Genomic DNA, 282,201 nt, shown 5'->3' with positions numbered 1-282,201 from the left:
GTGTGTGTGTGTGTGTGTGTGCAGTGAGCTCTGTGGACCCATTATAGTGCAGGGCAGCTACCAGGAGAATAGACTGCAGAAACAAGTGGATTAGGACTTTCTAACGAGGACAGGCAATACCTCTTGATGGATGACAGCCTTCATACTGTTCTGCCGCGCTTACAAGATGTGTGTGCAGGGGGGCTTCAGTGTACATCACCATGTTAGTGTGTGATTAAGTTGTGCATAAGAGTGCATGGCTGTGTATTCTGGTTTAAATGTGCATATCTTCGTGCCATTACAGTCTGTGTCAACACTTGTGTATCCACTCTCAGAAAGACACTGTGAAAACGATGTCCTTAAATGTCACATATTTCTTCTATTTATTCATTACATTTTTCATCAAAGAAGCGACATAAAAGACCACAGATGTCAATATTAATTTGCTACACACTCAACGCTCTGAGCCCATTTCAATTAAAAAAAATAACACAGGATATTGTTGAAAAGGGCGCCTGTGTTCGTCCAGTATCGTTGGCACATTCACTTGGTAGTACAATAGAGCAGAAAAGCGAGGAGGCATGGAAGTGTTGGCTGCTTGTGTAGTCAATGGGGCCCTTTTACAAGCTATTTAAGGGGATAAAAAGCATGTCCTTTTCAGCGTGACACCGGTGTCACTGTGTTTCAAAGGCGCTCCAGGGCCATTTAGTAGGAGCAGTGGCAGCGCCGCCTGCTTTGATTAAAGCGCTACAGTGCAGAAAGGAGAGAGGCAACACTCCGCTAAGTGAATATGGAAATGACCTCCCCGTCCTCTTTTTGCTCCCAAGCCAACCTCCACAAATGCATAGAGTGGCATGATGGAGACGAGGATGTCCTGTGTATATGTGTCCCCTTCAAAGCATTAAAGGAACATGTCTGTAGGGTTATGGTTAAGCTAGAAAACAAGGGAGGTATTGCAGGGGAAAGGAGAAATGATGGGAGAGCATGATGACATGATGAGCCCAGAGGAGTGTTTTCAAATAGCTCAAGTGTCATGATTTGATTAATTAATATGCGTTCAACGACAGTGGCCCCTGACATCAACTCTCTCCTCTCCTCTCCTCTCCTCTCCTCTCCTCTCCTCTCCTCTCCTCTCCCCCTCCTGGTGGAGCTTCCAGCATAAAACATCAAAGACTTATATAACTAAAATGAAAAATACATGCAAAACTACATCAATTATCTCTCTGACTTGTATTTTCTCTCCATAGATATTTACTGTCGGGCAGTATACTCGCACACAGTGGCATTTGTCAGATATTTGCATCCAACCCTTACCTTAATACCTATGAAATAGTGATACATTCCTGTGAACGAAATAGTCCCTTTATCTATCTCTGCAAATATGCAAAAGCATATACACAGCAGCATACCGATGCCTCATTCATAACACAGATCACATATTCTAGCAAAGCTGTGTCCTGTACTGTAGGTGAGCTCATTTGCATGTGTGCTCTGTTACGTGCCATTGGCCTTTAAATGGATGTGTCCCACCATAGAATATTCCAGTAATTAACCCAACACAACATAGTTGTCACCCGGTAATTGACCTAATTGTTTGGCTTGTCAGCTCCCGTTCTACGTATTAAGCATTAAATATGCTCTGTGTCATTAATCAAAGGATTATCATGTATCCAGGGGAGGGCCAATGCACTGTGTCTTGTTCTTGTTTAGCAGCGTGAGATGTTGTAGTGTCCACAAGGTGTTCTATAACTCTATTTTTCTTTGTGTATTTTAATCACCATTACATTTTTTACAGGCTTTAAGCCTTTAATAGCTTGTGAAAGTTCTTACTTTACAGCCCAGCAGCACTCCATCAAATTATCCACAGGGTTTTACAGTGTGTTACCTCTACCAGGCAAAGTGGGGTTCTTTGACAATTGTGTAAAATTGAATTTTGTTTAGCTTGGGTAAATCACAAATCAAAATCTGTTATTCCCAACACCATCATCCCATTACTGTAAAGCTCCCGGCTCTAGCCTTAATGTACTGTCTGTGAGTGCCAACATCAGCTTATCAGCCCTGATGCTTTTCTATAGGCCCTTATGGGGCTGTGTGTTTGCATGCATGCGCGTGTGTTTGTATATGTGCGAGCCGGCAGATGGCTCAGGTCCAATTCACAGCTGATTCACGGCTGAGGCTTATGTATTTAGAAGCAGATTGCCTCCAGGTTGCTATAAAAGGTGTAGAGCTGCCACTTTTATTGGATTTTTAAAGTGAGGAGATTACATCCCATATATGTCTAATGGTTCCCCACACACTGCTTATTCAGTTTTGTCTCTCTCCTCTGGTCAGGTTTTTGTATTGTCTAGAGCCATAGAGGAGGGGTGTGCTCCCTGAAACTCTCTGCACACTCCCAGTGCATTAATAACAATAACAATAAAAAGGTAATCAAATCTGTAAAAACAATATGTACTTAATGTTAGCCCAGGATCCACTGCTAAAAGCCCACCTCATCAAACTGCAAATTAGTCTCGGCCATAACTTTATTACGGCCGGGCCCGGAGACGGGCAGCCATAAATAATTCAACTGCACCGTCTCTGAAAGCGGCGAGATTGAATTCTACTGAAGGGGAAGTGTGTGTGAATGTGTGTGCACTTGCTTCGATGCATGCCTGCGAGGTTTTGTACGAGCTAGTGTGTGTATGCTTTTGTGATATTAGACAACCCCTCCTCCCCACAAAAAAACAACACAAACCCTCTTCTTTCCCTCTGTTCTCCCATTGGCAGACAGCTAGCCTCCCATTGCAGAATATTCCCCACCAGGTAGCACCATGGCAACGGGCTCAGCCTCATCCATCAGACAGCCAGCGCCCCAACCCTCCCAGCTACAACCACCTAGAGAGAGACACACACAGGGACGGAGGGAGGAGTAAGGGATGGGGCAAATTGGTGGATAAAGGAAGAAACAGAGATACAGATAAAGAAAAAGGAAAAACAAATTCGAAGGCAGCATAGAGAAAATAGAGAATACGAGTGGCAGAAAGGTAAAACTCTGCATGATAAGTGAACAAACACCGTTTTTGCATCTTAAAAAGGATAATTAGTTTGACACTTTGAATCACATTGATGTAATTGTGTCCATCATTTGTGTTGTCTATCGTTTCTATTGAAATGATAAGATTTAGTCACCAGTTTTTCTGAAACGTTGAATTGCCATAACAATGCCTAAAAAAGCCAAAGTGGGACATTTAACTAAAGTTTTAAACAAATTGTAATATTATTGAGGACATCTTGAGTTTAAGCACAAAAATACTTTGTAAAACGATCTTTGAAAAGTTCATAAATATCCATCATAGTTAACAGTTTGATATCGTTAACTACAGTGCACCAGTTGTTGCAAAAGGATGGATTATTACCAACACTATGGTCATTTGTTTTGGTATAGCTCCATGTAAGGACAGATTCCTACACCAGCGTTCGTAAAGATTACACAATCACAGTGTGCACGCACCATTGATTGGCTTGTTATTCCTAAATACCCATGACCCAACCACTTCCTCTTCCATCTCCTATCATTGATAATCAGGTAATCACTGTAATTATAAATAAAGTAGATAACATCACACATATGCTTTCTTCCTTCTAGTGATTTGTATGACTGTAAATCGTTCCTCAGCACCCATCAATGTGTTGGAGAGCAATGGCAAGTTTGGTTAGTACAAGGGGAAGGGGATTTATTTAAACCGTGTGTCAGGGCCGTGTGATCCCTTTAGTGCGAGAAAACCAAAAACCATCTTGTCACAAGTGGCAGAGTTTTCCATCTGAGAGCACACAGAGCTCATTTCCCTAAACTCTTCTCTACCTTGTGTCCGAAACGATGGACTCGCCAAATCTCTGAGCAGGCATCCGTGGTATGAACCGATGCCTCAGAACAGATGGAAAGTGTCTGCTGCCTATAAAAAATGTCATCACTGTACCTGCTCCATACATCTTCATTAACATAGTACAGATAGGCATCAGGGGAAATGCCCCCAGTTTGATGGGAATGCTCAAGTGTAGTGTGTTCAGCTTGACGTGGTGCACAGTAGGCAATTTGAATTCATTGTGTGTGCAGAATGAACCTATTACTGGCATTTAGCTTTTAAAACTGCATAGTCTCACCATTATTGTGTGTGTCAATCTGTCTTGTGTGTGTGTGTGTATGTGCCTGTGATTGGATGCAAGGCTAAGTGACAACATGAGACCTTAACATGGTGATGTAAGGTGTGGTATAGCAGTGGAGCACATTACCACCTGTCTTCCCCGACATCTACACCTTGTTTACTGTGAGAGAGAGAGAGAGAGAGAGGGGGGGGGGGACCCTATCCTCTGTGTTGGGGTGAAGAGTGTGGGTGGGCCGCAAGGGGAGCCCCAGGTCTCACTTGTAATTGAGGAGTGGAATGAGAAAATGTGGACTGAAAAGTGAAAATAGTCGTGGCGAGAGAAGGGGTGGGCAAAATGTGAAATGGGTTTTCCCTGCCTCTCCCACGTGTGTGTGGTGGGTGTGTGTGTGTGTGTGTGTGTGTGTGTGTGGTGGTGTGTGTGTGTGTGTGTGTGTGTGTGTGTGTGTGTGTGTGTGTGTGTCGTGTGTGTTGGTGTGGTGTGTGTGTGTGTGTATGTGTGTGTGTGTGTGTGTGTGTTGTGTGTGTGTGTGTGGTGTTTGTGTGTGTGTGTGTGTGTGTGTGTGTGTGTGTGTGTGTGTGTGTGTGTGTGTGTGTGTATTTTTTCATGTGTGTGACGGATGTAATTCCAATGCAATATTGGTGGCCTGAGAAGGGGCTTGAGTTGTGTGTGTGTGTGTGTGTCTTTGTGTATGTCTGTGTGGCCGCAATCAGTTCCACCAAGCTGACATTCCCCAGCACCTGCCGCCCCCCCCCCCCCCCAACCCCACCACTGCCCCCACCCTGTGGCTCTGTCTCGGCATGGATGCAGTGGCGCGAGCGATAAGGCCAATATTACTCGGGGATAAAAGGGGAATTACCTTCCTGCTGTGAAAAACGGGCACAGATTTCAGGAAGGGGGGGGGGGGACATACGGATGTTAAATTGTGTGTGCAGTGTTTGGGGGACATTCTGATAATAATGGAAAAATGGCCTTACAACTCTCCTTTAACTTGTCCTCCAATGGCTCACAGATACTGACCCTCACTCCACTACATTTGTATTTAAGCTTCTTTATCCTTACAATCTCTTTTGTGATATTTAGAGCCTGTCAGGTTGCTTGTTTAAATCCTCCCTGATCATGTGACTGCTCATTTTCTTTTTGCCCCGATTTCTCTACCAGATCTCAGCAATAAAGTTGATGTGTTAAATGGTTACTACTGGCAAGGATGGTGGCCCTTACTACCTAAAAGTAGCATCAAGTTGTCATAAATGTAACATTTTCTTTAACTAGGAAGCTGGATGATCGGAAAAATTGGAACAACTACCGCCTGAGGGGCCTTTTTGTGGCACAGCAGCAAAGTCCCCAGAGTCTAAATCCCCGCTTATTTGACATACTGTACTGAAACCTGTCGTTACATTCAGGCTCAGTTTGAGACAAGGTGGCCATGCCTCTCCCTAAACACATAAACACACACAAGCACACTTGCTGATACTCTCATTCGGGTGTAACAGCTCCTTCCCTAACTCGACCCACTGCCTGAGGGGAGGGAGGTTGGAGGTGTGATGTGGCCTATCATTGTACAGATAAGGGTAAATACAGTATAAAGGAAAGGAGCTGAAATATTGATGAGGGCCCGACACGGAGCCTGCAGCTCCGTAGCCTGGCTACTATATGAGGTGCTTTATCATACTCGGCTATAATTGAGCAGTAGGAAAGTAAGAGAGGCCCTCAGGGCAGCTTGCAAAAGCCAGTAGCTTCACCCCTGCTCCCACCGAGGACCTCCCATGATGCCTCACAGACTGAAACAGAGAATTTAGGGGGATCTACTTTCTTATCTTGCATTAATTTGACACCATTTATCTTTTAAATGCTCCCTAGTCCGTCTCCACTGGGACTTATTGCAGCATTACTTCTGGATGGTGCCTCCTTTAATATGTAGGCTGTATTTCCTTAGATTTTCTGAAATGTAGGATCAATCTGATCAAATGTTGCCGGTGAGTGGGACACTGAAAGGTCTGTTTTCTGCATCATTTCCACAAAATGCATGGCAGCCAGAAGGGATTTATTCATTTTCTGCTAAAAAGAAAAAACAAAGAAATTGCCGGTGCTGAGAATGCTGGAGGCAGGATTGTCTATGAAACAAAAATTGTCACTCAGACAGAATTTTGTTACATTTCATTTTATGGAAATGAGATTTCATTTGTGCAGTAACCCATTATCCCGTTGCTGTTGGCTTAGTTGGATTTCGAGATGTTCCCCAGACTCTTCAAATTGTAATTTTGCACTTTTTCCTAACATCCGATGCTTTGACATGCCGGCAATCTCTGCTGCACTCCCCTTTCATTCTTGCCCTATGACACTTTCGGCATTTACATATTTAGTGTTATCCCTCCCTGTGGAGCTACCCGTGATAATGACCATGTTGTGAAATGAGCGGCAGTGCCCGTGCCAACGAGCCATTTGGGCGCGGGGGCACAGCGGCACGGTGGATTGCCAATTGGCGCGGCGGAGAGGCTGCCTGGGTCGATGACTGTAATCAAATATGTCAGGGGTTGTTTTGGAGGGCAGAAAAAGGGGAAAAGCGGGAAAGTAGAGATTGTGTGAGGAAAGTTAGGAAGTGTGATTTTAAGATGGGTTTGATAGGGAGGGAGTAGGAGGAAAGGGGGGCGGTTTAGCGACTAGAACCTGTGTCACTCCGTTATACGCACTCCTACTGTATTTAAATCTGTTAATTAGTACAAGGCTACATAGAGGGAGATTGACGAGTGTGTTGCCATGAGACGACTTAGCTGCTAATTAAGACGAGCTCTGGGAGGGACGGGGATGACTCTGAGTGTGAGTGAGCACACCCTTTTTTTTGCATGAACAACCTTTTGCATAAATCTGTGGGAGTCTTTGTGCCTGTGTATCTGTGTGTATACTCTGTGTTGGGTTAGTACATGCGAGCCTGTATGTGTTTAGGGAGTGCAGGGGGTTAACAGTTGCACAGGAGAGGAGGGGTTGATGGGAGTTGATGTAATCTGTGGGGGTATCCGCGTGAAACAAACGCGGAAGGTGGTGAGGGAAAATCTGTTATTTTGTGTAATTACCTCATAATTGTGTGTCTGACTGTCAGTGATTGCCTTGTTTATTAGAGGGAGAGGAGTCAATTAGCTCCTGGTGGTTTGACTCATGCCGTCTCTCTGCTATTCCTGGTCTTTGTATTTGTCATTAGGCATGTGTGCCTCTTGGTTCTGTTTGTTAACGTACAGTTGATAGTTGTTATATTAGCAAAGTGATACGAGAAAATAACCTCAGTCAGCTTGACGGTGTGCTGCAAAGTAGAGATATTTGTAACTCTGTGGAGTGCCGCCATAACGAGACAATTCAGGTCCAGTTACCCCTGAAGTGAATTGAAAATGAAAATGACAATAGACTCAAATGAATGTACAGCTGATCTTCAGTCAGATTTTGTGTAGGATCGCTAAGACATATCATTTTCCATTGGAGGTAAACAAAACATTAATAGTCCAATATAAATGCAACTATACCAAGAGATTCCAACAAAGCATTACAGTAGCTTCATTGGCAATAATGCAGTAACACATGGTTAATGGTAGATACTTTTCTTCTTGCCAATGAGTTTCTACATTTGTCTGCCCAGTGTTTAGATGTGTGTATGTGTGGATAGGATTTTTGCATTTCCTTTTCAGAAGAGCAAGACCTTCAATAATACCGTTTCCATAGCTTTTGTATAAGAAATGACTCATTCTGTCCATGCAGCATTCAACTGAGGGAGTGCGTTTGATGAAGTGGAATGAAGAATATGTTTTTCTTGGGGTTCCGGTCTGTCCTTGTAATTCCCAACATGCTCAAGGCATTTCACCAATAGAAGTTCAGTCAGACAACTCACGTGTTCTTAATATGTTTATTAGAAGCAGCATATAGTTTGAGTTTGGCGTCTAGGCTCGGGCCTCATCACTCCACAGATTTACAAAGAACATTGAGTGATGATTAGATAACTATCCCCCCGAGCCTACAGGTGGAAGCTGGGGTGGAAGCTGGGGTGGTGGTGGTGGGGCAGGCGAGCAGCAGCAGCAACGTGAAACACAGCAGCAGGAACATGAACGTAGCAATAGCAAGTGAACACAGCAGTGGCAGCATAGCGAGGCAGAGGCAGGAAGACCTGGCAGCTTAAATAGTGCGGCATGTTTAGGAGAATGTGTTCGGTTGGTTGTAAGAGGGACGAGGTGCGTCACGTGTTAATGTATCGTTGGTGCTCGAGTTGACTGCCTGAACTAGCTCGCAGGCTTCGCCCCATTAATAATCTGCGTACAAACTTGAACTTTAAACCCAATGTCCCCAGTCATAGCAACTAATGGAGCTCTATTTGCTTTCTCAGACAATTTAACCAAGCACCTCATGTGAAGATGAGGATTTTTAGTATGGGTGTGTTACCTGTGAATCAGCCATGGTGTCAGTGCCACATTGTCTGAATACAGAACTCTCAAAGGGAGAGAATTTCTTACGACACACAATGGGCTCTGTGGTATCTTCAGCAAGGGATAAACAAAGCAGTACCCGTTTCTATTCTTTTTCGAGTTACTCCTCTGTATAATGTAATTCATTATACAACAAAAACAGCATACCCGGAATTCTGAATCAATTTACCAAGCTTCAGCCTCATTCTCCATGTGGCTCTCTCTCTCTTTTCTCTGTTTTTCAGTTTTCACTCATTCGGATATAGATATGCTCAAAGTGAAAGTACCAAATGACCTTCAGCTGTCTCTCTCCCCCTCTCTGCTTCTCCTCTTTCTGTTGTCTTCTAAAAATAGAGTCCCCCAATCATCAGAGGAGAGCTGAGGCTGGCCCTGTGGGCACAGGATTTGGCAAGAGGGTGCCAGAGATGAGCCTAATTAACTCATTGAGACGAGGAGAGCAAGGGATGGAGAAGTGGAGGAGGAGGAGGAACGTGGGTGAGGTAGCGAGGGAAGAAAGGACAGAAACAGAGGGTGGGTGCATAATGACAGAGATATGGAGAAGGTGAAAGACGGAGTGGTGCAAAGAGGAAGAGGGGCGAAAGAGGAGAAGATAATGAGGAGGAGGGGTCAGAGACGGAGAGAGGAAAGGCAAAGCAAGGTCTCTGGGGTGAGGCTATAGTAGTGAACATGGCAGAGGGAGAGTGATGGAGAGGAGCACTAATTAGACGTAGGACCAAAGCCCCTACTCGATTTACATGGCGGTAGAAAGGGGAATCGAAGAAAGGAGAAATGGAGATGGATGAGTCGTGCGGCTGCAGCGCCAAGATATGAAAAGGAAATATGTAATCTTCGATATAGGACGAGCGAGCCGAGTGAAGGCAATCTAGCCAACTCAATTAGCCCACGTCCATAAAACAAACTGCTCTTAATCGCCTCTGTCAGACACTCATAGGCAAATGAACTGGCTGCTTCCTGAAAGGAGGTGGGGGAGAGATAACAGGAAAGATGGAGACACCCCATCACCCCCACCTCTCCAAGCACTTATCTGACGTCCATTCAAGGTGCTTTAAAAAAACATGTTTTATCCTTTCTTTCCTGCTTTCTTGCACAGCATGTTTATTTTATTTACCTCCCATTGCTAGTGTTTCTCTGCATATATTCTTTCCATCTTTCTTTCATCTGTCGCCTCGTTTATTCTCCTGTTTACATTCTTCAAGGTAAACCATCACAAAGAATAATAATATAAGCCTTTTCTATTTTCTCTTTGAGCGCAATATTATTTTCTATTCTAGTAATGCTTTAATCAAGGTATGTTCTCATACTTTGTATTCACATTCATTTAAATTCAAAACCTTTATTTATCCAGGTGAAATCCCATTGAGATCATTGATCTCTTTTTCAAGGGAGACCTGCAGCAGTGGGTTCCACATGAAGACATACAAACATAAACAACAGAACAACAAAAGGACATCATGCAGCAAAAATTACAGGGATTACAATTTACATATCTATCCACATGTACAGGTACCAACAGCATCTGATTGTGTAGCATCCAACCGAGCTTTAAAAACATGTAGTGGTACCAGATTGGTCACATATTCTACCATTATATATAGCTTTAGTTGTAAGTGTAACTGTATCATTTGACTGCTTTGTGTGTTTGTCTACCGCTGTTGCTCTCTTTTTTCACATTATGCGCAAATAGTTTTCATAATCATATTTCTTTAAAGAACCATCTTAGTGGTTTTGTATTCTTTAGTTTTACAAATCACTAATTCATATCAGAACTCCTAACCATTACAGCATTAGTGATTGTATATCAGCGCACTTATGAAACCATCACAGTGAACGTCAAGTCTGCATCATTTTGTTAGCCTCTGTTACGCTATTGTAGTTATGTAATGCAGTGCTGACTTTAATCTATGCTTGAACTGCATTACCAATCAATAATAATGTAACATTGACATGAATTAATGCAGACTTGATGTCCTCACTAATGGAAGCCAATGGCTTTCTTTAAATGCAGGAAAAATGCATTAAGGAATCTAATGCATTTGACCGGAATTTGTCACCCATTTGATACCTAGAACGGCCGGATAAATATGGGTGTATCTCCTTCATTACCACCTTTAATCTCACCAGTGGAAAACCAGAAAACAACGATTCCAAGTGAATCAAGCCGTGCCGTTACATGCAGTTGATATGAGGCTTTAGTTTGGACAGTTTTCTGACACTCTGCTGCACTCATAGATGTGTGCCCCACATACCACCTCAGCCATATGTCCCCATGCTAACCCTGCATGCCACGCTGTCCTGTGATCAGCGGCCCTCGATGAGTGTCCTGGCCCAGGCCGACTGTAATTACCCGACAGGAGGAACAAGTAGGCTAATTAACACGTTAAGGAGCAGCAGCCAACCGACATGGGCCTACAGCATTGCCAAGCGTGGGTCTGACAACTTCTTCCCCCATCTGTCAACACACACACACACACACACACACACACACACACACACACACACACACACACACACACACACACGCACCTGTGTGTGTTTGTATGTGTGCTGCAAAGCATACAACAAGGTCCACCCCTCCTGCACAGGGGAGGTGAATAGAGATGTTGATGGAGTGCGATAGAGTTAAGTGCCTTTTGTTTATCAGACTGGTGGTACCCTCCCGATGCCCCCGTGGTACTGTGTAGGGGGGGCCCTGCCAAGGCAACGCCATACATCACTGTTGGCATCAGCCAGGTGGTCTGTCACTATGCCAGGCCCACCCATGCTGTGCTGTGCTGTGTCACGCTGAGGAGAGGCAGACCCTCACTCCAAAGTGTTTGTCTGTGGTTGGGTATGGACACACATTTGATTTAGAGAGGAAATTGTGTTTTTATTGAATTGTATTTGATTTCAAGGTACTCAATTATAAAGTTTTGTCAGACTACAATGAACAACAAAGGTGACACTGACAAAGAAAGTGTCTGCTATTGGAAATGTTGAATCCAGGCTCTACAGAAAGTCCAACTGGCTTCAAAAGGAGCCTTCACTTGATTGCTGGTATTGATGCTATTTTATTCAGATGCTCAATGGTGGGAGTGTAGTTAAGAAGGTCCGAGTCACAACAGACCTTGAATGCACATAAAACATTATTCAATTAAAATGACCAATCATCAAAAAATTAAGAAAAGTAACCGAATTGGTGGATGTGGAAAAAAAAATGAAAGTACAGAGACTTCCTCATGACCCCACAATGATCTTAATTTCAGTGTTGAGAACAGTTGTGGGTGCGGGAATCTAGTGGAGGAGCTGGTAATTGACTAAGTATCAGTTTTCTCAAGTAAGCATGCTGATATGAAGAATCCATTAACAACAGTAGCATCCTTATGACAACTGAACATTTAAAAAAAGAGAGCTTGTTCATCATGCGCCGATAATTGCCAATTTCCCCCCCATCCTGCTTCTAAAAAAACATAGCTCTTCCTGCCGGGCTGTGGCTGATGTGTAATGCCACAGCCCACAAGGGTTATCCAGCAGAAGCTAATGGAAGCACTGGTTGCTGGATCATACAGATCAACATTACTGTCACATTGCTGGGGTACCATTACATTGAGATGAATTGGTCTAGACATGTGGGATTGTAAACACAAACACTGCATTGATACTAACAATCGGCTTGCCACACAACAAGCCTAACAGGTAAACACATAAGTGACACCCAAAGCTCAGACTACAGTTCAGACTCATGTCAAGGTTCATGTTCGCAGTCTGTCAGGATATTAAAGCAATGAAGCACAATATGCAACTTTTTGGCGCATTGCTCTTGGCTCATTTAGCATTCTGGGAAAGGCAGCTGGGGTGAAATCACTGTAGATAACATAATGGGCTGAATGAATATTTTTGAGGCAAAAATAGCCCATCTACGTCCCTGATGTTTCCTCTGTGTCCTTACTCCACAAAGGTTCATGATGTAGAACTGACTTTTGTGGCTGCTGGACGGATTTCATGGGGTTTACACTCTGTTTTTCTTTTCTACTCACCCCTTCTCATGTCTCATTCTCCATCCACACTCCGAGTCCAGGGTGCTGCTCTTGTTCTGTTGTCAAGACAACCGAACAGTGGCTCTGCCTGTGTGTCCATTAGTCTGTCTGTCCGCGCACGTCTAGCTATTTTTATTTGTCTGGTACTTTTCACATATCATTTGCCGACTGCAATAGTTGGTAGCAGTTTGGCAGCAGCACCAGCGTGACTGATCAGAGTAAGGCTGCGTCTGGCTGATAAACTGCTACATTTGGAGGCTTATGCCTATATAAATAGAAATATGAGCTTCTTTTTTCTCCTAAGTTGCAAATGTTAACTCATGGAGCCATTTTTTTCAATGACCCTGTTGTTGTCTAATCAGCGCCTTATTGTGTCTGTGCCTGGAGTCTGCAGTCTCACACTGTCTCAGCAAACCACACGCTCTCCCCAGCGGCCCGGCTATGCTTCTTATCCAATTGGTAGGATTTTCTCTCTGAAGGAATACAGGGATCATCCTCCTCCCCTCCAGCCTTCTGAAGTGTGGCGGATAGTCTTTTCACGCAGTGTAGACCCAGCACCCTACTCATTCATCAGTTTGTGTATTTGCATTTTCAATTAATTGCCAGCGTCACACGCGGCAACTCCGAAAGCATCCCCAGCTTTGTGTGCGACCCTTAATTGCAATCATTACGCAACGCAAGTAACCCGCCTTTGAGTGTTCAATTGTACACTGGGTTTAATTATGGGAACGGAGTTAAAAGCATTACTCAACAGTCTAATAGACCAGATACTGGAGCCGTTTTCTCTGAAACTGAATGAAATGATGGTCGAATGCCGAACTGGTAATTACTCACAGTTGTGGTTGCTGATTTGCATTGCTGCATCATTTCAAAGAGGATGTGAGAATATTGGAAAACACAGACGGTGCTCGTGCATTTAGAAGGAATATTTCAATATTTTGACAAATTAGCTTATTATGCCTCACTGAGAGTTAGATGGGATTATTTTCAATTACCTTACTAGCTAGCTTTCTCCCTTTTGCTTCCAGTCTTTGTGCTAAGCTAGGCCAGAAGCATTGCGTATAATTATACTGAACGGATATTTACGTTATTAGTCTAATTCATTGAGTGAAATGAGTATTGCTTTACACACATTGTGGGTCACATATTCTTGCAGACATACAATCCCAGGCAGCAGACAAACAGACAGACAGGCAATCTCTTTTTTTATTCATATGCATGCGGACACACACACACTCTCACAAATAGATGTCACTTCTTGCATGTGAGCGGTTAGGAACAAAGAGGCGACGTGATGCAGGGGGATGGAAAAAAAAGCAATTATTCTGTGCAGGGCTCTGTACCTAGGGTTAGAGCCTCGCCTCTGGAGTAAATAAGTCACTGGGAGAGTGTGTGCTCACGTCGCAGATCTAAGGCAGACACACATACATGCGCATGCAAACATACACACACTTATGCACCTTCTCCCATGAGCAGGCACAGGCTCACAAATTCAATCTTGCTACAAATGCAGAACACACACGCACACACACACTCTCCATCCTGCATCCTGTCACATAGCCCCCGCTCCAGTAATGAAGCTCTGTGTGTTGCATTCACGCTCGGCCACTGAGCCAATAACACAAAAGGCTGCGGCAGAGAACCCCCACCTGCTCTCCAACACACCCCCCACTTTTACTTCTCATTTTTTCTCGCTTCACTCCCACCGTCCTGAGCCCTGATAAGAAATCGTCCTGTAGTCGCCAGGGAAGGAGCAAGGACAATTTGACGAGAGAGAGAGAGAGAGAGAAAGAGAGAGAGAACATTTGAGAGAAGTAAAGACGGAGCAATTGTGTTCTTGTCAGCGTACAACCAGAGCCTCTGATATAAATCTTAATATCCTATTTAAGGCTTTTCTTCATCACCGGCCCTGATTTATTAGCGGAGCTTCCCCTTTCAATTTATCAAAATAAACTATAAGCTCACGGTCGCGGCCGGCAGGGCAAATTAAAGCAAACATCAGACTGAGGGGAGGGGGGGGGGGGAGCGGATGTCATGAAGGGAGACATACGCACACATACAGTCACACGTCTCTCTTACTCTCCCTCTCTCTATGGCTCTGTGACAGGTGAGGCCAGCTAGTGTAAATGGCCAAACTCCCCAAGAGCAGGGGGTTTTAACCGACAGAGAAATGTGTGTGTGTGTGTGAGTGGGGGGGGGGGGCGGGCGGTTCTAAGACACCAGGGAGAGCTTTGTGTAAAAGCTGGATACATTTGTTTAGGGATTTCCAGTGTATCAGCTGCGAGGAGGGGAAATATGAAATCCTCTCAATTAGTTCTGTGTGTGCATTGCTGAGAGGTGTGTGGTGTGTGTGTGTGTGTGTGTGTGTGTGTGTGTGTGTGTGTGTGTGTGTGTGTGTGTGTGTGTGTGTGTGTGTGTGTGTGTGGTGTGTGTGTGTGTGTGTGTGTGTGTGTGTGTGTGTCTGTGTGTGTGTGTGTGTGTGTGTGGTGTGTGTGTGTGTGTGTGTGTGTGTGTGTTGTGTGTGTGTGTGTGTGTGTGTGTGTGTGTGTGTGTGTGTGGTGTGTGTGTGTGTGTGTGTGTGGGGGAGATAAGGGATATTCTTCATGTGATGTTTTTGTAGATAATTAATGAATTTGAGAGAACTGAGGTATAGTTCATAACATTATGCAGAATGAACTCTACTGCAATTTTAATATGATATTATTGGATGAAGTGTAAACTAACATAAACATGAAATACAAGTACATCCAGATCGTAGTTGAACAATTCTTGTGTCAGTGTACTTAGTTACTTTGACCTAACATTTTTAATGAAGTCTAATGTTCTCGCAATCTCACATCTTACAAGTTAAATACATACTCTGGGCAGGCCTGCTTCTGTGTGTTTGTGTGTGTGGCACCCAAAATCTCACACAGCATATAGAGAGGGTTGGTATGGGGATTAATGACAGGCGATGAAAGACAGCGACATTTGGAGCAGGAGACGGACGGTAGGTTTAAATGATACACACAATGAAAACTAAAGGGAGAGTGGAGGCAGTGCAGCCAGAGGTTAACTAATGGATGCAAGGATGAGAGATGAAAAGATCTAAGATAAGACTTATCCTGATACAGGGAGGAAGCAGCAGAAGATTGATCAGTTACAATCTTACCTTCCAAGAGGGGAAGTTACTAAATTATGTTTTAATGGATTGAGAAAATGTCTGCTCCATTTTTTCATTTCAAATATTTTGAAAATCTTTTATCATTTACCTAATATAGCTCTTGTTGGATCAATCATTTTTAATTTCCCCCTTCTGGGACAGTTGTGATTTCATCAGCAGTGATTTCCCTGCGGGCGAGACACAGCATCGACTTTACTCACCGGTCAATCAGCCGAGAGGTAACTGATCACCATCCAATAGCCAAAAGGCCATATGAGGTCATCAACCTTGCCACCCTTGACCTTGTGGCTGTGATCCCGGGGTCTGGTCCGGCGGGAGTCTGGCGTAGGGACGCCAGGTCAATCAATATCAAGCAGGGCATGTCATAAAACAAGGGCTCTCCAGGGAGGATCCCAAATAAAACAGCAGTGTCCTGAATGGCGAGGCAGCCTGTCAATCATCTTTTGCTTGTGTTCAGCGTCACGCTTTTCACAAGCTTGTTTGTTGTGATGAGCAGTGACAGAGTGGAGATCTGAACAGACGGAACAATTCTGTTGTCTCCTTCCTGCGGTTTAAGTCTCATGAGGTTTTCCTTTGTAATTGATAAATCCTTTGTACAAGTTCAATAGTAGACGGGTACATCAGCCAATCCAGATCGGGAAGTTGGTTTATTCCATCATTTTTAATTTAGGCTTGTTTATAATTTGGATCTGAAGACGTTGGATCTCTTTATTCTTATTCTGTTTTTCATTTGTATAGCCAAGGGTGAGGAAACAATAAGGTCAGAGGTCCAGAGGGGGCTGTATTTATATACATATTTATTAATCTAGCAATTAACATAGTATGTTGAAATTGGTTATTGTGTTTTGAGTAAGAAACATGTGAAATGTCACAAACTCACATTTTCTTTTTCTGATGATTGATGTTTGAAGCTTAACCGCAAGGAATACTGTCCTTCATTTTTTATGTTTTAAACAAATAAATGATAATTAAAAAAAAACATTGATCCCATTTTGAACCCTAAAAACCTCAATCATAAGGTTAGGGCAGCCTGTGTGTTTCCTTTAAGTCAAAACCCCTAAAAGTCCGCAAATCACTTACGTCTACCTGTAACTTAACACTTAATTGCTGTGAGCGTACATTAATAGTTAAAAATCAGTATATCAACATTTTGATCACCTTGGATATCTCAATTGTAATGTAATATACAATATTTTATTTGAGGACCAAACTAAATGCCAAGGTTTTGAGAGATTGAACTGTGTGAGTTAATTATTTATTTTTTAAACGAGGGACAAAACATGGAATTATAGCTTTAGAAACTACGCCCTTGTGTACAGTTGACAGATGTGTGAGTGATTCTGGGTTTATATGGAATTGTTGTCAAGGGACGCTCTAAACGACTGACTTGGCTTACAATGGCAAATCACAGCAGACTATTTTGTCTTGCAAGCTCCTATCAAATGACTGTTTCTAGGCAGATGTATTTTCACACGTCCACTCTTTCTCTCCCCTCTCTGTCATTCCACCAAAGAAGCAGTTCAGCTTTTTTTGTTTTCTTCTCTTCTCCGGATCAAACCTGGGGCCCAACCTTCCATCCCATCCTTCCCTATCTCTCCGACCATCACTCCATTCATCTTTGTTTTATCTCCGTCTCATGGAGGTCTCCGGTGGGAGCAGAGAGGTGACAGGCGTGTGTCTGCCTGGCCCTGCTGTCTGCCTTTCCTAATGAGCCTGAAACACAGGGGGTCAGCCTATTATGGAGATGAGGAGATCCAGGCAGGCCAAAAGGTGATGGACCTCGCTAATAGGGGCCCTCTGCGTTCCCTCTGCCCTCCCTCCTACCTCTCGTCTCCTTTCCTCTTTACTCCTCCCCTAACCTTGTTCCTCCTTCCTTTCTCCCAACTGTATGTCTAGAAGCAAGGTCTAATGAAGGCGCTCATATGCTAAACAGGTCTCCTCTTCCCCCTCATCCTTCCCTTCCTTTTCCCTTTATCTTTCCTTCCTGGAGGTTGTTAGAAGTTTCTCTCCCTCTTCTCCCGGTCGGTTCAATAATCTCTCTCTGCCCAGGGCCACCTCTGTTTGTCTGCTCAGCCTCAGTGGGGTCTCTTTGTAGCCGGGGCCCTCTGCTGGAGCCCACTACTGCTTTCTCCAGCGAAGAAGTGTGTGTGTCTGCTCATATGTGTTTTATATTTGCTGTATTTCTTCAGCCGCTCTTCAATCCAATGTGGCCCTCTCTTTGCCTTCACCGCAGCCAGGGCTCAGTCAGCCAGGTGGACTTTGAAATGGGACGAAAGAAGATGGGGACGCATTGTTTTCCTCGACTTTTCAAAGATTTGGGCGCAAGAGATGGCACACACAAACACACACAAACGCATGTACTGCACGTATGCAGATGAGCACTCTTTTTATCAGTCACAAATTGCCTGATACAGATTCACCTCGCCTGTCTCCGCTCCCTCTCCATATCTATTTATTTTAGTATGCAATCTGGTTTATTTCTCATGGGGGAAAGACAGTGAATTAACCCTGGGTAGATACATAGCTGTGACTGTTTAATATTGAGTTGTAGCCTTGATGAATCCGTGGGGGTGCATCCAATAACCCCGGTACAATGTGAAGAAGAAGGGCCGCCCTCAATGGGCACCGGCAAATTAATACAAATAAAAAAATAGGCTCAGAAACCCTCCTCGTTAGCTCTTTCTTCGACATTTGATTCTTCAGGTCCTGTGGATGTATTCGATTTCACTGTTTGCTGGCTGCTTTTGGTTGCTAGGTCAAATGGAATGATCTAATAGGAAGCGATTCATTGGTCAGATCAGGTGATATACCGATTAGAGCAGACCTGCTGTGCCAATGCCTGGCAAAGAGAAAGCTCCACCAGCACCACATGCCGGGAATATTCCGAGATGGTTGTTGCTAGGGGAAATTTGGGGGTTAGTGGAGCTCTAAGAAATACACCTGTTTCTCTTTCCGCAAGCTTTGTGCATAATTTCTCTGCCAAATGTAAAAGATCTGGTATTCCTGAAGATTCTTTCAAAATCTAATACAACTTCATGCTCACTCAGGCTGCTTATTGGACTGGAAAAAAGAAATGCTCAACAATAAAATTATCAGTATTTGAGATTATTTATAATTAATAATGGTGACAAAAGGGATGTTAGCACTTCTGAGGCCATTCAAGTGTCAAATGAAATCACACGCACCTCAGCTAGTTCAAATATTTGAGGCAATTTATTGAAATGTTATTAATAAAATGCTCCAGGCTCCTGTAATTATCTGATTGTAAGTGCCTGAGGTTCCTGCCTCTGAGGGATATTTAGTGTCATAGCTGAACTCACAGTGAGAGGTGGTCCCGATGATTAGCCCCTGTTAGCGTCAGGTCTCATCTACTTCTCTGTGTTATCCCTTAGCATTAGTCTAATGGCCCAGGAAACACAGATAATGACTCTCAGCGCAGATTAGCATCTGCCGCTGCTGCCACACAATACACACACACACACACACACACACACACACACACAGACACAGCACACAGACACAGCACACACGTTATACATGTGGACACTTGCAGACAGAGACTATGCATTATCCCATAATCACACTTACACACACACACAGAAACACACATGTACTAATAGAGGCTGGAGAGCAAATTACATGCATGGTTAGGATCCCAGGAATGAAAACAAAAACTGTTTCTCTCCACCTTTCTTCAGAAGCACGTTCCCTCTCTCTCTTTCTTTGTTTCTTTGTCACTCCCTGAGGGGGAGAGTCACTTGCTATTAAGGTACACAATTGCTGTACTATAACTTTATTTGAGTATTTTCTTATCATGTTACAGTACTTTGTTTTTACTGCACGACACTACACTGCACACGAAAAAAGAATACATGCGTATCTAATTTTATGTTTTTATAATTTGGCATGTTTTTCTATTGAAAGGGAAGAATATATATATATATATATATATATATATTTTTTTTTTTAATTTACAGTTCATTTTTCTGATTAGACTTTTCAATTGAGGACTTTTTCTTGCAATGGAGATGTATTAATACTTAGAAAGCATTTGAATACCACTGGTCACCTCTCTTGAACCTATACATTACCATTACCACTTAAACACCACTCCATCTCAAGTAAAAGTCAGATTTACAAGTGTTTAATGGAAGGAAAAACAAAACTACATGTATAACCATTACAATTAAGAAGTTGAACTAATTTATTTACTGAAATGTTATACACCTGCCCTGCTTCCAACCTCCTCTAAGCTGATGGCCACTGGCAGTACTGCTGCTACTATGAATGTGAGCAATGCAGTGAACTGCTATGCACTCGCAGAAAAAATATAAATGTGTGAGCACGCGTTTGTGCCAATTGTGTGTGCGCGAGTGCTTGGAGGAGGCCCAAGGCTCTGTCTGTGATGTGTTTTCTGAAGAAGGAGTCGTGTGTGGGATGCAATGCAAATGAGCGTGTGTGTGTGTTTTCAAAACGTTTCTCTGTCCCTGCTTGTGTATGAATGTTGACAACGGTATGGGTGAACACCATGTGTGTGTCTGCTTGCTTTGTGAATGTATGCATGAATGCAGGCCTCTGTGTGCATGTTTTTGCAATCCCTCCTGCAGGGCAGTGGAGTGGGCTGGAAGGAGGCTTTTTTTGTGCTGTCTGAAGTCTAGCCGTCTATAAAGAGGCCTCTTCACGTGCGGCGCGCTGCTGATAGATCGTCACTTATGCTGCAGCTGACATCCAATCTGGCATCAGCGATTATAAAGCCCTCACCTCTTCATGTGTCCCTCTGTAGCTGCTCAAACACAGAAATCCCATTTTGTGTCACAGGGCAGTAAAATGAGGTTGTGTCTGGGGGTATGTGTCTCGAGAGTCCGCATGTGAGAGAGTGGACTACAGAGAGCCCACAGGATGAATGCACATGTGCCAATATTTATCCTTTCTCTTGAATCCAGTCTGGATTAAATTAAAACAACTCCCATTTTGTTAGTTCACTTTTTGGCAGTTTTACAGCAAGGCTTGCTGAATGTTTTCTAATTTTCTGTTTCTAAAATAAACAAAGTCCACACATGTTCAGGCTTCTCTTTCTTTTTACTTTCACCCCCCTTCTTAAGCCAAAAACCTCAATCTCTGCATTTCTCTTCTCACTACAGTTATCTCTCCTCACCTGATCTGTCCTGTAGCTTCTTAAATCACTAACTATCCCTCTGTGTGACAGAATATGCCGCTGTGATCAAGGAATGATCAAGACACATGCACACACTGGGGTTGGCATTCACCAGGGAACTGTAAGCCCAGCATGGAGACGCCTTTGAGACAACTACACAGACATACGTACTGGCTGTGATTAGACAGTGCCACAGGCTTCTGAGAGTCTACATGTCTCTGTGTGTCTCTGTGTCTGTGTGTGTGTGTATGTGTGTGTGTGTGTGTGTTTGAAATGGTGCCTTTGTATGTGAATCAGAAGCCTGTATCTTTGTGGTTTTGTGTTAGCCCTTTGCAACACCATTCTCACTTGTTCCGGAGGGAGACTGGGCCACCTTTAATAAGCCTCTACTCACATAGAACAAATAGCTCCAGCATGAGCAATTATACAGGAACACCAGCTCAAACCCCCACAGCCTGGCTCTGCGCCACCTCAGGCCAGCCATGTGTGACTTTTTTCAGCTGTGACTTTTTTTGTGTGTGTGTATGTGTGGGTATGTGTGCCCCAACCTAACACGATTCGAGGAAACCTAGGTAAAACTTAACTTTCTTTAAAGGTCCATCATTTAATGTGTTGTATTAGCAAAGGATCTGTGTGATATGGAAGTAAAGACAAATGTCAGAGACGAAACATAATCACATTTAAAAACTGAATTTGCTATTGTCGATAGACCGTCAAACAAGAAATAAGGAACCGCCGCTTTATTAGAAATATCGTCCCTTATATATTTTATAAGACACATTTAAAAGAAAAGTCCACTTTACATTGAGCCTTATTTTTAACGCAGGCTCGTAGTAGTTAGGTCTATTAAATGTTTAAGAAAAAGCTAAACATGTGTTTTTATTGTATTGCATTAATGTTTACAATCTTACTGAAACATGCATCCAGTCAAATAAGTTGATCTGATTTATATATCCTTACGGTTTTACTATCTGTACAGCCTACAACACCCTCAATCATTAAACTCAGAGCATAGATTAGATCTGGATAAGGACCTTCTCCTTATCAAGAAAAAAGAACAAACTCTTTTTTCGGGGGGGGTCTTATGATGACTTGTTCTGTATTCTTCTGATTGCTCTGTAAGCTTCTGGTGTCCCTTTTTTTTGGACTTGTCAAATCAGATTTTCCTCTGTGAGTCCCTGAAATACAGCACACCAGAAACGGACCTATTCAAGCTTCCTAATGCTCTTACAAGGTTCACATATGTTGAAAGCTGACATGAATCATCCTTTTAATGGAAGCATAAAAATGGATTTATAAATACCACACCCCTGCTTTTCTCCATTAAAGGAACCTTTCCTTCTCTACTTTTTCTAATGCATGTGGTATTTTGAAACTCCCCTCAAAGGAAAATGCCAAGAAGACAAAACATTCAAAGCCGGCACATTGTATGCTTAAACAGCTGGCGATAATAATGCTGCATTGAGTCACTAATGGATTTTCAGAATGGCTCTTGTCAGCCAAGAAGCAGCTTGACCCCTTTTTCGTTGTGCTTTTTATCATCAGAGGAAAGAAACAGCGGAAGTGCCTCCTGGATCTTTTCACATTTCCACAGTATGAATATACTTTATAAAAATTATTACACAAAGATTTCTTCAGATCTTTAAGTTGTCCTGGCACAGTTCTGCCTGCTTATAAATCCAACACATTGTGATCCTTTTGACGGCTGCAGCAGGTGGTTGCTCGACAAATTAGTATTTTATTCCTGTTTAGAGAGGGGGCTCTTATATTTTTGATATATTAAGTTCTTAGTTTACTCTACTAATAATGTGTTTACATTTTCAGGCTGGAAAATAAGATCTGTCCTGTAACAAAACATGGGAGAGATTGATGCTATGAATTATCCCTTGGCTTTACGGAGTTTTACAGTTAGTTTCAGCTCTTTTTTCTTTGTGTGGTCTGATACTTTACTTTTTTGGTTATCTCTTACTGTTCTCATATGTGTTCATTGGCAACAAGCACTCTCTGCTCACATCAGACAGGGATATGTAGTGATTACTGATGGAGGAGCAGTTGGATAAAGAGATATTTCCCTAAGGAGTTGATAGAGGCCAAACACAGAGGTAGAGAGAGTTTATATTGTACTTTGCTCTGTACCTAGAAAAACTTGATTCCAAAGGAAAGAGGATAGTGTTCGCTATCTGTTGAATGTGTACATAAGCAACTGTTTGCAAAGAAGTTTGCCTAACAACTAAAGAGGTGATTATGTCCAGTTGTGTTTGTGCCGTACAACTTGTTTCCTCTTTCCCAACTGGCCAACATTATATATCAGCCATTGCAGTTCATGCTTCATTAGTAACGTACGGCAATGAAAGAAAGATTGCCTTGGGCATAGGGCTGCTCAATTAATCGTATTTTAATCGCAATTACGATTATGGCTTGCAACGATTACGAAAAACAACGTAATCGAAATAAAACGATTATGTTTTTATTATTATTTTATTTTTTTCAAATTACATTTTTTTTTAAATTGGTTTTTCAGTTGAATTATACTTACAGTTCAGGGTAATCAACTGTTAAAAACATACTGTTCACATTTTTGTTCTCCAATAAATTGATGTTTTCAAAGTAAATGGATAATCGTTTTTAATAATCGTGATATCAATTATTGACCCAAATAATCGAGATTATGATTTTTGCCATAATCGAGCAGCCTTACTAGGGCACCATAACCACCACTGTCCTTTTTATTGTACATTTTCAAATTTAGTTAACACGTTTCTTTTGACATTTCTGAAGATGTTAGTCCTCGTTACATTTTCAATAGTCTGCAGTGGTTGTGAGTAGCTGTAGACCAAATAAATAAATACATAATTACAGTTTCAAAAGTGCAAGTTGCTTGAGCAGTACTAAAAACACAAAAGCACTCAAACCTAAACGTGCACTGACTCAGTCTCTTTCTCTTTTTTTTCAAACACACACGCACACACACACTCAACCTCACACACACAAAGGGTACATCCTGTTCCGATGTTTGTGAAGGAACCGGGACAATAGCACTGATTAATAAAATTGGACGCTGACATTGAAGAGCTCACAAGGATCCCACATCCTTGACTAAATGCATTCTCTTCTTCTGTCACTTATCACTGTCTCGAGAGCTGCGTTTGCCCTTTTAAGATAAGAAGACTAGTAATGAGGACAAATGGGTTGTTGGCAGGTGAGTGGTAATGTCTTTTGATGAGGGTGTGAATGGTGTGCTTTGAGCCCCTTTTTTAACGTGTCGTTCTTGGTAAAATGTACTTGAAAAAAAAATGCAAACTGAAGTGTATAACGTTTTTTTAAATAACAGCGTATACATTATTGCAATTTTTCTCTGAGTAAAGCAGAACATTTTATCTTTCCATTTTCAACTCATCTTTAGAATACTAACTTTTTAACCACAAAAACACAGACACATGTCAATACTGTTGTTTTTGTTCAACAACGCTCAGCATTTTGTATCATTTTGTCAGTTTGCTGTCACATCATAATTGCAGGAATGAGAGTGATTTTGGTATTTAACGGCAGCCTGTTGTTTTTGTTCCCTGTGGATGATTTCCTGTCTTCTTTAATTAAAGCCTCAGTTATAATCGGTGTCACAAGTGCTGCAAACACTCTGTGTTTTTGTGAGTAATCAGGAGAAGCAGTATTATTCAACCACAGCAGGATTTGGTGAATCATCAGCAGCAAAGATCACAATGCACATGGGAGCCATTTTTTGTTTTCGCTAATGAAGATCATTCCATTTAAAAAGCTGTAGATCAGGGATATTATGCCTAAAAATAAAATGGTGTGTTTTTACACTGCACAGTGCTACTTAAACAGCAATCACAAGTATTTCCATTTTTTATAATCCGATTTTTAATTATACAAATTTGGAATGCGTACTTTCTATAGTTTAAATGTTTACTGATTTGGTAATCATTCTAAGGGACTCATGTATATTCAGCAGCTAACTTGTCCGACAATATCTACAAGGTAACCCTTAAATTGTGTAATTCTCGCAAGATTTATTGGGGTTACGAATTAACCTAAACATTTCGTAAGACTTTGCACAAAGTTTAGCAAATCAAGGGTTATCATCTAGAAACCGCAAGCTTGTACTTTCCCTTACTTCTGTTCTTTCACTTTCTTTAACTGGAAGCTATTTCTGAGATTGGTTAACCCTAACCCTAACCCTAACCCTAACCCAGCTAGAAGACCTCCCTCTTTTCTTGCAGAAGAAAATTCTTCAACTGTGATTTCATACAGTAACATCAGTGCAAACATCCATTTAAACAGATAGGCTTATTTAAAAGAAACATGTTGAACTGGTATATTCCAATACTTAGACATTTTTATGGAAAGATATTTGGTTGGAAAAGAGGTAGAATTCATCTTTTGTAAAATGTCCAAAGCTTTTGTTGAGGAAAATCAGTTTGAGTACCCTCAAATGGATACAGAAAAGCTACTGTCACTGGGCATAACATAAACAGCACAGCAAGTCCTCTCTTTTGTAATTTCCCTCCTACAGTGTCATCCTCAAACAGACCAGCTTCCCTTAAAAACAGCTTCACATCCTGATTCAGTCCCCTGATTGTTACAATAATGACAAAACACCCAATGTTGGCGAGGATGATGATAAAAAGAAATGCCCCATAAGGACCTCATCATCACACCACCTCAGCTGTGTAAACAATAACACAGACACTCACTGAGTGATGCTCCATATTTCCACTATCCCTCTATCCCTCCTGAGATCACACACCAATTTTCAGGCTATCACAGCGGTGATAAAAAGACACTGGGCGCAGGAGGGGAGTCTCCCTAATGTGCTCTCCCCACAGCGGGGGGCACCGTCTTCCTGCTACTACCTGAGCCCCTTCCCTCCGCTCCTCTTCCCCCCTTAGGCCCGGCTAGATACATCCACACTAATTGGATTAGCCCTGACAGTAATGCACTGCTGGTTCTCGGTAGCACAAACACACACTAATAAATTGCGCGGGAGAGAATTAGTGCTTTCACTATCATTTACGAGATTATAGGAGATTATGAGTGGCAGAATTAAGTAAGTGTGTGAGCCCCTTGACGAGAGGAGGAGAAGGTGTGTGACCTTGTAGCTGTAGACCGGCACCATGCCTGGACAGTCAGACACAGTAATTAGCCTGCAGACTAAGTAGCACACCAGCAGACAGGCTAATAACAGTGCCATTGCTATTAATAATGCGAGTGATAACAGCGATCGTAATTATGACAGTCATAATCATAATGATGTAAATCATGTTCCGAGTCAGCTCTTTAATCGTTGTATGTGTGTGTGTTAGGAATAACATGAAGGTGATAGATTAATTTGAGGGTGTGTTTAGGATTTAATGACATTAGAGCTCTGTGTGTTTTCATTGGAATATCATTTGTGTTACACTGCATTGTTGTTTGAGTTATTGTGGTCTTTCTGTCTATTACTCATGTGTGTATGAAATTAGGCCATTTCCTCTGGTGCTCTAATTATTATTTTGTATACTCTCACACAGGAAAATAAAGAAGAGACACATCCGTACATGAAAACCACATGATGGCCTCACACTTTTATTGCATCCACTCATTAACTTACTCATTCATTTCATCAGGCATCAGTAACCCTACTTTCTCACCCTTCCCAATGAGGTTAGGGACCACGTTGTTCCTGACTCCTCCATATTATTTTGCTCATATCCACCCAATTTCCTCTGTCGCCAGCCAACCTTTTCCCAGTGCCTCTCCTCCTGGCTTCCCCTTGACCTTTTGCTGGTCGCCGTGTCCTTTTGTCTCGGCCCCGAGGTAATTCTCACATTCGGGCTGGTTGATTTATTTACTGCCCTTCTTAACACACACACACACACACACACACACACACACACACACACACACACACACACACACACACACACACACACACACACACACACACACACACACACACACACACCAACGACAAGTGCATTTCGCTTTTTTTCCCTGTCACTCTAACTTTCGTTTGCCATTGTCTCAAAGGCACACAAACACATATCTCCAGGAGAGTGTGAACAGAACAAACTTTTGTGTGATAGTCTTTATATTTTCTGAAATGAACTCAGAGAAAAGCATGGGCTTATTACTTTGAATGGCACATTTATAATGTTCCTTCAGTGTTTTTCCACTGAAACAGCCATCAAGAAAGTTCAGCTTCTTCCGTTGAGGGCCATAATCCTGCAGGAGATGGGAATTTTACAACAGCCTACTTAATAAGCGACTGACTATTCCATTTTATCTTCTTCTACTCTATTTCACCTTTTAATGTGGTGACTCACGCCTCTGTTTTGACTGACTGTCAGTCAGCCTAAGTAACGTATGATTGAGTTTTATTGCAGCAGATTTCGGAACCTCTGTTCGTATTTGCCGGAGGCTCTTTCTCTTCTGCTGTGTGTTGAGCTGAATTCATTACCAGGCACCAGGCGTGGTACATTTCTGCTGTAGGTGGCAGCAACTCTCACCAGCTACTGCTTTGCCAGAGTCAAAGTTTGCCTCAGGGGCATAGTTTAATTCAATACTTTCTTTACTTTGATTTCTGAGAGCAGAATTGCTCTGCTGTTGACCCAGACCCACAGTGCTCACTATCATAGATAGCTCATATTTAACATCACTCTTCCATCAAAGGACAAGTACTACTGAATAAGCACTGTACAAAATGTACATTTGCCAGATAACTGGCTGCCAAAAGCAATCCCTTCGTCTCATGATTATATTTAAGGTATAAAGTCTAGATGTACTATATGCATTCTCTAGCAATAACTGTAAAGCTAATGAAAATCGTCTTCAGTCGTTAAAGTCTACATAAAGGTTTGAAAGATGTATTACTATTTTCTGCATTATAACGACTGCTTTACTAGTATATCTGTTAAAAGATTATTTTGGATTGGTGGTAACCAGTTGAGCATATTATCCCCTAAAAGTAAGCAGTTAACAGTTTAACTAATCGATTAGTTGATTTGCAGAAAAATATATTTCCAAGTTTTCATACAAACATTGCAACAAATGCAGCTTCTCAATATGCTTTTCTCTGTTTATATAATATTAAACTTTGTAAGACCTTTTTATTGTTGTGTAATTATGAAAACTAAATCCTATTTTCATCCTGTCTAGAAGAGCTTATGATTCACAGAGGGGATAAAAAGCCATTGATACATTTGTTCAAGCTTTCAAATAATCGTCTCCGTCAGGCTGTTTGACCTAGCAGAATGTTGGCATTATCCGTACTACAATACCCATAAACCCTAGGGTTTACACTGTCAGCCAACCAATTAACTCCAAATGCTCCTGTCAGCCAATTATGCTGAAATAATGATACTTTGGAATCCCCAACCACCAGCACACACACAAACACACTCGTACACGCACAGATGCCACCTTAATTCATCAGCATGCCAGCTACTTTGTTTTTGTGTGTGTGAGCATGTGTGTGAGTGTGTGCGTGTGAGCATGTGTGTGATGATGATGAAATAGCCATCTGCCACAGGCAGGCGTGTGTGAATCCCAAATGAAGATGAGTTGCTGGCTTCAAACAGCAGCAGCCTGTAAATTGTAAATGAACAGGGAGCATTTCTGCCTCTGGGTAACCCAACCTAAACCTACCTACTCAGCGCAAAGGTCTTTAAACTCGCTCAGATAAAAAAAACACTGGTCAATTACTCCCTTTTCTTCAATTTAATTCCTTCTCGCCCCTTTTCTCATTCCTCCTTGTTTGATTTGAAGTTCCACTTTCTCTTTGAAGACGATACCATTGGAAGTGGGTCAACAGAGAGCAATGTCAGCTGTTTGCTGTGTGTGTGTGTGTGTGTGTGTGTGTGTGTGTGTGTGTGTGTGTGTGTGTGTGTGTGTGTGTGTGTGTGTGTGTGTGTGTGTGTGTGTGTGTGTGTGTGTGTGTGTGTGTGTGTGTGTGTGTGTGTGTGTGTGTGTGTGTGTGTGTGTGTGTGTGTGTGTGTGTGTGTGTGTGTGTGTGTGTGTGTGTGTGTGTGTGTGTGTGTGTGTGTGTGTGTGTGTGTGTGTGTGTGTGTGTGTGTGTGACAAGAGGGGGACAGAGAGAGAGATGTACATGTTTGATGTGAGTAAGCCTGGCGCTGTGTTCATTAAGGTGCTCTCGGGGTCTTGCGTACTCATGATCAAATGATTCGGTGATAACAGTCCAGCCCTAACGGTTGAAGGCAATTCAAGCTCTTACTGGCAATTTGTGTCTATTAGAGGCACTCCATAAAACTGAAGATATACTATTGAAATCAAATTGAACATTTCTTTCCATTACCAATGAAACCTTTGATTTCAATGAAATTGTTCCATTAAAGTCACTTCAACAGTTTTTTTTCTTCTTCTACCGAGAGAAAATAATATAGTTGAAGCACCAAGATGAAGTTCCACCTTTTACTACAAAGGGAATTTGAGCGAGAAAATTAGTCTTGAGATGAAATATGACTTTGATTGCTGCTAATTATGCTCCATTTATGAGAAACTAAAGTAACAGATGTAATCACTCATAATTACAGAACAGGAACACCGCGTAGCATTCTTCTCTTTACAAATAATTCCGAGTTGGATTTTTCACCCCGGAAACCTTGATGTTGGCAGCAGCCTTAGATTCCACTAGACCTATTTCATGGCAGACGATCATTTATTTTGTAAGTGTTTCATTTTAAAGTAATCACCTGTGCTTTTCCTGCTGTGACAAACCAAAAGATATGCTGTGAAAAACATCTAAACTTGATTGGGAGAGACCCTTATCTAATGTATCAAAGCTAAGCAAATGCATTAGAGAACCACAGCTGTGCATGACAGCAAGAGTGGGATGTCTCCCTTCAGTGCTCATAAGTGTCAATCACAGCCAGTGTGTAGGTCCCATTATACAGTAATATCTGTGTATGTAGGTTCATATACTGCCCGTGCTTCTGAATATCTTATTACTTTTGTGTACAGTATGTGTCTTCTGTCATGCTGAAAATGCATCCTGTCTTGTGTGTCACTGAGTTTAAGCAAGTATGTGTGTGTGTGTGTGTGTGTGTACACTTGCCTCTGCACATGCATTGGTGTATGCAAGCCCCACATGAGACCTCTCAGACACAAAGGAGGTAATATATGTATAGAAGGGCCCCTGTGTCCCAGTCTTATGGAAATACAGTCTCGCTCACTGTCTCCATGCTCCCTGGTAATGCCTGCTGCTAAACCCCAAATGGACCATTATGTGTCTGCAGAGTGGGAGGGTCAAGAGACCCCTGATGGAAATTGGAATTGGGGGTAGGGGCACATTAATTCAACTTAGGTTCAGTGATACACACCCAAATGGGATATGCTCATGCGCTGAAGTGCACACAAACACATCCACACACCTATAGGAGATGCATACATCAACCTAAAGGCTAAATATACACACATACAACTAGGGTGAATCACGCAGGATATGCATGCATGATTAACTGCCCTGGTTTCAGATGTATACACACAGGCAGGCACATACACACACTTATCTTGGACTCCAAAGCCTATGATGGACCTAACTCTGTCCCATAATCTATACTGGCCACATGCTTAGGAGATCAATGCAGTGATTACACCAGAATGGCTGTAGCTCTGTCTCGCTTCCCCCCCCCCCCCCCCCCTATTCTCCCTGCTCTGCTCTGCTCTCCTGTGCGACCTTATCTCCCAGGCTTAATCAAATTGCCAGTTAGAGGTAGAGGCTGGTGCTGAAGGTTGTGGATGGGAGATAGCCCGGGAGAGAGAGAGTGTCAGAGTGAGAAAGAGAGGAATAATGAACACGGCCATGCAGCCCCGCTCGGCCTCAGAGAAGGGAAAGGTGTTATAATAGATGTGGACAGACGTTCTCTGTCAGCAGACAGCGTTCAATTCAGCCTCTCATCTCCTGCATTAACACCCTCGTGCCGTCCCTTCCCAACCTCTTGCTATATTTGGCCATCAATCCCCCCCCCCCCCTTCTTTTTATCCTCTGTCTCTTCCCTGCTGCATTCTGACACCCCATCTCTTTTTATTTGGTTTTCTACCCTACCCGTTCTTCACTCCCTCTTCTTCTTTTCCCTCTTCTCCTCTTCCTCTCCTCCTGCTCTCTCTCTCTCCATCTTTCTCTCTCTCTCTCTCTCTGCAGCAGTCTCTCACTCGGATCTACATATCTTCAGCAGTAATTGACATTTTCCATTTGCCTGCCTCTTTTCCTATCGGCTGCCAGCCAGCGTCACCAAGGCAACAGCGATAGGCCCCTGTGCTTGGCGAGAGAGAGAGTGAGAGAGAGAGAGAGAGAGACATGGGGAGGAGGGGGGGTGTGTAGGTCTGCATCTGCACTGACTTCTCCTCTCCCCTGACACACACACACACGAAAACACACACACTTACTCAACCACACACCAATCCTTTGACCTGACAGGACCCTCAGCAGCCCACTTAGGGAATAGTTAATAAGCAAAAATAATCATGAAGGTGGCGTTCAATAAGGGCATTTAAGCTAATTTAAGGAATTAATGAGCATTTTATGATCCCCCAGGGCAGAAAGGGTTTGCGAGAATGGTCATGTGCTCTATGTACACACATAATCCTTCAATATGTTGTGTCCATATGGATTATGCTATGGAGAACTATTAAATATAATTGGCATTTCATTCTTTGTTAGAAACATAAGAGCAGTATGTTAGGACAGATAAATGGAATATCGCTCTATTTGTCTTTGATTGGTCTGTGCCTTCGTTCTCCTCTCTCCCTCTCTTTGTCTCAGTTCGTTCTCTCTCTTTTTCGCCCAAATATGTAAAGTGACTGATGTCCTTATTGAGTTAATTTGTGTCTTTAATTACCCCAGTGGGTCTGAAAGGCGACTTTCTCAGCCAAATATCAGGGCAATGCTTCAGTCGGCCTTCCACCAGCCACATTCCAACATTTTAAAGACATGAACAACTCACCATGATTTTTTTCTGTCATTATTTTATTCATGAGTTTCTTCAGAATTGTGCATGCTACTGGCAAGGAAAATGCCTAATATTATTGTTTGCCAGGGTAAATGAGATCAAATTCCAAATGAAACAGAGAATGGGTGACAAAGAAACAAAAGCAAAGTCAAATGTTCGCCTTAATTGATGACAAAACTGTCCAGATACAGCGCAACCAACATTTCTGCCCTTCCTTCTCTCTCCCTAATGATCTGCCAACCATTAATGCAAACACCTTTTGAGCGCACTGGATGTGATGACATAAAACTCAAAGGAAAGATCAAGATCAAATGAGAGCAGTGTGGGATAAAACGTGCTATTGTAAAGTTGTGTTTTTGTGAGTGCATGTTTGTGCAACACAATGTGCTGTCACCTCACAGGGCGTCGTGGGGCCAAGTAATGAGAGAGCATAGACAGATATGTCACTGTTTGCTGTCGTTCAATAGTTTTTCTTCTACTCATTATTTAGTTTTCTCTTGTTATTTTTGCTTTGTGTCGCAAAAGTTGTCCACAAGATAGAGTTCCCTCTATAACCTTACCGTATTAAATTATTGTTCGCATGATATGAATTCACCTTATTTCTTTGGTTTGAAAATAGTAAGAAGGCTCTCAATCGTGTGTATATTTAAGCCCCTGTCACACTGTCCCGAAATTGACACTAGATGGACACACGAATATGGAATTGTGAATTTACATTACATTTAAGACATACAACTGCAACGAAAGTAACAAAAACAATTATGTTAAAGTAGTACTATGATACTGTACTGATATTTTCAGACTTTGTTCTTTACTTTCTCCGTCTTTATATGTTGAAGATATTAAGTTTTCTGCAACGAAAGTAACAAAAACAATGTAATATCCTTTTCAGTTTCACAGAACACAAATTGGGTTATTTACATAATATGTTTACATGATTTTGTTGTGCAATAAAACAACCAGATGGACACACGATAAAGGAAATGTTCAAATTCGGCTCTGATCGTAACAACATCGGGCCGTTCGTGAAGGCATCTTAAGCCATCGTATGACCGCCGGTGGAGTTTCGCAAGCTCCGGCAGCAACTTCGTGAGCGGTGGCAAAATCTTTGGCATGCCAAAAAATTGCCGAAATACCTTGCGAAGGTTCATTTCCGTGTTGAATTTGTGTGTCCATTTTGCCCTTCATCGGTGCCATCAGGCATTTTTCGCACCGATGATCACACGAAGTAAAGACAAAGATGACACAATTTGACAAGATGCCCTCACGAGTGCCTTACGAAGGGCAAAATGGACACACGAATTCAACACGGAAATGAACCTTCGCAAGGTCCTTCGGCAATTTTTTGGCATGCCAAAGATTTTGCCACCGCTCACAAAGTTGCTGAAACTCCACCGGCGGTCATACGATGGCTTAAGATGCCCTCACGAATGGCCCGATGTTGTTCCGATCAGAGCCGAATTTGAACATTTCCTTTATCGTGTGTCCATCGGGTGTCAATTTAGGGACAGTGGGACAGGGGCTTAAGGGAACTTATTTAACGTTTTTCAATATGACGCCCACACATGAACGTTTTTCACCAAGCGCCTAGAAAACATTTATTCTCCTCATGGTTTATTACTGTCTATTACAGTCCTTTTCAGTCTTTATTCAGTGTAAACAAATATAGCCATCTTATGCACATTTGGCAGTGTATCTGTGTTTTACTGAAGGCTAGAACTGGTTATCCAGTTTAATGGAAACTTGCACACTGAGATTTTTATACAGCAGGTGCGGAGAAAAACAAAGTGTTTCAGCCGTCGAAATAACTTCATGGCTTTGAGAAGTTTTTGGTATTGTACTTGCTGGCTCACTGTCATTGCTTACCAGGACAATTGAATGAAGCAGAGCCATCATTTATGATATCTGGATACAAGTGAGAAAGGTAATGCAAATAACTAAATACAATCTAGCAAACTTTAGATATATAAGGAACTGTTTGACAACACCTGTAGCAAAACTCTATATGACTGCCATGATCATTCCCCACCTAACATACTGTATGACCAGCTGGAACCAGGTGAATAGCACAACATTAAGGCCTATCCTATCACTTCACAAACAAGCTCTCAAAGTTTTGGACAGAAAACCTAAGCTATACCACCATTGCAAAATCCTGGACAAACATAACCTGCTCAGCTGGGAAAATCTTTTAAAACACACTGATGCATGTCTCATTTTTAAGATTATAAACGGCAAGGCACCCACACCACTCTGCACTTGTATACAGCAGAAAAATTCAAACAGCAGAACCACAAGGTCTGCCCTAAGAGGGGACTGTGTAGTCCCTCTTGGGTCCAGTTCCTTTTATAAACACTGTTTCTCTGTGAGGGCATCAACACTTTGGAACACAATACCGATACAGATAAGGAATAACACCTCCTATCATACATTTAACCACTATCATAAGAACTGGCTTTTAAGCAATCAAAAATGTGAACACTTTTAACTGTATCATAGTATGATAGTATTTCATCTGTTTGCATGTTTGTCTGTTCCTATGTATTGTTGTACTGCTGTTCCTATTTATTGTTGTACTGCTATTTATTGTTGTACTGCTGTTGTCTGTTGTATTCTTTTTAATTATGTTTTTATTTCTCTAATCTTGTTGTGGTTATTTAACATCTTGCCAAGAACAACAGTTGAAAATTAGCCTGCTGGCTAATACTGGCTCATTTACAGCAATGTGGATTAATGTGCACTGTCCTTTAAATAAATAAACAAGCAAAGAGTAGGCCCTTCAGTCAGCATAGTTATTGCAAGTACACATGTTAGTTTATTAATATATAGTATATTAATCATATTCAGTGACATTTCTGAAATTGACATTGTCGTCAACAATAATAGAGTAGGTGCCAGTATGGAGACTTTACTTGGAATTTTTTTTTACCTTTAAACATCTCTGAAATGGACATCTCTCTGTCAATTGTAGTGAGACAGTGGCTTTAGGTTCGCCTGAATTTATAGTTTGCGTAGATGGATAGCTGATAGCGTTGTGGGGTGGCAGTATTCGAAAAGCAGATAATCAGCAGGACCGGAACCACATCTTGTTAAACCCTGACAAAACTGCGATGGCTAAATTAAAAACCGATTTGATTTCCGTCAGCACTGGGATTCATACCACAACCAGCGGAGATTCTAGCCACGATTAGTGAGGGGGTGTATGAGATACGCCTGGACTCTTTAATAAAACACGACATCATACATGCACACAGTCTTTATCAGACTCATCACACAAGCATTTGGTTACCATGTAAAGCACAAATAGGCCGTTGGCATGGCAAAGGCAGGGTAAGAATGACTCTCTCCTCTCCTATTCTGTGTAATAAGAGACACAGTCAGCAGCTCCGAGACTGTGTCAGTTTTGACTTCTTTGCATCTGCAGGGCACAGAGAAAAAGGCTCCTTCCAGACAAATTGCTCTCTTTGTCTGCATTCCTGTTTTTAACATACACACTCTCCCATCGCTCCTGTTCTCCCATAGCGAGGCTTAGTCTTTCTCCCTTAATGAGCCACTACATATTTCAATTAAAGTGACACCTGTCAGTCATACAGCTCCAGGTGATGTTTTGTACTGTTGAGCCAACATCACAGATCCTCATCCCCGAACCAAACTGCCAGAGGAATTCATTTCAATCATCTCTGCCATGCACAGTTGAACCCGGGGACTGAGACAATCCCCCAGCCTCTACACATACACCGTCTTACCTCCATCACCACCACCACTCTCTCTCACTCCCTCGCTCCCTCCACCCCTCCCGCTTGTCTCCTCACTTTAATTAGCTCCGGATTAAATTAAAAGCTATATGTTGGCGTTAATTGATTTATCTTGAGACAGGGTCTATAATTACAGGTTCTCAATGGAGAGATCTACGACGTGACGCTAGAGGCTTGCCTCACTTCATTGTCTGGCTTGTGTGCGTTGTGTGTGTGAGTGTGTATGCATTTATGTGTTGCCAGTTGTTTTGTGTGATCACCACCGTAAGCATAATAAGCATTGTTTGAGTCAGTCAGAGGTTAGCGCGCGGCCCCACTCGATGAGCAAGGGAATGAAAGATGATGCAAATAGATGTCGTCTCGCCATAATGAAACACAATTACAGCTTTATTAGAAGATGTAATTGCTTTGTTAGAGCGTCTCAATTTGTCCTTGTTGTGCGCCGTTTACTCCTGCCATTATACAATGCACACGCTCATCCATACTTGACCCGCTATGTAATATGTGACACCCCCATTCAGTTATTATTCTGCGAGTTGTCTTTATTGTCTTTATGGAGAGAAGTGGGCTTTCGCTGGTGATGGCTGGTTTGCTGTGAAGTACAATGAGGTAGCCTGGAGGCTTTGGCTGTATCAGTGGCAATTGGTATTCTATGTAACACACACAGATGCCCAATGGGCAGACACCTCCTGTAACCTACCAGCTACAGCATGGATACACACAATTGAAATTCAGATACAGACATACAACGCAACCAAACTATATGAAAACATGTTATCACCCGAACTCCTCTCTCCCAGCTCATCTAAATAAAGGAGAAAATGAACCTGCCGCACTAAAGGGTGTCTTTTTTCCTTCCCTTTCTTCCTTCCAGTCCACTGTATGCATCCTAATCAGGGCCAGCAGAGATGCAGGGTGCTGTATGTCTGTCAGTTGTAACACCACACACGCTGCCTGACTGGCTGGCATTAGGCCCGGAGGTGTGAAATGAGCCCACTGGGGGCTATAGTCTGGCTTGAGCACTAGTCAAACAGCTCCGGACATCATGGGAGAGAGAGTGCAGTGAGGTGGAGGCGTAAGGAAGAGAGAAACAGACAATCCTAAAGATTGTGAGTGATAGGAGGGAGAACAAAGGAGTGAGGACTCTGCAGAAGGAGGGTGAGAGGAAAATAAGGGAGGAAGATGGATAGAGAGAGGGGATGAGGGATGGAGAGACATGGCTCATCTGCTGCTGCTTTCTGGCTGCTGCGATATTGCAGGATTTCCTAGATCAGCCAACTGTGGAAGTGAATTTTTCCCCTGCTTGTCTCCTCTCACTGCCTCTCTTCCTCCACCTCTCCCTCATCTTCTCTGTCCCTCACGTCTCTTCCCTGTCACTGAGCAATGGATTATATTATACTATATATATATATATATATATATATACTATTTCCTTTACAATTCTGTTGCGATGTCAGATAATACTCTCTTATCCTCTGTTTGTGGTACCTGTCTGTCTTCTTATGTCGACAAGCTTCTATTTCGTCACTATATTCCCTGTTTTTAAAGTTAAAGCCTTTAAGAAATCAAAACATGGCCGGAATGATTCATGATTTATACAGATATTTTGTTGCCTCAATTTGTGATAAAACAAATCAAAAAACAAACAAACCACAACATCCAAAAGCCTCGATGGCTCTCAGCCATTTGTTTGCTCTTTGGTTATGAGATAAGATCAGTTCAGCGGTTGGTTCATCCATCTGCTCAACCTTTTTGGGACATAATAAGTATCGTATGAATTTTGGTAAAGCATTTTCTATATACCAATATAGAGTTGATTTTTTTCAATTACAGGAGCATGGCATTTTATCATATGTTTTTTTGCTAGGTTTATGTTGGGTTATCTTAATATGCATGTTTTTTTTATAATTAAAATGGGGTATTTTAGGTGGTACAAAATAGGTCGCAAAATTGTATAGGCAAGTAATGTGGAAGATTCTGGAAATATAACAAAGCTCACTCCTAAATACTGAGAATTCAATAGCTTAATAGAAGGTTTAATTTAATGTTATTCATACCATACTGTGAATTATATAATGACAACATTAGCTCACAGCACAACTGGCTTCATACATGCATGCATTTGAAATACATGGATTTGCAATGTGTCTGGTACAAAGTCCTCTCAGCAGTAGGCAGGTTTGCATCCTTATTGAACTCAGACCCATTCTGCGTGAAATCCATCAGCTAAGCTCCATTAGAGGGTGCAGGCTGGTAATAAAAGTCCCTCCAAAACTCTCCACCTTTTTATTTCTGAGAGTGAGTGCTCCAGAGAAGAATGACAATGAGCAGGTGTCTCTCTGAATGTTGAAGTAGTCTGTACAAAGCATTTTCAGTAAATTCCTCCAGGTCATGGGAAAAGTCGTTTTCTACGTTGGACACATTTAAATTTAGGAGCAGTGGTTCAAAACTTGACAGCTTGTGATGTAAGGTCACTGCTTGAGTGGAGCTATGCAACCTGTTTTTAAACCCGAGGAACCGGAGGAAACTTTAATGACCATGCAGGGAGACCCCATTCACATTTGATCCTTGCTCGTCGTCCTCTGAGGTGACTGTATCTCACCACCATGCCACACAGTAGCCCAGTAAGACTGTTATAAGAATATAATAAAGAATCATTTTGCCTTACATTTCATGAACAATGCTTATCTGTAATGTAATTGGAAATACCCTAAGGACCCGCTGAGTGAAGCTATACGATAGTGACAAGTGGTTAGCCTCAGCCATTCAATATCTGGCTATCCGTCAAAAACCAAAGCCAGCTCCCCATCGAGATTACAGTTAGCCAGCCTTCCTCCATCCATCTCTCGCTCTTCCTCTGGACGGATGGACAGCAGATTAGGGCTGCCTCCACTGCGGTATGTTATACCCCACACTGCGCTAAGTGACCTATGATTAATTGCACATTATTAACTTAACTGAGATTGTTCTCCAGATACGTAGGCGTCGATAATGTCTGATTCCACTCTAATAGGCCACTTCTGACAGTTTTCATAATGTGCCATTTGCCCTGATCCCTCCCTAATGTATTCCCGTTTTGTGAAAATTTCACTAATTTAGGGGTGTGGGAAATGGGCCAAAGGGAACTTGAGATTGAGATGATTTTCATATTGCTTAGTTAGCCCAAAGACAAAAGCAGATGGCCTGGAAGAGAAAAGTTTGTTCATGTGTGAAATCCTCATCACAGGCTTTTCCGAGAAAGAACATAGACAATATTCAGTTACAGTTTAGGTTTAAAGGATGAAATCTTACCAGATTTTTGAGAGGTTCCAGTTTGTATTTATAGATCAATGCTTATATCCCATTTCCCTTTTGTGTACTGTTAATTTTTCTGGATGAGGGTTTATTTTTTTGTTAATGGTTTGGGTGATATTCACACATCCAGTGATGCTGAACATGTGGGAACATCATCTGTTATTTAAAGGGAACAAATCTAGCCCCCCACTCTTCATTGCAGTCACATTTAAACCATTTGCCTTTAAGTATCATGCAAATTAATCGTATATATTGATGAGAATTTGCTCTCATCATCTCGCTTCATTTGGAAAACCATACTGTTCTTGTATGTGCTTGACAACTTTTCCACTGTCAGATTATTCCTCACCTCCTTGTTGACCTCCCTCTCTCTAACCTATAATCTCAGCCCAACCACTTACTCTTTATCTCCAAATTGATGTGCTTACTGCTGTCACACACACCCTCTGCTGTCACACACACTCCAGTGAAACACTCCAGTTGACCACCTTCTTTTTCACTGTTGTTCATCTTCGTCTCTTCAATTTGATGTGGTCATAAAACCCATATATCCAAATGACTAAATTAATCTCATGTCCTGTAAAACACACAAACCCCCCCCCCCCCACACACACACACACACACACACACACACACACGCACACACACACACACACACACACACACACACACACACACACACACACACACCACACCACACACACACACACACACACACACACACACACACACACACACACACACACACACACACACACACACACACTTACACTTTCCCATCTGTCCACCAATCGCTCTCTCATCCCCCATCTCTCTCTGTCAGGTGTGTTTGAGTTTGTGTGTCTGTCTGTGTATCTGTGCATTTCTGTGTATTGTACGTATCTGTGTGTGATGTGAAAAGCAGCAGGGTTTATCTTCTGTCTCTACTGTGTGATGTGGCGCAAACAAAGGCAGCATCCACGTGGCCCGAGCCTGCGCTGCAGCAGAACTGTAAACACAGTGCCACTACAAAGGGGAAAACCTTCACGCCTGTGATTTCACCAATTAACATCAGGGAAGAAACTCACCGCTTGTTTGCCGTCTGCTGGTGTTTACCAGAAGAGAGAGACTGTCAGAGAGAGGGAAAACATATTGTATAGCAACTGTGGTACAATATGCCGGGGCTGACGTTTATGGCTGTTTAGATAGCCATAACCACAGCAGGCGGTGATGGTAATAATGCTGTGTTGACATTAGCCCAGGTGGGAATATGTCAACGTTGCGTTGCTGGCGCCAAATTACCACTTCTATTGTTGAGTAATTAATGCTTAATTAGGAAGCTTGCTTCAATCAGCGGCGGGGTCGTTAGAGAGGTGTCGCACGCGCTATAAACAAATGTTACCTTTATGAATGCAAATCAAGCTGCTATTTTTTTCCCTGTGCCCTCTTTTTATCCTTTCGCCGCCAAGCGTGAGACGTGAGCGCAAACGCAAAGAGGCATCCATCTTGAGCTGGATGTGGGTGCTAAAGGATTGAACGAGGACAGGGATCTTTGCATTGCTGCTGAGTTGCTTATTTGATCTCTTTGTCTCTCTTTTCTCTTTCCAATGCAGCTCTGAAGTGGTTTGTGATGCGCTCTTGGTTGTTATTTAGTATTGGAAACCCCAATGCCACTGCGCTGTCATACTCCAACCTATGGATGTAGGCAGGGAGAGGCAAGGAGGGATGTTTGGGTTGGGGGTGGGAGGTACAGTCATTGGAGAAAGGGTTGTGTGTGTGTGTGTGTGTGTGTATAGGGGGGTAAAGCTTAGTTGGGGGAGGAGAGCTTGAGAGAAGAGGAGAGCATGCACCGTGCAGCTGGAAGAGGCAGAGATGAGCGGAGGCGTGAAATTGGCACTGCACCCTCCACACACCCCCCAATCTTAACCTACCGCCTGCTTGCCCCCTCCACTCCGTCTCACCGAGGAAGGGGCCATGTCTGCACTGACTATAGCACTCGTGTGTGCGGTGTGTCTGTACCACAGTAAGCTACGTATGACACTTCTGTTTGCTATGCCCAAGTGATGCATGCTCTTGTTCCCTCCCACAATATATATCTCTTCGTAAATGTACACACACACACACACACACACACACACACACACACACACACACACACACACACACACACACACACACACACACACACACACACACACACACACACACACACACACACACACACACACACACACACACACTTCACCCCAACCTCGCTGCCCCTCCTATGGAGTGGTCATAACTCACCTTAATTGTATTTTGTAGGTGGTTCCAGACGTAGAGTGCACGGTGAAATGTAGCTGAGACCGTGTGGGAACAGTAATGGGAGAGAGGGCAGGGTGCTTGAAGGAGGGAAACGACCAACCTATTGGCCCCTAAAAACACACATTATGCATTTGGCGTGGACACACACACACACTCACATTAACACGCTCACCTCAGTAAGCATAAAATACACACTTGTGAATATACTATATACTATATATAAGAAGGGGACATATTGACCGTGACAAACTATTGGTCTGTGGACTTCTGTTTCGAATCTTTGTTTTTTTTGAAACCATAAGTGATGCAAAACATGTATTACTTGCTGCAGGTCTCCCTTGAAAAAGAGATCGATGATCTCAATGGGACAACCTGGTTAAATAAAGGTTTGAAATTATAAGTAACTTTTTTTAGGCGACCAAAATGTTCAACTTACTTTCATGAACTGAGAACAGACTGTTAAAGTGTTCAAGACAACAACACAGAGAGATCCCAGACTAGAAACACAGTGGGAGCATCCTGTCAATCAAAAAGGAAGCAACACCCTAAAACCTACCCTGCTTTATGTCACTTCTACTTTAAATTGGGCCATAATTAGAAAAATTAATACCATTCTGATTTGAAAAAATTACTTAATCTAGTGATTTAACATTAAAGGTGGGGTAGGTAATTTTGGAGAAACCAGCTCGAATGCGCTAGAATTTGAAAATACACAGCCGGAAGAAATCTGCTACTTCCTTACAGAGACCCTCCTCCAACACACACGAACGCGCACATGACCAATGAGGGCACGAGATAAGTTTGTGCACAGATGGAAGGCGGACAGGCAGGTAGGCCATCCAGTTATTTTAGCCGGGCCGGCTAAAATGATTGGTCGTGCTTTTTACAGTACTACGGCTTCCACAGATGACATTTTTTTATGGATTTTTTGTCAAAGCACTTAAGATATTCATTGCTATCGGGATGTTAAGAGCATTCCATGGAATATAACAAAAAGTGTATCTCGAGCCGGTTTCTCAAACTTACCTACCCTACCTTTAAGAACAAATCTAAATTCAGGTAATAAATCATTTTAGAAATAGGGTTACTATCTTATAGTCTTCTAAACATTATCAGACTCATCATTGAAATTAGTGAAGTCCCATTGTTGCCATTAGAAAGAATGCAGGTTCAAGGGATTGGTGTCTTTTTTCAGACCTTGAGGGTCAACTGAGCATTTCAGATGGCACACGTACAAAAACACTGTAAGGAAACACATATGCATTCTGACAAAGTCAAACACATCTCCTGCATATTTTTCATACATCAACATAAATGATTAGTTAATGAATGCAAATGTGCATCAAGGGGTTATTGCACTCAATCTCCTTTATTTAACCTCTTCCTGGGCTGTGTATGCTGGAGACCTTGAGATGTCTCAGTGTGGACTATATAAAGCTCTTTGTGCACAATGACAACGTTAATAACATGTTTTCTCAATACATGCATTTATACGGCCTTTATGATTTCAGACACATACACAGTCATACCTTTTAAACATGTCTGCCCTCATGCGCAGACTTCCACCTTTTCCTCTCAGACAGCCTTGTTAATCAGTGTCATAGTAAATCAGAGGCCTGGGGTGTGAGGTTGGGTGGTATAATAAGCTCATCTAGCCGGTAAGAAGGTTTCCTCTGCTGCTGTGTTGACTGGTCTCAGGTAATTAAAGCAGCAGCCACAACTGTGCTGTCCAGTCCCCTGTGTGTCCCCCATTGTCACTCCATTAGCAACTAAGCTGGACTACCTGCATTTGTGTTGTCACGCACCATAGAAAGCCAATATGACGCTAATCAACTGTGTGAGGAGCTTTTATTAGTATTTAACTTAACACCTCAATGAGAGGAGATTAAGAGGTGATGGCATACAACAAAAGTCTCATTTTGAAACATATTGATGCAAAGGACGCAATACCTAAGCTGTTCCTCATTCTGTTTTATTTAGGTAACTAAGTTGTACATTAACACTTTTGTTAGTTTTGTTTTCATTATGGATTTTCTGTGCATAATTCAAATATGTTTTATTGAATTCATGACCGTCTTTTACTTCAGGGAAAAGAGGGAAAAAGGTCACTCACACTATAATGACTGATCAACCAAACAGTGCAACAGTACTATAAGTGCAGGGGATAGTGGATTTGGCCTAAAAAACACAACTCTGCTAGTTGTGTGATATTGTTCACTGACATAATAGCTATAATAACGTCATGAACTGAAAATATGTCAGAGTTGTGTATTTGTTTATTTTGCAAATACTTTATTTTCTCCCCAATTCTCTCTTTACTTTCTACAAATGCAATGCGACTTTTTCTGAGCAGAGCTTGTTAAAAGACATCACTACACAAACATTACTCTAAATGATGGTAGTAAGTATCCTCTGACAGCAGGAAACACAACAACCTAGCATCAAATTGTTTTTCGCTAAACACTGATGAACTGACAATTTACATTTAGTTCAAGTCAGTGTGATTTTAAAGATAGATGGACGGAAACGTATCGCACTCATCCAAAATCCCTGGAGTTTCCCTTTTATAGTTCATCTACGTAGATCTAAGAAACCTTGGGCTCTTCAAAAGATGGAAAATCTGCATGTATGTTCTTTGTTTGTATGACATTATAAGTCTAACTGAATGTGTGTGGGCACCATGCGTATGCGTGATTAAAGCCATTTAAAGGGCATACTGTAGATTCATCCGCCAGTTCTTCCCCATCACTAATGTGGGTGTAGGGGGAGGGGGAGGGTTGGACAAAGTGTTTAGCTTCCATCAGACAAGGTCTAGTAATGAGAAGCCAATTGACTTTCCACTGCCTCCTTCAGCGGCCAAGATGAGAAAGAGCAAACCTCTCCATTGTTATCACGTCCTCCTCCTCTTTCATCCCTCCCTCAATGGTCAAATGAAGGAAGGTAATTCCAGCCAGGTCCTACTTCACACCTTGAATTTGTCTTTTTTCTGTTCCCTCCCCTGCCCTCCCTCCTCCTTCTCTCGTTGCACTGCCTCCCCCCTCCTTCCCTTTGCATGTCTACCACTCTCCATCTATCTTTCTGTCACTCGCCCTCTCCCTCCCTTCTGCCTGTCTCTCCCTCTCTCCTGGTGCAAGGTGATGGAGGCGGGTGTGTGGGTCTCAGAGAGCACGCCTCAGGGATTATACTGCCCGCTCGCATGAAAGATTCATGATGCTCGGGAGTGTGTGTGTGTGTGTGTTCAGGCCTCACGCTCAGGCACTGACTGGAAAAAGGGAACAGGGAGAAACAGAGAGGAAAAGAAAGAGGGTGGGGGGCGGTTGAGGGTACAGAGTGTGAGACAAATTGATGGTGCACAGCAAGGCTAACTCTCCAGGCTGCGATCATACTACTCTCAGACGCCATCTTGGTAAAGCGGGACTAACAGAAATCATGGATTGCAAAAGTTTGACACACAAATGTTCACATTTTTTAACCAAAGCCAATACGGAGTACATTGAGGATTCATACAATTATTTCATATATTGTCACAAAGACATGACAGAGATGACAATAAAACACAACCCTACCCAACCTGGTTAGACTGAGTATAATTTGGAACGGGTACCATCCAGATCTCTGTTACACAGAATGGAGAGAAAACACCCGATATCTGATTTAAAATATAGGCCAATATGCGGCTGCCGTGCAATACAGTAATAAGTAAGCAGACCTGTGAAATTCCAGCCTTGAGAGATTTTTCATATAACTGAGTGTGGGCGTTCACACCTGAAATAGCAACAGGATAAAAATGGCAAGATGTTGTGTGTGGGCGTGTTGCTACAGGTACTGATGTGATCAAATACAACTCTGAACTTGAGTATGTGATAAATTCATGGGTTTAAACACTTATCAGACACCAGTAAACAGCGTTTAACACAAAGAAAGAAGAAGTCAACACCTGAAAACACCTGCCAGACCCCTAACTGTGCCAGCTCGCTGACATAACTGTTTTTTATGCAGTAATGTTTGTCTGGACACAGCTTAACAAGTGGTGATGTACACACAAATACACATGTCAATTATTGGTCACAAGCTTGTTACCACACTGTTTTGAGTGTGGTTTGCTGCAGACAGATGCATTTATTTGTGTCATTGTGATGAAAGAATGTCACACATTCATATTCCTTCACAGCAAAATAATCCCTTACACTTTTGAAAAATAGTTTGTAGTCAGCAAAGGTTGTAGGTCACCTTACAAACAACTCTTATATATGATGATAAGTGTTAGAAGGTTGGGGCATTCAAAACTCTTCTCTGTCCTCTTGAGATGTAACTCCAGGTCTTTGCCAGGAGAGACCGGTTGGCACACAAGTAGGATTTGCTACAAGCTTACCAGCCAGAGGAAGTGTGTCATTGCCAAGTATCTATTGGACTATAGGACAACTCTATTCATGTGCCTTCACCTTGGCAGTCTGTCTGCGAGCAGGGGAGGGGAGGGAGAGAGTGGTGGCGGTTGTGGTGGTGGTGTGTAATGTGTATGTGTTTATCCAAACCTCACTGGGTGCCTTCTAATAGCCCCTTGCAGGCTTGTTCCCTCTTTTTCTCTCCAGCATCCTCAAACACATTACATTATTGCCGCTTTTGATTGCATTTCAGATTAGAGAGCGCTGGTGGAAAGAGAGCAAAACAGTCAGCTAGACAGGCAGATAGAGAAGAAGAAACAATGGCCAAGAGAAAGAGAAGGAGAACGTAAGAAGACAGGAAGGGCAGATAAAGGAGACACACGGACAGACAGACGGATGGGGAGGATGAAAGAAAGAGTTTAAATGAGGGACAGACAGAGGGAAAGAGGAGAAACAGAAAAAAGTAGAGGAAGAGCCTCTGGGGGAGCGTATTATGCGGCCGTTACCCCCCTCCGGTGCGGCAGCGAATGGAAGAGGCTGAGTCCCCACTCTTCCTGTGACCTTGGAGGTCAGTTGCAGGAAAGCAGCATTAATCAAACTGACGCCCAGGCTGAGGCGGATGATAGCAGCAATGCTCACAACAACCCCCCCCCCCCCCCCCCCCCCCAAACACTCACCCACCTATCAACACCAGCACCACCTCTAACACATTGATTTGCATTCTTCCTCTGTCTTCTTATATTTTATGTTTTTCTTTTTATGTTGTCTTGCTTATACCCTCTTCCATTTTCTTCCTTCTCTCTCCTTCTTTTTCCCATCATCCGTCTCCATCCTCCCCCCTCTTTGCATGCCCTTAACCCTCTCTGGATCCCCGGCTACAAACAGTGAATTAACCCATCTCCACCCTGTGTTAATGGCCTTCTAAATATCAGCCCTTGCCTGTGGATATGCCACCAACATTTACATTGGCTATGAGATTGAGTTAGTTGCCTTCTGGCGACTGGCAGACATGTAGATATTGATTTACTTGTTTTTCTCTTTGAGTTGATGCATATTTTGTGAACATGGCTTGTGATGTTTGTTTGTGTGTGTGTGTGTATGTGTGTGTGTGTGTGTGTTTGTGTGTGTAATGAATGTGCAGAGGTATGTGAAAAATGCATTGCCAGACCTCTTATGTCGGCCTATTCATGTAGCCTTTATCATGCCCTTTCCTCGAATGTCAAACACACATGTAAATACAGAAGCAATCATATTTTGCACAACATTGCACAGTTTTGACCTACAGTCAGCTGTACGTAGGCTTAGAGAAGCAATTCATTTTCAGTCATTTTGAAACCTTGTCAGACAAAAACTATCTTTTGGTTCATGGCATGGTATCGTCATACAAAGATTTGTACGAGTTATCTTCTGAAAAGTGATTCCTCTCTTTTTGTGTGTTCTCTTACGAATATACAGCAACATGTGTTGATTTCCGCATGTTAAAAGCATACATATTTTATAATATACATTTCTGTCTTCACAGGAAAACACGGTTTGGGTTAAAATAACTACAAAAAATGGTACAAGTTACATTAGAAATAAGTCAACATTTGGGTTAAATTAAATACTTTGTTGTGTACGGAACAAGATAAATCAATCAATGTTTTCACATTACATTACATGTTACTTGTTAGACGCTTTTATCCAAAGCGACTTACATACTCAATACTGTGGGCAATCCCCACAGGAGCAATTTGGGGTGAAGTGTCTTGCCCAGGGACACAACGACATGCTGACTGCAGTGGGGTTTGAACCTGTCACCCCCTGATCCGAACACCGACACTCAACCCACTGCACCACACGCCTCCCTGTCAGACAAATGACACAAACAGCAGTTTACTGGTTAAAAGGCTTGTCTTTTTGGACCCATCTCTTCACGCCAACCTCACCCTATGTGGACTTTGTCACTCTTGATTATTCCTACTTCACATTGAGCTGCGAATGCTGCCTGAGAACAACCCGCCCATAGGAAAAGTGTAGACCAATGCATTCATCTTTCCACAGAGAGACTACCTACAATTAGGGATCCATACAGCTACAATAGGACTTCCCTGACCCAAATATACAGTTTTATTCCCCCACCCTCCCCACTCTGTTAGGCCAGCCAGCCAGTGAAAAACAGAGTCAACAAGCAAGTGTGTATATGCGGTGGTCCTGTGTGTCGGTCAATACAAACCAATCAATACACAGAGGGCTTTTACTGAATCAGGTGTGTGAGGGGGAGAGAGCATGGGTGTGTGTTTGGGTTGGGGGATGGTTATAGGAGACTGGGTTAATCTGTGACTGCTCGTCTGCGCTGATGATAGTATTGATCTGGTGAAGATCATCTGAAGGTCAGGATATGTTGTCTCTGTTTGGACCGCCTTGATATTAATACACTGTTTGTCCTTTCACTGCCGGTGTATTACAGCATATACTACTTCATTGCTAATAGAAACATCAAATATAACAGCAGAGGGCCCATAAAGTGGAGTGGACAGAAAGTATATCTCTGGCTTTAGGATTTTACAAGTGCAAGTTTAAAGATAAGTTGGACAGCAGGGGTGTCGCAATGTACCGGATTGACAATAAAAATACAATACAGTTAAATGATGTATAATAAACACATGATAACATGCTATGAAAAATCCAGCACCATTTAATAGTTTTCTCTCATTTATGCTTTGTCTCTCTCCCAGACCTCCACATGAACAAAAGAGTGTAATAGATATGCTAAAAAATGACAAAATGGGTTTCACTTATTAGAAAGCTTCAATAAATGTCATTAGATATTGTTAACCGAATTGTTTTGGTCACGATAATAGTGTTGTGAAAACATGATATTGGTGTAGCCCTAATAGTGCACAATGTGTTTGTGTCAGTGTTTTGAGTTATAGGCAAGTAGAATAGTTTAAACATGGACATTTTTATAAGTTTTCAAAGTAAACAGAAGACTATGGCTGAAAAGTGGATCTGTGAGGTTAGTATTTTATGATTGACACCTCGACTACCTTCTCTCACTATGGGTCATTATCATAATTTCAAAATAATGAAACAGAAACTAGGCTTGTTAGCACTTAATTATTCATTTGAATACATAAAGGCAATCAATTAAGCTTAAGTGTGCAATACATCTGATTAACCAGTCAGTTCCCAAAACACCTTATACCCTGGTAATGAGTTTGCAAGTATGGGGGGGGGGGGGCTAATAAGTGAGGGTGCTCACCCACAAACACAAACATATGCCCACACACACACCCCAGGTTTACAAACCACTATTGTGTTTGATGCTCTTTTTTCTCGGGTGATAATTTAATGTATTAGCATTCGGGGATGAAAGATAAGCAGGGCTTAATGTATGCTAATATTAAGGTCTGTTGTGTGTATCAAAATAAAGCAAGGTCATCAGGAAAAGGCATACTTGTAATTAATAGATGAATTCATTACAAAAACAATGACTCAGTTGAAAAACACTCATTAACAAGATAAGGCGTTAGAAACTAAAATAGAAACGTTAATGTGTTGACAATGAGAGTGACTATATTCAACCTTGAGATGCTGCTAATGCAGTGTGTGTGTTTGATTGGGCAAATCTGCCGGCCTCCTTTCCGCCACCGCTGTATCATTCCTCATTATTCTCTGACACACTCGCTCGCTGCCTCTCTGCCTTCCTCCCTCTATTTCAGCCTTCTTCTATCCCTCTCTCTCTCCATCCCTCCCTCTCTCGCTGGCCTTTACCTGCTTGCTCGCCTCAGGGGAAATTACCACAGCTCAGAAACGCTGTCCAACTGCACTGCAACGCTCCGCTCTGCCCTGCCTCCCTCCACCCATACAGCACACACATATGGACACACACAAACATACAGACATATACTGTGGACATGCACTCACACACACGAGCATTCATGCACACAGAAAACACCCTCACATACACACAAAGACTACACATTAAGCCCTTCCCCACCCCTAGCATTGCCCCTTCACCAGACGCTGCTAAGACTGATTCTTCTTACTATTGTCCTCCCCCCATAATATATATACAGAGGCACAGCAGTATTAGAAGCATTTCGCTGCCAAGGTCTGCAGTGTATTTGTATGCTATAGTGTGTGTATGTGAATCGACTGCATTCGTTGTTATATTAATACATGTATGAATGTGTGTTTGAGTGCAGGGGAGAATGAGAGTGCATATATTTCCCTACTTAATGAATTATATGTGTTGGACCTCTTCTGTTCAGGGTAATTCACTCTTTAGTCTTAATGAAAGTTAATGAAAAGGATCCCTCCTCCTCTTCTTATGGACTGCCATGCCTTCAGCAATACTTGCAGTCTGTCTTATCTCTCAATGCAATACTGCAGACCTTGAGATGAGCAATGAGCAACTCAGCAGGGTTTTACCGCTTTCACTATTATTTAATGGAAAGACACTTCAATCACAATGCTAATCAGAGGGAGAAAAACTCAATGAACGTTTCAGCTCAATCGCACAGTGGCTTATTGCACATGTTTTGCCTTGAAGTTGCGGGCACAGGAGACTCGCTGTGCAACACTTTTATGTGCAGTTAGGAGATGGTTTTATTTTGCTCCTTCTTCTGTCAGAATTATCATCATGACGGTCCTTTAGCATATGTCAAGTCATGCCTTTGGAAATGTCACTTTGAGGGAAGCAGCAGTAGCTCCCTGTCTGCATTTTGATAACTCAAAGTCCAGACTGTGGAGGAGGATTCATAATCAATACCAAAAATACTGACACCCCCAGCTCATCAGTCATTCTGCATCACACAGTAAACTATGAATGTCTTCTTCTAGAATGCAGTGTCTGGGGAATAAGGAATTCAAACAACGAGATCTGCTTTTGGATTCAGTGCTTTCATGAAATGTTTGGCTACTCCTCAGATCACGTTTGGTTTATTCAGATTAAATGTTAAGCATTTGGAAAGTGGCTTTGTATTTAAGAGTAAGATACAAAATGTATTGTGAGTACAGAAAAATGTACTGATGATTGATGATCGTATAAATTCAAATGGTTGGTCATAAACTATCAAACATGTTTTGACTTTTAAAGCAAAAAATATAGCCTGTTGCGATTATTTTTTATGTAATTTGTCTGGCGATGTGTATGCCTTTTATGAATGTGTGTGTTTATGAATGTTTCTGGATGAAGTTACTTTGTCTCATGGGAAACATATTTAAATAATATAAATGTAGCAACATAGGAAATGCATCAAATATGCATATAGCCACGTAGTAGACACGTGTGTGTGTGTTATGTGAGAGTAAAGTGAGTGTGTTCATGGTAGGAATCTGTGGTTGGGCGTATGCACATGCATTCTTGTGTGAACGTGTGCATGTGTGATCCTGGCAGTCTCCGGCAGCAGGCTTGAAATTAAAACCTTATGCGGAACGCGGCTCATGATTGGACTGGAATTAAAACAAAAGGCAGAAGAGCACACTGAAAAAATGGAGAGAGGAGAAGAAGAGAAGTGTTTTGTCTGAGAGGGGAAGGAGTGAGCGATTGCCTCTGCTACAGTCCTACAGTTCGTGTCTGGGCTGTTTCCTATCAGAATGTCAGGCGGACATTTCCCATTGGCTTGCTTCTGTCAGCAGTCTGCTTAAATGTGAAAGCAATTGGGGAAATTGGTGGAGTCAAAGAAACATTTCAGAATAGCTGTGATGAGCTGGAAAGTGGATGTGCAGAAGGAAGAGTGGGCGAATACTAACATAAATATATGCTACACACACACACACACACACACACACACACACACACACACACACACACACACACACACACACACACACACACACACACACACACACACACACACACACACACACACACACACACACACACACTCTCTCTCGGCTTTTCTCTTCTTACCAACATTATCACATACTGAGTAGTTCTAGCCTTTGATGGCTAAGATCATGTCAAACCACTATCTTTTTAAGTCTCGGTTGCCCTTTGTGGTGCGTAGGTTTCCATCTACATGTTTGATAATTAAGTTGAGTCTACATGAAGGAGATTAAGGCTACAGGTAATGTAGTTACTGTAACCTGTAGTTCATTTATAAATCACTGACTTGCACCTACATTAACGAATACATAAATAACAAATGTATAAAATAGTTTAAGTGGAACATAATTTATTTAAGTGCCATGAATAATCTGCAAACATCTAAATACAGTTTAATAGTCTGTGATATGAAGTGAACTACATATCGCTTCAGCTGTTTCTGAAGGCATTCCCCGCTGCTCTCACCTCTCTTAACCCTGAGTATGGAACATCTGCTTTCTCCATTCAGTTGTAGCTCGCTATTTTAATAGCTCTGGGCATCTTGCCTCGAAAAGAAGGGAAAAAAAGTTTGGGCCGGGGCCCCTTGCTTTCATTAGCAGTCTCTCCCAGTGATGTATAGAGCCCAAAGCTTTGCTGAGAGTTCTCACTGGTCAGCCTTCCCCTTTGTGGGCTGCAGCCTTGACCTATTCCCACCTCAACGAGTGTGTGTGTGTGTGTGTGTGTGTGTGTGTGTGTGTGTGTGTGTGTGTGTGTGTGTGTGTGTGTGTGTGTGTGTGTGTGTGTGTGTGTGTGTGTGTGTGTGTGTGTGTGTGTGTGTGTGTGTGTGTGTGTGTGTGTGTGTGTGTGTGTGTGTGTGTGTGTGTGTGTGTGTGTGTGTGTGTGTGTGTGTGTGTGTGTGTGTGTGTGTGTGTGTGTGTGTGTGTGTGTGTGTGTGTGTGTGTGTGTGTGTGTGTGTGTGTGTGTGTGTGTGTGTGTGTGTGTGTGTGTGTGTGTGTGTGTGTGTGTGTGTGTGTGTGAGTGTGTGAGTGAGTGTGAGAGAGAAGTCATTTCCATGAAAAAGGAGTGCAGAGAATGGACAGGGGCCGCATTTTCTTTCTCTGAGACGGCAGCAGACTCGGTTCAGGGGGGCACAAGGGCGACCTCATCCATCATCTTGTGAATAGCCTGGAATTATCGCCCCATGTTTCTGGACATCATGTGATCAAGAGATTCTTGACAAAAGGTCATCTTGGGTTGTGAAACTTGGGGTGGGCCGGCCCTTTAACATTTGAGTGGGATAAAAAAAGCTCATGATGCACATTCCAAATTTCTTGAGACTTTACGACTTTACGATCTATTTCAGTTTTTGTTTTTTTGCACTATTTGGGTCATGGTATCTAATTTCTATGCTTTAAAAAATATAGGCTATTGTAAGATAGCTGTCTCTAGGAGCCAGTGGTGACATACAAAAAAAGGTATATTTACAACACCTTCCTAAAATCTACAACATGTTTTTCTTTTTGGCTGCAAGCTTCAGCAATTACCTTGGCAGTGAGCTGCCCGCCTGTGCATCCTCTGTGGGCGCTTGGGGGTTTTGTCAAACGGGAGGGGGGCGGGCCGCAGGGCGGTGGGCGGAGTTTTCATGCTGCTGTTTTGATTGGTTGGGAGTGACGTACCTACCACTTCCTGGTCTGCTCTCTGGGAGGAGGAAAGCGAGACTGCTGCAGTGTTGTTAGTTTGAACAAAATGGCTGCGAGACCACTGTCAACGAGAGCTCACTGAACGCCTACCATGACTATCCGCTCCGCTGTCTGGATCCAAACAGAATGTATTTCCACGGAGTCGTTTCTCACTTTGCATTTGCGGTAGCCAGCCCGTCGCTAGTCGTCCAGTTGGCGACCTAAACAAACACATTTTTTTGCACTTTAGAACAAGTTGGCTGGCTGACGTCGGCTTGCTCCCTATACGCGAGAACTCATCGGCGATTTTTAACGAAAACTGCCTGCTGATTTCTCTGGTTTTGCAAAACCTCGTAACCATCGACGATTAACAGCGTCAACCAGCTCACGTTAGCTTGCATCCTTCAGCTGCTTTTAAAAGTCATTTGTATTCGTGTTTTTTCTTTTGTTTTTGTTGTTAGTGGTGCTTCGTTTCCCTTCCCCGCCCCTCAATATTGTGTGACGTTTTTAACAAACTGTTTCATCGGCGAGGGTAATTTCACGGCATATTTTTTGCTGAAAACAAACATTACCGTACTTGATTTGCGTATATCTGGCTGAGTAGCCGTTGTTTACCTCGGTATCTTCAGCAGCAGTCGGCTCTCTGCCAAGTCCGACTTTAACTGCGACTGAATCTCTCCTCCATCTCTTTACGGGTAACTTCAGAGAAGACATCGGATAATGCTTTTCTGCATATTTTATTCTGCCATGCACCTTCTCTTCACTGACATCTGCCAAATCTGTGGTTAACTAAAGGTAAGTTCCAAATGAATTGCGTTTTACTCTTGGGAATGAATGTTATTGCTGTTCAGTGTTTGACAATAAAACATGAGTGGTTAGAGGATAGTGGACCGACAATGTCAAATAAAACAGCCAAACTGACCATAATATCACGCCATTATTTTTCACAGCATTAACACATGGCTCTATGGTTTAATATCTCCATTCAGCCCAGTTACAACTGTGCATTAACACTACAGTAGCAATGTCAAGTGCCACTTAATTAAAACACCCATTAACAATGATCTGTGCTTATTTGTGGTGTCACCGTTGAAGGATTTCCTGAAAATATTCATGTTTTAAACCCTCAGAAATTATACAGGGTATTATATGATCTTGAGACAGACATCCAAGCACCCGGAGGATATTTGAAGGGAGTCCCCTGCAAATGCTTTATGTAATGTTGGATTGATAAGAAAACCCTACAGAACGCAGAGAATGTGCTGCTTTTGGATATTCATTATGAAGTAGATGACGATATTTGCTATGTTTATTTGAAGGGGATTGACAGCAAAATCTTGGGAACTTTTGTGATATCATAGCTCTTTCATGATTGGCTGAATAGACAGAACACACTCAGTACATGTGAGCGTCTAATGTGTAGGTTTCTTGAACTGACTGAGAGAATTGCCTCAGCTTTTTCAATGTTGTTGTAGTCATTTGAATATAATGTTGTATTACTAGGCTTTTTTGTGAACACATTTCTATCTATTATTTTCCAGCACATTGAATCTACAGTGTTTTGATACTAGGACATATTCTTACATTATCCCGATTTCTCGTTGTCACTGCTCTTCCTTGTATCTTTCATTCATGGCTATATCACTTTCTGTATCTTGTACACTATTGTACATTCCACTACACTAATTCCAAGTACATTATTAAACATAGCTGTCCTGTCTCTCTTCCCTCCTTCCCTCCACCCCCCTGGCTTGGTTAGAAAGCCGGAGATACTGATTGAACTGTCGCCTTCTATTGCATCCCCCCTTCCTGCATCCTGTCCCCAGGCACTGGAGTATAGCTTTTAATATCTCCTCCGTGTGTCTTAATTGAAGTACATAATTTCCCGTTCAATTTCAAACCCCCATAGTCATTCCCCCCCTTCTGACATCTCTGTCACCACTGTCTTATCTCTATTGTCACACACCAGTGAGGTGATGAAATGAAAGATGTGCGTGAGCAGCAGTGGCACACATGCATGTACATTTGCAGTACGATGGGGAAGACTGTTAGGGCATTTATTCCTGCGTACATCACACACACACACACACACACACACACACACACACTTATGAGTATGTCTCCGAGCCTATGTGTGTATGACTGTGCCATGTCTGGATTGTAAGCATGTTGTTGCAATTGTTGTGTGTTTGAGTCATCCAGTCAATATGTAGACACGTGGAACGCCTGCCGTTTTTGCCATGGGAGTGTGTTAGCATTTAGGTCAAGCTCAAAGCCTGGGCAGTTGGTTAATGCCCTGCTGTTGTTCAGGTTGTGAGCTGCCTCCTGCATATCTTAGAAACCCAGCTGACTCTCAGACACACACACACAGAGCCCTCTTCTTACCCAGGGTCAAGGGTCCTTCTCCCTTCCATGCGCACGCCCAAAAGGCTACAGAGCACGCAGTAAGGGGGTGGCTGTGAAAAGATGTTTCAGGGGCCCTTCTGGTGTGTATGTAAAATTAGTGAATAGGGTGAAAAGAAAGACCTAAAGCTGGGTAAGAGGAGGAGGGAGTCTGCTAGTTTTCTTAAACACCATATAGTTAGGCTTACCCTTCCCAGACATAACTGCTTTAGCACCATAACTATCACTGCAGCCACAGCAGGTGGCTACTCTGGAGGGCACTGGGGCAAATAGGGGATGTGTGTAGGTGTTAGGTAGGTCACTAGCACTGTGTTTACCCCTGAGGAACGGCATGTAATGTTGCAAAGAAGATGCCAGAAGATCTCCTTCTCGATATTTTTTACAGAATAAAAGTTTTCCTTTGTTAATTTTAGTTCTACAGTAATCCATACATGATCCACTGGGAGAGCCTGGATAGTGTATCAATTAATGCCAACTTATGAAAATCTAGACACAGACATTTTGTGTACCCTACATTATCTCAATCTTTGGGTTTATAATTGGTTAGTTCCCATTGAAACAAGACCCAAAATGAAAAATATATTCACTGGGGCCCAGATTCAATGAATTATATTACATATTTTGCCATTTTGGCAGCTCACATGCAGGAAACCCATAACCCATGTTGGCTCTTGATTCAACTATGCTTTAGGCTGTTGGCATCTAGACATTGTTTTGATTACATTTTTTTATAAAAAATGCCACAAGGACCAACACAGGAATCACAGCACAACAGACACACTGCAGGCCTTCATCATAGAGAAGGTGGGATCATTAGTTAAAAAGAATCTGAAGCTTGAGTCCCCTTGTCCAACCCTTTACAGACTAAATATGTCCAATGTTCAGGTGGCTATCATTAGCCTGGTTTTCACTTCAAAAATGTAACTGGAGTGGACCTGCTTGACTTATACTGCTGTATCCCCATATAGTATTGGTTCTTCTGTTTTAGAGTTCATCTCTTGCCCTGGGGACGTGAACATTCAAATTAAACAAAATGTTATTCGTATCCCTCGTCGAACATTTTGCGTTTGCTTTGGTAAATCCCACTTTTTCATGCTTTGAAAAAATTGCCCTATGTTGTCATTCCCTATTCCCTGTCTGTCCGTGGTAGTTACAGAGACGGTGATTATGAGGCTTTGCAAACAATTGGCTTGGTGCTGATAGATAACACGCTTAACACTTCTGCAGGCTGCTGCTGCTGCTGCAGTAGAGATGCACTGACTGTACAATCTGCTGGATTCAATGGGAGGCTGCCAAAAGCTGAGACCCTATTCTTCAGTTCTATGGACGGCTATGTTGAAGTCAAGGGGGGCAATAAAAGACTCTCTATGCAGTTGTGTTTGGTGTGGCCATTCTGCTTCATGAAATTTGTTTATGTATGTGTGTAAGGGCCAGCGAGGGGGGAGTGTAAGTTTACTTTGTTGCATTAGAATCGATAGGTAGCCAGAAATAGTTGTAGTATCTTTAGTTGGATGGAAAACACCCAGAAAACAAACTTCCACTTCCGTATGCCCACTGACATCTCCTCTGGGAGGTGTGGTCTGTTTTGTTTTGTCTGCACGGTTTATGCAAACTGTGTCTGCTTGGTCTTAGCCAGGGTTCACTTCAGGTCTGACACTAATCTGCTTTGGTATGAAGCTGTGATCTCATGTGATGATAGTGATAATCTTATATTCTAGTGCTCCCAGCCCTAAATTCACCACTTCTTGATTGCATGTGTGCTAACTCAGCTCAAGCTTTCACTTTAATTAAAACATAAAACATATTTTTCAGAAGATTCAAAGTATAGGTTTATACTGGGTGAACGGCAGGTATCAGGTATTTGAAGGTGACCATTAGTCTTGTGTCAGAGGACAAACACAGATGGTTCTCCTGTACATTATTATGTCAGACAGGGCTTTTGCATGGAAGAGGTATGGAAAAGTTGTGACCAAAGATGACTATGGGTGTTGGTGTGGTTGGGGGGGGGTCTGTGTGGGTGGGGGGGGTCTGTGTAACCTCCACCTCCTTGTCAATCGTGTGTGCCAATGAAGGGGGCAGAGCTTAGGGGGCCCACCAGGGGTAACCCAGGCCTGGATGGAAGCAGGGGGATGGGGGTAGCAAAGCTGAAACCGGCGAGCTGCTGCCTGTGAGTCTTGGCAGGGGTCCAGGGGAATGTTCAATGTGCCGAGGCTTGGTGGGGGCCCTCGTCCCTCCCTCTGCTGCATGTTGGCTAATTGGAGAGACGTGGGGAAAAGAAGAGGGCCATCACATGGAAGATGACAGAGAATATGCAGGACATCCGACCTACAGTGTTCCCTTTTTCCTGCTCCAAATGGACACTAGCCAGCCTTACCTATTATGTAAAAGGATTTAGGCCCTACAGCACTCCAACAGCCTTCAGTTATGGCTATAGAAATAGCAGTAGCATGCAGTGCTTTCCCCAATGCACAGTCCACGTGTTAGGCTCTTTAAGCTCAGGGCATTTGTTTGTCAGGAGAGTTTTATTGCCTTAATTAACTCGAGAGCTATCAATTAAGTACTTTCACTTTGTGTAATTTGATTGCTAGATTGCATTTTAAGGACTTATTTTGATTAAACAGAACTGCTTTACAACAAAACATTTCTTGTGATGCTTGATTTGTAAATCACAATTGTGGCATAGCTTATTTAGTTTTAATTAAAGCTAAGGTAGATTGTTTGTCATTGAACCTTTTTCATTATATTTCTTAAAATAGTCTTTACATCCCGATAGCAATCAAATATTTCAATTGCTATGACAAAAACATTTTCTTATATTGAAATTGCTCTTATTTGTTGTATTCTCAACATTTACATGACTTTGTCATCAGGAGAATAAAATCTGTAAGATATTACTGAAGATATTAAGAGTGAAGTTCAATAAAACAATACTAGCAAATATTTACTCAAGAAAGAAACATGTTCACTCCACTATCAGCTTTGGCTGATATTTCTACACCTACGCTGTTGTGCCCACCTCTCAATCATGGGGCTGGCACCAAGATCTCTCCCTGATTCTTCATGTTTTCATCTCTGTCCTTCTTACATCTGAGCAGGCTTATCTTCCGTCTCCCTGTTAGTCTATGTAATTGCTTACACTGTTGACAGCTGGGGAATTGTTGACTGACATTTTATATATGTAGGTGATAGAGCGAAGGCATGTCAAAGTAACCTTGAGGGGAGTATAGACCACCCGATTAGCTTGTGTGTCCTAGTTAGGCTGCATTGTGCATCGGTATGTGTCCTTTCATTTAATTTGATGGGGGCCGTGAACAGTTACCATTTTAAGAGCCTACCTATGTTCCCAACATCAGCTAAGAGATGTTATTTGATTGATCTTAAGAAGCAGTTTTTCTATCGATATTGCATATTACTATGATGAGCTGCAGCCTGATTTACTGTAGACCGAATGGTGAAACTACAGTTAGAACTAATTATTTCTGTGGCTGTTGTACAAACCCTACTAAACTCCAGTGTATATTTCAAGTTACTCAGTTTTGGTCTTTGGTACAAAGTTTGAGTAATTCCTGCTTAAGGTTAATCATAAGAGGTCAGGCATTGTATTAAAGCTAATAGCACCTCATCACTAACAAGACCTTTCTAGACAGGGAGTCACCTCGCAGCCTCCATGCTGCCAGGCAAGCACACAGATTAAAACAAATACGCATGCGTATGCAGAATATGCACAACCACCTATTTTCATAAGCGAAGACTAACACCAACACACTTTGACACCTTCTACTTGAATTCAATAAGCTTTAGCTGTGGTGCTGGCAGGGAGCAGGCCTGCTTGGTCTGGTGCTTTGTGCTGTTTTCCTATTTAATGAGCTGCCATCGTGTTAAAGTTTCATATCGACTTGGCAGAGGAAGCAGCCAAGACACTCGGAGCTAATTTTCTGCAGGCCAACCTCAAAGCTGTTATTTTTAATGCAGGTCTGCCTCCCTCAATATCTGATTATTTGACTTTCTTTCTCTATCTTGCTTCGCCGTTCATCGCTGCTCTCCACCTACCCGCTCGCCCTCAATCAGTCCCTCGTCTACAGATTCCAACAACCAAGAATATTTCTGCCACGGTTCATTGAGCAAGTCCAGCCTAGTAGCACTAAAGTGTGCAGTATCTCTTCACAAGCCACTCTCCCTACCTGCTGAAAGCAAAGCTGGTTGTTGCTGAGTGCTTACAAACCAAGCATCCAGTGAGACTGAGGGGTGGAAACACTCGCAGAAAAACATGTTATTGCTGCATATCAACTGTGGAATTTACAGGCTTTTTCTCCCCAAGCCATACAGGTAGAGTGAACACAAATGCACACACACAGACATTTGTGGAGAGTAGTTGAGGTCTTGAGCAACAGTAGCAAGTTTTGGAGAGTTATTTCCCAGGTAAAGGATGAAAATGTTCCATGTAATAAGTCTCCGGAGAGCCCCGTGGCTTCACAAATGCCACAGGAATGGGTAGCCAGCTGTGTGGTAATGTTGGTGGAGAGGGAATTTACCACATTCTGCGGCCACAGAACCTGACCATACTTTTTTTTTTTTTTTGCTGAGAGAGGAAAGTCTTTCCTCTTCTTCTTCCTCCTCCATCCTTGGGGATTGGTGTTGTGTCTGCGGTTGATCTGACAGGCTTTTCCTCGCATCTCTTCTCCCTTTCAAGTTCTCTCTGTGTCTCTCCTCCTTTGTCTCGCTCGGTCTTCTTCACACCAGCTCAGCTCTTTTTACTCCACCTTTTATTTTATTTTTTCTATCACCCTCGCATAGTTTTCCCCCTTGCTTTTCTCCCTGCATCTCTAGATACTAGCGATCAAGGTGTGTGGATATTCTGGTTCCTCTTTCTCCCCCCTCCTCGCAGCCTCCCCCCTCTCTCCTTGTCTGCCAGCCTCAATAGTGCTCCGTTCTGTTTTTCTTTTTTTTCAAACTCCTCCATTTCTCCAGTGAGGATTCTTTTTGTGTTTTCCCTCTCCCAGCATAGTCTCTCTTCTTTCTCTCTGTGCCATGTCTGGTTCTCCGGCGGCTGTCGTTCTTAATTGGTGTTGCTCTGCGTCTGCTTTCATCCTCCGCCTGTTTTCCCTTCCTCTCATCCCCCCCCCCATACTCATCTCCCCTTCTCCTCCTCCCACCTATATCTCCTCCGCATCCTTGGCGGAAAAAGACAGACATCAGACCGACTGCCTCCTGCCTGTGTACATCAAGCTTAACCGTGAGCTGTGTGTTGTTATGTGACTGGGTGTGTGTGTGAGTGTGTGTTGTGAGTTTCTAGCTCCTTCATTCCTGTACAGTGGGTTCCTGTTGTCATGATTCCTTCTCTATAGCTTAGCCCTATAGTCCCAGGATATGGAACTGTTTTGTGCAGCACAGGAAGACAGTATACTACCTCATTATGCAATTTCTCCACATTTCCCAGCGGCTCCGGTTTGCTTAGACTTAGGATGTTTTCCTACTCAACTCTGTATTCTTAAGAAAAGCCACAGAGTCAATGTAGCAACACTTGTTAGGTTAGGGTTTTGAGGGAGCAGAAGGGGGTATTTCAGGTAGAATTGCTTTATAAATGTTAGGGGAAAGTAGAAATGTTGGCTGTAAAGACGTGCATATCTGTGTGCATCTTAAAGCATCAGTCCCAGTAGAGATGTGCATGTATATTGTATTACTGAGATTTGGACGATAGTAATACTATGACATTCAACATGATATACTATAATATGGCTAATGCTGTTTAAATGTTTTGTTGTATGAATACATAGAATATGTGCACTGAATACAAAGTAGCTTTGTGATGAAACATTGTGGTTTACAAGTTCTTAGCTTTTGACCAACAAACTGAAGCATCTGCCAGCTTTGCATACATTTGCAACTTTGAAAAAACCCATATGCCCTGTAGAGAAATTGGCAAACAGCTTGCTAGCTAACATGATACAAAAAAAAAAAAAAGTTTTGCTTGCCTTTGAAGTATATAGTTTGCACTTCATTGAGGCTATCTGTGGTATTTGATCTAAAAGCAATACAGAGATATCTTGCTTTAATATTTCTCTTCTCAATAAACCCTGGATAAGGTAGCAAATGAGAAATCCTCCAATGGTTTTGTGTTTAAGGGCAAGAAGGGCATGCACTTACTAGTTTAGTTACTGGCTACATTATGTTGTAAGGTGATCCAAGTCCCTTCAATGTAAGAGAACACTGAGACGCACTGTGGCCATGTAGGTCAGTAACCTGAAAACAGGACATATTTTGCCTAATTGCTGTGTCATACTGCCAGCGAGGGTAAACCTGATGCTGGGTGGCAGCGAAGAAACACCCCGGGGTCAGTGCTGAGGAGGTGCTAGTGTCAGCAGTACTCAGTGAGAGGGAGGGACACAGGGAGAGGCAGGTAAGGAAATATGTGGGGCAGGGGAGGTCAAGAGGAAGCTAACTTTGGCAATGACAACGTCAGCGCAAAAGACAACCGTCCGGTATCTCACATTTCACAAAACTGGATTCCACACCCGGCTGCCTCCAACATTACAGTAAATAACAAAAAAGAAAAAAATACTAACGGCTGTTCGTAGTGTATTAACACCTATTAAATTAGATAGATAAGAAATATATCCTTGTGCGGATGTGGTGGTTTTATAGTATTTGTACTCCTTGTCCTATGTGACAGCAGCAGTAGTAACCGGATAGGTTGGGTCCACCATATTATCGGGGTTAAAATGTGAGACCATCACGATGACACGGTCAATCGTAGTTCAGAGGCGCTGCAACTTATGGTGAAAATAAAAAGCACAGTGTTAATGGCAAAAGCCACTTTCTTCCCATTTGCATCCCCCATCCCTTTCTCTGCCTGCATGCTGCCGCTGTGTCTCAGCTCAGAGATATGACTGAGAAATGGACTACTGCACATTCACATGCTGCATACAATTATCTGAATGCACACAAACACCCACACATACTGTAAGCTCCTATTTATCACCTGAGGGCTGCCTTCCCCATTGCTGCTGAGATGGCACAATGACGCACAAACACAGACTCCTCAGTATGAAAAATAGGACTGTGTGAATGCAAGAGAGATGGAGAGAGAGAGAGAGAGAGAGAGAGAGGGGGTGGAAAGAGACCATTAACAGGGAATGAAAAGAAGAAAATCCAGATTGAGGCAAAACAGTAATGTGATGTATCTCCTTTCTTTGAATTCACCCTGCTGCCATGGCCACTAGTCTGGCAGTCTTCCCCATGGTTTGGATCTAAACTCACTGTTGACAGGCGTTCAATGTCTTTCTTCCGCTTTCTGTCTCTTGCCCATCTGTATGTCTGTCTAACCCTTTTCTACTCTGTCTCTTCTTTCTTCCTCTTACTGCCATAGAGACATTACCCCGCCATCAGAGAGCCTCAGTGAGGCCTCTCCTGTCTTTCTGATAGACAGCTCCCTCCCCCTGCCAGTGGGCAGCACAGTGGGATCTAGGCCTTCATTAATCTTCTGTTATGAGTGTTATGATTCATTCATACATTCAGATTATTCATTTTCTCGGCCGTGTCTTGGCACAATTTTTATGTTGTGTTTAGTTTACATGTCAGGGAAATTACACATTAATCTTACAACTAATCATTTTCATTAGCAACAATCTATTTTTTGTTCAATTTCATTCACAAGGATTTGTTTTACGTCATAAACTGTGAATAATTATCTTTGCCTTTTTCAGCGGATGAACTGTCTAAAATCACAAAATATCAGTTTGAATGGCAACCTTTTTTTTATGAATAACTTTAAATGATGAATTGTCAGACCACGTTTATCATTTTATCAAAGCAGTCCGACGTTATTAGGTCTCTCAAAGACACATTTCATGGTCAGAAATATGACACGCAGTACATGCAGTACATGCAATCCAAATAATCTGTTGTTGTTATGGCAAACTACCATGGTGATGGTTCATTGGTCTGATATCTGTTGGCATAGAAGTCGATTCCTATCTGACAAGAAGGCGGGTAGATTTTTTTAAGTATGACGTTCAACATATTGCTTGAGCATTGGGACAGTATTCTTAAAAAGTCCATGAGGGTAAAGCACAATAGCGTATTTTACAAAGCAGTCATGTATGTATTCAGCAGGATGGCTAACAAATAGCAATAGACCATTTTTCATTGGACTGACATGAAGATGATCGATTGGAGTTGCACATTTTAGAAAGTGGTTTCATTGATTTGATATGACATAGTGCCGTATTATAGATTGGTGTCCATTGCACTTAGTGATGACTAAACGCACACTCATTCATTCCCTGTGGCCCAGCTCATGCCTATAATAGTTTCCAGGAGCAGTCACATACGCTGAGCTAAAGGAAATACAGGCTGAAAAGAAGCACTTAGTTTTCCCAGTCCTCAGGCAAGCTATCTACCTAGTTCTACTAACGCCCACTAAGGCAGATTTCTGTAAAAAAAAAAAAGGCATTGCATCCTATTCTGTTGGCCTTTACAGTGTCTTCATTAGCTCACTTTCTTTAATTCACGTGTGCCATTTTTCCTTTCCCTTTTTCATTCCACCTTCTCCTTTCACATTATTTTGACCATGAAGGAAAGTATTTCCCAGAAGTGCCTGACATGATTTTCTTATGAGGTGATTAGTTTGGATGGAAAAGTTTTTCCATGCAGAGTGCACTTTGGCTCTGGCTTACACATGGATCAAAGGGAAGGGGTTGAAAGTTTATATGCAAAGGGGGTGAGTTGGCGAACATAAATGTGCATTTTTAAATGGTATATTTCTTTTGTGAATGTGCCTGAATGTATTTAATTTGTAAACCGTGTGATGCGTTTGGGTCTACATTATTATAAGAATGAAAAATGGATGGACACTTAAGCTGAATCCTTACCGTTCTCCCTCATGTTCCACTCATTACTCTTTCCCTTTCTTGTTTCACAGCTGAGAGAAGCTCGCGACAGAAGGAAGAGAACCATTTGATGGAAGAAAAGAAAAAGAAAAAACAAGAAGAAAAGAACAAGACGGACGTCGCTCAGAAAAAGGTGATGCATGTTCATACATTACACATATAAAAGAAGCTGTGCATATCTATTTTGAGGCACATACAGTTCATTATATATTATCTGTAAATGGCACTATATATACACGTGTGCTTTTTGAAACCGTCAATCTTTTTCTTACTAATGGCTTTCAATGAAATAGCAAACATCCTGTAGAGCAACTACAACTGACCTAAACAATTACAACATTATTCAATCACTTTACTTAACACTAGCCCTCTTCTGGTTAGATAAAGGTTAGGTTTTGTTATAATGTTTTGAATAATTGTTTAAATTCCACTCACTGTATTCAGTTTCTTACTCTATTCTACTTGTTTTCCCTGCAGGCTTCTGATCAGAAACCCAAAGGTGAGTGTCATGATCAATTACACTTCACCCTCTCATCTTACTGATTTTCTAAAACCACATTCCAACTGCAGATCTGCATTAATCAGCTCTGATTAATGCACACTGACCCGTAAAGGCACATACACATTATTCACGCGTTACACACACACATAGCATTTAGCATTCTCCTACACAGATGGACACACACATTTTGCACATGCATGCACAATTGTGCCGTTCGACTATGTTCTCAAACACACATGCACACACACAGCAAAGCTAATACAGTGGAGTCTAATGCAGAATGATGCCGAGTGACGCCCTGTTCGCCCGCAGCACCAGGCAGTGAAGCGTGAGGGCACCCAGACAGCACACTGGATGTGGTGTTTGTGGAGGGATGGGGGGATGGGGGGGAAAAGAGGAAGATGGAGGAAGAGTGGAACAAAAGAAGAGCATGAAGTTCAGATGAAATGCAGAAAGACTGGGTCTGAAAGAACTGTGTCCTCACATGCCCTTGGTGTTCTCTTAAGATGCTCAAATATATCTAAAGAGAACATTGCTGTGAAATACTATTGAAATGTTACCTAGAGTTGCATCTGCTGCTCTCAGTTGCATCAACAATAATGAATCGGTTGTACCTAGGATTATTTTACAGTTGGATATGATTTCGCTAAAGCTTTTCAAGGATTTTGCGTCATTGGGCTTGGGTTAAGACGGCAAAGAATGTGAGCAAAGCAGCTACCTTCAAATCCCAATAGTGTGTCTGTTAGCGCCCGTGCTAATCTTCGCGCAGTGTGAGCAGCAGCTTGACCATCTGGGTGTAACTGTTGGGTTTAACAAAGGTCACCACAGCTTGCCTTGTACTATGACCTGTCTATTTAATTGCCCCCCCCAGACTGACCTGACTGTGAGCTTGGCCTATTATCCAAGTTTCAAAGCCGCCACACAAAGCTTGCCGCTTCTGATTTTGAATATACATTTAATGCCATTGTTCTTATGCTTGAGTGATGTAAGACGGTGATACTTTTCTCAGCCAAAGAAAATCCGACCTGTCCAGGCTTTATTATAATTCAACCCAAAAATATCTAAAAGTATATTACCCTGACAGAGGGTTCTTGTCACAAATAGTATTTAGAGATCAACAGAAAACTTTAGGAGAGAACAAGCATATTTTATTGTTTACAGCATCTGCTTTTTAAGTGTTAGTTACACACAGCAGAGTTTGAATGCTGTTTTACAGGAATTCACACCTGGACACTGTTTTTAACAGCCACAGTCTTATCTGTAGGCCACTTTACTTTTGCACTTTAAATGCCATGCAGTATATTAGTGATACAAATGATGGTGATGAGGCAGGAATGAGTGCTGCGTTTTATTTGTCTCCCTATACTGTTGACTAAAATATGGCCGGAGGTTTTTTTTGTGGGTGTCAGATGGTGACGATCCACTTGGCCCAAATGATTATGTGGGCAACAATAAATGTCACACAAACTGAGCTAAGGCCTCAGCATGCAGAGCCGTGTCTGTTTCTGTGAATGTCTCTGTATGTTTGTCCGCATACGTCTTAATGCATTCAGTTGTAGTGACAGTGCAGCCGAGTATTTCAACAATGTAGTTTTTTTGGCTCTGAACTGCAGCACTTTGGATTTGAAATAAAACAACCAAGAGTACAAAGTGAACAGCCGCTTGGCATCTTCCTTAGTGGTGCTTTGATCGGCCTATAGTTTGTGTGTGTGTGTGTGTGTGTGTGTGTGTGTGTGTGTGTGTGTGATGTGTGTGTGTGTGTGTGTGTGTGTGTGTGTGTGTGTGTGTGTGTGTGTGTGTGTGTGTGTGTGTGTGTGATGTGTGTGTGTGTGTGTGTGTGTGTGTGTGTGTGTGTGTGTGTGTGTGTGTGTGTGTGTGTGTGTGTGTGTGATGTGTGTGTGTGTGTGTGTGTGTGTGTGTGTGTGTGTGTGTGTGTGTGTGTGTGTGTGTGTGTGTGTGTGTGTGTGTGTGTGTGTGTGTGTGTGTGTGTGTGTGTGTGTGTGTGTGTGTGTGTGTGTGTGACCCAATAAAGGAAATGCTGAGTCAGAGAGGAAATATTGAAAACTATGTCTGTGAGAGAGGCCCATTGACAGGGGCACGGCTCCAAACAAGAAAAAGTATGTATAGAAAAGAGTATGAACGAGGAAGTAGAACAGGGCATTCTGGGGCCACATAAAAGCAAAAATGAAGGAAGGAAAGTCAAGGAAAGAACGTAATGAAGCAGAGAGCACTTTCAACGAGTGCCAAAAATGACCGTTGGGAGTCAATGACGGTGCTAATATAGAAGAGGACTAATGACATGGACATTTGTTTTATGGTATGTTTAATGAGAGATGAAGAGAGAAAGGGACATTGAATGAGAAACTGATTGTGTGTATGTAGTGGTTTCTCATGCAGCCAGGAAGATGGAGGAAACAGGAAAAAAGGGCCTGTTTGGAGTCTAATCGTTCAGTGAGCCGTCAGGACCTCTGAGGTTGCTCCCTTTTGCAATATCTCTTAAAAGGAAGGTGGCATCGACTGGAATGAGTTGAGTTTTCAGGCGTGACTCTAAATAATAGAGGTGTGTGTGTATATACGCGAGTGGGGAGAAAAATCAGTATGCAGTAGTGATTTGTGTCTTTCCATCCATATCAGAGTATTCTGCCTTCCTTATACACTCTCAGAAATTCATAGACACATGCACACCACCACCCCCATCGCCATCGCCTTTTTCCTGCTTTCCTCTCCGCGGGCCCCCCTCGGTCCCAGGCATTTCAATTTGTTTGCAGTAATCGATCTCGGGCCCGGTGCGTTCATATGTATGAAAATGAGATAAAGCTTCGGCGCAGTGGAATTAACTTCTCTGCCCCCCATTACGGATGGAGCTTCATTGAAGGCCGGGTTCCAGGAGGCAATGTACCACCTCCCCCACACACGCACACACACACTCACACACACACACACACACACACACACACACACTGGACCTCCCTCCCTCCCTCTCTCCCCCCCCTTCTGGTCCCCATTACCTCAGAGGGATGCTGATTATTCACCCCCAGCACATACGCAGCTTCATCACAATCCCTGCCACCACTGCAATCACAATCAGTCAGTTTTAATGCTACACATACTATACAGAAACTTGCACATGCTAAGACACACACACACACACACACACACGCACACAGGACTGCATGCCGAGTATCTGTCAAGCTGCATATGTGTGTTTTTATAGTCCCACAATCATATTAAAAGACACATTTCTCTCTTCAGCAACTTTGAATCTAATCTGTGACTGAAGCAAATGCTTACATTGTAGAATTGAAAAGCAGCAAGGGCGTCTTTCACTACCCACATTTTGTTTTTAGCATGCACACACACACGTAAATATTAAGTTGAGAGGGAGTTACACAAATGCAATTCGTGGAGACTACACGCAGGCACAGAAAGCCACAGTATTACCACATTGCATCTGTTCAATCCCACACCCCGATAATCAAGAAATCTGCTATCTCCATTTTTGCTGCGAACGCACTTTTCAACGCTGAAAGGTTATAGAAAAAATGTAATGCCTGTCACTGTCACGTCTATCACTTGCCGTCTTGCTCACACTGTTTCTTCCGCCTGTTTCATTTCGCCGACGTTATGCTCGGTTCCGGCGACCACATCTGAGGAGAAACATATTTGCACGGTGTCACCACAGTGATAACGGCATTATGTTTTTCAAAGAGGCGAGAGGCACATAAACACAAGTGTGTCGTATAATTCTGTATTGGATTATTTAGCAATTTCACATGCTATTAATTGTGTCAACACTTTTCAAAGGGAATTTCATGAATCGCAATCTAATTAGAGGCTAATTTACTTTAGCATTCAGACTGCTTTTCTCTTTTGTTAACCACATTTATAAACACTCAATGAATTAATAGTGAATAGCTGGTGAATTACATCCTGTGGATTTATGACTGCCAAGCATGATTGTTTTTCCTCTACCCCCCGTGTGCTCACCCCGCCTGCATGTCAAGTGCCAGAGGAGCGTGAGGTATGGAAGGAGAGAAACGGGGCACAGAGAAAGAAAAAATGAGGGGCGCAAAGTCTAGAACAATGCTTCCTCTGCGTATTCACGGTGTGTGATCGCTCACAATCTTCTGACAAGAGAGCCCATTTGGTGCCTCACCCCCATCACCCCCTGCTCCCCCAATGGTGAGCTGCTTCATGTCAAACACCAGGCACATTAATAGGATTTAGCTCAACTTATAGTTATGAATGACAGTTCAGCCTTTGCTTTGAGGCCTAGGTGTTCACCTATATTATGTATATGTAAAGTTCAAAGAGTGCTGGTAAGACTGCATAGGGGCCCCTCGTCCCCTCAGGCCATTGTGAATCAGCAGAAGAAGAATAATACCAGTTTAATTTGACTTGATAAGATTATTCCTGTTAATCATATATATAGTCAAGGGGGATAATGCCATGCAATACAAGTCATATTCCATACGACTATGAAATTCACATAGGGACTGCAAATGTGAAGTACTCCAATGTTCTATTGTTAATCCCCATACTCCCCAATGACCCCCGAAGAGATCAGATCTTTGATTCATATGTCAGCGTTCCAATGTTTGAGATACCATACATCATTCTACATATCTATCAAATTCAAATGACGTCCATCCTCAGGCAGTTGTTGCCCTTTGGCACTGACCTTGGGTGGAGGTGTAGTAACGGCCCCTACACACGGCGGCGTGCGTTCAAGCTTGCCGGCGGGCATGTCTGATCACATGAAGCTACGCTTTGCTCCCACAATGCAGTTCGGCGAAGCGTGACGTCTCCCCATTCAAAGTGAATGGGCAGAAGCGTTGAAGCTTCAACGCACGCCGCCGTGTGTAGGGGCCGTAATACCCTTAAAGCTCTTTACTCGGAGAGTGACTTCCATTATGACTCAAAAGCAAAAAGGGGTTTCATTGGTCAATTTTGTCATAATCTCAACAGGGCAGAGAGGCAGAGCTGACATGACCAACTGAGACCTGAGGGAGGGAAAAAAGTTTGGCACTAAGAAGTGGGGGTGGTGACCATAATTATAGAGAGAGGGTGGAAGAGGCGTGGTTTGGTCAGAGGTCACCGGAGGCACATGGGGTCACAAGGCAAATGGAGGTGGGTTAGGCAACTGTCAGTCTCTATGGCAACAGCCAGTTATATGTGACTGAGGATGTGTCTGTTTTTCCCCACTAATACTGACAGATGGAACCTCATAGAGAAACACCCCCCCTTGTGTGCATACATCTGCCTTATGTGACTGAAAATCCTTTTGGTTACCTTGTAAAAAAACAACCAAGTGCCCCCAAAAAGGAGTCACAGATCTTGTGGATTGCGGAACAAAATGAAGTTACTATATTTCCATAGAAGGGGAAGCTGTCAAACGCTGATGAAATGAGTGGGAGCCTAAATCTGCTTCAACAGAGAATTTGCAGAAGGAAGTGAGACATACAGAAAAGGTCATGAACTCCAAACGGAGTATCTCTTTAACTTACTTAAACATCGTTTTCACAGTACACGCATTTAATGGACTTGGAGAAACTATTATTCGTGCCTCTGCCCCGTGTACTATTTGATTTGATTTATTTCACAAAAGTGGGCCTTGTTGCTCTCATAAGGCATGCTTTTTTTTCATAAGCTAAAATAAAACATTGATGCACATAACTGAGCACTTCTTTAAAAACCACTACAGCAGCAGGTATACAATACACAGACAAACATGCTGTATTGTCGTTCCTCCTCCTACTTCTTAGCTCTTATTGGATTAAGAAATGCACCATTGTGTAAGGCATATAGGCCTGTGTGTTGCGTCCTTCCCTCCCCCTTCTATAAACATGGCTGCATAATAAAGTGGCTCTGCAGACAATAGACAGAAGAGATGTGGGAACCTGCGCTGCCTGGCACCCGGCGCAGGGAACTAACCACAGTCGTTGTTTACAAAAGCAGATATCATTCCTTCTTGCCCAATAAGCCTTGTTTGTTTTGTTTAACTCTACATCTGATTCATTTATGCATTTCCCTCTGCCTTGTATGATTTGATTTTCTTCATCTATGCTCACTTGTTCTCTATTTTTATGCAGTTGCTCTTTGTCTCTCTCTCTCTCATTGTGTGTAATTAACCATTTAGTGTGAAGAAGGGCTGTAATTAAAAGTTTGGTGCAAGGTTGCAGAGAGCGCCTCAGCTGGAGGGTTTAATGGAATTTACAGTGCACTTGATACAAATGCTAATTTAATCGGCTCTCCTTTTCAACTTCAATTAGAGGTGCTAAGGCCACCACCACATGAGTCTTAATGTGGCTTTTAAAACACAACTCTGACTTGCTCTGCTGTAACTTTAATATCCCTGTATTTACCTCTGCCAATCAAGCTGTAAGTCATACAGTTATATAAGCTATAACTAATTAAATGTGTCGATTCAATTGCCTTTCACTTGCAGTAGGTGTGACCAGCATGCTCTTCACTTTCCTTACACACTTTTTTCTAAGGGATTTCCCCACTTTTCTCTTTTTTTCCCCTTAATAGTCTTTTTTTCTAACCGCCAACTCTTCAAAAGCATTTACTCATCCATTATGGATTAAGAAAAGATCTCTCCTCCTCAAAATAAAAGACATGTTTCAGTCTGCCGTAAATGTTTTTCCTTTTTCTTTGGGGCAGAGAGAAGCTGTCTCTCACGTACTTTTCTCACATCTTAAACATTCAGACTGACTTTCTTTTCTTCTCACTTGTGTATGTATGTCTGCAACCAGACACTCATTCCCTCTCAAAAGAACGCTAATTATCACTGATATACTTGTTTAATACAGATTACACTTTAGATGGTGACACATAACCCAACTGGATGGTGTTATGGCAGCACTTTCCTTGAAAGATTTGAGATCATTTTATCATTTTTTTCTGCGAGCATAGAATAATGTTACTGAATAGGTTTGTGACCATGTGCTCTAAATGGGTCATGCTTTCTTTTGGATACTTGTGTCATTGCTTGTGCAGCAGATATTAGATGTGGTCATCAGTGACATCAGGGAGCATGGATACATTCTTGTTACAACACAAACACAGGCTGTATGAAGCAATGGGTGTATGAGGCACACCAAAGCTAATGGACTTGTTTGTGTTCATCTGCTTCCTGTTCCATGCTGGCAGCAGAAATGAACAGTGAGCTGACTGAGTGACTTCCTTATGTGTCTTTTTTACTAAATTGTTCAGGGAACTAAGACTAAATCTCAGGAGCTCTGGAATTGCAAAGATGTGGTAAAGAAGGAATTCCTTTTGTTTGCAGACTGTTATGTTACTTTGATGTTTGTCGGGAAGTCGATCAAAAGAGGCAGAGAACCAAAACGCCCATCTTTGAAGTACTGCTAAGAAAGACATTTTCGTACACCAAAACTATTGGTAAATACAGTTATTTTTAATTGTGTTTTTTGCTTGTCAACGAGTCAGTACTTGGGTACATGAACTATCATTTACATTTGAAATGAAAGTCCTTACTCTGGGTCTAAACCGCATTATAACAACCATTATGTGCACCTAATATGCATGCATTCTGAACCCATTTGATCTCGGCTTCTGTTTCAGTAGTGAGCAACACCTGGTGCACACTGCATCATGGTTGTTCATGAGCCATTACAAATCTGACTTAATCAGGGATAAGTAGGTTTATTCAAACATTTTCTCAAAACCTTCTATAGTAGCACATCACAGTAGAGAGGGGCACACAATGTGTTCCAAGTAGACACATGTGTTGGAGTTGGAAGAGATGAAGGAAAAAGAAAGCTGGGAGAAAGACTCTGGGCTGAGGTAGTCATTTGGAGTCAGGAGATTGATGTCTGGAATCAGGGAAATGGCAAGGTAAGAAGACAGAAACAAGACAAGGGAGAGAAGGAGGAGAAAAAGGATCAAGATGGATAAAGGCCCAGAGGGAGAAGAACAAAGTGGGAAGAGAACGCCAGGCTGAGAGACAGGTAGGCACAGAAAAGAGAAAGGGAGACGGAGAGAGATGGAGCAGTGAGGATATGGTGCAAGCTGCTGATGGAAAGACAGAGAAGGGAGGGGGCAGGGCAGCGTGCATTCACTGTCCTGCTGTCTGATTGGACGAGGCAGCGTCAGGCGGGCCGACATGAATTTAATCAGAGATGTGCGTCACCAGCTGCAGTTCAAAGCCAACAGCCAGGCAGCTACTGCTGGAGGGGGCACACTCTCACTCTCTCTCTCTCTCTCGTTCTCCCTCCCCCTCTCTGTATGTGTGTTTCACTAAAACTTCATCAGTCAAAGGGGGTAAAAACAATTGTGAAACTGTCTTTTTTGTGTCTTGAACTTTTGAGGAAACACATAGAGGCCCACACGTTTATACACGTGGAGATTTGCTTATCTTTAGGTATGACTAGAAGAAAAACATGTGAGGTTATCCATATAAATAGTTATATTTTGGCTTTGTCTGCAAATTCAAGTTTCTTAAATGTTTCTGTTTGTTTGTCAGAAACAGCAGGTAGGCAGCCATCTGGATTATTGTTGTGCTCACCGAGAGCCCTTTTTTTCCGCTTTTCCACAAGATTTTGGCAGACACATTGAATACCTCTGCCCTCTGAATTCACTTTAACCTCCAGTGTGGCAGATTTGGCCTGTGTGTTACTTTGTGGGTAATTGCCAGCACTGCAGTACAGGCCTGCTATAGGAATAGTTATCATGCTGGACAGAGTGAAGCTTTAATGAAAACATTATTTCCATGCCATCAATTTGCCACTATTTCATTGTTTGAAAGAAGAAAAAAAAACATCCCCCTTCCTCTTCTCTACACACACTCACACAACCTGTGTCCCCTCGTCTCTCTCGGCTCCCCTGAGTGAAGGCAGTCTCAGCTGTTGTGTAGAACAGGCATATCTATCTAGGGACTAGAGAAAACAACATCATCAGCTCTATTCATCATGCATTCAGCCATGGACCAAGAAACTGTAATTCACGGCAGCTTTTAGGTCACTAGCAGTTGGCAGGCATTATGAAAGCAGCTGTTTGTGCGCAGCAGGAACCTCTCAGGTAGAGTGGTGCCTAATCAGACCTAGTTCGGTTTCCTCCTAGGTGCATGCAGCAACAGACTCTCCAGCTTAATAAAGAAGTATTCAGTGTATAGGTCAGACGGTGTGTTTTTTCCTTCTCTCTGCAACGTGGGGAGGAAATGTTAGACAAGCCAATCTGGTTGATGCTAGCTGTCCAGATCCTACTAATAATAACACCTTTCAGGCTAACACTCAATTAGATAGCTGGCTGGTCACTTCAACCACAGGGAAAGGGCCAGGCTGAGGCCAAACCAGCAGGGAAAGGTGTGTGTGTGAGTGTCCTTGTGTATGTGTGTGTGTGTGGGGTTGCAAGAGAAGACTGTGTAATGAGGAGGAAAGGAGGTGTCTCTATGTGTTTATGTGTGTCTGTGTTCAGTCAGCAGAATAAAAATATGACCTTTTCATAGAGTGCGTCTGGGCCGGTAACATATGTTCGATAAAAAGCTGCATGAGGCGGTTAACTTAAAGGGACAGTCCACAGCACCATACAGTGCATACAAATTAAAAACACCTGCAGAATGCTATACAACAAATACAATACACAATGTCATGTCTGGAGACTGCATGAACTGGACTGACTTAACGTCGGCAACATAGGAAAACGTCACTGTTTAGAGGCATTTCAAATAAAGGATTTATATCCTCTCTCTCTTACAAAAAGTTTGAGTTACTATTTCTTTGGAACAAGTTGTCAGATATCAGCCAAATGTAATATCTGTTATATAAAGGACTAAAAGAGTTGACCCAGACATTAATACCTTGCTACCTGCGTGTGTCTTTCTGTCTGTGTGTGTGTCTGTGTATTGTATCCATCCAGTGCCAGACCCTGCTCCCACTAAGCCCAGTCCCGGCCCCCCCCGCCACTTCCACCCTGCCAGCCCTACGCTGCCCCTCTCCTCCTCTTCTTCTTCTTCTTCTTCTTCTGGCAATGGCAAGCGCGCCTCCTCCAGTAGCCAGCTCCAGACTCAGACCCCCCCTCAGCAGCAGTGCCAGTTGTCCTCTGCCAGTGCTCGCTACCCGCCCAGAGAGGTGCCACCCCGCTTCCGCCAGCAGGAGCACAAGCAGCTACTGAAGAGAGGCCAGCCACTGCCTGCAGGAGCCCTCAGCGCTCTCACCCTCTCCTCTTCCTCCTCCTCTTCGCCCTCATCATCTTATTCTTCTTCTTCTACGACTACCGGCAGCACTTCCCCAAACTCTGCCACGTCCGCTGCGAGCAAACGCCACCCAGGTTGGTGTCAATACAGTGAAAACAAAAATACCCTGGAACATATCCTGATTTAAATTTGTCATCCCTTTTTTTTTTATTTAAAGCTTTTGTGGTGGCTGTGTGCAAAATGTTCACCCTTTTTAACTTCATACAAATCGATCATTTTGCCTCATACTTCTCACTTTGACTTCCCCAAATGTTGTGAAATTGGCTTGGCACATATACAGTGGTATGCAAGGCAGCATTGAGACATTAACTGCATTATGGGCATAATAAATTATGGTGATTATAATTGTAGTTTAAAGGCACACTTTCACTTCCTGTCAGTGTAAATAATGATGAGCTACAGCAGCTCCTAAATTATGTAGGAAGCTGACCAATTTGAAACCAAATTAAAATGTAAGACTCAAGTCTACACTAATTTACAAATGGCTGCTACCTCTGCTTTTCAATGTTTCCCTTCCTTGGCATTCTAAAAGGATTCAGATAGCTAAATGCGTGTTTCCAAGGGTCTGTGCTATTAGAGTGTGCTGGTCTGGATCCCGGTGCTTTTAACACCAGGAATAATAAACGGTAAATTATTTAAAAGCCTTGGAAAAATCTTGTTTAGATGTTTAAGTCTAATTGAGAAGAAAATAGTTCGTTTTTTTAAGCCTTATTTTGCTAGACTCAGCCACACACACATTAATGTGCACACAGTCTCAGACCTCTGTAGCCAGCGGTAATCTTTTAATGAACTCACCGGTGGCCCCTAAGATCACTAATACTGAACCTGCCTTAAGGTGCTCATTGTGTGGCTGCTTGGGTGTATTTGTATGCAACTAATGGGGTGATAAAAGATGGCCATGATTTATTTATATCATTATTGCATTTATTTTTCTCTCAGTTTATTGACTTCGGTGTTTCTTTTCGCTTTCACACGCGAGATGTTTTGATTTCTTTAATCATTATTTCTGCTTTTTGCATGTGCAAGGTTTTCCTTTGTAAACCAATCACAACCATCTGCTTAATAATGTCAACAGACACAAAGATGCTCCTCACATCCTCTAACACAACACTCTGTCTCTCTGAAGGAATAGATGCAAAGATATTTCTGTAGGATGCCACGCAGTGTTTTCATGTTCAGGTTAGCAGGAGCTTGCATGAGAATCTGCTCACATCTTTGTTGAGCTTCTCTTCTCTCCAGAGTCCTTTTTATCTTTCTTTCTTTTCATCAGTGCTCCTTTGCTACTCTGTTCTGCCTTTCATTACTGTCTCAACATTTGCTGGAACAACACCAGGTACTCGGTAAATAAATCTGCAGCAGCTGTGGTGCAAGGCTTGCTAGTCAGCAGCCATCACAGAGGAAACCGGTCCTAGTCTCCGTCTAGTCGCTGATGTTCTTGTACTTGGGCCTATGCCACTAATCCCAGCTTCAAACAAATATGGATGCCTGAATATGTTAAGAGTTGTGTGTTTTGTCTTGTGTATTTAGTAGTCCATATGATGAAAGATAAATAAGACTGAATTATACAGCTTTCTTTGAGCCTTTCACAAACAACATTTTAGTAATAAGTAGGACCACTCTGTTTTATTTTGCAGAGTACAGGGTTTCCCAGAATGTGGTCCAGGCTTATCGTTCTCAAGAGAAGCAATACCTATAAGCCTTCACATTTAAATAAAGTAATGGCTTCAGAAAGCTCGCCTTGTTCAGTTTATTAACCTATACTGTCCTTATAATCGTCATAGTTCAGCGCTGGTTATCCTGTTTATCCTTTACCTCGCCCTGGTTTTCCCAGGGGCCTCTCACTACAACACTGCCTGCGGCGGGGCCCTTCCCCTCTCATTCTTGACCCAAGGGCTCCCCCTTCCCAGCCTGTTCTATCCTGTCTGCACCAGTAATAGCCGCAAGCTAGTGGCCCTGTTGTTGCAAATATTCTGGCATGCATAATTTAAAGAGTGGACATTGTAGCTAAACTTTCTACCCTGTGCTAGAAGGTTAAGGCTTTTTGCTTCATTTACACAAACTACTACTTTTGTAATAGAAGAGCTTGAAAAAGAACCTAAAAAGAACATCTTATTGTTGCATGATTTCTATGTTTGGAAGACTACACATTTGCAATTTGTGTTTTGAACTTATTCATCCATTTAAACAAAGTTCATGGAATTAAGTTGATCTTCAAGTCAAGAATTATGTACAGCATTATCCCACGCAAGAGAATAATTTCTGCCATATTATGAATCTAAATGTCTACTTTTGTCAAAATCCCAGTATCATGTTCATGTATTATTTAATGCAGCCTGCCTGCAAATACACATACGTTTACTTCCTTAGTGTAACTGTAAGTGAGGGATGAACTCTGTTTTGAGGACATTGTTCTGACCTCTCTGGGGAGGTGACTGTGGCCCAAAGGGACGTGATAATGTTCAAGCAGGAACTTTTTCACTTGTGCACATGCAATCACAAACACATGTGGATAGATGTAGTGGATACACATCAGGAAGAACACACTAGTCTGACCTAGTTGTGTCCTCTCAGATCTGTGTCTGCCTTGCAGGCCAGCTGGCTCAGGGTTTAAAGGGTACACACACACACACGCATGTTAGTTCATACTGCAGTATTATTCGGTATACAGTATATCCTTAGGTGCTTAAATGAATTTATTTTGACCCATTTGTTTCGTTGCTTTCCTCTATTTGGTTCAGAAAAATCCTACTGATTTAATTTAGAAGCCCTATTAAATGTAATTGTGTGTGATTTATAAGATTCCAGCAGGAACAGCACACACACACCGCCCCATCCCCAAAGTCTGAAAGGCAACCCCCTCTAAATTCAAGGGCAGTCACACCACTCCCACCTAACCTCCGCTTTCCAAACCCTTTTTGAGTGTCCCCAACAGCAGACAGAGACCCCCTGTCCCCTCTCCCCTCTCCCTCCCTGCATCACCCCCACCATCCCAGTCTCTCCAGCTGACTGGGGACCATTAAGTAGCCGTCAGCCAGCAGCCGTCCAGACAGACTCCCCAGTAGCAGGTGCTTGAGTGGGGGTCTCTTAAGACTGTGGGAACTGCAGCCCAACAGCTGTTTGCTCGTCACCCAGACACAGCTTATAGCCAGAAGGCACTCTGCCGGGTGCTGCTAAAACACTTAGCCCTTTCACTCGGGCTCTCTTTGTTTTGCAGGTAAAGCAGTCGGGCATTGGAGCATATCTTATTTGAGTTAAATGTGGAGATGGAACAGAGTGTCGCTTTAAGTTAAAATGGGTATTTTGAAATCGTTAACTAAAATATAGGTTGTAATTTGAAAAAATCGAATACATTTTTTAGAACATGTTATTTTCTTCAAGTACTTTCTTAAGGAAAGGAAGATCTGCCTCATCAACCTTGGTACACTTGAGATGTAAAATAACCTCCACTTAAATCTTGTATGTTTTAAAATCATAATCACAAGAGCACTTTGCCATAATGAAGCCGGAGAGGTATAGATTGCCCCATGTGGATGGCTGTGACACACACACTCACACATTCACACACAAGTGAGAGAACCCCCTAGTGGCTTAATTAATCCAGCCTCTGTCAGGGAAACCAGAGAAGTCACAATGATCTCACTCTCCCTTTTTTTTCCTCTTCTCTAAGCAGAGGTAAACAGACATGAATAATGAGCTTTTTAAAGCCTCCTGTGACCATTTCCTTACTCTTTCTTTTCCTCCCTGCTTCCGGAGAAACAAGTACATGCTGTCTTTGATCCGAGTGGGCGTAAAGCACCCCTCAAAGAGAGATGGAGAGGGTCTATTTGGGGACAAAAGACTACTAAATGTCCCCTCTGGTTCTGGTGTTATGTCATCCCATGTTTTGCAGTGAGAAATGGAAGTGTAGTCTCGGGCTCACAGTGAAATGAAGCATTCCAGTTTTTGTCTCACCATCTCTTATAGCCTGTTCATGTATGTTCTCCCACTGTCTCCCTTTCTTTTCCCTTGCCACTGCAAGTGCCAACCCTTCCCCCAATACTTTCCTCCATCTCTCCCTACAACTCTCTCTTGCGCTCACCCTGCCCCTCATTTAATTTAAAGGGGAGGAGAGGCATTTAATTATTGGCTACCTGCCCATTTTCTATGATGGCAGCTCGTTTCAATCTCGAAGATCTATGCGTATCTTTGTTTCAACTCTGGCAAGCTGGCTTCGAGTTTTCAATGTGTTGTTGCTGTTGTCTCTCACTTTTCGAGCAAAAACAATGTGTGCGTGCTCATCATTAGGAATGTGTTGTTATTATTTCTCATATGAAGAGAGCAAGGCTGTATCTTCATGCATAGACTCGTATATACCAAAATAAAGAACCTTGCTCAGTGTTGGGTGCATGACAAGCAGGAAGGGAAAGGAACCCGTCGTTTTTTTGAAACCCTTTTCATTCACAAAGGATAATAGGAGCCTGCCCTCCTAATTGCATGCAGACTGAAAGCAGCACCACATTACTGACACATGATTGCAAATGGTGGATGGAAATAACTGTCCCCTTTTCTTTGTTTTTCATGTTGAGCTTGCTCTCGTCTCCCCCTGCTATATCGCTGCTTTGCCAAGAATCAGTCAGACCTTTCTATTGGAATGTTTGGGAGGGAGTCGAGGGGCGAACAATCAGTGCATGTTGAGGTGAAAGGAGAGAGGCTGTTCTGCATTAGTCCATACAGGCACACAGCATGTACATATTTAAAGGGGTAGACTCAATAGCATTAGCACCAATACTGTCTAGAGAAAAAAACTATTAAATAATTCACATCAAATCTTTATTTGGTCGAGCTTAAAATGTTACATAACTGCACACATTTTCTATATACACTGCACACAGTTCCACTAATGCCTGCACATAATCCACATACTATTGGTTTAAGAAACAACCGGGTAGCTAGCTTGCAGACATGGAAGACATCTGTGTAATCGCTTTTTCCACTCTCTCCCTGGATGACCCCTTTTTTAGAACACAGGCAACACACATTCCTTTTTTTCCCTTTTTATGTGTTTTTTTGTGTTAAATGTTGGTTTCTCGCAGTGTCTGTGACAGGAGTGCTAAAGAGATGGCTGCATTCCAGGCTTTGATGCACTTATAATGTAACAAGAGAACATTTGCAAATATAACTGAGAGAAAGATAGATATTTTATTTATTTGTTCACACCCACTGGCCTTAGCAGGCATGCGCCAAATTCAATAGACTTGAAATAGTTCCAAACCAGGCTTTGTTTAACAAGATACACATAAATCACTATGTTGGTGGAAGTCCAAACAAAAGAAAAATACATTTAGATTTATTTAAGAAAAAGACTAAGTAAGTGTACATACCGGAGATACATTTAAACATATAATGTTGTCCTTGTACAGAAAATGCCTTCAGTTGACTTCAATGAGTTCAGCTATAGTGAAATCTCTTGCACTCAATAAACATTCACTACTTTCCTATACACAAAAATTAACACTATGGATGTCATCCTTCACTTTATCCATTATCTTTGACACTCATATATAATGGAGTTACATTCTAAGTCCCTTAAATATCTTCTACAATTATTCCTTAAAGCTATATTAGTTTGTTGTCACTAGGACACCAGGCAGCAACAATTGGTAATCAAGCTTTGATTTAACAGGTTTATGTGCAAGCTGGACTAGGTTTATTGTTGTCTGGACTACTATTGACATTTTTCATACAATCACAAATCAGGCCTTTAACTTTTTCACGTTTTATTTGTTTATTTTGTGGTCTACTTATTGCCAAATGACTGCATACTGGTGTCTGTACGTGCGTGTGTGAGCCATCACTCTGACGACACTGTGCGATAAGGCTGCCTGGGGAGTGAAGATAAGTGTGTTCAGATGAAAATTGCATTCACAGCCACCGAGTGGTGTGTTGCACAGTATCTTAAAGCAACATATCTGCGCGTATGCCTCAAACAAATAGACTTTCCAGACTGGATTGTTTTGACCACTGGGTCTTTATCTCATGATGGATAACGTATAGCTATTATGGAAATCACAGCAACGATCTGATTTGAAACTAATGGAATAGTAATGGGAGGTAAAACAGTTTGTAAAACATTTCCCTTCTCGTTATTAAACACAGCCATGGGTCTTCTAATTAAAGGTTAGTGAGGCACGGTTCCTGCAGCAGCTCAGGAGGGTAGCCAGAAATGTATTATTGTCTAATAGACTTCCAATGCTTGTTGGAAAAGACTGAATGTGTTGTATATGGTCTGGCATCACACTGTGCTCATGTTGAATGCATTACAACCATCAAAAGACATATGAGGCATGTCTTTTGCCATAAGGAACTATATTTGCATTAGAAGACATGCAGTAATGTGTCTGCTGTTTCACTACTAAGACATCAACATTTGAGAAATGTTTAATAACACTCATACTGGGATAAATATCTAGCTTTCATGCACACATATTAGTTGGTATATGATACACATTAATTTTCCTTTCTCCTTATAAGAGTTATTTGATGAATACATCCCTTTATATCCTTTGTTATCCTGTGCTCTTTTTGTGTGCTCCTAGCTGTTCTCATTGGTTTTCAGCCCATTACATGAAGCTGGCCCAGTGGTTAGAATGTTTGCATGCTGGATCGATACTCTCCCTTCTCTCATCCACTAGCATTAATAAGATCATTGATTAGCTGCCTCCCACTGATAGATTACCCCTTTACAGCATCGAATCAGTCTATAATTAGTTCCCCCTCTTATGGGATGCTTTTGTGCCAAATGAAATTGCTTGTGTGCGATACCATGTTGGTAAGGGAACTGTTGAGAATACTTAATTTTGATCATGCTTAAACCGCCTTTAATTTGTAGGACAACATTTACATTCAATCCTTAGTTCCTAAATTGTGATAGAAATGCTGGTATGCATATTTCAAAATGTAGGCTAGCAGATACACACAAATACACACAAATTCACACAAGCTTGAAGGAAGTGTTTTGTGGTTTCTTAGTGCAGTTGGAGGAGGAGTAGGCCTGGCGGAGCATAGGGAGTGATGGATGAGAAGCCGTCCTGGTTTCATTCCAATAAATGAGCGGCGTTCCACTTGGGCTTCCCTTCACAGCCGCAGCCAGTGAAGCCACGATGTAGACGGATGGGCCTCTCACTGCCGGGTGTTAGAAGAGAGCAGAGGGGAGAGAGGGGGAAGTTAAAGGGTGAGGAAAGAGATGGCAGAAAGTAAGGGGAGGTTACATGGACAGAGAAAGAAAAGGGGAGGGGGGTAATAATAGATAAGGGTAGTTAAATAGTTAGATGGAAGTAAGGGATAAAACAGTTGCCGTGAAAGAGGAAACAAGTTGGAAAGGGAATGAAGGATGGAAGAGAAAGTGAAAGCAAAGGCTCCATCTCCCTGTTTCTGTATTGCCGACTGCACCAAGCAAGGATATATGGATATGCCATAGCTGATATGACATGTAGCACGCTTGGTTGTGCATTCTGATTATGTGTTAGATTGTGGAACGTGCGAGTGTGACCATCTCCTGCCAAGAAGCCTGATAGCTAGCATTAACCAACCAAGAAGATAAAATTGGTCCTCGGGAGTTACGGGGGCTGTATTACACAATTTCCCTTAGCCTAGCCAAATGTATGTTTTTCCTCCTCCCCACACCACCTTTTTTCCTATTTTTATTTGCTATTCTTTGTGTCTACTCCTGTTACTCAATCTCTTCTTGCATTTCTGCATATTATGTGACTCAAATCTTCTTTTGTTTCTCTCTATACAATTACTTCTTGATATATTCCTATGTTAAACTTTGCCTCTCTTTTCTCTCTTTCTTTTCTCTTCAGACATATCCCTCCAGAGTGGCTGTATTGCCCAGTATGAGACCTCTCATTGGGGAGCCTCTTTGCCAGTTGACAGCTGCTCCAGTGCCAACAGCTGGGACAAAGTGAATATTGACAAAAGTGACACGGAAGCTTGGCCCTCCATCAACCACAGTAGTGACACCAGCCATACCGCAGCACAAGAATGCACCTTGGGCTCAGCTAGCTCAAACACAGACAACAGTGCTGTCACAACCACCAGTAGTTGTAGAAATCTGAGTATGGCCACAGGTGCGGCAGGCCAGCCGGCCCACTACCCCTCTCTTAAAGCCAACAATAACATGATGACAGGACCTGGGTCAGCCAACACGTGTGGTAGTAGAGGTTGGGGCGCAGATGGGAAACAAGATGGTATGAATGGTGGTAGAGTAGGAATGCCCAATAACTGGGGGGTTCCCAATTTTAACATGAACCTCAATCCCAATGCCAACCCATCAGCCTGGCCTGTTCTCGGCCAAGAGGCTGGTGGAGGTTGTGGTATTGGCCCTAATGCAGTGTCAAACTCCCCATCCCTTCCACCAGGTATTAATGGCAATGGAAACATGGGAGATGGGAGAATGGGAGGTGCAGAGAATGGCGGTGGAGGTTGGGGTGGCCTGATTAGTGCCAATGAACATGATCAACAGCACCCTTCAACCAACACAAACATGTCCTACAAAATGGAACCTTCTAACCTTAACACTGATGGACCAAACCACACTAAGCAGCAGCAGCAGCAGCAAGCTCAGGAGCCTATGAGCCCTATTCATGGGTTAACTGGCTGGGGAGGCCAGTCCCCCACTGAATCATCCCAGCTCAATGGGGACACAACAGGCAGCTCTGTATGGGGTAGTGGAGAAACCAAGGCAGCTGACTCCCCCAAGGAATCCGGCTGGGACTCGACTCCGTCTGGAGGGCATTCTGCATGGGGCCGCCAAGGCAGTGGTGGTGGCAGTAGTGGAAGTGGTGGCTGGGGTGACTGGGGGAAATCTTCTGGTGGAAGCAAAGAAGCAACTAAAGGCTGGGACTCAGTAGACGCTGGTAGTTCTGGTTCAGTCAAAGAACCGCCACTTAGCTCATGGGGCCAGCAGCCTAGACCAGCCCCAGAAAGTGAGGGTAGTAGGGACAGCACCGAAAGTCAAACTGACCACAGAGACAGGACCTCCAGCACGGATTGTACCCCTCTTCTACCCCGGCAGGATCTGGACCCTAGGGTGCTGAGTAACACGGGTTGGGGACAGACCCCCATTCGACAGCACACTGTATGGGAGATGGAAGAAGCTAACTCTGATGATGAGAAGAGAAAAGGCTGCTCAGATGCCATGGCAGTCTCCAAATCCACTGGTGGACCCTCATCCAACACTGGAGGTACCATCAATCCAAAAATTAGCCCCAGTCAGAGGTCTGGGTCTGGAGAAAAGAATGACAGTGAAGGGTTATCATCCTCTGGCTGGAGAGCCAATCCGCCTCAGCCTACCCAGACTGGATCAGGATGGGGGGACCAACCGCAGTCACACAGCAAGGCGCCAAATGGCACTAGTGGTCCCAGTGGCTGGGGCGAACCTTTGCCTACCAATGTTCCTAGAAACGGAGGCAAATCATCCTGGGGTTCTGAGGACAAGTCACCCAGTTGGGACAATGGCATGACAAAAAGTCAGCCTAACACTAACCCAGGCTGGGAAGAGGGTCCTAAAAGCTCTCATGGATGGGGCAATAGTAATGGGGGCCCCACTAACTCCAGTACAGGGGATTGGGGACAGACAGAGGTCAAGAAGAATGGATCCTCCAGCAGCATGTGGGAAGGAGAAGGAGGGAATGGAGGAGGTGGAGGTGGTGGTGGTGGTGGTGGTGGTGGAGGAGGTGGTGGAGGAGGAGGTGGTGGACGTGGTGGAGGTGGTGGTGGAGATGGTGGATGGAAGGAAAGCCCCAGGGGAGGAAATAGAGGAGGAAACTGGAGTAAACCTGCTCCTACTGTGAGTAATAACAGCTGGGGGGAGACCCCACATGCCAATGGCCCAGCGCAGGGAGGCTGGGGCTCTTCCAAGCCCCAGGAAAATAACAGCAGTAGCAGCAGCAGTAGCACTGGCAGTGGAGGAGGTGGCAGTATGGGTTCATGGGGTGGTCCTGGTACTGTGAAGCAGAACCCATCAAGCTGGGGCAATAGCAGCAAACAGGAGCAGGGCATGGATCGCAGTGGCTGGGAAGAGCCCTCCCCTCCCTCCATGCGCAGGAAGATGGAAATAGATGATGGAACGTCCACCTGGGGCAGTCCTGCGCCCAACAGCGGCAATCCTGCGCCCAACAGCGGCAATCCTGCGCCCAACAGCGGCAATCCTGCGCCCAACAGCGGCAATCCTGCGCCCAACAGCGGCAATCCTGCCCCCAACAGCAAGGCTGTCAACATGTGGGATCGAAACAAACCCAATAATAATCCAGGCAACAGCGGCCCACCTCCCAGTAAGAATGGTGGAGTGATTATCCCCAACAATAACAACAACAATCACTCAGTTGGCCCCGGCAACAACAATCACCATCACACTCACCACATGCACCACCATCCCAATCATAGCCAGCCCAATCATATCCAGCCCCCAACTCACCTGCAACATCATGGAAACAACAATGGGTCATCCACCAATGGCACTCAACATCCAGGCGTGGGCCCCCAGGGTAGACCCCCCCTCGCCAACCCAGGTAACAGTATGTCTTTGCTGTTGTGTTAAAAACATAAGAGATGTTTAGAAATGCAGAATTGATCTACTAAGCAGATTTTCCTTAAATAACCTAAAAGCTTGATGTTTTCTTGAATCCACATTTTTGATGATCTGACATGTTTTACTTGATTATGAGCACAATTCATTTTTTAACTATTTTTTACTCTACAATCGATTTACAAAAGGACTAATAAATATCATTGTTGGCAGCGATCGTTATTCCATTAAAATAATGTTTTTAAAATATATATATCTCACTGTAATTATTTACAACAAGCTTAAGTTAGCTCTGCAGCCTGTTCAAATACACATTTTAAGACAAAGGCCATGCATGTAGACATAGCACAGCTTTATGCCCAAAGTTCTATCTTTTTAATTCTGAATGAAAACATTGCCCCCTGCTGTTTACCAGTTACACTGCAGCTACTAAAATGCATCATGGCCACCTTAAGACATACTTATGCTGAGAACAGCTATACCTTATTTCCCATCTGTACTGAAGCCTATAGTATAGATAGTTATGTACTGTAGACGGCATTTCACTATCAAAGCTGAAAAGCATTGTAATGCCACAATGATGATTATTTCAGGTACTTGGATTATCATTATATAATTATGTGATACAGATTTCAGGGTGTTTTAAACTGTGTCTTTAATTCAATGTCCTAAGGGGGAAAATTACTAGTCAATGAAAATGTTAGTTTCAGCAGTGAATTTATTTTCTAACTAAATCTATTTCACCTCTTTCTTCCAGGTTGGGGAGAGGTTCCCAGTGTTCAGCCCAAGTCAGAACCTGCTTGGGGAGAGCCAGCAGCTCCAACATCATCTGTGGACAATGGCACCTCCGCCTGGGGCAAGTCCACAGGGGGAGCAGGAGGATGGGGAGATGGTGGCCACGAGCCCTCTGGACCCTACGGCAGGGCAAATGGACCCACAGGTTCTGCACCCTGCAAGCCAGGTAACACCCACAGATGAATTATATTAACAGTGATGCAATATGTACCACAGGAAATCAACATGTACCAATTTCGAAGGCTATGGCACCATACGTTTTCAATTTAACTTACACATATTTTTTGGTTGCTATATTACCATTGTAAAGTGTGAAACAGTACCATATATATGTATTAATTACATAGTTCAAGACGTACTTTTGACCATAAAAGGTCCACACAAAACTAAACATCTAAACTAAACCCCTTCACAAAAACGTACAAAAACTCACCTCTTCAAACTGGCTTTTAATGTGTGATTGTTTTATTGCTTGATTTTAATGTGATTTCTTACTATATTTAATTGTTGTCCTTTTCTATTTTTTACTACCTCTGTAAAGCGACTTTGAGCACCTGTAAAAGCAAAATAAAAATAAATGTATTATCATTAACATCACCTTGGCAATAATGGCATTTGACATTTGGGTTAAGATATACCAAACCTTTTTTAAAAGACGTAACTAAGAGTAAGTGTGCATTTCCAGACTTCAGTGAAGGGGACAAAAATAGGAAGTTTCCTCAGACCTTTACCGTGTGTGCCAATTCTGCCAGCGTTTGTTAGTGCTACTGAAGTGTTGCTGGGATGAAAGCAATTCCACGCCTCAGCACATCTTGGTTATTTGTGCTGTTAGTTTGTTGGAAATAGTAGAGAGAGGTGTAGGGGAAAAGGCAGGGTACCAAAAGGCAACAGCGCCACCAAGTGGTCAAGTTTAAAATGAATTGTGTCTCACACTCTGGAATGGCTTGTGTATTATTAAAGTGCATATATGATCCAACATAGATACTTACTAAATGCTTATGGTCATGTTATTTAATCACTTTCTTAGGCCCAAAACCTATGCAAGAGAGCTGGGGAAATGGAGGAGAGGAGATGGGCATGTCGTCCGGGCAATGGGACACTGAGGAGGGGGACATGTGGAACAGCCCCACCTCCCAGGAGAGCAGCTCTTCTTGCAACTCCTGGGGCAATGGACCCAAGAAAGGCCCAAGCAAGGTGAGAGAACACAGCTGACTCTTGTCATAAATATACTTTTTATTGGTGGTAATTAATTTCATGTACATTAACTTTTCTATAACTTAATACTTTGCTTGTGTGTTTTTAGGCGAAGATAGGCAAGCCAGATGAGGCTTGGATCATGAACCGTCTCATTAAACAGCTCACTGACATGGGCTTTCCGGTAAGTCGTGAAACTGATGGGGGGTCTAAACCATCCAATGATAAATACAGCCACCAATAATACAAAAGTAACAGGAAAAAGGGAAACCTCTGAACCTTTCCTAAAAATCCACTATTGTCAGTGACAGGACTGTTATTGGTGTTTTACAGAGAGACCCTGCTGAGGAGGCTTTGAAGAGCAACAACATGAACCTTGACCAGGCCATGAGTAAGTTTGCACATACTTGTGTCCTTGTGTGTGTATTGCAATACTACAACTTACAGTCAAATGCCAGAATTCCATCACATCAATACATTGAAATATTCTCATTGGATTTTGTGCCACGGTATTGCTCTACGTCTAGATTTATAATATAATCAATCTACCTCTTTCCTGTTCCCAGGCGCCCTGTTGGAGAAGAAGACAGACCTGGACAAGCGGGGCATGGGAATGTCTGATTACAGCAACGGCATGAACAAGCCCATGGTGTGTCGGCCCTCAGCACTCTCCAAAGACCCCTCCGACCGCAACTCCTATCTTGACAAGGTTAGACATTAAGCAACTGACCAGCCATCAGGCCTTTTCCCAACATCTGTTGAAATGATTTCATCATCTGATAATCGAATCAAGTTCATATTTATGTGTTTATTGCTTAATAAAAAAATGTGTTAAGTCTTATTAATCCCCTTAAACCTTTTATTTTCTCTGATCCAGGATGGTATTCTGTCAGATGAAGCCCCCCAATCACCGTTTCTGCCTTCCCCCAGCATGAAGCTCCCCCTGGCCAACAGTAGCCTTCCTGGGCAGGGTCTGGGACAGGGCAACCCAGGGCTGGCCATGCAAAACTTGAACAACAGACAGGTAACATATTGAACACACACAGTTATAACACACACTATCACCTAACTTAAATTGGGAAAGAGAACACCCATTTAAAGTGTTACACAATCCATAAAACAGAGCTGCAGTAAAACCATATTGTAGAGCATGGGCATGAATACAAACAGCAGCAACATGTTGTTAAGTTGGTTCATTTCCCTCTTGTTTAATGTGTAGAAGAAACAGTTCTTAATTAAAAAACAAAATAAAAAACAGATAGCAAATGGGCAAATATTCCCAGTTTAGGAGAAAGAAATGTAAGTTTTTAGGAATTACGTGTGTTGAACATATTTGCTGACAGACTGTGTCAGCAAATATGCTAAATATTTCAATCAACCATCTATGTTTATCACACTGCAGATGTATGGCCATCATTTAAACATTGAATGACTTGTGCAGGGTTTATGATTAAATGATACATTTAATTCATTTTACACAACCCTCTCAACCCACATGCTCTCCCGAGTCTCCACTTTTCTACTGCTCACTTATATGTGAATGACCTTGCCTGAAGTGCCCATTGTAATCAGATAGTTATGCTCTATCAAATATCACCCCAGAGGCATTCATGGCCCAGAAAAAATTGCAGTGTGTCCTTGAAGCCCAAACAAAGGCACTGTGAGCGGGCCTTTTTGCACTGAAAGAAAAGACCTCTCGAACAACATTGAATCAGAAATGATGGATTAAGCTTCCTTTTAAGGGCTGATTGTATTGGGCCACTTGATGAAGTGTTAAATGGAGAAAATAGTTGCAATTTCATGAACTAACAACTAGCTGCTCTGTTAGTGCTCAGAATATGGACCGGGTGTAGTGTGAAGATAGACCTTGAAAGAAAATGCTTTGAAATGTTATTAGGTATTGCTATGTGGGATAGAAATGTAATCGACCCAAGGTTTGCTTTTGAGTGCACTTTCTCATTCAATTCAAGTATCCTTCATGTACTGAATGAACCCATCAAATGGATAAAGACTTGACAGTTGGGTGGTCAACTCTTGACCTTACTCTTAAGGTATTCTGAGTGGTCAAGAATACACTGAAGTCAGTGGCTCAGCTCTTCAGCGCTTTAGTCGATTCTTTAAACATGGAGGATTGAAAGAAGTTTCCTCTTTACCTTTATGACTCCTGCGTTTAGATACCCAGTGGAATGTTTGGCAGTAGTGGAGCAGCACAAACCCGGGCCATGCAGCAGCAGCAGCAGCCTCCTCAGCCACCAGTGCCACCTCTCAGCTCCTCCCAGCCTAGTCTACGTGCTCAAGTGCCTCAGTTTCTCTCCCCTCAGGTAGAAACACACACATAATCACGTACATATTTAATGTGCTGAGCTATATAGGTCAATTACACACAAGATCACGTCAAACGTTGGATGGCAGATAGTGCTGGTTTCCCCAAAAGGAGTAAACACACACTGTGACTCATTCACTGAGTTACATACTTGACAAAAACACTGTTGGTATCATTTCAGTATCCTACTCTTCATAAAAGCAGAAATATATTGTGAAGACTGTCAAAAAACATCACCACCTACATTTATGTCTCTGGGAAGCATACTACTCCTACACCTTTTTGGCTTGACAAGACTCCTCTTGCAGACCCTCTCTCCTCTTTTCCTCCTTGCGTGCATGTATCAGCGACTAGTTTTTACCTTGCCCGAAGCTACTTTTGTACAGTGGTTGTGAATTGCAATGACTAACCTGTCATCTCTCTCTTCCGTATCACCATTCTTCCATACCTGCCTCCAGGTCCAAGCACAGCTCTTGCAGTTTGCAGCAAAAAACATTGGTCTGAACCCTGCACTTTTAACCTCACCAATAAACCCTCAACAAATGACTCTCTTGTACCAACTTCAGCAACTGCAAATGGTGAGTCAGAGCACCTCAGTCTATCCCTGTTAGCAATGCAGTGTGTATTTAGAGGTCTGAGGCAGAGGATGTGTGTTTTGGACTTAAATCTAAAGGGAAAGGAAACCAGGCACACGGTTCATGATTTAATGACTGGTGACAAAACACCCAATGAAGACTTAAGGATGTGTCCATTTATAGATGCATGACAACAGATAGAAGGGTTAATAAGGTGTATCAGATACTGTAGATACAATTGGCCTCTTTTATTTGTAATCTCTTATGGTTCCCTTTTTCTTTCAGGCGTACCAGCGTTTACAAATCCAGCAGCAGATGATGCAGGCGCAACGCAATGTTTCCGGCCCCATTAGACAACAAGAGCAGCAAGTGAGTCAACAAGTCTGTATTTACACCCACGAAAGTATGATCATGAAGGTCATCCGTTTCTTGTGTGAGACCTCATATGAGCTCTGACGCAACTTCATCAAATATGTTGATGCTCACATGAGAACAGAGAGGAAGGAGGAGTATTATGCAATGTTAGCAGGAGTTGCTCAAACCTTTTTTTTAAAGCATGGGAACAGGTTACTTCTTGTTGATCATCAGCTAACCACTCTTTCTCATTTTGTGAAAAGAGTTTGTTCTCCTTTTCTAAGGATGTGTTTATTTTGTCAGACAGATGAAGGGCATGTTGAAAGGATTGCTTATCACACGGTTTTTTTCCACTTGCTTTACTGACTCACTTTTAGCTTTGTCCAAAACCTAATCATCTTATTTTGTTCTAATATTTCTGGTTCGTTCCTCCTCCCACTTTCTCTTTATATATTTTCATAATTGTTTCTTCCATCTTGCTTTTGCCACTAAATTATTCAAATCATCTCTTTGTTTACCTCCCAAATTGCTTTTCACAATGAATTGTTTTAACATTGTCTTTCCTCTCCCAGGTTGCACGTACAATCACCAACATGCAGCAGCAGATCCAGCAGCACCAGCGTCAGCTGTACCAAGCGCTGCTGATGAAGCAGCAGCAAGTTCCTTCTCATTCCTCCTCCTCTTCCTCCTCCTCCGCTGGTCTGCATCCCCCCGGTGGCCACGCTGGAGGCCATGGTTCCGGCAAATCAACCCATGACCCCTACACAGGCCAACACCAGTCCCCGGGCCTCTCCGACTCAATGCACACCAAAGAGGCGCTGTCTTCGCCCAACGCCTACAGCTCCTACCCTCTCTGTGAGTCTCAAGGCGGATACTTCTGCTCAAACAATTAGAATCTGATGTTATACTGATGCTGCCAATTGTCGAGATTAGCAGTTTCCCTCTGCAGCCCATTAAACAATGTTTTTTGTTTATGTGCAGCTGGACTGAATCCAAACATGAATGTAAACTGTATGGAGGTTGGGGGTCTTTCCCTGAAGGAGCCCCCTCAGCCCCAATCCCGCCTGTCCCAGTGGACACACTCCAACTCCATGGACAGCCTCTCTGGCAACTCCTCAAACATGGAGAACCTCAATAAGCACGGTAACACCACCCTTTAACTATGTCCTAAGAAGTTATTATTTACATAAATGTGCATGTCATCCATAAATACATGCCCCCTGTACATTTGCATTATTATTAAGTTCAGCTAGGCAGCTTATATTTTTTATAATAGTAGCTATACATAAACAAGGATTTTAATTATGAGGAAAATATAATTTCTTCAAGTAAATGCAATTTTATGTAGGACTTTTTGAGATCTTTGAATATTTGGAAAAATCCGAATCAGAATACCTTTATTAGTCCCACAGAGGGGAAATGTGCATCGTTACAGCAGGAAAGAGCCACAGACAGCTTAATGTTACCTATGTTAAGAAAAAAGTACTAAGTTATGATATAATAAAAAATATAATATAAAAAATAAAATAAAAATACTTTCCAAAATACAAATCCTGTAACAGTTCTTAGGTGATGAATGATGCAAGTCTTCTTTTTATCACAGGAAACCTGTGGGTAACTTGATAATGGTATCTTTCTCAACTGCTGCAACACATGATTCATCAAAATCACAATCTAGTTCTTCCGCTCTCACACATTTGAGCAAAGGACATGTGTTGTTTTCACACATATTTAGTGCAAGGTCATGGTGTGGCTCAAGCACTTCCAGTTTGTCGCTTAGGTGCCTGATCTGCTAAACCTCTCCTCTCCTACATCGGAGCCCTGACAACACATTATTTAAGGCAATATTTGAAGTTGAAGCACCCAAATGTTTACTCTGCCGCAACACATTTGGCTTGCACATTGTTTTGAGATGAAAACTAGCTATAACTGATCTTTGTTGACTCCTACACCTTCCATTTCAACACTTGAGATGTAATCAGCCTTTGCTCTAGGCATTTCCTTCCCACACGTCTTCAGAACGAATACTGAAAAAACATGATATCAGCTTCATACACTTATCTGCAAGTGTCATCAATGTTTGATTTCCATGTCCGATGGAAAGATGAATTGATGTCCTTTAAAAACACTCGGAGCATCATTTAAATAAAGTGACTGCATGTTATTCTTAAAAAGCGTTCTTGTGAATTTATATTATGGATGGTGGACTCTTACAGCTGATGTTATGATGAACAAGAATGAGTTCAAAAGAGTATGTTCCTATAGTTTGTCCTCATTTAAAAGTAAAAGGAATTTAATCTGTTTTATTTGTCTTTGCATATACTAGGTACCATATCTGCTGCCTCTTCCCTCGGCCCCCCTGGGAAGCCCCCCCATATGGAGGACTCGTACAGCCCCTACAATCTAATGTCCAGCTCTGAGTCCCCCACCAGCCCCCAAGATAGCTGGGGCCCTGGCAAGAGCCAGAATGAAAAGATCTCCAATGGGACCAACATTAACTGGCCCCCAGGTGAGGAAAAGATGCAAATAAAGATGTTAAAAATCCCCATAAATCCATATGTTTTCTAATTACATCTATTCTCAAGCCTCTCCTGTTTTATTGCACCCAGAGGCACGGGACAGCTGAACCTGTTCATTATTCATACAGTTGTGTGACATAATGTAATATCAAATGAATACAGCATGACAAATCAGTACACAAAAAAGTCCCAAATATAAAGGTGCTATTACAGTTTAAAAAAAATAGGAAGTGACAAATCAACATGTCATTTCCTGCAGCGGTTGCATAGCTTTAAGAAGAAGTATGAAGATAGCAGTGGCTTGTGTGATTCGCTTAAACTGTGAGGAAGTCATGAGATGGTGAAAAATTATTATTTGTTGTTTTCAACCGTCTTTTAAGCACCTTTTTTTTTTTTTTTCCCCCATCAGAGTTCTGCCCCGGTGTGCCATGGAAGGGTCTTCAGAACATCGACCCTGAGAATGACCCCAACATGACCCCTGGCAGCGTCCCCAGCGGTCCCACCATCAACACCAACATCCACGACGTCAATCGATACCTACTGCGGGACAGGAATGGAGGTATGAACAGAAACAAAAGCCACAAGTATTCATTTAAGATAACCACAAGTCCTTAACCCAAAACATGCTGTCTTAAGTGACACCATTAATAACGACTTCACTTACACATGCTGACTTGTGGTGTCTCGGCTACACCACAGGCGCTAAAATCATGTGCTTGTACTGATGCATACATGAAGTTCTTCTTCTTTTTTCCCTCTCTGTCTCTGGTTACAACACGGTCACCTCTACCACCATATAGCCACTTCCCCAGCTCCGTCACTGGAGAATGGCTCTCTGCCCCCCCCCCAGCAGTGACTGGCCAGTCAGTGGCTACAATAGCTCTTTCAGTCTGTCTTCCTCTGATGGAGACAGCTCAGGTACACATCCAGCGTATCTTCCCTCCATGTGTGGACCTGCCAAACCTCTCCCCGTCCAAATTGAAGCCTTGATTCTGCACTTAGTCCCAGGCTCCCTACTTATCCTATACCTTACCCAACTCCTGACCTCTGTTTATGACCCTTCTTTCACCCCGATTCACTCTGTAAACCTGTGCGTTCAGTGCTTTTAGAATCTTTAACAATACTAAGAGAGAACCCTCCCCTAAACATGACCTTCAACCATCTGTTCCTCCCCAACCCACAAGAAAACCTCACCCTTGGGCCTTGTCGGTCATGACATCCAGACACACCCTGTGTTTGTTTGTGTGCTTTAAGATTCATTTTTTTGCATTGACACAGAGGTTAAAGGAAAGAGATTCAGCATAAATCCAGAAAGCAACACTAGAAACTGAAAAATAAACTTGACGGTTTTCTTTTTTAAACATAGTTTCTATTTTCAGAGCTTTAACATTTGTTTGAATTATGAGTTATTACACTTTTACAGCAGAACAATTTCAGGTAGATGCACTGCATATTGTTAGTTTTTAAAATGAAAAGAAAAACATTATTTAACATTAAGAGCCACTTAAGCTAGTGTTGCCATTAGCAGAGCCAGTTAGTTGACCAGGGAATATAACACCCGTGTTACTCTCTGTTACTGCTCTCCTCACCCTCTACCCTCTCTCCATTTAAAGGAAAAATGTCTGACATGAAGTCCACCTGGTCCCAAGGGCCCATCTCTCAGAGCCAGGCCTCTCTGTCCCACGAGCTGTGGAAGGTTCCTCAGGGGCCCCGCAGCAACCCGGCCCCCTCCCGGCCTCCACCGGGTCTCAGCCACAACAAGCCCTCCTCCACCTGGGGAGGCAACTCCCTGGGCCTGGCCCAAGGCTGGAGCAACTCCTACACCTCTGGTTAGTACTCTGCTCTGAACTGCAATGCATTCAAACCTATTGGCAGCACCTGATGAACTGACGTTAAGCCGTCCTTATTACAAACAATTGCTTTAAACCTTTCAACCAAACTATAATTTAAACTGCATTTCAGATCATAATATTTAAAGGAAATCTTCATTCCAAAATGTTGCATCTTCTTAAGTGGGTGGGTCACACAAATTCTATACATCAAAAACATTGCTTAGTCTATTGACACTTCTGAGTTTCATTTTCACTAGTCTAGATCTCTTTAAAATCTAGTAAAATCTTGTTTATTATTAGCGTGTGCCTGCCTTTTTATATAATACTTAAGTCTACTCGTTTTACTTTATTCTGCACTGTACCTTTGCTGCTGTAATTCTGTAAATGTCCCCGCTGCAGGTCAAATAAAAGAGTTCTGATTCTGATACAATCACCATTAACTTATGAGGAAACGTGATGTTGCTGCTGAGACTTTTTCTTCCAAAATATGTAATTTACAATGAGAGTTTTCAACATAGCTCTTAAATTAAAAACTTGATTTTCACCAAGTGAAAGCTACCGATATGAATTTTGATGATGTAGTTCACACCCTGCCACCACAGACTTGACTGCACATGTGTAGGAGTGCCGAGGTTCACAGGCGCGACCCTTCACTGACAGCGCTCGCTAAATAAAGGCAGGGTGAACACACCCTGCTAAACTGACATTTTGAGGTTTACCGGCTCTGCAAGAAGCCTCATTTAAACTACATGCATGCACCTTTTTTGACACAACACGTTGAGGACCGAAGAGGAAACGGTACATTTATCAGTACTACTAGTAGTAGAAACAAGAATCAGGTGTGGGAATAGATAACAGATGTTCTTCTGTTTTAAAAAAGAAAGAAAGAAACTCTATACCCTTGAAGAAGCATTACAGAGACTAAGAAAGTAAAGTTTAAACAGTCTCCCTTTTAGAGTTCTATTACAAATACAATGTATTTGTTCCATACTCTATTCCTCTATATACTATTAAACCAACTCGAAATAATTGCTTTTGGGGAAAATGACATTACTTTATCATCACAAACTCTGCAGCTCAGTCACTTAATTGTTCTTATTACTATTAACACTTAACATAATATTGGACATTTCTGTTACAGAGACAACCACCTGGAGTACGGACAGCTCCAACAGGACCAGCAGCTGGCTGGTGCTGAGGAATCTCACCCCACAGGTACGTGCTCTGTGCTGCTATTGCTTGATTTATGCCACAGTCTATCATGAGTAAAGCTGGTATACTCAAAATGTAACAAATGCGATGTTGTGCTTTCGGTTTGCAATTGTTTTAAATGCTTTTGTTTTCTCTTGTGCTTCAGATTGATGGCTCAACTCTGCGGACCCTGTGCATGCAGCACGGCCCCCTGATCACATTCCACCTCAACCTGACCCAGGGGAACGCTGTGGTGCGCTACAGCTCCAAGGACGAGGCCGCAAAAGCCCAGAAGTCTCTGCACATGTAAGCCTCAGCAAATCCCTGACACCAGCCAACGTGGGCTTAGCAATCAGACACACATGAGACATTCACTGGTTTTTTCTCAACTTCCTCTGCCTTTATATATCCAAGTGAAGCAACTAATTAAAGAGAAAAAGGTCAACACTTGGGGTAAACCATATGTTCCTGATTTATTAATGGTGATTTCCCTTGCTGTAGACAATGTTGTTTTTGTAACTAGGCAGTCACATGAGAGTGGAGGTGGCGAGTCATGCTGTAGTCAGCTGTATTGAAACATTACAGTTGAATGGGTGGAAACCCCATCTCAGAGCTGTGTATTTAGTTTGCCCTTAATTTAGCTTTGCTAATAGTGGCAGCCACTGCAGATGGTTGTCATGGAAACCATCTGTGTGACCCACTTTTAAATATCAGCAGCACGAAATGTGGTTTTAGCAAGGTCTAAAAACCACATAAGCTTGACAGCGCCCTTTTAAAAAACAGTTCCTTTCGCTTTAAGAAGAATGTCAGTTGTGTCCTGTCCTATTTGAAAACTATGAGTCCCTTTTATCTCTGGTTGAATAGAAATGTAAAAATAACAATTTCAAATACAAAAGCATTAACATGTCCTCTTGTATCCTCTGTAAGGTGTGTGCTTGGGAACACCACCATCCTGGCGGAGTTTGCCGGGGAGGAGGAGGTGAACCGCTTCTTTGCACAAGGCCAGTCGCTGGGGGCTAACACCACCAGCTGGCAGGCCAACCCCGGAGCCAATCAGAACAGGATGGGCGGAGGCGGACAGTCCCACTCCATGAGCCAGTGGAGCAGCAGCGGTGGCGGCGGCGGAGGCAAGCCCAGCGGAGGCGACTTGCTGTGGGGCAACGTGCCCCAGTACTCCAGCTTGTGGGGACCCCCGAGCGGAGAGGACCACAGGGCGATCGGGAGCCCCACTTCCATCAACACCCTGCTGCCTGGAGACCTGCTGAGTGGGGAGTCCATGTAGGAGGATGCTACGATACACTAAACAACCAACCCACCACCACCACCACCACCATGTCACGTAAGGCATTGGTGGTGGGTGGGTGGGTGATAAAAAAAGAAAAAAAGTCTATACAAACAGGAGCAAAACCCAAGCAAATCATGTGGCGATAATCAGTATCAATTTGAACTGTTTTGAACTGTGAATTGTGAATCAGAAGGCGGGAGTCCCTACCACACAGACTGCTGACTCCAGTCCTTCTGCTTTCGCTTTTGTCCCTTTTTTTTTTGTTTGGTTTTACCTCCTTTGGGGAAAAGAAGCAAACATTTTTTCCCTTTTGGTATTTTTGATCATGTAAAACTAACTGAAATGAGACGCAACACAAAGAAACCTTTTAAGTGTTTTTAGTTTTTCCATAAGTATACATGACATTCTGTGTGAAGTTTTTTATGAGAAGCAATCAAAGCTGCCATCTGAGACTTTCCTTTTCCCTCCAAAAAAAGAAGAAGAATCATCCCAAAATAAGAACTTAAAACAACCATTCCCAGCATGTCCATGGCCAATGATGTGGTTCAAAGACCTTTACTAGTTATGTTAACGTTTGTTTCTCAGCACTAATATTAGCCTTAAGTGCTCTCTGGCCTAGGTCCTTCCCAAGCCGCCTTTTTTAGTTTATTTTCTAACTGAAGAAATAGCTGAAATCTTGCACAGTTTCACCTCTGAGCCAGCAGGTGGTACAGGACATGACTGGTGACCGACTCTGTCACTGGGCAGAGAGAAGGCCTGTCCACGTGACTGGCCCTACCAATCATCAGCTTAACTATTTGATTTGTATTCTCAAAGGGATAGATACAGCTGTTAAATGTCCTCTTTATTTGTAGGCCTAGACCCAAGCGCATTATTTTATATCTATTACAACATATAAGCTGACAGAAGATTATTTGTCGACCTCGCTGCGTGTCTCTGTTTCCGTACATGCCTATTATGTCCGGTGGCACCTAATCATTGACGTCTGCAAGCCCAGATCCTTCTGGTCACCTTCAACCCAGGCGCTTACCGGTGCTGTGTTGAATTTTCTATTGTCCGATTTGTTATGAAGCCCAGCGGTCTGTATGGTCAGCCAGTTTTTGGAGGAAAAAAAAAAGGACACAATTTACCTTCATGTGACAGTTACATTGTGCAATATACACCATAGACCTTTCTTCCGTCCATACTCTACGTCCACCGGAGCTGGTTTCGCTTTTTTCGATTGTTGCCGATTGCAGCAAAAAGACTTTGGAACTTCACAAACCTTACCCCCTTTTTTCAAAACTTGGATTCCCCCCAGGCCGCCAGTCCCCCTGAAACTGTTGGGAAAACTCTGCAAAGAGGAAGCAACAGCTTTTGAACTGTGCATACAGCAAAACTGTACACAAGAATGACACTGGGTACACAATAATGCACACTTCCTCTCTGCGTGCCACAGCCACACCCAACAGAGACTGAATCCACAGTGGGATTGGACGGTTTGGGTATCTGGCACAATACCAAATAAGAGGGGTTTCTCCTAATGCAGTAGACCTACGAGTGTTCCTTGCGTTTGGTACTGTACAAACAAATGAAACTAAGACTTTTATAAATTCAAAGGGTTTTATCATAGCACTTATGAAGAGCAAATCGCTTCAACTGCAATCCAATAAATCTAAAAAGGAGCAGCATAAACATTGAAAACTAAAAATACTGCTCTTTTATGTACTATATCTATTCCTTGGAAATGTGTCTGGCGTTGTTCCTATGGTAGCAGGACGAAGGGAAACGGAACTGAATTGTACCGTTGGACTTTGGGGGAAAAAATGCAGTCTGATTTATTTTTTCCTTCTTTGAACAATATCGAAGTGAATATCACTGTTACTCCAAATGTTAAGCCTTGTTCTGCTTGGAGGCACTAGACTTGCAATGTCAGCTGTCTCTGACGCCCGCTGGCCAGTCAGTCGGTGGGTGAGTCGGAGGGGAGTCGGGTGGGGGGGGGGGGGGAAGTGTCCACTGAGTGCCTCTCTGCTGTGGTCCTCTGGGTGTCAAGTGGCAGCCCCACAGCGCAGCACTTCCTCCCGGGCTCCACTTGACCCTCCCTCAGTCTGGCAAGGAAAGCGGCCCCTCCAAAACCGGCCAATCACGGCTCTCCGCCCTACACAACATCTCCAAAGGGGGGGGGGGGGCCGCCGCCACCACCACCCGACCCCGCTGGCGTCTCGCCCTCTCCCCTATCTCTCAGTCCTTTGACACAAAGATCACTTTAGCTGGAAGATGTAATAGTCATATTTCTGGAGTTTTTGCCAGTGTACTTTTTATGTTTTGGGAAAAAGATCATTTTGACTTTATTTTTTTCAATGTGTTATATTGTTATTGGTGTCTACATGCAGTGGTCTACAATATACCGGCTGCTGAACTAGCCCTTCACTGTTCATATGCAGAAACACTTTGGTCAGAGGTGCCTCTGTATGTTCATCCTGTGTATTGAATGCAAAACAAGGATCAATACTACAGAGCGTTATTGATTGTCTATTTGTTTTGAACTGATCATGCTTTTGTTTGACAGTATTCTGTAGTACTTCCAGGTAGTATCTTGAGATATGTAAAAATAGGGTGTCTCAGACGGGTGTGGGTATTTGTTGCTCCAAGCTGCTCCGCCTGCCCGCAGGCTGTCCCCCCTTGCCCTTTGCCTAGCTGCTACGCTATGACCTCCTCCTCCTTGACCAGACCCAGTAGCCCCCCCCCCCCCTGACCAGGCCCTCCTATCTGTTTCTATGCAAAAGACTAGAGGCTGGGGCCCTTTACAGCACGCCAAACCTGACTCGGGAATGAGCACTCCTCCCAGAGCTTGGCACACCCAACCCTTGCACCCTCTGTGCGCTTCTGTCAGCACTTAAAAATGGCCGCCGTTTCTTTAAAGTCAGGATCAGCCACCAGAACACTGTCATATATTAAAGTCCGAACACTTACTCGAAGTCGGTCTTTCTCTCTGCGCTGAAGACACTTCTGTCCAGCTTGATCTCAGGGTAGGGGAGTAGATGATACCAAGTATGAGATGCAGCTCTCCGTATATATATGTCCTTTCTACTGTGAGAGCAAAGTCTAAAATTAAAAGGCCATCTGTGCAACAGTTTTTACGGACCTCATGCCTCGAACGTAATCCTAATTAGAAGGGAAAAGGCTTGTATTGAATCCTTTTCCTTAAAAAGGTGGCCTATTGTTACTGTTTCTGGGCCAATTATTGCGTGTAAAAGTTGCCAACGTAATGTGCCAATATAAATTTGCTGTGTCATACTGTATCTTTATAGAGAGCACTTCTGTTCCCTGTTGGGAGGAACTTTGATAACCTTTGCAGAGGGTGAAGCGGGGGACAGGAGGGATCAAACAAATGGGCAGCAGCATCACACCCTTAAATGACTGAGATTCTTTTTTTTTGTGTGTTTTTGTTGGGAATGCCTCATGCTAAGGAGAAAATCTTTACTCAGTTGGGGGTTCCAGTTTGCTACAGTGCACAGTTGATGATGGGTAATCCCGGGTACATATTTTTTTAAAACCAAAAATGAAATTGCATTTTAACGTCATTTTTATGAAGTTTGACATAAAAATCTTAAAAATGCTAAAAAATCTAAGTGAAAAAAAAGATCTATAATATGTTAAATCTCTGCACTTCTAGCTGAAACGTCTCCGCTCATCAGCCTCTACGTCCACCATCTAACGGAGTAGAGTGGTGGCCGGGGTGCCTTTTTGTGGATGCTGTATTTATCTCGTTTTTATGTTTGTGTCCTGCTCAAAGCAGGCCCACTGAACTGTACATTTCCACAGACCCAGATGGCTTGGGCCCACTGTATCAGCCTCGCTCTCCTCGCTCTGCATCAGCAGGAGGGGAGGGGCACATTTCAAGAGGTACAAAGTCTTAAAAAACATTCTAAAAAAAAAAGTTTAAAAAACAAAAAAAATTAACAAGAAAACGGGAAAAGGCTACCTTTCAGGACTTGCAGTCCTGCAGCACACAAGCAAAAATCACTATTGCCTGTTTCTGTAACTGCCTTGATCCAAGCTCAGACAGACCCGATAGCCGAGGACCTCCCAGCATCCTGTACTAACTGGAGAACCCTGACAGTGAGGGGGGTTTCCCATGCTGCACCAGCATCGAGAGGTTCTCCTCTCTATAGCTCTGTTCTAGATGACAGTATATATGTATACACTACAGTAAGTATACATATATATCTGTGAGTTCAGTGTGTGGTATCACCTCTTCAGACTTCTTGGATCGTAACCTCTGAAACGTTTCATTTTCGTTTGAAAGGTCTTGGTTAAATCCAACTGAAAAATGAGCAATATGTATTTTCCCCGCAAATAAGCGAAACGAAGGAAAGAATTCGGGTCGGGTGTAAACTGATACTTGATTGATTGAAAGCTACGCCTTTCTCACAGAGTTGGATATGCACGTTCTGGCTTTGATGACATATTACAGTACTTTTGAAGTGCTTGTACTGTAAATATGTGTTTTTGTTTGTCAATTAGCCTGTCTAAAAGCCCAACCCAACCAGTCGCTAAAAAAAAATCTCAAACATATCAAAACACGACAAAATATTGAACACAAATACTTGAATCATGGAGCGCCAATAATGTAATGTGAAGTCAGTAATTCTCTTCTAGTTCTCTCCATCTGACAGGTACACTTGGGGGACTCTTAGAGAATATAAAAAATGTATTGCATTAAGTTACAAATACAAAATCTTAGAGGTAAAAATGCAAAGTCATCTTAGATGTGTGCTTGAAAGTCAGATGTTTGTATGAATGTGTGCGCAAGAAACTGTGTACCAGGCAAATGGCCTGTTGTTGTGTTCCACTCAGTATGTTATATTTTGTGTCTGTTTTTCACTTTTCTTTTTTGTTGTCCTGTCAAAAACTGTTTTGATAGACATGTTATTATCTTCTAACGTTGCACTGAGTGTCTTCTACCCCTCACTCAGCTAATCGTAGATAAACGAGTCTAAGTACGGAGGGGAGATGGTGACAATTCATGTGTACATGTTTACTCAAGGACTTAATGGATTTTGTTTCATTTTATCTGTAAAAAAGTGTATCTACCTTATAGTGGCTTTTATTGTGGAGTAATCCAATACAAGGATTATCATTGAGTATTGCACCATTATGTTCCAATTATATAAAAAATGAAAAAAATCTTAAAATACAAAGACAAAAAAAACCTACAAAAACAAAAAAGGGGGTAAAAAAACAAAGAACTGTTGCCATAGATAGTTGTAGAAGGACTAGTAATCCCTATGTTAACTTCATGGAGAAATGGGAAGGGATAAAGTGTGGGAGGTGAGTTTGTTACAAGACTCATTTCAAAGGTGCCTATCTTTTTTTTGGGGGGGGGGGGGGTTGTGTTTTTTTTTTGCAAAAGCCACCTGTCGTTTACAAGCATTTCATTTGTCTGAAGTTCAAGGAAATACAAATTTATAACAGGAATGTTGTAAAAAAAGAAATCATCTTCCATCAAATATGGACATGACATTTTTGCAAAATGAAGATTTATGCTACTTTAAGAACTCTGGGATTGATCAGTGTTGTCATATTTCAATTTTTAAGTTCTCTTTCAGCGTCGACAGACTATCTATCTGTATGTATTCTGTAAGTTGTGATGTTATGTTTCCTGTAAGCAACGCAGTTTGCTCACTATCTTGCACACTCATAAAAGATGTGGATTATGTCTCAGGAAGGCCAGGGTTCCAGATACCAACTCCATCATTTCTAGGTTTAATCTTTGTGTGAAAAAAACCCAACTGAAAACAATTAAACTCCAAGCAGGCACTGAAGGTCATGAGTTTAACAGAACATAGAGTACCATTGTTTTCTTGAAAGCAACAACACAAATGTTCGTAGCAAGTTATATATTTACCAAATAAGACTGAGAATCAACTTTGAAAAAAGTGGAGTGCTTTACATGTGAAATCTAAGTAGAATTGCTTTACATTTAACCTGATCAATGGTTTGATTGTCAAAAAGACAGTGACATAAAAATGCATTTGTATGTTTTGACTTATTGTTAAAGTTTCCATCCTGTAGTTCAGGAGCATTGTGCAAGAAGTTTATTTGTTTGTTTGTAATCATCTCTCCTGTCTGTTAACATGTGACAGGTATTTCAATAGTTAAGAGGTTTTCTTAACATGTAACGGAAGGTTTTCAGAGGCATGTTAGGAGGTTTTCTTAACATGTAACGGAAGGTTTTCAGAGGCATGTTAGGAGGTTTTCTTAACATGTAACGGAAGGTTTTCAGAGGCATGTTAGGAGGTTTTCTTAACATGTAACGGAAGGTTTTCAGAGGCATGTTAGGAGGTTTTCTTAACATGTAACGGAAGGTTTTCAGAGGCATGTTAAGAGGTTTTCTTAACATGTAACGGAAGGTTTTCAGAGGCATGTTAGGAGGTTTTCTTAACATGTAACGGAAGGTTTTCAGAGGCATGTTAGGAGGTTTTCTTAACATGTAACGGAAGGTTTTCAGAGGCATGTTAAGAGGTTTTCTTAACATGTAACGGAAGGTTTTCAGAGGCATGTTAAGAGGTTTTCTTAACATGTAACGGAAGGTTTTCAGAGGCAGATTTGAAGTGGAGGAGTAAAGCTGGTTTTTAAAGGATCATGATCTATGCACAAGTGGGAGGGAAGAGTCCAAACCCAGCTGCTGTACTGCGGGCGTTTGTCGACTCAGTCTGGGGTTCAGGGTTTGATGTAGGGTTGTTCTTGTTTTGTCTCTTGCTCAAATTTCCTTCACTTCCCCCTTCCTCCTTTTTCATCATCGTCATCTAATGTTTTAGCAAAATGTTACATTGTGTCGCCATGCTGTGTAATCCTTAACCAATGAGCGCTTATCCTTCGGCTAAAGCACTGTGGGTTGTACTGAAAAAAAAAGCCCATGACTTTTAAGGCTGTCAGTTTTTTAAAGGGGACGAGGGTGGGGGATGGAATGGGGGTACTTTGCCTTTGCCTTTCTCTTTACTTTGAAAAAAAAAACATTAAGGAAAAATGTCTGTAACTGAAATACAAAGTTGTGGCTTTTAATGTTGTTCTTTTTTCTCCTCATAGAATGTGATTGTTAAGGACATGCACCGGAAAAAAATGTTTCTATGAATTATGGAGCTTCTTTCGGACTATATTAATAAATACAAATTTTCTTGCTGTTACTCCGTGTTTTGTCACTTCTTTTTTTTTTAAATGGTTTCTGATTTCATGTTTGATTCAGAGCGATATTTGATCATTTCAACGCATACTGAATGAGAGCAGTAAAGAGACAGAAGTGAAAATGTAATGTTTATTACGAGTGAGAGCTATGTTGATATACAGTGATCTTTAAAAGAAATCATAGTAATAAAAAATTACAATTAAAAACGCAATAAAAATAATACAAACATAGTTTTATAGTTACAGAATGTCCAAAAAAATAAATGTCACAAATGTCAACTATTTAATATATAATTATGCCATTTAAAAAGTCATATTTTTTTCTGATAAATAATGATTACAAAAACACAGCACTCAATCATAAACGGTATGCTGCGAATGTTCTTAAGGCTTTGTCTCAAAAAATCCAGGGATAACTCTCTGGTTCTGTGCAGGAATTCTTACTCTTAAAATATGTTTCAGTTTTGTTAGTTTTTTTTTTGTATTTATGTTTTTTTTTAACTTTATTGTATACAGCTAAACATAGAGAGTAATAGAGCTGGGAGAGAGGATATGAGGTGCAGTAAAGAGCCACAGATCAAATGTACCACCTGGTTCCTGCTGTCATTTCTCAAGAAATTTACAAATCTAAAAACCAAGTTTGTCAATGTTATAATGAAGGAAATGCTTTCAACATGTTTGTTTTGCCCCTGAAGACAAACACAAGGCACAATAATTCATGAGCAGTAACAATTCTACAAGCCAACTTTAATTTGCTGAAAAGGCCAAAAACAGACATTTAAAAAGGTTCTTGAGAAAACTTCAAAACACAAGAAGACTTTAAACTACCAACAGTCAACAGATGCAACTAATATAGAGAGAGTATGTGGATAATCTTTCTGGTCAATTATGTTAGAGAAACTTAAGAGCACTGAATGGAGTGAGTTTCAGGTAGCAGAGTGTGAGATGTTTTAGTAAACCATGTCGGTAACAGGATCTAATATTTCATTATTCAGACCCACTCCTGGGGCAGAGGGCCCCTCTCGGGCTTTCGTAATGGTTTTGAGGACAGGAGTTCTTCACAGTGCAGTTTGTGTACTCGGAAGGCTCCATTTCCTCCAGATTTTGGGGTGGCAGTTTCCGACTGCCGTTCTTTACCCCGGTCATCTCCTCGTAGATGGGGGCCTGAGGGTGTGACCTGACACTGCGGCGTGCTTTGCCCTGAGAGACATCAAAACAGGGGAAAAAAACAAATCAGTGAGGTGAGAAAACAGATTGAACGCACTCTCGATTTCCTGTTCAAATCAGAGTTAGTCATTTTTTTAGTCAAGAGGCAGCATCTTTAAAAAAGTCCATACAAAGTCAAATTCCAACTGTTTTCTGGTAACTTAAACCGTTACATAACAGGAGTTCCTTACTCATAAAAAGGTCTTAAAACTGAACTAAAAAGTAGATAAGTCTTTCACTGCCTTCCTCATTACATTGAAGAAAAACATGCTGACAACTGATAGCAACAACTTGTGAAACTCGTGTGGTTTTGTGGTGAGCTGCAGAGGAACTCTCTGGCACGCTCTCTATAGGCAGGTGCTGCCACTCATATTTCCCCCTCTCAGTGTCGTATTAGAGCGGCTCCACTCACTTTATAAATCACCACAAATCCCAGGAGAAGCAGGAGGAGGAGAACCAACACAGCTGAGGACAAAGCATACAGCAGAATGGAGTACCGGGAGCAGCCACACTGACCTCCTGTGAAGAAGCAGAGAGAGAAATGTTGAAGATAAAAGAGACACATTTACTGGACGCAAACACGCATACTCTCCACTGAAATTAGATTAGAGTAAATAAAAAAAGGTGTTCCCAACTTCTCACTCCCTTCCTAGTGGTAGACTGCAGTTTGAATATATTTTGATTGTCATTGTGGGGCTTTAGTAAAAGGTGGAGGTCAACTGCTTAGCATTCAAAGACGAAATCTAAACTAATGTGTTGGTTGTAACAAAGGAACATGTGACCACAGTGTGGCTAACTTTGTGTTTTTAATTGTTTTTAGACAATAATTGAGCGCTATGGCACAGAGGAATAAGCTGTATCAGGCTTTAGTGAAATAGACAGCACTTGTTAGTCAGAGCAATACATTGTTGGTTTGGGTGTATTAATACACCGGACAAGTAGGACACAACTCTTTATTGGAATTTAGCACTTCTATTTTATACAAAATAAAAGTCAGTTTACATTTTGTTGTGACCCAGTGACTTCAAATTAATAACTTTCACTATGACTACGCTACAACAAACAGGGCACACCTGTTGTCATTGGGTTTCACTCCACCTTCTATTTAAGGACTAATTATATTATTAATAATAACAAATGTACAATATTAAAATAGAGCCTTCAGCACATTTTCAAACACAATATTTGTGTGTAGTAAAAACCTTAAAACATAATAAACTGCTGTTTTTGTCATGGGATAAAAAGAGGGGTGTCCTACTTGTTCAGTGTAGTCATACAAAACTGCATTGTTTTAGAGCTACTGTGTCACATGACATGGAAGTTATTTTTTCATAACAATTGATATCAAATAGAAGCTGGATTTAAACTCAATAAAGAGAGGTGGTGAGTTAGTTCAGAGTTACAGTGAAGTGAACCACGGAAGTTTGATTCCACCTCATTTGTTTTGTGTAAGTGTTTGTGAAACTGACAGAAGAGATAGAAAGTAATTTTGCATAAGTCACAGAACATGGTCTACAAAACCATTATCTGAAAAGTAACAAACAATAATGCAACAACAGTGATATACAGTTATAGCCATTGATATTGATTTCATCAGTTGCAGTTATGTTAGTCAAAGGCTGACATCCTGAGATATCAGAGCTGGACTGACATCACACACTGAAACCATTGAGACAAGAGCACAAACCAGAAGGAGGAACCAAATAGTGGAACAACAGAACAACGGTTAGTATGAAAAGGAAACGTTCATTTTCAAAAGCCTGAAAAAGCCAAATGGAGTTAGTATGAACCTGGCGATCCAGTCCTCCTGTGACCCACCTTGCACTGAGACAAAGAACACTTGTCTCCCCAGACGGGTGCTGGTGTGGGGCCCGCCCTGCAGAAGCAGCTGGCAGCTGTACAGGGCGCTGTCGTCCGGCTGCAGGAGCTGCAGGGTGAGGTTGTAGGTGAGGCCCCTGGGGCCCGGAGCCGAGGACAGCTGCACCCTCTCAACGGGGAACAGAGAGGAGGAGGAGGGGGGGCTGCTGCCATATTGGTGCTTTGAATTGTACAACACCTCCACGGGTCCCCGGCCCCTCTGCCGCTTCAGACTCACCCCCTCCACGGCCATGGCCTCCCCATGGGGGGGGAGGCAGGGGAGTACAGCCGAGCCCCCAGAACACGTCTCTACCAACCCAATGTCCACAGACCCAGGGGCGTCTCCAGAGGGGAAAGGAATACAACTTAAAATAAGGTTTATATGCTAAAATCCTATTTCCTGTGAATAATCAACATATCTGCCAAAGGCTTTTTAGGAGGATTTCTCAGTGGATTCATTTCAAATTGTGTGATTTGGTTGGAGAGAAAGTGTAGATATTGGCCTACAGAATGGGGATTTTGACCGTTTTTTCCACTTTCCCTGAGTATTTAGCTATTAACAAAACAGTCTTAGCAAAGATACTTAATGGTAGCCAGTTTTAAAAAGGCATAATTGATATGAGGATTATAATAATTATTACAACTTTACAAGTCAGTGAAACACAATGAGGGTGACCTTTGGTTGTACTGAAGTAGGCCAATATCCTTCCCATTAAACCAGGGGTGTCCAAACTTTTTTCACGAGGGCTACATACAGAAAAATATACCAAGGGCTGGGCCACTCCCTAGAGGCGACATATATTGCCTCTTAAGTGCAGTTATAAGTTGGAAGAATCAATCCAATGTAGGTCAATTGTTCTTGATACTTGAAAATGTAAGAAGAAAACAGCCTACATCACAGCTCTCCATGGGGTTTCATTTGTTTTGTTAGCAGCTCATTTTTTATTTGCTGTGTGAGGGCCGATTCAAAATGGTACGCGGGCCGCATTTGGCCCCCGGGCCGTAGTTTGGACACCCCTGCATTAAACCTATCCTTAGTTAGCTCTTTGATGCTCCCTACATTTACAGTTCCACCACAATCCTTCTGGTCGCAGAGCACCTTGACCAAACCTTAATCATAATAGTTCTCAACCTATTTTAATGAATGCCTTAATAGACAGTGGGGCTTAGTTGGAGCACACTGAACAAACAGCACCAAGCACAATTTCTAAATGTCAACCACTTGTATTTGACATTTGTTGTGCTTATTTTGGAAAGCTTAACCCCCTGTGGGTGATATACAGAGTAGTGGGATGGAAAACATTGAATCACTCACCAGCTTTAACAAGGAGGAAGAATTCAGTCTTCCCATGTATTCTTATGTCTTCAGAGGAAGGGTTGTCCACCACAAACTCACAGTAGTAGCGGTCCGTGTCGCTGGCACTCAGCTGAGAGATGGTCACATTCAGAGAGTGTGTGCTCGGGTCTCCACTGACACTGATGCGCTTCTTGTCATAATTTTCTTCCACGGTGAAGTCAGTGTTGGTGAACTTGAACAGAACTTCAATTTTATTCAGCCAGCTGCGCTTCAGGTAGACGCCGTAAGGGAAAGGGTTACTTTGCCCCACCTCACAGGGAAACACCACAGAACCCCCCTCATTCCTCTCCAGGAACTCCATGTCACTGCACACTTAATTAAAATAAAAAAGGAACATTTGTGAGTGAAAAAGATGTGTGTCAGTGATAAATAAAAGTTGCTTATTAAGAAACATTTTGAAGCTCAACTGTTGTGGTAATATTAGATTCATATTCATGCCTGACAATATAAAACATTCAATTGACGATTGGGCCGGTTCAATATACATTTAAAAAAAACACCTCATATTATAATTTAACATGATATCACAAAAAACATCAGTCCAGGAATCGAACAAACGTAAATCAATCTGTCACAATTTCTCCATAGTTGCTATATTATATTTTGTGCATTGTTCCTGTTATTTGGTCCTGTTCTCATATAAGACATTAAATCACAATGACTTTCCTCAGATTACCCACAAAACCACTGAAATGCGTAGTGCATGGACCGAGAAGGACAAACAAATCAACGTAACACTGTAATATTACAGATCAACAACACAGATTCTCATTTATTCATTTTATATACATTTTATTATTTATATTATTAAATCGATTTTTTGTTTGTTTTATCTGAGTGTTCCAGGGTATTCTCTGAATACCTTGAAAGCCCTGACGGTTCGCCACTGCTCATATTACACTCCAAGTATATTTCAAACTGGAAAAAAGTAGCAAATGTTCAATTTACCAAATCCAGTCTGTGTGATGAAAAGAGTCCCGAGGAAAGCCAGGTACCGGATCCCCTTCATCTTGATTACTGTCAGAAGACTAAATAAGATCCTAAGGTAAGTCAGTGATGTAAAACATGACAGCACACATGCAACACTTAAGAACTGGATCTTAAAAGTGCGGTTGACAGTAAATGAAACCAAGAGGAACTCCATGTAGCTCCACCTTCAAACCTCAAGATGAAGACAAGAGGAAGCACGCACTAACCAACACAATGCAAGTTCCTTCTGAGGCACTATGGAAATAAATTAACAATAAAACAAAATACTGACAGTTAAGGATCAGATTAAGAATGATCTAACACAGGGGTGTCCAAACTACGGCCCGGGGGCCATTTTGAATCGGCCCTCAGCAAATTCTAAAAGAATAATGGAATATGGCCCACACCTGAAACTTGTGCTTGTCTTATATTGTACTTCTTAAATATATATCTAAAACATATATTACACAGTAGTATTCATGTGTTAATAAGCCCACTTTTCAAATAAATTCGGTCAATTAAAGTTGGAAACATTTTCTAACAAATTTAAGTGGATAAGAAAAAAGCCCAATAACTTATTTACATAACAAGCTTGAAATAAACCCTTCCTATTTCCCCTTATTATGAGCAATCTGAGGCTCCTGTTGTAAGGGATGAGCTGCAACACTGTTTGTTACAGAATCAATGAAACCCTATAGAGCTTTGATGTAGGCTGTTTAAAAAACAAAAGGCATTTTCAAGTATCAAGCATAGTTTACCTACATTTGATTGATTTTGCTAACTTATAACTGAACTTATGAGGCAATATACTGTAACTCACCTCTAGCGAGTGGCCCAGCCCTCGGTATATGTTTCTGTATGTGGCCCTCTGTAAGAGCCAGCGTGTGCAGGTCACTTAGGATCCAAGCTTTTCTGCTCTAGACCTGGCTCTGGAATTTAATAAGCATTACAACCAAGTGCATATCGTAGAGGAAATGATTCAGACTGCCCGTTAGGATGCGTCTGCTGCTTGATAATGTGCATCAGTGGACAGACCTCCGTCACACATCCTGAAGACTGAAGGGCTCGTGCCATCTGACTCAATTGACAATAATGTGAGCTTAAGGCTTGGCTGCAAAAAACAAAAGAATTGAAGCCAAGTACAGCTTTAATATTTGATTATAAGACTTAAGCATTCAAAACATATTCAATATCAATTATATTCACAATTTGGAAAGAAGGAATTACTGAAATAATAAGGACCAATTGTGTTTTCAATGTATAGACATGCAGTAAGACTATTGAAATGGTCTTAAATGATAACCTAGCTTTTCAAAACGTTTTAAAGGGAACATGTTCAAATGTTAAGAGACGAAAAGACTTGACTACAATTTAAAAGATTTGAAATAACCTTTACATTTAGCTTTTAGATTAAAGCAAAGGCAGCTGGATGTATTGTTTTTTTCTATTTTCTACTGTTCGGAGAGGCTTTTTAATTTCTGAATGTCAAAGATTTACAGGCATTTTAACTTGTGTTTCAGGTTAGAAACTAAAAAGAAAACTAAAACGAAATGAAACAGAATGAAAAGATGACGCAGTAAATTATTCACCATAAAAAGGCCCTGGACAGAATTGAAATGCAGACTTTGAAATGAAAAAGTGGATAAATTAAACTAAGAACTGGCAGAAGCATAAACCTTGTTATTCATCACACCAGACACTTGTTTTTCACTTCAGGTACAAAACGTGGTAGACTGCATTTCTCTCTTTGCACTGTGGTTTAGGTTTCTACTCGTCCAGCAGGAAACCACATATACGAGGTTCTCATGTACAACAGTTGTTTTAAAGCTGTTAACTTAGTGCTAATGCTCAAGGGTGCTGCATTTTGAGAGGTATTTGTTCAAATGTTTTCGTGCATTTAATCACTTCTTTCGATTGGCTAAACTTGAATGGCGATGCCCATAAATGCACTCATAAATGCACTCATAGTCTGTTGAGGCAAAATGTTTGTGAGGCCACAAACCACTCAAGCACTTTATTTCTAGCGTGTGGCCCCATGATGCTTGTTCCATTATTAAATAAGCGTATGACTATATCCTGGAAATGTTTGTACAAACAGCGAAACTAAGAAACAAACAACATTAAGCTTAAGTTTCCATGTATTTATTTTTACTCTAATAAATGCACCTCGCTTTATTGCCTAGGTACAATGGGTAATAATCATTTCAATTCAAATCAAGCTTAAGCAATGTACTTCACATTGGGATGTAATTATATATAAAAAATACAAAGAAAAACGTTTTATATATTCTTAAAATCGTTTACTAGTAAATATTCTGTATTCAAAAGTTTATATTCCCGTAATGGCCACTTTATAAGTTAACATTTAATAAGTAACACCAATTATTTTTCATCAAAATGGCTGCAGTAGTGCTACAAAAAATGTACCAAATATTGAATGCTTGTATCATTTCTCTGTGTAGGTTTTCTAAATATTATGTAGTATAATCAGGCTTTATACTCATTATAGCTACCGTCTAACATTATAGTATATACGGTCAACAATAAATGAGAGACTTTGTCTAGTGGAACAGATCTTCTCAGTATTGCTATTGGGGAGTGGTGATGGATGTAGTGTGGATATGTGAAAGGTTAATATTATTCCTCCATAGTCCACTAGGTGGTGCACTGGTTCCACCACACTGAGCAGCTAAAGGTGTGATTGGTGGATTTCAACTCAAGTTTGAATCAAAAGAAAACAAGTGACATCAAAATAATGCAACCATTTTATTTAAAAAGACAAGAAATCTGACTTTGGTAACATTCATACAGACGCAAAGCTGCTCCTTTGACAGTTATTCTTTTAGTCCTTTAAAACTAGTTCAAAAATAGTATCAGTGATAGACTTGTAGACATGTAAAAATGTATACATTTCAAATTTCACTAGGAAACCAGAATTATTAATATATTGTAAATATATTAATAATTCTGGTTTCCTATTTAATACTCAAGTAAATGTTGTTGCCAACAACATCTGAGTTTCTATTTAAAGAGTCAGTTCACCCAAATAAAATAAACAGAAACTATTTATTCACTTATAAGCATCGAGTAACGCTGATGGTGTCGCTTTGATTTGATCTAAGTATTGATATGGGTTTTCAACCTCATACTGCTTGAATTTTATTTGAAAGAAAAAGTCGCTTTATAAAGTTTCAGAACATTCTGTGGAATACTTAGACTAAGAGGGACTTCCTGATTGAATAAGACCAAAACCTGTGTCATGCAGTCACAAGTAAAGGTTGCTCCATTTAAAAAGGGGCCCTCCACTTAGAAAGTTGTTGTGTTTTGTTCTGTGTGGCTCTGAAGTCTGAAACAATTGCCTGAAATTAAGCTCTTTATACAAAGAAAACCTGCATTTGAAACTGGAGGTGTGGAGTTTGAGGATCTAACAAAAAAGACCCAACTTTATTGAAATGGAATACATCTGTAAGGGGTCAGGGAACCACGGCCTTAGATGCGACTTGAGATCATTTTCTCATTAAGGTGAGCTGACCCTTTAACACAACTGACCATATTAATCCATTTCAGACAGAAAATAAAAATAAAAATGTAATTTACATTTCACTGCCCAAGTCTACGTACCTTTGAATAAATCAAATATAGTTAGTGTTAATCAAGGCATGCTTTTGTTATTAATCAAAGTCTTTAATGATCTAGTAACTTTGAAAAACAAACTATTAACCAATAAATAAGGTAATAAAAGGCTTAGCATCCAGTTGTAGAGGGTAAAGCCACACTATAATAAACATCAGGTACTTACTGGGTTCAACTGACCTTTCATGCCAGCTGAGTGCGTTTTAAGGCTGATATGGATGGGCTACAGACAACAAAAACAAATACAAACTAGAAAGAAAACTAAAACGAAATGAAACAGAATGAAAAGATGACGCAGTAAATTATTCACCATAAAAAGGCCCTGGACAGAATTGAAATGCAGACTTTGAAATGAAAAAGTGGATAAATTAAACTAAGAACTGGCAGAAGCATAAACCTTGTTATTCATCACACCAGACACTTGTTTTTCACTTCAGGTACAAAACGTGGTAGACTGCATTTCTCTCTTTGCACTGTGGTTTAGGTTTCTACTCGTCCAGCAGGAAACCACATATACGAGGTTCTCATGTACAACAGTTGTTTTAAAGCTGTTAACTTAGTGCTAATGCTCAAGGGTGCTGCATTTTGAGAGGTATTTGTTCTAATGTTTTCGTGCATTTAATCACTTCTTTCGATTGGCTAAACTTGAATGGCGATGCCCATAAATGCACTCATAAATGCACTCATAGTCTGTTGAGGCAAAATGTTTGTGAGGCCTCAAACCACTCAAGCACTTTATTTCTAGCGTGTGGCCCCATGATGCTTGTTCCATTATTAAATAAGCGTATGACTATATCCTGGAAATGTTTGTACAAACAGCGAAACTAAGAAACAAACAACATTAAGCTTAAGTTTCCATGTATTTATTTTTACTCTAATAAATGCACCTCGCTTTATTGCCTAGGTACAATGGGTAATAATCATTTCAATTCAAATCAAGCTTAAGCAATGTACTTCACATTGGGATGTAATTATATATAAAAAATACAAAGAAAAAACGTTTTATATATTCTTAAAATCGTTTACTAGTAAATATTCTGTATTCAAAAGTTTATATTCCCGTAATGGCCACTTTATAAGTTAACATTTAATAAGTAACACCAATTATTTTTCATCAAAATGGCTGCAGTAGTGCTACAAAAAATGTACCAAATATTGAATGCTTGTATCATTTCTCTGTGTAGGTTTTCTAAATATTATGTAGTATAATCAGGCTTTATACTCCTTATTATAGCTACCGTCTAACATTATAGTATATACGGTCAACAATAAATGAGAGACTTTGTCTAGTGGAACAGATCTTCTCAGTATTGCTATTGGGGAGTGGTGATGGATGTAGTGTGGATATGTGAAAGGTTAATATTATTCCTCCATAATCCACTAGGTGGTGCACTGGTTCCACCACACTGAGCAGCTAAAGGTGTGATTGGTGGATTTCACCTCAAGTTTGAATCAAAAGAAAACAAGTGACATCAAAATAATGCAACCATTTTATTTAAAAAGACAAGAAATCTGACTTTGGTAACATTCATACAGACGCAAAGCTGCTCCTTTGACAGTTATTCTTTTAGTCCTTTAAAACTAGTTCAAAAATAGTATCAGTGATAGACTTGTAGACATGTAAAAATGTATACATTTCAAATTTCACTAGGAAACCAGAATTATTAATATATTTACATTTAATACTCAAGTAAATGTTGTTGCCAACAACATCTGAGTTTCTATTTAAAGAGTCAGTTCACCCAAATAAAATAAACAGAAACTATTTATTCACTTATAAGCATCGAGTAACGCTGATGGTGTCGCTTTGATTTGATCTAAGTATTGATATGGGTTTTCAACCTCATACTGCTTGAATTTTATTTGAAAGAAAAAGTCGCTTTATAAAGTTTCAGAACATTCTGTGGAATACTTAGACTAAGAGGGACTTCCTGATTGAATAAGACCAAAACCTGTGTCATGCAGCCACAAGTAAAGGTTGCTCCATTTAAAAAGGGGCCCTCCACTTAGAAAGTTGTTGTGTTTTGTTCTGTGTGGCTCTGAAGTCTGAAACAATTACCTGAAATTAAGCTCTTTATACAAAGAAAACCTGCATTTGAAACTGGAGGTGTGGAGTTTGAGGATCTAACAAAAAAGACCCAACTTTATTGAAATGGAATACATCTGTAAGGGGTCAGGGAACCACGGCCTTAGATGCGACTTGAGATCATTTTCTCATTAAGGTGAGCTGACCCTTTAACACAACTGACCATATTAATCCATTTCAGACAGAAAATAAAAATAAAAATGTAATTTACATTTCACTGCCCAAGTCTACGTACCTTTGAATAAATCAAATATAGTTAGTGTTAATCAAGGCATGCTTTTGTTATTAATCAAAGTCTTTAATGATCTAGTAACTTTGAAAAACAAACTATTAACCAATAAATAAGGTAATAAAAGGCTTAGCATCCAGTTGTAGAGGGTAAAGCCACACTATAATAAACATCAGGTACTTACTGGGTTCAACTGACCTTTCATGCCAGCTGAGTGCGTTTTAAGGCTGATATGGATGGGCTACAGACAACAAAAACAAATACAGACTAGAAAGAAAACTAAAACGAAATGAAACAGAATGAAAAGATGACGCAGTAAATTATTCACCATAAAAAGGCCCTGGACAGAATTGAAATGCAGACTTTGAAATGAAAAAGTGGATAAATTAAACTAAGAACTGGCAGAAGCATAAACCTTGTTATTCATCACACCAGACACTTGTTCTTCACTTCAGGTACAAAACGTGGTAGACTGCATTTCTCTCTTTGCACTGTGGTTTAGGTTTCTACTCGTCCAGCAGGAAACCACATATACGAGGTTCTCATGTACAACAGTTGTTTTAAAGCTGTTAACTTAGTGCTAATGCTCAAGGGTGCTGCATTTTGAGAGGTATTTGTTCTAATGTTTTCGTGCATTTAATCACTTCTTTCGATTGGCTAAACTTGAATGGCGATGCCCACAAATGCACTCATAAATGCACTCATAGTCTGTTGAGGCAAAATGTTTGTGAGGCCTCAAACCACTCAAGCACTTTATTTCTAGCGTGTGGCCCCATGATGCTTGTTCCATTATTAAATAAGCGTATGACTATATCCTGGAAATGTTTGTACAAACAGCGAAACTAAGAAACAAACAACATTAAGCTTAAGTTTCCATGTATTTATTTTTACTCTAATAAATGCACCTCGCTTTATTGCCTAGGTACAATGGGTAATAATCATTTCAATTCAAATCAAGCTTAAGCAATGTACTTCACATTGGGATGTAATTATATATAAAAAATACAAAGAAAAACGTTTTATATATTCTTAAAATCGTTTACTAGTAAATATTCTGTATTCAAAAGTTTATATTCCCGTAATGGCCACTTTATAAGTTAACATTTAATAAGTAACACCAATTATTTTTCATCAAAATGGCTGCAGTAGTGCTACAAAAAATGTACCAAATATTGAATGCTTGTATCATTTCTCTGTGTAGGTTTTCTAAATATTATGTAGTATAATCAGGCTTTATACTCCTTATTATAGCTACCGTCTAACATTATAGTATATACGGTCAACAATAAATGAGAGACTTTGTCTAGTGGAACAGATCTTCTCAGTATTGCTATTGGGGAGTGGTGATGGATGTAGTGTGGATATGTGAAAGGTTAATATTATTCCTCCATAATCCACTAGGTGGTGCACTGGTTCCACCACACTGAGCAGCTAAAGGTGTGATTGGTGGATTTCACCTCAAGTTTGAATCAAAAGAAAACAAGTGACATCAAAATAATGCAACCATTTTATTTAAAAAGACAAGAAATCTGACTTTGGTAACATTCATACAGACGCAAAGCTGCTCCTTTGACAGTTATTCTTTTAGTCCTTTAAAACTAGTTCAAAAATAGTATCAGTGATAGACTTGTAGACATGTAAAAATGTATACATTTCAAATTTCACTAGGAAACCAGAATTATTAATATATTTACATTTAATACTCAAGTAAATGTTGTTGCCAACAACATCTGAGTTTCTATTTAAAGAGTCAGTTCACCCAAATAAAATAAACAGAAACTATTTATTCACTTATAAGCATCGAGTAATGCTGATGGTGTCGCTTTGATTTGATCTAAGTATTGATATGGGTTTTCAACCTCATACTGCTTGAATTTCATTTGAAAGAAAAAGTCGCTTTATAAAGTTTCAGAACATTCTGTGGAATACTTAGACTAAGAGGGACTTCCTGATTGAATAAGACCAAAACCTGTGTCATGCAGCCACAAGTAAAGGTTGCTCCATTTAAAAAGGGGCCCTCCACTTAGAAAGTTGTTGTTTTGTTCTGTGTGGCTCTGAAGTCTGAAACAATTACCTGAAATTAAGCTCTTTATACAAAGAAAACCTGCATTTGAAACTGGAGGTGTGGAGTTTGAGGATCTAACAAAAAAGACCCAACTTTATTGAAATGGAATACATCTGTAAGGGGTCAGGGAACCACGGCCTTAGATGCGACTTGAGATCATTTTCTCATTAAGGTGAGCTGACCCTTTAACACAACTGACCATATTAATCCATTTCAGACAGAAAATAAAAATAAAAATGTCATTTACATTTCACTGCCCAAGTCTACGTACCTTTGAATAAATCAAATATAGTTAGTGTTAATCAAGGCATGCTTTTGTTATTAATCAAAGTCTTTAATGATCTAGTAACTTTGAAAAACAAACTATTAACCAATAAATAAGGTAATAAAAGGCTTAGCATCCAGTTGTAGAGGGTAAAGCCACACTATAATAAACATCAGGTACTTACTGGGTTCAACTGACCTTTCATGCCAGCTGAGTGCGTTTTAAGGCTGATATGGATGGGCTACAGACAACAAAAACAAATACAGAGCAGTAAGTGATATGTGCAGAGGGAGAAATAGTGCCAAACTAAATAACACCTAGAGAAACTGCTCGTCATCATGTCTTTAGATTAATGTGCGCACTATACTCAAATGTGTGTCCCTGCCTCTACATGTGTGCATGAATAATGTATTCGCTCAGAGATTGTCTTCTTTACAGCAATCTCCACCAAGGGATGACTTCTGATGAAAAACATTGAGAATAGAAAAGGATGGACAAAACAAAAAAACACCCAGCAATACAAAACAGCGCCGCAGTAAATAACAATCTAACAGCTTTCCTCTAAACCATGTCGAAATAAATAGTTAGGTCTCTGTTAACAGAGATGGTGAGGCCTTGTGACCTCTGTTCCTACATGCTCCAGCCATTTGGATTATTTCATAACATTCATCTTTCTACTTTTGTTTGTAGGAATGGTTGCACAAGCAATTCAGGATATTGCTGCTGTAAATCCCAACTAGACACACACTAGGTTGTTATTTAGCAGTATGTGTCGACAACCATCGTAAGACATTCCCTAGTAATTCAAACGGGGATCAACCGTCAGTAGAATACAGTGCCTTCATTTACCTTATAATCTAAAAGAAAACTGAAATCGGAGCTTCACAAAATTGGGATTTACCACAGAGCTGCCCCACTGCTGGGTTTGTTGTTTTGCTTGCCCTCTGTAGTGCATTATGGGACATGACTGAGCTGTGACAAACATTAAAAGCACTCATGCATGTTTGATAACTGAAAGAAAAAGTGAATGTGTCAGGAATTACATTTAGTTTCCCTTTTCACTTTTGTGTAAATGCACTATATGAACAAGAACCGTTATTTCATCTGAAGTTATTTCCATCATTATCATGAGGTAACATGCAGTATTTGGAACCAGAAGTTGGCCAACATCTTTTGGGCTGGTAGTACACGAGCTTTGAGCACAATAAGTCTTTATTCTGTTTCTGAACCAACAATGTATACTTAGTCTTATCAAGGCAAGGTAAAGAGGACTCCTCAAAAAATAGATGATGGCAAACTTGGTTTTTAAATACCTGATGAAAACCTGTAGTCGAAACAGAGCCATAAGGGAAGAACACCCGTACAAACCTTCATCACTCACCTCCACGCACGTCAGGACAAACCAGCATTGGATTTCAAGATGTATTTTATTACAACAGATTCATAAAACATTACAAAGGATGCATACAGGTACCCTTTTGACCAGAAAATATTAAAAACAAACCTGAAATAAGGATAAAGCTAGAGACTGATGAGTCATGAATTTATAACACTACTTAGTTGGAATCATCTTCATCACTGAGACCCTCACCAACCAAGGTTGGGGACGCAAGTCCAACAGCACCTAAGCATGCTGTGAGGGCCTCAATCAAGCTACCGAAAAAAAACAAAAAACAAAATAATCAAATGTTTACAAGAGAAACTTGCCTTTGTAAGGGGTTGGTACGTTCATGTAACTCCAGCAGCTTCAAAAGAAATATGAATCATTTTAACACTTCACCTCTATAAACCTGAGTGAAACCTAAGGGGGAAAAAATATATCCTCACATGTAATCAAATGACAACAACATAACTTTCAGGAAGTTGAGTGGTGTTTGGCTGTTTCCAATAAAGATGTTACATTAAATGTCCATTAGTTCTAACAAACAACGTTTGTCTTCACCGCCACTGGTCTTACTGCTCTTTGCTTGCAGCTAGGTTTGAAAAAGCACAAGGATGAGAGAAAGGTGTGAACCTCAAACCTAATGTGGTGGCTGCTTTGCTGCTTCAGTAGCGTCCTGCCGGAGACATGACGGGCGGCCTCATGCCCATGGGAGGGCCTCCCTGGTAAGAGGGCACCATAGGAGGACCCTGCCCATAAGGAGGCATCCCCCCAGGCATGTAGCTGGGCATGCCCTGAGGAGGGGCGCCATACTGACCTGCAGGGAAACACAGGGAGAGAACAATGATCACTGCAGCCATTCAAAGGTTTAGCAAATCATGTCAATGAAATACTGCAGCCTATTAACATTAATCCTGTTGCTAAACTTTTCTATTTCAAGCAAAGTAACAGTTTTAACTTTAGCTCTTCATGTGTCAAAAAATACTTTTAGAGGGAGTTTAGGGTGACCAGACAGCGTGATTTGGCCACATAGAACATGGGCACAAATGACCAGGGGCCTCATTTATAACGCCTTGCGTAGGATTGACGTAGGAAGGTTGCTTACGTAGTACAAAGCACAAAAATAGGTACAGAAATTTTCCGCCATTTTCCGATTCACAAAACATTGCGTACCGGCGAGGGAAGTGCGTACGGCACTCCCTACGCCTGTTTCCCTTTATAAATCACAATCGACTCGTAACGCCTATATTTGCCTATAAATAGTCAAAGAAACGCCCATTCATTCTGACTGACTGCATGAAGAAGATCGCAGGAAATGAGGACAGAACAGCTAAAAAAGACATCTCACACCGTGTCAGATTTTGGTTATTTTGGGGAGGTCGAGATAAATCATATTGTTTGGTGGATGCAGTTTGAACCAGAGTAGCAGCATGGAGGTCGGATCGTCACCGTTTTACGAGCGACTTATCAAGTCTTGGCAAACGGCATAAAACACGATTACACGTGATAGTATATAAAACCATGCTCGTATCTACAACCTGTAGAAATGCAATTTAGATGTTATTCTGTCCTCCTGCTTACCGCATCATTTATGAGAAAACATTTCATAACATTAACACAACATATTCGAGGTGGTTTTAAATAGCATGTCCGTATTTATTTATTTCTCCAAGTTATGTTTTTGTGTGCACTGAGGAGTCTCAAACAGGCGTTTGTTTAATCATTTTAAGATTGGCTTTAATCAATGTTTGAAAATGAATTCTTCATATTTGATAAATGAGAGGTAACATTTTATTTATGGTATTATTTCCACATATTTCTCTCCATTCTTCCTTCTGCCAACGGTGTCGCAGTTTCTCGTCTCTCCCGTTTGTGTGCTTAGTGCGTACGCATGGGTTAGAGTTTGCGTGGAGGACAGCACATTTTCCCGTCAAGTTAGTATTTTATAAATCGCAAACATTGCGTAGAAACTGGCGTACGCCATTTTTTGAGCGTATATCCCTTTATAAATGAGACCCCTGAGCTAGTCCCCAGTTTGGACCATCTGCCGATCATGTCTCTCTTTCCCAACACTTCTTGACTGTCTCTCGACTTTCAAATAATGGCATTAAATTGTCTTTAATAACATTTATTTATTCAAATAAAGGCTTCAGTGTAACCATAGACCAGGGCCCCAATAATTGATAACATGATAAATGGTTTTGATTGTAACGTGTATGCAAAATGACTAACTCAAAATGTCGGTAATGTGATGGGTATTTCACACACTAACAACCATTCCCTTACCATGCATGGGATGCCTCATGCCGGGCTGCTGTGGTGGCATTCCTTGCTGTGGGGGCATTATCCCGCCCACAGACACCACCGGGGGGGCAGCCACATGGGCCTGACCCTGCCGGGCCGTGAGACGCTGGTAACGAGGCAACTGTGCCTTCATCTCTTCCTGTTGGCGGGGACAACACACAGAGCAAACACTCAGACTAAAGAAACACAATTTGGCCCCTCACAGTACAAAGTTAAACACTCACAAAAATGATGAGGAATAGGTAACCAATGTTGGCTTGCCCTGATTTCAAGGATATTTAAGTTCAGAATCATCTTTCCACATATCCACGTAAGAGTAACTACTAAGTAAAAGTAAGAATTAATGCCTGGCAGATATCCCCTTAGTATCTTTCTTCATGTTTGTTATGTTATTGACATTCACAACAAGATTGATGGTTAAATATTGAGCCAACCCATTACTCAGTATACGTACTATATTATATATATCAGTCATTACTTACTGTGGAAAGGGCAAAATAGAAAGCTCAAGCGACTTACCAGTGAGATATCCTCATCAGGATGGATCAACTTACTAGTTGCACTCGTGGTGGTGAGGGTGGCGGGCTTGGTGGCCACTGTGGCCGGGGGTTTGGCCACAGCGCCGCTAGAGGGATTAGAAGAAGAAGTGGAAGAGGAGACAGAGGGCTGGGTGTAGGCAGGGAATGTTGCTTTGGGAGGGTCGGAGGAGGCGGCACTGTGAGGGTTTGAAGCTGGAACTCCTGAAGTGCTCTGCTGGGCCTGTACAAAGACACAATGCAGGTCACTGACACAAACTGTAAAAAGTCCTTAATAAATGCACTATAACTTTGTCATAATCATTACATAACAGAGTACTAGAGATATATAAAGCCCAACAATCAATTTCAGTAGGTTTGCCTTTTTAAACAATCAAAGTTACATTTATTTCCAACATTTTGTTATTCTACCGAAGTAGTATTTGGATTTAACTTTAAATGTATAATATCGTCCAAATAAATCATTTACGTTTTTTCTTTATACATTTACATCAATTACTTTCAACAATCATTGGATGATGAACAAATTCTGACCAATCGATAAGACTTAGAGTTCAGATTGAAAAACTGGCAGTGTGTTATGCACCTCTGCAGCACACAAAGTCAAAGCATTATGAGTTAGTATGGCAGAATTCATGCTTCAGAGGGTATGAGTTGTGAATGATGTATGATGGTATAAATGTAAATCGATTGTTATGCCTCATTCTGCATTAATTTAAGCACATGCAGGGTAATGACGCTCACAAACTAAGAAATATGTCAGTTGTTGTCAGGGATAACTATCCTCTGACACCAACGTCATAGCCAATGTTGATGCACAAGGCAAACACTGTTCAGTTATCAGCCTAGTTTAACACAGACAGTAATGCCATTAGCAACATGCAGCTGCCACAGCCCGGTCAGAGGCCTGTCTGTGAGCGTACTTGAGGCGTGTTAGGAAAGGGAGGCTGGGAGGAGGCAGACTGAAGGTCTGCAGCTGGAGAAGAAACAGCTGCTGTGCTGCACACAGCACCCATCTGCAGCATGGTGGAAAGATCACAGTATTGGCATGTAACATGTCCACATACTATGCGAAATGTAATTATAAGAACCAAATATGCTACATAATAATGAAAGAAAGATCGGAAAAGAAAAGAAGAACAGCTGGCTACATAAAAGAGGAACCAGGATACCAGAAACAAGAAGTGTTGCGAAATGAAATAACGTCGCTGAGTATCGTGTTCTTAAGAAACAGAATAAAGCCTTTAATTTAGAGACTTTAGAGACACCTGTAAACACACAGAAAAGTGTGTGTGTGTTGCCCACCTGCGCTGCACTGGGGAAAAGAGGTTTGGAGACGGCGGGCTGGACCCCTGGGACCGCCGGTCGGCTGGCCATCACTCCGACTGCCTGGGCCATGTGGGGCATGCCTGGCCTGGGAGCCATGTGATGGGGCATTCCTAAACATCAACCAAACAGCTCAATTAACCCTTCTGCCAGCATTGCATTGGAACCACAAAAGGCTAAATAAACAAGGTACACAAAGAAGGAACAATAATTTAAGAAGCCAATGTCTGTCTCGAAAGACTGGTCCATTATGTCAATATGAAAACATTCACCTAACAAATAAACAGTTAACATATCAGCTACATTTGCCTAACCATCTAAAAATGGAAGCAACAAACAGTTTTTGCTATGATAGTGATTACAAATGTGATTTAATAGGGTTACTATATACTGTTATATGACAAACTCTTAATTTATTTTTGGAATAGATAATACATTTCTTGTGTAACCCCAGTGTAGAATACAACCACAACTCACCGTGTGGCATACCAGGCATCCCTGGCATCATGGGAGGCATCATTCCACCCATTTGCATCATGCTGCAAAAGACAGAAGGATTGTTTGGTGTTACTATAATTACAATAGAATGTGATACAATAATTACCCACAAACTAAATAGTGGCATATCATTAAGATTAAACTAAAGAAGCATTGAACATGAAATAACATTAGACACAGTCAATGAGACGTCTCTTACCCTGGTGGCATTCCATGCATGGCATGGGGCATGCCGTGCATCATGGGAGGAACGCCCGGCATCATGGGAGGCATGCCTTTAACAATGAGAGGGGGCATGTTCTGTTTACTAGAAACTCAACACTACATCACTCAAAACAGGCAGCTACATGTCTAGGAAACTGAACACAAGAATACATATGCAGTAATCTCTATCCCCGCTGATTCATCTTAATTTCTGTTAAATTCCAAGTCTAAACTTTCTCACACTGTAGGTGCTTCACAACAATAACAGTGTGTCCTCGTTTAGGTATAAACTATACATTGCAAACACAGAAACCAGGACTAAAATAGCAACACCATAAACAGCTTATTAAATGCAGAGATTTGATGAAGACAACATGTAGGAATTACAGGGAGAGCCTAACATTTGGCATTGCTATTAATTAAATATAAACTCTAGCACAAAAACCAAGTGATACATTGACGACCTAATCAGGAAAATGTTCAACCATTCTTGTAATTGTGGTTGGTTTAGATCAAACTGACCAAATAAAGAAGGTTGTTGGGTGTTTTTAAAAAAGGTTTTTAGTGATAATTCCCAACTTCTGCTTTTCACTAAGGTTCCTTGCCTTGATATGCTCCAGGGTGCATCCCAGGTACGCCAGCCACAGGAGGCATCCCGAGCTGGGCCATTGGAGCAGCGTAGCCTTGCTGGGGCTGGACAACAGCCGGCTGCGGAACTGATGGTCCTGCTTCATCATCATCGTCATCATCCTCATCAGAGTCGTCCTGATTGTTTGACTTCTTCTTTTGACTCTCTAAAGAAAAGAAAAGGTTGCGGTGAAGCTTTAAGAATGATCAAATTACGTCAACCCACAGCATTATAAAAACGAAGTAGTAATAGATCACACAATAAATGAACATATTCAAAGATTTACGCTTAATCTTAAATGATTCCAAATACACAACATTATTACACATTTTGGAAATCTAGGCTTTTATTCTAAATTGGCAAGAAAGAGCTTAAAGGTTTACAAACCTTGTGATTTCTGTTCTAATGTTCGTCTTCTTTCCTGCATGTCTTTCTCTGGAATCCCCTCCATACCGTAGATCTCCAGCTCAATGTCAACTCTTCCAGGAATTGCATTTGGAACACTGTCAATCGTCTCTTTGTGTACCTGAAACGCATGCAAAGTGAGCCAGTGCATATTCACATCTAAAGAGAACACCTATTGTCCAGTGTATGATAAGTTATAGCTCTGTTTTGACTACAACGTTGCAAGAGCTATGAACTAAACCAGGACAAAAAGACAAAAAAGCTACCCACCTGCATGCAATGAATAGCCAATCCTGGGCCTGTGTACAACTTCTTGTGACAAATATGGCATTTAAAATGCTTTGCCTTCTGATGCTGAATGAGGATCTTTTCATCATCAAAGTCTCGATTACAGTACCTTGAGAAAGAAGTTAAGGAATGTATAGAAAGAGGAAACATGAACAAATACTAAGCAACAACACAGTTCACAAAGTCAGAGAATCACACGCAAGCATTCAAAACAAACCCTAATGCTGCCTAAATAAAAGCTCCGAGGTGTAGCGTGAGTCCTAATCCCCATTCATGATCAATGAAGGACATAGCAAGCTGTTAGGTTACAAAACATCTCGGTAAAAATAAGGTTTCACACTTAACCGCCCTGAACCTTGAATCATACCGTTCAACGTTAATGCTACCCGGAATCATCAATGCATGGCTAACATGTTAGCAAGCTACCTCCGTTCCGAAGGTAGCTAGCATTACTTTCTTCTCAGCAATCCAGTGAATTGAACGCAAACTTTTAACAGTTACGTGTAGTCGGAGCCAAATATTTGACCGATATTAAATAAACACTGGGAAAAGGCAATCTTCAAAACGATTGACTAGACTCCAAAGCCAAATGGTTAGGCTAATGTTAGCATACAAGCCGATAAAACCTCAGACAGGCTAGCTTAGGCCTTCCTTTTGTCAAGCTAACGATTAGCCTCTGGCATTTCTACGTTGCTTTGTTGTCATCCGGTCAAAAGGATACCAGCACCATGGCTTCATCTGCTTCTTCTTTTTACGCCCCATTGCCAATGGATAATGAAAACGATTTCTTACAACTTGAAATAGTAGTCTTATTATCTTTTTGACAACAGCATGCTGTAGTCCCGTAACAACGCCGAAAATGGCGCTTTGATGGAGGAAGTTGTAGTGCAGAAAATAGACGTCATGTCAAGACACGCCCCTGAATCATGTAGCGTATTCAAACCTGATTCAAACCAAACCCCCACTCATTCAGTAAAAATAAAATGATACAAAGATTCATATATCAATATAGGCTAAGTTGAGTGAACAACTTAACAGGGTGTGGGGGCTTTTTTAAGACTTTAACACATATAGCTGTGGCAGTCCCTAACATAAAACATTATACATCAATAATGAACTTTGCAAAAATGCACGTGCTTTGTGATTACATTTAGCAGAATTCATAGTCCACCACAGGCAGGAAGTTAGACCAAACATCACAGAGGAGCACTTCCTTGGTAACAAGCCTTTTGTTTAAATTAAACAAGTGATGTTGTAGCTGGTAAAGTGTTGCCTATTTTCTTGACATGCTGCTTGGAAGCTTAACTTAAAATAATACATTGTCATATAAAGGAAGGCTACAACATCTGAGTCTGCAGTGGGCCAGAAAAAGTAGCACGAACAGACACCTCAAGTGTTGCTTATTGGGGGTAGATGTTCTAAATTCAATGATGTTCACTTATGAATTACTGTATAGTAAATAGTATTCATGAAAACAAATTCTACTGACGTGCATAACATACAATTGCAACTTGTAATTCAGTAAGCGTCCACTTGATGGAGACAGTGGTGCAGATATGGAAACTGGGTCTAGCCCTTTACATGGTCTATGCATGGTTTAGCCTTGATTTTATGGATGAATGTTAGCATTAAATCCAGGATTTTTCATAGGCATGTGTATTTGGTGCAAAATAACATACAGTATTGAAAGACGGATGTAGATACTCCTGTCATGAATCTTTTTAATCCTTTAGTTGTTTTTTCATGATTTCCTCCATTCCAATTAAGGGAAATCCTTATGTCGTAGCATTCATTACTTTTTAAGACAAGTGGTTTCTACCAGCCATTCAAGACGCAGAAAAATAGAGAATACTTTATCATTTATTTCACTATAGAAGTCAGCCCAATTTGAGTGAATTTCATGAAAGCCACTATTCTGATACTTTTACCATGGTACATGGTTATAACCTCAACTTTTATTTGACTAATTATAACTAAAAACCAAAACATTTAGGATGAAGGTCCCAGGAAGTCAATCTTATATGAGGATCTGTGACCCTAATGTGTATCAATTTAGAGATAATTTACACGCAAAAGCATTAGAATCAATGTTGTGTGCAAACTGTTGAACAATGTCCTTCTTCTTGCTTGTAACTTAAAAGACGTGAAATGAAAACTTGACCGAATTGTAAGAGCTGCTCTCAGAAAGCAACATAAAAGCAAGAGACTCCAAATGCATTCACTCAGATTTCCCTTCCCCTGCAGCTTTATTTGCCTTCTCTTTCTCACCAAGGTGAATGATTACTTCTGAAATTGGAGATTTATGAAGGGGAAACAACTGAGGCGGCTTTCCTTGGCTGCCAAATGAATTTTTCATTGTACGCCTTCAAAACGCTGCTCTCCATATGGTTGTACCGGCTAGACAGAGAAGACATTCAGTGACAGCTTAAGGAGTCTCTTCTCTGAATGAATTATGGCGTATTCTTGTATGCTCGCACCTTTCATTGATCACTTTGACGTCTGCTTTTTTCACAAAGGCTCTTATCCCTGCTTTCCAATCTGGGGCCCTGAGCTCTATTTAAACACTTCGATAACAAATTGAGGTGAATCTGGTTTCAAGTCTGCAAACCTGCTTGGTTGAACACTTTTCTTTGCACAATTGGGAGTAATTCATTTCCTGAGAATATTGTCAAAAATGGTATGTGTGCATGCGTGTATATGTGACCTGAGTCATCACTGATATAAATAAGAGCAAATAAATCATTGTTTGTTTCTGTATAAAACAGTTTAATGTACTCCAGTATGTACATATCAAATCTACAAAATATGAACAATGTTAAAATATTATCAGCATTTACCCCCTCAATCTTGTTTGTGTCATAGCCCTTATACAACCCCACAATACTTTTAACACATGTTTACATAGGATAGCCTACATATAAGATATAGCTAACATATCACAATGCAGACCGACCAAACAATTTACACAACATACCAATAATCACCAAGTAGATACAAAAAAATCAACAGCAAATGCATGTTAAAATATTAATCTGTATATAATTACATTATAATAATGTTTGTGCGAAGCAGTTACCAGCGTAACATGAGGTTAAAGTACAGTACAGTTTGAGACTTACAGCTTAGGGCTGGGGTCGTTTTCTATCCCAGTTCAATCAATTAACAATTTACGTTGTGACAGGAAGTAATGAGGGAGCATTGATTTACTTCTTTCGCTCAACGCCTCCTGATATGAGTGAAACGACCCCAGCCCGGATGTAGGCGAGGTCAGGCATGTGTGCTCTTCTATGTTTGGTAATGAGAAAATACTAGATTTCTTCAAAATGGCCCAGTTGTCCACACTGGTGGAAGTTGCTTTAGTCTGATCCCATTTGACGTAATTCACCTACTCACCAATGAATAAATAAATTGTTGCCACTTCATCGCTATTTTTCAACCAATCACAAACAATTACTGCAATTGCCCAGAGGGGACAACAAAATTACAAATAATCGACTTCATTTTAGGGTTCCCCCAAGGTGAGAGATTCTTTAGAGATCATGACCTTTTTCTGTCACATACTGTATGACCGATACATAACAGAACAAAATAGATACATTTTCATTACACAAAAACAATTATTTTCTGGGGATGTGCTCTTTCCCTCCAGTGCTAGTAGTAGTTTTGGCATCGTGTTTGAAAGCTTAAAAGTCTAAATGGCACTTCTGCTTCTTTTTATATTTTTCTGTATGAACAATTGTCACACTCCTTGCACACAAAAAAGTCAAAAGACACACGTTTAAGGTTCAAATAGTGTTGAACACAAAAAATAATTATCTGGGCAAGTGTCACATGAGTGAGGCAACGCTGAATAGTAACCCACAATTTTATTCAAAGATTCATAATAACTTTTGAAAGTTGCGGTAACTCCATGCTTTCCCTACAATGTTGGGGAGGTTTGGCTATCCTGCCATCTGTTTTAATATTAACCTCTCCTGCTTATAGGCTGCTTGAAATGATGACAAAACACTAACTAAGCCTACATTCTAGCATGACCTTATTCTTAATTTACTGACAATTGGGCTGCAGGCAGAGTAAAAGATTTTCAGGAACTCTTCTTTCTGAAAACGTTTTGTACAGCAGGGTTTTACTGCTGTCATTAAACACAAGGTGTGACTGTGCAGAAATACTTTCATCAGGCTGACGTCTCCATGAGAAGGCACCGTTGGATTGAGAAGGAATAGGCAGAGGAAGTTTAGCCAGGTTTACAGGACTATTCCTGCTTGATCCTGTCGCGTTAGATCCGAGGCTTCTCATTTGTCATTGTGATGTCTAAAAATGTCCAACTGACTGTTACTTTTTAGACAAATGTCCAAGAGAGATGTTGACAAAGAGCAGGCTGAGGTTAGCTTGTATGGTAAGCGAAAAACAACGGCAACATTTAACCAATAAGGAACAGATGGGCTGAAAAAGGTATGACATAACCGGCAACCATGGGCCTCTGCATGTCAGGTGCATCCCTGCATCAGAGAGTATCAGGGCTGGGGTGAGTCATCCAGCAAGGTGGTAAGGGATCTACCGATGGAGAAATAATGGGGATACAGTGTCAAGTCTGCCTCTGATAATCAAGTCAAGGTGGTGGAGGCAGTCGCACGTCAAGCAGGCTGTAGGCAAAGATGTTCCAGAAGACAGCGCAGAGCACAAACAAGGTGTAGACGCAGAAGAAGATCCAAAACAGGGACTGCTCCTGGAGGCGCTGCTCGTAGTTCTGCAGGACCACTACACCCAGCGTCAGCCCAACCATCACCCCTCCCAGGTGGGCTACGAAGCTGGGATTGGGGCACGGAGGAAAGGCCGGGGGGTAGAAGCGCAGCCACACTGCCCGACCAAACTCTACACTCACTGAGAGCAGACAGAGGGAGACAGAGAAAACACAATGTAAGCAAGGTTTGTTCTTAGTTCCTGACCTACAGTGCACTTGTGAAAATGTTATAAAACAATGATGAACTTTAGAGTCGATGGCCAACAAAGACTTATTTTAACATTTTCTGAGCTGTCATGGATAGATAACAACAGAACTTTAGATAAATAAATTCATTTAATTGATCAGCTCACTCAGTGCTTTGGGGCTGTGTTGCAGGTCACAATCTAGTAGTAATTCTGCTTGCTTTTAAATAATGTAAGCAAGTGAACATACCACCATTTTTTCACCCCATTTTGTTTGTATTTGTATCTTGGAAAAGAGGGACATATAAAAGAAAATACAAATGATCTTGTCCCCCTCACAGGCATGTATCCGAGGCAAGTAAAGACATGAAATCGTGGCAGAGTTTGGATTGCCGTGTTCACTGGGTCTTATTGAAACATCCTCAATATGCTGAAGCCAGACATTTTATTGTTGCTGCCTTTGGAGCAGAATCACTTTTTCTCTAATAAGGAAATTAAATTCTGGTGATGGAATAGCTCGACAAACAGATTAAAAGTACTTTTTGGAAAAATGATTCTGAAGTTGAGGTGAAAGGGGAGAGATTCATTTTTATTCAGACTTACTGCAAACCAGAGCCATGGCCATCCGGAATAACTTAAACTGACACTTCATTCCCGACCAATTCTACAGAAAGAGAGAGAAAGACAGAATGAAGTCATTCAGAAGGTCATTTCAAGATCTGGTGATGAAGACGAAACAAAGTGTGAGAAGGTCAAGTCCTCCTCAGACAGGAGCACTGCACACATGCTGACATGAAAAGACATGAGATCTCGCCCTCTGTCTAAATTCACCTCAATTTGGAAAGCCCCACAGACACTCTGACCCCCAATCTGTTTTTGCCCTGTTAGATAATAAGATTTCAGCAGAAGGATATTCGCAAACGGCAACAATGTTGTGGAAGATATAGCAGGTTACAAAATAAGTACCGTATTACACATAATGGATGTTCACCTGAGTGTGTTTATATGACACACAGGATGGGCAGTTTTGACCACACAGAGCAGATGTCAGAGAGTGCAGTAGGAACTGATGGTGAAGGTGAGGAATGTATGGCATCTGTAGATAGAGCAGCACCTGCTGGGCCCCAAAACAGGCTGCTTTGATGCTCTGATGATGTGGCAAAGCTCTGTGTGACAGGGCGACTGAGTGATGTGATAACCATCCACACGCACAAACACACGCACAACAAACACACACACACATGCAATGTATTTTATGTTTTTTTATATTAACTTTTTATCGTTTGTCTTGGCCTTCCAGCAAAACCATCTCACATTGTACATGTACTGTATAACCAGAGTGACAATCAAAAGCTTGATTCTTGAAAACCTACCATTACTACGTTGGCCAAATGTGCTGAGACCAGAGCGTACACTCCTCCAGATGAGCCGACCACAGGAGCCGTCATATCGGTGACAGACACTGCCAGAGACCCTGCAGTGATGAGGAAGGAACAAGCTTTTGGTTAATAATCAATAAAAAGCATTCTTGTGTCATCAACATCTTAAAGAAAGCAAGTGCAGGGATGATTCTCTGTGGGTTCACCACTATGAAGAAACAACAAGGAGCCTATACTCAAGTAATCATTTTTTTAAATGAATATAATGATTAAAGCATCTTTGAAATGTTCTGAATGTTTTGGATGACTTTGCATGATGACGAATATGTCATATAATCGAAAGCTCCAGAGCAGCATATGAGCTTGGGGTGAGAATATTTACTCAACTGAACTAGATTTGTTTTCACTGACAGTCGGGTATTTTGGTTCTCTAATGCAATAGAATAATACATGATGAAGTGCATTATCTCTATATTTGAAATGTGTCTTGTGCTTCAATCTTAAGCCTGGCCTTTCACTTTTGTTCATTATTTTCCCCTCAGTACTGCCAGTCACTTTGACTAAGTGACCAATTTAAACAGTTTTTGTACTATCTGTTACCAATTGAAAACATACATTTTGTAACACATAAAGACAGTTAACTTCTCACTATTCAATGTGGTTGTGTTTTGAATAGTTATTCATGAAAAGAGGCTTGCTCACACTGTACCAGCTCACACTTGGATTTTATGTAAAAACAAATGCATTCAAACAAAGTGGGCTTCCGCAAACAAGAACTTGCTCTCTTTAGCACCTTGGTACCAATTCATCACATGCACAAAGGACCCAATCAAGCATTCAAAAGTTTGGATGTGGCGACATTCAGAGACAGAGTCACAAGAGGAAATGTGTTCTCACTGCAGTTTGTGTGCAAGAGAAAAGATAAAAGAACAAAGGAGAGGGATGTGTTTTGTTGGACTATTAATTGACACAATCACAAACTCTCTCAATTTGTCCCTTCTCTTTGCTTTTTTTCTTTCTTCTTCTCTCTCTCTACTGTGCATATGCTCTTGTACATATTTTCCTTTCCATATCTCCATGGATCTGACCTCTGTACAATATTGATGCTAAGTGTATGAGATAAAACTACCCACGGTCTTCCCACTCTATCGTTCTCTCTCAAATACAGTTGGTTTGCACAACACATAAACGCTGCAACGCATGTATGCAAGATACTGCATATTCAAATGTACATACATAATGGGGCACCACTGTCAATGTTCATTTTCTTGAGTCTTGAGGCTATGGATCAGAATGACATTGCTGGCTGGTGCTTTAGAGCAAGCTGATTAAGTTAGTTTGTTGTATGTATCATATATCTTATTGGTGAGAGTTTGATCCACTTTTTGACAAACGGCTCCAAATGTCCTCAATTTAGATATTCAAGTGTATAACTTGCAGCCAGCCCAGCTCTGCGCTCTTATAACTGTGAAATCATCCGACTAAGCTGGAGCCGACCTCGTAACTTTGTGCATTTAATGCCTTTGTGTGGTTTGGAAGATGCTCCACATTTAGCTCCATTTCACAAAGATTAGTTTAGTCTCTCTCACACACGTACACACGCACACGCACACGCACACGCACACACACACACACAACCACAGAGTACGCAATACTACACTATACAGCAGGCAAACTGTATATAATTATAACAGACAGAAAGGGCTCTGCAGTTCATAGATGTTAAATCACCATAAAGAGGGATGATGGAATAAGCCATGGCATTTAAATCATGATGCTATTTATGGGACTGATGAACGAGGAACCACATCTAATGCACTAGTTTATATAGCCAAGCATAAGAAAATATATAGCATTTCATACTGTATAGTACATCATACCGATGAGAAAAGAATAACAAAACACATACTGTATACTGCATTCACGCACACCATCCACACATTTGACAAAAATTAGTAAAACTGAATTCCCTTGATACATGCATCCTTAAAGTGGCCTCATTCTGTCAGTACGTTAAAAGAGTTTAGCTTTTTATATTACATTTTACGGAATTGTATTTCGAAAATAATGCACTGCAAACACTAAAAAGAATGCATAATTCTGTAGGAAACAGATTATGAGTTGCATGCATTTGTTTGCCAATGTTCCTAGATGAGGAATGGGGATACACAGCAGACGGTCCAGAGGGAATTCAGTGACTTTGGAAAGAAAACTGATCCTGGGGTTCACAAAAGCAGAGGTTCATAAAGGCATTTCCACATTGACTGAATGCAAATGTTATAAACCCTTTAAAAAAATCCACAAAACATGAATTTATTTCATCTTTAAATGTCTCCTAATAATATTGATGTTAGGGTTATAGTCTTAAAGGTCCCATGTCATGCTTTTCCGGTTATTAACCATCCCCTTGTGTGTTATGTAGCTTTTTATGCATGTAAACGGTCTGCAGAGTCACAAACCCTCAAAGTACACCCTGTAGCGAGTAAAACTCTAACACAGAAAAGACCTGTCTATGCTGCCCCAGAACGCCTCGTTGGAGATTTTTATTTTTCCATTGTTTTCTTCTTATAGTGTAGTAAGTACAGTGACGTATTGGGTATAGTGACGTAACGTCTCCGACTTCCTCACACACACACACTCAATCTTTTCTCAGCTGCAGCTCCGCGGATTTCTCAGCCTGAACTCAGCCTGAACTCAGCCTGAACTCAGCCTGAACTCAGCCTGAACTCAGCCTGAACTCAGCCTGAACTCAGCCTGAGACGGCGAGACGTGGCGGGGCTCGTCCAGGCTGCAGGTGTGTGTGTGTGCTCGGGCTGGGTTCAGGCTGGGTTTCGCTGTGTCTCGCAGTCTCGCAGATCCCCCGCAGCAAGCCAGCTCACACTGTCCGCTCCAGCAGCGAGCCCCGCAACGTCCCGCCAACACGGCACCCAGACCCCACGCAGCATTCTCATCTGTTTGTCATTACTGGTGTCATTTTTTGGTTGCTAACGCCATTGTAACACATAATCACTGATGTTCCGCTGTAACGGTGGTGGACTCATCAGAACAGAGTGGGCGAGCTGACCAATCAGAGCACACTGGGCTCATAGGGAGGGGGGGGCAGGAGCTCCAACAAGCCGTTTAGGATAGAGGGTGTTTCTCAATGTCGAGGACGCTTGCTTGGTAGCACATGTCTTCCGAGTCACTTCCTTCAGAAGCTAGGCAAGAATCCTTCCTGGTATTCGGAAAACGAAGAGTGGAACAGGCGAGCAAGTGTGCGTCATATGAGAGGCCCCGCCTTACATTTTCCGGCCACAGATTTGGGGAAATTGGTCCGTGCGCAAAGCATTGTGGGCATTTTAAGACCGCGGAGTCTACACATGTGCAGCCTCGAAATATCTCGCTACGAAGTACGCCGGGCTCAGTACAATTCCAAGTATGCTGGACATTGGAACAGTCCCTCGGCGGCACTCGATGACGTAGTATGCTTGAAATAGTGGCTCTGGAGCAGCTTTCCTCGACATTGAGAAACACCCAGAGAGTGAATACACATACTATACAGAGATGCTGTATGAGAAACCAATGTGAGTTTGGAAAATTGCACAATATAAATCTATTTTAGTATACCTCAACAATGGAATTATGATCAGTAGAAATAGCCATGACATGGGACCTTTAAGGATATACTTAGTGTATTACAATGGTTCCCGATGTGGTACTGTTGGTCAATCAAAAGAGCTTAATTATCCACACACAGTAGAGAACCTTTTAACACTGTGATAATTTTGCTGGTTTTGAATTAAATATGTGACACGTGAAAGAAAAGGACTTTTCAAAGGGCAGGTTACATTTAGCCCCCAAATAGAAGTTTCTTCTTTGTCTAATATGTGTCCCGGTCAGGTTTATGAAACCTAATGGCAGCCCAGCGAGGTGATAATGCCAGCATCTGAGCTCAATTAACACTGCAGGGTAATCTAGGTGAGTGAATACACCCTCAAACACACACCCACAAACATTCCTCTCTTTACCACGACAAATTGTGGCATGCAAGGGCTTGGATCCTTTCCATTCTACGTTAAATCGATTCTCAAAGTTAATCACAAAATATTTTTCCAAGACAAGACCTGTTAGTAGTATAAAGTACAGTATAAAGCGTGTGTCCATCCCAAAATTGAGATCAGCTCCATAAATAAGAGTTTAATGCAAATTGGGCCAGTTTTTCTCTAATTCTGCTGACAAACTCACAAACCGAACCAAAAACATAACCTCCATGGTGGCGGTAATGAAACAAACATTTGAATTATGACCCCCATAAATACATTTGAGTTGTAATATGCACAAAGGATACCACTCCCTAGGTTACACCCTTTTTTAAGTACTCTACATTTCTTCCTTCCTCAGCACCCACACCCCCAAACACCTGGTTCAAGACACCTCCACCTCTGTAGTTCCTGTGTTTAGGAAGTGTGCCTTGGCAGGATGACCTCCATCCCTGTAATTAACTTTGCTTGATAACATTATTTTAGTTGTGGTTGCATGTGCACACAAACACACACAAAGACAAGGACACAGTCTCTCATTGTCCCTCAGCAGGCCCCAGGAGGCGTGCAGTTTTTAGAGTCGAGAAGTGGCATCTCATTTATCTTTGCTGTTCATCCTAACTGCAGAGAAAGAACCGGTAGCATGACGGGTGATAATAATACAGATCAGCATTCATAATGATAACAGTCAACAGTTTGGTTGCGTGTTGAGTTGACTGACTCTACAAAGTCGTACAATGAGTTTAGTCGGAGATTCGTTGCCTGACTTTGACTTCCCTTTGTGTCTTTTGTTTACTTTCTTGTCTACACGTCTGTGTTGTGCCTAATTGCCTAATCCTCTGATGATACACTTGTTGCTGCATCTGTCTTCTGCTCTTCGTACAGGCAGATCTCTGTTTTTTGTGTCTACATATTTGTTCATTGTCCATAAATAAGTTATTTGTGTTTACAAGCAAAGTCCATTGTTTCCATTAAAGTATCAGAGTTTGTGTTGGCCCCAGAGGGCCATCGACCCCTCTCGGAGTCATTACTTGACCTCTGAACTCTGTTTTGACCTCTGTGTGTGCCAGCTGAGCCCCCCTCTGTTCACTTTTGCTTTTTGTGCTTCTTCACACAATCTGGAAGTATCACTGTGCAGCAAATGTTAAGATGAGATTTGTATTTGACCAATTGTTAACGTCTAATATTTAAAAATGCATATAGATTAAGCAGTAAGTATGGATGATCGGTGATCCTATACTAATGTACACACAGACACACACATACACACTCTTTTCTGTGAGTTGTTCGAGGGCAAAAATACTTATATATACAAAGAAAAACATGTGTGTGTGGAAACTGATATGGATTATTTAACAAACACTTTTGTCATTGATCTCTCAATTTGGTTATTGAAAACCTGTGACACACATATGCACAATATATCAATTTACAGCTGATAATTGGGGCTCAGTCTAGAGTTCTTATGCTGCTAAAATAAAAATACAATTATCTAAATTATCTAGAACATTTTATATTGAGTATTCTTGTGGTTCATGTCTTTTATACTGTTGATATGTACAGTACATAGACTTGCTGCTGTTTATTGTTTCTATTGTTATTTTCAATTTTTTTTGTTATCTATCTATCTATCTATCTATCTATCTATCTATCTATCTATCTATCTATCTATCTATCTATCTATCTATCTGTCTATCTATCTATCTATATCTATCTATCTATCTAGAAAATCCCAGTCAGACAAAACAACCAAAAACATCACCGCCAAACGCAACCAGAGCGTGCTCCCCCCTTTCTGCGGGTGGTCGATATCTAATTAAAACAGCAGACATGTGTGTGTGTGTGTGTGTGTGTGTGTGTGTGTGTGTGTGTGTGTGTGTGTTTCCTCCTCTTTTCAAAGGGAGGTTAATGCTACAGGCCACCACAGCTGGTATCCCCAGGGTGTTTGTCACTGACCCCAACACACACACACACACACACACACACACACACACACACACACACACACACACACACACACACACACACACACACACACACACACACACACACACACACACACACACACACACACACACACACACACACACACACACACACACACACACACACACACACACACACACACACACACACAGAGAGAGAGAGAGACACACAAACGGACAATCAGACATGGAGAGAGAGAAATAGACACATCATTTTCATGAATATTTATATAAAATCTCACTATCTGCAATTAATATTCCACAATCCTCTCTCCTGTCCCCTGACATCAGTACCACATCACCTACTCACTGCCACAAGGCTTCACGATTTCGGCTGAAAACACTGATTTCAAAAAGTATCCCAATGATTCCACTCCAGTAACCTCAAAGCTGATAGTGTCATCCCTGGGAACCAAATACTTTATTTTTATTTTTTATTCCTACAATATTTGTTATGGGGTGAATGAAACAAATACATGGTGGAGTGGATGACTGTTGTTTGTACTTCTTCAGTAAAGAAAATCAGAGCTTACATACTCTCTGCTGAACTATAGGCTCAATCCTGATATTGCCCCAGTGCCTGAGGTTGATAGGGAAGTAGGAATGGAGAAGTGACATTTCGCTGTGTGCTTGCTTCTCTTTCACATATGCAGTTGCTCGCTCTGTTACTCCCTAATCTCACCCACTTCCACTTCTCTCCCATCCCCACGTTTTCTCATATCCTGGTCCCCCTCTCCAAACCCTCTCAGGCTTATTAACACTTATGAATCCATCTCCCCTCCTCCGTCTCTTCCTCCTCTTCATCCCTACATTTCACACTGACCCTGCTATTTCACTAATACCATGTGTGTGTGCTTGTGTGTTCTCCTGATTGTGTTCTTATGATTGGGCTCCATTTGAGATTTCACTCTCTCTGCTCTGCCCTATTGTACATGACCGTAGGGGGATGAAAAGGCTTTGATGGGGCACTGACAACCCCCTACATCCCAGCACGTCTGCCATGAAAACAGAAACACAAGGCCATCTGCCCTGATCCTGAACACCCCACGCACACACACTCACACTCTCAAAATGTTCTCATTGACCAGTGTCCACCAACAGACCGTCTGCAACTTGATAGGCCGTTCAATTCACGAAAAACATACAACAAGCAGATGGAACAACGGTGCAGTGGAAAGGCTAAACTCTATAGTGTGTGTTTGTTTTGTCTCTGGGGTAGAGTGAGTGTGTAGATAAAAGGCAGGAAAATGTCGGCATAAGTGGGATTGTAATTGTTGCATGTGTGTGTGAGAGGACAGGCCCACCTGCCAGCACACCACACACGTAGACCAGTCCAATCCGCAGGGCTCCGTGGACCATTTCTAGAGGGACTCCCACCAGCAGCTGCATGGCCATGTTCAGGCTCAGGTGCTCAATTCTGTAAAACACACACACACACACACACACACACACACTATTAAATCCATATTTAATCATACATCTCAAGAAAATATGGCCACAATAACAACAGAAATGCAATGATAGAAAGCAAACTGATATTGGTAGTTATGGTCATTTGGTATTAGTTGTTGATCCATTTAGTATTCTTATTTACCTCCAAGGGCTAAAAGGGTCTGAAATAAAGTAAAAAACACTTTCATTTAGTAAATGATACCAATTAATGTATCTCAGGAGAGTGAAAAAAGTACCCATAGAGCGTAGTTCATTGTGTTTTGAGAAATCACATTGAATCAGCATTACTTTGTCCTGTGTATGCATTGCCAAAGGTATTATTTGATACAAGTATATATACAAAAAAGAAAAGACAGAGTCATTGGCGCGTTGCTACAGTAAATATGTACACTCTCTATTGGTTTGAAGATTCGGAGGCTCTGCTGAGCTGTTGCCAGGATAACATGTTTATTTGTGTGTGTCTGCTGTTATTGACGATGAACATTTACAACTAAATTGCAAAGAAAATGTTTCATTGTAGATTCTAAACACTGCAAAAGAAAACTGCCAATACTCACCATGTAATTTTGTCTATTTCTTTCATAATCCTACTGACTATACTGCACTTATTTAGATTTGTACACATTCTTGCAATGACAATCAGCTTGAAAATAACTTATTTCCCCTGTTAGTAGAATGGTCAAAATCTAAAGACATGGATGTGTGTATAAGCTCTGAACAGACAACATGCTTCTGATTCCTCATGTGGGTGAGGTGTTAGATGATAGACAGGAAACACACTCAACTCTGGCACCAGACAGTGATAAAACATGAACTGTGATCAAATCTAAATCTGGGTTTATGGTTAATGCAATGGGAGTTATTTTTACACACTGTGCAAGGGTGAATGGCAGAAAATGATGAAGAAAAAAACCATTTCAAATTATAAATACTGCAGACATGAACAGAAAACGGAAAGAGAAAAGGGTAACCCAGATGATTGGCACACGTTTAATAAAACAAACAACTGAAGCAATATTAGAGGAAATCTATAAGCATATAGTTTGCCACAGATAACGTTGTATCCGTCTGGTTTAGATTGAGCGTAAGAGTGTATCGTTACCATATTATTATGCCTGCTCACACACACACACACACACACACACACACACACACACACACACACACACACACACACACACACACACACACACACACACACACACACACACACACACACACACACACACACACACACACACACACACACACACACACACTATAAAAAGAGGTGTGTGGCTGCTAAAATGTCCCCAGACACATTCGGGTGTCACAGAATAATCCTTTCCCCTCCCTCTCATAATCTTCCTCATTGTCTCTCACTCGCTTCAATCACTGCTCTCCTCTGTTTACTGCCTCAGTCCCAATTATAGTGTCATTTCTATTTCACATTGCGCAAAGAGAGAGAGATGACAGAATGAAAGTGGTAGAAAGAGAGATGACTCTCTACTCGTTTGTCAATTTAACAAACAGAACCGATGAACGCTGTGTGTCCTGACTGTGCATTCATTCAACAGACAGATTTAGTTTAAAACAACCCAGCCACTTCTTCTACAGAGCCGACAGAGAGGATCGTTCCAGTGATCAGAGAGACAATAAGGGATATTGATTAACTGGGAGAGGCCTGTCCAAATGCACAAGGACAACTCCACTCCACACAACAGACGCTATCTATTTCTATACTGCTAATGAGGCTGTGAGGGATGGGCTGCACTGTCAGGCAGATCTGTGGACACCCATGAGAGATCCTATTGTGTCCAGATGACCATGGTGTCTTTCAGTGCGCTCGACAAAGGCGCTGTTTTATCTTTTTTCCTTCTTTTTTTTTATCCCCAGCTCCAAACTACAGCTGAACTTTTACAATTAGTTGAGTTCACTGCACAATTCAAGAGCTGATCTCAGGGACACTTTTTTTTAAGTCCAAACGGCATCAAACTGAGACAGTTTTGAGTTCCCTCAAAAGAAACCTGATTTTAGATTGTACTAATGGAGTATAATGTATGATTATAGGCCACACTTTTCGCAGCTACAAAGAAGTAGGACAAACTTACCTGCTTCTGGAAAGAACATTTTTGCTAGAAAATGTTTAGAGTCATGGTTTGAATATCGAAATATCTTCCTGAATGTTTTGCAGCTGCTACTGACACACAGTTGTTGTGTCTGTGACACAGAATGAGAAAGAGGTTAAACATTTTTTTTTAAACGACAGAGAGTCTGCATAATGCGTAGCTGAGGGATGTTTCGGGGCCAATATTTACACTCTGTTTTAGTGTTGAGAATTGGGAAGGATCAGTCATTCTGAGCCGTTGATAGGATTACATGGTTTGTAGATGTGTGTGAGAGAAAGACAGTGTGTATGTGTGTGTAAACATCGTGTCATGCTTTTTATTTATCTCCTTGACCTATGCTAAAGGTTATTTTATCACTGCCACATATAAACATAAACATAGCTATTTTGGGTAACTTTGCCTCCATAACCTAGAACATATGAAATTGGAGGATAAGTCAATGATATTTTTTCCTAGTATGTAACAGGAAGTGGGGTACTTTCTTTATGCTGTTTGTGTGACACACATTAACTAACACAGCACCTTCAGCAACAGGTAGGCTGGCGTTATGAAGCTCCATGCTCACCATCTCTCCAAATAGGGATTTTTTTACGAGACATTAAAAAATGTGTCTTGATGTGCCTTCTAATGAAGGTCCCATTGGAAACCAGATCAGCATCAGCAAATTAGCTGAAATGGTTTAGTCGACCAGCAAAACAACAAGTAATGTTGCTCTACCCCAAAAGATCAAATCTAAACCAGTAATTAAATGTTTATACTCACTGAATTATTTAAAGTGTTTTTTTTGTTGAGCTACGCATATTTCAGAAGTTGTGTGCATTAAAACCCAATCACCCTTTTGAAACACGCATCTACAAAATCTGCTAGACCAAATTAGTTTAGTTTTAATAGTTTGAAGTGGGGTTTTATGAGGTACTTATCCATTGTCAGTGTATTGGCAACAGTACATGTCGGTCAGCACGCCCCCAGTTTGGAGAAACAGACAGGAGTACCAGCAGGGGGGCAAAACAATGAACTGCTGTAAACGGGGGGAAGCAGCCAAACATATTTATGCCACCTAGAAAGAAAGGCCCACCTAAAAAAATCTATACCAGTTTTAGTGAACCCTATCTTCAGAATATTGTCACCGCTTTACCTCGCCGCAGGACAGCCCTTTTCAGATGGGAGCTGAAGTAGCAATATCCATCTATGCTGTCTTCAGACAACATCGTACAACACCACATACTGAAATTGGACACATTGGTAGACACAAATGAATTCCCAAAAGCTCTTTTATAAGCCTCTTCCCTTGAGTACCTAAAACATTTCGATATGTTCCTGTGTAATTAGTGCACGTTAAACACACCACCTCCCTCCTTTTATCCTAATATTCATCCCCTCTGTCTCATCCTATCACACACCGTCATCCCTACCGTCTCTCCCTGGCACCTACCACGTTCTCCTAATTAAATTACCATTTTATTAGTTCTCACTATTGCCTGAGACTACATTTACCCAGAAGGTTAATTAAACCTGGATGACCTGCCTGGGTAATAAAATAGGCTGGTGCTTGTAGTGGAAGAGGAGAGGAGAGGAGAGGAGAGGAGAGGTTTTTAAAGTCCCTTTTATATTGCACTTTCAGCATACCACTTTTACCTCTTCACTTGAGGGAAGAGAACAACAAACAGAAAGAAAAAAAAACTGAAAACACACAACCAGTAAACAATCAAAAAGCTCTAGAAATTAAGAATCAGCTCCCCAAGAGAAGAGAAAAGGAAGTATCGTGATGGTTTTAATAAAATGATAGTGATAAATGTTCTCCACACTCAGAAATGACAGCAGTATTGTGATATACTGTATACACATTGTTCCAATAATTAAATAATGCTTGTTTTTAAAACATAATACTTTAAGTATTTTTGTCACTTGCTTATTTGTTGTGTAACTTTGCTCATAGTGAATTAATCAAGTTTTACAAAATGCATCCAAAGACTCATTAACAAGTCACAATCCCTCATCTGCATTTTACCTTCATAACTGAACAGGATTTAATTGCTTTTATATGGTGTGTTTCGCTGGAAATAAATAGCACTGTGTATTTCTGTTGTTTTGTTTGTTATCATTATGCAACAAGCTGTCACTCCCTGAATGTTTAAATGCAATAAACAAAAACCACCAGAGCATGAAAGTTAGGTTTGTGTTAAACTATCAATATGTTATTTCCCCATTGTCTCACACGCGCTCCCCTGATCACATGACATGAGGTGAACAATTTAAGAAATAAAAAATGTGTTATTGTGGCATTTCTTTCTTGAGATAATACAGTACATGAAAATAGAGACATGTGAACTCACCCAGTGTGCATGAAAATGTAGGTGAGGTACCTCCAGGCCTGCGCTCGCAGCTGGGGGTGGTACGGTAAGGGGCTCTTCAGGAAGGACGGGCTGGACACCTGCAGCACCAGGCGGTCCAGCTGGAAGCCATAGTACATGAACACGGCTACCTGAGGAACACAGGTGGATAGTGTGTGACTTTAGGAGGAGTGGTAGCAGTCTACACACTATACAACACATAAGAAATAATGCTCAACATCTTAAAGAAGACCAAAGTGCTTTCGGGATTATATGAAAGTTGAACCCAAACACCCAAATGATATTAGAACTAAAATTGGCATCAACAAAGCTATTATCAATTTTCTAAGAGCAAATTATATATCACGATTGTTTTGTAGGTAATGTGTTATTATGAACAAATAATGCTATGACAAACATTTAAAAAGAGATGATGAAAATGTATATATTGCACATAATGAATTGTAAGAATCTGCAATATGCAGAGAATTGCAGCTTATCATGCGAGACTTTAGGTATGATTTAGTCAAGTTATTACTTGTTTAATGTAACTTATTGTTTTGAAACATGATGTGTCCATTCTTGCATTGCCATCATCCATACATGTATTTACATTGGCTAGCTGCTTCCCTGACTTTTGCTAGTAAATGCTATACTTCTGGATGTGCTCGGAACAGAGGTCTTATAATTCATATATTTTTTTTAAACTAATGACATAATTCAATTGTTTTGTGTTGTACGGTATGCATACAGTTGAAAGAACTGTTAACTCTGTGTACATGTTACCCCTTGTGTATGGGCTGGCTCTTTAAAAAATGGCTTCATAATGCCAAAAGTTGTCAAATTAATCTCACGTACCTTTAATAAGAGATCTTAAAGAACACATATTGGTCTTAACCTGCTAAACTATTTACCTCAGCAATGGTGATAGCAAGGATGAGCCAGGGTGGGGGACAGTAGGTGTAGCTGTCAAAGTACCACTTGCGGTCGACCTCTCGGGGCAGCGTCTCGTAGGCGACGTGTCGGACCAGACGCTGAGACAGACCCAGCCCCGCCTCATCTCTGAGACTGCAGCCCTTCAGCTGCCGGCTCCCCTGCAGGATGGCCCTCCGGAAACTGTTGGAGCGCTTGTTACTCATCTGGAGAAAGGGGGGGAAATATAAACAGTAGACAGTGTTTAATGGCTGAAAAAGAGATGTAGGAAGAAAGAGGAGACAATGAGAGATTTTCTCATCAGTGGTTGAGCATGTTTTTAAATCGATGATCATCCTGCCTTATTTATCATGTAAACACTTTGAGGTACTTTTTTGTGTGAAATATATTGCCAAACGACTCGATGTACAGCTGGAGTGTCAACACACTCTGGGTGCAGGCTTCACGCACAAATCAGCACTGTGACGGAGCCTGCCATGGCAACAGAATGCCTGTCACATCACCTAGCAACCACCAAACCCCTCTCTTAATCCCTCTCCGTCATAGAGTTTATTTCAAAGCATACATATGTCCATTCTTGAGGAGCGGGAAGAAGTTCATCACTCAGAAACAAAATGTGTTTTCTGAGCGGTACCATCTTTTTTAATTTGGAGCAATCAGGTTTATAGCACAGGTTTCAGATTTTACAACTTCTGGGCTTCTTATTTTCAAAATCGCTTACACTTAATGCACCTCCATAGGTAGGTACACAGATGCACAGATTTTTTGTTGAAAACACACAGGCCTAACACACAATAGTGACCACAGAGATGATTTTAGGGATGTTTTTCCTCTTCTGAATCTCATGTTCTAATTATTCCTTGACCTCCTTGGACCAAATGTATAGTTCAGATAGAGAGTCTATTTTTAAATGGCAGAAAAATGTCCTTGACATTTAGAGGCAGAAATTACGAGAGCATGTGCATTTATTCCTCACCGCAAGCAATGAGTGGAAAGTGAACATCTCATCTGAGTGCAACGTCTACAACTAAAGAACGATCACAAGCTTTATCATATAAAGCTTTTTTAGTGCCAATTTTAAACAGTTATTCTTTGAATGGCAACAATTCAGTGACAGTATCACAAGCAGGTAAAAAGTGAGAATATGTGACAACAATGCTGCACATTTTTTTACATTATATAAACAAACGTGGGTATTATTATTCGAGAAGAAGCATATTCATAGAGGGAGCAATGGAAATGCAAAATACTACTTGTATTCATTATAATAAACAACCTCGCATGCTATCATGAATGAATATAATTTGTCATTTAAAATATTAAGTTAAAAGATCTAAAAAGCAGTGGTAAAACATTTAGCATTTCTTTGCATAAATGTGAAACTGATTCTTGTTAATCTCTTCGGACGCAGCCATAGCTTTGTTACTAAATCACTGCTGTCTCCAAGCTTTGTGCATTTTATTACACTTGCTGTGTGTTTTATTACATTCTCCATGACGATGCAAGACATCTGTCCCACTTCACTCCTACAGTCTCTTCCTCACTCCGCTCTGTTTATGTCACACTCCATAACTCAAACCTGCTACTGTGTTTGAGTCTCTAATATTACAGATGTAAGCTGGTGTTATTTAAGGCAGCATAAGTGAGTGATATGGTTTTAAGCAAGGGCAGAGATTTGCAAGATAGATTACTTTAATAATCATTAATAAAAGTCAAATAAGAATGATGATTGATAATATTATGATTTAATAAGGTCAGACTGAAGTTTTCATTTGTGCACCAGTCAATCCTCAAATTAAATACAAAGTCAAATCCCAGGTCAAACGTACGATAGAATGTCTTGAGCGTGTTTCTCTTCAGTGATGTGATGTTATGTTAAATGTCTGTTTCCATGTATCTTTTTTAAAATATTTGTCCTTATTGATGTTGCAAAAGGAGCTGCCGAGATGCAAGAAAAATGTCAGACTCCATCTGACAATAACTATTATTGTATCGTAACTACCTTGACTTCAAAAGCTACAACGTTGAAGTGTCATCTGAGGCAGTGATTGATGTTTATTCAGGTACAAGCACTAACTTATCAGAGAAATAAGGAACATTTCAGTTTGAAGATAGTGGACATACTTATCTGTGAACACGTTGCAAACAATAGGAGAAGCAAACATAGTAAGGCGAGAAACAGCGATAAGATGACAGATGCAAAATCAGAATATCAATAAAATCTCTGTATGCACCGCAGGCTGATGGTGCTTCTGGCCACACACACACACACACACACACACACACACACACACACACACACACACACACACACACACACACACACACACACACACACACACACACACACACACACACACACACACACACACACACACACACACACACACACACACACACACACACACACACACTTTCCCCCAGGCAGGCATGCTCCATAAAGACAGTCAATTCTTCGTGTGAAGTGACTACAATTCCTCTCGTCTTTGTACGACACAAAAGAGAGAATGACGTTCTGTCTGTTTGCCCACTGGCAAGAGGAGAGGGAAAGGAAAGAGGTGAAGGGGACAAATGGGAGTTCGGCCAGCAATAGACAATTTCACTGTTTTATCAATAGAAGGCAGAGTCAGAGGAGAGGGACAGGGAAGATGAACAGATGAAAAAAGGAAGTTGGGGGAACGTAAGAAGGCCAGGAAAGAGGGATTGATAAAATGTTTTTGTTTCATTTTATTTAACACAGTGAAATGCATCAAAGGTTTCCAGTATAAGAACTCTTTAAAGAAATTGATCCAGCAAAAAACACAGCACTCACTGTACAGTGAAAAACAGTGACATCCCAGACATTGGTGTATTATTTTTGTTTTAAAAAAAAAAGATTATTTGGCATCTTCTGCCTTCATTAGAGAGTTGACATGAGAAACCATCCAACCTGTTGCCACAAACGTGGAACTTTTGTCTAATAATTAAATATGAAATCATTGTGTGCTGTAGCCTTACGGTACGTCCAACGGAGACGTCACGCTTTGCCGAACTGCATTGTGGTTCCGTCGCGTCGCTTTGCCTCCGTTGCTCGCTTTGAAAGTTGAGAAAAGTTCAACTTTTCAAGCGTCGACGGAAGCGCTAGCCAATCAAATCATATGCCAGTACAAGCCCTAGCCAATCAAACCGCGTGCTTGTGTGTCCAGGGCGGGAGATTCATGTGATTGGTTGTTGGTCGCGCACCAGACACGCCTACCGGCACGCTTCAACGCGACGCTGCAGTGTGGACGTACCGTTAGGTTTCCCTTCTTTATAACATAGGAGTATATATAGGAGGATTGTCAACATAGTGTATCTAAAACACAATCAGGCATACACACAGGATATACATGAGTGCATCTGTAAACACCAGCATCTAAATCATCCCACAATTTCATCCCACAGGTAAAAAAATGTAGCAGTTCAAAGCTGTTTGTAGATATTTTAGGAAGTATAAACATATTACTGAGCCAGCTTCTTCACAGAACAGCCGCAGTGTGGTTTATGAGAAAGAGTCAGACAGGAGAAGATGGATGGACAGAAAGAAGAAGAAGGAAGGCATTGATAAGGAAGAAGACGAGAAGGAGAGGCTGAGGGAGAAGGTAAAGAGTGAGAGAAGATGAAGGGGGGAGGAAGTAAAGACAGGGAGTGAGCGGTGATTTGAACGCTGACTGTGACGAAGCAGTGAGCACGCAATTACTGACAATCACATTGATGGAAGAGCTGGGGTATATAGGGGAAATGGCGCATCAAATAAACCCTCACAGTTCGTCTCTGTCTGTCCTTCTATTCTCCTTCTCTCCTTCTGTGAAGGCAGCAGAGCTGGAGAGATAGAGATGTACCAACAGAAACCAGGCACTGACAATTAGATTATTATTAAAATAATTATAACTCTCGCTCAAGTACTGATATGCTTTGACCCCTTTGATCTTTATCTTAGAAGCCATTAATGCCTGCTCCTTCGAAGGTTCATCATATCATATTTACATACCTTGAGTTATTGATATCATATTAACAAGCTTTTTTCACAAAAGTGTGGATTCAGAAAAAGGCTGAAATCCTTGTAGATAAGACCGAACACTTAACCTTGAATAAGTGTCTCCTGAAACACAGAGTCTCTTACTTTGAGTGCATAGACTTCAGTTATATTTTTGCTGGTTGTACAGTTTAGCCTTTAACCTTTAATTTGAGTCAATATAGGACTCATCTATTCTATTGGCTCGGTCTGTAAATGTCAAGAAAGTAAAGATATACCTGTAATAAAATGTAAAGGACCCAAGGTAATGTGTTAGAATTACTTCTTTGGTCTGACCAACTCATGAAAATGTTTAAAAAAAAAAGGCAGTTTATACTTATATTTTAGAAGCAAAGAGTTTCGTACTATTTTGTTATTTATTTAAAGTATTTATTATTATAATGATGTCACTTATGTTTCCAACCAAAAGTTTAAGATCCAAAATATTGACAATTACAGTATGTAAATAAAATTACAATCTGAAAAAGCAAATGGCAATTTTGTTTGATAAATGATAAAAAAAAATAATCTAACTAACAAAAATAATTCTTTCAACACCCCATTCATTGCACAGCCTATTACCATAATCATGAATACACCCCCCCTCCCTGTGTTTAGCTTTAGTTGTATCTGCCTCTGTTAATGTATAATCTTTTGAGGGGGGTGTACACAATAGCGATTATGTAAAAAGCGAATGTACACACAGACGCTAACACCCCATTGCTCTCTGTCCCACTTCCACTTGCACGCCGTGCGTGACCAACAGCTTGTCACATGACATTAAAGCACCAATTGGAAACCAGCAGCAGACATCCATTTGAAATTTTTCCAAGCTTCCTACGGGCCTCATTCCTCACCCACTGTATCAGACAATAAACCGCTCTGAGGAACAAGAGATGGACAAACTCACACTCAGACAACAATGAATTCCCTACAGGCTCTGCAGACGCACGCACACACCCACTGCCACCCAGTAGTTATTGTGTAGTGTGTACCACCCACTACTCCCACTCTGAGATCACTCCACACTGTCCCGGGTCAGTAGTTAAGCCTCCCATGAGGAAGAGCAGCGAGATAGCGGAAAACAGAAAATGAGAAGGTTATGGGGCAGCAAGCACAGCTGGAGATGCTTGAGTGAGACCTTGAACAAACAGCAGCATGCTGCAGTTTGAAGGTGAAACTAAGAGTGGGGCAAGGTGAGCGTTGAGAGGGGAATGTATCACCCGACAGACTTGTTTACTTTTGGAAGGATTCTCCACCTTACTGTTGAGGTGATATTGGAATATTGCCTTTGGGGCTTGATGTTAACATGGAAAAAAGGCTTGATGTGTGAAAAATAGACTATAATGTTTTGGAAACAAACATTTCTTTGCAAGTCACAAATAAGTTATTGGCTATGAGTTCCTGAGTCAACAAAATCCTAGACTTTGTGTTTCCAGTCTCTCACAAGTCATTATACCCTTGAACAATTCCAATGCCTTTAGAGCAGGGAAATACGTTACTGCTCTTAGCCCTGGAAGTTTATATTTATTAATTGTAATACTTTTCAGAACATTTAAAGGCAAAATGAGTAGATGTTTTCGTGGTGTGTTTTTATGGGTCACAGTAACATTCTTTAAAGACCTTAAAGTTGAATGCGAAATTTCAGATATCATTGGGTATGGCCTTTGACAACAGGTGAGGGATATATATGACCTATCTACAAATGAACACAGATAACCGGCATTAACACACTATGACACTATGATGGAGCAAATAATAAGCATTAACTTCACATCATATATTTTCCATAACTATTTTAGTTTTGTGTGTAAAGGAAATAAAATCTTGACTGAATCTTTGTGAAACGCTTATGGAGTTAGGGTTTAGCAATTAAAGGAATATTTAATGTTATATATGCATACATATTCCTCTATTGGCTAAACCAATAGAGGATTATTTATGCATATGTCATATTGCAGTTGATCTAAGGACTTGTGGCTTTTCCATTAGATGTTTCATCACCTTATCAAAATTAAACCTTTTTGATAAGGGTCCCCCCTTAAATCCAAACATAGAGGTTATTACATGTTGTACAGTAAGAGGTACCAATAAACCATTGATTTCCACTGAACACTGATGTCAGGAAGCCTATAAAAGGTTCAAACATCTTACCAGGTTCACAAAGTCTTGGTAGCAGATCTTTCCGTCGGCGTTGCCATCGGCGAGGGCCAATAGGACTTCCAGTTTGTGGGGGTCAAGCTCAGAGCCGTGGGTCGCCAACAGGTCTCTGAAGCGCTCTGTGCTGATGAAGCCTGAATTCTCTGGGTCATACTGCAAAAAACACACACACAAAGACCATGCACAAGTTAATATATATAATAATATATACAAAACTTAAATGGAAAATGATAGGTAAATAACATTTAAATAGAAAACAAAAGACTCAAATATGTTTGTCTATAGCTATAGGAACGTGCACTGTATCAAATAAGCGCATGATTCTAATGAAGATGCACATGTTGTTAGCAGTCCCTCTCCCTGTTAGTGCAAAAATTGCTGTGCAGCCAGACATCAAAACCTCAAAAAAACATTGCAGTGGTTTAGTCACAATTTGAGCCTCTTGTGAATGAGCCTGAATTGCTCAAAAAGCGTCCAACCATTAAGATGCAGCAGTAACTTTTAACAGCTTTGGATTTTGGTATGAAATGACACTGAGCTCTTCGTTTCAGAATGGGCTGTTTTTCTGCTTTCACAGCCAGTATAAAGAAGGCTTTCAAATGTATCTGAAAAACACCAGATATTCTGACAAAACACCATCTTAAAAAGCTGGATATTCAAAAGACCTTCAGAGCAGTGATCACTTAAGCACTTGAATGTGAAAAGAGCCCTGCACTTTTCTCAAACTTTAGCTCCCACTCACTCTCTTCTTCCCTTTGCACTTAGTAGCTTAAGGCTTCAAATCGTAAGTGGCAATTTATAATGAAACTGCCACTTGAAAACACACAAGTATATAAAGTATTGTGCATTTTATGTGTTTTATATTGTGCACTATATATCCAGCAGAGCTACAAGCTATAACTTAGGCTAACTGCTTACTAATTGAAGATAAATGAGCAGTCCGGCAGTGGCTCAGTCAGTAGGGGCTTGGACTGGGAGCTGTAGGGTCGCCGGTTCAATCCCCGAACAGACCTAAATATGGAGTGTGGACTGCTACTTGGAGAGGTCCCAGTTCACCTCCTGGGCCCTGCCGTGGTGCCCTTGAGCAAGGCACCGGACACCCCTCTTGCTCCCCGGGTGCTGTACAATAGCTGCCCACTGCTCCTAGTAGACTCCTGGTACTAGGATGGGTTAAATGCAGATAACACATTTCACTGTGTGTGCTGTGTGCTCTGCATGTGTGACCATTAAAGAGGGGTTCATCTCTCCGATTCTATGTAAAAAAAAAAAAATAGCCAAAGCCCGGATAAACAGAAAAAAAGACTGCAGCTGTTTGGCAGTGTATTTATTTTCAAGTAAGGACAAACTATCCTGAAATACATATCAATCAAAAGACTTGAATGTTTGATTTGAATGTCAAGTTGTTTGTGGATGCAGGCAGTGGAAGACAGCTGCTGCCTCTCTGAGCGCCTGTTTGTGATTGTGCATGCATGTGTAGCTGTGTGTGTGTGTGTGTGTGTGTGTGTGTCTTTATATATTTGCAAATCTGCATTTGCGAGTGTAGCCATGCCTGTGTGTGTAAATACACCGCATTCATACATAAAGATGTGACATTCAGACAATGTGAGCCGCCTGCCAGATTCCAACACCCCTGAACCAGACATACTTAGTGTGTACATGCCTGAGATTGTGTGTGTGTATGTGAGTGTGTGTTTGCCATACGCCGGGGTTGGCAGACGCTGAGTAGAGCCAGGCTGGCAGCTCGACCAAATGACAACAGGGAGAAGAGGTTTTGGCTCTCCCTCATGTTGTTTTTCTCCACGTTACCTAACAGTGATACGGCTTTTTTTGTTGCAGTTAAGGTTACAGTTGTCTGCCTGCTTTCCACTCAATGTCATCTTTGATGGTTATTATCATTCACACTTGGCCTGAAAATTGATTTTATGCAGCTTGTCTGGCTGCAGTTAATCTGTATGTGATGTGAGGATTATCTCTAAATGCATCGCATCATTGTGTCTTCAGTATAGCTGTTTGGCAAAGTATGCTAATGCTATAGTAAGTATGTTAAGAAGAATGGAATAACAATTAAAGAGGGTCTCGAGGCATCAACACCCCCATCACACCTGGAGCAGACAGTGAATGCAGGAAGGCATGACAGGAGGAAGGATATGGGAAATGATTTGTCCAAAGTGCATATCAGTACACAAATAGTGCTCTTGCAAGCTTGAGACTTTACAACTTGATAAATAAGACTTGGATTATACTCAGAATCGTGTGTGAGAGATGTAAACCAATGTTTTGATATAGTTTGGCTTTTGTTGAACACGGCCCCCATTTACTTAAATTATTTAAGACATTTCAAGAGTTCAAGGTTGCATGTGAGTAAACGATTTATGAAGGATCAGTTTGGGGTTAACTATAACTTTAAATCATTGTCTGCAATGCTTTTCTCGACTTTACATTGATTTATGGCTGTCTAAGCTTGATCGCATCTGGACTATGTACAAGTTTATGTGATGACTTAAATGTACATATCTGGTGTGGGAGGTGTGACAGCACTCTGAGTAACATCATCGCTGGACATAAATTCACACTGTTTCCACACACCCATGTTAATATAATATGTAATATGTATATATGACCCAATTTGTATATATGTCCATTTTCATTTTCATTCATAGTTTATAAGACCCAATTCCTTTCTTATTTCATAGTTTCTCATTATTATTATTATTATTTTTATTTTGTATCTTTGATCTTATTTTTGATTTGATTAATCTGTGTGAATCTGTGCTATCCTGCTTTTTCACCCTTACCCTGTTGTTTAATAAAGGTCCATCTTAACTTATCTTATCATATATTGATGCCATCAAATTAAGCATTTTACGTGTTCTCGTATTTGGATACATGACAAATAGGGGATCACAAGCGCAAACATACCAGAAGTCAGCTGTTCAGTTATGACAACCGGTCTGAATGTGTGCCATCTGCCACATGGCATCCACCAGAAGAAGAGGAGGAGGAAGTGTGTTGCAGAAATAATGTGTATATTCCCTTTAAACTAGAGAATGCTCTTACAATGACAATGCATTTTACAATACTGTTAGGTTTCTGCAAAGGCAAAAAACTCCTGAATAATGACTTGCACTGCCGAGTCCCACAAACACACCATAACCTTCTAATGAATATGCATGAAACACCAAAACATATTTTTCTCTCTCACACACAAACACAAACACTAGATGCACAAAAATAACTATACTTAACAAACAGGAACCAACCTTCTCTTGCAGTAAAACAGCAACCTTCGGCCGAGGCCATTTTGTCATGATGAGGTAACCACAGCCAAAACCAGTCTCAACACTCACCACCAGTATGTGAGCAAAACAATATGTTGTGTGTGTGTGTCCCTGTCATATTGTTTGACCCAGATTGCGCATGGTTATTCTTATCCAGGACTAAAGGATTACAGTCCAATCCAAAATCCTAAACACTCACCTCCCCCATTTTACATAGTTTAAAAACATACACACACACCCCTAAAACCCCACTTGCCCTCGTCGCTCCGCCCCACACACAACACCCCCTCACCCTATATTCATTATTCCTTCACGCTCTCCTTTCACTTTCTCTCTTCAGAGCTAACATTTGCACTCGCTCAGAAGAAAAACAAATAGTCCAAAAAATGTCCCCGTTATCTCTTTTCCTGTCACTCCCAGAGGCCGGCAGCTATACATTATTTTCCTCACACAAACACTCCCTCGCTCAACTTTTACAACACCACAGGCTTCATAGTTGAGTGAGCACTGTCTGAAGTCAACAGGCCGGCTGCTGGGGCGCAGCGGCGGAGGGACACACACTCAACAATGGGACACCGAGGGCAATTTCATGCAAGGTTCACCCAATCCCTTCACTCCAATTAGGGTTCATTTCCTTTTGATGTGCCCAGAGGTACATGCAGAGGAGGACATTACAAAAATAAATCTCCACCCAAGACCTCATGAGCCTCACAACAAACTGAAAAGTCAAACTGGAACGTGTTTCAGATTTAAGAAAAAAATCTCAGTTGTATGCCTGCAACCAACAACTTTTTGTCATTGTCTAATAATTCTATATTATTCATTTTTGATAAATAGATAAAATATTAAAGAAATGATGTAAAGATTGTACTTTTTACCCCCCCGATGTTCAGATACTGATATATTACATTTCTTCTCATAAAAGACAAAGAATAGTAGCAAATGTATACTATTAAAACGCTGGTACCCAAACCCACCCCAAAAAAATGTGACATTTGAAATATCTTCTGTAAGGCTGATAGTTTCATATGTTTTTTAATACGAGCAGAAGGTTTTTGGTAATACAGTACTTACATACTGGTGGTAAGTACTTTGCTTGTGTGTGTCGGAGCAGTCACCAGATTGTAAAACTCTTTTTCCAAGCCTATTTTTTTAATTTCATAACCATGTTGCTGTCTTTGCTCCATAAGGCTTGTTTTGAGAACAGCAAAGGGAGCGTGATGCAAATCCCTCAGATTAAAATAAGTACACACACGTGCGCGCGCACGCACACACGCACGCACACACACACACGCACACACACACACACACACACACACACACACACACACACACACACACACACACACACACACACACACACACACACACACACACACACACACACACACACACACACACACACACACACACACACACGCACGCAAATGTGCAGACATAATACCACAAAACATTTGCAGCAAATGAGCTTTCATATTGAGGGCAGGGTCTCTCAGCAGCTTGATGTCAGTGTGGAGGAGAAAAACAGCAGAGGGAGGGGGGGGGCGAAAGTAAAGGAGGTTGGTTTGGGTTGTGGGGAGGGGGTGCTGACCGGACACAATGCAAGGCTTTTTGTCCTCAGCCTAATTTTCATAAAGCTGAATATTAAGGAACAAGAGGGTAGGCGGTCTGTAAGGGGTCAGGGAGTTGTTTTACTATTGAAGATTGCACACAGATACTGGAGAAATCATGTGGACTTGGCAAACATAAAATATACAAAAGGCTACATTGAAAAATTTGACTCAAAGCAAATCTAGCTTGCAGGGCAATAGACTAAGAAATCTCAAATTGCTATCGGATCTGATTTAAACTGCCTTGTCAATTTTATATATACTGTAGCTTTGCATGATCTTAACTGGCTCATTTCAATCAATTCACATGACTGAGAAGAAGCACAACCAAAGAAGTCCTATGCTGTACCTCGGAGGTTGATTCAATGATATGTATCTCAAGAGTTTAACTTGTTTTCATGACCTATCAAGAAAACACCCATCAAATTCCTTCAAACTAAGAGAAAGAGAAAAGCTTGGCAGAAGGTAATTTAAGATCAACCTCACTTATGACTCTCAGCTCTGGCTGATTTGTGGCACGTTCAGTGACCTTTGACCCACACTGGGTCACTGTCCAGGAGCTTTGAGCCGCAGATGAGCTGCTGTCTGGAACAGTAAGCTCAAGTTAAAGGAAAAAAGGAAGCATGGTGCATGAATGAAGAGAGAGTCCAGACATAATTAACAAAGAGTTACTCAATCCTACCTTGGTTTACTAACAGCAAAAAATGGCGGCCTCTCTAAAAGGCTCTTACATACGCCCACACACTGAAACTTAAACTAAAGAGCTGAGAGCTCTGTGTGATCATCATTTCACACTCATATACATCAGTTTTTTTTCATATGCACACACCTTATTTTAAAATCCTATCTCCTCTATATCTGTCCAGTGTCACATCCCAAATGTTAGTACCTGCTTGAAAGTCATCTTTTTTTGGAAACAAAAGGCAAGAGCATAAATATATCAGTAGCTACACTGCTGACAATAAATGTGTGTATCACTTATGCTGCATAAGCAGAAAGCGGATCTAAAAAACCTTTGATAATAACATCATCAACATTTCAGACAGGATTCACCCTGGGAGCTCTGCAGGAAGCAGCTCAAACTGGTCCATGTAATCACTGAATGTTGGCTTTGAACTGGGATGAAGACCTTTGCTGTGAGAGATCCTGTCAGCCACTCCTTCACTCATCACTGCGATGAAGCAGAACAATCAAATAACAATCTGACAGGGATGGAAACTAAAGTCTTATCCCTAACAAAGTCATCAAATGTACACAGGAAATAAACACCACTGTACAGGTTCATGCAGTAACAGGCATGAACAAGTCATTCAGCACCCTAACATGTGTGACCTGTCTTTAAAATGAAAGCAAAGATGTGTTGGCGGATGACGACATGAAGCAGTAAACACACTGCATAAAAACAACACATGGCTGCTGCCGGAGACTTCAGTAAAGATGTCACACTTTTAGATGATATCATCCTCCAGGCTGAGGGAGTTTAGGGCATGACCAATCAGCATGGAGACACGCATGACCAGACTGAGTGAGAGGGGCAATAACGGGTAACCTAAGCAACAGGAGCTCAGATAGCCCTTAAGTCACTGTGTGACCGTAATGATAGTCGTGCAGAGGACAAAATAATGAATTGACGAAGTATTTTGAGCGTGTGTGTGGGTGTGTTTTGACGATGCAGGAGACATCGTTTTGGCAGCATTATTTTATATTAACAAGCATCAGAAAAAATTGCAAGTTTACCTCAAATGTATTTCTGTTAATACAGTATGCGTCACATAGAAAACATCCCTATATTATTACTGTTACAAAATTGCATGTCTTGATAAACACAGTCAACATACAATTATTATTCTGCAAAACTGGCCTCATCTCAAATATTTACTCTATGCTACAAGCTGTAATTTTGGGTATTAAGCTCAACCTATATTACTATATTATTGGATCTCTGTGGTATCATTAACTCAATAACTGGTACAGCAAAATCCAGTGAGGGCGCAGCCTGTCCCAGAGTATAATTACTTCCAATCCCCCCGTGAAGTCCACCAGTGTGCACCACTGAGTTGTGGCTATTATAAGTACGGTGCAAGAAGAGGCCTCTACCTGCCCAATCTGCTGACCTACAGACAAAACAAGCTATTAGATTATCCAGATTTCAAGGGTCTTTTGTACATATGCTATAAACATGTCAATATGTTTTCTTTCCTGAACAATTTCAAGCCTCTATTTCAAAGGGTTAAAACTGATGTAATAGTGTATTGCACTACAAATAAAACCTGTTTTATTGCATGAAGACTAGCCAAGACAGACTAATTACCTGCAGCTGACATTATAACAACCCATTTAATGAGCTGGCAGTCTTTCTCTTCTAATGGCTTTCCTTTTTTCCCCCTTAGTCATAAGGGTCCTCACTGCAGCTGGACTGCCGGCTGTTGGCGTAAAAAACTCAGATGTACTTGTTTAAAATGCAAAGTGTGTTCATTTACCACTAACATTTTGTGAGCAAAAAACTGTATTGATGTGACTTTGTGACTATAAATAATAATGTACTAAAAAAGTTTATTCTCCAGAGGGAATTAAAATCACTGATCATATGTAGCATATCAAGTATTACAATGGTCAGATTGTTCATTAATTGCTTAATTTCTACTTTCAAATCTGAAATGAGAAACCAAAAATTGGTAGCAATGAGTCCCAGAGGCAGCGATTGATAACCATCTTGCCTAAATGTAATCCATCACTGATCAACAGGGTGTAATCTTAATCTTCATAAACAGGACTGTTTTCATTGTAGCCATTATGGCTCGCAATAGCAGGAAAAGCACAGGTGTCCCTGAGAAACAACTGCCTTCCAGATTAGTATTGTGCCTGCTGGCTCTCTGGTCTGGCGTACAGGGACACTTGAACTGAGCCAGTGTCAGCTACATTTCTTTCACCTGTGCTTTTCTTGCTCTGATAAGAAAAATATCTGCTTTGAGAGAGCTACTGCAGATATGGTACAGCCACGCAGGTGTTTTCACTTTTGCTTGATTGGCCTACTACTCTTGAACTGCATTTGATTGACATCTCCATCACACTCTCATGTTAATGTTGGTCATTGGAGAAATGCAAAGTCAATATGCACAGGTGCACATACGCTCTATAAAATGTCAGAACATTTGGAAAGTATGTCAATCCAAGTCCGGGGTGATGTGTTTAAATTCCATAAAAGATCATCAATATATTTTGATATAAAATCTCCATATCTGCCATTTTTGCTTTAACAATGATTTTAACAATCAATAAATGAATCATATGGCGATTATATTACTGTCAATGGACATACATTTTTTTATCTCTTCTCGAAGTTCTCTATTTTTTGGTGCAGATGTTTGCAGAGTATCCAGTATAGATCGCAGACACTCATACACAAATATACGCACAAATACCACACTTGTACAGGTACAGTTTCCTAATGCTTCTGAAAACAAAGCCAGAGCATTCCCTTGATATGGAGCAATTAGCAGTTCTAATAAAAAGCCAGCCTCGTTAGCGGAGAGAAGCTCGTTCGTCTCTCCGATAATTACACTGAAGCACGAGGGAGGACAGGCGAAGACCAGGGGCATCTCATTCACTGGCTATCACTCACACAAACTCACACACACTCCGACAGAGCAGGTACAAAGGAAACACACTCATGTTAATCAGGCTTTTCAAACCATGCCCTCAACACCAGAGGGTCTTTCATATATCTTTCGATCCTCTATCTAAGTCTCATACCCACGCACACCCTTTTGTCACATTATTAGACACAGCTAAAAGATTACATTATCAGTGCTTTTGGCCACTCTGAGCTGTGAGCCGCTCTGTGGTTTTGGGGATATTGTCGGCCCCGATGGAGGGGCCCAACACTTTGTCTCATTTAGAAGACTTGTTCGGGTTGAGTAGAATTGAAAGCTTGTCGTCTGGAGAAGTCTCTGAACGGGAATGTGCGGGGGCAGTGATGGAGAGGTGAAAAGTCAAACGGCCCAGAAGACCAGTGAAGGCAGTCACGCATACATCATTGATGGAAATCCTCAGGATAGTGAGATATTTGTATATGTATGTTTGTGAGAACGAGTAGCCATGTCCAAACAAAGCGGGCTACATTTGAAAATGCATCTTTTTATGACCCTCTAAACTTCTATGGACATACATCCACCACTTTGGCCTATATGAAATTAACAATTATTTAATGGATTGCAATAAAAGTTGGTACAGGTTTTTAACGTCCCCTTCCTGACTAGCATCAATGTGAGAATACATATTTTGGTATGCCAAGACATTTGGTAATCCATGGTACCCAGAGGATGAATCTTTAAGACGTTTCATCTAGTGCCAAAAGCAAATCAAAGCTTTTATTTATTCAGTTATGGAACATAATTATGTCATTCACGGTTCGCAGAGGATGTATCATAACAACTTTGGTAATTATATTCTGGCAGCTGCACCTAAATGACCAAACCATTACTAATGTTGATAGAAACAGAGAGAATAATGCCAATGAAAACAAGAACATTGCGTGCATTGTCAGATACAGCAAATATTTGCACAACTGAGGACTGGGCTTTGTCTCCTTACCAGATGGTTGCTGCAATTAACCTTTTTGTTGTTTACTGAAGGAAGAGAAATTGGGACTATTCTATTTTTGTTGTTTTGCCTTTTTTCAGAAAACAATACTACTTGATTTATTTTCCTCACTGTTGACCACAACATATTACTAGACCGACTGGAAAACTGGGTGGGACTTTCGGCAACAGTTCTAAATTGGTTTGAATCCTACTTAAAGGATATAAACAACTTTGTTTCTATAGGTAAATACACATCTGAGTTGACAAATATGACATGTGGGGTTCTTCAAGGCTCCATCCTGGGGCCTCTTCTCTTTAACATCTACATGCTACCACTGGCTCAGATAATGAAAAATAACTAAATAAGTTACCATAGCTATGCGGATGACACACAAATGTACATAACCATTTCACCAGGAGACTATGCTCCAATTCAAACACTGAGTAAGTGCATTGAACAAATCAAATCAAATCAAATCAAGTTTTATTTATAAAGCACATTTAAAAGCGATTTTTGGTCGAGCCAAAGTGCTGTACATGTAATAAAAACACATTACTACAATCACAATAAAAGACAATAAATTACAACAGATATATATAAAAAATAAAAATGAAACACAAGGAAAAGTCAGGAGTCGTACTCCGCTCTAACTAGAAGGCCAGAGAGAAGAAGTGTGTTTTTAGTGTAGATTTAAAAACCCCTAGGGTCTGGGCCGACCTCACATGGAGGGGCAGAGTGTTCCAGAGCCTAGGGCCAGCTGCTGCGAAGGCTCGGTGCCCTCGGGTTTTAAGCCTGGTCTTGGGCACTACCAGCAGCAGCTGGTCAGCAGACCTTAAAGCTCTGGCTGGGGTGTAGCGCTGGAGGAGTTCAGCTATATAGGCCGGAGCCAGCCCATTAAGTGCTTTAAAAACAAATAAAAGGATTTTAAAATCAATTCTGAACCGAACTGGAAGCCAGTGTAGTGAGGCCAGAATTGGGGTGATGTGGTCACGCTTTATGTGGCCAGTCAGCAAACGTGCAGCTGCGTTTTGGACTAGCTGCAGGCGTTTAATTGAGGCCTGGTCCATACCCACATACAGAGCATTGCAATAGAGGTAACAAAGGCGTTAATAACCCTTTCTAAGTCATTAAAAGATAAATACGACTTGGTTTTGGCCAATAGTCTTATTTAAAAAAAGCAGGATTTGACTACAGTGCTGACCTGCTTGTCGAATTTAAAAGTGCTAGTGAAGGTCACTCCAAGGTTCATGACCGAGGGGAGGATGTTTTTTTGAGAGAGCCCAGAATATCAACCGGAGAGGCTGGAGGTTGGGGTCCAAAAAAGATGACCTCAGTCTTGCTCTCGTTGAGGTTGAGAACGTTTTTGCTCAGCCAGGATTTTATCTCTGTTAAGCAGTCCATCAACTGCTGTAGTGAGTGTTTGACATTTGCTTTGAGAGGCAGGTATATCTGTACATCGTCGGCGTAGCAGTGGAAGGGAATATTATGTTTTGTGAGAATTGAACCTAGGGGCAGTATGTACAGTAGAAAAAGGATGGGGCCCAGAATCGAGCCTTGGGGAACCCCACAGGTAAGAGGGGCTTTGGCAGAGGAGAAGGCACCTAGCTGTACCGAGAAGCTACGGTCTGTCAGGTAGGACCTGAACCATGCAAGGGCAGAGCCTGTGATGCCAGCGGACTGTTCAAGCCGTGACAACAGGATGCTATGGTCCACAGTGTCAAAGGCAGCTGTCAGGTCTAACAGCACCAAGACAGCGGAGCTACCTGAGTCGGCGGCTAGGAGCAGATCATTAAAAACTCTTAAAAGGGCTGTTTCAGTGCTGTGCATGGGTTTGAAGCCAGACTGAAACTTTTCATGGATTCCATGCGTGGTTAAAAAAGACTGCAGCTGGGCGTAGACTACTCGCTCCAGGGCTTTTGATAAAAAAGGTAGCTGGGAGATGGGCCTAAAATTTGCGAGAATGGAGGGGTCGAGATTTTTCATGTTTGAAGGCAGCTGGGACACATCCTGAGCTAAGAGAGGTGTTTAAAAGTAATAAAATACTTGCTCCAACTGAATCAAAAACATCTCTGAGAAGGCGAGAGGGAATGCTGTCTGAGGTGCAGTTTGTCGGCCGCAGGTGCTTGACTACATCTGAGAGAGAAGAGAGGGATACAGGCTCAAAGTGGTCGAGGACAGCAGGGCACAGAAAAGGAGCAGGATCTGGGGTAGCACTAGTGTGGGCTAGCCTAAGAGCAGATTTTTTCAATAAAAGATTTAAGAAACTTATCACAGAGAATAGTCGATGGGACAATAGAAGAAACATCACAGGGATTAATGATAGAGTTGAGGACATTAAAAAGAACCTGAGGTTTATGGCTGTTTTTGGAGATTAACAGAGAAATGTGCTCTGTTTTGGCTGCTTTTCTGGTAGTCAGAAAGGCAAGCACGAAGGATTTCTAGGGAGACATGGAGTTTATCCTTTTTCCATTTTCTCTCTGCACGTCTGCAAGCGCGTCTGAGAGCACGAGTACAGTCATTGAGCCACGGCTCTGATAGAACTTTGGTGCGTCTAAGCGTAAAAGGAGCAACAGAATCAATGACTGGATGTGTCAGAACTTTCTCCAATTATACAAAGATAAAACTGAGGTAATGGTTTTTGGAGCCAAGGCAGAACGTATAAAAGTTAGCGCTGAGCTTCAGTCTGCAATGTTCAAAACAACAGATAAAGCCAGAAATCTAAGTGTAGTCATGGACTCTGACCTGAGTTTCAACAGTCACGTTAAAACAGTTACTAAATCAGCCTACTATCACCTCAAGAATATATCTAGGATTAAAAGACTAATGTCACAGCAGGATTTGGAAAAACTTGTCCATGCTTTTATCTTCAGTAGACTCGACTACTGTAATAGTGTCTTTGCAGGTCTCACAAAAAAATCTATTAGCTGCAGCTGATTCAGAACGCTGCTGCTCGAGTCCTCACTAACACTAAGAAAGTGGATCACATCACTCCGGTTCTGAAGTCTTTACACTGGCTTCCTGTCTGTCAAATAATTGATTTCAAAATACTGCTGCTGGTTTATAAAGGATTGAATGGTTTAGGCCCAAAATACATTTCTGACCTACTGCTAAATTATGAACCATCCAGAACTCTCAGGTCTTCTGGGACTGGTCAGCTTTCTGTCCCCAGAGTCAGAACTAAACATGGTAAAGCAGCATTCAGTTATTATGCTCCAAATATCTGGAACAAACTCCCAGAAACCTGCAGGTCCGCTGCAACTTTTACTACTTTTAAATCCAGGCTGAAGACTTTTCTTTTTGCCACTGCTTTTAATTGATATATTCATATCTTAAACTGCACTGTAACTTTTATTATCTTTGCTTTTTAATGACTGTTTTTAAATGCCATTTTCTTAATGTCTTTCATTTTCGTAAAGCACTTTGAATTGTCTTGTGTTGAAAGGTGCTATATAAATAAACTTGCCTTGCCTCATTGTGTACATGCTTAGCCCTTATGAACCATACTTTCCTTTGTAAATATGGTACATATAACTGTTTATCAGGAGCAAATTGTTCATACTGTAAGAAATGTGGAGCCTACCACACACATAAATCCACATATAAACTTACACAGCGGTCAGGACAGTTTGTAAGAATAAAGCGCCACGCTCACGGAGAGGTCGATCTGACATGAGCAAGTCTAATCTCTACCACAGTCTGTGTCCGACCTGACAGCTCCCGGCTCGGGCAGGCACTGACGCTGACGGGGTACCAACCAGTAGCCAGTGGGTTGTTTCATTGTTCTCTGACAGAGAGGGAATTCAGAGTTACTGAGACAAAACCAGTACTGTGAAGAAGCAGGAATGTTACATCATCTAATAATGTAAACTCCAGAGGGATTTTTTTTCTAATTGTGCTCTGTCTGCTCGTCTTCTTTTAAATCCTCCACTGAAAAAAAAAAAGGAGCGCAGTGCAGTCTGACTTGTGTGACACGCAGGCTGTCACTCAGATTCTCAATCCTTCTTTTCAATGATATTATCACAAAAGGGTTCAAATTGAACTTTGCCTTAATCTCATGTGGGAACACATTTCCACCAGGGACAAACACAGATGGGCAGATCCAATACCTCCCTGGTTTTTCCAGTCAGACTTCCCACTGGTGTCACTTCACACTGACACAGAGACAGCAGAGAGGGGCAGGATGCAGAAGGGATATGTGTGATGAGCCGTTGAGATTTCACACCATTAATTACCCAGACATCACATCTCCCGTCACATAGGATTCTGCAGGAAAAGGTCAGGCGTCTGCCTTGCATAAAGACCAGCTCACCATGGATGTCACGGCCCCCGCTGGCCAGTCCAGTGCTCCTAACACGTCACACTTCATAGGCCATGACAAGAGCCTCAACAAGGCTTATAATAGCCCCAAAATGCCACAGCAGTGCCTTTTAATGCAGCTATAAACATCACGGAGACTCGGAGGCTAAGGCCAAAGCCACCATGGAGCCAGGAAAGAGAGGGGAGAACTGGAGGGAGACAGAGGAAGAGAAGTGGTGGACTTGGAAAGAAACGGGGGGTTACGTATTGTAACCCTAGTTATATAAACACAGGCGGAGCCCTCTACTGGACTCTATGGGTACTACTCTCTATCATGCTGTGCGTGCTTTCACCTACTGAATTTACGTAAACGTAGCCGGCCAATCGGGGCGAGCCTACCTGAATGCGCGCGCAGGCCCACAGTATATAAGGCGGCTACACCCGCCGCCCCACTATCCTATACACTCTTTAGCGAGCGGACTAGGAAAGACAGGGCCCCCAGGTAGAGGGCTCCGCCTGTGTTTATATAACTAGGGTTACAATACGTAACCCCCCGTTATATCTCACACAGGCTCCGCCCTCTACTGGACTCTATGGGTACAGTGGGCGGAGCCCCGATGTATAAACGCCCTGTCGTCCAACAACATCGACCCACCACACCGTCCCTGACCGGCTTTTGGCTAACATCCACTGCATCCCCACTTCCTCCCATCCGGTTGTAACCGTGGAGAAGTCGGGGCCGCAACTTGGATAAGGCACACTCACACAAGCTTACCTCGTGTAGAGTGTGCATGGAAAAAACTGTGCGGAGACTCCGTCTGGAGCCTACTGCGCACCATGTTCCCCAGGTCCCTCAGGAGCACGGGAAAACATAAGTGCACCACATCCCCCACACTCACTCACGCTCCGTGTAGAGTGGGCATGGACAATAGTGAGGAAGGCTCTCGTCCTCCAGCCCTGTATGGGGCTGATTGCGCACCATGTCTCCCGAGTCCCTCAGGAGCATGGGAAAAACACAAGTGCTTTATGTCCAGGGGGGGGGGGTCAGATACCTGCTGACCCACAGCCACCCCCCTCTCACCAGTCATGCGTTGCCTCGGCAAGCACCGACGACGAGAAGGAGCCAGACATGTCCAGGAGATAACATTTTATGAAGGGGCCTGGCGTAGACCAAGACGCCGCCGTGCATATATCTTCTACACTCACGCCGCTGAATAAGGCTGTTGACACAGCCACAGCCTGTGTAGAATGTGCACGGACCCCAGTGGGGAGGGCTCTCCCCGCCCGTCCATAGGCATGTGTAATGCACCTGCATAGCCATCCTGATAGGCGCTTCTTTGAGAGGGCTTTTCCAGCCACACCATCCCCAAAGCACACAAACAGTTGTTCAGTGCGCCTAATGGCAGCCGTCGGCTCTACATAGCATGCTAGCGCACGCACTGGGCAGAGGAGGTGCAATTTAGCCTTCCTGGCCCCAATATGGGGTGGAAGATTAAAGCCACCTAACTGAATAGCCCTTGATCTGAATGAACTTCTGATACTCTTAGGAGTAAAGGAGGGGTTCGGCCTGAGTGTCGCCCCGCTACGGTCACCCCGGATCAAAAGACAACTTGGGTGTACCGTCAGAGCGGTCAGCTCGGACACTCTTTTAGCCGAAGTCAAGGCAAGTAGCAATGCTGTCTTCCATGACAGTGCTTTCAGGGAGGAGAGCTCCAGAGGCTCAAATGGTTCTGTGACCAGAGCCTCGAGCACCAACGGCAGGTCCCACTGCGGGGGGCCCGCGTCGTCATAATGCCGTCTCTTGAAACGGACATTATGGGGAAATGTGGAAAATGTGGAATGTGGACAGAGATGACTCTTACTCTGGGATAAATGCAATCGTTTTTACTGAATGCATTTTACACACACATATCACTCTAGAACTAGAGTTACACTACGTAACCCACTGTTCTTCTGCGGAGGGTCCCTGAACGCACCGTGGCCACTCTCACGGGGGGGGCCGCGCGTCGTCATAATGCCGTCTCCTTGAAACGGACATTATGGGGAAATGTGGAATGTGGACAGAGATGACTCTTACTCTGGGATAAATGCAATCGTTTTTACTGAATGCATTTTACACACACATATCACTCTAGAACTAGAGTTACACTACGTAACCCACTGTTCTTCTGCGGAGGTCCCTGAACGCACCGTGGCCACTCTCACGGGGGGGGCCGCGCGTCGTCATAATGCCGTCTCCTTGAAACGGACATTATGGGGAAATGTGGAATGTGGACAGAGATGACTCTTACTCTGGGATAAATGCAATCGTTTTTACTGAATGCATTTTACACACACATATCACTCTAGAACTAGAGTTACACTACGTAACGCACTGTTCTTCTGCGGAGGTCCCTGAACGCACCGCGGCCACTCTCACGGGGACCGCGCCTCATAATGGGTGTCCAATTAACATCGTATGAAAACGGCCTTGCCGATCTCAACGAGACATTATGGGAAAATGTGGAATTGTGGAGAGATATGACTCTTACTCTGGGATAAATGCAATCGTTTTTACTAAATGCATTTTTCACACACACATCACTCTAGAACAGGGGTTACTATATACGTAACCCACCGTTCTTGCACCAGGGCCTCTTTTCGACTTTGGAGCCACAGCTAAGAAGCTGTAGTATTCTCTGGTGGCCTACTCCGCTGCCAAACCTTCCATAAAAGGGAGTTTTGGCATGGGGGCTGACACAGAAAAAGGGCCAATTTTCTACTGAGGTTCTTGAACGCACCGCGGCAGCTCCCGTGGGGCCGCGGCTCTGTCAAATGCCATCTCTTTGAAACGGACATTATGGTGAAAAGTGGAAATGTGGAGAGAGATGACTCTTACTCTGGGATAAATGCAATCGTTTTCACTGAATGCATTTCTCACACACACATCACTCTCTTGAACCCGCACAGTGCTTTGACAGCACTACGGTTTATTCCACTCACGTGCACGCGCCCACCTGCTGGCTCCTATACTGGAGTTTACAGAGGGGGCGGGGAGTGTGGGACAGTGTTCTTTCCTCTGGGGATGAGCAAGAAGCAGCCTACTCCTCACCCACGTGACCAAGGAGATCGATCCAAAGAGCCCTTCCGTAAACACGGGGGCTCCCAGGAGATCAACACGGTCCTTTTTGAAAAGTGCCATGCAGCGTGATCCCTCACCGGGATATCACACGGCAGACAACGGCGGCGGCCACGATCAAGCTACAAATAATCGCTCTGATCTGGTGAGGTGGGAGCATCTCCAGCAATGAGCGAGATGCCCAACACACCCGTGTTTATCTGCAGTCGCCCTGTCACGCGGTAGCGTGGCAGAGCTCTTTTCAGCTCCCTGCCCAGCCTGCTGTCCGGTGGGAGCAGCTGCGCTCTGCCGCCATGGTCATCACCTTGGGCGGTGGACCTCCATGGACCGAACCCGGAAGTGCCCGACAACGGCAAACGGAGCCATCCGCCCCGCTGGAATGGCGAACGTGAATGGCACCGCCTCGGCCATATCCTGGTCCCCCAAACACTCTAACAGAGGTGGTGGAGATCGGTTCCCGCGATCAAACCAAGGCAGGTGGGGCATGGCCGAGATTCCAGTAATGGTGAGTCCATTTTTCGTTTCTTCTAATCTTCTAATCTTCGTACGTTTAACTCTTCGGTTGTCAGCTCGTCTGAAGAGAAAAAGGATAGTGGGGCGGCGGGTGTAGCCGCCTTATATACTGTGGGCCTGCGCGCGCATTCAGGTAGGCTCGCCCCGATTGGCCGGCTACGTTTACGTAAATTCAGTAGGTGAAAGCACGCACAGCATGATAGAGAGTAGTACCCATAGAGTCCAGTAGAGGGCGGAGCCTGTGTGAGATATAACAAGTAGACAAAGGCAAGAAAAAAAACATGGGTGAAGGATTTAAAAGTAAAAAAAGGGGAAATTATAAATAGATGAGACCTCAGTGTAATGCAGAGCTGGCCTGAAGTGAACATGGCTACAGATATCCTCCAAAGTCGTTACCGTAAGTAAAAGAATTATCTATGCACAAGCCCCCTGTTTAAGATACATTTTAACACTAATGATTTACTTTCTATATTTAAAGAAACACCCTAAATTTGCTGAAATAAACCTGCCTTGCTTAACAGAAGAAACAACTCCCCAGTTGTTGGCAGGTGAAATGTCTGCCTCTGTTAGGATAACCCTCATCTGGCCACAAACCAAGTTAATTAAGCAACAATCTGACATAGCATACATCAGCAGGATCAACAAGCTGAGAGAGGACTTCGCTTGTCCCAGCAAAGCACTCTATTATAACCCACTTTCATTAAACAGCAGCTCCTCCACAATTGCTCACCCACTCTTCTTTCTTTCCCTCGTTACTCATGTTTGAATGCGAGCAGTGTTTTCCCAGCGGGGCGAACTCTGTTGAAAATGTGAGGGGGCAAGTGTTGCAAAGTCTGCACACTTGAACTTATTATTTCCCCGGCTAATTGTGTGAGGAGATTATTATTGTAGGGAGCAGACTGAAGCCACTCTGCTTTGAAGTGTGAAGAAATAGGAATAGAAAGAGAGGCAACAGATGGGGACCAATCAGTAGCAGGTGATAATTGTGAAGTGTTGTTTGTCATTTTGAAATAGAAAGGTTAGGAGTTAAGTGGAAAATCACAAAGGCAACAGATTTAAACGCACACGATTCTGACACATTCCCAACAAAGGTTGTGCATAATAAGCTTCACAGAGGTAGCTTACTGTAAGATTGTTATCCATCATATTCTACAGGTGTTTTCTATCGTAGGTATGCCCTAAGTATGCCTTTTTACAATAACACGTTTTTTTGAAGGACATATTTATGCCAAAAATAAAGACCATTTTATATGTTGCTGATACATACTGGTAACATGAAAGCACAAGAACGCAAGTGCACTTTTTAACTATATTCAGGCACTTAATGATAATGTGATTTTAATAAATAAATAAAACAAAATTCAAACCACAGAGTGATCTGTGTAGAAACTCCACAGGCAGGAATTAACAAACTGTGGAGAGCTACACAAAAATGCAATATACACATCTGTAGATTAGACTATTATTGTTTCAGTCATTTTGAAAAACAAAAATAATCCAGTATACACTTAAAACAATATATGGTGCCTCCCTTTCTTCCAAACAACCTGAAAGTCCAGGAATGTATTAAATCATCAAAGATTATTTTCAAATCAACTCAAGGGTCTATAAAAACGCTTGAAAAAGCGATCTAGATCATTTTGACCAGATTTGAGAAAACCATGTGAAGAGATTGGGAGAAAAAACTCATTGGGAAGAATCCAAATCCAGCTAATTCCTGCAGTGAAGCTAAAGTTCATTTTCATTTGGACCTGCATAATAATGCCCAGTCAAAGTCCCAATATCCTACCAAAGATTTTGAAATGTCAGGCTCATGGCATTACTTGGAGCTATATTCACTGAGATTAGTCTTATCAGACGATACACTGAGAAGTGACTTGCAGGCCCTGATGGCCACAGTATCTCCTTTCTCTCCTTTCTGTTCCTCATCAGCATTCTTTCATTTCCTTTTCTCCACTGCTCTCCTGTCCTCTGTGATGGGAAATGCAGGTAGTCTGCCACAGGTAATTGCTTTCTCTCGCATGCAGGACTCTAATATACTTTCATTCTGCTCTCCTCTCATTCTTTTCCTCCATCCTTTTCACCACAATACAGATAACTGAGTACACGCAGCCCATATTCAGGGACCAAAATGAATCTTCAGATCCTGCATGTGTTGCACTGCTATGATTTAAAACACACACACGCAACACTTTCATTCAACTTTAGTCCTGGTACACTGCTGTATAGCAATGAAAGGCACATCCTACTGTACAGATGTTGCTGTGCTGGCAAAATGTTATAGCGAGATTTAAACATTGCACATATGATACACACATACTACATTTTTTAGGTTAGTTACCCAAATAGTTCATTCAGTCAAAATAACTAATGTGGATTTCAGACGGTCCTGAAATGGTTTTCCATCACAGAAGCGTGTTTCATGGTGACTGCATGGATGACGGACATGTCTGTCTAATCAACAGAGCATTGGGTCACCTGTCTTGCTTGACGGATTTGAAGCCCTCATTTATAATCTCACACACACATGCAGCCCCAAAAACACATGCAGTCGTCTGAGGCCATCACAAATTAGCATGGAAAGTTACCGTTTCCTTGCCAACTGGCCTGTAACCAGGCAACGTTGGTCTGTGTGAAGATGTCTTCAGTGGGTACATGCACATTTACATACACATATGAGGCTTGATGTGTGGATGGGTGTCAGACATATGGTATTACATTAAATCCCTGGACATCTGATCCCCTTATAGTGCAGGACCTGAAGCACATAGATACACATGAGCAGGCAGACTGACGGGGAAACACACAGAAACAGCTTCACCCTGATCCAACAGGTAATTACATCCAAACCACACGAGCTGTTTAATCTTTTCCAACCACTGCTGTCTGTCTTCAAATACATTCCCCATGTTACTTTGATCATTAAGCATTCACAATGTTCCTGAGACTGAAGGAGGATAATCTTAACTGAACACGGTGCTTTTATCAAGCTTAAACCTTTAAGATACGATCAAATTGAGAGAATATAAATGAAAAACATGTCGGCTGGACATCAGAAAAATAGATGCATGACAGGTAATCTAAAGCCTCTGAAAGCTGTTACACACCAAGCCGATTTTCGGCATCAATAGATGTCGATAGATGTCGGGCCGTCGATGAGTGTCGTGTCGCCCTACTCAGATTGGTGTGTACCGCACCGTCGTGTCTTTTCGGCATATTGAATCGGAGAAAGAAATCACTGTGATTGGCTGTTCAGCTTAGTGAATCAGTGCATGAGAAGCGAAACGGAAGTGAGGGACCCAAACAAACTATTAAGAAGGCAAATCTGAGATTTCGTTTAACTCCAGCTCTCGACCATACTTGCCAACCTTGAGACCTCAGAAATCGGGAGCATTTCCAAAACCACCGCGGGGGGGGGGGGTGCTAGTGGATCGCCGGAGCTGTATTAGATTAACATTAACATGCTTATTGTAGTTGTAAGTGCACTGCCTTGCGGCCTGTAGCACCGTATGTGTGGGCTGGACCTGTATTTTACAGGAACGGTGTGAGCAGAGGGTAGAATTGTCGATTCTTGTTCTGTTTGCTGTGACTATCTTCCTCACCCTCTCAGACTTTCAGTTGCGCACGCTACGCTACCATGGAAACCAAACAATGGTGTAGCTGTATTAAAGTCCGAGTGGAAACAGTCCTGAGTAAATCTGATTTTGTCAGAAATCTGGAGAAATGCGGGAGAAATATGACCCCGGGAGGAAACCGGGAGAGGGCAATGAAATCGGGAGTCTCCCGCGAAAATCGGGAGGGTTGGCAAGTATGCTCTCGACACAGGTTCGGGAAAGCCCCATGTGCTTCTCGCTGTAGAGTGAAAATGGAACGCACACGCTATTTGTTGTTTGTTTATATCACGCAGTCTGTTCTTCTTCTCTCTGTGTATCACGCAGTCTGTCTTCCGGTTCGGACTTCAAGGAACCTCATGTCATATTAGTTTTGCTGAGGATGTGAAATATGCAACTTTTCTTTTCCCTGCAACCAACACAACAAATGCTGTGAATAATGCTGCCACACTCTCCATCTTACTTGACTAATTAAGGCTGAATGCAAAATAATGTGCCTGAAGCAATCTCTTCTAGAAAAGGAAAACTCTCTTCAATGCAGCCATGAAGACCTGAGGAGTGAAGCCACCTTGGAGCAGCTTAATTCAAATGAAAATGGTTCTAAGTAGCGGCATATAAATACACTTTATCAACCAGTGACATGTTGCACCTCTGTCCAGCAGCATGCCCCACAGACAGCACTAAGATGTATTACCCAGCACACTCACCATTCTCTGTCTCTACCCTGAGCATTCATTAAAACACACACACACACACACACACACACACACACACACACACACACACACACACACACACACACACACACACACACACACACACACACACACACACACACACACACACACACACACACACACACACACACACACACACACACACACACACACACACACACACACACACACACACACAGAAATAGAGACACACACACAGTTCATTGCACTGTTATTGCCCAGAGCCTACTTCCCCTCTACAAACTTGGTCCTTAAAGTTTATAACTGTAATCCCCTGCAGGTTCAATTGCTATCCCGAAAAGAGAGACGGGTCTCTAAGGAGACAAAATGAGATCATATTATTATCAAGGCTTTTATTTGGCAGATGCTTCAATATCAAACATAGGAAGGTAGTTCATCATACAGGCTCTGGATGTTATTAAAGTCCTGCAGTGCTGGTTGTTCACTGAAGCTTATTCCGTTGACGCCGAAGACCAATGTCGAATTGACTTAGGCTAAAACTGTATTAAGCATCACTGTGAATAGGTCAACACGTGTTATTCTACCAGATCTGACATTGCTCAGCTTTGGTACAAAAATGTCACCAAAGCAGATTACTGTCACTACAGGAGAATTGAAACAACATCTGACTCCTTCTACGATAAAATAAAGGAAAACAATCCAATTAAATTAAACTTGACAATAAACACCATCTGCCATGTGGAATAACATTTTGAAGGTGTCTCTTTGCCACTGTACGTTTGTGAAAGGTTTAATACAAACATATTAAGTTCTCTCCTTTTACACGACAACTGGCATTTTAGACCGAATTTTAAAAGCTGAATTTCTAAGCCAGACACATTAGAGTGGATGAAGGTAAGAAACTGAGAGAAAAAGATGTGTCTTTAAAGTGATCTTCATTCGTTTGGACAGGTTTTAATGGTGAGATGGCGCATAACAGACAGGTTGATAGTTTAAAATAGGGGTGAGAGACAGCCTAAATGAGAGAGAGAAAGACGCCCCCAGGGTGTCTCCACAAGCGGAGGGGATTGCAGCAGACAGCCGAATGGCCCTCAGCAGACTCTCTAGCATGTGTTCAAATAAACACTTTACCCCCTGTCGCTGCTTATGAAAGCATTCCCACTGGAGAGAAGAATGTATGAAGACACAAACAAACACACACAAGCAGGACTCAAAACCAAGACACACAAACACCCGTCAGGAAGACATATCTGTGGCTATTAATGTCACTCTCACTGAGACCCTTCTGCCAAAACAACAGAAGTCAAATCCTCTTTTAAATATTTTTACAACAAACACATACACAGTGTGGTTGAGTATCCATATCACTCAATAGGGCACGGACAGGTCACAGAGACAAAGATGGAGATTGGCAACCTTTTCCCCCAAAACCTCCCATTTACACCGGGGTGAGAACCCTTATTATCAGCAGGCCCAACCCTCTACTAAACATCCCTCCACTGCTGAAAGCATTCAGCAGCTCTTCACAGAATAAGAAGGGGAACAAAAAGAAGGGAGAAACATTTATTTAACGAGCCGTCTCCAGGCTGTCTTTCTCTCCCATTCAGTCCGCATCTTCTGCTCTAAGCCTGTCCTGAGGTCAACCCCCCCATAACACCATCAAAACCCTGCACTACCGATGGCAGCAGCTCCATTCAACGTAGAGATTTATGATCTCTAATAGTTGGCAAATGGACCTGAGACTGGGGCTGCCTCGAGGGGAGGCCCGCGACTTATTTTATTTAAATCTCAAGAAGAAAAGGCATGAAAAGAGGGGGAACTTAGCAAGGCTGGGGGTGAGAATTAAGGACTGTCGGAAAAATGTTCAAGGTTGCCATCTGGGTCGGGTGGGACCCTTCAAACTGTCTGTCAATCTTGAACCAGAACCCCTCCCCTGCCAGATGGATAAGGCTGAGGGTAGAACAAATATATGTTATAACAGAATGAGGGACAAATGCCCTCCGTCACCCATGACATTTAACTTCCTGGACTGTTTTAGGGGCAATTGTACAAACAAGAGCTTTTAATAATCTACCACAATCAGGCGGCCAGCTAGTCAGCTGTCTGCTGATCCTTGGTGGTGGTGGAAAGCTCCACTAGGGCACCCTCAATTTCATAATCCTATTCCCATAATCCCCAGAGGTCAGGGAGCGAGAAACAGTCCCAACTTTCCTCTTTCCCTTTAAGGCGAGAAAATTGTTATTTCAAACTTTAAGAAAAAGTAGTTGAGGGACCTAAAGAGGTCAGGCGAATATAATGTCTTCATTCAGCAGCCAAGGGATTCACATCTTCATGAAATGATGAAGACAATTTTAACTTTTTACAGGGAGAAGATTTCCTTTTTGTTCTTAAATGAAGATGTTACATGACCACATTTCTACGAAAGAAAGGAATAGTTCAGCATTTAGAGAAATTAGCAAATTTGTTTGTTTTCCTCAGCAAAACAGGTGAAAAACTGCCATCCTGCTTTGTCAAAATGTAACAAATCAATCTAGCAACACCTGTCAAGCTCACTAGCTAACACATGATCTATTTGACTGCTTGTCAATAAGCCTGTGACTGTCTTGTTCATATGAAGGAGTTTATATGAACTTGGTCCTTCAGAAAGTTTCAAAGAAAGGTCAGTTTAAGAGGCATAGGAAATGAAATTGCCTGCCACTTCTTCCACCCATCCCTTTGTGATTAATTAAAAGAGTATTTCGAGTACAGAGTCTAACAGCCAATATATTTACGACTTGCAGTTCTTGTTGAGGAATAAGACAGGATCAAAAATAATGAGATCTGCTGTGACACTCAAGAAAATGAAATGAACTGTGGACCCTGATATTAGCTTTTTGTTTCATTAGAGCACATAGACAGCATACCCTCCACCCACCATGTTGCATATATCCCATTAAAAAAGTGAAATGATTTGGGAAAGGCTGTGAAAGTGACCTCATTCCACCTGTAATGTAACTTGAAGTTAACATCACCTTGGCAGCTGGTCCCCTGAAGGAGATAACTCTGACACCCTGACAGGTACCCCGATGAGCTGCTGTACCTGCAACTGTGGTAAACCCAGGGACAAAGATAAGAATTCCCCCCATTTGACCATGAAACGTTGAGAAGATTTCTATACACAGCGACACTGTCAGGGAGATAATGTTGTCACTGGACAGGACAGCCTAAAGGCTCTCCTTGGCCCTGTTTTCACATTTAGCACACATGCAGTAATCTGATTCCAAGCAAACAGCTGTAAATATAAGTGTGACTACATCCAAAATGCATCAGGGACACTCTGGCATTCGATCACCGCAGCCAAATTTGAAGGTGACATGTCCACACGAGTGCAAAAAAGCACAAATCCCCAGGGGGTTAGTAAAGTATTTGAGATTGATCCACACACTGAAAACCTTTTAAAATGTACGGTTATAAAAGGAGGATAGCTCCATTGTTGTCTACACAGCTGCTTTTTGTATTCAATAAAATACAGCAAAAGTACACCAAGAAGGAATTCCACAGCTAGACAGAAGGAAGCTTGAGAAGCCTCCAAATTGGTGCAATAAATACAGTTTTTATGACCCCATAGCACAGAATGATAAAAACCGATCTCCCAGGGCTGTGGGGAGTTATGTGCTCAAAGTGCAGCAAAATGAATGCTGGCCAGAACAACCAGTAGCTATAATCTTTTCAGAGCAAGTTTTGAGAAAAATGAACAGAGCTGAATATATATACAACCTAGTTATTTCCCGGACAAATTACAGACTCATTGCAGTTGCAAAAAAAAGGTCTCCAACCATTAATATTTTAAACAGTGCAGGACTTAGCTAGTGTAGTAACGGAAGTTTCATAAAAACATAATACATTTCAATTTTGCCCGAAACTGACCTTATCTGTGTGATCTCATTTTACCTTCATCAACACCATGAAAAATAGGATCAGATGTCAATATTTGCAGAACTCTAACTTAAATTATTATAATTGTTTTTTCAATGGAAAACATTTTCCTCTTGAAAGGTACGATTTCTGGCCTTCAGTATTCATGTTCGAGACCAAAATGAATGTATCAACTCTTCCCTAGAATAATCTCTGCACAAAAGACATGTCAGGATTTTGAAAACATTATTAATTGGTTAATATTACGAAGAGACAATTTATTTGTTTTATTGCGGTCCACATTGCTGAACAATCTTTTCATTATTCAAACTACAAAAAAAACTAAAATGAATGTGTCATAAGGACCCGACCATAAGTGTACTTCAGAAGAAGGGAAAACAGAATTATACCATAGCTTCATACTTCATGGTAAACGTGAGTTCATTTATTACCAGTGGGACCAACTCCATCTGTGACCTATTTTTTGTCCTTTTTCTCAAACCTATTTCGGCATCAGCCATCAACGAATCATATAAAAGACATCTGGCCAAGTTCTTATACACTGAATAATTCCATGTTGCAAAGGAAGAGAGTGCTTGATGTACTGTACCTCTTCATGAAAACACACCAGCAGCAACAACACAGCCACAAAGTCAGACATCCCACCAGGGAGTGAAGGGGATAAATGGCTGTATTTTCTATTGGTGTGTTTTTTGTGTGTGATGTGGTTTTATCCTTGTCACAGTTGGCCACCTCAGCACTTTGGCCCCGGTGGCAGGCTTTGGCAGCGATGCCCTGTAAGACGACACGGAGGGGACAGGACGGGACCGGAGATCTGGGTGAAAGCTAAGCACTGCCGCTCACCTTGGGCATCTGCTGAGCCTGCCAGGCTCGGACGGGCCAGGTTGCCATGACAACAGCAAAACAGTCAGGGGGTAACAACTAAATACCTTTTTTTTTTACAAGCTAAAACCCGGCTTTAATGTCCTAGAAAAAAAATGGTGATAAAAAATATTCAGCAGGGCGTGTTGAAAGTGACACTGATGATGTTTTCTAAGAGTAATCTGATGTTAACCTAATTAAATCAATGTGTCAAGGACATGCCCAGTGTAACCATAGCGACGTAATTACCACAGGATGTTTCAATTCAGAGTTTTTAAAGAGTAAAACAAATTAGAAAGTTGATCAATTATATCATAAAGATATCATTTGTTTTAAGAAAAGTGAGAATAATCCCACTTTACATAACAAGGTATTAGGTTGTGCATCACTGCAGCATGGAGTTCTCTGGGTAAACAAACAAATAAATAAATGCATTTTAGATGGGTGGATGGATGGAAGCACAATATAATGGCCTTAAAAATGAGTTACCATAGAAATCATGCAGCTTTAACCTTGAATGAGCTATAGTTTTCAGCAGATTATTCACACTAACTTCACTGTTTGGTGAATGCTAACAGTGTCAGTCATATTACCTTTCTTTCTTCACTCTGACCTTGAAACTGGGGCAACCAAAGAGTCTGGGGCACTGCTTGATTTATTTGAGCAATCTTACAGTGATCGTCAGACACAGGAAATGTAACACAGAGCTGCATGGAGAAAATGACTGCTGTGGGAGGAGTGGTTACTGTGATTATCGTGGTCATCCCAGGCCCAAAGCTAACTTGGACCGCGCCTGCTTTACGACAAGGGCCAGGTGTTTAGTAAAAAAGACACTGCTTTGCTGGTTGCACGGAAAGCTTAAAGCTTCTGGAAAGTTGACGTGCAAACACAAACCAGAGATGCTTCCACTGAGGAGGAATGAGACAATAATAACTGAGCTGTATCTGATGGGCTGTGATCCGCAAACTAGAGTACCTGCAGTTCTACAGTTTTAGCTTGGATGCATATATCTACAGAAATATGCCATTAACCTTAAATATGAGTCCCAAATTATACTGCCAACATCGCAGGTTGCCATAACTTCAGGGGAAACTCTACGTAGAGGGGATAAGAAGGAGGAATAAACAGTTGCTTGAACATAGCCTGAACACACGTAGAGCTGAGCACATTGCAAGAATAAGAGATCAGAAAGCCAGCAAACTATTTGAAGTAAAAATCCAGAAAGTGTAGCCGGCATCAATGCACACGCCTACAAATCTGCGCTTGTAGTTGTCAGCTTTAGTTTGTGGTGGTCGTCAACGTTGCCATCTGTCTCAGACTAAACAGTTTTCCAAGGGGAGAATGAAAGAGACGGCTGAGTCGTACGCTCTGTGTGGAACATTCCCTAATGGGCAGCGCTTGACTGAAGAGACAGAAATCAGTTAACACGAATACGCACACACAGACAGGTGTACACAGCACACACAGGGTTATTGTACCCTTGTCAGCAGTGCACCTGCATGCAGACCTGGTCAGCCTATGGCATAGAAAAAAGCCCAAAATGATATATCTATTTGCATGTGTGTGTGAGTCTACTAACATTCCCATGGGGACTTTTAACTCTGTGACAAAAACAGATATTTTCCATTTCATGTTTCACAGGTCCCTCAAACCTCTGAGGTGTCACACACTCATGCACACATACAACTACACACACGCCTCGGTGTGATGGTTGACGGCCAGCACCTCACTGTGTCAGCGCTCTGTAACTATAACCTGTGGGAAGGTATACCGTTTCAGCCATAAGGAATGAAGGAACCTGCACTGTGTCTTTGATCCCGGGAGGACTGGAGAGACGGACTGAAACAGGAAGCTGATCAACAGTGCCGGTTGATCGGTAAATTAAAGGTAGGAAAGTTATCATCAAACTTAATCTGAACAAAGGTAGTTTTGTTGCAACAACCTAATGATACACACTAGTAAACCCACCTTCAATTTGGACGTTTGGATCTTTAGACACTTTTACTTCTGTCAGAGTTTGAATTTTTTGAGCATACCTTTGGCTGAATAAACATAAAAACATATTTGTCTCCACTGTGGCCTTCTGTCCACACCTAGTGTTATTTGTGTTATTTAAAAAATTTCTAGTTGTTAAATACAAGCTTTTGTCAAACACTCTAGTATGTTTGCTCAGGGATTGGCTTGGGCTGTGAAACAGAAATACTTCAGACACTCTCAATGAGCCCTTATTCAAAATGTAGCTTATCTTACTTTTGAAAATGTGTTTATTTTGAATTGAATTATTGTGACTATTGATTGAGCATGATTTACTGTTTGCTTGATCAACAGGGAGTAATTAGATTAATATATAATATTTGTTCAGCTGTCTGGTAATAATAATAAAGAAGACATGAAAACATTGGTTTTGGTGCAAATAGTTTTCTAATCAAAAACTGTGCGCCCCTTCAACGGGTATCATTTAACAACAACCAGAAATGACACACTGCACTCACAATGACACTTGTAATATGTAACCTCAGAGAAAAACTGTCTAAGCTCCTCGATCAACCCAGAAAGTGATGTTTTTCCACTAAGTTACCTTGAGTTGTGCCATTTATATACAACGGATGACCTAGCGTGTGTGTTTAACCTTAAACAGAGCTAATGAAAGTAGATGAGATGAAAGCATCAATATGCAAACTGAGACTGAACCCTCTTCACATCTACAGTGTCATCCACTTAATGCTGACATGGACTTCAGAAAAAAAGGTGAGAGACAGAGAGATAGAAAGGAGATAAAAGGGAAGATACAAAGCAGAAAAATCACAGCTGATATGTCTAGGAGCCACGTAACAATTTACACAGACACTGGTCCTAAAAAGAAGAAGGCACACCGAGCCTCTAACACACACACACACACACACACACACACACACACACACACACACACACACACACACACACACACACACACACACACACACACACACACACACACACACACACACACACACACACACACACACACACACACACACACACACACACACACACACACATACCATGTATACATCACTTCAGGGGACATTACATTGACCTACATGCATTTCCTGGAGACTTATCCTAACCTTAACCATAACCAAGTCTTCACCCTAAAGTTAATGACTCCCCACACGTGACTGTCTAAACAGATGTAGGTCCCCACAAGGATAGAAATGTTAGGTCACACACACACACACACACACACACACACACACACACACACACACACAGCAGGGGGTTGTGTGCTGTCACTTCAACTTCAACTGCCCTTCTTTGACCTCTAGTAATGGATTTACAATTGTACACAAACATACTTTATGTACACACACATAAACACAGTAAGCATATGGAAGATGCCAGATCACTGAGGCATTCAACTGTCAGAAGAGACATTTCGATTTCATGCCATCGCTACCATGAGTTTGCACACTGTAGCCAATTACGGGTAAACTGGCACATCTTCTCTTTCCCATTTACAGATCGACAGGCACAGCAGCTATTTTTAACCCTGCATAAAAGCATAGACTGTTTTCACACTCTGCCAACTGGAACTGTGTCTTTCATTAAGGAAATCTATTTAGAGACAAGAAAGGGGGGAGAGGCAGAGGAGCGGGAAAAGATGAGCTCAGATTAAATCTTTCATTGAAAATGTTTGAGGCTCTGTGTGTTACTTCATCACCACACAGCTCTGCAGCTTTTTTAATAGCATGGGGCGGGGTGCCGTTTGCTGCCTTCCAACTACGTTTACGATCCTGAATCAAGACAAGACAGTTCACTACAAAGTGTTTGTCTTTGAGTTATCTCCAAGACTCAGCTGGTGTCAATCACTGCTGTAGAGTTAGATGAGCAGGTCAGCAGACTGTGACCCCACCATCTGTGAATGTGTCGATGGCCATTAGCTCGATAAGCACATCAATACATCAAAGATGGATGGGTAAAAGAGAAAAAGATGGAGAAATCTATACAACTTTCAAGCAAAGAAACCCAAGAAGAAGGTAACTGATGCAAGAAAATCACTCAAATAAGTCACAAAAAATGCATAAAGGGGCATTAAAGGAAGTATTGTCGTCACAAGATGAGTCAAATGTAATTATCTGTTAGTGGACCTCTTCTCAGATACTTCTATCTTTCACAGTGGGTGGGTTCCTTTGAATCTTTTAGTCTCATGAGTCTTTGTACTGATGCGACTAACGTGTGTTGTAAAAAACACAAAAAACATTCTCTCCGGCTCAACAATAATAACTTTACAGCTGCAGCTATAGTGTCTACTGCTGTAACCATTGGTGATTGCAGTGATAGCTGTTATAATCAAATTTTGTGACCCTCCTTTCTGCTTTTAATGTAGGTAAAACTGACAGGGCGTGCCATGCTATCCCTGCATGCCCCATTGCCCCGGTAAACACAGCTGCGGGCTCCTTATCCATTAAGTGCCTGTTGCCATGGGCGGTGGATCATTCATTTGAAGTGTAGTTTTAGAAAAATAGAGAGACACTGAGGAAGATGCAAGCTGCGTCTTGGTTGGGACGATGAGGTGAGACAGCAGTGCCAGACAAAATGACTTTAAATAATGATCTTCCTTTTCTCTCAGGCATGGCCACTGAATATCTAACTAACAAGCTCATTGAAAGGCCTGACAGGAACTCAGAGAAAAGACGAGTCACACCGGGAACAGGTGGCTGCCCCGTCATTGAATTCCTGCTTGTTTGAATTAAAGGCAATACCTGAGCTATTGGAACACCAGAACTCATTTTCGCTACTTAAGTTTAGGAGTGATGGGTCATAAATCCTGTTTTACATGAATAAAACTGTGTTTTCACTACAACAGCGAGCATAGAGCGAAAGTCCCTCTGACTAGACGACATTCCTGAGATCTGAAAGACTTCTATTGGTGTGGTTTGATTGAGGATTTTTGGGATCATAACTCACATTTAAAGGCTTTTCTATGCCACCAAGCAAGAAATTAAGGGGGGGGGAACACTTCCATGGAAAGTATGCAGCCATGTGAAAGTGTTTAATCACTAAGCTCCTGCGGGCGCAAGCACAGGGCATTTCAACAGGCCATTGTGCCAGGAGCAGGCTGTCAACACAGAGGCAACTGTGGACACACATATGGATCTCTCTCTTACAGTCACACAAACACGCACGCACGCACGCACGCACACACACACACACACACACACACACACACACACACACACACACACACAGTGGACACAAATACCTGTTGCAAGGCTGCATTGAAGAGCCTTGATTCTATTTTACATATATAAAGTCAATGGTTAGTATACATCCTGTCTCCATCCACTTTGAATTAAGCCAGGTTTACGGGACTTCCAATCTCAAGCTTTACAAGCACTGGGACATTCCCAGTTCTCTTAGACAAAATACAGTGTGTCTGCGCTTTAGCTGTAGCCTTTCATAATCCAACTTGTAAAATATCCGTATTTAAAGATAGAGAAGCCTCCTGCTTTTCGGTTTTTACAGATGCATATCAGAGGCAAAAATACTGTGGTAAAAGACAAAAAAAGTTCTGCAAAACCTTTTCAATATGGCTCCTATAGCCACAATAGCTCAAGAAAATCCATCTAACAAACCTTCCCAGGAACTACAAAACACATAAGTTAATTTCAGGGTGCAATACAACATGCTTAATACGCTTTATCCAAAAGAAACCTTTTTTGTATGATACACACATTGTGTATCAGGCTACAATGACTTTCCAGATTGGTGTGTGTGTGTGTGTGTGTGTGTGTGTGTGTGTGTGTGTGTGTGTGTGTGTGTGTGTGTGTGTGTGTGTGTGTGTGTGTGTGTGTGTGTGTGTGTGTGTGTGTGTGTGTGTGTGTGTGTGTGTGTGTGTGTGTGTGTGTGTGTGTGTGTGTGTTTAGGGGACAGATAGAGGCTCGGACTCTTTGATTATGAGGGAGAGAAAGGGCAGTGCAGCTGCTTTCCTCCTAGCAGCATCTCATCTGCTTCATTGGACTGCTCTGTCTGTGTTGAGTTCATGTTTGTTTCAGGCGATAGGAAACATGAATCAAAGCATTCTGAGGTTTGCTCTCTTACTTCCTGCACGCAGAAGAGGAAAGCACTTATACAGCAACAAAATCCTCTCCGGGGACAGAAGAGAGAAGTGAAGGGGAAAGCGAACAGAGCGACGCAGCACTTTGATTCCAGCCCACGGTCGGAAATCCAGAAACTGATAGCTGTATGTACTGAGTTCACACGGGGGCCGGTAAAACTGATATGACGGGGAAGGTTCTGTACACAGCCCAGACTGCATTAACAAATACGGAGGGAGGTCGCAGTCCAAACAAAATAATAGGTATGAGGGAGAGAAGATGATCCTGCCTTTTCTCTGCTGTATAAACATCCCTTATGGGATAGACATAATTGAGTGCGCCCTGCATTTGATAAGGCAGGGATGCCGAGAATTGATTAACACAAGAGATGCATCATTGTCTTCTTCTCTGGACGTCTTATTTGGCCGATGCATTATCCTCACTGGAACATTTTATTAAGTAAGATTAGTTGCAGACAGTCACTGGCCAGAATATAAAAGTGTAGCTTTAGTATATTTTAAAGAACTGAGTATGTTTAACAAACTATAGTTCACAAAAAGAGTTGTCCAACTAGAGTCGCAATGAAAATGTCCCGGACAAGCAAGCCACCCTTTAATCACAGGATTGGCAGTTCTATCTCTGCCTCCTCCTGTCCAAATGTCAAAGATGGTGAACCCTAAGTGCCCCCAGGTCAGCCCTTGCCATATAAGCATGTATGAATTGCAGATTCAAATGTAGTCCTCGCAGTCTATACAGTGTTATTCTTGATGTTTGTAAGTACACATACACTTGACATGCTAGAATAGTGAAACGTTGTTAGGTGTATTTTGGCATTAAACAATTAAAGACTAAACCGTGCTCTGTTGTCTTTTATCTCTCAAGCATTGACACAGGTTGCCAGACTGGTTTAGAAAAACCTTATTTTCCTTGTCTTCGGTGGCCATCATTTCTCTTCACAGAAGCTGGAGGTCTCAAAGGTCAGCCCCTTGACAAATGAAGCAACTCATTGTGAGGAGAAGGGAGGAGGAAAGGAGAATAAAAGAGTGAAAGGACATTTGTTACTGCCAGACCGGGCACGACCTCACCATTTGGTCAAACCCCACGTTTTTTTTAGACTGACGTCCACTTGAGGAAATTCAAAGCTGTGCCGCACGCATAAAGACAGCGGATTGAGAGGCCCACTTACTGCCTCCTCACACACACACAACACACCCCAGCTAGCCTTTCCAGTAATCCCATGGGACCTCAGACCTCCTGAAAGAGTGAGCCTGACACGAGCCTCTGACTCAACCCTAAATATCCCCCTGCACACTCACATGCAAGCAATTCACTGTTGGAGAAAGTAGGGGGCCCCATGACGGGCAGGTGCTGCAGAAACCCCACAGTGTGGTGGCTGTGCGTGCATAAGTGTGTGTGTGTGTGTGTGTGTGTGTGTGTGTGTGTGTGTGTGTGTGTGTGTGTGTGTGTGTGTGTGCGTGCGTGCGTGCGTGCGTGCGTGCGTGCGTGCGTGCGTGCGTGCGTGCGTGCGTGCGTGCGTGCGTGCGTGCGTGCGTGCGTGCGTGCGTGTGTGTGTGTTAGCAGGGAGCCCATTTGCCGTCTGGCAGTCAAACATGCTTCATGCATGATCAGCCGGTCTGTTTCTCTTCTCCTGGGGTTTCTTGGCTTTATTAATGTATGTGTGGTGTGTGTGTGTGTGTGTGTGTGTGTGTGTGTGTGTGTGTGTGTGTGTGTGTGTGTGTGTGTGTGTGTGTGTGTGTGTGTGTGTGTGTGTGTGTGTGTGTGTGTGTGTGTGTTTCCCTTTGTGTATGCATGCCCATGTTTGTTTCTTACAAGATCGGTCTTACTGATGGATCAATGCATCACGGATTATGTATCGCCCCAATTGCATTATCAGGGTCAGTGTCAGCGGACAACACACCCACAGCCTCCAATGTGCTCCCACTCCTCTGATGCTCTCCCCTCAGCAGGAGGTTGGTCTGACAAAGCTGCAGCTTGGTTACATGTTATGCCATAATTATTTTTACCCAGCAGGTAAAGGATTTAAAGCTGCACTAGGCAAGATTCTGAACTAAAAATACATTTGTCTAATCAGCCTAAATCAGCAGAGAGAAGACTGAGCCATCTCCACCAGCTGAGACCTGATAGGTTCACATCATTTAGCCAAATTAAATTCTGGTGCCGGGTATATTTACACACAGAAAGGGAGAACGAATCAACACTAACCAGCATATAAAAACAGCATTGAGTGAGTGGTAGAAGAATTGCTGTATTCAGCAGCATGAGATGCACAACTCAGCAGGCATGGCAAACATGAGCAATATTTGTGAAGTTTGGCATCATGAGTCATGTCCTTTCTGACAGCTATCTCTTGGTGCCAAGGTGCACCATGTCCTAGTGCAGGTTTAAGTCACTTACATTAGTTATAAAGCCAGTGTGACAGCATAATGATGTTGTAAAGGCCATGATACATGGACAGAATCTGTAAAAACCACAGCATCAAAAGTCATTTATAGACGTATTGACCTATTGAACTAGGACTGTTATTACATTAAAAAAGTTACTTTATCCTGTTTCCTGTTCCTACTGATGCCTATGGTGAAATATAGCATTCTGTTCATCTAAAATCTCCCCATGTTTCATGACCTTTAAGCAGGACCATGGAGTGCTTTATCTGGTCAATACATCTGTGTTGGCAAGCTAATAACAGAGTCAAGTCAGGGGTCACCCACAGATCAAACATAGTTGAGACAACACAGCTCCACAATGAGTGAAACATGCATATTGTGAAAGATTCAAGCCGCTGTTGCTTGCAGTACATACCTTGTCAAACAGAGACTTCCATTGCTTAGACATAGAAAGAAAGAGAAAAGTGAAGAAGTAAAGAGATAGGACAAACATCTCAGACACAGGTGCCCAAGTGAAGAGGAGCACCTGTGTTGAAATAATGTTTATAATGTTATTAATGCAATAATTTGCCAAAAGGTCTTCCCTCTATTTCCCTCAATTGCAGTGTTAAAATCACAGACTGCTATCATCCGATCAGTGTGTTCAATGAGTTACACCAAAAGATAATACTATACCAAAGTGTTGATGATAATGTCTAGGGGTTTCTTATACAGTACGCTATTTGAATGTTTGAAACAACTACTAGAGCAAAAGTAATGTGTGTGAGAGCGAAGTATAGTAATATTCATAGAAAGCTACTCACATTTTTCTGTAAAACTAATTTCCTTAAAACCCATATGTTGGATAAAAAAACATCTAAAATGTGTTTTAGGTATATCTTTTAATTTAGCTTGGGATGGATTGTAGCTTAGTCTCCATAACATCAAACGTAATGCCTGAATATTATGCATTGCAAAGGAAAGTGGAGGTCCTGCTGCGTAATTGAAATAGTGAAAATGTGAATCTGTATCAGTGGTCATGTGTGCACTTAGGGTGACTGTGTGTTAGACTTACGTCCTCTTGAGCCACGGGGAGGACGTCAGTGCTTTCCAAAACCTCGATCTCCTCGCCCTCCGCGTTGGACGCCACCGCTGGAGAGGAGTTCACAGGTGCCTCCCGGGTTCCGCCCGTCATCCTCGGGCTGCTCTTCTCCATACACCCGGGGTGAACAGGGAATCAATAATCCTCAGAAATGACTCCACATAGTTTATAATCCGACCTCGTTCCCTATGTTTGTTAACAGCGACAGAAAGCAGAGCATCATGCTCGTTTACGCATCCCTTGGAGTCGGATCTATTTTGGATTTTGGACAGTCAGTTTATTCCAGGTGAAAAGATCAAACGCTCGAAGAGGTGTGCGGTCTCCAGTTTTTTTCCACCTCAAAGATAGCGCTTTAAAAAGTTTATGAGGAATAGTTAGGTAATAGTTCTGGGCTGTGAAGTCTCCTTGCAGTGTCACACCACTGTCCTAGTCAGCAGAGACAGAGGTTTGCAGAGCTGGAGAGGAGCCTGGATTAGATTTGCTCGCCACGGACAGAGGCAGCGGTCCAAGTTTGTTCAAGCGCATTTGCAGAGCGAGTCTTCTCACTTGGAGAGATGCGACGCTGCAGTGACAGAGCGAGGATCCATCTGAAATAAATAATGACATCATCAAACACTGACAACAACATAAAACGTAGGACAGAGTCAGAGATGACAGACAGTGCTGCAAAAGTATCGTATGCCGGTAAGACTTAAACAGCATGGGCGCCTCCGCATGTCTCAAGACTCAAGGGAGAGAAGTCCAAGCAAGTGCCCAATTTTGTGGTGCGTCATGATACCTGGCACGCTGCTCTCTGACGCTCAGCGGCACAGCGCGGGGAAAGCCGTCTGATGAATCTTCAAAGAGGGCGGGGGGGGAACACACCGGCCGTCTGGGGTGGGATGGTTGGTTCCGCTCCGGGAGACGCGGGGACACTGATCCAGCCGCATGCGTCCCTCAGTCCAGGCACAAACAGAGATGCGAAGAGAGGGAGGGGGAGGAGAGAGGGGAGGGAGCGAGAGATTCGGCGGTGAGGAGGGATCACCAGACACTCCCTCTCAGGGGTTTCGAGGAACTCCGGGCTCCCTGTCTGAACAGCTGGCTGTCACTGGCTCAGAGGCTGTGGGTCATGTGTGCATGATGCTGAAATGTTGTATAATTATGGTAATGTCCTACACCTGTCTAAAATGTTACATTGTTACCACATCACAGCTTTTAATAAGGATTTTCTTTGGGTAAATAAATCATTTGTCAGTGCTTTACAGATCAGTAAACGCAATTCAAATTCAAAAGAGGAGTTTTTTTATGTTGGTAAACCATGAATAAAGTGAGATGGCTTTTGGACCTTCTAATGAGATATCATGTTTGTAGTCATAAATGTTAATATGCTAAGTCAACATGGTTTAACGGTCATTAATAAACCCTTTGATTGTAAAAGTTAACGATTTTTTTTGTTGATTTATAGATTTTGGTAAATGGGGGAGGTCTTTGTAACAGATAAAAAAAGGAAAGAGAAAGTGTGAAAGAAGAAAGGGATTAATTCGAATTTAAATGTTTTATGAAGGGTGCATAATAAGACATCTATGAAAGGTAATTCATTACTTTTTTCCCTTTTCATTTCCTCCATGGGGTCCAATTTAAATGCATTCTCCTTTCATGTTATAAATACTAGTTCATCTTGTACCACACAAGCAGCTTTAACAGTGAAATTGCTTAAAGGCTCAGAAAGGAGGGAGTGTCGGAGGTCGTAAATTCCAGGTTGTTTGAGGGAATACAAACTGTCCCCTCCAGTCTGCTGCTACAATCCCCCAAATGATTGGGCCCCATTTCAGACACACACCTACCTATTACCTCCAGAGACATCAAACAAAACTAATAGTTGGGTGGAGGCCATGTATAAGGAGAAAATATGTGACGGTGGTGTTGTATAGTGTAGGTTGATCAGTATCCTTCTAGTGAAACTCCCCCATGTACCATATTATTGCCATGGAAACAATATGGCCAGTTGATATATCTAACCCTGGGGGTCTTTTACTGACTCCTACACAGTGTTGGGTTTAAGTTAAAGAGTCTGGAACTAAAACAAGATGTTCAGAGAACAGCAAACATAATTTTGAGGTTATGTATTTTCATGTGGTCTTTATACGAGGAAAAACAAGTTTTATGGACATTTTGGAAGTACGTCTCTTACTGATAATCATTAAAACACAAAACAATGTGGAGACTGCATTGTTGATCTGTTGCACATGAATTCATAGAATATAAGGACCTAAAGGCATAAAGCTGTTAAGAGATGCAATGTATATCCTATTTGCATAAACGTATGAGTTGAACAACATGGCTATTTCTTTCTTCAATATTTACAGTATGAATATTAATGCTGCAAAATTAAATCAAAATGGATCATTTAGGTCCCACAATTACACAAGTAGATAAATCAATACAAATAAAAAAAAACATGTTGCAATCTCCTTAAAACGTACATTACATGAGTGAAAAGGATATTGTGTTGTTAGCTACAGACACCTTTAAGAATTTCCATTAAAATCAGCTTATTGGACAAAAAGAGCTTCGATGTGGCTGCTTTGGTAATTCATGTGCTAACATCAGCTAAGAGCTGTGACATGAGAGGCAGATGAGGGAAGAGAGTGTGAACAAAAAGGGGCGAAAGAGACAAGATATACAGCAAGGAAAACAGCTGCTATGTGGGAGAACTTAGCTCATGTATAAATGAACAGATGGGGAGTAGCTTTCTGTTCACAGGAGTCTTTAAAGAGCTTTATGTAGGTACTAACTCTTCTAAAAGCTATAGCAATCTCTTCTGTCTAACAACAGCCCGTTACTGATTATTGGCAACATTTGCAATGTTCATTGTGATTTGAAATTTGATGAAAACGTTAATTATCTGAATTTGTTCATTCATTTTTTAATTTTTTTATTTAGCCTTTATTTGAATCTCATTGAGACACAAGGTCTCATTCTCAAGAGAGAACTGTTCAGTGGTAACACCACCACACAAAGTTACAGACAGACAGGACACTAAACACAGAGGCAACAATCAAATCAAACATCGTAAAAAGTAGTCAGATATTGCAGGTGCAAACACCCACAGATGATTTCTCCAGCTTTTTTAAAATGAGTTTAAAATCTGTGATGGGTATCAAACTGGTCAGCTTAAGTTCCTGCTGAAGTGTGTTCCAGGTTGAGGGGGCAGAGTATGATATGGCTTTTTTCCCAAGCACCGTGCGCACTGAGGGGACGGACAGAGTGATGTAATTTTGAGATCGTAGGCTATAGCTGTACTGTTTGTGTGATATGTAAGTGGGTAGAGGGGTGATGGATAAACAGCTACTTTTAGTTTACTATTTCAACTTCTCTGCTTGCAAAATGTCCATGCATCTTCAATTGCAACAGTGCATTTAGGTGTTACAGCTGAAGCAATGTGTGTATCAAATATTGTATAGTCTAATAATGGAAAATGTAGAAGTACCCCCTGACAGAGTGGTTAGGAATCCCTGCTCAAAGGAAAGGCCTTAGTGTCCTCTTTCTATCAAACACCTTTAGACAAACTTTCCTGGAAGTAGTCTTTACTAGCACAGACTTCCTTTTAATGGTTAAATAGGAGTTTTCATGCAGCACAGTGTCTGACTGTCTCACATAATTACAGATACTCATTAGTGAGAAGCAGTGGTGCTTTAAATGTCGTGACAAGGCAGCTGTGCCAGAAAATTCAGCTTCAGATGTCCAAATGTAGTCTATCTCAGAACTATATTTAACAAGATACATTTGGGCTTTCTTCTGTCTCTCAAGTGACCCAGGGTGCTGCTTGATTTAACACACATTTCTGGGTCTGCTTTTCAAAGTTGGTAGCTAAGAGAGTCCTTCTGAAAAATGGTCTCAAAAAGTCAAGGTCAAAACTTTAAGTAAAGCAGATAACCCTGTCTTCAGTTCCTCATGAAGTTAACCATATTCTGCCATGTTGGTCGAACTAAAGCTGCTTCGGATTAATACGCATCTAGCTTGTAAGAAATTACAGTACATGTTTATGAAAAAAAGTTCAAACTGAAGTAAAGTGGGCACCAAAATTGAAGATGTACCAATCTTAATTCTAAAATCACCAAAATTATTCATATCTGTGTGAATAACATGCTTTGAATGCCATCTATTTGAGTCCAAATCATTAGTGGGTGATAGTAGGCTATCAGCTGAATGAACACAGATTTTAAATGTACTATATTTGACCAGAGGCATTCATCTTGAGAGAGAAAGCCTATTTGTTTAAAAGAAAATGGGTTTGAAATCAAAGTCATATCTTTGTAAAACAATAATTAAACAATACAATGATTCTAATTAGAGCCATGGATGTGTTATTCCTGGTGGAGCTCTTCCTAAGAATACGGTACCACTTTACAATAAGACTACCCTTATAAAGGGTTTACGAATAGTTTGTAATTCATTTATTAATCATTTTCCTTTAAGCAATGCTGCCCTCTTGTGTTTCAAATCCAGCAGTCACATATACACATACATGACTGTTCCTTACAATTAGAACTCACTAAATATAACCAGAGGTGGGAAGTAGTGGAGTATAAATACTAGTACTTTACTCCATTACTTATTTTTCTACTTTTACTTCTTACATTTTTAACACAAATACCTGTACTTTCTACTTCTTACATTTTGAAAACAGGTTTGTTACTTTAGTTTTAATCTGCGTTTGTTGGCGTGATCATTATTATTTAGAGTCATTGCGTGCCTATTGATTTCAACACGATCCGTGTGTCCATCATTTCCTGGTCTTCTCTAAAGAAGAGGGACCAATGAAAACGTAGTCATTTTGCCGTTGTTCAGCATTGAAACATTCATTAGCTAACAATGACATTATTGTTCTATTAATATAAAGGGAGGTCAGTTACTCTTTAAAACAGTTGGTAGTTATGGGTACTTTTTACTTAAGTAGCCTACATTTCGAAGCCCATACTTCTTTACTTTTACTTGAGTAAAGAAGTTAAGTCAGTACTTTTACTTTTACCAAAGTATTTTTAATGTACTTCTACTTAAGTAAAGTATGTGTGTACTTTTGCCATCTCTGAATATAACCAACAATCTTCAATTAGGGAATCAGTTCTTAAAAAAAGAACAACATGAAACAAAGGGAAAAGAAAAATGTAAACTATGATGAAACTGAGAATGACATGTATCCTATTCAAATTTCTGGGAAATCAGTTCCTAAAAATTGAACAACTTTGTACAAAACAAAGGCAAGCAAAAAAGCAGAAGAAATTAATGGGAAGCTTGAAGTGCGATGCCGACAGAACTTATCAGAGATACAGGGAGGGTTTTAGAAGGGTAAAAAAAGGACCTTCTGAGTACTACAGCATAGAGTTTGACAAACACCAAAGTACCTTCTTGATCCTATTAAAGTAACACATGATCAGCTATACAGCTGTGCAGAAATATAAAAAATCTTCAATCCTGAAATTGAAAAGAAATGCCATCACACCAGACTTAATAGAGATATTCATTTATTGTAAACATTTGGAAAGGCAGGGCTGAGTATATACACAAACTGAGCTTTGAGGCAAGCAGTTGCTATTGGATGGAAATTTAAAACTGGGGTCACATTTTTGCATTTTCTGCTTAAAGGATACCAGGATTCACAACAGGGTAAAATAACTGTCAAACTTACTATGACTCCATTTATTTCTGTTCAGCACACTGTCAATACAAGTTACTATAGCTGGAGAATTGGGAGATGGAAAGCAAAGCAGAGAGGTTGAAAAGGGAATTATTTTATACAGTAAGTCTTAAAACTCTGGAATGTGGTTGGAATTTTGAAGCATGCAAAACCAAAAAGTATGGAGTTGCTAACACACACACACACACGAGCTGTCAAATATAGTGACCAAATTGGGAAGACATTAGAGAGCGGCAGACCCTTCAATAACATCGCACAAATCAAACACTGCCCTACTCCGATGTGTAAACAATACAAAAGTTAGAATCCAAGAACTCTGCCTTTAAAGGGCAAACTATTAATATCAATGCTAATATTTTTGTAAGTTTATAAGCTGATTATTAAGCTAATATCTTTGCATTTAGTGTTATGAGTGTAAATCAGACATGGCCCTTTTAAAAGACAAACAAATGTACAGTCTATATTATTTACACTATTTACATATAGTTCAATCTAATAAAAGCATCAATGTTAATGCAAATCTCACACATCACAATCCTCATCACAACTGACACCAAATTGTTCATTTCAATCATCAAGCAACGAAAATATAGCTTTATAGGCAACTCACCCCCGTTACTCACTACGGCTCATCAGCAGCTTAACCTTCATTTATTTATATAAATATAGTTATTGAGTTGCAAAAACTTGCAAACAAACAGATTAAGCAAATAAGGATTTCTTTTGTAAAAAATTAAATATTGTTTCTTTCTGTTCCCCAGATGAGAAAGGTACAGTGGAATGAGGATGCAAAAAAAATATCTTTGCTAAGATAAGCTTTCTCTTTACGGTGAAAACAAAACCATGACACATTTTATTATATTTGCATTGACTTAATACAAGCTTAAAGTTGTGACTGGTAAAAACAGTTCTGTGTGTACCATGGGGATAAAGAGGGTTACACCCGGATACCCTTAGATCACCGCTGTTTGAGCAGCACTCTGTACATGGCGAAGCCCAGCACCGCAAACACTGTGGCCCCGACGCTCGTTCGCAGCCAGAAGGTGGAGCTCTTCAAATCTGCTTTGCTTACATGTCTGTTAAACAAAGATAAAACCAAAGAAAGATCATTAAAGAGGTTGGAAAAAAGGAAGGACACTAAAGAATGAAAAATGTTAAATAGACGAGGTGTCGCTGGGAAGGATGATGTGAAAATAAAAAGGTATTAACCATAAGAAAATATGGATGAAATAACAGGGATGAACCCTTGAAACATGGATATATATGTAGAAGAGAAAGGCAGTCAAAATTGTGAGGGACGTTAGGGATTATTGTTATGACATGAGATAACAAGACAAGGAATTAGCTATGACAGCTCTGTTAAATGAGGCGGTTGAGGCACAGTGACATGAGAAGACAACAATGAGCAGCTGACACCAACTGAATGACGAAAGAGACTGAGATCAAAATTGAAAAGTACACAGTTTCAATCCTACTGTGGAACAGGAAGCTTACAAGCAATATCAAAAAAGGTAGACACAAATAAAGATAATAGAATGGTTTTTGAGATGGACTCAAAGGACTCTGACAGCATGAAACAAGGAGAAAAGACAAATGTAAACTATGATGTAGAAACTGAGAATGACATGTATCCTATTCAAATTTCTGGGAAATCAGTTCCTAAAAATAGAACAACTTTGTAAAAAACAAAAAAGCAGAAGAACTGAATGGGAAGCTTGAGGTGCGATGCCGAGAAATAACTTATCAGAGATACAGGGAGGGTTTTAAAATAGGTAAACAAAAGGACCTTCTGAGTACAACAGCGTAGAGTTTGGCCCTGACCGTCTGCAGCAGCTCAGAGTTGAGGAAGTTCTGACACAAGCAGAAGGTGCACCGGTTACAAGTGCACATGCAGCGCAGCCGGGCGTGGCTGAGGAGAGATTTGAGGAAGACAAACACCAACCAACAGATTATATATTAAACACACCAGAGAGAGAAAGAAACAAAGAGTTAAAAGATACCACCACCATGCAGTAAGTAGTTTGAGGCTCATTGCCTGAGAGACAGAATCTATGGTCGACAATAAAAAAACCTTCTCAAATAAGATCCTGTCGATGAGATGCAATCATTATTGAATTAGTTTCGATGAACTAAATGCAATATTTTCTGTGAATTCAGAAAGTAAAGTTCTCCCAACAAAACTACACATTTAGTTTGAAGTACATCTGCAAAGATTAAATAAATATTACATTCATTTTTTATGAACAAAAGTCAAAATTATCTGATTTTAGCATCTTAACTGTGAATATGTTCTGGTTTATTACCTCCTCTATTACAGTAAACAGAATATCTTTGAGCTATGGAAAAAACAAGGCATTTAAAGGAATCATCTTTAAACTAATCAAGAGAAATTAATTGTTAGCTAAAATATATTCTGAATCTTATCATAGTAATCTATTTTGTTGTGGATGTAATAATAGCTGGTCTGTGTAGTTCTGTAACTGTGATGTGCAGAGAGGCGCTGTGTGTTGACAGCGGACTGCAGGCTCGCTGACTGACTGCAGGAGTGTGATCCTCTGGGAGAGATCAGCATCACCACTCAGCAGGGAAACACATTAACACACAGAGCAAAACACTGTGGTTTCAGATTTGAAAGCAACACGCCCAGAGGGCAGTGAAATGCATTAATATAGTCTGAGGTACATCATGTCTGATAAGGACTGAGTGTGGTAGCATCCCCACAAGAAGCAGGTTTATCCTGAGGCCTGGAGTCAAGTCCTAGAAATGACACACAGTGCAGAGAGCTTTGTATTTAAAAAACAACCCATCTGTCCCCACCTGCTTCATGCAGGACTTCCTACCAATTTTGATACAACTGCAGGAATTTATTTCACAGCGTACAGGAAATACATATTCAAACTTTATATCAAATAAAACCCCTGTCTGTTTAACTGGAGCAAACAAGCACCAGTGACTGAGGTTCCTCACCACCTCAGGCCATTATTCAGAGGATCTTTAGCTCAGGATATAAAGCACTAATTGGCCAGTGCAATTTGCTATAGACCCAGGAGGATGTATTAATGTATCATGTTAAAATATCTTCCAGCACCTTATTTAGAAAACACAGGCCTTCAGTAATCTTTTGAATAAGCGATACGATGGTTAATGAAGTTAACAATCAGAAATTCTCTTTTTTTCATTATTGGGAACACAATTTAAAGTCTTCTCTTGGTGAGGGACGATGTGTTCAATCATATCCAAACATCACTGTTCTTCATGAACTGGTGTGATAACCAACAAGAAACACAATATTAAAGGCATGTTAGCTTCATACACTGAGTTGCCAGTTTGTTAGGTATACCTAGATAATGCTGTAAAACACAACAGTCCTGCGATCAATCATATCTTCATGAAGGTTTTGTTAATCCGTTCTGCTAAAAAAAAATATTTATATCAAAAAAGGTAGCGTAAATAACAGAAACTGTTTAAGGGTAGGATTTATTGGAGGATTATTTTATTAATCAGCATGAGCTTTAGCTAGAGGCATAGAAAGGACTGTATATCTTGCTATGGCTTTCCTCCTAATAATAAAATAAGTTTTCCTAGAGTGCAACAATTACAAATCTAGAGTGTGTTTCTTCCATACTTACGGGTACATGGCCATGGTGGTAAGTTTGGTGTAGATGTCTTTGCTGGGCACTGCTGCAGAGTTACAGGTGAAGGACTGGGGAGGGGGCATCTTGTGCTTCCTGCAGAAGTCCAGAGGAGTGCAGCCGTAAATCTGTTTGATCTCCGGCAGGTCGGACTTCGCTGCTATCATCATACATGGAATCTTGCTGTCCATGAAGTATTGCTGAGGAGGAAAAGGAAACAAATTCACATTCACAGACAAGGGGGCCAAAATCATTGAGGGTTTTTCTTATGTATTGTATCCAAATCTTTAAAAGGTCACCTATTATGCAAAATCCACTTTTTCACGTCTTTTATACATAACCATGTGTCCCCTCTGTGCAAAGAGATTCTGAAAGTTTCAGGGAAAAAGATACGCTCACTTTTTGTCCTGATCCATTTATATAAAAACCTGTCTGAAAATGAGCCGATCAGATTTTGGCCACTTTATGATGTCATAACGATTTTTTGGGCTTGTGTAACCATTAGCCAATCACCAACCAAGGTAACCCCCCCGCCACCTTATCACCTGCATCTCCACCTAGAGCACCATGGTGTTCTTTTTTTACCAAATATCTCGCAAATATATATTTCATCTAAAGTAAAAGACACAGAATCAGCACTTTTGGAACAGGGCTGAAACAGAGGGGATTATGGGATGCTACAATGTATGATCTGTTTGGTATTTCGAGCCAAACACTTCAGAGACATGTTTTGTATATATCTGAGACCTATAATATATTGATGAAAAACAGTATAATAGGAGACCTTTAAACATTGTGGGTAAAGAACGCAGAAAATTGCTGTGAAAACATGATGTCATTTTCTTTTTACCCTGTTGTGGGTTCAAGATGTCATTTGACTGAGATAATGCGCACATATACCTTGAAGACTTTGGCGCAGTATTCAAAGGAGTAAGGGTTGCTGGCATCATAGACCAGGCAGACAATGTCACAGGCCAGGTCATCATCAGACAGGTAGTCAAAGTCAGGGAAAACTTCATGAAGCTGAGAGGAGATAGAAGAAGAAAGAGAGTTACAAGAACATTGCAACAACAATAGTCACATGCTAGATGGATGGATAAATGGATGATGGAAATGAATGCACTTCATTTCTGCGGGAATCACTCTAATTCAGCAATCAAATTTGAGAGTGCATATGTTTTGACCAAAAGGTAGCAACGTTACTTTATTTCAAATATTGTGATATAATTGCTATCTATGAAACTATGGGAATATTCTGCTCCTTCACAATCACATGTTAGTAGCAACCTCTCAGTAATGCATTGCCACACAGGAAGCTTTGCATGTGCTGATTCAAGTAAGTACTGCAATTTACATCCTTTTTTGAGCAGGTACAAATGCTTGCTTAACAAAAGAATTGCGTGAACATAACAAGTACAGCCCAGATAGTGTTGCACTAAGTCCAAATTGCAACAAAAAAATGATAATAAATCAAGTAGTATTAAAGGTTTCTTTGATACTCACAAGCAGGTATTTCTCCTGGCCGTAAACATAGGTTGTGCTGATGGCATAGTAGGACCTTTGTTCCTTATTAATGGTGTTTTGGCGCTGAAAGAAAAGAAGGGAGGGAACATCATAAAAACTAGATCAGGACATGAAACTGTCTGTAAACTATTATTTAGCAACTGGGAAATGTTTTTCTCGTATCACCTCACATATATACAAGAGAGGGTTATGTGTTATGATAGTATACAACAGTTATGTCTTTTTCTTTCTGTTGTACCAGCAGAGGGCGCTTGTTTGCCACTGGTGCATAATACATTAGACTTGAAGCAAACTAACAACGTCTCTGTTTCCTTGTCTGATATTTTCCCCATATTAGGGGCATTACACATGTACCTTTTAAAGTTCTTAACAAATAATCTGAGGGGAATTCCTTGTTGTTTGTTTTTAACTTGTGATGTGTCATTTTGTAAAGCACTTTGAGCAGCACGTGTTGTATGAAAAGTGCTATATAAATAAAGCTTTATTATTATTATTACTTATTTGTGCAGTGTGTTGCAAAGGGTTTAATGCTTGTGAAAAGGTAAAACCAACATTGTTTGTTTAAATCTGGGACATTGTGAAATATATGTGAGGAAGGGATAAAAGGGATAGTATGCATTAAAATATGTCATTATTACTGGTATGTAAATCTGTTTACCATGAGGTTTCGACCCAGGAAGGCTTGCAGGAAGCCGCTTTTGCCGCTGCCAACGTCTCCAAAGACATTACAGCGGAAGACGCTGCGCTGGGTCTGCTTCTTCTGCAGGTCAATCTTCTTATCTCTGGTCACTGCAGGGGGGGAAACACACACACACACGTTGTTCAGACTGCTGTTATTCACAACACATGCCTTCAGACAGTTAGATTGAACAGCTGCTTCAAATGTCCAAAGGTGTTGATTTACTGATGAGATTACTCACAGCATGACTATCTGAAAATAGTTAATTGACGTGTAAAGCAATTACCCAATTGATTTATGGCCCTGAATAACAATCATGGATTAGACAGGTTTACAAATTACAATTTTAAACAAATATGGAAAAGAAGATGTGATGGTGTAATCCACCTGTTACTCCTGCTGCTTGGGACTCCTGCTCAGCAACTATTGAGTAACCAAGGTAACCCATATACTCCAGGCATCGTTGGACATCAAGATATGTTGTTAACCTGAACAAATGTAAGTTGAAATAGATTTAATGGAAGATTTATTAAGTATAGAAACAAACGTGACTGAGATATTGTGTTTTATAAAAATAAATATGTACAGTGATTTTGATACTGCCCATTATACAAACATACAGGCTTTAACGGAAATGAACACCACTTACGTCCACTGGGAGAGATATCCCTGGTAGGTGATCCAGCCCTGGTCGTTAGTGCAAACTGTGTTATGGACATCTGGACCCCAAGGCATGTAGGGAAACACATCAAACAGGTCCTTCATCTCCTCTGGTGACAAGGCACAGTCACGGTCCTGATGGAAGGAGAAGTTGGTTATAGGCTGGGAAACTACAGCAAAATATGCAGAATATGCCTGAATCTGAACTAACTCTTTAAAACACCAAAGTTAAAATCACTGTTTTTGTAAAAGCAGTATAGTGGCTTTAAAGACAGTGTAGAGAGGGGATTCAGTTCTAGGGATGCCAGCGATTATTCGATTATTCGTTACAGTCTCCATAATCGAATATTATTTTTAAAAATCGATTTTATTAATATATTTTTTTATTAATATTTATGTTTTTCTTTTTTTTTCCTGGTTTGGTTTCAACCAAAATATAGACTAATGCTAATAATAGTAATAGTATTAATAATTGTAAATGACCATTGATCACACCACCAGTTTGTTTTACTGTAAACTTGGAGGAAGTCAGCAGCGCAGAGTGCTGCAGCCTGCTACACACCGACCCCGCCCCTCCCCTCTCCGTCGTGGAAGGAGGCGGTTTCCTTGAGTTTATGGCAAACGTGGAACCAGATTACAGGGTCCCGGGCCGTACTCTTATCAACTGTCTCAAAGGTGTCGATAACCACCGACGGGTGGACGGCACTCACAACTGAATCCTATGTTACCATAACCTGACATTATATCGATAGTGAATGGGAGATGAAGAGTGCGGTTAATTTAGCTGAGAGGCTCCGCAGTGCTCTGTGCCCTCGGAAAGGGTTTTTTCGGCGGCAGGACTAATCCTTAACCGGCTGCGCTCTCGCCTACACCCATACATACACACATAAAGTAGGCTATTTATTTAATTTATTTCAATTATGCTATTATTAATACTGTTAATACTGAAGAGCTCTTTTGTACCATGTACACGTTCCAGTAAAAGAAAACAACGGAATACCATTTGTCAGTGTTTTTTTTTTCCTCCTCCCCGGGGGGGGGGGGGGGGGCGATTAATCGATTAATATTCGCCAGGGCTGTCCGATCTTCGATTTTGGTCATGGTCAGTTTCTGGCATCCCTATTCAGTTCCCTGTCAGAAGTGTCTCTGACAGCACGGAAAAGGTGTTAAAATAATTTAAATATAGCCTACACCTTTTTCTCATCATCTAAAATACATTTTACTGATGTGTCCATCCAGATCTGTACACTGCTTTGCTCCTGTCTGTTTATTCAAACCTTGGGCCTGCTGACAGCCATCAATAACTTGAAGGCAGGAAATGTTTAAAATTGGAAAATATGGGATCAACCGAGTCAGTTGTAACTGAGAAAAACAAACATGACCGAAGCCCACATTCACAGTTTGACATTTGACACAGTGACAGAAAGCAGATTATGGCACAATCAGTCAATTTCCCTCTTTGACTTTCTAACCTCGCGGCTAATTCTGCCGTCAATCCCTCCTCAGTGACAACATGTTCAATCCCTCCTCAGTGACAACATGTTAAATCTCGCCTCAGCGACAACATGTTAAATCTCGCCTCAGCAGGTGGTCAGCGCTGGCTATGGGAGGGTATTTTGGTTTGGTGCAGTGTACCGTACTGAGCAGCTTTCTGTAAAAGCCTCTCCAGGGCAGAGGGTGAAGTAAATGCAGAACCAGGTTTACAGGATTGTACCTTGTCATGTTTGTCAAAGACGCTCTGGAGAAAGAGGTAGGCGTTGTGGTTGAGCTCCGTGGTGCAGTCTGGAGGAAGTTTCAACCTACAAACAGTAAAATATTAAAGCAAATTGTACGGTCAATGAGCAGAACCCAAAACAAACACAGTTTCTACAAACGATTAAACGAGAGGATACATATTATATACAGTTGCCTATTCAAAGTTCTTTAGCAGTTCTCTCTTGGCAAATCTAATAAGGGCACAGAATGGCTTTTCTTTTTAACAAGGCATGTCCACAGGGTTGGTGGTGGGTGACTAAGAAATTAAGCCTGAGACTCACGGGGGGAAGAGGTAGTCTTGATTTAACTCCAGGTCATCGTCGTAACCAAACCTCCTCAGCACGGTCCACGTAGTTTCATGGCGCCCCCTCTGGATGAACAGAGTGTGGAGGAAGAGGAAGCCTGGAGAGGAATATCACAATAAACATCAAACAACACTCAGAAACAATTTGTAAACATGATATTGAGGCCATTCCATTTATTCCTACCTTTCAGGGTGAGTCCGTTGTCTCGCACTCCTTCACTCAAATTCTTCCTGACCACATTTTTTACATCCTCCAACGCCTGGGACTCCAGTGGGATGTTGAAGCTTGTCCTCTGAAGGATCAGACAAAAACATGATTGTTGTTAAAGGGAGACAAAACAGGTCCTGTGCAAATTGTGATAAACCTACTAACCTTTGTACAGCAGTGATCTGTGGACTTACCTGGAAGAAGTTGAGCTCGTTATCATTGAGAATCCCATCATTATCCAGGTCAGACACTTTAAAGATTCGAGTCAGGGCTTTGACACACAGTAACTTCATCTGGGAATCAAAAAGGCGAATCAAAAGTTACTTCAACAGAATCCTTTTGTAGTTCCCCTTTTGCTTAAATTCAGTTTAAAACCCACAATGACCTTCCATTTTTAGTCTGTGTGCTTAAAACCGCTACAACATTCTGCATTACATAGCTCTGTAAAATCTGAATTCATTGAAGATTCTTTATTGATGTAAAACAAGCTGACAGTGGTGCAGAATTCACACAGCATATTTCTGCTCTTACATTTTTCTTCTCCGGGCAGTAAAGAGGACCTGTGGGGTGCAGAACGGCCTTTTGGGCGTAGTAGAACAGCTCTGAGATGTTCTTCAGGTTCTTTGCTGAACACTTTGAACAAAACAAGAAATGGGAGAAGGGAGTTTGGTTGTACTTTATACATACTATCATATATACTCTGATTTACTTTTTAATTTACTTTGCAACCCTGTCAATATATAGTGTTATGACAAAGAAGGGCTATCCCTATACACATACCAGTCTGTGTTTGTGTGTACATGACTGTGTTACTGTACATGTGTTTGTGGGAGCTAAGTCGGTGCCAGACAAGGTGTTAACACACAGGATCAGTCTGAGCTACATGCCTGGTTTAATTAACACCGAGTTAACCTCAAGGTGTCAAGTATCAAATCCTCTTGGCTTCCTCGTTGTAAACACTTGATATAGTAAATGTGCAAAACACTGCGTCCATCATGGTGACTATAAAAAAGGGCAGGAATCACAATCAATTATTTTATTTTACTTTCTGTGTCTTTGTATGCACCACACATACCAAAAGCAAATTCTTGGGCTACAATAAAAGCAATTCTGATAATATTTACAAAAGGGTCGATCGACAAGATTATTTATCGGCTGAATACTTTCCCATTTCGGCTTTTCAACCGTTTAAAAATCGCATAACTAACAATTGACATATTGTGTGGGAGAAGCAAATGTTCAGTGGTTGATAGAGAGGATCATAAACATTAAACATAAGAAAAGGTTGTAAAGGGCTTTACTTAGATGTCACTGTAGAAATGACAGAAAATATTTTATATTATCTGTAGATATTCTCTTTCCATTCATTTATAAAGATAGTAATGTTTCTACATCAACTTAAGTGTTTAAAACGGGCTGAAGAAACCTGAAAAGCACTGCCAGTAAACAAAAACATGTCAACAGCCAACCGATGGTTATTATTGAATACAAACCTCTTCCCCACTTTATGTTCTGCTTAATGACTATATTATTGATTTCCATTTGTGTTTACATCCCTTTTGACTTTGTGTACTGAGCAAAATATGTGTCTGCCTGATGTCTGAATCAATAGCATTGCTACTGCATTTATTGAATGTGGAAGCATTTATCATCAGGTAAATCTGAACAGATGAGTATTATCACAGCATTTACTTTACGGTGTTACTATTCAGAAACAGTGGGAGCAGTAAAAAGGGCGGTTTACTCTCTCACCTCGACACAAGTCTCTATCTCACTGTGCCGGTTCATGATGGGCAGAATGGTCTCCATGCTGCTGTGCTCCACCAGGTCCGACTTGTTCCCCACCAGAATCAGAGGAACCCTGGACACAACACACACGTACACATTGCAAAGTATTCGTACAACTAAAAACTTAAACATATAAAATGTGGTTTTATAGAAAAGTACTTTTGTATTTTCTCTCTCAGTAAAGCAGCGACTCATTCCACAGTGAAAACCTCTAAATAGAGGGCAATTAAAGCAACATCTGCTCATGTGAAATGCTGTATTACTCAAGCTCTCAGCTTACATAGAAACATTTGTGAGAAATGTTCCACCCCGTTACTGTAGGTCATTGCTTCAATCACAAGTTGTTTTTCATGACTGGCCTCTTGCTACAGGAAATGGTCCTTCACATAATTCCCCCCGTAATAATTGCCCAAAACTGAGCTAACACAGAAAACTCTGAACTATTTTTATAAAAGTTCCAACCTGCTATCCTTGTCTGTGTTATCATTGATGAGGGGGAGCCAGTGGCTGGTGACCTATGGAAAACAAAAATAGATAAAACTGTAAAAAATCATCACCATTATGATGGACAAATTAAGGAGTGACACATGAGTCAACAGCTTCACAAATGTTACTATTAACTGTAATACAAACCAATTATGGAAATGCTAGCAGCCACAGAGGTAGCTCACCTTTTCGATGGAAGTCTTGTTGTTGACAGAGTAGACAATGCAAATTACATTTGCCTATGAGAGAGATCAACACAGACACCCATTAGGCTTAGAATCAGCACTTCTCTCCAGGTTAACAGGAAAGCATAATGTGTGGACTGACCTTGGAGATCTCCTGAAACAACTGCTCATCCGTCTGCTCTGCCTCTGTAGAAGGAAGACATGTGCAGTGTGAAGTAAAGTATTCTTCTTTTTCAAAATGTTAGGCTAAAAAAGGTGACTAAAGGAGTTTGCATATTTATGATTTCACAACAAAGGTCACCACAATTTAATGAAGTGTCTGGGGCAGTTCATGTCTACTCATGTACCTGAATAGTCCACAATATGTGTAGGAACTCTCTCTGGTGTGACATCTGCAGGTATGGTGATTTCCTCAGCTCGGTAAGGAACCTAGGAACACAAAATAGTGATCACTTACACAGACATCTGTATAACCAGGTAAAAGGCTTTAACTAGTAGCAACAATAAGACTTTCGCAAATTACAGCCCGACCTTGTAATGTTAAGAAAGTAACCATACGATTAAGTTTCATTAACATCTGGCCAGTAGTTTTTAATGTAATCATGCTGAGAAAAAACAAAATGAACCAGATAATCAGGTAAAATTAATGGTGTTAAACTCAACCCAAGGGAATTGTTGATTAAGTTCAAGGTGGAGAGGCATCTTCAAGGATATATACAAAATCTGATAATAATAATTTATACATACCACAGTTGGGAATTCCTCGCTGACCAGGGACATAATGAGAGACGTCTTCCCCACTTTGGCTGTCAAGGGAAGAAGAAAAGAGTTATAGTTGAGACAGATTATTCGGTAGCTCTTGTCATTTTGACATTGTCAATGTGAACTTATTATAAATGTTGTAGCTGTGGGAGCTTAATTTATTAATTTAACACGAGAATAAGCTTAACAATTGAACTCAACAAGCTTTCTGGGCCATGTGACTCAGACACAGAATGCCTCATTGTGGAAATCACAAACACCACAGGGCAATTGTTTATAGATGTAAACGTGATTTGCAGCTTTCATGCTGGATTTGTTTCAAAAAGACTTAACCTTTAATACAATGAAAACAATATTTCTAACAGCACAATTCCCAAAATAGCTGGGCTTCCTGTGAAAGAAAATACCCACAGAGGGAAGAAGGAGGAAATATGGAAAATATAATTCACTCTCTGATGTTGACTTCCATTTAAAACCATGATGTTTAATGAATTAAATACCTAGACAAAAAACGATTTTACACAGCACACATTACCAAGCTAGATTTTCAAAGTGACTTCTTACACTTTTAAAATATGATTTATTTCTTAAGCTTTGCTATTAAAAAGAGGAGTATCTCTGCATATACCATATGATTTCAAAGTTATATTTAATAAAACAATGGACAGTCAGCTTGCAATAGTAAAGCATAGGTCAAGATATAAATATAAAGTCAGCAAGCTGTGTTTAGCTTAGCTGGCAGTTAGCTGTGTAATGGGGAGAAAAACTACGACTGTTTTTAAAAAGCTTTATCAATGGAGGGTTTTCTACGAGTGTCCTGGATATGACATGCAGCAATACCACTAAATTACATACAATTTAAAGCAAAACAGCACACAACATCAGTATGATCGTGATGGTTAGTGTCAGTCAGCAGCATCACAAGTCCAGCTGGTAGCATCAGGGCAAAGTCACTACTAAAGGCTGACGCTGCAGACCGCAGATCAACACACTGTGATGTGAATGTATGCTTTACTTACGCTCTCCCACCAACAATATCCTCACGTCCTTGCGCATCTTGTTCGGCGTCGGTAAACTGTCTTGTATGAAACATCTATGCTCCTGTCTCGATGAAGGATACAATCAGCCAGCTCTCGTCGGCCTGGCTCGCTTGCTAACGGAGCTACGTTTGCATGACAGCTCCGGTTTACGCTGGTTCAGAAACACACGGTTCACCGTAACGTGATGAATCTGTGCAAACCAGTAGGTCTCTGAGTTACTAACAAGGTGTTTTTACTATATCCCCTCTGCTAGGGTCAGTAAGCCCTGCAGCTGCGGTCTTCAGCCAGCTAATCTTTAAACAAGTTGCGAGTGCTAGCAGTAAGCGTGCATTCAGTAACGCCCCTTCTGGCTGCGAGCAAAGATCGTATATTGAGAATCACCTAAAACCCGCCCATCCACTCGGTACGCAAGAGAGAATATTTTTGCAGTGAGTTAGTCAGAAAGGTGTATGGAAGCCCATTCATGTTAATACAAAAATATGGTCAAAAAATTAAAAAAAACACATCCTGTAAGTGATAATAAAAATAAACTTAAAAAAATCTAAACAATAACAAACTTTCATTACAGAAAAATTATTTGTGTGTAGGCTATATTTAAAATAAGTATAAGATGTACACAAATATAATATATAGGCCCATTCATTCATTATTTTAAGTCATAACTACACAATGTATAAATAATTTCTTTATCTGTAAAGAAACATGCAATTCCAGTTGTCTGATAATTCTAGCAAATGTACTTCCGAAATGTTAGATGTGGCAAAATACATGCACTTAAGTTAGCTATTTCCCAACGCTGCTTGCTTAAAATACAGAGATCTCAATGTGTTTATCTCTTCGGTGGCTGGTTAACTATTTTTTATTTATTTTTTAACATTTTTTGTCCCCTGAAAATGGCCTGGAGTGAGAGATCTTAATTCTTTCCACAGCTCGACAGCGCTTGTCAACTGTTGTCAGCCAATACTGGCCCCAGGCTATAACAACAACAGAAACCAGAAGTTTAGTACACATTTATTTAGACATTTGCAACATGTTAGCATAGTATAAACAGTAATAAGAGAGGCATTAAAACCAAAATCTTGCACTTAGCTGGTATACCTTTCAATGAAATTATGGCATCCAGGTAATTGTCCATGCCTCAAATAATACATTACTTATGATACATCATTACTGTACAGTGTTTATTTGTTGATGAATAACAAAAGAAACAACTGTTGCCCTAAAGTTGGTGAACATTAAAAGCAGGATTACATTATTTATTCAATTTAATATAGTTTGAAGCTTTATTGACAGCTAAAATTAATGTGTGTAAAAAAGACTTTTTCCTAATGTGCAAATTGAGTGAAATAAAAAAAACATTTAAAAACTACAGAACAATTGCAAATTATACATACAATGTAAAAAATGTTTATTATTCTCCCCATATATTCATTAATAAATATAATATTAGTTTTGAGTGCATTAATAATGTATTGAAAATACTTCTGTGATGTCAATGTGGCCACAGCAATGTAAGGAATTCAGGCTAATGATGTGCAGCAACATCCCAGCTGACAGTAACTTCTCCAAGGTCTCCATGGTGTCATCAGACACTGTAGTCTGTACAAAATGTTGGAGCTGGTCATTTATTTGTCAGTGGTGTTAACCATTGTTGCCAGTAAATAAGAGAGTTTTTCACATCGACAGGTTTAGGAGTATCTTTTGGAACTAGATGCTTTCAGTCTGTTAGGTCCCAATACAATAATTAAGGATCCTAAACTCATGCAAACCAACAAGTAGAGCTGATCAAGTCATTTTCCTCTCCTCATGTTGGCTTCATCTGCATCAAAGAGAGAAAGAAGAGAGGAGTTACGACTCACAGATGAAGATACTCGAACACATCACCTGCGCTGTATCATCTGTAACAACACAGTATCTTACTAGCGTAGTCCTCTGGGGTCATGGGTTGGGAGATGATCTTCCTGAAGGCCTCCAGCCACTCCTTCTGCTCCTGATGCTGCTCACACATAAAAACATACTGCCTGTCCGGAGTTTGCAACATGATGCCACAGTTCCACCGGCCGCCCCTCGAACTCCGCCCGCTGCTCTCTGAAGCAGAGTAGCTGTGGCTCTCCGTGCCGATGAAGACAGCACCCAGCTCTGTTGCATCCTAACGGGGAAAACATAAAGCAAAAAGAAGAGCATAATAGGCTACCATATCCAAAATTAAGCAAATTATAACAGATTATTGAATAAAAGTATAGATATTTATAAATGACATTTTTTATGGAGGAACTTTATACAAACGTTGTGACACATGTGGTATTATCTGTTAATTACCAGGGGATTTTTAGAATACAGAAGTTTCCTGTTCATGGAGCACAGTGTGAACCACCTCTTCTTGAATGGCTCCCGATGCTGAAAAAACACGAACAAGAACAAACAGCCACACAGACAAAGGAGATATAGGAATAGAGAGAGAGAGAGTGAGAGAGGGGGGGACTCAAATTTCAGACATAACAAATGTAAATAATTTAACTTAATTTTGTAATCAACTCAGATAGTTGACAAACCGTCGGCCCAGTTTTCTCCATGTACCCCTCCTTCAGGCAATATCTTGTTAACTGGGGTATTAACTGTGAAAGAGACACAGGCAACACCGTTAACTGAACAAAAGTTGCAGTTCAACACAATTTATCTGAGCTTAATTTCATTAAAAATCTTTCTCACATCATTATCTCGAAGAGTTGGGTGTTTCCTCTGCAAGTAGGCCAAGCGTGTTGCCCGAATAGCGTTGAACAAGGACACAATCACCTATAAGGCATAATATATAGGACAGTTTAATATAATTTCGGTTAAAAAAAAGAAAAATCTTTAGCTGATCAGCTGTATTCAACCAAACAAACATACAGTATAACACAGCTGCAATTTAACATATGGCAGGAAAATATGGGCTCAGAACAGTCTCATAATACACACATGCACACAGAAGGATTCACACTTGTATTTCATGATCCGCAAAAGGATTCACACTTGTATTTCCGGATCCACACTTGTGTTTGTCAATGCACACACAAATGTGTTCCGTTTCATATACATGTAAATAAAATCCAAATACAGAAAAAAGTTTTACATATGTATTTTTGATCCTCACATATTTGTTTTCCATTTAAAACCGCTGAACCTGCAAACACAAACCGCTTTCTGTGCATGGATCGCTGTGCATTCGTGTGTGGGTTTTTTGAGACTCCCCTTATGGGCTCAGAACAGTCTCATAATACACACATGCACACAGAAGGATTCACACTTGTATTTCATGATCCGCAAAAGGATTCACACTTGTATTTCATGATCCGCAAAAGGATTCACACTTGTATTTCCGGATCCACACTTGTGTTTTTCAATGCACACACAAATGTGTTCCGTTTCATATACATGTAAATAAAATCCAAATACAGAAAAAAGTTTTACATATGTATTTTTGATCCTCACATATTTGTTTTCCGTTTAAATCCCCTGAACCTGCAAACACAAACCGCTTTCTGTGCATGGATCGCTGTGCATTCGTGTGTGGGTTTTTTGAGACTCCCCTGACGGTGACCCGATTCGTACTTGTAATTTTTTCTATCTATAGCCAATCAGATGTCTCCTCAATTCTAAGCCAATCACATGAGCGCGTCCCCACGAGGGTATGATTTATTGCGTTCATGACACTTCATATATGCATTTTATATACCTGAGTAAACTGCAGGACAGTGAAGCGAGGATCACCCCAGGAAAATCTGAGGGCAGAGTCCTTCTGGAAATACAAGAGGACTCACTGGCCAACTTCATTGATCTTCTAAGAGAAAGACAGGAAGTCACCAAATGCTACCCTGAGAAAGAAGAGATGCAGAAAGAGATTGGTGGCCTGAAGGCCCAGCTGGCTGAAAGCAGCAGTGCGCTAGAGCATCTGAAAACTCAGCTGTTAAAGATCTGCCCCATGCTTCGCCAAGCCCAGAAAGATGTCATGCAACTGACCTCCACAAACAAGGACCAGAACGTTTCATTGGAGCACATGAAGGAAGAGGCCCTTCAGAATAAGCTTCATGCTGAGAGACACTTTCTGGCAGTGTCAAATGTGGAGGTGGACCTGGAGAGATATCTCCAAATAGAGAGAGAGGAGAACAAGAACCTCCAAGTTGCCCTGGAAAAGGCAGAATGTGTCTCACAGATGCAGTGCCGCCGCTTGGAGCTGGAGATAACCACTCTCCAGGAGCAGGCTGAAAAATCATCAGCTGCCCTTCTCCTTTGTCAGGAGGAAAAAGCATCCCTGCTGACAGAGTTCCAGCAAAGAAAAACCTCCCATGTGACTCAGCTCAGTGAGATTTTGAGAAAGGCTGAGCAGAAGTTGGAGCTTGATCGCATAAGGTCGAAGGACAACAGGTCAACCCTCCTTCAGGCCACAAAAAGCCTCCAGAAGACTCTGCAGGAGAAGGAGCAGGAATTGCAGAAAGCTGAGAGCGCCATGAAGTCGCAGGTCGAGGACGCTGAGAGCCAGATCCCCAAAAAGAGGGAGGGGTGGTTCCCGAAGTTCTTCTAAATCCCGACCGGGCACATGTTGCTGATCTGGGTCTATAAGGCCCACTGAAACACCTTCAGCTTCAATAAATGCAAATTTAAAATGTAATGTTTGTTTGGTATTTAAAATCCTAAATTGCACTAGAGTCTTGTGTGAAAATATTGAATATATGAATCATGGGGAAAGCATTGAACTGAATATAGTTTGGCTTAACTGTTCTAATCTAGATTTTATGTTGGTCGAAATATATATATATTTTTTTCTTACCTTAAGACTCAATAGCATATTGGTTTGTTAACTGTCACATTGCTTTAAGTATGTGAACAGTAATGCAATGCATTTGAGTGAAGATTTTCTGAAGTGAATCTTTTGTATGCGTTTGTTGTTGTATTAGTTGTTGTCGCACTTCAGCATCTTGAAGACAAACTTTTGTTTTCTTTTTTTCACCTGTGTGACTAACAAAAAATGTCCTGGCAAATTGTTAACTTCACCTGATTCACAGATATCTTATTATTTTTAAGGAACTTAGAGAGTTTTTCACTGTAAAAACATGTTTTTACCTTACCTCAAGTCCTAAACACATGGAACAAATCAATGAAGATCAGACTCAAAGGAAAGATCAATAGAAATAAAGGGCTTCCAAACAAACCTGTCCTTTCTCGTGATAAACAAACAGATTCCTGGTGCGTTCCCCATGCACGTAGGATATCTGCAGACCGTGAATGTGACCAATCTTCTCTGGCTGAAAAACTGCATTCAGGTCCTTCATGGAGATGACAACTTTGGGTAGCTTGGACTTGTTTTTTTAAAGAGAGGATAGAGGAAGGAATTCAAAGATTTAGAAACAACATTTATTTCACTGTGTATGCTCATAAAAATGTGCAGACTAAGTAATGATGTGGCAAAACTCACATCCTCTTTAATAAAGTATCTCAGGGTGAAGTCTTTCCGGGACAGCTGGAAGACCCTCTTTAAAAACTGCTTGTTGTCTTTGCCCTTTTTCCATAGAGTTGACTCAAACAGTTCTGCGTTAGATACATTACATAAATAAAAGAGATGAAGGGCAACTAAACTTTATATATAATCTTATATATAAAAAACAAAAAAGCATAATTCTGAATACTGATTGGAAGAATACTGTTATGTTAGTATAATGGCAGAATAATTACCTGAGCAATAAGCTTGCTTAAAGAACTCGTTTTCTCCTGTGAATTCTCTTCTTTCATACTTTGCACGGATCCATTGATCCTTAAGAACCCTACAACGAAGCAAAACACCGTTTAATGTTTCCTTATAGACAAAACAGAAGTGTTTAGGTAAATACCAGAAATGTTTCATTGATGAATGATTCTATTCATAGTCTGTAGTGAAGGCTCCACTTTGGTACCTAACTCTCAGTTCCTCTTTCTGTACCTCTCCACCCACATTCATTAGAAATACTTAACTTTTTACTTCCGTTGGTCTAATAAGGTGAATGGATGGTGAATGGATGGTACGGTCACTCACATGCAGTCTTTCTGTAGCGGCTGGTAGAAGAAGGCAGGGACACACTTCTCAAATATGGCTTTGGCTACAGTATTTCCTCTTTCCTGCATGAACTGACACCACAACATTGAAAAGAGATTGATATTTAAAAGTTCTAACAAAAAATGCCCTTAATTTCATATTGACGGATGCCTGCCTTGCAAAACAGGTGAATTGATTGAGTTAAACCAGAAAGATTTACATTTAAGACAGAGCTTAACATTCTTCCAAATGTTGGGATCAAAGTATACTTTTAAAGATTTAACTTGTACAAAATAGAGCACTAACACGGTGAAGAATTTAGGATTCTAGACTTAAAATTAAATGGATTAACCGTCACATGTGCTAACAATAGATTATGAATAATAAATACAATAAATGGAAGAATAACAATTTCAATTCGAATTAAAAAATATATAAAAATACTCATGGCATCAAAAAAGTTCACCTGACTTCTAATAAAAAATGTGTTTCAATATTAATATTGTCCAACTATTAAATGGACTGTTCACATATAATATTATGGATAATATAATGCATAATATAATGCTTAAATTCAAAGAATATTCAAACATGTTAATAGATCTCTATACACAATGAATACAAAGGTAAACCTCTACTAGTGAATCGTCCCAGTGATCCAGACGTATGGATTTCATTCTGCTGACAGCAGGCAAATTACGATGAATCCCCGAGCAGTTCAGGCACACAAAGATACCAAGAGTGTATGAGGCCCAGTCAGGATCTGTAAGAAAGAAAAAAAAGGTTTACACTGTAGGAAGAAACTAAATACCGCTCTAATTGTGTGAGCAGCAACTTCAGACTAGAATAGAATACATTGAAAGTGACAATCTTGTTCACAGTTTATGTTGTAAGTTTATGTGCACTACAAATCTGTAAAACTAGGGAATATAAAAAGTATTTAATTTATTGCTTGTCTCTCCCTCCTACACAGATTATTAACTGTCTGTGACAGTGATTGCGGCAAAGTGTTAGAAGGAACAATGAAGTCATACCACAGAATATCCAGCAGCCACCACTTCCCCTTATGAAAGTGAATTATAAAACGTGACTTGGTTATAAAATGTAGAGATCATTCTGTTAATAAACAACATCACGTGGCCTGATGCCGAAGGTTACTTTTTCTCATTCTTTTAACTTTAATAAAGTAAACATGGTCACTCAAACAGAGTTAGGGTATTTGACAGAACATGTATAGTTGGAAATCAGTCACGCAACACAATTGCTATCATATAATAATAAATTGTGGTTATGAATCTTTGTCAGCGTACTCACCAGGAACTCCACAGTCAGCACACAAGGTGTTGCCTGGCTGTCGCACCAAATCGAACAGGATTTTGTTATTTCTCTCCACACAGGCCATCAGTGAAGGTGGTTTGCTATGTCAGATTGACAGACTCCCAACAAAAGAGCTACTTGGTATTACCTCCATATTGATCCTACGCAGTGATTGTCACAGAGCTGCTCTGCATGGTAGCAGGTGAAAAACATGACTTCTTCTCACTGCCCAGTAGCAGCATTTCCTCTTAACAGCACAACATCATGAAGTTGATTGTTCTGCACACAAGCGCAGAGGTCCACAAATAACAGAGAAAGGAAGTGAAACAAACGTCACTGTGTAAAAGGGTGAGTGTGAGAATGATAGACTTTGAAATGTGACTTTGACTGTGTGGAGAAGTTGTTTAAAATACATTTTGTTCATTTAAGAATATTTAATTTAGTCCATTTAAATTCAAAAGCTATTTAAGTGTAGGGTAAATATATAAAAAAAACATCTCTTTATTATAGAAGGCTTTGTAGATAAATACATTGAAGCATAACACAATTTAATACCAATCTTAACAACCTTTAATAATAAAAGAAAATAATGTTATTACATAATAACCCAACTAGCCTAAGAATCTTCACCTTTCCTTATCTAAAAAATAACATGGTCAGCCCTCTATCAAATTCTATTGACTTACAGTATGTTGTGAAAATGTGCATTTAACGGATTCTTTTGTCATTTTCTAAAACAATAAACTTAATTACTCTGCTGTCTAACACATTACATAACTCTGAGGAAATGCTGTTCATGTGGCAATTACGACTACTTCTCAAACATCCACATTTAGCAAAGGTCATATCCCTGACATATTGCAACACAATCCCCCTACCATTGTAGACAGGAAGTTAAAAGAAAAAATCTGAGCCTAAGCACTTCCTTTTTGCTGAAATGTATACGGTCAATACAGATGGCTGAAAATGTAAAGCTGCACTGATGTTTTCTGGCCAATATACGGGACAGGCAAACGGCAAAACAAGCTAATGGACACACAATATTTTAGTTCATATAGGTAGCTTAGCTAAAACTGTCTATTACAACAGCCCTTCAAAAGAAAATCTAAATAAATCTGTTACATGGTCATTCTGGAGGCTTTTGTTTTCAGCAATGTTCAGATAAAAAAAAAAATGAAAGTAGCAATACCACAATGTTAACATGCTTTGTCATATCCCAATATCCATTAGGGAAAGTTACGAAAGGATTATCAGCTAAATGTACTTAAAGTATTACAATTACTTATTATGCAGAAGAGTAAGCAACATTTTCATATTAAAACTGGTGAAAATGAAGCAAATTAAATAAAACATGTATAATAACTATATAAAACACATTTGATAAACTATAGACCAATATTTAAGTAAGATGTACAATATTCAGCAGTGTTGTAAAAATACAATCTGCATTAAAGTGCATCAAAATGTTGCTTGTGTACAGCTATTGAATACTGCTGTAAAGTTACCACGTGAGCACCACATTAAACAATACACTCCCATACATTAGGTGGCACTCTTAACGTCCAGTAAAGTAAAACAGAGAAGAAGAAAACCGGAACCGCCGCGTTGTTGTTCTTCTAAACCGACGTAATACAGTCGGACAAAAGGGCAAACTCTTCAACCTGTATAATGCATGGATGTATAAAGAGAGTATAATGTTGTAACAAAAAAATATAAATATACATATATTTATTCTAAATAACGAGAATGTTGCTCGCCAGGCGGTTTCTGTCTTCGGTCGTTCAGAGAAGTAAGTTGTAAAATGATTTCTTACTGTTTAAATTCCCATAGTAGCAGTGTGATGCTAATTAAATGTAGCTAGTTGTCAGCGGTAACTTAAACCGTTGCAGGTTCTGTTGCTATTTCAACAGTTATATCTTTTTTAGACTTTTTCTTCTCGAGTTTTCACAGTGAAAATTAGGTCAGGGAGTTAACAGACACGACGGCTTTCTTCTTACGTGTTTAGGAGTCAGACTGTTAACATTTTGGGTTTTATATGACACAGGTGGACAGAAAGTACAACTCCAGGATAGAGACATTTTAACATTCAAAGATTCAAAATGTTTAATGTCATATCATAACACAACTACAGTATAGTGGTGTGTATGATCTGATACTTAGTAGCACTATTAAGTGTCATATCAGAAGAAGAGGAACCTTTATTGATCTCCCTCGGGGGAAATTCATTTAAAAAACATTATGATTAAAAAGGAAATCAAAACTAATTGTGTATTTAACAAATACTTAATCTGAAATAGGAAGCTGTATTTTTATTTTATGTAATTGTCTTATTACTTAACATGTCTAGCCCTTTTCGTATACAAGATATATGATGTTCATATATGTTCTTGAATAAATAAATATAAAAATATATATATTTACCAGGGTTGATTTGTGTTTCCTTTGCAGGTCAGTATGCGGGACAGTCTGGTTTATTCCATAGTCCTCTGCATGGCTGTCTCCCGAAGCTGGAGCCGCGGTACCTCCAGTGCACAAGTTGCTGGCAGAGCCGGGTTCCCGTGGCAGGCTTTGAGACCCTGAACGCCTCCATCACCTCCACCTCCACCTCCGAGCCCTGCAATGAGGACAATAGATCCCTGGATGTCTGCTACACATCCGATCAAAAAGACACCATCCTCCAGAAGCTCAACAACGCCTCACCGTCAGAGCTGGCAGGCGTCAAGCTCCTCCGAGGCCGAAAATCAGTCAACATCGTGGAGTACAGGACTAAAAACGGACCTTTTAAAACTCTGGAGAGTGTGGTGAACGTACCGCTGCTGAAACACAAAAGTGCTGTCACTGTGTTCGACTCCATCCTCAACCCCGTGAAGAGGAATATGAAGATTCAGTTGGCCAAGTTTATCAAGCCAGAGGTCAACAGGTCCTGGTTGAAGGTAAGGTCCTTGTGTATTTCCAAACACCTGGGTTGCGTTCGAATACTCCAAAAAAACAGCTCCTAAGTTCTAACCCTATCGTCTATTCCTTGACCTCGGAGTGAAACGTCATGGGGTTAAGGGATAGTGGATAGGAGAATTCAAAAGGACTTAGGAGAAGAGACTGCGGCACTTTAGAGAATCCAACTGCACTTTCACTATCCAACGTGTTTATGATGCGCCAGCGGAGGTCATAAATGTGCGTCTGCTGCTGTGGGGAAACTATGGAAACTACAGTTTTCTATACAGCGGACTACAACATGGATGTATAATAAGAACGAGGGACTACTGTAAACTCATCTAGAGACTCTGCACCGTGCTCTGATGCTGTTGTTTTATGCTTTATGAACGGGGACAACAGAGAAACATATTCTTCATGACCAAAGTTGGAATTGAAATAAAAAAGGAAAGTGAAACTTATGCTCGTCACCCTCTCCCTCCGGTCCACATTAATACAAATGATCCCAATACGTATGATTGTATGAAAAGATCTTAAAATCAATACAAATGTATTTATTATAAACGTTAGTCCTTAACATCTATCACTGTGTATATCACCATTCAAACATCTTTTAAAAGTTGAACAAACCCCACACAGCTCAGTAAAGACTGTGAAATGTTGACTTTATTTGACCATTTCAGTAAAAACTAACGTTCATATTTCTCTTTTGATTATAATACTGATGAACGTTCAAAACAAAGCACTTTGGCAACTTACCACATACGTTTTAAAATGCTTAATAAGCACCGTAACTTTCATGATATCATTTCTCGTTCATAATCGGTTGTTTCCGTGAACGGCCGACTGTTGTGTGACGGCAAATGCGGCGGCCGCAAGGCATTGTGGGGCAGCATTTTCTCCTCTCCTTTCGGTTAGGGAGGTCCAGTGGTTCCTAAGCTAAAGGAGGTTATAAAGGAAGTTTGAAACCTCCTTTCCTTTTAATTTAGAGAATTCGAACGGCACTTATCATGGCTGCCACTGAGGGACTTCCGGGTCATTTCACTCCGTTAGGAAGGTTCCTAAGCTAAATGGACTATTCGACCGCAACCCTGCACTTGTCTTTACATGCATCACTGGCCTGAGGGTGTCTGTGGGGTTAGAGGGGCACAGCTGGCTGAGAAACTCTGTTAAGTTATGATAACATATCTTATGGGATAAAGAACCAAATGCCACAATGGACACAAAATAATTACAGAAACATAAGCAGACGCAAAATACCAAAAGAGAAGCAAAACAATGAATACATAAAACATAACTTGGGATGCGGAAGTCACATAGATGACTAGAGGGACAAAATGACTGCCAAGAGCCACAAACTAGCATGACCACAAAAAGACACACGACTACAGAGGAACAGCAAATTATTATTAAGAGACATAATCAAAGACTGAAAATGATGTCATAGAAAATCTAAAATACGTCTAAAAGACACAAACTACCACAGAGAAACTAAATTACTACAAAGGGGCGGGATACAAAAGGACTATACAAAGATGCTGCCGTATTTTGTGTCTCTGTCTGGATGTCATAGCACTGACTGTGTCTTATTTCAGAAATCAGGATCATTCACTGTAACTATCATGAATCTCTATTTGTCTGCTTAGGAGGCGAATGCAATTGTGTCAATCGTGTGCGGGACTAATAAAATCGCCTGGGCTCATGTGGACCGTGAGATGATGGTGTTGGATTGGCAAGAGATGGAATGTCCACATTTCCTTAAGGGAGCATACCTGGCTTCTGCTTACTTGAATGATGTAAGTATAATTACCAGATTTCCCCTGTTACAATTGAAATGTTACACTAGTTGATTCGTTTTGAGGAGAGAAAATATATGACACCTATTGTCAATTTGTTTTCCCTTTGTTAACATCTAGATGTCATTTAAGGCACACAAAATAAACCCAAGTACTAATGCAAAAATGTATTCTGTTTCCTGTCTGCCTTCAGGTTTCTGCAGTTCTGAAAGTCCTCCCCTCAGCTGACTTTTACATAATCGAGAAATCCTCCATCTCGGTGCAGAGCATAACTCTGTTCCCGGTCATGGCCCACATGAGGACTGTGGAGGCCATGCTGTTTTCTCTGCTGGAGCCGAAAAACTTCCTCCTGGAGCCCAACACACCTCCAAAGTGAGAAAAGTCATAAATTACAACTTTACCAATATAAAAGCTGCCTAAATACTGTACAAACACAAATGACATTTATTGTGAAATGTGCTTTGAACTAGGGCTGTGCAATTAATCGTATTTTAATCGCAATTACGATTTTGGCTTGCAACGATTACGAAAACAATGTAATCGAAATAAAACGATTATTATTTTTATTAAAAAAAAAAAAAAATTTAATTTTTAATTTTTTTTTATTGGTTTTTCAGTTGAATTATACTTAAAGTTCAGGGTAATCAACTGTTAAAAACATACTGTTCAACATTTTTTTTTCAATATATGGATGTTTTCAAAGTAAATGGATAATCGTTTTTAATAATCGTGATATCAATTATTGACCAAAATAATCGTGATTATGATTTTTGCCATAATCGCACAGCCCTACTTTGAACAATGACTTGTTCCATAATTTCCCCCCTTGACTTCCTTCCTCTGCAGGGTGTTGAACATGATGCGTTCCGGTGTGGGGCGTCACTTTGAACTCATGGTGGGCGACTCGCGGGTCAGTGGAGCGCAGACGGTGCGACAGCTGATGTCAGATTCTGTGACAAAGGAGCTCCCGAGGATAAACTTCCCCCACAATCTGCTGATGAAGTACATGAATGCTTTCCAGATGAGCAAGAGCGAAGGAGATGAACTATGTAACGCTCTGCTCCAGGCTGTGGCTTTTTACGAACTGCTCAGCAAATCCTCCGCTTAGCCGCCACATGGTCTGATCTCATCCCAGGAACCAAAACAAACCTGGGAATGGAATTCTGAGCCTTTGTGGACTTTTAACAAACATTTAGCTCTTGAACAGATTTGGTAGAAGGTGATGATACAAGATAATAAATATGTTTGCTGTTACATGAAACACTCTTAATACTGTCGTTTTGGTATGCTTAGCATGAGGGTTTCTGCAATGTTTTGTTATTGTTGTAGTGGACCTTCATCATAAAGTAAATGCTGTCTGGATTATGCAATCACTTTTAGGAAAAACACTGCAATGATCTCAACAGCAACCCACATAAGTACCTGAACACTCGTCGTTTAAAAATGATCATTTGCAAAAATAGAATTGATTTTATTTACTTTTCACAGAAATAAAACATGATTTCTCATCAGCTGCATCAAATTCATTTGAAAGTAATTAGGTGGAGATTGTTATAAGTTAAATAAATGCACAGAAGTCAAATAAAACACTGACTGGAGTAATGTGAGGTAGTGTGTGAGGTTCTCTATGGGAAATCTTCTGCCAGGAGTTGGATGGTTGACTTTGAGAGGCCCAGGTGAGTGCTGCTGAGGTAGTTCAGACACCTACAGTGGGGGAGCAATCATTAGAGTTTGTCTGCAAGTCTTAAGTGTTATTTGTGTCATCTCACACTGACTGCCCTGGTGTCACCAGTTTATTATAATGAAGTTAAAGGAACACTACAACCCAAAAATGGCCCTTTGTATTTACCATGATTTACTTACCATGAATTCTTAAATAAAACGTTTTCTAACTTGACTACACAGTGAACCAACAATCAAAACAAGTAGACATAAAAAAGTATTTCAACACATCCATTCACCATCTCTTAAAACTCATACAATATAATCCAAGTCCTATGCTCACTCCCCCCCCCAAAGAAATGTACATGCGGAAGTGGTTTTAATATTAAGACTACCTGAAATGCATATGTAAAGGAACAAGGGTGAGTAATGGAGATACAATAGATAACTTTGTGGGTGAGGTATTTCTTAATAGTAGATTTAATTTGTTAAAAACAGTGCTGTCATCAGTGCTAAATTATTAATCACTTGTACTAAAGGTAGTTGGCCTCTTTAATTTAATTGATGTGTCCTGTATTGTGTCCGTCTCACCCGACTGGCTCCTCTTTCTGTTCTCTCTGAGACCGACAGATGTATCGGAGGACGGGCATGTAGTCCACACTGACGGCTCGTCTGTTCCCCAGCAGGCCGAAGGATTTACTGCCAAGCACTTTCCTGCTCAGCTCGTACCTCCGCCTGCACACACTGGAGGGAAAGACACATGCATAGTGTTGTAAAAAACATTTTTGCTAAATTCATTGTAAACAAAAAATCCTAACAGTCCTTAAAGGTCCCATGTCATGCTTTTCTGGTTATTACCCGTCCCCTTGTGTGTTATGTAGCTTTTTCTTCATGTAAACGGTCTGCAAAGTCACAAACCCTCAAAGTACACCCTGTAGCGAGTAAAACTCTAACACAGAAAAGACCTGTCTATGCTGCCCCAGAACGCCTCGTTGGAGATTTGTCTTTTTCCATTTGTTTCTTCCTGAGTATAGTGACGTAACGATACCCAGGTCCAAATGGACCAATCCGTGGAGCTCCTCACACACACACACACACACACACACACACACACACACACACACACTCACTCAGCCTTATCTTTTCTCAGCCGCGCTACTCTGCGGAGTTTCGCCGGCACACACCTTATATTTTCTCAGCCGCGGCTCCGTGGATCTCCACTCACAGTTCGCCACACACTCACGTGTGTGTGCTCAGGCTGAGATCCTTGGTGTCTCGCTGTCTCGCAGACCCCACGCAGCAACCAGGAAACGACACCAGTAATCCAGCTCACACTGTCCGCTCCTCGAGCCTCAAAGGGCGGAGCAACGAGCCCTGCAACGTCCCGCCAACACGGCACCCAGACCCCACGCAGCATTCTCATCTGTTTGTCATTACTGGTGTCCTTTTCTGGTTGCTAACAAACGCCATTGTAACACATAAACACACATCAGAGCACAGTGGGCTCATAGGGAGGGGGGGGCAGGAGCTCCAACAAGCCGTTTAGGACAGAGAGTGAATACACATACTATACAGAGATGTGATTTTGGAACATTGAACAATGTAAATCTATTCTAGTAGACCTCAACAATGGAATTATGATCAGTAGAAATGGCCATGACATGGGACCTTTAAAAAAATACTGGTATGCTTGGTAGTAAAAATAATAATAATTCAGAAGTTAGGATGGAGAGTAGACTCACCTTGCTGCACACGGAGGTTGAAAACTAAAGCTGAGGCTCTGGTGTTTGGAAGAGGCAGGTAATGTCATTCTCTCCAACAGCCTCCGCCAACTTGCGTCTCCCACTTCCTGTTTATATTTTTGGGCTTCAGTCCATGCCTCAGACACTCGACAGCAGCACCTGTGAAACCCCAAGCCCTCAGCAGCAGCCTGAACGTCCAGCAGCCCCTCCTGGCTCAAAGTCCAGCACACATCATAGTCTGCACTCATCTCATCCGTCATCCCATCTTTTATCTCAGCCCCCGTCCAGACAAAGGTCTCAGGTCGGCCTGAAACGAGCGGCGCTGCTGCAGCTGGCATTGTTGAGTCAAGGTACGACATGAGGTCAAAGAAGTCTGTCAAAGCGTCCAGGCAGTCGGTTTCAACTCTGGCTGCTTTTTTTTCAGTCTTGTCTCTTTTAGTAGCAGCTGCTGAAGGAGCCCTTTTTGATGATAATGGAGTTCTTTGTGTCAAACTGGAAGATGATGTGTCGTCAATCATTGCTGTGATACATTTTTTTCTGCTAAGCCTGGAGATGTTCTTAACAGATTTGCTGTTGGTGGCTGATGCCTTAACACTGACATATCCATCGAGCTGCTTGATGTGGAGATCGATGTCAGGAGGGTCCGGCTCGTTCTGCAGCGCAGCACAAGACCCCGGGGCCCCGGCGGGTAGAAGAAGCTCCAGGTTTGAATACAGAAGAGGAACACCCCCTCTCCAGCTCTCTGCCAGGAGCCTCAGGAGCTGGTCCGTGTCATTTTCAGACCAAACATTAGACTAAAAAGATCAACAGATGATGTCAGTTTTTGTCCTGATAAAAAGTTAATGGAGTGATTAAACACGATCTTAACACATCAATACTTGCCTGTAAAAGGTTTACCAGTTGGTTTTGGGTCACAGTGTGGAGACCCAGCATGCTAGCAGCGCAGCATGGGTCAGATTTAGGAAGCTGGAGGTCTACATCTTGTCCTCTTTTACGACCACTCAAATCTAGATAAGAGAATATAACACAAGTTGGAGCTTTATATATCCTGAGATTGCAGTGTAGGGATTGCAATACATTACAAAGTAGAACAATCTGCAAATCCTGCAAATTTGAATTGATGTTATTGGTAACACAACTATTGTCTATTAGGGGAGTGATTGTGATTTATTTAGAGTAACTCACGCTGTACATGAGTAAGCTCCTCACAAGATGTCTGTCCTCCTCCACTCTGCAGCCAGAGCTGCAGCTGCAGCAGACAGCGCCTGACGTCTCCTCTGCACAGACTGACCAGTCTCTTGACAGCGTCCAGCTCCAGCTGCACGCTCTCAGCCAAAGCCACCAACTGCAGGTAGCTGCAGACATTCACCTTGTAATGCATGGAGGAAGTTTATGACAAACTGTTATTCATGCTAATATTTGCCATCATGATTCTGCATGTGTGGGAAGCCTATACACTATCAAGCAGATCCTTTTTATGTCACTGTAGTACCGTCTAATCCAACATTTTACGATCTGAATATCCGGATGTAGCAATAAGCTTGACTCCAACAAAAGTAAGTCTCAGGTAAGTTTGATTGACTGTTTACTTAAACAAAAAGGTATTAGTACAAATACATATTTTCAAAGGTCAAAAAACTATTTTGCTCCGTGATTCTTTTTCCTTCTAATTAGCAGCAGCTGCGGTCGGCTATGACGTAAATTGTATTACAGCTGATTTAAATAAATGATATAATAATACTTATAACAAAGAAATACAATGTTCAAATATATATATATATATATATATATATATATATATATATATAATATATCAAATTATACATTTCAACATATGGCTCCTACAGTACACTGTGTGAGCTACTTCAGGAAACATCTAAGTATGTCACACTGAAGTTGTACAATATTGTAGAAATTAATGTCTGACTTACCACTGATGGGGTTTTGAAAATGATTTCCTCCAAGCTGCAGTTAAATCTCTCCCTGAATAAGGGATCTAAAGAAGACATTTATTTGATTTAGTCATATTTATTTATTTTCTATCACAACTTGTTCTGAAAGCTTTTCTAAAATTACACAGTGTATGCATTTACCATTGGTGGTCAGAACGACCGGTCTTTTAGTGGTCGTCATGAACGTTTTGATGGCCGAAAAGAAACCCACATCATCATGAAATATGACATCAACCTGCGGTGGCAGACAGATGCAAAAAGGATCAGACCAGCCTAAACATGTGCAGACTCAAATCCAGATAATGATATGTGTTACAGTGTGGGTTTGCCAGATGGTTTACCTCTTCAAACAGAATGAGCGACGTGGCAGTCTTTTTGTTCTGTGGCACCGTTTGATCAGAGCCTGGTGATGGGTTTACGGATTTCCTGCCGTCTGGTTCATCAGATGGCAATAAATCCCCAAAGTGTAAGCGATCTGCTTTGGCCTTCATTTTAAAGTAGTTGGTCAAAGTGACTGTTGCTTGATTTGCTTTTCCTTTGCGACTTGGGTGACCTAAGTTCTGAGCTGCTTTCCTTTTAGAGGTACAGGTGATGTTTTTGGGACGCACTGATTTTCCTGTGAAAGAAAAACACATTAAAGCCTATAAAATATGATATTGGAGCATCCAATTCTGTCTTCATGTATACATTTAAACACTATTTAAAAGGTCCCCTATTATACTGTTTTTCACCAATATATTATAGGCCTCTAGATATATACAGAAAATGCTCTAGGAGGAGATTCAGGTGATAAGGTGGGGGGGGGGGGTTACCTTGGTTGGTTATTGGCTAATGGTTACACAAGCCAAAACGTTATGACATCATAAAGTGGCCTAAATCTGATCAGCTCATTTTCAGATGGATCAAGACAAAAAGAGAGCAAATCTTTTTTCCTGACACTTTCAGAATCTCTTTACACAGAGGGGACACATAATAACGTATACAAGACATGGAAAAGTGGATTTTGCACAATAGGTGACCTTTAAATCCAGCACCATCATTTTCTTACAAAAGAAACTGTTGCGAGTTTGTCTAAGTAAGTCAGTAAGTAAGAGATAATTATTATGTTTATCTGGACTTCAGAAAGCAAGTGTATTCTCACCAGGTAAAGTGTCAGGTCTAGGAGTGCAGCTGTTGATGCTGTAGTTGTTGAAGTAGGTTGGTTTCAGTGGGTCCTTCCCTGGCATCTCCACTAGATGGGACTGGGTAGCTTCCTTCAGCTGGGACAGAACATGGCGGCCACTGCGCTGGGAGGAGCAGTTCACCTCAAACACCTTTGTTTGGAAATGAAAGGATAATTCCTCTTAGTTAGGTTACTTAGCCAGTTGAATTGGTCAACTTGCCTTAAATTGGTGAACAGTCAGTGGAATAACCTCAGATCTCACTGATAATGAAACAGTTTATTTAGTCATTAACAAACTGTTCATATTATCCTTTTAAATCTTTTTGTATTATTCTAAGTCTTCTCTTACTGCATTTTGTGGATAAGATTTGACATATTTTTGTTATCACAGTTGTTCACAGAGGTGAGCAGAAACTGAGATTTTCAACCCTACCGGGCATCAATTATTGGTGGAAATGAAGAGCACATTTTTTGGCATGGTTATATTTAAGATATGTATATGGATGTAGATGATCATCATTTGGCAGAAGAGATACAAAGATATTGACCCAGTTTGAACCCAACCTTGAAGCCAAGCTCCTGGGCGCAGGAGTACACCGAGGCGGTCTTTCCCACCCCTGGAGGTCCGGTGATCAGCATGGTGTTGCAGAGCGGCTCCTCTCGGTCGCCCTCGGCCCCCCCCCTCACCCTGGAAGTCTCCACAGTCCCATGAGTCTGCACAGGAGGACAGGCATGCATTTTCCAACCAAATAGCCCCACACATGGAAAGTTCTATAATATCCTGAGTCATTAAAAGTCACGTGCACATTATAAGCAAGCTTGTCACCAATTTTTTGCTATACTAAAAATTTGAATATGCCAAATTGACCACGTTAAAAGTTTAACCCTAAGCTGAGATACAAGAGCAAATGTGATAAATACCAGCTCATACCATTGCTGTTATCTTCTTGCTTCTTCTCCTCCATTTTTCTCCTCTCGTCACAGTCAGCTCTTAGTTTCCATTTCTTTAACCAACTGAATTCAATAAAAACACACAACAAATGAAAAGATTATGCCCTCACGGGTTTTTCTACTACAATATATCAGTAAAGTCTGAGGGAGTGTATTGTATAAAACCAACCTTTGTAGTTTATTCACAGAGGCGGAGTTGCCAATGACTTCACTTATATGCTGAGGACTGTATTTGTCTGTCCAGAGAACATCCTCAAAACTGGAATCTAGACAAACGAAAGGGAGGAAATGTTATGTGTTTGTGCTATTAGAGGGCATGAAACATGTCATAAACCAATCATAGTTTGACAGGTTTACCTTTTTGAAGGATGTCAGAGGTTTTGAGTGACTGGATGCAAGACTCTGATTGATTTATCAGTAGAGGAAGGGGCTCACAGTGGTTTACGAGGCCTGCTGGGCCCCCACTTTGCTGCCTCAGCCTGTGAGTACGACTGAGCTTGTTGCTTCTGCGCTGCTGTTGGACCAATAGGACAGGATATTCCTGGATAAAATGTGTTGACACGGGACAGTGACCCATACCAACGGTATCCTCTGCTGTGACACTAGACCTCAGACGTTTGAACACCCTCTCAGAGTTTTCATTTACCCGTTTTCTCTTCTCAGTTAAGTGGATTTGACGGGAGTTTTCTGCTTCGGAAAGAAGAGCAGAAATTCAGTTGAAGAAAATCAAGCTTTAACTTACTTTTTGAATGCATAAACTAAACTAAATCATCAATTGAAAGCACACTCAACATAACAGACTGTGACTCAATCTAACCTGTGGATCCCACATTCTGCAGCCTGTCACTCGCTTTCTTCTGCAAAGTATTGAACACTGTTTGCACTGATAACGCTGGGTTGGAGGTTTGGATTTCCTCCATGCAGATGTGCAGAGCTGAGGCTGACAGCTGTGCTCTCCAGGATCTCTTTCTCTCTGTAGGTGATACACGCTGCTGACTTTTCCCCAGCTGCACATCAGGGAGCACTAATTCCTGCACCTTGTCTTCAGGCTGATCCAGTTTCACATCCTGGCTTCCTTTACTCTGGCTTTGCTTAGTTGTACGTAAGAAAATTGGTGCAATTTTAACGTATTTTGGGCAAAAAGTCTTCCTCTGCTCCTGCAGTGGTTTAACTTGTGTGGTGGAGATGCCTGCAGGAGCAACATGTGTGTCTCCTGCAGCCAGCGAGGCTGAATCTCTCTCTGGCGATGTTTCATCATAGGAACAACTCGAGTCTGACAACACCAACCGTATCACCTCGGCTGTTCTCGGCTGCTCTCTGCTCGGACATGGAGCATCTTTACATTTGTTGCTCCGCTTGAGTTTGTTTCGCATCGTACTGCTAATTCAAAGACTCTTGGCATTATGCTAACGACAATTTGCTACACTAACCAAGCGAGTGAACTAAATAGTGTACCTTAATTAATTGAAGTAGGGAATTGAAAAAGCCAAAAATAAAACAAACTTCTGTTTTGAATCCAAAAACATCCCAACTACCCTGAAATGACGTTTAAAACGTGCGCGAGACGGTATGATATAACCAAAGATCGTGTTCATACAAACAATGAGGAGGCTCTCGTTTAGTTTACCGAGGCTACCAAACTCATGATGCATACATAGGGACATAGTTTGAGTTTTGCATCACATAGGCCTACGCCTAAACGTTGTTACCGGCTCTGGTTGTTACTAACTGCGGACTTAAAAACATAAACAATACTTCGTGTAAGATACAGATGTTCGTCGAAAATCCCATCTCAAATACTCTTCCTCGGAATTCATTGCAGAGTGGTAGCTCTCGCTGTTGTCACCAGATTGTGTACTTTTGTGTAGATCGTGTATTTTTGCCTTTACAGAGATATGTAAAAAAGATAAAAAGTTGAAGATAACTTTTTATTGATGTGTTTTTATCATAGACTGTACATATATTCATCTTTCGTTTTTGTAAAGCACTTCGTGCTGCATTTCGTGGATGGAGGGTGCTATACAAATTATTAATGAAATAAAATAGCTTGCCACAATGTCTAAAAGGCTCTATATTTGAAGAGTGAGTCCCTTGAAAAATAAACTCACTGCTTATTTGTTAAATTAAAAAAATCACGAGACAAATAAAGAAAGTCTAACTAGGTGGGCCAGTGGCAGCTTTGGCCAAAACAACATGTTACTCTCTTATATGAACCTAGTCTCTGCCTTGAAAGCAATTTAAAGCACATCAATAACGGACAGCTTTTACCTGTGAGAGCCACCTAAATATGTTCATTACAGCCAGACGGTGGACAATGGAGCACACACCTTGGGTGTTTCTCAATCGCGAGTACGCTTGCTTGGTAGCACATGTCTGCCGAGCATCTTGCTTCAGAAGCGAGTCAAGAATACTTCCTGACATTCGGAAAACAAAGAGAGGAACACGCTAACAAGTGTGCGTCATATGAGAGGCCCCGCCTTACATTTTCCGCCACAGATTTGGGGAAATTGGTCCGTGCGCAAACCATTGTGGGGATTTTAAGACCGCGAAGTCTACTCATGTGCACACTCGATATTTCTCCAAACGGAGTACGCCGGGCTCGGTAGATTTCCAAGTATACTGGAGATTGGAACAGTACTTCGGCGGCACTCGATGACGTAGTATGCTTGAAATAGTGGCTCTGAAGCAGCTTTACTCGCGATTGAGAAACACCCCTTCACAGTAGCTTGAGTAAAAGTATGGCTTTGGAGTGTCAAGAGGTCAGGGGAAATATTTATTGACACTTTTTGGAAACTGCAGGATCTCATAAGCAGAACAACTTTATTTTAACACGGTTTTCAAAAATAAATCAGAAGAAACACAATTGACAATATGGAATATTTCTTCCCTTTAGAAAGAAGCTTTCTCTGGATACACCCAGGGGCGCTGCAAGGGATTTTGGGCCCCATGAAAAGATAATCACATTGGTTACTTAAACATTTTTTTCTTAATGTTCTAAAATAGTTTGGGCCCGTCAGTCACGGGCCCTTAGAATCGTCCTAACTTTTCACACCCTTAAGGCACCCCTGGATACACCTAATGTGTCTGGGAGATTTGCAAGGTCAGAATGATAGGTAACCTTTTTCCTTTGATATTCACTGGAGAGATGCAAAGTTTACTTCCAATGTTACTTATCCAATGTTGCCTTGTTTGAACATTCATTTTAAAAGGGGTCTGATCTTTAAAGCTTATTAGAACTGCACCTCAGCTACTTTTACTTGCTTTTTTCACGACTAAAAATGATTGACCAAACTACATTCAGCTATGTGGTCTGACTATGTGGTCAAAAGTTCAAGAAAAAAGTGAAAAAAGTGACTTTCAAGTTAGGAAAAGCCAACTGTTTTGCAGGTCTGAATTATATCACCTAAAAGACCTATAACCTAATATGCAGCTGTTAATTTCTCTCAAAAGACAGCTATGCAATTAATAACAATACATGTAATTCTTTATATTATAACATACAGTTTGTCCTTTATAAGTCAAGGTCCACGCCGATTCAAATTGAGTTATTCAACTGGAATTGCCAGACAGAGTCCATGATAGAGTGTAATAATGACTAGTGTCCATAAATCACTAAAACATGACAGCCATGAATAAGGTCAAATGTATTTTATTTCTTTAAATATAAAAGTCCCCCTAACCAGAGTGTACATTTTTTTTTTTTACATAAAATGGTGAATATGTCAGATGAAAACAGAAACCTTCCATGAAATGAGGAGTATTGTCAATTTAGTTGTCCCATACAGCCAGAAAAGAGATGTCTGTTGAACGAATGAGTGTTGATGTGCACCAATTTAGGTGCACACAAGAAAACACAACTACAGCTGCTTTTTATGTTATGGAAAGAACATAAGAAAATATCCCGAATAATATACAGAACTAAAAGACTTATGAAATATTCCCCTTTGGCATAAATTGCACCCAACGGGACAGAAAACTGACTTGGATCTGAAAACCAAACATCCAATAAAGAGCATATTGCTTTGAAAGAAAAACTGATATCTGTTCATTATCAGATTCATACCGGGACAGAGTTAAACATTTGATGAGATTACATTTCTATCAATAGCTTCCGACATTCATGTTGAAAGAAAATGAAACGTGTTGAAACCTCAAAGTGAAAACAAACTACAGGCAATCAGAAAAAGTTGATATTTTATCTTGAATGCTATGCACGATAAATGGGATGATGTGCTGCTGGTTGTTTTACGTAAATAAAATATTCAGAAACAGTGATTTCCCTGGCTTTCCTTTAGCTGTTATCAATGCAGGCCGAAAGGCTTAGGGGTGATGAAGTAGGAGTTTTAGCATGGACCCAAACCAGAATTGAATGTGGTTCCAGATCCCAATGCTTACAGTACAGTACAGTACAGTACTATTGTCATTGCAACCAACCAGCAAAACCCACAATCAAACATTTTGGGTTCCTAACAAGCTCTACAGGCTTTATATAATCTATAACTTGGTGCCAATAGTGTGGACTGACTGTAACTGTCAGACCCTTAAAAGGAAGTCTCATTCACAACAGTGAAATTGGACCCCCGAAAGTGTCTCCACTGATGACACTGGGAAAGCTGCATTTAACATTTGGTGCAGCAGGAATAAAAAAAAGAGGAAACAATTTCAAGGTAAACTCTCTAAATACAAACACCAAGTGCTAAAATAATCAGCTAAAAGGATAAGTTCTCAACAAGGTTATTGTGTATGTGTACAAATAATTAAGAGTGACAATGTTACCAGTACATTTTTAACTGTAGTCATGATAGTTGTCTATCACATACCAAAGGCAGTCGCGCCACATCATCAGACCGTTTGTTCACTCTCTCACCCAAAGACAGATAGTTCAATGGCTCCTACAAAATGCACATTAAGTAGGTTCAACTCACATTCCACAAAATCTTGGTTTGTGTAGATGTGGGTGATTCACATTTTTTTTTTTTTTTTTTTTTTTTTAAATTGTTCATATTTGGTTCAGTTCTCAAGTTCCCAAAACTTGTTTACCTTGTATACTGGTCTGCTTGTGGTCAGATCCTCCGCTGACCACTTCTTTCACCTATCTAAGCACCATAGAGTTGGAAATGTTCATTCAGGATGAAACGGAAAAAAAACAAACAATACGAGAATCGTTGATCCATCCATCCTTCATCAGTCTGTAAGTGTGCTTTTTGTCCTCTTGCCCAGTTTCCCTGCGGTGGAGGGGGTGACGGTGCCGTTGCAGGCTGCTGCTGGTACCAGACTCTGGCCCGGCTGCTCCTCCTCCTCCTCTGTGTCTGGAAGCTCCTCCTGGATCTGTTTCAGGCGGGCCATGGCATGGTCGATGGTGGCTGTGCTCACGAGGTTGAAGTCGTGCATGCTGACTAGATGCAGGAGGAAGTTGCGGCAGAGTTTGCGGCGGATTATGTGAGGTCCATTGTTCTCCGCGAAATGCATGATGGCCTGATTCATCTGGTTATCTGCTATGAAACTGGAGAAAAGAGGAACTCTAAACAAGAGTAGAGCTGCAAAGATTAGTCCTACTGTATATGTGACTAAGCAACACTTCAGTATATAAAAACTGCAGATATGAGATATAACAAGAGAATATCAAAGTGCTCTGGTTAGGTTTTGAATTTATAGCAACCCTCTTGTTTTAACACTGTTTAAAAAAAAATGTAAAAAGGGTTTTCCAAAGCTTTTTCTAAAACTAAATTCAAGCATTTCTCTTCAGGGTTTAAATCAAGTTATCTGTCAAGATTAACATTCATAATTATACACATTAACCAACAATTATATTGCTTAAAGCTTAAAGGTCCCCTATTATACTGTTTTTCATTCTCAGTTATATACAAAACATGTCTCTGAAGTGTTTGGCTCCAAACACCAAACAGATCATTGTAGCATCCCATAAACCCCTCTGTTTCAAAAGTGCTGATTCTGTCTTTTACTTTAGATGAAGATAAGGTGCCACTCCCAACGCCCCTCTGCAAGATATTTGGTTAAAAAAAAACACAATGGTGCTCTAATGGCGCATTCAGACGAGTCTGCAGACAAACGGCAGGCGAAAAACCTTTTAAAATGCGTGTTTTCTGAATGGAGATTGGCTAAGCTAACGTTGTATATGCTCCGACCGTCCACACTCACAACAACGGCCTACAGACATAAATAAACCAGCGACTGTATTCGCCATGACACAGACAGTCTGTGGTTTGCACTTGTTTAACTTTTGTCTAGTTTCTGAACAGATATGAGGAGCTGTGAGCTTGAGTGCTAACAGCTAACGGCTGATGTTGTTTTTCTGGGGTTCTCATTGAAGATGACGTCACGGCTCCGCCTACACTGCGTTACTATAGTTACTGCCCCAGCTACTAAACTGTAATGGAAACGCAGCATAAAGTGAGCCAGTCCTAACAAGGCCTAACAATACCGTACTAAGCCGAGCGAGGCCCTGCAATGGGAATGCGCCATAAGAGGAGATTCAGGTGATAAGGTGGGGGGGGGGGTTACCTTGGTTGGTGATTGGCTAATGGTTACACAAGCCAAAAAACCTTTATGACATCATAAAGTGGCCAAAATCTGATCAGCTCATTTTCAGACAGGTTTTTATATGTTTAAATGGATCAGGACAAAAAGAGAGCGAATCTTTTTTCCTGAAACTTTCAGAATCTCTTTACACAGAGAGGACACATGTTTATGTATAAAAGACATGAACAAGTGGATTTTGAATAATAGGTGACCTTTAAGGAATACTTCATGAAGATGCAGTAATGTCTCCCACGTACCCATACTTCATGACGTGCAGATTCCACAGCTTCATCACTTCCTTCTCTCCCTCATTGACATCTGTGAACTCATCCAGTTGCTGCAGGTAAGAAAAGATGTGAGATTAGGGTGATGCAAAAACACTGATGACTAACTACCATGCACCATGGTTATTCGCAGTGTAATTTATTGTTTGTTAAAACCTTCGCTGTTATCGACAAATACTCACATTCTAATGAAAATTTGCTTTGAGAGCAATGGAACAACTTTAAAAAGCAATATTAGCAGAATCAGGGAATCAATACTAAAATATATAATTGTGTACGGGTGTTAGAGCAAGCTGAAGATGTGTTCTGTGTTGTTCAATAGTTGTTGCTCTGAGCATCTTTAAGTTATTTATGGGAAGCAGGACTGACCCAAATGATTTGACTCTTTGTTGCCATGGTAATCAGACACCAAAATCTATATTCACTCAGTATGAACCTCCGAAACACTCACACAGACAAACCATTTTTATGAAATTGTTACAATGTTGTTGTCAATCTAAATCAATGACAATAAACCTAAACATGCGAGTTCACAATTAAACAAAATCCATGTCATGGCAGAACGTGACACAGGGATAAAACACCACCCATCCCTACTCCTAATCAAGAAAAACTGGTTAATTATACACAGGTGTGAAAACTCAGCCAAGGTGAGATCATAAGTTTGTTTTTCTTTGTGGGAAATTGAGCTTAAAGTGTGTGTAAACCCAATTCAACAGTGAGGCCAGAAACTAAACAGCAGATGAGTAATGGCTCCTCACCGTGGCAGTCTTCTCTCGGAGCCAGTCTGGATCCCTCTCGTCCTCGCTGTCCTCCTCCATCTCCTGGGGCCGCAGGGGCATGCAGCTGTCACTGTGGAAGTACAGGCGGTTGTGTCCGCTCACATAAGTCCTCTGCTGCTCCAACTCTCCGTCCTCAGTCTCAAGGAACTCTGACAGACTCGCTTTGATCCTCTTGGGCCTAGTGGACAGGAGAGAGAAAGCATATTTTTGTAACACTCTCTCCTTTATTAGATATTACATATACTGATACGGAATACTGCCACAATCTCTTGATCTTAGTCTGTTTTGAGCGGGCTCCCTGCTCATGACAGCTCCTTGATGTTAATTTAAGGAATTACTAACTCAACCAGACTGTGAAAATCAGATTTAACTGATAAGTTAATTGCATTGTCCAATTTGAATTTAAACACCGCTTCTGAACGGAGGTCACAAGTTTACCTGCAAACCAGTATGTGAGTTACAGCCGTCCTCTTAACGGGGCCGTTGCGGCTGAAAGCGAAGCCGGGCTGGCTGTGGATGTCCTGAGGGTTGCCAACGTATGAGCCGTCATAGCTCTCATTGATGGACACGTCTATCCGCGCTCCTTTGGGGTGAGGCTGCAGAAAAAAACCAAGTACAAAAAGAAAAGGAACATCAGTGAAACTCTTAAAGAAATTTGCTTTAAAATTAGGGGCAGGTTATCATTGTTATACGTGTGATTTCTCACTTAAGGGAAAGCCACATTATGCTTTGGATTAAAGTGCTACTCAGACAGAGAAACAAGGGTTCCCTAGGGAAGACAGCTTTGTAAGAGAGTAGAGAGGGTAAGAAAAAGGAGTGTTTAGCTGCTATTATGAAAAAGTAGGTACAATAGTTTTCCTAGACCCCTTGTTTATCTGACCGTGATACTACCCTGCAGTCAGGTCAGGTGCAGACAGCAGATCTGTTTAAGCTGTAAATAGCTCAGAATTAAGCTGCAAGGCAGATGACAGAGAGAGGATACAGGGCAGTCTCCCATGTCTGTATTCAAAAATGAATTATGTGAGGGTAGTCTCACTACCTGGCAGGCCAATAGGAGTTATTTAATGAAACAAAAACCTAGTAAAGATGCAGATTTGAGGAGCCTTTACAATGTGGCCCAAGTTACGAGAATTATCATTGAAGCGCCTTATCTATCAGGTTTAAAAAGACACATCAACAGTAACCTACATGGCTAATAATGTTATATATATTTTTTTACTTTATTGGTCTAGCACATTTTCTTATTGTGGCTATATATGTGTAACGACCTGCAATTACTGCTGGGACAATATATTGTCAGACAAAAGTAGTTATCGTTGTTGTGTCAAATTATCATATCACATAAATTATGTATTTTACTCTGTTAAATTGTATTTTTTAGTCTTGTATGTAGTCCATTCCACGGGGGGTAAAAGAGACTTTTGCAAATGGTTAAAGGACTGGGGGTTTTATGGTTTAATGGTGGGGGTGTTTAGAAAAGCCTACGGTAGTTTATGGGTGGGACTAGTTGGCTGCTTCCTTTCATGAATATATAGTGTGACTGTTACTGTATTCTGGGTACAGAACCTCTTCATCCTCTGAAGATTAAGTTGTTCTGTCCCTGCATTTGAGATCGATTTCACTTGTGTTTTGACTTTCTTTATTAAAAATACAACAAAAGACAAACTTTATCAAAGAATCATTTATCAGTTTCCCTCAAGAGAATTAGAATTTTGTCCACAATCGTGACAGGCCTACTTAAACTTAGCTACAAATCAGGTGGCGTCTTGTTAAGATGAGCAACACCACACACACCTACAGACAAACACATTGGGTTTCTTACCACGTAGTTGAAGATGAAGCGCGAGTGGGACAGTTTGAGGTGTTTGAGCAGGCTGTAGAGTTTACTGCAATTCAGGGTACACCAGGGACAGTGAAGGTCATCTCTCGCTTCTGTTTGTTGCCGTGTGTTATTGTTGTACAAGAACTAAACATGGATATATTGCATTAGTTACAAGGTAAACAAGAGGCTCAGGTTCCATCAGATGTAAATGGATGATTCTATTCTATTCTAGCATAACATCAGCGTTACTGTCACATTTTGCTACACAGACCATAAGGACTGAGTGACACACAGGGTCTGAACAGTGAAACATGTTTTTTGGCTACATTTATGAACATTATACTAGTCTTGATGTACATTTATAAACCAGTTAAACTCTCAAAATGTGACAGTAATTCCAAACATGTGACATTATACGTACATTTTGAGCAACCTCACCAAAAGACTCTTGTTAATCAGTGTCCCAGGCCCAGTTGTGTTTCTTACTGTGTTGTGGTGTACCTGATAAAATATACGTAGCTTCTGCCGCGGCTCACACAGGACCTGCTCTTTCCTCGTCTGAATGTCTGTGCACACTGACTCTTTCACTGCTGACGGGAACAGATGAACAGGTTACTTCTTTGGACAATCACCAAATCATCACTTTGATTTCACACATTTAAACTGAGACAAACAAGCACACATTTCCTAGACATTTAATACACAACATAGCAGGTTTCATCTTCATGTTAACGTTATTGCTTTTTAAACGTAGGTGATTTAACTGGTTTATTACATGTCGAACAGATAACATGACCATGCAATATTTGGCTGCTTTTTCCTTTCATTCCACAACCGTTGTTAAGTTCAGTTTAATTAGAGGGGAAACTTTTTTTTTTAATGTTTCTCATGGGATGCATCAGCGAGGGATATTAGAACAAATTCCTCTGCTGTTGAATTAATGTTTCTCTGTGGCTTAATTAATGACCAGTGCTAAAGAGATCCTTGACGCCATTTCAAATGTGCCTAAGCAACCTTTTAGATACCCTAATATACATATCCTCTTAGTTTATAATTAGAAACAGTATAACATAGAATTCTGCTGTCTTTTTCAAACTAGTTGTTTACCAATGCATCAATGAATTCCCATAGCTCTTAAGCAGTAGGCAAACATTTAGTTTGATACTAATATACACAGACTTCATGCATGACTTCTACTGACTCAGAGCCTTTTTCAAAAGAGTGACATGTTAATTTGCCAGCACAGTTACATAGTCAAGTAAATAATACACAGACTCAACAGCAATGACTTTCTGGCAGCCTACTGCCAGATTCAGTTACAAATAAACCATCCCACATTGGGCGGAAAAATCAAAAACCTATGATCTATTCGGCTTTTTTCAGAGAATCTTGACTGAAATAAATAGATTATATTGAGGCCTTTGCTTGGTATTATCTAGAAGCATTTGGAATAAGGCAGACATGTTCACTATTTACTATTCTTCCCATCATTCATCATATATAGACAGATGTGTTTTGCCCCTTGTTCTTAATAGAAACATAATATTTAATGCAATTCAAGTGATTTCCAGACAATGATATTTATATCCTCCTATTATTCTAATTCAGCCTTATCTTATAAGGTTCAAGCTACCCTGCATTGTGTATGTACTTACTCATGAGGGCAGCTCGGTGATTGCTGGTTCTGGTCTCCATGGGGCTGGAGCTGTCGGAGTTGCGTGTAGCGAGGGGTTTTGCTACTGGGGCAGTGGACTTTCCGCTAGCATCGCCTGTCCAACGCAACATGAACTGCAATGTGGGTCCCTGAGAAAAGGTCTCAAATGGTGGCCGTTTCTGCAGGACAGTAATAAAGAGTAATGGTCAGCAATGTGTTGATGTGAAGAGGAAAACAAAGACAAGAAAGGAAGGCTTACAGGAGGAAACCCTTAAACACGTTATGTACAAACCTCCCCCACCTTTCCATCGAGAATGGTTTCCCACGTAGCGCGCTTCTTGCTGACAGGGCTGTCCTCCATCCCTTGCATCGACACTTCGTACTCTCCATCCAGCAGCTGCAATCTCCTGCAGATTAAAAGCAATGCTTTCTAAAAAAGGTACAATCAAAGGAACGACAAAACAGTGATCTTAAAACTTAAATCTTACCTATTCTTATCGAAAACAGTCATCTGGGCAACAAAGGTCTCTGTGGTCTCTCCTTCTCTATGGGATGAACTTCTTTTCTTTCTACTAGGAGCATCTGTAACTTCTTTGCACAAGAACAAAATACAAAAGTAGTGTGAGAGATTTCATATCAAACCAGCAATCATTTGAGTTACATCTATCTATCTAGCATATGCTTGATTTACACTGCATGGCTCAGCCCGATTTACTTCAGGTACCAGCCCCTGAAAAAGCACAAGCGGGAAAATATAATGATCGCAATAGCAATGCCGCATGAGAGTATAGGTAGTGTATATGACTTATTGTGCGTGCCATAAAAAATAAATAAAACTATCAGTGGTAGGCACCGAGTTAACTCCACCTTCTTGTATCGGCTCAGCCACGGACGTATAAATAGACCCCAATACAGCGTTTGAGACGGGCCCCCATTTTTCCTAATGATTGTTGCTTAATGGTGCGAGAAGCCAAAATGGCTCAACTACTTAATAATGAAATTGCCCAGATTTTCTGCATCTATGGGGGCTTAAAGCAAGCACACCAGGGTTCCACTTAACTCCACTTACCAGATAAGTCTTACTGATATAAAGGGAGGTAGAAAATACCTCCAACGTCGGCCATTTGTGCATTTTACAACAGTTACGGCCTAGCTAACACAAAAATTATAATCTGCTGATTTACAGACACATCTTTCCAAATTAATGTATATGGTAAAAAAAGATATGTGGGCCTAATGGCACCACAGGACGGACCTCGAAGTGATAATTTCAGTTTGAAAATATTTATTTTATTTTTAATGCAGCTTTTCTTGGGGAATGGTGGACGGCGTAGAACACACACTTTTTCTAATGGAAAACCAAAAAAATAGTTGAGTTGAGCTGTGCAATGCAGTGAAAATTAAGCAATGGTCTCCCTATGATGATCTCGTAACAACATTCCAATGCAAACTGTACTTGGTCAAAACAGATAACAAAAGACTTCAATGTGGATTTCCTACCAATGTTCTCGTTGGCCTCTCCATTGACCAGGCCATTTGTATCCCTCCTTCCTGTGCGTGACACCCTGAACAGGAGTGAGTAAGACTTGACCATGTGGCTGTTGCTGGGCTCAAACTCATTGCTGGAGACGAGTAAGGAGGGGTAGGAGCCATGCTTGGTTTGGTTACTCTCAGGATTCAAAGGCACCTGCTTTTTACCTGTAGGCACTTGCTTTACCGGGCAGCTGACATCCTGAAAGAAAAAACAACCAAACTTAATTTAACAAACAGCACGAGTAAGTAAGACAAAAATGACTGGCTGCTCAAGTGAGAGACTGTGTTAATATGTTACTTTACCTTGCGTTTTTTATGGCAGACTTTGACAAGTAGCACCTCTAAAGACACAGAATTTTGTTCATTTTCTGAATTCTGAGATGGCTTTTCTGTAAGGAGAGAAAAGGTTCAGTTCAGTGTCAGTCCTTATATCCCTTTTAGATACACAACAACATAATATTAAAGTGAAACACACATGATTGTCAGAGCATAACTAGAGTCCAAACAAAACAAAAAACACAACTTTGATTTGATTTATGTTATCCCTTTGAACAAATTCACAACACACAAGTAGTTAGGTAAATCCTGCTCACCATCCTTATGGAAGAACCCAGTGAATGTTAGCTGTAGATGTGAAGACAAACTGAAGAAAAAAATACGAAAATGAAAATAGGTAAAATCAAGCGCTCATACTATTAACATGAATGTTCATATGTTCGTAAATGATGTCAATACAGTTTCCCTAATAATTAAAGTCCCTTGAAAATACTACACCATTAGGAAGGGACACAACAACGCTTGTACAGTAGAGCTCTGTTACCTTGGAGAATCCTGCTCTACCTTCATCCTCTCCACAGTCTGCAACATATCATCCACTTTGAATGTTTTTCTAAGAGGAAAGATGACAAGTAACAAAGGTTCAGAAATAATACATTACAACTGTGACAGAGCATACATCGGATTATACAAAAGGAACTCTATTAATATGTCATAACATAAAAAACATCATCAAAGTTTATACCTTCTGGCATTTGATCGGCTGTTTCGATGAGACATGAAGGTGAGCGTCCTGTGCATAAATATGGGCTGAAAATTGTACAAAAAAGCATTAATTAGTCACCAACTTTTAGTCCGATGGGTAATTAATAACATATGTACAGTAATTCACTCACTGCAATCAAATTCCTTGTGCGGAGGAATCTGTATATCTGAGTTGGTTCTGGAAAAATAAAAAAGTGGTATTATGATATTTGGTAAATATCGCACTGCCGTTACTATGTTTCCTGGTTACGTTTAACCAGGAATCCACTTAAATCTGAAACATAAGCATAAAAAACGGGCTGCTCTCATTTTAACAGAGTGCTTCTGCCCAACAACAACAAGCTGCTAATCCCATCCTGAGTCAGCATCTAAATATGTCATCCATATTGTTGATTACACATGCCAAAATAAGGGGTGTTAACAGGTGGTGGATTAGAAGCTAAAACAGCCAAAGTTAAACTGACCATATAATAAACTATTTATTTATTCTAGTCTGTTACGTGCCACCCTTAGAACAGCTAAAAATGAAATTCATTTAGTTAGAAAATAAATAATCAATATCTGGAGCTCCCTTAAGGCTGCCAAGTAGGGAGGCCTGTCAGTCAAAAGCAGTTTTTGTAAACAAAATATGCAGCAGCAAAGATAACTAGGTAGCAAAATGCTAATTGAATGCAATGAAAAGTTATTCTCGCGTTACCAAGACAGAAAAGTGAAATGACAAAGTGACGAGTGTTGAAATCTCACTTTCAAAGGCCTGTAGGAACAGCTCATGGTCGGCCTGAATCTGCTCCATCTTCGGCTTCTTCACAGAATTCATCATTGCTGATGAGGCGGGGTACACAGCGCCGTTAGCTTTGCAACTCGCCCCACTCATAATATGACCCGAGTTCTGCGAGTCAGACGACGGCACATGTTAACACACTCATCATTACGGAACAAATGGTGGCAATACAACATGTTAGCCGGTAGGCAAATACTCGAGTTAGCAGTCGAGCTAACTAGCTTGGGTAAGAGCACAATGCTAACATGTTAGTTAGCTTGGTATTCCAGCGAAGTATTCATCCGTGTTTTCACACTATGATTATCAAAAATCATAACATCGGCATGCCCTAAATGTCGGGCATAAATAAAGACAACCCACCCTGGCCGATGGCATTAATTGGTTAGCCTCGCTGCCTCCAGCACAAGCCTGGCAGACTCAGCAGCAGAAACCCATGAAGATGAGGAGGAGGCGACGAGACGCTGGCTAGTTAGCTAGCAATGCTAGCATGGTTTACTAGAAAACAAGCCTCTGTATGTCTGAGGTTCTCCAGCATTCAACTGTTATAAATAACGCTTTATATCGGAGCTGGTTGCAGTATTATGGATCAAATGATTTATTATCTTTGTGTAATTTATTGTCGGTTTGGGTTCCTTCAATTTGTACTGAACAACAGAGCAGGAGTCAGTTGTCAGCCAATAGGAGACGGACTGAGAGAATCCAGCACTGTGATTGGCTGCTGACCTCCGGAGATAACATACAACCCGCTCTCGCTTTCTGTGATTTTGCGGGAAATCTAGTTGATCAGAAAGCTCATCAAACTCAGCCAACAGCTCAGAGTCTCTACTTGTCCTTCGACGCACGAAATTCTTTATTATTCCGCCGGGTTATTTTTCGCCTCTTCTGCTCCCACATTCCACATCGCAGAAACTCCGTTCAAACATCAAAACGTTCAGCTCGGTCGGGAATCAATGGCTATTACTTTTCTCATTCATAACTTTCATAATTCCAGAGATACATCCCATAATTCATCACATTTTTAACATGGAAGTTAATGGAGAAACTCTTCAGACTTGAAATTCCAACTTTAAAATGTTACACATCTTTCTGACATTATTCGTGTAACACAACTTTTAAATCTGATTCATACTTTTAGAGATATTAAACATTGTTCAGACCTTGGTAAAGAGGCCTTCTTCAGATTGTAGAGTGCGTGATGTCACAGAGTGGAGGACAGATTTAATTTTGCCTTCAGATTTTCTTTTAAACCTGCCATAATTCCCAAACCCTACATCCCTGAGACATAATTGTTCATGACAAACGTATAAACATCTCGTAGCTTGAAAAATTGATCAAAATAATTAAACAAAATGCCTCTTGAGGGCATGAAGTGACAAAAACTTTCAACATGTCTCCATTAAACCCCATTGTAAATTCAGCCTCATCTTTCCCCACCACAGCAGCCACACACCTTTAGTTAATCTGCCAAAAAGGCCACATTATTAACCCGAAAGTACACAAAAAGTACACTTCAGATGCTCAAGTTCCTTGACATGCTTCACGCTTTGAAATTTCACCGATATCTGTTACGGTTCTTCAACAAAACGTTCACATGTAAGAGGTTTATCTCTTATTCAGGGCAATGAAAATGCTCTCCTCTCACTGATTACTGCACATCACCATGGAAACCTTTGATCTCTGGACACGTCGTTAGCTCAAATATAAACACCTGTGTCATGGAACACGATGATGTCATAACTCCAACTGACATGCTCAGAGCAGCAGACTTCAGATAATGGTTAACACAGCTCTACATCAAATCTGATGTTACGTAATGTGGTGTTACTATGGCAACGCATCCCTCGCCATAAAACAGCAGCAGACTTCAGATAATGGTTAATGGTCCTGCCCTCAACAGCTCTACATCAATTATGGGGTGTCTTCATATGCCGTTTCCATGGAAACGCATCCCTCGCCATAAAACAAGATGTCGCTGTAACTCACCGGTCCATGCCTCAACAGCTTTATCTGAGATCTCACCATAGGCTGTTGCCATGGAAACACATCCCTCGCCATAAAACATGATGTCGCTGTAGCTCCAATGGACACGGTCCGGTCGTCCCACAATCTTCACCTGTATATCACCTCTCCATGCCTCAACAGCTCTACGTCAAATCTGACATCTCACCATATGCCGTTTCCATGGAAACACATCCCTCGCCATAAAACACGATGTTGTTGTAACGCCTATGAAAAGGGTCAAAACAGCACCAGACTTCAGATAATGGTTAACGGTCCAGCCCTCAACAGCTCTACGTCAATTATGGGGTGTTATCATATGCCGTTTCCATGGAAACGCATCCCTTGCCATAAAAGACGATGTCGCAATAACTCCTATGAAAATGTTCAAAAAGTGCTCAAACTTCACATGTGTGCTAACAGTCCAGCCGTGAAGACATCTATGGGACAGTTTTGAGATTTATTCAATTGCCGTTGCCATGGCAACACAATGCTCACCATGAAACACGGTTTTCTCATAACTTCAGTGAAAATGCTCAAACGGCCCAAAACTTCACAGGTTTGGTAACGATGCAGCCATCAACGCATCTAAGCGTATTATGGGATGTCATCAAATGCCGTTGGCATGGCGACAGATCATTCGCCATCAAGTTAGTTCAAAAGTTTGCAGTTCAAATATTCTGCTGCTTTCCCAAGCCTTTTTACTTTCTTTTCTTCTCTCATCACACATTCAAGCCCCCAGTGTTCCTTCTATTATTTCAATCTAAATTCTTCACTTTCTTCTTACACATTACATTTCAGCATGGCAGTTTAGCGTCAGCTTTTCAGCATAAAGTATTCCCACTAGCAATTTCTTCAGGAATTGCATTATCTAGTCCAACCCATCATTCGTGTGTTTATTCTCCACCTCATTTCAAAATTATGGCATTATTAATGTTTTTATTTTTATTCTATGTCAATGTTCCCTTATGGTAAAGCACTTTGGTCTGGATGTTTTAGGAAAAGTGCTTAACAAATACATTATCACAATTTTATTATTATTATTATTATAGAGAATTGTATATAATTTACAGCATCATATTGTGAAAATTGCATTGTATTCGTTTTTTTATTAAATCACACTGTTGATTTAAACTGAACTATGCTGCATAAATGCATACAGTTACAACATGATAAAAACACACACAAAAAACGTTAAAAAAATTAATAGTCACACACCTTTTTTTCTAAGTTTCTGTAACTTATTAGTGTTAATTAATTGATCATATTATAAATATTTCAGTGCATTGTAAAGAGAAAAAGCCTATATTTAATTGTATCATATTAATACATAACAAACCTTATGTTAATGAAAAAAAACATTATAAAAACAATACGGATAACATACTAAGACTCATTTTCTTAAATGAGCTCAAAAATAAATAAATAGCTATGTTATCCCCATTTTAATTTATTTAGCAGTTGTCTATTTAATGTTATTTAAAATCAAACTAATCACTTTGTTAGTAACATACAGAAACTGGCCAGAATTACATTTTGTCACAACGCTGCTCACACTGATCGTGTTTCCAGACGGAGCTATTTGCAGACAGAACCGGAAGCGATCGGCGGATCACAACTTCCCCACATGTGTGTAGGAGAAAACCAGCCTCATTGCTGCAAGTCGTTGGGTATTCCGTTATAAAGTTTACATTACTAACTTTATTATCACCGAATAACCCGTAATAGCTGCGTGGACAAGATGGCGGAGATCGTTCAGCAGCGGATCGAGGAGAGGATCCCTGAGTTAGAGCAGCTGGAGAGAGTGGGGCTGTTCACCAAGAAAGAAGTCAAGTAAGACAACATCTGACTTACCGAGGGTTTCCAAATGTGTGTATTCAGCAGACAAACATCTCACTTGTTGTGTTGGCAATTGACAGGAATAGGGATAGATTAAAGAGGAACACTTGACAAAAACATATATTTTGTCACATTATTACTTTCTCGTTGCAAAGAATAAACTCAAATTGGGATTGCCATCTTAAATAAACTTGTGTTTTCTTTTTATTATTTCAGATCCATAATCAAAAGAGCCACAGCTCTTGAATACAAGCTGCATAGATTGATTATAAATAAAGAGGACTTCATTGCATACATCCAGGTAAGGTGCCCTAATCATCATCTATAAGGGTTTTTCTTGATCCCATTATTCAAGCTATGACTGATAGTGTTAAAAGTACTAACAACAATTTCGTTTCATTGCAGTATGAAATCAATGTGTTAGAGCTGGTCAAGAAGAGAAGAGTGGTAAGTGGCAAATGCTTTGTTTTTATATTCATATTAACTTTTTTTGTATACTAGTGGTACACTTTAACATACATGCGAAACAATTGGAGTGAATGTCACATCACTTGACCGTCTCTAACTTTGCTTTTGCAGCACATACATTACCAGTTCAAAAAAGAGGAGATCGAGTTCCCAATCATCCATAGAATAAATAGTGTCTTTAAAAGAGCAACAAATAAGTGGAAGGTAATGTATACATTAATATTTAATTTTTGGTGTGTAATAATTAAATCAATGCATTCATCTATTACAATAAAGTATCAATATGCTTTGTCCCTTGACTGACAGTTTATTGTAAGCATAACTGAGTGAATAGTCTTCTCTCCACAGGGTGATGTGCAGCTGTGGCTCTCCCATGCCGCTTTCTGTAAGAAATGGGTATGTAATGATCTATTAATTTGATTTAAGTCCAACTCTGACCAAACACAGTGTCTTCTCATGGTAACAATGATCTTTAACTTGCTTTTTCTTCAGGCTACCAAAGGCCAGATCAGCAAAGTGTTCTCAGCCATGCTTGCGATACACCCGGACAAACCAGGTAAAGAAGATAATGCTTTCCAGACAGTTTGAACAAAGTGACTATGAACTGTATTTTAATAGTGACTTTGTGATTCTCCCTCTTTAAGCCCTGTGGATCATGGCAGCCAAGAGTGAGCTGGAGGACAGAAGTTCCTCAGAAAGTGCCAGACACTTGTTTCTGAGGGCTCTGCGCTTCCATCCAAACAACAAGAAAGTCTACCAGGAGGTACAATAAAATATATACTTGTTTAGTCTTATATCCAACACTATCACTTCCACTGTAATGAAACCTGAGGAACTTACTTATCTAGTTTACTTCAACAAAGTTTAGTGAAAGGAGCCGTAGCTGTGGTTGAAAGAGGGATGATTGGGTATTTGTCAAAAATTATTTTCTAATTGTATCCAACAACTTCTTTATTAGTACTTCCGTATGGAGCTGCTGCATTGTGAGAAACTGAGGAAGCAGAAGAACAACCTGGAGACAGCTAAGATGGACCTGGTGAGTGTTTCAAAATTCACCAAAAAATAAAATAAAACACACAGAAGCTCTTACTGTTTTCAATGCCTGAATACTCTGCTTCTCACTTCTTTCAGGGGGAATATGAGTTTTCTCCAGAGATTCTGAGTGGCAAACTGGCTGAGGTTGTGTATAGAGATGCTACAGGGAAAATCAAAGGTAGGATTTTTCTAAAATAATCTCTGATTCTGTTCCAAAACAAAACTACCATAAAGTTGTACATTTCATATTTAATTTTCTTAAAACATTCAGTATATTTATATTTTGAGTAAGAAAGTTATGCATTAGACATAAGCTTTGTCAACATATTTGTGTACGTCACTTTTTTTCACTTGGCAAAGATTATACACATAACCACAATCTAATTTGTTCACACATTGTTTCCCCCAACATCACTCATTATGCTAAACTATGCTAACTGGCGGTGGCCACTAGCGTCACAGTGATGATACAGACTGGAAAGTAATGTCAATCTATACATCCAACTTGCTGTAAAAAAAGTTATTCTAAAAATGTCCAATCTCCGTTCATCAACAGAAATTGCCAGATTGAGACATCTAACCTTTGAACCACTGCTCTTTTTGTCCAACAGAAGCAGAGTTTGTCATCTTACTTCTGAACATAGCAGCTATCTTTGACTTCACCAAAGAACTCCAGGACTTCATCCTGCAAGAGTAAGGCAGCAGCTCACTCAGCCACACAGCATTCATGAACTCAAACAGGACTTCATCACTAAGCATGAATGTACCTGCTTCCCTCCTCTTGTATTGCAGCTTACAGGATAACTACACAGAAGACAGCTTGACGTGGGACTTCATGGCTAAGAGGGAGCTGGAGGCCCCGGGGGCCGGGGAGGAGCTGCACACCGCCAAGGGCCGCGCCTCGGATATCAACCGCAGAGAGGAGCGCTGCTGCCAGGTGTATGAGGAGGGGGTCAAGAGCCTCAACACCGGTAGGTCATACATCCACAGTGAGCAAGTAGACATAACTGGGCTATTTTTTTAAAGGCAAATGTTGGATTGAGGTTTGATTCATAGTTTTGATCAATGTATTACTTCAGGGGCCTGTGGGGTTTAACAAGTATAAAAATCGCCTATGGATATTTCAATTGAGGTTTTATTTATATGCAGTGACACATTTTATGAGAGATTTAGCTTTACAATATGAAAAACTTACTTTTCTTTTAAATAAAGTGGTGCCTATAACACAACTTCATTTTGTTTTATTTATTAACAATGTCATTTCTATTGTTGAGATGAAGTCTGGGGTTGAATCATTTTGGTAAGAAAATCTTATCCAGGCAGCCTGAAAGTTTCAAACAACCATAAACTGCCTTTCTGAAATCTATGCTGCATTAATGCCCTGCTTGCATATACCCTGCCAACTCAATGTGTCTATATAAGAAACCCTTGCTGTGCTCCGTGTCTAGAGCCCATGTGGACTTGCTATGTGGCCTTCTGCTGGGAGAGGCTGAAGAGGAAGACCAACGTCCAAGAGCTGAAGGAAAAGGTAAGTGCGTTTACACTGAAAGATGTCAGTGGATATAGTATTTTTATAGGTGGCTGTTCAAGGGGTAAATCCTGATGTGCATCTATGTATTTGTGTGTAACAGAGGAAGGAGAGGCAGCTGGGAGTGCTGCAGCGTGCGCACGACTCCTCACTGCTGAAGGAGGAGTTTTACACCAACTGGGTAAGATAATGACTTAATTAAATCTGTTAATGGATTTACTGGCTATTAGTAGTTCAGTCTCCCTTCATTGGAACACTGTCTGGTCAAATGTCTGTTGTCAAAAAGCATTAGTGTAGCTTGATTGGCGTTGTGAGAACAGTGCTATTTAAGCATATGGGGAGGCCAACAATTGTTTTGATTGATGGTCGGTCCATTTCCAAATGCACTTCATAAGGCGTGAACATGTAAAAGTACAAAGGGTTCAGGTGTGCCTGGCAAGAGGACCAGAACAGGGTAAATAGGGAATGTGATGTTGGCCTTTCGGTTAAAGCCATGATTGTTTCTATAAGTGAAAAATAACTTGTCACTGCCCAATAATTTGTATCCACTCCAAATTAGTAGTTCATTGGTATTCATTCATTAATGACTGTATTAAGTATTTATTTACCTTTTTAGATACAAAGCTTAAATAATAAATAAAAAAGAGGAGATGGAGATCTAATTGTGATTTACATTGATTTTATTTCAATATAAAGTTGAAGATCCTGCTCTCATCTGGAGATGATGAGGGAGCAGCCAGCGTTGCCATGGCTGCCACGCAGCGCTACAGCAAATCAGTGTCAGTGTGGAGCCTGAGTCTGCGGACGCTCATGCAACTGGGGAGTGGAGACGTGGGCAGGCTATTCCAGGAGGCTCTCACACACATCAATCCCAAGGTACACATAACACACACACTTTTACTCTACATAATTGTTCCTCTATCACATCCAGTTTAGTCATGTCGTTTGCTTACATTAAGCACATTCACCACATCAGTTGTGCTCCTACTGCACTATAATAATTGTTCTCATAGAACACACACACACACACACACACACACACACTCACACACACACACACACACACACACACACACACACACACACACACACACACACACACACACACACACACACACACCCCCATCACTGCTGTATAAGTGGGTCATCTCCTTGGCCCAATTAGGATCTATTTCAATATGTCAAAGTTATTAAATAGGCTTCGGCTGCCTCCTTCCATATGTGAGGATAGCTGACGGTGTGTGAAAACTACTAAAATTAGAGGGAAAACAGGCAGGATAACGATTTAACCCTACACACGAAACGATAGATTTTTTAGAATTGTAAGCTTAGGTGGGATCGTGAACTAATCATTAAAAAATCCCCTGCAGCACATCAGATATTTGGGCTTAATCATCATTTTTCATCATTAAAATAAACACTGACACCATAAATGTATAATGCTGTATGTCTATGAATATACATACTTCGTCTCAGCCTTTACAGAAATAAGCAGAATAGCTGGTTATTGTTGTGGTGGCTGTTTCACAAGACTAGCAGTGTGAGGAGGATTACTACACTGATTAGGCATTTTCCCTCAAGAGAAACACTCTTCTTAAGTGGTGGGAAATGGTGTAAACCCTCAGAGAATGTCAAACAATAAAATGTTTCCATATTTCACAGCACAGAAGGCGAGCTTAGTAAAAAAAGATGACGTAAAGGCACGTTGACATGTTGGGGGAACCAGCTGAGAACAAAGAGAGGGGATTTGTAACTCAGATGCTACACTAGGTTACTGACTAGTTTTCTCTCCATATAATTGGAAGAAACAGTTCTTAAGTCTTGAAGCCTTAGTTTGATCTAAGCGTGGCAAGTTTAGGTATATTTGATCTAAGTTTAGGATAGGATGGAGATATCATACAACACTAACCACTGCTCAATGCTACAGAAAGCAACACTGACAGTATGCTGATTAGAAAGCAACTGATGGCTAAATCCTTTCCGTTTTGTCTCGACAGGAGAGTCTTCCTCTCTGGCAGCTGCAGGTCCAGTGGAGCGTGGCCAACCAGAGTCCTGAGGAGACAGAAGCTGTCTTTAAGGTAGTCCATATGAACACACCTGATTCTCTTTGAAACTAACTGCTGCTGCTCCTCATATCTTTTGACAGCATTAGCAGGTATGTATCTTTTCAGTGACAACTAACAGGTTGTAAACTTTTAGCACAGATTTACAGGTATTTGTTTGCACTGTAACAACACTTTTGGCTTAGGTGGAAAAGCAGGCATAGTCATTATTTTGGTTAGTTATGGAATATGTTGTACACAGATATACTGAGGTTAGAAAAAGCAGGTTCTTTTCTGGATAATACCGGCAGGTGAATACTTAAAAGATGAAATGGAATCGATGAATAGCCCCTTACATCTGCAGTGTTTTGGCCTCCGAAATGAGGATGCCTTGCAGACAGTTTGTTCTGTGTTTGTTCCCAGAGAGGTCAGCTGTCTGCAGTACCGGCTGTTTCCATGGAGATGAAAGAGAGCTACCTTGATTGGTCATTCTCCACCGGAGGCTACAAGAAAGCAAGGAAGGCCTTTACAAGGTAAAAACATTTCACTTTGTCTGCTGCTGTTTAATTTAAATGATGAATAACAGGAAAGGGAATTTAATCAGTCCCAAAACACTGGTGTGAATACAAAATAAAGTCTGGAGAAGTGTTTCCTGTAACAAAGCTGTACATTTTAAATTAAGAAAATGTTTATTTTCTTCTGTAGCTTACAGGAAAATCGTCCCCTGTCCAAGGCCTTTTTCACCACAATGATTAATATTGAGAAGGAACAAGTGAGTATAGAAACTACTTTTTGTAACGTGTAAAATCTCCTGCATAACCTGCACCTCAATCTTTAGGTCGGAGGTGGAGAACAGATCATGTGACAATAACTCGTACTCTAAGCGGAAGTTCGATTTACAAATTGTTACAGATGTTGCGGAAGACTTTGAACAAAAACCAAGAAATTGTGGGGACAGTTATTTGGTGAACTTGATATTATTTGTACTACCAATAAACTCCTGAAAAAAATTGAGCTGTAAATGTTGTTTGTTCTTCCAGGAAACTCCAAAGATGAACTTTCTGAGAGACTACTTTGAGAGGGCCCTGCAGGAGTTTGGTACCTCAGATGACGGTGAGCAGAGTTTAAATTCCTTAAAGTAACTAGAAACAAAAGGAGTAACGTTTGTTAAAAATATTTATTCACAAAATCCTGGCAATCAAGTATAGAGGACTAACATATAACAAGACGTGTGTCAATGCCAAATACAGTATTAGTTATATGACCAGATATAGAGTGGAGGAAATAAGTATTTGATCCCTTATATATATTATATAAAAGATACAAATCTCATATGTCAATTTCTGGATTTTCTTTTTGATATTCTTACTCTCACTGTTAAAATAAATCTACCATTAAAATGATAGACTGTTAATTTCCTTGTAAGTGGGCAAACTTACAAAATCTGCAAGGGATCAAATGCTTATTTCCTCCACTGTAGCTGACATCTGTTCACAAAATACATTTAAAATACAATCTTAGACTTGAAATGTATCTGTGGCTGGATCCCAAACACACTTTTAATCTGGTTTCAAGGCCAAAGGAAACCTTTTTAATTGGGATAAATGGAAAAAGCCTTGTTGGGTATCAGATTGTTTTATTTTCCTGGCACTATCTTTCCTTAAAATGTTTTGTTGTTTTTATTTCTCTGAAGATTTGTGGCTGCAGTACATCCAGGAGGAAATGGGAACCTTTGGTCAGCCAGAGAACAGTGGCAAGATCCACTGGAGAGCCATGAAGTTCCTGGAGGGGGAGAGCGTGGAGAGGTTCACCTGCAGGTTTACTCTGATGCAGACTGGACACTTATGAGTCACCTAAAAAGGTCCAAGTAGTATCGTAAGTTCCCATAGCAACAGCCAGTGTTCAACAATTGTGTAGAAGTTTATCAGCAGGGTCATGGTTAGTGCTGTGACCATCCATGAGTTGTTTCATTGCCTTCAGGCCTGTTGAATATTCTTCAATTGTTCCAGCATTGTTGGGTAAAATGTTCTTGAAAGGGCAGTTGTATTTTGCAGCTGTAATTTAAAACTTTCCATTTTCATTTATGACAGTTTGTTACCACATTTGATACCATACTGATGTTGGTAGCATGTAATATGGTAAGGATGTCCAGTTTTATAGAGTTCCACATTTATTTGAAATGTTGTGAAGCCAACTTTGATGCTGTTATGATATTAAAACAGTCTTTCAATATGTCCTGGTCCCTCTGAGACATTACACATGTACACAGAAAAACACACTTTCTCTAAACTCTGTATTCACACAGCAGTAGTTTTTAATGACCCACCACTTCTTCAAATAGTTATCTTGGCAGGAATAGTTGGTTAATTAAGTTACTATGACAAAACATATTTTATCTTCTTAAATTCACAAATGTAACGAGTAGGTGCAGTCGGTATAGAATATATTTCAAACTCCAACCCGAAAAAACATAAATACAAGCAGTAGCACTTTGAGATATCCATCACGTCTATACAATAATTCAATGGCCAGCTACAAGAACTGTCCATAAATATATATTTATAACTACTTTTTAAGGGCACTTCAAATTGTCGCATATCCCTGCAGAGGCACCCTCAGTAATGTTTAAGCTAGGAGGTATAACATGACAAATGTGGGATTTAGAGTCTAATAGTGTAGATAATACACCTATAAAATTGTATCGCAAAGGGATTTTAGGATGCAATTTCTTTCATTGGACAATCTCAGACAAATTAAATATCTTTACAGGCTTGGTAAAAGTTATCACAAAACGTACTCAACAATAATAGTCTCTAACTATTGAAATATGTTTATAGCAGAACTATGATGACAGTTTTCAAGTAAAATATCAATAAACAATTTAGTTTAAATTCAACACTATTAAAGAACCTCTGCACTCAGACACTAGTTCCTCCTGTTATCTCGGTCAGTCCTTGAAGAATATTAGTGCAAACTTAACAAATAATATTGCTAGTTAACACAATGTGCTAAGGCAGAAGTTATGGCTAATTATTATTTTCATTAATGTTCCCTTTTGAAAAGTTGTGAATCACGATGTTGAGGCATTTCCTAGACACATACAAAAGTATTCTCTATTTAATTGGATTATGAATAACTTTTTGAGGTGTTTTTTCCCATCATGGGACACTGTCTGAATAAAGACAGTGTGCCCATGTAGATGTACCCAATGTAAAAATCCCTCATTAAATGTCTGGTCAATGTTCTCAACCACACTGAACCCTAATGTCTGAATCTGGTCAGTCCACCCCTTCACACATCATCAGAGCTTCTTGAAAAAGACGTAAGTAAAGAGTACCAATACGCCTGTGGACAGAAGTCCAATCACACACTGGTGGATGGTGATAATGTCCTCCAGGGCGTGGATGCGCTCCTCCATGGCGTTGGTGTGAATGTAGTCATAAATGGAGGCCCCGATGCTCCAAATCCCCCATACAGCATCCACCAACGCTTTCATGGTGGGAGAAACCATCGTGAGGGGCGCCCGCATCCGCCACCTGTCGGCACCACTGCACTGCATGGAGAGTGAGGAGAGAGCACTGTGTGGGCACACTAATATCCACCAAAATTCACATCAAACATGAACAGACCATGTGATCCTGAGTGACTCCATCCGAGAAGATTATAAAAAATAGTTTAAAAAAAAGAGACCGTGTGAAGAGTTAAACTTCTGATCAACAAGCCATCTTTACACCAATGCACTCATTTTCTAAGATGCGTTAAAGAAACATTTTTTGAAGTATTCAACTTTTAATCAAGGTGAGTGTTTCTCTTTGATGCTTTTTTAAAGTTCTACTTCACTCAATTGCAGAGGCACATATTGCACTTTTTATTCCACTTGATTTATTTTACATGTACAGTTATATCTGCACATGTTAATTTAATTAAAAAAGTGTATTTCTGGGTTTAAAATAAGAGAGAGAGATAAGATAGTACTTTATTGATCCCAATTTGGGAAATTTTTGTGTTGCAGCAGCATAAAGACATGACATTGTGCAATACAAATTAAAAGATTATAGAAATAAACAAGAAAGTAGAAAATATACATGTTGAATTTACAAATTAACAAGATATAAAGCAAGTTATTATATTCACATAAGTATGTGAGATGGAATATTAAACTGAATGTAAAATGTACAGTGTGATTTTAAGTCCAAGAGAAACTATACATTAGAACTTTCCCAGGCTATAAAGTAAATATACTTCAAGTTGTTGCACTAATATATTCAATAAGTATAGATTTAACACTGAAAGCGGTAATTCTCTTTATAATTTCAGTGCGTTATGTTGACAGTAAAACAAACAAGATTGATTGCTTGTAATGTGTGGTCTTTATCTGCTTTAGCAACAGAGGCACAACTTTCAGTGTCTTTCTGCCTTAAACACAAAGGGGTCTTTACATACGTCTCCCTCTATCTCTGCACCAGTAAACTGACTATTGGTCAGTACTAAACTAGTTTCACGTGATCTGACATGAGATTAGAACATATAATAACAAGACGAGGATTGTGTTATAGCCTACATGCGAAGTCATTCATTTACAGAGAGAGACTCACCGCCGGGCGTCAGATGTTAATGTGATGGTGAAGACGATGAAGAAGATGAAGAACATCCGCCCTGCTGCTGCCGGAGTGATGAAACGATGCGATGTTTAGGAGAAGCCGGGCGTGTTCCTGTCAGGTCGCCTCCAGAGTCGGACATTGCTGTTTGACGTCGAATCAAACACTTCGCTTCCGGTCAAACCTTTTAAAATACGATTCATCTATTTCCCAAGCAGTTACACGATATATTAGTCACAAAATGTGCCCAAATGCATATAAAAAGAACACGAAAGAAGGAGTGTGACGCAAAAAAAGGTTACATCTGCAACTCGGGTAAATAATTCAGGACAAAAGTTTCAGGTCTTTCTTTTATTTTGGTAGGACAACAACCAATTTCCGGTATTATTGTGGGCTCCTTGTCTAAATGAAGCAGCCGACTCAAACCATTAACCATATGATAGAGTACGTAACCAACTAAAAGTGAAGCATGTCACCGAGAAACAAAATAATATTGTAATAGAATGCAACATGTAAAAGTATGATAGCAAATACTAAATACTAAAAAGAATGAGATAGAAATGCATTATATCCCGTTAGATAACAATAATAGTTAAAAACACAACAATACAAGATGACATGATACCATACAGAATATTATATTGCAATGCAGTGGTGTAAAGTTACTAAGTACATTTACTCCTGGACTGTACTTCAGTACAATTGTGAGGGACATGTACTTTACTTGAGTATTTTAACGTTTTGCTACTTTGTACTTCTACTCCACAATACAAATCAGAGATAAATGGTGTACTTTTATTCTACTACATTTATTTAATATCTTTGGTTACTTGCAGATTTGGATTAATGATGTGAAATATAAAAACACTTGACGAAGACTTTAGTCACAGCTGGAGTAACATTTACAACCCTGCAGTATCTAAAGCCATTAAAACTGCCCCTTTACCAGCACTAAAAAACACATTATTTCATCAATAATTATAATCAAAACATAATATAATATATAATAAATGGGCCAATCTGCATAATGAGTACGTATAAGTACATTGAGATGCCACTCTTGTACTTTAACTTGAGGAACATTTTGAATGAAGGACTTTCCCTTGTAACAAGGTATTCCTAGACTCTGCACTTCTACTTTTATGTACACGATCTGAGTACTTCTACTTTATTTAAGTACAAGATCTGATTACTTCTACTTTTATTTAAGTACAATATCTGAGTACTTTTCACACCTCTGGTGGCTAACAAAATTGATGGTAAGTCTGGTACTGACACACATCACGAAGAGTATTCAACTCTTTTATCCATCTATGTTTGACCAAAAACCAACACACTTCTACTGTAAGTTTAATATGGATAGTTACCTTAAAAAAAAAAACACTTAAAAACCTCCAATCTTCTCCTTTAATGTAATTAGGATAAATAAACATGTTTTTATTAGTTTGCACACTTTGTCTACATTACTCTGACTATCCTTTGATTGATTACACATTCAATTTACAATTATAGTTGTGAACATGTTTGTTTTTTTGTATTTTCAGCGGATTTGAAGGTGACACAGAGAAGCTTTAACTTTGGGAAGAAGCAAGGAATCCCATTTTACTTTGTATCTGCGGCTGATGGGACGAATGTAGTTAAGGTTTGCACTTCTTATTCTCTTCCAGTGTTCATGTCAGTCATCCCCAGGATCATTTTTTAATGCATTTCAATCACATCAGCAGTTTTACAGTTAACTGCTTGTCTTGATACCACACCTTTTATGAATTGCCCATACAGTTGAACCCATTTGTGTTATTTCTTCTGACTGTAACTGTCCCAACAGATGTTCAGAGAGATGATCACGAGAGCAGTGGAGTACAAGCAAAACCCCAGCGACTTCATGGATGAAGTGTTGCAGGAATTAGAGGTACATCCCTCTAAATTAAAAAAAAACAATCCGAGTAGTTTTATAAATACCTAACTGAAAGATGTAAATTGCAAGAATTGACAATGCAGTGTGCTCTAAAAAAAACAAACATAATTAGTGTAAAATCTGCTGTTTTAATTCTCAGATGTTCTTATTCCAAACCTATTTGTGAGCTCCAACAAAACTAACTTTTTTTAACTACTTTTTAGTTTGTCTGAAAACACTTTCATATTGATGTCATTTGCTGCACTTTTCTTATAGAACTTTGACCTGGAGGAGAAGGAAGATCCCGAAGCGGATGAGGTTGGATTGAAAACAGAAAGTCCTGAGTTGGAGTGACCAACGGTTACGGATCCTCCTAAACCTCTAGCCTCTACTGGCACATTGTTTGTCCTTATGTCACATTCGTTGTCTACTTTGATACCTATGTTTTCTAACTCTATCACTGGAGGTTGGAGTTTTTAGTCAGGTTTTCAGTCACTGCTCTCCATCTGTCCAGTGACATTGGCAGGGAAATAAACCTGGTGGAATAATTAGGAATTGTGTTGTTTACCAAGTTTATTCAGCTGCTGTTTTAAACTTGTCATTCATACTTTGTATCTACTACAATACTAATGAACAATTCTACAATGAGGCTGAATGTATTTTAATTTGTAATAAGAATGTGAAGCATTGGAAACTGTCTCACAGATCAAAGAGAACGTGTGATTATGATTCAGATTTGCTGCTGTTCTCGATGTGTGTGTGTTTCGTTGTGTGCAGTGCCAGCAGTGAGCAGCCTCAGATGGCTGCTTTTGTTGCATTAGTTTTAGGATGTAAAGTCTGTTTTCACTACACTTTTAAATGAAAACTTAATGTACCATGTAACCCAATTGTTATCCTGTGTCTCTTTCTGACTTGCTGTGGTCCAGAAGTGGGCATTAAGTCGTGAATTTCAGCATATTATAAAATGCAACAGCCAGCCGTACGTGAGTAGACAGCAGTTGCATTCATCTCTTGTGAAATGCTCAGCCAGCTGTGTCCTCTCTGATGGATTTGTGAAGGCAGCACTCATTCATATTAGCAGGAATGTTACCACAAAGAACATAAAACATATTTTTCTTGCAGAATCTTACCCTCAATGTGTTCAATTATTTCTATATGCTGTACAAAGGAATCATGTCTATATATTTTGTATTGATATTTGACTGTGGCATAATAAATCACACTGGCATATACTTGTACTACAACGACACTGAATTAAGCAGGAACAAAAACTTTGATGCAGTTCATGTTTTAATTATAAATGTATTACATAATATAACAAACATATATCTCTGTGGTGGAGATATCCTGGGCAACATCTCAGATCTTGCCTCAACCTTCACTATCACCCTTATCTGTTTGGATGAGGAACACTAGGTAGCTTCTGGTTCACTTTTATTTCGCTTTCAGGTATTAAAATGGAGAGGGGATTTCTAATGCTTAGAAGTGTCTAGAGGTCGCTCGGAGAAAGGTTTGCCTGCTCATCGGACGCTGAAAGGGGAAGTTCACCTGTGAGACAAGGCTGAGGCGTTGCAGTGATACATCCACCATTCTAAACTTCACAGTGCAAACAAGGAGAAAACCAACAATGAAAGAAAAACCCCTCTGACGATAAGATCACTGGTTCCAGCGGGTGACCGGACCCCAGTGGGTTTTTAAAAAGGTTACACTGCTCCCCCTACACTATTTAGATTGTGCTTTGTTGATTAGAAAACAAGACAAAGATAACCTTTCACTGAACTTATTTCACCTTTTCATGTGTAAGTCTGTTACACGTTGCATTTGGGGTGCACTTCCACTACCATCTGACCGGGTCTTCATTACAGTTTCTTATGACCAGGCCAGCTTGTGTGCGTCCAGACTGTACACATTCACCTTTCAAGTGTTTCTCTTTATATGGGAACAGTACGGCAAACTGGATAATAAGCTCTGTCACAGTAAAATCAATTGTGATACTTTGTCTCAAAATGTAAATAGAAATGTTAATGCAAAGCTCACAGGTAGATATACACAGGCTATTATATATATATATGTATGTATATTAATATAAACAATAGCCTGCTTCTTTACAAAATAATAACAGTGACTGTATTTCCACCTGTAGGAAATACAGAAGGATCTAACAAATGTCTGTAGTTCTCAAGATTTCCAGGAGATGGCACCATATTATTGAGTCTAACGGCTCAAGAATGCTGTAACTATAGATAGTCCTAAAGCAAAGACAAATATACAGTTGAAAGTTATTTTTTGGCACATTTTTCCTTTGTGTTTGTTTCTCACTGGATCACCTCATATCCAAAACTCAGAAACTGAAGGTCTGAAAAAGGAAAAAGGAGTGCTGCCGGACAGAGTGGAGGGTAAGGAGCGCAGACGCCATCTGGGAAGGGGTGTACGAAACAGTGACACTGCATAAGCTGTACCTACAGTCACAGGGGGACTTAAAGTCGTCTTGCAATACAAAATGTCTCGATGGTTTCCTTCCAAACCCTGTGGTAATCTGTCCGTCTGTCCATCCGTCTGTCTCTCCCTATTGGCAGAGCAGTCCACTTTCTGAAGACTTCACTCAGTACAACACAAGAATGCAGAACAATGAGGGTCAATCTGTAGAAGATGAATGTATGTGTGTATTTCTATATGTGTGTGTGTGCGTTGTTAATGTGCGTGTTTGTGTGACACAGCCACTGCCGGGAATCTCTGATGGTAATACAGTAAGGCTAAAGTGGACTAGCGCCAAAGATGTAAACCCTAACAATCATCCGTACACTCTCACTGTCACAGGCATCCTCGTCTCTCTCAAACAAATTCACACACAAATGGAAACAAACATTCGCACACACAGTCGTACACACATGGTGGAGAGGAACAACCACACAGAGTTTCAGGGAATCCAGATGCACGCATGCACTTGGACGATGGGTGGCTTTTATGTTAGCACCTTGTCACCTTGTTTTGTGCAAATCATCCCCTAGTTCATAGTTCAGAGTTCAAAAGTTTTAAGAGTTCATAGAAAGAATAAAATCTGCTCACCTTTTCCACAGGTGGTTAACTATGCATATATGCCAAACATTCATATATTTAAGCAATAGCTCACGACAGGCCGTGGTATATGCTCATTATATCACAGCTAAGGGGCGTGGTTCGGCCCGACGCGAAGCGGAGGGTCGACAAGCTGTGGAGAGATTTCTCATGGACGAATAGTATCCTTTTGCAGTTTATGAAATCTGAAATGAAACATATTCGTATTCGTCATTCGTATTCGTCCTGCCATGGCCATTGCATAAACGTTAAAGGTCACCTAATACTATTTTTCAACAATATATTATAGGTCTCGGATTGTAGCATGCCATATACGGCACCTCTGTTTAAAAAGTGTGGATTCCGTTTGTGTAGCTTTAAATGTAAATGGTTTGGTTTAAAAACAAACACAATGGTGCTTTAGGAGGAGATTCAGGTGATAAGGTGGGCGGGTGTTACTTTGGCTGGTTATTGGCTAATGGTTACAAAACACAAACAAATATTATGACATCACAAAGTGGCCAAAACCTGATCAGCTCATCTTCAGACAGGTTTTTATATAAATGGATCAGGACAAAAAGAGAGGGGATCTTTTTTCCTTAAACTCACAAAATCTCTTAGCACAGAGGGGACACATATTAATGTATGAAAAAGTGGATTTTGCGTAATAGGGGACCTTTAAAGTCAAGCTGGCATGCCTCCAATAAGTAGATATTTTTTCCCCAGAGAGCTCCTTAACTATTTCTACAGTCGTCCCCAGCAGTTGTCAACCTATGCTTTGACTCTCTACAAACACACAGCCACTGTAGGAAATAAGACAGTAGCCATTGGTATGCATTTAGAAATGATTCTGTTCTGCTCTCAGTGACCACAGGAAATACATTCACCAATTTGAAAATCAACTGTCAAGTTTAAATCAACAGGAGGTGATTTTTGTTTTTGATTCACAGATTTGTACACTGTTGTTTCTTTTGATGTGAAATATTATGTATTTAATTAAAATAAAAAGCAATGATAGTTTTGTTCACAATTTGTGTTAGTTAGTTTACCTTATTTTTTCTCTCCAAAAAAAACGATAAAAGTACCGTTAAAGCCGTGCCTATGTTTTTGTTTTCACTGCTAGTTTATGCTTATGTTCAATTAGTGCATTAACAAATCATTAAAATCATTAATGAAGTTTCAGCTCAGACCCCACGCTTAATAAGTCTCCCCCTGGCCCACCTACATTTCTCCAGGCCCACCCACACAATAATTCCTGGGTACGCCACTGCTCTGAAGCAATGTAAAACGGACTAATGTGAACAAATATTATAGCAAAATTACAATAATGTTTTTATAGATATAATATTATACATAAGCAGGATAGAATTGTTCCTATCTTATACGTGTAATGAACTCACTGAGTGTTCAAAAATGATTCAACTGTCACGCTGTTGTAACCCATGCCTTGCATATTTACGTGACAACACTCACGTGAATAAAATTGTGAGTGTCACATGCATGTAATGAAGTGTCATGGCGCTTTCCTACCGGCAGGGGTCGCAGCCCACTAACATATTGTCGGTTCAGGGAGGTAACGTGAGAGGTGTGATTAACCTGGGATGTTTAAAGCCTCTTGAAGCATCGATAAAAGAGGGGAACACCTCGAGAGAGGCGCAGAGGAGCCGCCGGAGACGCAGTTTAGCGCGGCAGAGACTTGCATGAGGACGGGCGAGCCAACACACCGCAGGAATGTGTGCCGTTACAGCCAAACACACTAGCTTGGACAATACTCAGTGTATTGCTCTTGGCTGTTCTAAAAGTCCTCTTGCAAAATAATTGGAAATTCGGGGCCACATTGCTGCTTCCCGACGGGAACCTATAACTGGAGAGGAGCCAGTGACGCGCTGAAAATAACCAGGTTACCACTTTGCACCGGTCCATTTTGGGGAGGGCCCAACATGAGGGCGCAGCACCATATATCAGCTCCTTCCAGCTGTTTGGGAATATCCTGCTCATAAAAGCCAGGCTGCAGCATGGCAGTAGCAACAGCAGGGTCCTTTCTCTCTCCGCGGCTGTCTCTTCCAGTATGGATATTGGGTGCCTTGCTGGGTGCGCACCGGGGATCTCTCGGGGGGGAATCGAAGAAGATTTTTTTTTTATTAAGAGGGGGGGCGCGACACTGTTGCATGTTTTTCACCCCTGACAGAGAGGAAAATATAGGCCGGGGGGGGACTGTCCGACTTCTTCTGAAAGACAATTTGTCCCCCCCCCCCCACCCCTCAAAAGGATAATCTTGCTCAATCTGGGATGCATGCAACACCCAGTGATCAGATATTGCTGCGGTGGCGGTGGTGCTGGAGCTGGCGGTGGATGGACGGTGAAGTTAAACTTCTATTGCAGACGCGATCTCCTTCAATCAGCCAGACAACCAACCAGACAGGCGGCGCTTTTTACGCAAAGTCCCCATATGGCTGCGGGATGCTGACACCTGCGCGGATCGCAGGTAACAACAACCGGACAGCATCGCCTGCTCCTGGAGACACTGACAGATCCATTGGTATGTATCGGCACGGAAACAGGTTAATGACCCTACTATTATAACACCCGCATTCCTTCATTACCTCGTCTGGAAGTCAAATTTGGTGGTAGGATATTTAAGACATTTCCAGAATCCATAGGTAAACCTTTGTAGTTTCCTCTACGCCGAGTCCCCAGTGATGGGACTGATGATGACCATGACGATGATGATGATGGTGTGAGTTAGATGCTGGGTCTTTGCGGGCAAGGTGAGTCCTCACTTCGTTCAACTGGCCTACAAAGTCCCAGTTTCTGGCTCATGTAACCACCAAGTTATTGCAAATTCACTTCTGCTTCGTATTAGGAAAATAAATAGGGAACAGATGGGAAGTCTTACGGATAATATAAAAAGTTTTTTTTTTAAAGCACACGCACATTTCGGCAGATAAAGTCTCACCAAAAACGCTCGATAAGGTCAGTAAACACACCAGTTAATAACTGCTCTATAATATTTTGTCGGGAATAATATGGCGATACTATCAAAGAACAAAAAGTACAGTAGGCCTAATAGTACAATATGGTCATCATGAAGCCACTAATACATGGGCTACCATAAGACCCATTAAAGAGAGCATAGTATACGAAAATATCTCTTAATGTCTTATATGAAAAAAGCTTCAGGCAGTTAACTAATCAAAGAATACAGGAGCAAAAGAGCATTGCATTTGCAAACAGCTGCAGATACTTAACCAAATGAAATGTACATGAAATATTTACTTTTTAATAGCTCAGAGAGTCAAATGGTGAATGACAATGCTTACTAATAGGCGTAATCTTTAATAGGTAGAAGTTGAACTGTACAGCCTTGTGCAAGAAGCATGCTTCTTCAAAGTCACAAAAACCAGAGGGTGTTTCTATCTGATGCTTACAATGATGAACAACTTTCACATGACACTTATCTAGAAAGAAAAAAAACGGCCCTGCATTTCTCAGCTGACCTTGTTCTGCTGCACCGTTTCTGGATTTTTTTCCTTTTTCAAATATTTTTTTGAGGCTTTATTCTTCAGCCCAGACATAAATTGAATAGAAATGAGATTAGAAAGAAACCCAATGAAAAATACAATAAGTTATTGAATTAATCCATCTTCAAAGAGCGCCAAATACAAAACAAATTGGTTACGTTACAGGCAAATTACCCTATTTGAATTTAATTTTATATAAAGTTTAACCATTTATATTGAAGCTTACAGCTCAAACTTTACACAAACCGCTTGAAATTGATAAAAACACAACTCCATTATGTAGAACAAATGTGCCAAGTGGGGAAGAAGTTGTTTTGGAGGCCTGTTTCTATATCTGTCCTGACTCTAGCATGCCACACATACCTCACTAATGAATTTAGCATCCTGACACTAGATGCTTTATGTAATTAATAGAGCAGAGGGCCAGGGTGGCATCTCCATGCTGCAAGTGACACATAGGTAAGACATTCGCTGAAGCATGAGGTTTTTATTTTAAAAACAGGAGACCTCCGTGATTATTACAACGCGCCTTAAACAGTCCTGTAAATGAAACAGACTCCCTTGGCCTCACGGTAGGTGGGAAGTGGTTACATTAATCTTTCCGTCAGTTGTATTTATTAAAACGTTAAAGCCTGATCATAAGTTATTTTGAGGCTGTGTATAACTGATCAGTGGCAGCGTGTTCGTTTTTACAGACCTGCTACCTTTTGTTACGTCTGTAAGAACACTTTGTCGTAACCCCTTAAGTTCTAATTACCAATTTAATTATTGTGATTGTAGGCGATATCACACTGCTATCTAACATTACATGTAGAGCATTTGTTAAACATGAAAAACATATCCTATATCATACATTTACTTAAATCAAAAATAGAGAATAGATGAAAATATTTTCACCTCAGATCGAGATCATCACTGATTCCCTCAAACGTAGCCCACTACTATGACACATCACAGAAAGCAGATAAAGGCACTCCAGCCAAAAGTTCTCCATATATGCTGCAGGAGAGTACGAGCCAGTTCGAGTATGAGAGCTGAGGGCCTAGTAAGGGAGGCTTGGAGGAATGAGCCTGGTTTGAATAAGCATGGCTACGGGGAGCTCTGGGATAGTCACCAAGTGTGCTGATTATAGTTGTGATATTAAACAGTGCTGGCTGCTACTGCCTGCCAAGCCTCTCTCAGTGGCATTTCACGTTGTTTAAAAGGCCCAATCGGACTCATCTCCCCACTTGCTGCACAGTTGCTTACATTTTTTTTCCCCACCATGGCTGTCTCATATTCTCTCCTCATGCAATTTGTAAGCAGAGTTGTGGACTTACTTTAAATAGACTTTACCTACATTTTCCTCCAGGTCGTTTTCGGCTCTGGGTCACTGGGTTCACTTAGTTCTCCATTACTACATGTGTTATTGTGAGCATCATATAGAAAACTCTGCTAAGGTAAAAGCTTCTCATTGTGTTTACCTTCTCTGTTAAAGCTCAACTTCTAATGAACACATGGAGAGCTCCTTCTCGGAAATTCTGCTCTGAACTCATTCAACCCCCTTTAAAAACGTCACTGCAAATCCCAATAAAACTCTGCTATTATAAATATACAATTCATAAATACTGGGAGGCGTGCTGGCTTTTTATGAAATATATGACCTGGACCCCCTTAAAAGGTCAAACTTCAGACATTGCGGTCACTCCTGGTTGTTTCATTTCTTCAGCCACGATTGAACAGATACCAAAGTTATGCACCAAATCGCACTCGAGGAACCAGCGAATGTTGTAGTTTGATCTCAAAAGTCTGGAATGAGACAGAAAGATTATGCAAGAAAGGGAGGGAGGGAGAGAGAAAAAGGCAGCAAGAAAAGTGAGGGACTTTTAAGGGCAGCTGTGTTTTATTAACTCAGTCATAATGCCCCTAAAAATCCTTATTGCTCTTGCAATGGTCAACAAATCTCCTGTCGCAACATGTAGAGGATCTGTGAACGGCGTCTGGGGACTTACATTAACAACCTGTCGCGCTGCAAAACCAGGGCACTCGTCAAATAAACTGCATGTATTGGTTGCATTGACTACTTTTAGAGCGGTAACCTTAGTTAGACAAACCATGGAATCGCGCTTATTGAATTGCAGAACACGTGTATGGAAAATACGCATTCTCCAAGGATTTACTGAAAACGAACAGTACCAACAGTAACTTTCGTAAAATGTGATATGCTGATGCCTATAAGCACAATGATGAAAATGTTGTTGAGTGTATCTGGAACTGCACTGGCTGAATGTATGTACTAACAATTCCAATGTTTCCCTTTGGCAGACTTATGAATTACGCTGTCATTGTATTTCTGCACAAGCCTTCCTAGTTTAATATTCAGTCAGGGGAGTCAACCCTCCTTATCCTTTTGTATTTTGACATTGCAATCATTGCCAAGGGACAAACTGAAATAGAGACAGAAAGGAAGGTAGACAGCTAGTCTGACAAATAAGACAAGCGGCAAAGGCAGACTATCACAACTCAGAGAGCACACAGTACAGGCTGGTAGAAATACTGGCAGGCAGATGGGTGCATAGAGACAGGTAAACCATGAGACATCTTGACAAGACAGCAGGAACGCAGAGAGTTCTAGAAAATGGCATCCAGGCAGACACAGGAGAAGACATGCAGGCAAACACACAGATAGAGAGAGACATCGAGGCAAGCAGGCCGTGGAGGACTGGGATCCAGGCCTGGGTGTGGTGAGGTGGGCTGTGTTGGCTGGAGAGAGGGTGGTGTGGAGTGGAGCTCTCGATATTGGTGGGTGAGTCATCGGAGGGAGGATATTCTGTTGAGTTTCCCAGTGGGACGGCCACTGCTGAAGGAAGAATCCTCTTCACGTCGAGGGAAAGAGAGGGAGAGACAGACGGACGGGGAGTGAGGGAAAGTGCGGACGATGACTCAGGGCCATGAACCACATGGTGATGGAGGAGGGAGGGAGGAATTACTCATCAGAGCATGTGGAATCTCATACGGCTATCACAGGACTGACAGTGTGCTTCCCTCATGGCTGCTGCTCAGCCGCCACCCAGTCGCCATTACTCCCTGAGGCACAAGCTCAACACCAGCCTGGCTTTTTGAACAAGGCGAGCTTGGAGTAAAATTCACACGGGAGGCCGTATACCCCTCCAGTTGGAGCACCTCAGGGCGTCATGAGGCACAAACTGACAGTAAATGACTTTTTAGACTTTTATCTAAGCTGAATTCACTCAAGTAGGGCTGAGGCACATTACTTTTCCCCCCGAATGTCTCAGTCTCCCGGCCTTTTTCGCAGTCTCTGTGCTACTGGCGAGTGCATGTTGAAAATACTGCATCATTATCTGAAATGTTATTTGAATTTCATCAGAAGCTATAACAGCCGTCCTGATAAGCAATTGTCATTCTTGGTGTAAGAGAATATTTCAAATCATAGGCCAAGTTGAGTAGCAGCTTTAAAGATGATGCCAGCCTAGCTCAGGTTTTTCATCAAAAGGTTGAGCATTATAAAGTGTAAATATTGAGGCATTTTGAAACAGGAGTTGTGCCTCAGAACCTGTCTGCTTTTATTTTTGGTTTTAAATTACAGCAAGTCAGTGCAGGTCTCTCTGCTCTTTCTCCAAATTAGACAATACTGTCAAATTACGTAATCAAAGGAACTCTTCAAAAGGACTGTAAATTGCGCTATGAATATGCATCTTCTCTAGATAAAGAACAGAGGGTGGCATTTTAAAGTCCAGTAGCTATTTTTCTTCTTTGTAGCTCGGCTTATAAAACAGCTCTTTCATTGCTGAGTAAAACCATCCTTACAGTGATAAATGTGCCACTTCAGAGCGCCTGACAGGGTTGTATTGAGTGATGACAGGACGGAGAATATAAAAGTGAAAAAGCCACAGGAACGCCGTGCACCACGGCTTCTCTTTATCTGCTTGAGACTCGGCAGCTGAACCTGCAGATGTCCTTGGTTGTGAGTGGTGGCGAATTAAGCATTAACACATAGCTCCGTGGTGGAGGGGGAAGTTTGTGTAACTGTAAACATGTGCACTCAACTCTACTTTATGTGTGTCCTGTACACCTGCCACAAACATCTCTTACTTTTACTCTAACACTTGATTAGGCCTGCCCTAAAAACTAATTTTGTAGGACAATATAATAACCCCAAATTCCAAGAATATTCAAAAATATAATATCCTAAATAAATAAACAATGAAATAAAACCACACAACCAAAACAATAAATAAAAAGGCTCTGTTATCAAAAATGTGCAATGTCTTTGGAATGCCTATGTTTTATAATGGTAGGGAAAACCTGCCAATATGAGGTCAGAAAAAGGGTCAATGCCTTTGTTTATATTTATTAAAATAAGTCAATAACTTAATTGTTTTGACAGGTTTAATTCTAATTTTTCATATTCAGCATAAGAAGTTGGTGATGAGTACACCATGGCAGCATGACTCAACAGGCAGAAGGGGCACGCCTATAAGACTAGTTTAGGCCCCCTCTGCTTACCAGAGGTGGCTCAGTCCCAGATCTCTGTCAGGCTGCACTAGGGTGTGGGCTGACAGAGCTCCAACACCAAAAGAACCACTCAACTCCAGAGCAAACACTGCAGACAAAAGCTAGAGGGCAGGGAGAGCTGGAGCGGACCTTCCCTGTGTCAATCCCTCGAACAACCGTCTGACTGGATATGGAATATGGACCAGAAACTTGCCATTTTAAAATGAGCTGTGATGATTTTAAATTTCAGAGGGGACCCGTTCAAAGCGCAACCAAACCGACACATTAAAGATGATTGATTGTTTACTGTAATAAAATGTTTACAAGAGAAGAACGTTGTCAGATATAAAGCCTCTTAATTTTGGCACATTAGAAGTGCCCCATTTTGCGGCATTTCATTTAAAACTGTAAATACCATAAATTGCCTTCAACTAGGTTAGCATAATCTGATATTTTCACTTGTTTAAAACTGAATGAATCCCTCTTAACTACTTCATGTTTGCTTTTACAAAAAATAAAGTCATTCATACATCTACGAAAGATTTGCAGTCAGTTGTTACATTTCTTTGACCAACCGTAATATTATTTTTGGACGTTATGCTACATCTTCTGATGCTACTGTGACTTGTTTAAATAGTTGATTAATTGTGATAGGATGTTTCTAAGCAACAGATTTATACATCACTCAGTCTTAACTTTGTAAGATATTACTAAATATTTTATGCAGCAACCACATTTACCTTGCTTGAAACAGCTAATGGTTACAAGAAGAAACCTAATATGATATGATAACCGCATCAATAAATAAATTCTGGAGGAAAGAGAGTCGATCCTTTTGAAAAACTCTGGCAGCAGTATACTACAATTGTGAGCAAACATATCAATATGCCTGTTCTCCGCACTGCAGTAAGTTTAGCCTGTAGGTGGACTAAAAGGTCACAACAAACACTGACATGTCTCCCAGGCTTCAGCTATCTTGTAGGTGTAGAAGGCGTGTCTGTCTCTCACACATATATGGAAACAAGATAAATTGACTCAGGGGTCAGCACTGTGTACACACACATGTATACTCACTCACACAGCTCAACACATTAACTCTACACCTCTCAACCTCTCCTATACTCACTGTTTGCTTTTCATATGGAACGTTTAACTGCTTGCAGGTATTTGACTTTTTCTGCGCCGGCATGCATTCAGTAAGACGGCAGCAGGGCTTTGTCTTCCACTGTTTGTCTTTGTGATACTGTTTGCATATACTCTACGTAAGCAGAGTGTTGATGTGAAAGTATCAGAGCTATAGTATGAGGAGAAATAGTTTATAGGTTCTCCCCTGCCTGATCTTGAGCTTGAGTTCATCCACAAATATTTTGAAAAGTCATTCCTCCTCTCTTCTCTCCTCTGCCAACCACAGAGAGGGGCACACTGTCAGTTTCCAGTTGTTTTCTGGCTGTTTGGGGTCAACGATGCATGTTGGCAGACCTCATTGGCACTGTCTCTTTGCATTGCTAAATTTGTTGGAAGCTGAACATGGTTTGGTGTTTGTGTGCCCCGATATTCAGTAACAATGAGCTCCGCAGGGCGATTGGCAAATGTGTTTTTGAAACTGCAGAAACAGTCATGCCATTGTGTGGAGTCAGCGAGTGTGTGTTCACGTTTGTGTATGTGTATAAGGGGTGAGGAAAAGTGGGTGTTTAGATCCTTTGCCAAAGAAGTGGTTCCACTGCCAAAACTCACCAAATAAACCTGCGGCGGTAAGTGTCTTATCTGTTCATCCTCCTCAGTAGTCAGAATGGAAAGGTAGCCATTTTACTTCCCCGCACCTTCCTCCTTCACAACTTCTGAGCTAAGAGAGCTAATGACGAGCTGTGGTAGGCCTTTACCAGTTCGTTTTTTCCCCAAAAAATAGACAGCAGCCAATACAAGCTGACAATTTCACCAAACTTCTAAAGTATGTAACATGTCTGGCTAACAAGGGAGTGAAGTAAACAATTTTTAGCAAATCAGGGGCATGACAGAGCCACATGGTTGCTCTGATCTTTTCTCCTCCCTGCGGTGGCTCATTGTCTGGCTCGAGCCAACATCCTCCCGTCCAGAGGGCTTCTGTGCCAAGCTTGGCTTTGAGGATATTACAAAAAAGGGAAAACCCATCTTCCCAAAAAAAATTCTCCAATACAGAGAAGAGATTTTCCGCTTCCATCGAAAGCTGTCAATGGAAGTTATTCAAGCTGCCTTGGAAAACGTCAGTTGCTGCTTTTTTTAGTCTTCGCCTTCGCAAAATTATTAGTCACGGGAAAGCATGATCATAGTTGGTTTTAAGGAGAACGGGAGATTGTGTGTAAGTGTGCATGGGTTATTATACTTATGATACCCCTGGAGCAGTGGTCCCAAAGCCCCCCTCTTTAGATACATTTTGATACATTTGCTTGAAGACTCTTATAGGATTTATTAGAAACATTGTAATGATTGCATAACTGCAACTTTAGAGTGTGACATCTTAAATAGGGAGGAATAAGTCACTTTTAGGGAGGAGGCCTTAAAACTGACATGTCAGCATGCATTTTTATTGTGCAAAAAAAAACTCGGCATGTTTACAGATTTCATGGGAATAAAGACCTTTATAACCACGGGCCCCCCAGATTTGGAACCACTGTTCTAGCGTTGTATGCAAGTATTATCTGCAGCGCACATGTGCAGCTGAAAAATATCAGCATCTGCTTTGCTTTTCTAACTGTAACCTTTGCAACTGATGTGGACAATAATAAATTGCCTCTATGTGTGTGTATGTGTGTGTTTGTGTGTGTGGGGAGTATGTCTGGCTTAGTGTTGAATGAAGAGCTTTTTTATGTTCGCATCAGAGTTATCGTTACCACAATGTGACGGGCTGGCTGCGGCGATCTCAAGCTCAGTAATGTGCATTCTTGGAACTTAAAAAGACACATTACTGAACTCTCATACTTGGGCAGAAATACCCGTCTGACTCCCAATCTAATATTTTGGAAATATCTTTTGACATCTGCATCCCAAATATGTAGACTTTTAATAACTCAGATTTCGGTTGACTGTTTTTTTTTATTATTCTTGCCTTTTTTTGCCTTCACTCATGTACTTATTTTGGGCAGTGTGGGTTTAGGAATGTAAACATTGTCATAGAGTATGGCAATATGCAGGAACAGTACATACAAAATATGTCAGATTACTGGAGACAAATACCCCTTGTCATGTCTTTCACCACTTTTGACATTGACATATTTTCTATAAATGCTTTTCTATTGTTAACGCTTAATATGAGATGTTATGACATATGCCAATTAACTATCTCGCAGCGTGAGTAAGTAGGTGTGCTTGCTCAATGGGCCAATAGATGCATACATGACTGGATAATCCAGCTAATTTATCACTCTGCAGTCTGGATTAATGCGCTGCTGAGTAACATTTAATAAACGGGTCCCTCCAGTTCTCTTTATACCTCAATGCTTTTATGTCTATATATAGTAAATAAAAAGCAAGAAGCCTGTCAGCGTAGCTTAGCATAAAGACAACTAGCCTGGCTGGGCCAAAAGGTAACACAATCCACCTACCAGCACCTCTTAAACTCACTAAATAACAAGTTTAGACGTTGTTTGAGTGGAACTACTAACACTGTGAGTTGTGCCAAGGCGTGTGGATCAGATATACCCCACTTGCATTACAGTCTGATATCTCAGTCTCTCAGTTGGCTCTCTGCTGGTGACATTTCAATCTCCCTCTGTGCTTAATTGTCAAATATCCTCTTGCTTTGTAATTAAGGTGAAGATGAATACACATCAAGGCAACATCAAAATAAGATATACTGTAGAGGCTGACATAAATAAAAACAGAGCCTCAGCAACAGCTAGTCATAAATCAACTTGTTATGAAGGAACACGGTGGAGTTTAGAGGATAAATTCAACTAAATTAGTTTATTTCCCTCCATCCTCCCCTCTTAACCCATCCATTTAACCTGCTCTAATACAGTGTGCAAAGCTAACAAAGTCTGCATGCAAAAAGATTTTACAGGGTCTTTTTTCATGACACTGATCAAATAAAGAACGCAAACCGTACACACTTGATTATAAAACCGTCAACTCCCAGAGGATATTCAGTCCCCTGAAAGTGGCTTCTCAAGCAGTGCTTATTTTCAGACTGTGCATGTACCTCAACAAGCTCTACAACGTGAAATCTAAGCAAGCCATTTGTAACGTCACACCTGAAACTAACCACTTGATTAATGCAGCTGGTTGGGAGTTGGCGTGCAGGGACGTTATATGATCATTATATTGGATATAATGTTGGCACTTTATTTTTACATGCTACTAGTGAACATGTTGCAGAAGCTGTCAAACTAGCAGAGATAAGGCAAATAATTCTGACATAAATGTCTATGTTTTTGGGACACAGCGAGTTGTCCCAGATGCTACGTCAGCACCCAAAACTCATTTTATTCATAACGTCCTGCATTTGTCGGGTTTGGCTTTTATAGGACTGATACTATAGTTTGAGTTAAAAGTATAAAAGAGGCACCAGCTGCAACATCTGCATATCTTATAAGTTTACTGGAACTTAGCACTATGTTTAACCAGTGTTTTCATTCCTGCTCTATTGTTAACCTTTTTTCTTTTACAATTTTGAATCATTAAAGGTGGGGTAGGTACGTTTGAGAAACCGGCTCGAGATACACTTTTTGTTATATTCCATGGAATGCTCTTAACATCCCGATAGCAATGAATATCTTAAGTGCTTTGACAAAAAATCCATAAAAAAATGTCATCTGTGGAAGCCGTAATACTGTAAAAACTACGACCAATCATTTTAGCCGGCCCGGCTAAAATAACTGGATGGTCTACCTGCCTGTCAGCCTTCCATCTGTGCACAAACTTATCTCGTGCCCTCATTGGTCATGTGCGCGTTCGTGTGTGTTGGAGGAGGGGCTCTGTAAGGAAGTGGCAGATTTTCTCGGGTTGTGTATTTTCAAATTCTAGCGATCTCGAAGCCGGTTTCTCAAACTTACCTACCCCACCTTTAACTAAAAAAAAGGTCATGAAAAGCATACATGTTTTCAGAAACGCAGTCACAGATTGACACATTTCTGGCTGCAAAAACCACAAACAAATCTTGGTGGGTCCCAATAAAGCAAGGGAGATATGATATTAATTATTAAAACATGTTGATCTTTCCATGTATTGTTTTGAATTGCCTGCTAGGTGTTGCCCTCAGCCTGGCAGAGTTTAACTTGTAGCCGTCAGTAATTATCATATAGAAAGATGTGAGATGATGCTTTGGTCACGTTCTTTGTTTGCAAAATAGGAGCATTTCCATGAATAGCAGCAGGCACATTTCCAGTGTTAACGCTGTTTCCCAAAGTTGTTGGATCTTATGATCTAAGATCACAGTTGTCAGAATAAATAATGGGTTGTTGGACATGGATCTCTGGCTCAATAGAACATAATGATACTCAATCCATCCCACCAGCGACAGGCCTGTGACTCAAGCAGTGTCCTGGGACTGCACGGATATACTTCATTCAGACAGGTAGAGCCTAATGCCCAGAAAAACTATATCACTTACCAGTAAGGCAACTCATGAACATTTTGGCCACTTTTAAAGCAGTTTTGTATTCCGAAAGCAAGTCCAAAAGCCAACAGTATTTCATTAATACTATGTTACACTACGAGGATGATTTGGTTGTCTTTAGCAAGACACTTTGACACTGCTGCAGATACTATCATCTTTAGTTTCAGTTTAGGAGTCATTTCAACCTGATCCAATCCTGGTTGTTAAAGCAAGTGGGGGTTGTATAAAGAACTCCATATTTTACCCTCTTAAGCTGGTAACCACCACGTGTACTGTCGTGTTATTTGTGGGATCTGCCTGGCTCTGACTCTGAGGGATATGTTGTGTTGCAGGCATCAAGATAATTAAGCGGTTCCAGTTTAGTTTTCCTGGAAGTTGATTCCTCTCTATTCCCACCTCTTCTCTCTTTCTTTCTTACTGGTAGCTGTAACAAAGAAAGCTTTGGAGTGGGTGTAAGGAGACACGCATGCCTAATGAGCAAGAGAAAATGGCTTAATTAATTGTTTAATTAATCTGTATGTCAAGACGGCAGTGTGATTGCGATGTCTGGTAAAGCAAAGAGACAGGGACATTTGTTATTGTGTCAGCCAGATGACATGTTTAATGTCCTGCTTTCCTTAAAAAAACATCTTCAACCAGACATTGAGATTTCACCTTCTGAACCTGCCGAACAGATTAGCATCTGTCTATGACTTGCCAAAAGGTTATATAATGAATCCATTTAAAATTGACAGTAGCTTTTCGTTAGTGATTATGTAAAGTGCCGGGAAGAAAAAGGGAGAATAAAAGAAACAAAGAGGTGAAGGGAATGGTCTTCTCTCAGATTTACAGCCATGGGGTCACTAGTGGAAGTGGAGCTGGAGCAGGGTGGTGCAGAGCTCTCCTCCTCCCTCCTCGCCTCCCACCCAATTTGTTTTGCTCTCCGTTACTGCATATGGGTCATACTGTTATTGTGTGAACATGCAGATAAATACGTATTTCAGTGAGCTTATGGAAAGAAATACTCATGTACCTTGAAGTTTAAAAATAGCCACACAGTGGAACAATGCTGCTTTTAAAGTAAAGGTCATGCTTATAACTTGCTGCACTTACGTAAATGCATGTAAGTGTTAAATCAAAGTGTACTTGTGAGTCAAAAGAGCACTGACTGTGAGAGCTTTATGACCGGGAAGAAGTTGTTCATGTTCTGGTTGATCTAATTGCACAGTCGATGTAATTCAACTCACACATGAGCTTTTTGTATAAAACCTTTTTGCTGCAAATTTGAATTCGACTCTGTGTCATTAAAAAGATCATGCAATGACTTCATACAATTATATAACAACCTGACTTTGTTTCACTCCTTTTCTCGCTTTCTTTTACATCTGTCATATGCGTGCATGTACAAGTGTGTGCAGGTGAATAAATAGCCTAATACCTGTGTTTGAATAATCTGCTTATGAGGTGCCATACTTCCTTGAGTACATTCTGCAATTGAAGGCAAAAGAAGTAGATATAGCACTGTTTAAAATGAGTAGAAAACAACAAATTGTTTAAACCTGACCGTTATTGCAACTAAATCATAGTAATATCTATAATCAGCAGTACGTGATCATTTAAAATCGTGAAAACAAGCCAGCTCTTCCAGCTTTTCTGCACTACTTTAGCTAACAAAGGTGTAACTGTAAATAAAGGCATTAATATAAAGTCACATTTTACATTTGATACACTATTAGTGAGAGAGAATTTGATAGCACAATTCATTAAGATAGTCTCTCACTAATTTACCTGGGTGCCCCACGAAAAGTCAACGTAAGCTCGGCCCAAGCAGGAAGGCAGGATGTTTTTGATGAAGCAGTGGGCTTAATTTAGGTCCAAGCATTCTCAGCATCTGTCAGTGTCACCTAACTCCCAACAATCTTAACACACAGTGCAGGAGGCGTTAGTGTGTGTGTGTGTGTGTGTGTGTGTGTGCGTGTGTGTGTGCTCATGTTTATCCAGGCAGGCGGGTTATAAATTCAAGAAACATACACCGACACTTAGCCATGCTAAAGAGACTAGAATACCTCTCAAAAGTAAAGACATGTCCGTCCTCCTTTTCGAGTTGCTGAATAGTAAACATTTCAGCTTCACTACAAACTATAGTTATACAGTGTTTCTTTGATATGATTTTATATTGATTTATTAATACTGGCTATTAAAAAATTAATCCCATTAACCCTGCCAAACACCCCAAAATCTTGATTTCTTCTTGTAAAGGAATTGGCTTAGTTATAGCTCCTGCTTGGCTGTAAAATAACCAAACAGGCGTCTGCAGTGCCAACAAACCAGCAAAAGTAAAAGAGGACTGCCAACAACCTCTGCCAAAGACTTCAGCTTGCACCCAGTGTTCTCCTACTGGTACATAGAGAAATGTTCTGTCTCCTTCACAGCCGATTTGTTCTGCCTGTATATAAAAAAACGTAACACTTGAATAAAAGCGAAATCGGTTTTAAAGCAGCTACGCACTGTATAATATGATTGATTTCGAGCCCTTTCTCAGAGCCTGAGGTGTGATCCGTGTTTGATGAGCACATGCGTGTGCTAAAACGCGCAATGTGGGTTTTCAAAAACCCCTTAAGAGAACCCGGTGGCGCTTTGACCTCGAGCTTGTCGTCGTTTTAATGTTGCATTCAGTGAACGTGCTCTGACTCGTCGAGTGACTGCACAGAGTGCCGAGAGAAGAGGCGTGTGGTCGTTATGCATCCGTAACGAATGGAAAGAAAAGAAGACCACACAGCGGCATGGTCAGAACCAGTTGTCAGAGACCAAATTTAAAATCTGGGTCAGACTCCAAGCCGTAACCTCTCTCGCCCACTACACTCCCCTCCTCTGCACCCTATTTCTAATCATCCCATCCCACTACCCTCTCTTTGTATTTTCTCCTTACAGCCTTTTCTCCCCACTCACTTTGCATATCCACATGTCTTTTTTTTAATCACTCCTTCTTGTCTTTCCTTCCCTCCGTATGCTGTTCCTGACACGTGCTGCTTAGCCATCCGTAGAGACAGCAGCCGCTTTGCATGTGTTTCACAGGCATCTTCATCGTTAGATCAAGATGGTACTAGTTGGATTTAAAAATAATTAGGAACATTAACATTGCGCCCACATAAATGTACTAACATCTAAATGTATTACTTCACAAAAATCAGGGGGTGTAGGGAACAGCTATATGATTTATATGCAGGTCAAGTGGCAGCCAGATAATTATGTCTATTCAGTTCTACTTAATTTAAGAGAAAAACAGGTGCAGCTGTTACTTAGGTGTGAACACAGGATTGATCAATTCAGGTACTTGTATTTAATAGAAAACAAGTCAAGACGAAACAAACGTGGGAAGTAGCAAATAGTTATTTTGGGAATAAGGCTTGATTGGCTTGAAAATGAATCTCAGTTTTAACTCAAATGTGCTACATACTCTGAAGTCACTGGTCCCAGTAATTGTTGGCTAGTAAAAAGCTTGCCTACCCCAGCTTTACAATATATGGCTAACTTAAATTCTATGTTAAAATGTGTGTAGTTGCTTGATTACATCTATGTAAGCTGTTAACCTTTGCTTTTAGACAGCGTGGTAAGAACAGATCAATCTCTGAAATAAAATAGATTCAATATTTTTTTTTGAACCTAATTCATAGTCAAACAAAACAAGTTGGTGTTTGTTTCCTTCAATAGTCTGCTTACGCTTTTGGAAAATTGGAGGTTTTGCTGCCTGGAAACCGTTAAAGGGCCAGTGAAAAGTTTGATTAAAGATTTACAAGGTGCAGCACTGATCCTTATTCTTAAAGGCAGCCTTTGGCAGGCCTGCGGCGACAGTAACAGCGCTCCTGCTACCATTCATCATGGGAAAATGGCAAACGCTGTACAGTTCAACTGGCATAAATGTCCGTGCTTCTTTTCCGCTCGGTGGCTCCGAACCTATTGTGGAGTTCACATGGCTGCCAACAATAAGACATGATGACATTGTACTGTTTTCACTCTGGAGGCCTCCCAGTATGAGATCTCTAGAAAACCTCTTCAGTGTGACATGGACTCGGGCCTGTAACCACCAGCGGAGCCGAGCTGAGCTTCAGAGCCCTGCTGAGACCTGCCAGAGCCGCAGCTCTCCCTGCCAGGGGCCGCGGCTCGCAGTCAGAGTGAGTTACAACCCATGCTCCTGATGCACACATGCTTACCGTGAAACACACAATAGTTTAAACATGCAGACGCATACGTGGAATACATATTGAAGCATATGAGTACACCAGGACACCCACATGGACAGAAATACTGGATGTTAGCGTGCGGATAAATGAATGCACACACATGCAAGTACAACCACATAATCTAACATAACCCACTAACAGTGAGTGTAGCCCCGTTGGACCACTGAGTGCATGCACAGTTATAGATACAGTACATGCTAATGAGCACCATGCTTGCACACATGACAGGAAGTGTCCTACAGGAGCGCTATCTGTCAGGGTAAGTTTAAGGTCAAAGTCCGGCAGCTGCTGGATCAGCGGGATTGATCTGTCTGGGTAAACATGAAGGGATAAACGAGCATGTATGTGATCAAGGGCTTAGAAGAAGGTGTGTGTCCGTGAGTATGCACAGCATCAATATGTGACAGTTTATATACCGTGTAGAAGCGAACATTGTGAAGATTTTAATCTTTTTCCATTATGGCTTTGACACGATCACCCACATATCGTCTCAAGATTAGGAGATGAAGCAAGTAGCATTATTTTAGAGAGAGGTACCAATCCTAGAAGCTCCTGGTTTGGAGCCTATCTATCTTTCTGTTTTTTCTTTTACTGGAAAAATGTACTTCCACATGTAAGTCATTGCATTGTCTGTTCCTAATTAGGAAATCCAATTGTCCCTGTAAACTCAACTATGGTTGTTTCCATGTTTATATTGTACTACAGTTAACTGTGTATATTGTTTCTTACAGGTTCAAAGAGTCCATGGTATCATGCCCTTGCAAATTAAGTTAATGTTGAAAGATTAATTAGTGACAGAACATTGAGGGCGGTACTTGTTAGCTCACATAACCTATGAGGTAAAAGCATTGATACAGCCTGTGTTTGCACCTGACCACCACATTTACTAAGAAGAATGAATTGTATTGTGCTTTATAAATATTACTTAAGGAAACTATGACAAGATCATCAATCAAATGAGGGAATGACCACAGCGACACGCTTCACCGAATCATGTGGCAACAAATCTCCCCAAAGGCACGTTGTTGGGTCTATGAACAATACCAACAACGTGACTTCATGTTTTTCTTAGTAAATTAAGTGGAACAAAGAACGTTTTTCAACCAAATCATTAAGCCAACATCCACATGTGGCACCTGTGGCGCATTGAATGCATAGTTTAATTATGCAACTGTTTGAGGCAAGGGTCAATTTGTAGTCATGGTGAATTAACTACATGATTAAGGTGTTTAAGTGTGGGCAATAAAAAACTGTTTGTTAAAGGAGAACTTCATAGATTGGCCACTGGTTGGGGAGGACTACTGCACATGTGAGAACAAGTTATTTAGAGCTTGAAGGGGCTCCAGAGGGAATCGAGCAAATTTGTATTTATTGGCTTAAGTGATCTTATTTGAGTCAGCATCAGTTGGGGCTGAAGACCCTTTAAGTTAGAGTTAAACAATCTGTAGGTCTTGAGTTAAGAGTTGAATCATCTTATCTCTAAACCCACTACCAATCTCTGCTTGAGGCTAGTGTACAAAAGTCGCTACTAGCATAACATTCAACGTAACTAAAATTGCATTGTTGGTAATGTAGACAAAAATAAGGATCATTCAAAGTATTCAAGTGATACATCATGTCCAGATACATCAAAGCTGTATCTGGACATATTTAGCTCTCATTTGGGCTGTTTTTTGGCAGGTCATATGATGTATCCCACAGCAGTCATATATTGTGTGTGTGCATGGGTAGCTTTAGTGTTTGTCTCTACATTAATCTCAGGAATGTTGATGTCGTCCAGAGTTTACTAGAATGAGGCGTGGGTGTGGAGTAAGAGTCCCCCGGGGCAAAGTTAAGGTCTTAAAGTACTAAAAAGCATTGACCCAGACCCTTCGCACCCACTCACTGACACACAGCACTTCTCCTCCAACCCCGCACATACTTTGGATATGTATCAAAGAAACACAAACTTGGACACACATGTCAAACACAGACAGAAGAAAGACAAGAGGAATGATATGAACTTAAACAACAAACAAGCTCTTTTTCAGATGAAGATGAGCACAAAATGTACCCAGCCAGAGATGTTGATGCTCTCCTCAACACAAACAAATGTACACACAGAGCAGAACACATCCCTGTTGTCTTGTGTTACTCGTCATGCAATGAGGAACACATGACTTAAATCAGGTGTGGTGCGTGACCTCTTATCGGACAAAAGCGTCCCACAGAGAGAGCTGATGGGGAGACTGAGCCTCCCCGCCCTCCCTCTCTGGCGGCAGTCATGAGGTCTCTATCCCGTTCGCCATGCCATGTCTCGTGGTTCAAAGACCATAAAATGTTGGCGGCACGTTGTCAATAATCATCTGCTTAGCCTTAGGAGAGCACCATTAACCCGGGGGAAGGAAGTGCTAAAGACTTCTTTTAAACAGTGATTCGCAAGAATGAGGCCTTTGCATGTTGTTCTCGTGTCTTATAAATGTCTTACCTAGAGGGCCTAATGTCTCTCGATGAGATTCTCTTAATGGTTGGTTTGTATTTCATTGATAGGCATGCAGAGCTAAATGCTAATATTCCAAGAAGTCTCAATGAATGGACTAACGTTCCTGATGTTTTCACTCACAGCTTTGGAGCCTGATAGGGCTTATACCATATATTTTTATGTTGCATGGAAGGTTTCATATTCAGGTAGTTAAAATGCTTCTGAAGGTGTTGAGACAGCTAATAAAACAAATTGTTCCACCACCAGGACAAGGTATCTTTCCGAAAATCTGTAAAATGGAGGCAAGCGGGAGAAAAGTAGGAGATGAGGTTTGTTAAAGTTTACTACTGAACATTTTCTCCGAATGTTCCCTCTTTGATTTAGTTAGTAGCTGGTGAAGTGTCAAAGGGTGTAATCAATTTCATCAGAAATGTGTATATATGTGTGTGTGTGTGTGTGTGTGTGTGTGTGTGTGTGTGTGTGTGTGTGTAAGCCTGCTGTCACATCACAAGGTAGCGTCATTGAGAGGCAGTGTCCCCAGGCAGCGGGCCACAGGCCACTCAGGACTTTAAATCAGAGTCGTGTTCACTAACCCAAGTTTACTGGGTTCATCCACAGACAAGATATGAAAAGGAAGGATTGTTCACTGCAGTCCTGAGGGCGGCATGAAAATCAAGTGACAAGGCTTTGAACCGCAGGCCTATATGTGACCGTGGCTAATTGTTAAGTGGATTGAAAGACGAATTGAGGGATGTAAGGCAGATGCAAAAATAGACGGCTGTCGATTCAAGCGATAACTACCTTCAAGACTGTGAGGAGAACACTGTGTTAAATAATAATTGGATTAAAAAAAGGTTTGTGAAATGTTTTATTCTTGAATAATGTATACTGACTATGTGTAACATATTAAATAAATATTCTGTTGAAAACAATATTAACTGTGTTGTCGTTTTTGTGTGGAAAATAAATTACTGTATGTTATAACTTTTCATGCTAGATGTAACAAATGTCTCAAATATATTGTATTAAACCTCTGTTTAGCTAGATGTATACATTCCAGCTAAGTACTGTAGTTTTAGGCAAACATAACTTAACATGTTTTTTTGTTGGGGACTACTTTGATGTGTTATTCACACGTGTTTTTGCCACACAGACAATAGGCTATAGTATGAATTTATTCTTGTTTTTTTCATAGGATTAATTGACAATAATAAAAAAATAAGTAAATCATCAGACTTATCTTTTAAATATTCCCCATACAAAACACACTTAGGACTTATGACACGCTCATTTGTCTAAACGGTACTTACATAGTTTCTTAACTTGTTGATAACTGCTCTGATGCCTTTCCCCTGCTGCAAATAATGACATTATGGCAACAGTACTGTATGATTTATCAATTTGCTTTAGAACGGGTCACAGCGCTAGGTTTCCCGTTAAAAATAATTGATCACAAAATATTGTAATTTTATTTATTTCAGAACATCTGCCATGGTTGCAAATAAGGAATTAAACAATGAATAACTCTATGATTGTTACAAGTATTACACATACACACACAAACTTGAGGTAGAATTAGAGAGCTTAACCAGTTTTTGAACAGAGAAACACGTTCAGACTTCAACTGGCCTGTTAACAAAGTAGTTGTGCCTCCATTCTCAAAAGCTACAGCTCCGAACTCAGTGTGGAGAATAAAAGTGTTAAAATGATCTAATGGCCAAACTAACCTTATTAAGCTTTTTCAGACACACACACACACACACACACACACACACACACACACACACACACACACACACACACACACACACACACACACACAGACACACACACACACACACACACACACACACACACACACACACACACACACACACACACACACACACACACACACACACACACACACACACACACACACATACACACACACACACACGCACACAAGTAATGAGTCAGACATTCCATGCACATAAAACACACTTCTCTCTCTCTCAAATGTTTGATAAGCTAGGTCATTGTTTTGCTGTTTCTAGTATGTTACATGCTGCTGTTACCTAGCAAACCACTTTTACTAAAAGAACAACAGAAATGCTGCAACTTTAAACTGGTTTGTAACAGACAGGTTTTAATCGCCAAAGCTTCAAGTACCTTATCTGGTATGTGATGACCTAAATATCCTAATAATCTGTGGCAAACCACTGAGTTCCTTCAAATCTCTCCACCAAATTATTAACGGCTCTGAACAATTAAAAGTGTAATATTGTAAATGTCAGCCTAGTTTAAATAATGATAGACAGCTGATATGCAGGATCTTATTGCTGTGACAGAAAGTAGTGTCTTGTTTAAATATCCTTACTTAATTATGATTTAACCCTCTGAAACCTCATGAACTGTGGAAAAGCACACACTAATAAATTAAAAGAAAACATTATCTATTTCCTGCCAGTCATCCTTGTTATACAATATTAAAAACAACTTGAGGTCCTACCAAAAAAGTGAAAAAAGCAGTATAACTGTGGGAGGGAAGTAATGCTCTACACTCAAAGACCTGCATCATGTGGCCCATTCATAAAGCATACAAGCCCAACCCTGGAGCTGCATCTCAAGGCCTACCCATAATGCTCATGAGCCTGACCCCGGAGCTGCATCAGGAGTTCATACGGCTTCGCGATCCACACCCTGCTTCGGAGGAACTGCTAACACAGTCCAGCGGGACCAGAGGAGGATTTTCAGACATGCAGACACGCCTTATCCGTGCTGCGTTTCTGCCAGACACTGAACAGACACACGCAGATAATACAGCAAAGGCAAGAACCCAGATGAACTCACACCTACACACATTACATGCAGCTCCTCACATTCTATATTCAAACAACCTGATGGTAACAATAACGAAATGTTGTTACAAGCCTGAAATGTCTGCAGTGACTTGTGTGTTTATAATCGGTAAATGCACACAGCTGTTAGCGTCCAGTGTAGCCAGTGAACAATGCTGGCAGCTCCACACCTCCAGCACGAGGGACACATAAGGAGAAATAGAAGGAGGAACTGGCCCACTCACTCTAAAGACCAGTCCCTAGTGAGTGAGTGTGTGTGTGTGTGTGCGTGCGTGTGTGTGTGCGTGCGTGTGTGTGTGTGTGTGTGTGTGTGTGTGTGTGAGTCAGTCTTTATTGTAATATGTCTCCACCTTAGAGTAGGATGAACATCATATGACAAGTCACAATGGTTACAACATGCCTGTAAAGTGTAAAAGTAAAAATGAAGGATGAGCTA

At 41.0% G+C, this 282,201-nt stretch overlaps 11 protein-coding genes across 19 annotated transcripts; 4 read left to right on the top strand and 7 right to left on the bottom strand.

Annotated features, from left to right (window-relative positions):
* Nucleotides 1-53,118: 53,118 nt before the first annotated feature.
* Nucleotides 53,119-104,880, top strand: tnrc6c2 (trinucleotide repeat containing adaptor 6C2). Its single transcript, XM_034130189.1, is given in 25 exon segments — nucleotides 53,119-53,862; nucleotides 64,391-64,491; nucleotides 64,836-64,857; nucleotides 74,740-75,150; nucleotides 82,918-84,765; nucleotides 84,838-85,626; nucleotides 86,401-86,604; nucleotides 87,466-87,632; nucleotides 87,742-87,816; nucleotides 87,966-88,023; nucleotides 88,199-88,341; nucleotides 88,510-88,656; nucleotides 89,807-89,953; nucleotides 90,414-90,533; nucleotides 90,816-90,899; nucleotides 91,457-91,739; nucleotides 91,866-92,027; nucleotides 93,211-93,393; nucleotides 93,813-93,962; nucleotides 94,204-94,241; nucleotides 94,243-94,321; nucleotides 95,017-95,232; nucleotides 96,377-96,450; nucleotides 96,593-96,732; nucleotides 97,354-104,880. Coding segments are annotated over 24 exon segments (5,958 nt in total). The 5' UTR covers nucleotides 53,119-53,862; nucleotides 64,391-64,428; the 3' UTR covers nucleotides 97,709-104,880.
* A 724-nt stretch (nucleotides 104,881-105,604) lies between these two features.
* LOC117482183 lies at nucleotides 105,605-110,415 on the bottom strand. The gene is made up of 5 exons (XM_034130187.1): nucleotides 110,247-110,415; nucleotides 109,257-109,610; nucleotides 107,903-108,283; nucleotides 106,497-106,603; nucleotides 105,605-106,078 (listed from the first exon to the last, which is right to left on the bottom strand). The coding sequence occupies exons 1-5, from the start codon at nucleotides 110,305-110,307 to the stop codon at nucleotides 105,866-105,868; spliced, it is 1,116 nt and encodes a 371-aa protein (XP_033986078.1). The 5' UTR covers nucleotides 110,308-110,415; the 3' UTR covers nucleotides 105,605-105,865.
* A 9,538-nt stretch (nucleotides 110,416-119,953) lies between these two features.
* znf207b (zinc finger protein 207, b) lies at nucleotides 119,954-127,001 on the bottom strand. Its single transcript, XM_034129374.1, has 10 exons — nucleotides 126,837-127,001; nucleotides 126,098-126,224; nucleotides 125,810-125,948; nucleotides 125,400-125,588; nucleotides 124,790-124,865; nucleotides 124,570-124,631; nucleotides 124,072-124,205; nucleotides 122,750-122,989; nucleotides 122,213-122,369; nucleotides 119,954-120,743 (listed from the first exon to the last, which is right to left on the bottom strand). The coding sequence occupies exons 1-10, from the start codon at nucleotides 126,875-126,877 to the stop codon at nucleotides 120,592-120,594; spliced, it is 1,317 nt and encodes a 438-aa protein (XP_033985265.1). The 5' UTR covers nucleotides 126,878-127,001; the 3' UTR covers nucleotides 119,954-120,591.
* Nucleotides 127,002-128,872: 1,871 nt separating this feature from the next.
* On the bottom strand, nucleotides 128,873-188,438 carry rhbdl3 (rhomboid, veinlet-like 3 (Drosophila)). Of its 2 annotated transcripts, XM_034129372.1 has the most exons (10): nucleotides 188,266-188,438; nucleotides 187,461-188,074; nucleotides 186,822-186,845; nucleotides 151,435-151,593; nucleotides 145,229-145,453; nucleotides 144,318-144,466; nucleotides 139,729-139,841; nucleotides 132,415-132,515; nucleotides 131,645-131,705; nucleotides 128,873-130,996 (listed from the first exon to the last, which is right to left on the bottom strand). In XM_034129372.1, exons 2-10 carry the CDS (start codon nucleotides 187,599-187,601, stop codon nucleotides 130,725-130,727), a joined length of 1,245 nt encoding a protein of 414 aa, XP_033985263.1. In that variant the 5' UTR covers nucleotides 187,602-188,074; nucleotides 188,266-188,438; the 3' UTR covers nucleotides 128,873-130,724. The 2 variants fall into 2 exon arrangements, with proteins under 2 accessions (XP_033985263.1, XP_033985264.1); XM_034129373.1 differs by lacking the exon at nucleotides 186,822-186,845 and having other exon boundaries at nucleotides 130,711-130,996.
* Nucleotides 188,439-192,974: 4,536 nt separating this feature from the next.
* rhot1b (ras homolog family member T1) lies at nucleotides 192,975-206,520 on the bottom strand. Of its 2 annotated transcripts, XM_034129370.1 has the most exons (20): nucleotides 206,167-206,520; nucleotides 205,133-205,191; nucleotides 204,733-204,814; nucleotides 204,528-204,571; nucleotides 204,386-204,439; nucleotides 204,177-204,229; nucleotides 203,679-203,787; nucleotides 202,458-202,559; nucleotides 202,121-202,219; nucleotides 201,903-202,011; nucleotides 201,696-201,816; nucleotides 201,374-201,458; nucleotides 199,649-199,794; nucleotides 199,387-199,487; nucleotides 198,979-199,109; nucleotides 198,300-198,383; nucleotides 197,697-197,819; nucleotides 196,794-196,996; nucleotides 194,951-195,073; nucleotides 192,975-194,240 (listed from the first exon to the last, which is right to left on the bottom strand). In XM_034129370.1, the coding sequence occupies exons 1-20, from the start codon at nucleotides 206,201-206,203 to the stop codon at nucleotides 194,123-194,125; spliced, it is 1,983 nt and encodes a 660-aa protein (XP_033985261.1). In that variant the 5' UTR covers nucleotides 206,204-206,520; the 3' UTR covers nucleotides 192,975-194,122. The 2 variants fall into 2 exon arrangements, with proteins under 2 accessions (XP_033985261.1, XP_033985262.1); XM_034129371.1 differs by lacking the exon at nucleotides 194,951-195,073 and having other exon boundaries at nucleotides 194,077-194,240.
* A 662-nt stretch (nucleotides 206,521-207,182) lies between these two features.
* On the bottom strand, nucleotides 207,183-213,832 carry LOC117481530 (arf-GAP with dual PH domain-containing protein 2-like). Its single transcript, XM_034129246.1, has 11 exons — nucleotides 213,548-213,832; nucleotides 212,866-212,996; nucleotides 212,234-212,325; nucleotides 211,897-211,985; nucleotides 211,640-211,752; nucleotides 211,377-211,523; nucleotides 208,897-208,980; nucleotides 208,740-208,802; nucleotides 208,507-208,584; nucleotides 208,108-208,336; nucleotides 207,183-208,006 (listed from the first exon to the last, which is right to left on the bottom strand). Exons 1-11 carry the CDS (start codon nucleotides 213,633-213,635, stop codon nucleotides 207,978-207,980), a joined length of 1,143 nt encoding a protein of 380 aa, XP_033985137.1. The 5' UTR covers nucleotides 213,636-213,832; the 3' UTR covers nucleotides 207,183-207,977.
* A 1,328-nt stretch (nucleotides 213,833-215,160) lies between these two features.
* tefm (transcription elongation factor, mitochondrial) lies at nucleotides 215,161-219,788 on the top strand. The gene is made up of 5 exons (XM_034129492.1): nucleotides 215,161-215,339; nucleotides 215,999-216,483; nucleotides 218,128-218,277; nucleotides 218,471-218,649; nucleotides 219,124-219,788. The coding sequence occupies exons 1-5, from the start codon at nucleotides 215,297-215,299 to the stop codon at nucleotides 219,383-219,385; spliced, it is 1,119 nt and encodes a 372-aa protein (XP_033985383.1). The 5' UTR covers nucleotides 215,161-215,296; the 3' UTR covers nucleotides 219,386-219,788.
* On the bottom strand, nucleotides 219,733-228,134 carry atad5b (ATPase family AAA domain containing 5b). Of its 2 annotated transcripts, none has more exons than XM_034129491.1 (14): nucleotides 226,564-228,134; nucleotides 226,104-226,436; nucleotides 225,916-226,012; nucleotides 225,727-225,809; nucleotides 225,360-225,509; nucleotides 224,775-224,946; nucleotides 223,975-224,249; nucleotides 223,775-223,868; nucleotides 223,613-223,677; nucleotides 222,867-223,050; nucleotides 222,564-222,688; nucleotides 221,682-222,475; nucleotides 220,531-220,683; nucleotides 219,733-219,981 (listed from the first exon to the last, which is right to left on the bottom strand). In XM_034129491.1, exons 4-14 carry the CDS (start codon nucleotides 225,727-225,729, stop codon nucleotides 219,903-219,905), a joined length of 2,094 nt encoding a protein of 697 aa, XP_033985382.1. In that variant the 5' UTR covers nucleotides 225,730-225,809; nucleotides 225,916-226,012; nucleotides 226,104-226,436; nucleotides 226,564-228,134; the 3' UTR covers nucleotides 219,733-219,902. The 2 variants fall into 2 exon arrangements, with proteins under 2 accessions (XP_033985382.1, XP_033985381.1); XM_034129490.1 differs by having other exon boundaries at nucleotides 226,104-226,433.
* A 1,245-nt stretch (nucleotides 228,135-229,379) lies between these two features.
* On the bottom strand, nucleotides 229,380-240,846 carry suz12b (SUZ12 polycomb repressive complex 2 subunit b). 6 transcript variants are annotated; one of them, XM_034129485.1, is made up of 17 exons: nucleotides 240,544-240,846; nucleotides 240,147-240,291; nucleotides 239,534-239,580; nucleotides 239,383-239,447; nucleotides 239,182-239,250; nucleotides 238,955-239,004; nucleotides 238,665-238,750; nucleotides 238,329-238,560; nucleotides 237,317-237,419; nucleotides 237,130-237,235; nucleotides 236,830-237,007; nucleotides 235,676-235,764; nucleotides 235,175-235,318; nucleotides 233,791-233,948; nucleotides 233,332-233,530; nucleotides 232,544-232,623; nucleotides 229,380-231,267 (listed from the first exon to the last, which is right to left on the bottom strand). In XM_034129485.1, exons 1-17 carry the CDS (start codon nucleotides 240,556-240,558, stop codon nucleotides 230,931-230,933), a joined length of 2,103 nt encoding a protein of 700 aa, XP_033985376.1. In that variant the 5' UTR covers nucleotides 240,559-240,846; the 3' UTR covers nucleotides 229,380-230,930. The 6 variants fall into 6 exon arrangements, with proteins under 6 accessions (XP_033985376.1, XP_033985380.1, XP_033985374.1 ...); XM_034129489.1 differs by having other exon boundaries at nucleotides 229,380-231,249; nucleotides 235,676-235,761; XM_034129483.1 differs by having other exon boundaries at nucleotides 237,121-237,235; nucleotides 240,544-240,845.
* Nucleotides 240,847-243,754: 2,908 nt separating this feature from the next.
* Nucleotides 243,755-251,325, top strand: utp6 (UTP6 small subunit processome component). The gene is made up of 19 exons (XM_034130298.1): nucleotides 243,755-244,014; nucleotides 244,237-244,321; nucleotides 244,426-244,467; nucleotides 244,600-244,692; nucleotides 244,837-244,884; nucleotides 244,981-245,044; nucleotides 245,133-245,251; nucleotides 245,447-245,524; nucleotides 245,620-245,701; nucleotides 246,135-246,216; nucleotides 246,316-246,494; nucleotides 246,972-247,051; nucleotides 247,155-247,232; nucleotides 247,748-247,927; nucleotides 249,049-249,129; nucleotides 249,517-249,626; nucleotides 249,799-249,865; nucleotides 250,134-250,206; nucleotides 250,787-251,325. The coding sequence occupies exons 1-19, from the start codon at nucleotides 243,923-243,925 to the stop codon at nucleotides 250,939-250,941; spliced, it is 1,788 nt and encodes a 595-aa protein (XP_033986189.1). The 5' UTR covers nucleotides 243,755-243,922; the 3' UTR covers nucleotides 250,942-251,325.
* A 2,617-nt stretch (nucleotides 251,326-253,942) lies between these two features.
* On the top strand, nucleotides 253,943-256,690 carry LOC117481921 (rab-like protein 2A). Its single transcript, XM_034129858.1, has 5 exons — nucleotides 253,943-254,006; nucleotides 254,915-254,950; nucleotides 255,236-255,333; nucleotides 255,517-255,600; nucleotides 255,862-256,690. The coding sequence occupies exons 1-5, from the start codon at nucleotides 253,943-253,945 to the stop codon at nucleotides 255,937-255,939; spliced, it is 360 nt and encodes a 119-aa protein (XP_033985749.1). The 3' UTR covers nucleotides 255,940-256,690.
* Nucleotides 256,691-282,201: the final 25,511 nt, after the last annotated feature.

Source organism: Trematomus bernacchii, unplaced genomic scaffold (genome assembly GCF_902827165.1).
Source record: "Trematomus bernacchii unplaced genomic scaffold, fTreBer1.1, whole genome shotgun sequence".
Lineage (NCBI taxonomy): Eukaryota > Metazoa > Chordata > Actinopteri > Perciformes > Nototheniidae > Trematomus > Trematomus bernacchii.
Note: the sequence above shows the minus strand (reverse complement) of the source record. Positions and strands in the feature narration are given on the sequence as shown.

Bases quoted from the DNA above. Each gene is read 5' to 3' on its own strand.
- LOC117482183 (XM_034130187.1), bottom strand. From the start codon at position 110,307: ATGAAGGGGATCCGGTACCTGGCTTTCCTCGGGACTCTTTTCATCACA. The intron at 108,284-109,256 runs GTGAGTGATTCA...TCCCCTCTGGAG, and splicing joins CTTCCTCCTTGTTAAAGCTG to ACGCCCCTGGGTCTGTGGAC. The intron at 106,079-106,496 runs GTGAGTGGAGCC...GATGTCTCTCAG, and splicing joins GATTTGTGGTGATTTATAAA to GGCAAAGCACGCCGCAGTGT.
- znf207b (XM_034129374.1), bottom strand. From the start codon at position 126,877: ATGGGGCGTAAAAAGAAGAAGCAGATGAAGCCATGGTGCTG. The intron at 125,949-126,097 runs GTGGGTAGCTTT...CATGCGTTTCAG, and splicing joins TGGCTATTCATTGCATGCAG to GTACACAAAGAGACGATTGA. The intron at 124,206-124,569 runs GTGAGTTGTGGT...GTTGATGTTTAG, and splicing joins GATGCCTGGTATGCCACACG to GAATGCCCCATCACATGGCT.
- rhbdl3 (XM_034129372.1), bottom strand. From the start codon at position 187,601: ATGGAGAAGAGCAGCCCGAGGATGACGGGCGGAACCCGGGAGGCACCT. The intron at 144,467-145,228 runs GTAAATAGTTTA...TGTGTTCCTCAG, and splicing joins TTGCTATCACCATTGCTGAG to GTAGCCGTGTTCATGTACTA. The intron at 130,997-131,644 runs GTAAGTCTGAAT...GTCTGCTCTCAG, and splicing joins GGCCATGGCTCTGGTTTGCA to TGAGTGTAGAGTTTGGTCGG.
- rhot1b (XM_034129370.1), bottom strand. From the start codon at position 206,203: ATGCGCAAGGACGTGAGGATATTGTTGGTGGGAGAGC. The intron at 202,012-202,120 runs GTAAGTCCACAG...CTGATCCTTCAG, and splicing joins ACGAGCTCAACTTCTTCCAG to AGGACAAGCTTCAACATCCC. The intron at 201,459-201,695 runs GTGAGTCTCAGG...TACTGTTTGTAG, and splicing joins CAAGACTACCTCTTCCCCCC to GTTGAAACTTCCTCCAGACT.
- LOC117481530 (XM_034129246.1), bottom strand. From the start codon at position 213,635: ATGGCCTGTGTGGAGAGAAATAACAAAATCCTGTTCGATTTGGTGCGA. The intron at 211,986-212,233 runs GTGAGTGACCGT...GCTTCGTTGTAG, and splicing joins CCGCTACAGAAAGACTGCAT to GGTTCTTAAGGATCAATGGA. The intron at 208,337-208,506 runs GTAATTAACAGA...TTTCCCCGTTAG, and splicing joins TGTATTCTAAAAATCCCCTG to GATGCAACAGAGCTGGGTGC.
- tefm (XM_034129492.1), top strand. From the start codon at position 215,297: ATGTTGCTCGCCAGGCGGTTTCTGTCTTCGGTCGTTCAGAGAA. The intron at 215,340-215,998 runs GTAAGTTGTAAA...TTTCCTTTGCAG, and splicing joins GTCTTCGGTCGTTCAGAGAA to GTCAGTATGCGGGACAGTCT. The intron at 216,484-218,127 runs GTAAGGTCCTTG...TTGTCTGCTTAG, and splicing joins TCAACAGGTCCTGGTTGAAG to GAGGCGAATGCAATTGTGTC.
- atad5b (XM_034129491.1), bottom strand. The intron at 223,678-223,774 runs GTAAATGCATAC...TGTCTTCTTTAG, and splicing joins GGTCGTTCTGACCACCAATG to ATCCCTTATTCAGGGAGAGA. The intron at 223,051-223,612 runs GTAAGTCAGACA...ATGCATTACAAG, and splicing joins TTTTCAAAACCCCATCAGTG to GTGAATGTCTGCAGCTACCT.
- suz12b (XM_034129483.1), bottom strand. The intron at 239,005-239,181 runs GTAACAGAGCTC...TTTTTTCTTCAG, and splicing joins GTAGAGCAGGATTCTCCAAG to TTTGTCTTCACATCTACAGC. The intron at 235,765-236,829 runs GTAAGTACATAC...TGTTCCCGTCAG, and splicing joins TCACCGAGCTGCCCTCATGA to CAGTGAAAGAGTCAGTGTGC.
- utp6 (XM_034130298.1), top strand. From the start codon at position 243,923: ATGGCGGAGATCGTTCAGCAGCGGATCGAGGAGAGGATCCCTGAGTTA. The intron at 245,702-246,134 runs GTAGGATTTTTC...TTTGTCCAACAG, and splicing joins TGCTACAGGGAAAATCAAAG to AAGCAGAGTTTGTCATCTTA. The intron at 247,233-247,747 runs GTAAGATAATGA...TTCAATATAAAG, and splicing joins AGGAGTTTTACACCAACTGG to TTGAAGATCCTGCTCTCATC.
- LOC117481921 (XM_034129858.1), top strand. From the start codon at position 253,943: ATGCATATAAAAAGAACACGAAAGAAGGAGTGTGACGCAAAAAAAGGT. The intron at 255,334-255,516 runs GTTTGCACTTCT...CTGTCCCAACAG, and splicing joins ATGGGACGAATGTAGTTAAG to ATGTTCAGAGAGATGATCAC. The intron at 255,601-255,861 runs GTACATCCCTCT...CTTTTCTTATAG, and splicing joins AAGTGTTGCAGGAATTAGAG to AACTTTGACCTGGAGGAGAA.